General features: G+C 32.8%; 8 protein-coding genes, 2 long non-coding RNA genes and 1 other non-coding gene across 30 annotated transcripts; 6 read left to right on the forward strand and 5 right to left on the reverse strand.

Annotated features, from left to right (window-relative positions):
• Positions 1–4,889: 4,889 nt before the first annotated feature.
• On the reverse strand, positions 4,890–27,422 carry LOC148614899 (glutamine-dependent NAD(+) synthetase-like). The gene is made up of 19 exons (XM_088589396.1): positions 27,237–27,422; positions 25,501–25,561; positions 24,984–25,100; positions 24,553–24,606; positions 23,796–23,937; positions 23,362–23,450; positions 21,269–21,386; positions 19,730–19,861; positions 18,663–18,737; positions 18,315–18,436; positions 17,717–17,868; positions 17,147–17,315; positions 16,821–16,956; positions 16,513–16,619; positions 15,003–15,134; positions 14,352–14,421; positions 13,928–14,056; positions 12,146–12,322; positions 4,890–10,752 (listed from the first exon to the last, which is right to left on the reverse strand). Exons 1-19 carry the CDS (start codon positions 27,319–27,321, stop codon positions 9,205–9,207), a joined length of 3,615 nt encoding a protein of 1,204 aa, XP_088445522.1. The 5' UTR covers positions 27,322–27,422; the 3' UTR covers positions 4,890–9,204.
• A 199-nt stretch (positions 27,423–27,621) lies between these two features.
• Positions 27,622–44,813, forward strand: LOC148614900 (catalase-like). Its single transcript, XM_088589397.1, has 12 exons — positions 27,622–27,798; positions 28,950–29,121; positions 29,487–29,597; positions 29,986–30,116; positions 30,939–30,989; positions 31,556–31,735; positions 32,860–33,051; positions 33,776–33,928; positions 34,286–34,424; positions 36,751–36,902; positions 40,000–40,176; positions 43,620–44,813. The coding sequence occupies exons 1-12, from the start codon at positions 27,742–27,744 to the stop codon at positions 43,641–43,643; spliced, it is 1,539 nt and encodes a 512-aa protein (XP_088445523.1). The 5' UTR covers positions 27,622–27,741; the 3' UTR covers positions 43,644–44,813.
• A 3,846-nt stretch (positions 44,814–48,659) lies between these two features.
• Positions 48,660–58,302, reverse strand: LOC148614901 (uncharacterized). Its single transcript, XM_088590476.1, has 7 exons — positions 57,816–58,302; positions 55,483–56,220; positions 53,890–53,983; positions 53,429–53,516; positions 52,641–52,762; positions 51,878–51,953; positions 48,660–51,143 (listed from the first exon to the last, which is right to left on the reverse strand). Exons 2-7 carry the CDS (start codon positions 56,206–56,208, stop codon positions 50,291–50,293), a joined length of 1,959 nt encoding a protein of 652 aa, XP_088446602.1. The 5' UTR covers positions 56,209–56,220; positions 57,816–58,302; the 3' UTR covers positions 48,660–50,290.
• On the forward strand, positions 54,097–68,421 carry LOC148614902 (uncharacterized). Of its 5 annotated transcripts, XM_088589401.1 has the most exons (11): positions 54,097–54,258; positions 57,452–57,544; positions 62,171–62,338; positions 62,563–62,678; positions 63,273–63,336; positions 63,748–63,861; positions 64,839–64,938; positions 65,243–65,331; positions 66,202–66,312; positions 66,821–67,001; positions 68,153–68,421. In XM_088589401.1, the coding sequence occupies exons 3-11, from the start codon at positions 62,174–62,176 to the stop codon at positions 68,197–68,199; spliced, it is 987 nt and encodes a 328-aa protein (XP_088445527.1). In that variant the 5' UTR covers positions 54,097–54,258; positions 57,452–57,544; positions 62,171–62,173; the 3' UTR covers positions 68,200–68,421. The 5 variants fall into 5 exon arrangements, with proteins under 5 accessions (XP_088445527.1, XP_088445528.1, XP_088445526.1 ...); XM_088589402.1 differs by lacking the exons at positions 54,097–54,258; positions 57,452–57,544 and adding an exon at positions 61,299–61,548; XM_088589400.1 differs by lacking the exons at positions 54,097–54,258; positions 57,452–57,544 and adding an exon at positions 61,590–61,846.
• A 2,550-nt stretch (positions 68,422–70,971) lies between these two features.
• Positions 70,972–79,321, forward strand: LOC148614903 (large ribosomal subunit protein uL13-like). Its single transcript, XM_088589404.1, has 7 exons — positions 70,972–71,054; positions 71,795–71,867; positions 72,348–72,413; positions 73,971–74,072; positions 75,483–75,628; positions 77,421–77,543; positions 79,217–79,321. The coding sequence occupies exons 1-7, from the start codon at positions 71,037–71,039 to the stop codon at positions 79,298–79,300; spliced, it is 612 nt and encodes a 203-aa protein (XP_088445530.1). The 5' UTR covers positions 70,972–71,036; the 3' UTR covers positions 79,301–79,321.
• LOC148614904 (small nucleolar RNA SNORD34) lies at positions 77,990–78,061 on the forward strand. The gene has a single exon (XR_015923925.1). It is a non-coding gene; the product is annotated as a small nucleolar RNA SNORD34 (small nucleolar RNA).
• A 6,259-nt stretch (positions 79,322–85,580) lies between the features above and the next one.
• On the forward strand, positions 85,581–120,810 carry LOC148614905 (alpha-mannosidase 2C1-like). Of its 8 annotated transcripts, none has more exons than XM_088589407.1 (30): positions 85,581–85,822; positions 86,633–86,721; positions 87,435–87,549; positions 87,842–87,967; positions 88,319–88,442; positions 88,760–88,827; positions 89,472–89,646; positions 90,707–90,804; positions 92,454–92,545; positions 92,889–92,995; positions 95,161–95,271; positions 96,114–96,206; positions 96,758–96,874; positions 97,041–97,136; positions 99,062–99,153; positions 99,547–99,600; positions 100,315–100,441; positions 108,251–108,458; positions 109,145–109,360; positions 109,643–109,722; positions 110,809–110,903; positions 111,623–111,727; positions 111,945–112,014; positions 112,447–112,533; positions 114,433–114,576; positions 115,005–115,114; positions 116,295–116,374; positions 116,827–116,972; positions 117,604–117,713; positions 119,133–119,978. In XM_088589407.1, the coding sequence occupies exons 3-30, from the start codon at positions 87,452–87,454 to the stop codon at positions 119,251–119,253; spliced, it is 3,150 nt and encodes a 1,049-aa protein (XP_088445533.1). In that variant the 5' UTR covers positions 85,581–85,822; positions 86,633–86,721; positions 87,435–87,451; the 3' UTR covers positions 119,254–119,978. The 8 variants fall into 8 exon arrangements, with proteins under 8 accessions (XP_088445533.1, XP_088445534.1, XP_088445531.1 ...); XM_088589412.1 differs by lacking the exons at positions 85,581–85,822; positions 97,041–97,136 and adding exons at positions 86,004–86,045; positions 97,176–97,271 and having other exon boundaries at positions 119,133–120,810; XM_088589406.1 differs by lacking the exon at positions 85,581–85,822 and adding an exon at positions 86,004–86,045.
• On the reverse strand, positions 101,142–102,722 carry LOC148614906 (uncharacterized). Its single transcript, XR_015923794.1, has 3 exons — positions 102,679–102,722; positions 101,869–102,077; positions 101,142–101,285 (listed from the first exon to the last, which is right to left on the reverse strand). It is a non-coding gene; the product is annotated as an uncharacterized LOC148614906 (long non-coding RNA).
• LOC148614907 (uncharacterized) lies at positions 105,638–107,484 on the reverse strand. The gene is made up of 3 exons (XR_015923793.1): positions 107,246–107,484; positions 106,517–106,740; positions 105,638–105,900 (listed from the first exon to the last, which is right to left on the reverse strand). It is a non-coding gene; the product is annotated as an uncharacterized LOC148614907 (long non-coding RNA).
• Positions 120,811–127,503: 6,693 nt separating the features above from the next.
• On the forward strand, positions 127,504–162,179 carry LOC148614908 (four-jointed box protein 1-like). 6 transcript variants are annotated; one of them, XM_088589418.1, is made up of 4 exons: positions 137,056–137,208; positions 146,763–146,862; positions 159,978–160,017; positions 160,478–162,179. In XM_088589418.1, the coding sequence occupies exon 4, from the start codon at positions 160,559–160,561 to the stop codon at positions 161,969–161,971; it is 1,413 nt and encodes a 470-aa protein (XP_088445544.1). In that variant the 5' UTR covers positions 137,056–137,208; positions 146,763–146,862; positions 159,978–160,017; positions 160,478–160,558; the 3' UTR covers positions 161,972–162,179. The 6 variants fall into 6 exon arrangements, with proteins under 6 accessions (XP_088445542.1, XP_088445544.1, XP_088445541.1 ...); XM_088589415.1 differs by having other exon boundaries at positions 159,978–162,179; XM_088589419.1 differs by lacking the exon at positions 146,763–146,862 and having other exon boundaries at positions 137,058–137,208.
• Positions 162,180–178,866: 16,687 nt separating this feature from the next.
• LOC148614909 (peptidyl-prolyl cis-trans isomerase-like 4) lies at positions 178,867–199,026 on the reverse strand. 4 transcript variants are annotated; one of them, XM_088589422.1, is made up of 12 exons: positions 198,921–199,026; positions 196,041–196,108; positions 195,193–195,257; positions 194,585–194,702; positions 191,277–191,516; positions 190,181–190,297; positions 189,421–189,545; positions 187,346–187,412; positions 186,662–186,773; positions 185,253–185,331; positions 182,133–182,229; positions 178,867–180,020 (listed from the first exon to the last, which is right to left on the reverse strand). In XM_088589422.1, the coding sequence occupies exons 1-12, from the start codon at positions 199,009–199,011 to the stop codon at positions 178,983–178,985; spliced, it is 2,217 nt and encodes a 738-aa protein (XP_088445548.1). In that variant the 5' UTR covers positions 199,012–199,026; the 3' UTR covers positions 178,867–178,982. The 4 variants fall into 4 exon arrangements, with proteins under 4 accessions (XP_088445548.1, XP_088445547.1, XP_088445549.1 ...); XM_088589421.1 differs by having other exon boundaries at positions 182,124–182,229; XM_088589423.1 differs by lacking the exon at positions 198,921–199,026 and adding an exon at positions 198,629–198,775 and having other exon boundaries at positions 182,124–182,229.
• Positions 199,027–220,146: the final 21,120 nt, after the last annotated feature.

Here is a 220,146-nt window from a genome sequence, read left to right on the forward strand (position 1 = left end):
ATAAAAGAAATATATGACCATTTGTATAAAAAAAGATGCCTGTCTCCATGAGTGCATGGCAATAAGGAGGATCAGTCGAATAATAAAATAATAATCATTCAAAGGTGCACAAGATGAAGACAATCAATCTGATACAAGATTTTCATTATTTTGTTTAAAGAAGCAGAATTCAGACAGAATGTCAACATCTTCACAATTAAATAATCTTATTGCTTTGCTTTCAACAATTAAGTAGCAGTCCACCTAAGAATCATGCAGTGGGTGATCGATGTCAGACATTTGAACCAAATTGACTTGCAATATGTAGGATTAAGTGGGAAAAAAAGAATTAATATAAAAAATGAAAAAAAGTGTTTACTGTAACCATAGCAACGACCATTCCTTAGCAACCACCAATTTTAGGCATAAAAAATACAAAAACATCACAATTTGAATATATTTTTTTTTATATCTAATGGTGGAAATTTGTCTAACTACATAATTAAAAAAAAGACTGAAATAGCAAACATTTCGTATCTATGGATATCATTTAAATTGTTCTCTTTTCTGATACAGACTAGCGCTTCTACAAAGGAAAAGAAAAAGCACTTCTTCTTCAGTCTCACAATCTGAGCATCTTTAGCATATTCTATTCTACCAATATCTGCCTTTCACTATCATAAGTTGATTATCTGAAAGTCTACGTCTCGTCAGGGTCCTTCTTTTATTAATACATCTTATAACACTTAAGTATTTCTCACCGCCAAAACTACGAGTTTGAAGTAAAAAGGAAGTTAATTTTCCATTGGAGAATTCACCCATTCTTGAGTAGGACTTGATTAGTTTGTCAAATGACAATTTGCAACTTGAATGCGTCTTTTAATTGAACCAGGAATTAAGATTTGTTATTATCTGATAGTTTCGATTCAATAAATGCATCACAAAGTAAGGGGAATTTCAATTCTGATTTTTCTATCTATCTGAACAAAGTAATATGGATTTTACAATGTTATAGTGAAGCGGAAAGCGTCCCAATTCTGGTAGTACACCAATATTAATGGCTTTGGAATTAACACCTTAAATGTATTTGCAAAAGATGTAATTTTTATGCAGGTAGTTGGAATAAATTTGCTTAAATGAACACTGTATTTCTAAATTTTGAGGAGCAGCAAAATATCAAAAGGGGTTCCAACGACCGGGGTTCCCTTCATTCGCCAGGTTTGGGGGCCCTAGTTCAACGGTTTATGAAAAGGGGACAGGGAGGTGCAAATAAATCTGAGTAAAAATTGGTTTATTTTTGTTTTGTTTTGCTTTCCTTATTATTTTTTGGTTTTTCATTTTTTTTATTGTTTGTAATTGATGCTGTGTGGATTTTATAACCGGCTATTGTATTATTATTATTATTATTATTATTATATCAATTTAGATCGAAGATCAGAATTGATATAGCAGTCGCCAGAGCCTTTAGATGCGTAAAGCCTGATAGCATCTGCAATTATCTTACACTACCGCAGGAAAATAGTCCCATTGGCATCAAATGCAGAAAGTTAGGTCCACTTTACATGTATTCCTAATATATCATATTCAATTCGATGTTTTTTACGCCAATAAACAAACCTAATAAACAAACAACTTTTACTTCAAACAAAATATGCTGATTAATTTGTTTGGTATTGACGATTTAATTAAATTTGGTTGATATCTAACCTATTATCAGTACATGGTACATCTATTTCTATGCTTTACCCGAATAAACTAATCGTTAATTGTCAATATATTCAACTTGTTTACAAATACTTTACTTGTATTTTTAGCTATAGACGCATAACAATTAATATAAACCATTTGATGTTTAGCTAGAAATGAGAACCGTGCGAGATTGTAAGTATTAATCGGTCACAGAAATAAAATATGAAGAGGAATGCTGAGTACCAATTGAAACAGTTGTCTTGAAGTGTCTTCAGATATTTCATGCCGGCCCTGGCGGAATCATATATTTACAAAAATGGGCAATGGTTCCGATCACGAAGCGTATAAAAAGAATGGGGTTCCAGGTTTCATATCATTTGCCGATCATTTTTGTCAAACTTTCAACAAAAGGGTGGAATAACTCCCGAAATCATCCTGATGCATCACTCGCTGTATCGTGTATATTTCTTACATCGGAAGACCGACCGGAGATGACAAATAAAAATGAACCATTGTTTAAACGATAACATAAGTATTTCGGAAACGGAAATTGTGTCAGTCTGTTGTCTGGTGATATAACTTTATGTAGTAATCATTCTATTTGGCTATTTTGGCTATGTGTTATGATAATAGAGCTGTACGTGCTCCGGGACATTACAAGTGCATGGCAAGTGATTCCTACACCAGAGATAATTGTTAAAATTATATTCTCAGACTTTGGCGTTTATATTAATATACTTGTCTCTGGTACTAGAATCCTAGAAACTAAGCGCTTTAACACGACACATAGGTGTCCATGCGATAACTTGTAGCACTTAAATGAGCTATAACGCCTAGCAACTGAAAAGTGTATTTAGTTGAGAGGGACACGTATCTTAGGACATGTTTATTTAGGTAAAGAATGATTTGACAGACAGTTTCGACCTAGAGGTCGATTAATTGAATTTCGACTTGAAAATTTATAAACTGGGAAAGGCCAACTAGAAGTCAGTGGTGTAATACATGTACCACTATTTCGGGAATCAGTCGCCTGCACATAAAAGAAAGTAGTTCGGACTGACACGAAGTAGTCCCATTATTGTACTCTATCATTCTCATCAGTAGAGGTATACAAACTTAGTATCATCTGAAAGCTGAATGAATCAGTAGTAGTAAAAAAACTTCGGTTTCTTTTCTTAGTGTAGGGTAAAATAATTCTGAACAAAAATATTGGCCCTTGATATGGCTAAATTTTAAAACGAAAGTAGTAATTTCTGCACCTGTCTACTTACAATTTACCGTTCTTCTTTAGATGGCGCATAAGGTATGTTGATATTTTTATGAGAGTTTGGGTAAAGTGCGCCCATCATAATGAAACCTCTCCAGCACCATCCATACTCATGTAAAAGTTGTTATAAGCCTTATAATTAACTTGATTAACATAGAGAGTAATTGGGACATAAAATAATGCTATTACACCTTGTAATTCAATTATGCAGTATGTTGGACAGTTTTGTGTTCATCCATTAAGGTGTTCCATGTAAACCGACATCGAACCTGAATGTTACGCAAACTGGCGCACTGATACGATGCATCATGAATTTCGGTGTGTTCTTTTTTTTAAATGTCCTTCGTAGTCAGAATGGTTAACTCAAAAATAAAACAAAATAGTTCAATATAATATTAATCATTAATAACAAATCTTGTGTTGAAATACATTTGAATTTGGTCACCGAACTTTCCTTTTATATCCTATTTTTGTAATTTGGCGATCATTTGAGGACTAGAAAATAAACGATCAATATGAATTGATTCGGTACATGAGTACATTCATTACTATTGTTGTTGTTGCCTATTTGACCAATATGTCTGGAAGGGGTCATAGGTTATTCTTTTGCTTTAAAACACCACCAGAAACAAACTCATTTTCAAAGTAAATTTTGTTTAAGTTTATGAAAATAGTCGCTTTTTAAAAAACTTTGGTGAGCTTTATTTTTTTTTCGAAAAATCAAACACCTATTGGTTGATACGTCCCTACTCTGTAGAACTTTGATACAGTAGAAAGAGAAATTTATGAAGCGTTAACTATGCCGCACTTAGTTACTTTGCATATCAACTTAGTCGTAAATCCTTAAATAAATGTTGATGCAAAATTTTCCTATTATTCAAATTATCCACAAGCATACTTTGAATATTTTCAATGACTAATATGTGAATTTATAAGTCTTTTTAATTTGAAGCTGATTTTACTTTTTTCTATCTCTCCAAAATTTTATATACCCACATTTATGTTTTGTCTGCACTATATGCTTAAACGAATATTCTTTGTCAAACTCAGATCAATCCTTTTAGGCATTGTCCAGGGTTCGGCATTTTAATGCAGATCAAGCTTAGCTATGTACCGTGGACCATTTTTTAAAAACATTTTATACCTAATATTAGGCCGTTACATGAAATGTTTCAAATCCTAATCAACTAGACATGTATTGACTATGTTAATAATATAGTCTCGAAGTCATGCTAAATTATGTTCTCAAAAGTATCGTGCTCATGCATAATTTTTTTGTATTAAGTAGCTGTTTTTGTAAGAATCATGCAAAATCTGAAAAATGTGATACACCCCCAAAAAGGCTACATATTTTTATTTTTGTAATTAAATTGTCTTATAGGTCTATATTATGAAATGTGTAATTATTCATTCCAATCTGTCTGCTCTTAGGAGATAATCAACATTGAAAATCCAGTAGGTTCTATTGTATTTGGGTGTCATTTACAGAGTTATCTCCCTCAATTTTGAAATCTACAGTGCATTCTATATAATTTTTATCTCCTAAGAACACGGGTTATATGAAAAACTGAATGTTAATTTCTGTTTACTATGGCAATTCAAACAAGATATCAAAAATAAAAATATGTAGACTTTTTACCCATGAATCACATTTTGCATGATTCTTAGCTGGAGTGCTACTTAATATTTTACGTCTTTGGCATGTACGTAAATACGCATCCCGATCCGGTGTAACATGCATAAAGTTTCTTTTATGTTAATATCTTACATCCTTGCCACGTGCGTAAATGTGCATCCTGTTCTGAAATTAAAAAATATAAGTAAACTTAACGTGAATACGGTTCTATAATACTAGCTGAAGTTGGTGAACCTTGTTACATAAGAAGCGAATATATGAGCCAGGAGTTAAACAGTTTAAATTCTGATGAAACACAAAATAAAATCAAGACAAACATGTAAGAAAAAAGTTTAATTATTTTGACAAATGTGTTGACCTTTCAAGAATAAACAGAATAAACCAATACAAAAACAGTAAGATTCGTACTTGTATTGTTTACATATTCAATAACATTTGAATTAGTATTTCTATTGTTTACATATACACTGACCTTAAAATCAGTACTTCTGTTGTTTACACATATAACGTCAGAATCAGTACTTCTATTGTTGACACGTACAAAACGTTAGAGTCAGTACTTGTATTGTTTACATATACAATAACATCAGAATCAGTACTTCTGTTGTTTAGACGTACAAAACATTAGAATCAGTACTTGTATTTTTTACATATACAATAACATCAGAATCAGTACTTCTGTTGTTTAGACGTACAAAACGTTAGAGTCAGTACTTGTATTGTTTACATATACAATAACATTAGAATCAGTACTTCTGTTGTTTACACGTACAAAACGTTAGAATCAGTACCTCTGTTGTTTACACGTACAAAACGTTAGAATCAGTACTTGTATTGCTTACATATTCAATAACATTTGAATCAGTATTTCTATTATTTACACCTACAATAACGTTAGAATTAGTATTTCTATTGTTTACATATACAATAATGTTAGAATCAGTACTTCTGTTGTCTACACATATAACATCAGAATCAGTACTTCTGTTGTTTACACATATAACGTCAGAATCAGTATTTCTATTGATTACATATAAAGTAACGTTAGAATCAGTACTTCTGTTGTTTACACATATAACGTCAGAATCAGTATTTCTATTGATTACATACACAGTAATGTTAGAATCAGTACTTCTTTTGTTTACACATATAACGTCAGAATCAGTACTTCTGTTGTTTACACATATAACGTCAGAATCAGTATTTCTATTGATTACATATAAAGTAACGTTAGAATCAGTACTTCTGTTGTTTACACATATAACGTCAGAATCAGTATTTCTATTGATTACATATACAGTAACGTTAGAATCAGTACTTCTTTTGTTTACACATATAACGTCAGAATCAGTACTTCTGTTGTTTACACATATAACGTCAGAATCAGTATTTCTATTGATTACATATAAAGTAACGTTAGAATCAGTACTTCTGTTGTTTACACATATAATGTCAGAATCAGTGCTCCTATTGTTTACACGTACAATAACGTTAGTATCAGTACTTCTGTTTTTTTACATGTACAATAATATGTACACAGAAAAATACAGGCCATAAAAACTGATACAAAAAGTTTTGAACAAACTGACAAAATTACACTTTGAGTATAATGTAACTTAATTATTTATCGAAGTGGTATGACTAATGTCTACTCCTACAAGGTAAGAGGTTGGAATTCTGTTCCTCTATACCCCAACCAAGTCAGAAAATAGCTTGCCAGACAACCTCTAGCATTGCTGTCTATCACCTGTGATATTTTTCGAATGATTAACAATGTATTTCGGTTAAAATCACTGTTCGACATATTTTGTTTCTAGAATCTTTGAAACTTCTTCGAAAAAACTGTTAACAAATAACTAACATCATAATTCCTTTCTCGTTCATTTTTGTTTTTTAATGTTTTTGAAGACAAATATAAACAAACAAACTCTAACTAACAGTTTTAACTAGAAGCTAGAAGAAAATGTACTTCTTGTATCTAGGAACAACTTAGTTGATTCTACACCTAACATAAAATTACATAAAAAAGTACTCTTGTATTGATTCATATAAACCATAAAATTCTTCCACATAAAAAACTTAATTTATAAAGTTCAGAATATGATATGTATAAAAACATAGTCACAAATATGCAGACATTATAGTTACTAATGTACCAGACAACACATGGTCAAGACAATATAATAAAAAATGTGCCAGTCAACACATGATCCCGAAAATATAGTCACAAATGTGTCAGTCAACATATCATCCTAACACGTAGCAAAAAAATATCAGTTAACACATGATATCAGTGCTTTGTAAATCAAGAAAATTTTTGTTTTGCTGTATTGAATATAACATTAAACCTATATAACCAACAGTTACCGATGTTAGGTTTATACATATTTACTATGATGTAAATACTTTACTGTATCCTCATACTGACTGTAGATACTGTAACTATACCGTCATACTCACTGCAGATACAGTACTGTAACTCTACCGTTATACTGACCGTAGTCGTAGATACAGTACTGTAACTATATCGTCATACTGACTGTTGATGCAGTACTGTAACTGTATGGTTATACTGACTGTTGATCAGTACAGTAACTGTACCATCATTCTGACTGTTGGTAAAGTACGTAACAGAACCGTCATACTGACTGTTGATACAGTACTGTAATTGTACCGTCATACTGACCGTAATTACAGTACTGTAACTATACGTCATTCCGACAGTTGGTAAAGCACAGTAACCATGCTGTCGTACTGACTATAGATACAGTACTGTACAGTCATACTGACTGTTGATACAGTACTGGAACTGTTCCGTCATACTGACTGTTGGTAAAGTACAGTAACTACTCTGTCATACTGACTGTAAATACAGTAATGTACAGTCATACTGACTGTTGATACGGTAGTGTAGCTGTTCTTTCATACTGACAGTTAGTAAAGTACAGTAACTCTACTGCCATACTGACTGTCAATACAGTACTGCACAGTTATACTTACTGTTGATACAGTAGTGTAATGTCATACTGACTGTTGATACAGTACTGTAACTGTTCTGTCATACTGACTGTTGATACAGTAGTGTACAGTCATACTGACCGTTGATACAGTACTGTTTCATACAGTAAACACTGAATGTTGTCCTTTACATCACAGATATCAAAGAATAATTATTTTCTATAATTACAATTTCTTAATTTTTTGTCTGTTAAATGATCAAACAATGTCTACAGAAAGTGGGTAGGGTGGGGATGGGCATTTTGAAATACCAACTTCTATTTTGAAAAGATCCTTTTACATGCAAAGCCATTGGCAAAAGATTATTTGGAATATTTATTCCTCTCTAAAAATCTATCCTTCAGATTAAAAAAAAGGAAATCCTTCATTGATAATCCAGGTAAAAATTAGAATCATACTGAATAAAAATAAACACAAGTTACAGATAAAAACAATTATACAGCTCCTTTGATAGGTAAACAAATGAAGGAAAGTATACTTCTTGGTTTATTCATGAAAAGGTCAGTGATTAATTATTTTTGATCTGTCACCATTCATTTCCATTTATGAGACATCAAATGCTAAGCACTTAAAGAAAAGTATTTTTAATATGATGACTGCAGCAGCCTATCTTTAATCAAAACACTATCAAAACCAAGGACTAGAGTTGATTTCACAAACATTATCACAATCATACTCTATCAGATGAATTCTTCATTTACTGATTATGAAGGTGTGATGCTAACTTCCTTTTTAAACGTTTCATTTTTTTAAAAAGAAAACATAAGTGTTTAGATAGTCTTAATAAAAATAATTCTCTATCAGGTCTTCATTTTTCGTTTCCTTGAAATTGATGAAAGATTATCAAAAAGTGATGTAAAGATAAGACCAAGGCCCAAACTTCATGAAATATCTTAACAGTATGTAATCCAATAAAATATTTGAAAGTTAGATTAAAAGCTTTTGCTGAGCACAGCATGATAAGACCTCAGCCAGTTGAACTCTGTTTACTTAATGGAAGTGTAGACACAATATTAGTTTTTGACACACTTAAACACAGGAAATTACAGTTCATCATGGACACAACAACTGGTTTGGGTACAATATTTTGAAATTCAATATAACAGTTAACGAATGAATAAATAAGCTAGAATACTTCTAAAAGCCATTTAAGAAGGAAAATTTCTTTTTAAATCATTAAAATCATATGTAAAATTTTAAACATGTTGTCTTGGACACAAACAAACTACTAACAGTGCCACAGACAACAACACCACCATAACATATATGACCATAATTTTTTGTGGTTGTATAAAAAAAAAATAAAAATGATTTAAAGATAAAGGCAATAACAAGTACATTTGTATTAATGGAATGTCCAAATCACAGTTTATTGGAGCATGACTTTAAAATAATAATAAAAAAATAATAATTGATGACAATATCACCATACTATCAGATAACTGACCAAATATATGTTTCAAATGATAATTCAATATCAAAACAGTCTTCAATATCTACTGATTATTTTGAACTACCTGACTACACTTGTCTCACAGGATCTGGTTATAGGATATTGTATACTGAATCCATGCTAACATTGAGTTAGTTCATTGAATCAGTGCTGTCATTGAGTTCATCTTCTCCCCCTGATGCCTGTCAATTGACTGATTAGTGGGTTATAACGCTGTGCCTTATACACATTGTCACCTCTCAGTAGTGAATGAGCTGGAACCCTCCCTGTGGCCAAACCAGGATTATTCTGTACCATGACAGTTTGTTGGACGGTGTTTTGAATCACTCCTGTTGTGTTGTGGACCTGTGATTGCTGAATCAGATGTGTGGAGTACCCTGCTGATGAACCATAACTCTGTTGTGCCTGAGCTACAAAGCTCTGCTGTTGATGTCCAGAGTATCCTGCACTAGCAGCAGCAAACGCCTGTTGTGACTGAGCAGCAAAACCTTGAGGTGTCTGTGCTAGAATTCTTTGTTGGGCCATTTTAGCCTGGATGCCTGGGCCACTGACAGCAGCAGTTCTATTTAATAAAGCTGCCCTAACACCTGGGGTATTTAATGTCATTCCAGCTGTTCTGACCTGCTGAATTGGAGTTCCACCATACTGGTTGCCTAGTAACACCCTGTTACCTAAGAGACCAGAACTGGCACCTTGTCTAATAATTGGCCTACCTGTAGCTACATTTGATTGTACTCCTGTGTGTGGTTGACTAGTAGATACATTTGTTGTTTGACTACTACTGTGTTGAGTTGTTGATCGAGATCCTAAAGATTCTGAGACAGTTGTTTGTGGATTGGTTTCTGTAGGAGTCGTAGGTGGAGAACTTAGTAGAGTTTTTTTGTTAGGAGATTTCAATAGTGGCTGTTTGACAGCTGGTGATGCTAATAATACTTTTCTTGTTGGTCTTCTAAAACGACTAGCTACTTTATTGAGTGGACTAAGAGGTTTGACAGAAACTCTACTACGTTCATCACGAAGTCTTTTCCTTCTAACAGCCCTTCTTTGAGTGTTCAGTTTTGTCCTACCTAATCTAGTGTTCTCCCTACAATCAGTTTCTTCTGACCTTGAACTTGTCTTCGCACTTTTTGCCACACTTTCTTCATATGACCTTGAACTAGACTTGATATTTTTAGCGGATTTAGTCTTATTTGTTACTTTCTTTTCTTTGCTCACTCCAATGTCTAGTATCTGATTACTCTGATCAATTACATCAGATTTTCTTTCAATGCTTTCATTACTGGAAGATTGAAAACTATCATCTTCCAATTTATTGATATCATCTGCACTATGACCTTCAACCAACTCATCATTCCTGACATCTTCAGTCTCCATGGATACAGATGTCTGCTGCAATGCTTCATCTTCTGCAGCCATCAGAAACTCATCTGCTTCATGTGGCTCTATCAGCAAACTTCCATCTTCATACAATGGTATCCCATTTTCGGTATGCATCAACTCCTCTGCATGGTTAACATCAATGTAAACATCTTGAGGATTAACATGCTCCATCTTGACAACCACACCCATATCAGATCCACTACCAATGGAGTTTGTTGATTCAGAAAATAAATTTATGTTCTGGTTAATATTTCTATCCTTTTCTATATTATTTTGATTGTCTGTTTGGTGGTTTACTCTCTCTTCATATACAACCATCAACTTCTTTGCCTGAAAATAATTTAAAAAATGCAAATGAATTTAAACTGTTAATGGGAAAAGTTGAAATTATGGGTGTAAAAGTGACATTGACTAATATACAACCTAAATAAAATACACATTAATCATAAATATGTTACATTATTTCTTTCCAAGCTCAAACTCACAAATTTTATCTCTTTGCTTCCAAATTCAAATCTTGAACTTTATGCAAATAGATTTGTTTTTAAATTAAAGATGGACAATTTTTTGGTGTTGATGAAGTTTTAAATTTTGTTGTTTAAAATAACATGAATTTAAAGTCTAAAATGCATTTCAAACAAAGTAAATAGATTTTTCATGCCAGGAGTGAAATATTCATTGGCTTGCATCATTATAGGTATTCCCTGTTAAGCGTACTGGACACAGATATACTTTATCTATTATACTATACACATGCACATTTCAGTACTTGCCCCAAAAATCACAACATGTCATGTACACATTTTGTAAATTCTGTTAACTAGCAAATACAAGTATTCAAACTAAAAAAATATATAAACTAAAATGTTTTTTTTTAATTTTATTGTTCTATTATTTTACCTTAAGTAGTTTTTTTTGTTATTTTATTTATATTTCATTTTCAGGAAATACAATTCATTTGTTGTGATCATTTTCTATTATTTATACTGTATTGTGGGAAATTTATGGTAAGCCAAAGTGGACAAAAATGCCTATTTATAAATATTTATAAATAATTATAAATATTTGTAATTCAATTATAAATATTTATAATTCATTTATAAATATTTATAATGATGATGTTATTTATAAATATTTATAACTGCCATTTTTATAAATATTTTTAATTGCATTATAAATTTTTATAAATGGTTTATAAATATTTATAATTATTCATAAATATTAATAAATAGGCATTTTTGTCCACTTTGGGTTGCCATAGAAATTTTCAACAGGTTCTAATTTTCACTAAAATCACGAGGTTTGGGAAAACATGAAAATAAAAGCTTGCTAAAGTTAAGTCCAGATACTTATGTATAAAAACTGAAGTCACAAAAAAAAACTGTGAAAATGAATTCTTTATTTATGGAGCTTATCACAAAATTTGGCAAATGTGAAAATTACCCACTATTACCCCAAATAACATGAAATTACTAATTACAGGCAGAAAAATATCTGTGTCAAAATATCAAAATAGGGATGGAAAAAGAACAGTTATGGTAAAATGCAACCAATGGGCTGAAGTCTTTTTGACATTGAAGTTATGACTACCATGTCCCTTTCTATATATTTATATACCCATATACATGTACATTGAATTGCCATTGCCATTTGAAGTTTTATTTTAGCAATAAGGGGATGATCATTTCATAAGTACTGAAATGTCATTGAAGGTGATACTTGCCTGTGTGTCTATATATTTAAACTGCCAAGGCCATTTAGCATTATACAAGAACTGTCTATGATCAAATCTATTGTCATCAGGGCTGTAAGTTTCAGTAAAGTAGGATGGAGTAATTGTTGTCATCTTATGCCGGTTGATAGAATAGCAGCGGAAGAAGAACTTCACCTTGTCCGCTACCTGCAGGAAAAAAAATCATATGTTAAGTGAATCTTTTCAGGTGTTCCTATTGTGTTGTGAGAACCTTGCAAGGTGTACCTATTGTGTTGTGTGAATCTAGTCAGGTTTACCTATTGTGTTGTGTGAATCCAGCCAGGTTTACCTATTGTGCTGTGTGAATCTAGCCAGGTTTACCTATTGTATTGTGTGAATCTTGTCAGGTGTACCTATTATGTTGTGTGAATCTTGACAAGTGTACTGTACCTATTGTGTTGTGTAAATCTTGTCAAGTGTACCTATTGTGTTGTGTGAACTTTGTCAGCTTTACCTATTGTGTTGTGTGAATCTTGTCAGGTTTACCCACTGTGTTGTGAGAATCTTGCAAGGTGTACCTATTGTGCTGTGTGAATCTTGTCAGGTTTACCTATCATGTTGTGTGAATCTCTTCAGGTGTACCTATTGTGCTGTGTGAATCTTGCCATGTTTACTTATTGTGTTATGTGAATCTTGTCAACTTTTCCTATTGTGTTGTGTGAATCTTGTCATGTGTACCTATTGTGTTATGTGAATCTTGCCATGTTTACCTATTGTGTTGTGTGAATATTGTCATGTTTACCTATTGTGTTGTGTGAATCTTGTCAGCTTTACCTATTGTGTTGTGAGAACCTTGCACATTGTACCTATTGTGTTGTGCGAACCTCGTCAGCTTTAACTATTGTGTTGTGTGAATCTTGCCAGGTGTACCTATTGTGTTGTGTGAATCTTTTCAGGTTTACCTACTGTGTTGTGAGAACCTTGCAAGGTGTACCTATTGTGTTGTGTGAACATTGTCAGGTTTACCTATTGTGTTGTGTGAATCTTGTCAGGTTTACCTATAGTGTTGTGTGAATCTTGTCAGCTTCACATATTGTGTTGTGTGAATCTTGGCAGCTTTACCTATTGTGGTGTGTGAATCTTGTCAGGTTTACCTATTGTGTTGTGTGAATCTTGTCAGGTTTACCTACTGTGTTGTGAGAACCTTGCAAGGTGTACCTATTGTGTTGTGCGAATCTTGTCAGGTTTACCTATTGTGTTGTGAGAATCTTGCAAGGTGTACCTATTGTGTTGTGCAAATCTTGTCAGGTTTACCTATTGTGTTGTGTGAATCTTGTCAGGTTTACCTATTGTGTTCTGACAACCTTGCAAGGTGTACCTATTGTTTTGTGTGAACCTTGCCAGGTTAACCTATTGTGTTGTGTAAACATTGCCAAGTTTAATAATCAATAATACGAAGTTCTAAAACATCTGGCAGGTTAAAGCTTAAATATTTGTATCAATTTTATTGATTTCAGGAAATAAGTTCTAATTTGCCCTTCCCACTATATAATTCATGTACATTTAATGTTACCTTCTTGTCAGCTTACTCTTTCATGGAAAGCATATAACTGCTAAGTAATCAATTACCATTAAAACATATAAGGTACTTGGGGAAGTTACTTTGTTGCCAAGAGTCTCACCCACAGAAACAATTTCAAGCTATATCTATATATTTCATACAATTTTTTATGTAAAGAGAACTGACAACCACCCATGTACATTTTTTTAAAAAGTGCCTCCCTTATGTCATATTCATAATGAAAGCTTTACCTGACTTGGAGTAAACTTGTCCCTCCAGATATGTACCAGTTTAGAGAACATACTGAATGGACCACAAAAACTCTGTTTCCTCAGCTTACCATAAAGTGACAACTCATCGTAGGTCATACCCATGTCATCCTGAAAGAAAAAAATCCAATCTTTAGAACAGTATACAAAAAAGGAAGAAAGTCTGACCAACTATGTAAACTGTAGTTTGAAAGTTCAAACCTAAAAGCATGCCCATCACTTTATTGATATTAAAAATGTTTCACACGACAAAAAGGCTATTGCATAATTAATGTCCATCAGAAGTTCCCATAAAATCTATAAGTCTACACAAAGTGCAGAAAATTTCTGGAAATTTAAAAACATGTTTTATTCTTCTTCATTCAATGGATATGAATATGGAATACCAGTACATGTATTATTTTACCTCATCTGTTTGGGCTATCTGTCCATCAGCAAGGGGTTCAAGTTCAGCAGTAGGTGGAGCCTTGAATATTCTGAGAACAAATCAAAACAAAAAATGTCAGTAAATGTATAACACAACATAACATTGAAATCAATCAAAATTGTACTATATGGCACAAAATTCAAATCATGTAATGATTAAGGCATACAGGCTGCGTACTAGGTTTTTTTATGAAATAATGGTAACTTATTCTGTTACTCAGAATGGTAGATTCAAACTCCACACTGTGGTTTCTTTGTGTTTTAATTAATCCAAAGAAAATATCATGGTAGCAGAAAAAAACATACACTTGACCTGTAACTTATCATGGTGAACTTATATACCAAAAATCATGTCATAATCTGTAAGCATTTAGAAAAATGGTTATTTCTGTAGATTTAGCTAATATCAAAGCCCATAATTTCGGTAAAAATCATCTGAGCAGAACAAAGCACAAACATATATAGCAAAAATCATGTTAATATCTGCAAGTGTTTCAAAAAAAGTCCAAAAAACTGAAGATGGACTCACGGATGTGTCAAAAACATAATACCCTTTGCAACTTCATTGCGTGGGGTATAATTACAGGATAATGAAAAGATTATCATATAATCCTATCCTATCAAAACATACTTTTCTAATGCTGAGTATCCAAAATGTGATTTACAGAACTCTATAAATCTTCTTAGATCTGCTTTGCTGATGCTACCTATAGGATTAATGTCAGCACTAGAGCAGTCATACTTTGTCATATAACCTCGTAAGCTGGAGAGAAAAAATAACACACTGATGAGTTATAACTAACCATTATGTATAAACAAAAACATTTGAGATTTGAGAGGTCTTGAGTAGAATAATCATATTCTATCATACTATGTTATAACATTAAGATATGCAAACTGATTAACCACGTTTATGTGATAAACTTTTAGTGTTTTGGCAATATGAAAGTTATATAGTAATTATTTTGTCTTATAAGCTACACAAGATAATTTTATCCACAATTTAATTTGAGTTACTTCCCTTGGAACACAATTTGCCACACTATAGGATGGTTATTTTTCCAGATATTTACTGATAATATTCTATGTTCATTCATTCAGTTTTCTCTATAAATATTTCGTATTTCTAAAATAAGAAATCTATGAGCCAATGCCCAATGTTGATACCCCTGCACACCAACTTTTATGGTATTAGTATATGGTATGGTCCAAGATATATAAACCAAGTAGTCTATTGCTCAAGTCTGAAATCAAGTCCCACAATATGACATCTTATGTTAAGCTTTTGTCAAAATAACAAGTGACTGGGACAAGTAGTTGCAGAGTTAACTTTTACAGAAAAAAAAGTGTGACAAACAGGTGGACAGGTATACAGATGGACAGACAAGGATAAAATAGTATACCCCTCCTTTGGAGCGTGGGTGTAATAAAAATAGAAATTTTCTGGTGGTGAAACCAACTTAACAAGAATGCTACACGTAGCCATATGTCCCTGCCACTGTAGAAAGAGTTGAATTACAAATGTTTGACACTTGTATAAATAGCAGATTCAAAACTTATGTGCTTTCATAAGTCCATGTGGCGATTCAAGGTTAATGTATCTTAAATAATCAAGTTAAGTTAGGTTAAGAATGTGAAAGATATAATCTTCTACTGGCACCTCTTCATACAACAACAAAAAAATGCAAAAAAAGAATGTGAAACATGAGCAAAGTCCCATAACTCCCAAAAAAATTGACGAATCATAATGACAGTTAAGTATAATGATAATGAACTACATATGGTGACAAACAATCCTACAAAATTTGGTCAAATTCCGTTCAGCGGTTTCTGAGGAGTTGTGTCCACAATGTGTTCCTATTGCAAATAATGTGAAAAATGTACAAAGTCCCATAACTCCCATAAAAATTGTCGAATCAAAGTAGCGGTTAAGTATGGTGAACTACATATGGTGACAAACAATCCTACAAAATTTGGTCAAATTCCGTTCAGCCATTTCTGAGGAGTTGCGTCCACAAGCTTCAGATGTACGGACGGCGCAACACACAGACGAACTCATGGACACCAGCATTTCTAAGTCTCCGCTCCATGTTGCGGCAGGGGACAACTACAAAAAATATATATCAGTACTGTTCCTCTACCTTTCATCAACATTGGCTGAACCAAGAACCAACAATCCTCCAGATCTTCCCCTAGCCCATAGGCAAAGTTGGGCAAACAGGTAGGCCAAAACCATTCTAACTCTGGCCTGAAATATAAGATAACCATTTATTTATAGTTTTTCATGTATTTTTATCTAAGCTATTTTTTCCATTAAATATAAATTAATGTACATATACTATAAACAAAAAGGATACAAGATAGTTGTATGAAAGTAAGCAGATATTAAGTCAAGTTTCTAATAGAAAATAAAATTCTGAATTACCTAAGTAATGACTGAATAATATACCTGAACATTTTGAAGTGCTAGATTCTCTCTCAGACTTCCACCTTTAGCTTTAAACTTTGGTATCAGTTTGAGAGCTGTAGTGAACACTGTAAGCATGGCTGCTACAACTATGTCAATCTTTATTGACAGATGAAAACTGAAAGAAAAAAATATTTATCTTAATCCAAAAAATAAGTTTGGTTACTTAATTACACTTAATTTTGTAACAAACTATTAATTTTCAATAACTGTATACATGTATTTGTTATCAGATATTTTTACATGAGAAGGAATCAAGATTTACAGTGATTACTATCAACCACTAATATGTTGAAACTATTTATTACCTGCCAATCTGCTGTGCCAGCTCTGCTGCTCTGGACTGGGTCTCCTTGGAGCTGTTTTCTGATCCCATATAACATGTAGTGAACAGTAAACCAGTCAGGTCCTTGTGGTCTGTAGGTGTATATGAAGGATCTCCAACAATTTTCCTTACATCTGCCAGCACATTGTTATCTATTCAAGTAAAAAAAACTATTAAGTGTATCAATGAGTATGCAATATAAATCTACCTTTATTTTGTTTTAATAGTTATCACTTAAGGGTGTATACTGACAAATAAAAATCACACTTTTCCATGATTGAAAGTTCTCCACAATGTGGCTTGTAACATTGTATGATATTTTAGAAACAATTCTTTTACAAAATGTATACCCTGTGTCTGGAAAACTGAAAACCTGTGTATTACAGAAAGATGAAAAACAACACTCAGTGACAGTGACATAAAAAGCTTAGACATTGTCTATGTTATTACAACTACTACAAACTAATTAATTTTTCAAAGAAAAAAAAGTTATGGCAACAGAATGATAAGAAGAGCACTACCTGTACTACTGTCTATATTTAGAATACATTACCTCCGTTCTCTACAGCTTTAACAACAAGGTGACTCATACTGGATACAATACAGGCTGTACTACTGCTGTCTATACCGCCACTCAATGGAAGGAAAAATCCACCCTGTCCACTTCTCCTTAGATAATCCCATAACCAGCAAGCAGGGCCCAAACTAATATTAACAAATTCTAATCTAATAAGTTAATTGTTAAAGGTATATTCAATGAAGAATGATTTCAATTGAAGAAAGAAAATAAAAATTTGAAAACAACACTTATTGTGAACATCACTCAAGAATCCAACCAGAGTTTTACCTGACTAAGTATTGATAAACTTTCATGTTTGTGCCAATTAATTTTCATAATATTCATCCAGTAACCTTTAACTTATATTTTGTACATATGCTTGTAAAATTTGATTAGAATTTTAGCAAAAAAGGGCATTGTTTGAAAATTAAAAATGCTATAACATTTCTTAACCAGAACTTTCAAAATCAAATTTTTAAGCAACAAAGTAAAACTAGTGCCTTCTCTTTCTGTTTTCGTAAAATTCAAAGAAAAAAATGCATTTGTGTTTTCCTTAGAAGTACAATTGTATTCAGAGTATACTGGTATATACCTGATTTCTTCCTCAGGTGTATGGTACTGCCATTCTATAGGGTCTGTAGTAGGTTGGAAATAGTCGTCATGGGAAATGGCAAAGTCACAATGGATTCTAGGATAGGAATAGGACTTTGACCCCTGTGATGAAAAGAAAAAGTTTGATCCTGATTTACAAATTGGTAGTGAAATGTTATTGCTTTCAACATAAAACTAAACTGTTTCTGCTAAATCATATATAAATAAATATCTATAAATAATATAACTGATGATAATGATAAGTGAACATTTGATATTTCTTTCAAATAATAATAACAAAAGAAGCAGAAATGGCTTTAGCAAGAATATTAAAAGATAATAAACAAACCAGTTCATTCCTACTGCGAATGGCATTCCTGTAAGTCCTAACATCTTCTAAATCTAATGTTGCCACATTCACGATCTGTAATGTAATATAGTCAATTTGAAAAATGTGAAGTTGTCCAGAGTATGTGGCATTCATATCCATACATGTAAGAACTATCTTTCCAAAAATTATAAAACACACTTCCTTGATAAACCTAGATCTAGGTACCTGGATAAAGTAAATTAGTTTGTAGTTTGTAGATGATGTTTAACATTTATAACATAAATATGAGAAATCAGATAAAAAAACTGAACAATTTACCTATAGTACTAATATCAAGTATAGTGCAGTGTGAGAAACCATTCTGTCCCCCAACTTGCCATTCTGACTAGTGGAATATTGCTTTTGCTAGCCAAATATAAATTCAACTAGCCACATTTTTTTTTGTCTGTACTATCATCTGATTTCTCTTGGATTTGACTATCTTCTGCATTTCTTTTTCTTTCTTCAACTATCTTTTCATTTGTTTTTGAATTTATCAAAAACTTTTCTGTTTTCGAATATTCCCTCCCATTTCTGAACTCATATTTTTTAAAAATAATTATATTTCAACAGATTCATCATTATGAAACAAGAAAATCATTTGCTTCTTGTTCATTTTTATTTTGACAATAAACAACTAATTTGCAAGGTAACAAATCTTAAATTACCAAGATAACTTCGTTTGAATACTAATACGAGATCAGGACCATCGCCAAGGTTTTGGCACATCCCATTTACCGGAAATTAAAATGGCAGATTGTAAACAATGCTTTACAAGTCAATAAAATTGTGCATATCATGCAAAAATTCACTTGACATACTCAAGCTAAACTTCTTAAAATGTAGGGAACATATTTTTGATGTATGATGTTATGGGATGTTTTACTAAATAACCTGTTGGCTGGTTAATTTTCCTTGGAACTTGCCAATCAAATGACGGTCACCAAATTGACCAGTGTAAGCAAATGAGAACTCGTCAAAATACACATCTACTTGTATTTGGCGAGCTGGCAAGCAGTGGTTTCCCACACTGATAGTGTACTTACAACTTCCTGTAAACTGAACTGAGGACCCTGGGAACATATCTTTCCATTCATGCCAATCATTGAACAACCATCATAGTACAATCTGTCACCATCACAACCGATCTGGTTGGCAAACACATAGATCCCTCCACACTGAAACACATACAAAATATCATAAAAAAACACTCTGTCACCACCAAATGAATTTGGTTTGCAAACATAGATACCTTCACATTGAAACACATACATCATTAAACATTCTGACACCATCAAGTCCATATTGTTCAGTAAACTATGTCAATAGCAGCTTAAATATAAATCAAAATTTTAAGGGGCCATTCACTTATAGTCAAGTTACCTTCCTGACATAATAAAAAAGTTTTTGGTCCCTTTTGGGTCCTTAATTTATAAATGGTTCAGAAATACCAGGGTATTTAGTTGTAAGGCACCTTATGGTACAAGTCCAAGAGATTCATTCACTTATAGTCAAGTTACTGTCTGCGTATCATGAAAAAGCTTGTTTCTGGTCCATCTTTTGTCCCCTAATTTCTAAAAGGTTTAAGTCAAAACCCCCAAAATCATATAAAAGTATAACACCTTGTGGTATAATTTAAAAGAGATCCATTCTGAATTTCACAAGTAATCAAATTATTGTCCAGACATCATGAGAATGCTCATTTTAGCCCTCTCCTTTTCTGACCTCCAATTCCTAAACAGTTTATGTCACAACCCTCAAAATCAATCCCAGCTTCCCTTTTGTGGTATGACACCTTGTAGTACAATTTCAAAGTGATCCATTAACAATTATCAAGTTTTTTGACTGGGTATCATAAAAATGCTTGTTTTTTTTCCTTTTCCTGGTTCAAATCACAACACCCAAAATCAATCCAAGCAAAATTGTTATATGATAACCAAGAACATTTCCATGTATCTTCCCTAAGCCATTTCCATGTATTTTCTCTAAGCCATAACAGAATTCATGTGAACAAAATTATCTTAAAAATTCACTTATTACAAAAGTAGGGGTAGCATTTTTTTGAATGGCTCTATTGTATTTTGTTTGTGTTTTTATGTTTTTTTTTATGGGGTATAATTGTGCATACTAAGAGATGTTTTTAACATCTTCCATGATAATGTTACTATGAAATGTTCATGTTCAAAACATGTAGTGCATTCATTTCAGAGGGTCAATTATGGATTGAAAAAAAAATCATGTTTTGATTTTAAATAAGTTGTTAAAAAGTGTTTCAGAGTATTGAAATTTAACAATGTTTTATAGGAATTTTATTGTAAGCAGGAAAACAAAAATTCAACGGAATACAAAAAGACTATGATTTTACTCGAACATTCTACTTTATCTTTCACCTCAATATCATTAACAAAAAGGCTTCGTTGTCTAATTTCCAAAAAATAAAATTCCTCAATCTTAATTACATTAACAATAAAAATATTTTATTAATTTTTTTAATGATACACTTCATTCAAAATGTGCATTGTCAGGTTGACAGGTACTTAAATGTTGTCTTAAAGGTTAGTTCTAACAATTATTCACTAGAATACCTTCATAGTAGCTGACTTAATGAGGTCTACTCTGACATAGGCCTTCCTCAGCTCATGATGACTACCACTACCATTACCAATAATTTCAACTCCATCTAAACTCAAGTCTATATGGTGCCTAGTAATTAAAATTGACCACACATACAAAATCAGCAGATAAATTGTTCATAGCTATCAGTAAACAGTCAATTCCCCAAAAAGCTATTTCAAAAGTCAAGGATAATAAAAGATTTTGATAAATATTCACCTGGTTTAATAAAAAAATGTGTTGGTTTTACAGCTGATTCTATGTCAAAGACACTTCAAGATATGACATAAAATAATGTCAGAAATATAAGAGATGATGCCAGGATGGAAATTAAAACCTGTGTCACTGCTAGTGACTGATTACCAAAAATATTCCAGCTACAAAATTAAATGATTCAGTTATCACTAATATCACAAGTACATGTAGTGATTAAGTTATCACTAGAATCACATCTAGTGATTTAGTTATCACCAGTATCACCACTAGTGATTAAATGATCACCAGTATCACAACTAGAATGTTTCTACACAAGTATCACAGCTAGTGATTAAATTATCACCAATATTACAACTAGTGATTTAATGAATACAGTTATCACAACTAGCGGTTTTTTTTTCAACACAAGTATCACAGCCAATGATTTAATGATCACCAGTATTACATCAAGTGTTTTAATGATCACCATTATCACAACTAGCAGGTTTTTTTCTACACAAGTATGACAGCTAGTGATTTAATTATCACCAGTACCACATCTTGTAATTTAATGATTATTAGTATCACAGCTAGTGATTTAATGATCACTAGTATCACAACTAGTGTTTTTTTTCTACACCAGTACCACAGATATTGATTTATGATCACTAGTATCACAGCTAGTGATTTAATGATCATCAATATCACAACTAGTGATTTAATGATCACCAGTATCACAACTAGCATGTTTTTTTCTACACAAGTATCACAGCTTGTGATTAAAATATCTCCAATATTACAACTAGTGATTTAATGAATACCAGTAACACAACTAGTGGTTTTTTTTCAAAACAAGTATCACAGCTAGTGATTTAATGATCACCAGTATTACAGTGAGTGGTTTAATGATCACCAGAATTACAACTAGCAGATTTTTTTTCTACACAAGTATCACAGCTAGTGAGTTAATGATCACCGGTTGCACATCTTGTAATTTAATGATTACTAGTATCACAGCTAGTGATTTAATGATCACTAGTATCACAACTAGTGGTTTTTTTCTACACCAGTACCACAGATATTGATTTATGATCACTAGTATCACAGCTAGTGATTTAATGATCATCATTGTCACAACTAGTGATTTAATGATCACCAGTATCACAACTAGCATGTTTTTTTCTACACAAGTATCACAGCTTGTGATTAAAATATCTCCAATATTACAACTAGTGATTTAATGAATACCAGTATCACAACTAGTGTTTTTTTTTTCAAAACAAGTATCACAGCTAGTGATTTAATGATCACCAGTATTACAGCAAGTGGTTTAATGATCACCAGAATCACACCTAGCAGTTTTTTTTCTACACAAGTATCACAGCTAGTGAGTTAATGATCACTGGTTGCACATCTTGTAATTTAATTATCACTAGTATCACAACTAGTGGGTTTTTTCTACACCAGTACCACAGATACTGATTTATGATCACTAGTATCACAGCCAGTGATTTAATGATCATCAATATCACATCTAGTGATTAATGATCACTAGTATCACAGCTAGTGATTTAATGATCACCAGTATCACAGCAAGGGGTTTAATGGTCATCAGTATCAAGTCTTGTAATTCAATGATCCCTAGTTTCAGTGCTATTGTTTTTTTTAGTCATGGAGGTTCAAAACTAATGTAATTCTGTTTAGAGACAATACCATACTAAGTTATATTGTTGTCATTTGTATCAATGTATCATGATAGTATACAGTAGGAAGAATGGAAAAAGTTACTGATGAAGTTGCCGATAAATTAATACACACATACTATTAAAATTTTACGCTTAAAAAGCAGAATTAAAGTGTTAGATCATACCCATCAGGAGTCCATAACTCTTCACATATCTCTGATCCTATACATGTGTCCAATGTTGAAATCACTGCATCTCCTATAGGAACTGTTTTCTAAAAATATAAAATGACTATATTTGTTCAAATCTGCACTATAAAATCACACAGTCTTAATGTAAGTCACTCAAAATACAAATCAAATATCAAGTTATTTTCTCAAAGAAAATTTAGAATAATTTTTCGATAACTGAATGATGCAAGTTGTCTGAGTTGTGTACAGAACCCTACACTATGGTAGGAGACAGATAGCCATTACATGATTTGTTTACTCATGGCTCATTGGCTGATACTGTGTTGTATTGATAGTAAACAAAAGCTACAACTTTACACTGATATCATATCAACATGGCATCCTTTAACTAAACAGTTATTAAAACATTAAGAATATAGATAACAAACCTGTCCAGTTATATCCTGTATCATCCTTGGCAGGAAATGGTCCTCTATTTGTTTATGTTTTCCCCATGCTGTAAACCATCTCGGTTCTCTATAGTTCCCATCGTTAGCTAATGCCATTTTTGGACGTATCAATAATATTTTTCTACAATAGTGAAAATTAGCACATTTTATAACTTTATCTTCAGTAAAATAAACAAATAGTTTTTTATATACTGAGAAGATATATATTTTATTTTTTTTTCTTTTCATGGACAAGTCTGAATATTCTATATTATAAAATTTTGTCTATTGTATTCAAATGTAGCCAATTTTGATGGTTATAAATTTAATTTTATCCTTAAAAAAGAATGCTGAACCACTATTTTCCGGAACTAAATTTAAGAATGTCATTTCCAATTACTTTAATTTATATGATACAAAACATATAACTCAAACTACATATAGTTTGTCTCCAATTTGGTAAATTAATATGAAAGCAATACATGTATTACCTGTCAGTGGCTGATTTTACACAAAAAAAACTATGCATTTTCCATCTGTATATGACATATTTTTGCACATAAATCAGTATTTATCACCCTCTAAAATCAACCAAATCAAGAATGATAACTCTCGCAAAGTGTCAACTTCATGCACAATCAACATGTAAATAATGTTTATCTAAAAATGGCACAACAACTAAATGACATACTAAGACTGAATCTCCCTCTCTCATTGGTCTGCATTAACATGGATTAGTACTTAACAAGATACTTACTTGTTGAGGAAGAAGATTCGACAGTTATATGCTATGTTCTTATGCATAACTGGCCTGAAAAAGAAGTAAAATCACAATTATATAAACTAAGGTAAAATCATTTCTGTAATATAGTGAACATCCCCCTTTACAGCCAGAGAAAACAAATGGCATTTTCTAAGGCAAGTTGTGTAAGTTCAAGGCAAGTTTTTCTCTCTTTACATATCACAGAGATACATTAAAAGCACTAAAATATAAGATGTGTGGAATTACATGACATACAGCAGCAGAATCAGAGGACTTCACTGTAATCACACAAGATGAGCTATCAATATGTTAAAATTAATTACAATAATTAGTTAACATTTTTTGTCATCTTCAATCAAATCAAATAGCAAGTCTTTGACATTATTCCCAAAAGTACCTACTATGATACAAGTGCTTGTACTTACATTCCAACATCACAAAGTATGTCCTGACATACAGGAGAGATCAATAACTGGGACAAACTCTGCCAGGAATGGAGAAATGTATCACTTTCCAGGAAATGGTCTGCACAACCATAACCACTGTCATAAATTACACAAAATCAAATACATGTATGTTATTGAATTTAATGCATTTGTTCTACCTTAAATGTTTATAATAAATTGAAATCAAATGACAACCTTACTGTCCCCTTTAAAGCAACAGCATATATATATATGTTAGACATAGTGTTCCTGTTTGAACACCTCGATGTGAAATGCAACAGTTCTCTCTCTTTTTGTATTGTTATTACAGCAGTTGTTGTCTCTTTGACATTCCCTAAAAATTTTGCTCAACTAAATTTTTTAAAATACTGTTAGAAGTTCATAATAGTACTAGCAAGAACATAGTGAGTTTTTTTAAGTTCACTGTGAGTATAGTATTTAATTGGAAAAAAAGCGAAAGTAGTACTTTGCTGGAGTGTGATTAATATCAAGTTACCAAATTTCTAGTTCAGGACCTAGTCTGTATGTGGCGCCTTGTTCTTTAGCCTTTTGTATACCTTAAAGAGAAAATCTAAATATTAATAAGAACTTATCATAACATTTATACATATTACAAAAATTTTTACCAGTTATAGATTATTTAATTTCAAAATTAAAAATGGAAAAAAATCTTTAAAACTGGATTTTCATCAGAATTTGATATTTTTCCAACGCTTTGACTTTCATATATTGAATAATTGTAAATAGTATACTTGTTGAACCTATTAATAAATATATTAGTTTACCGAACATAACACATTGATCACACAGTAACTCCTTTTGGGATTCCACACTGGAGATGGTTTTTTTTACCACCACTACTATGGTCGTCAAGATAAAAAAAAAAACATCCCAAAACCACGAAATCTGTATATTTTTAAGAATTCTATTATAAAAACAAGGTTTTGAATTGATTTGATGTTGTTTTAAGAAATAAGAAAACAGTTTGATGATTAATAATTTAAATGTTAAAAATTGTATTTTAATTTTTATCAATGTTCTTTAAGGAATAAATATAAATGTAAAACATTTAACATGCAAAAATTAATTAATAATCAGGGGAAAAAATAATAGTTAAGTTTTATAAAAGTTATAACCTTAAATGTATTTAGTTGGATCCATCTGAATTTTATCTGTTTTCCATAAAAAGGCATTGCCAAATACAGGATATTTTAATAAAATAAATTCCTATAGTTTCTTCAGTCCATTGAGGAGTGTTGGTGGAAGTGCACATTTGCCCTTTAAAGGCTTACAAGATTTTACTATGCATGTAGGGTAGTGGGAAATGAAGTTCTAGTAAACAGCATATATATGTACAACTTATGAATTCAGGAATATAAGTTCATGAAGTGTCGAACATTTTGATAACCTCAAGTATGATTAAAATCTAAAGTGTTTTTTTTAAAGTCAAATTGTTATGTCAATAGGTCTAAATCAATGTTTGATTCACTGTTTATAAGGTTCAATATTTTCTGGTCAGAGAGTAGATCTCTCCATTTTCAAGACAGAAGCAATTCTCGCCAATCTGCTCAATGTTGTATAATAACTCATTATTGAGAGCAAAATATCAGCAATCTATTGGACATTTTTTCTAAAATTCTGTGCATGAACTTGTTTCATAGTAGAGGACATAAAATTGGTTGGTGAGAATTACCTGCTGGCAAAAACTATTCCTATGTTCGTGGTTGTGCAAATTGGGATAGTAATCAGTTATTTTATTTGGATGTTTATATGGTGTGCATACAAACATCCCAATATAAAATGTTGCACAATTATGACATTTAAAACTTATATTATCATGTAGTGATAACATGGCATTTTTAAAAACACATCAAAATATGGACTAGCAAGCCAGCTAGCAGTAGCACCACATTATGCCTTATTCTCACTTTCCAAAATCCTGGCAAAATTTCCTTCAAAATCCATTGCCAATTGTTGAGAGCACATGTTGCCAGGGTAGCTCTTCTCTCCATTGTGGAGATCAACTGTTTTTGAACAAGAAGCTGAATTATGTGGAATTGTTATCGGTTACTTTATTTGGACACTTATATGGTGTGCATATAAGCATTTAAGTATAAAATGTGCACAATTATGACGACTAAGACTTGTGTTATCATGTAGCGATAACATGGCATTTTTTAAAAACACGTCAAAGTATGGATTAGCCATCTAGCAACACATTATTATTCTCACTCTCCAAAATCCGGGCCATATTCCCTTCAAAATCCATCGCCCATTGATTAAGAGCACATGTTGCCAGGGTAGCTCTTCTCCCCATTGTGGAGATCAGCTGTTATTTAACAAGAAGCCGAATTATGTGACTTGATACTGTTTATTGACATTCAGCTTTCTTTTTCGGTCACCGGAAGTGGAAAAAGTAATGCTCGATTTGCCATATGCAGATCTTTATGACAACTCGACACCGAAAAAAAGCATAAATCAGCGATGGTGATATGACGACAATTTATTGACATATTGTTTATTTATCTTTTTTAATCTATCAAGTATTAATAAACGTGATTCTATAAAAAAAAATCCAATTCTTTTTTGAACTATTATTCGAACGCACAAAATTATCAACTGACCTTGACCTATAATCTGACCTGAGAACTTACACAAGTTGCTAGTCGTTGGACTTCGTTCTAGATAGGCTGTTGATTTATTTCAGACTGTCAACGTAAGAAGGATCCGAAGAAAGATGGCAAACAGAGACAAGGCAACGAATCAACTGCTTGGCTTTCAAGAGTCTCAAACGGTATGATTCTTATTACAATATTTACATAAACAAGCCTTGTTTTTTTAGGTTACAGTATTCTGTAGCGTACACAGTTTGCTGCATAAAATGATTGACCTCTTGGATATACATTATGTAATATGTAGAAATGAAAGTAAAACAGTGACAGTCTGTAACAATGACATAATTAATGTTACAAGGGAACTTGTTGCATTAGCTATCAACACAATAGCTTAGCGGTTAAATTCTGGTTTCCAATTTTTTCATCAGAATTAGTTTTCTTCAATATTGACCTCTTATTAAACTTCCTTAATCTTTCAAATTGGTTTATATGACCTATAGTTGCTTTGTAGTCATCATTTTTTAGACACATTATCATGATCTTGGTTAAAGGGAAAGACCACTTTTGCATTAAGTTGAGCTGTTATGAAAAATCATACCCTTGTAAACTAAAATAAATAACCTTTAATACAAAATGTGCTTTTATAGAATGCTTTAGGCTATGCAAAATTGAAATATTTGAAAAATATGTGGATAGCCATCATGCAGAACTCCCCTATCTGAAGGAAGATCAAAAGCTGACTTTATTGATTTTTGCCGATAGCTTCCGATTAGCTCATGACGTTACGAAGTCGGTTTGGTCCTGATGCAAGTACTGCACACAACATGTAAACAAAGAATATTCCGTAAATATTTCTACAATCTAATCATCAAAACATGCTGTCTTGTCAAGATTACGATTATACAAGTGAAATATTCAAAAAGTTTTTTGATCAGCAACACAAACATTCTTTGGAGGGTTGCAGAGTCAGAGGAAATTCAGACTATTGTGGTTATTGTGGTATCTGGTCCATTTGCAGGGTATCATGTTCGCCATATACATGAACATATTTTTCCTATCAATTCATGTATTGTTTTACTTGGTTAGAGTTAAGAAAAGACATAAAGAATATTGGAAATGTTTCATAGAGACACCAGTTGCTGCATTAAGACTATCACTGTTGCTGTGAATTACAAAACCTTAAATCTTATTTTGAATCATTGAATCTATAAATAAGGTCGCTGAATGCCAACCTTGTGGTAAAACACATTTAAATTACAGTTGGAGCTGAGAGAAGATTTTTCCTCACTTCTGATGTTTTGTCAACCTCATGTAACACTTTTTGTTTCAGAAACCAGATGTCCTGACAACAGGAACTGGTGCCCCTGTGGGTACTAAAACAGCCACACTTACTGTTGGTCCAAGAGGCCCAGTGCTCTTACAGGATTTTGTCTTCACTGATGAGATGGCTCATTTTAACAGGGAACGAATCCCTGAGAGAGTTGTACATGCTAAAGGAGCTGGTAAGATAAAAGAGCCAAAAGTATAAACACTGAAGTGATGAACCCTACTCTCACAGAATTGATTATATTATTGTAGTTAAGAAAGTTTACAAGTACTTTTTTCAACCTTAATTATCTTTGTCTGATAGAATTTGTTATTTTTTTTAATGCAGACAAAGACAGAGGGGAAACATGTACATGTTGTTAATTTTAAAGATTTTAACATGAGCATGGAGGAATTGAGTGAACCACAAGCATGTTAAAAGTTAAAAAAAAATTGAAAAAAAACTGTTTCTTTCATAACTATAAAAAAGTTTTGTTATTGTCTAATATTGGTATAATTTGTCTAGTAAAACTAAAAATAAATATGTTTGTGTATTTTATAGGAGCTTTTGGTTACTTTGAGTGTACACATGATATTACACAATACTGTAAAGCCAAACCATTTGAGTTTGTTGGAAAGAAAACACCATTGGCTGTTAGATTCTCAACTGTAGGTAAGAAAATTATCAACCAAAATGGCAAATACAACAGTGATTAAAACTGAAAGAACTTTTGAAACTGTTTTTTTTTAATGAAGCAGAAAACAAACTGGGTATTGTAAGAAATAAACGTTTTTGAATTGTATTCTTCAAATACCAGAAAATTTCATACCGTAATACTGAGATGTAAGAATAGTATGATTGTGTAGGTCTGTTGAACAATAAAAATTATTAAATCATCATTTATCATGTACAGACCTTGACTGCAGCAGCTAACCAATTAACTCATAAAAACTATCAACCAAGAAAGGCATTTTTTAACTTAAACTGTCTTATTGTAAAAATGAATTGGCCCTTTTATAGAAACAAAACTGAATATTGATCTTGATATACCTATTGTTAGGTGGAGAAAGTGGATCAGCTGATACAGCTAGAGACCCAAGAGGATTTGCTGTGAAGTTTTACACTGAAGATGGTAATTGGGATCTTGTTGGGAACAACACACCCATCTTCTTCATTAGGGACCCAATTCTGGTAAGTTGAAGGACAGTATACAGCTATGCATGGTATTTAAATAGATTTATTTGTGTAAATTTTTACTGAAATGAGATTCAGATAGATAGGGAATCAGAATAGGGTTAATTTTTACTGTAATTAGATTCAGATAGACAGGGAATCACAATAGGGTTAATTTTTATTGTAATTAGATTCAGATAGATAGGGATTCACAATAGGGTTAATTTTATTAATACAGGTTACAAATTTTTCATAATGGTTGTTTTTTATAAGATTTTGATTGTAGTATACTTGGATTTTTTTCGTGGTCCAATTCAACAAGAGACTTGTCGATATAAACAGTGATCCTAGTCGCCATTTGTCCCATAATTGTCCATCCTTTTTATCCTCATTATATAATCTGAAAGGTATTTCATTTTGCATTTTTCATTTTGAAAGTTGCAAAAGATAACTTGGCTTTTGAACCCCAAAGACATACAAAAAATTTGATTTCTAAAGGTTTGTTCACTAGGGATAACATTTAAACCGTTAAACCATGGGTTTGCATTGGAAACATTGGTAGTTTTTTTTACTGAATTTATTCCTAAAGAACCAAATCTATCAGAATCCCACAATGCTGTAAACATTTATTTTGTAGACACTTTAGGTAATATGCATCATTGTAATGCTGGGATATCAGTAATAATCAGTATAGCTTTATCTATTGACTTTTGTATTCTTTGGTCGTATGAATGACACATTGGTCTAATGCACTGTAAATATTGGTTAGATTAAAAGTTTTAAATACATAAATTGCTTATTTTTCAATAAAATTATTTATATTTATTGTTTCTTATTCAGTTTCCAAGTTTTATTCACACACAAAAGAGGAATCCTGAAACTCATTTGAAGGTAATTATAAGATATATAACATAGTGCACACATTTTTAGAAATGGTTAAAATTATGAATTCAGACACATACATTTTCAATGATTGTCTGATTTACTGAATTTTGTAATCATCAAAAGTCAACATAATTAAGGAAATAACTTACTTCTTTATGCTTTGGTTGAATGATCAAATTAAAACCTGTTGAATTAAAAAAATATCCTGATTTATTTGTTAGATTGTAGCAATGTTAGCATGTATATGTATGTAGCAATTATCTGCATATAATGTTGTTTTAGGGCAAGCTGCAGCCTGCCCAGTGGTGTGAGGATTTCGTCATCATTTACTGAACACCCATAGGTGGCCTTTAGCGGACTACTTTAATACAACTGGACTTGTTTTTTCTTTGACATATTCATCATATCCATTCTCCTTAGGAAAGAGACTTCCTTATATAAGGACCTTATATGAGGAAGTCTCATATGGTACACATATTCAGGTAACTGTAAAAATTTCAAAATCATAAGAACTGATGCTGATATTTAACAGTGCTTTAACAGTACATAGTTTATATTTTGTTTATTTTTAGGATCCAGATATGTTTTGGGATTTTATCACTCTACGCCCTGAGACTACCCACCAGGTGTCCTTCCTGTTCTCTGACCGAGGAACTCCTGATGGTTACAGACACATGAATGGTTATGGAAGCCATACCTTCAAGATGGTTAACAAAGATGGGAAAGGACAGTACTGCAAATTCCACTTCAAAGTATGACCTTTTTTATGGTGTATAGTTTTACCACCCAGTGTTTATACTATCTGAGTTTATTTATAACCTTTCAGTCATATAATGGTATTACCCTGTGGTCATTGTCCTTGTTGGCGTCTGTTAACTTTCTTTTATTTAAGATAACTTGAGTACAACTTATGCCATCTTTTTTTTGAAATTTTAACAATTTGTTCTTAAGGATTTTCAATCAGATTTCAGTTATTACAGTTTTCAAGTTATAAGGGGCCAACTTGGGTCCCACCCTAAAAAATCTTTTTTATTTTTGGTCAGATTTTGAAATTTTTTTTTTATTTGGATTCCCTATAAAAATCCCTTTATAAGTTGCCAAAGTAGCCACACGCCCAAAAAACCTATTTTTTTAAATTTTGGTCCCTACTTGGTCCTTACATGTACAGATAATGACTTTTTATTGTTTTTATTCAAGTTCCAAATTTGAATGTGCTAAATTGTGTCCAAACCAGTTGTGTCCATAATGAACTGTAAGTTTCTATACCTATTCATGTCAAAAAGTTAATATTGGTATCCATACTTGCCCCAAGTGAAAAGAGTTCAACATGCTGTGGTTGTTTCAGGCTGTACTCTGTGAAGCTCTTCACTTTATATTTTAAATCTTAATTTTATTTTCATTTGGACTGGGTCTAACATCAACATGTTCTGTGTACAAGGCATGAGTGTTGCTGACCAACTGTCCTAAATTTTGTTATGCTATTTGGATACCAGGCCTTTTTACAAGGATATATGTTGCTAGAATTTATAGACTATTGGCTATGTTCATTAGTTAAGCATAACATTTGAAATTCAACCATGCACAATACTTTTTTTGGTACAACTTACAAAACACCGTCTCTTCTTAAGGATTCTATGCAGAACGATGACTATCCCAGCTATACAATATACATACAGGAAACATAAACGAATTGTTTTGTATTACAAAGAAAATATAAAGGCATTTTCTGCTGATAATATAGACTGATTTGTCTATTTCTTAAAGCTGCAGAGAGAGAAGGAGAATTCCATCGTATACTAGTTTCCGCACAACGTTTTTTTTTTTTATTAACTTATAAAGTACTGTCTTTAAGTATGGTACAATTTTTCCATTCTAGACAGACCAGGGAATTAAGAATTTGATGGCTGACCAGGCAGATAAGATGGGTTCTACCGATCCAGACTACGCCATCCGTGATTTATACAATGCCATCAGTGAAGGGAATTTCCCTACTTGGTCGTTACATGTACAGATAATGACATTTGAGGAAGCTGAGAAATTCAGATACAATCCGTTTGATCTGACAAAGGTGAAATGTTCTGAAATTCTGAAGTTATTTTGGGTCTTGAACAAAAAAGTTGGTGATTTAGTACACCAAATGTCCAGATATCCAGATTTTGAAAATTGAAAAATCAAAGTAGAAGTGATTTTCCATTTTGTGACATTGCTACCAGTATATGTATAGGAACAAGTATTTATCAATGTAGAAAGGCCATGGAAACACAAGATACTATATGATCTATTTGTTACTGTAAACCAACTCATTCTCACAAGCAAGAAAAAAATGAGAAATATAAATAGCCCAGAATAATTCTCTTTATTATAGGATATATGTTAAATAGTATGTTAGTTATGAACATAGATAAACGCAAAATTAATGTCCTGGAACACAAAAATAAATATACCAGAAAATAAGTTGTTTTACAGTATACAAGAAAGCAATTGCATGGGTTCAAGTTAGCAGTGGTCCAGAACCCTAAATGTCTGAACCAGGACCTTTTAAATTCTTTTTTTAAGTCAAGGACCTCTAATCTCCTGCACTGACACTTTATTGAGAAACTTTCATTTTCCTCAAGATGACCTTTGATTTGAAATTTAAAAAAGTCCTGGACCTATTACTCCTGAAATCTAATTTAAACCTCTGGATTGTCTTTTATGCATGTACATGTACCTTCAAAATCTGGTATGAAAGTTAGCGAGAGGTAATGAATCTACATGTATAATAATAAATGTGATCGTAATTTTTTTTTCAGATTTGGCCACAAGGGGAGTATCCATTGATCCCTGTCGGTAGAATGGTCCTAAACAGAAACCCTAAGAACTATTTTGCAGAAGTTGAACAGATAGCCTTCTCCCCTGTCCATATGATACCAGGAATAGAGGCCAGTCCAGACAAAATGTTACAGGTATAATCAATTGACATGAACTACCCTTAATCATAATTATAGATAGTCCATGGTAGTCTTACGTTAGTCACTCTCAGATGACTGAATTATTTAAATATATATATATATATATATATATATATATATATATATATATTGCTTCTTATGTAAAAATGCATTTGATACATTTGAAGAGTTGCTGCAAAATAATTTGAAGTTTTAAGTTGATTTATTCAGAGTTGGATAATCTTACCTGCTTTTACAAAACTCAAAAGACTGCATGTCATTTGACTAATTGGTTCTTTAAGGTGATATTAATGTTGTCTTCTGTAGGGAAGACTGTTTTTCTGTTCTGATATCCACCTATGTATTTTGTAGGGAAGACTGTTTTCCTATTCTGATACCCATCGTCACAGACTTGGTAGTAATTATCTCCAAATCCCAGTTAATTGTCCATTCAACTCTAGAGTGAAAAATTACCAAAGAGATGGACCCCAGTGTGTCAATGATAATCAAGGTAATATAAAAATTTGTGCCAGGGAAGAATATTTATGAGTCAGTGTAATTTGTTTTTATATGATCTGCTGTTCTTCTATTAAATATTTTAACACAATTGAAATGTGTTAAGTAGACCTGTTTTTGTCAAGTGACCAGCAACACTTTTTTCCTTCATCATCAGATATTCCAAATTTGACATCTCTACTACCATATTTGTAAACTTAGCAGGCATGCATGTACTATCAAACTTTATTTCTTTATACAGTGAAACTTCTCCAAACCAGCCATCACTGGGACAAGAAAAAATGGTCGGTTTATAGGGGTGGCCTGTTTTGTGAAAAATAGCAATGCGTTCTAAGATGTGTTTCCATTAATGTGTTCTATAACCCTACACCTTATCAGTTTGTTGGTCAAGACATGTTTAATGCTAATTCAAAACTTTATGCCTTTTATTACATTTCAAAGCTTGCATCATCTGTAAATGATTTGATTTTACAAACTGTACTGCCGACAAAATAATGTTCACAGTTTTTAAAGAATATGTACTAAAGATCAAAGGGCTATTGATGGTAATTAATTATTTGTATTGTTTTCGTAAATTACCTATCAACAAAGTCTAATAATTTCACCCCTATGTTGTTTGGACTTGGGTGCAGGTCACATTAATTCACAGATAAAAGATCGTAAAGATTGTACTATTAAATGACCCCAATTGCCTGACATGTGTACACACCAATTAACAGCCAACCAGTGACAAAATGTAATGTTTGGATTAAATTTGTTGTTTAAACTACTGTCCCCTTCAATTATCACCTGTCTACTGATGAAATGCAAACCAGCCAGTGAATGAATTATTAATTACATAATATTACATAATCATTTACAGTTTTGTTGACACATTTATTACAGGTGAACAATAACCGGGCGGCCGGAATTGAGAGTTTGTTTTTATTTGAAATATGTAACTAAAACTGTGAAAAACCGGCTGATGTACGGTTTTAGGGGTTGGCCGGTCTATTGAAGACCAAAACACACAGGTTTTAAGGTACATGTATATCACCCAGGACTTTCGAAAATGGCCGGTTTGAAGGGAAGACCGGTTTTCTGTGGGTCCGGTTTGGAGAAGTTTCACTGTATCTTTATATCTTACGTACTGATTGTATCACAAAAAAATGTGGAAATCAATATGATGTAAGTGCCCAAGAACCCAATTAATTTGATTGTGAAATGAAAATCAGTTTTTAAATTTGGAGTGTTTTTGGGGCATGGTGTAGCCTAAATTAATATTGTCTGCAAGTTAAACAAACCAGGAAATGGCAATTGAAAATTTAAAAAACTACATTGCCCTCATGAATAGTACATATTTAAATGTTGAAAAAGACATATTTTTTGACAGAATATGAATTGCAGATAAACAGAATAATGGTCACTTGTGTTTTGGATACTGACTGTATCATGTGAATATCTTGGACAAGCATATGTATTTATGTTATTGACTAAAGTGTGAATATTAGCCTAAATGTGATCAAAACTGCAAATACAATTCAAAATACAAAAGTGGGCCAATACGGGATTTACCCATCCAATATGGCTTTTACCTGTCCAATACGTCATATTGGCCCTGTTAAAATCAATATTGGCATAGGCCAATATGACGTATTGGATTAGTTAGACAATAAACGTATAATTGCGTAAGGTTTTTCATTTTGGCTGAGTTATTGGTCCTCAGCTGGAAATGTTAGACTTTGTCTGTCATAGTTCAATATGTTTAGCCTTGGAACGATAACTAAACCAATATGGAAAACTTTACGCAATAATATGATATCACGTTCTATTTGTAAGAAGTATTGATGTTAGTTTCAGTTATCCCTTTCCCTTGGCTTTGGCATTATCAGTGTTTCAGTCGATAACACTGTCTTTAAGGCAGTCTCCCTGATAATGATTAATGGATAAGGAACCAAGATGATTATTTCAGTAATCATTTATATTGACAAGTATGGTACAAAATTATCAGAGTTCCTTTAAGTTAAATTATTGAGTTAATGATGCTTGCCTTTTGTAATTTGACTCGTCTTTCTTAACAGATCTATACCAGTTAACATAGCTATACCCAAAGTAACTTTTTCAATCTATGTCAAGGTTTATTTACTTCATAAACAATGAATGAAATGTTGTATAAAATTCAAAATTAATTCAATAGATAATTAGTAATATTTAGGCTTTTATTCACTTGGTTACAGACCTTATGATTATTGTAAGTGAAATGATGTATAATGTAAAATTGCTTCCTTGTAACATTTACCTTACATAGCAATGCAATTTATTGTTTTTATTTCGTCAAACAGCTGGAGCACCAAACTATTTCCCAAACAGTTTCTCAGGTCCTGCTGACAACCCACAGCACATGGAGTCTAACTTTAAAATTTCTGGTGATGTCAAACGATACAACACTGCTGATGATGATAACTACTCACAAGTTGGAGTCTTCTGGAGGAAGGTACATCTCCTGTCTAAATTTCAATCTGTTTTCTTTGTTCTATGATTTTGGACTGAGGGTGGACAAAGAACAAGCATAAGGATCAGATTTTTTTTTGGGTGGGGGGACAGATATAGAGTCTCGAATATGCCAAGTTTTTGTGATGTGTCTTCAATTCTATCTTTATGCATAAGGCTGTTGATTTTTTTTTTATCCTTAGTCTTTTCAACTTTCAGAACTGGCAAAGATTTGTTTAAAAGATCTTTCGTAGATGATGTCATATTGTTAAACTTGGTTCATACACTTGTATGTTCCTTGTGGTAGAAAAGTATGTTGATTTATTAGAATGGTCAGGGGTGTAAATAAAGGTCAGAAACTGCTGTTGGTAAATCATTAGAATGGTCAGGGGTGTAAATAAAGGTCAGAAACTGCTGTTGGTAAATCATTAGAATGGTCAGAGGTGTAAATAAAGGTCAGAAACTGCTGTAGGTGAATCATTAGAATGGTCAGAGGTGTAAATAAAGGTCAGAAACTGCTGTAGGTGAATCATTAGAATGGTCAGGGGTGTAAATAAAGGTCAGAAACTGCTGTAGGTGAATCATTAGAATGGTCAGGGGTGTAAATAAAGGTCAGAAACTGCTGTTGGTAAATCATTAGAATGGTCAGAGGTGTAAATAAAGGTCAGAAACTGCTGTTGGTAAATCATTAGAATGGTCAGGGGTGTAAATAAAGGTCAGAAACTGCTGTTGGTGAATCATTAGAATGGTCAGAGGTGTAAATAAAGGTCAGAAACTGCTGTAGGTGAATCATTAGAATGGTCAGAGGTGTAAATAAAGGTCAGAAACTGCTGTTGGTGAATCATTAGAATGGTCAGGGGTGTAAATAAAGGTCAGAAACTGCTGTTGGTAAATCATTAGAATGGTCAGAGGTGTAAATAAAGGTCAGAAACTGCTGTTGGTGAATCATTAGAATGGTCAGGGGTGTAAATAAAGGTCAGAAACTGCTGTTGGTAAATCATTAGAATGGTCAGAGGTGTAAATAAAGGTCAGAAACTGCTGTTGGTGAATCATTAGAATGGTCAGGGGTGTAAATAAAGGTCAGAAACTGCTGTTGGTAAATCATTAGAATGGTCAGAGGTGTAAATAAAGGTCAGAAACTGCTGTTGGTAAATCATTAGAATGGTCAGAGGTGTAAATAAAGGTCAGAAACTGCTGTAGGTGAATCATTAGAATGGTCAGAGGTGTAAATAAAGGTCAGAAACTGCTGTAGGTGAATCATTAGAATGGTCAGGGGTGTAAATAAAGGTCAGAAACTGCTGTAGGTGAATCATTAGAATGGTCAGGGGTGTAAATAAAGGTCAGAAACTGCTGTTGGTAAATCATTAGAATGGTCAGAGGTGTAAATAAAGGTCAGAAACTGCTGTTGGTAAATCATTAGAATGGTCAGGGGTGTAAATAAAGGTCAGAAACTGCTGTTGGTGAATCATTAGAATGGTCAGAGGTGTAAATAAAGGTCAGAAACTGCTGTAGGTGAATCATTAGAATAGTCAGGGGTGTAAATAAAGGTCAGAAACTGCTGTTGGTGAATCATTAGAATGGTCAGGGGTGTAAATAAAGGTCAGAAACTGCTGTTGGTAAATCATTAGAATGGTCAGAGGTGTAAATAAAGGTCAGAAACTGCTGTTGGTGAATCATTAGAATGGTCAGGGGTGTAAATAAAGGTCAGAAACTGCTGTTGGTAAATCATTAGAATGGTCAGAGGTGTAAATAAAGGTCAGAAACTGCTGTTGGTGAATCATTAGAATGGTCAGGGGTGTAAATAAAGGTCAGAAACTGCTGTTGGTAAATCATTAGAATGGTCAGAGGTGTAAATAAAGGTCAGAAACTGCTGTTGGTAAATCATTAGAATGGTCAGAGGTGTAAATAAAGGTCAGAAACTGCTGTAGGTGAATCATTAGAATGGTCAGAGGTGTAAATAAAGGTCAGAAACTGCTGTTGGTAAATCATTAGAATGGTCAGAGGTGTAAATAAAAGTCAGAAACTGCTGTTGGTAAATCATTAGAATGGTCAGAGGTGTAAATAAAGGTCAGAAACTGCTGTTGGTGAATCATTAGAATGGTCAGAGGTGTAAATAAAGGTCAGAAACTGCTGTAGGTGAATCATTAGAATGGTCAGAGGTGTAAATAAAGGTCAGAGACTGCTGTTGGTAAATCATTAGAATGGTCAGAGGTGTAAATAAAGGTCAGAAACTGCTGTTGGTGAATCATTAGAATGGTCAGAGGTGTAAATAAAGGTCAGAAACTGCTGTTGGTAAATCATTAGAATGGTCAGAGGTGTAAATAAAGGTCAGAAACTGCTGTTGGTGAATCAGACATCTGTGTTATCTAGTATAGATAATATTTAACCAGGATTTTAAAACCATTTTCACTTTTTGCTTGTGCCAAAATTTGATTTACAACTTCAGATGTGAAAAAGATTTATACATTTTGACCTACTGTGTATGATTTTATTGGTCCTCTTTACTTTTGCTGTAAAAAGTCATTAATTTTTATATACATGTACAAATTTTCAATATAAATTTTAAGTCTGCATTCTTTTCTTTCAAGGGATCAAAAGCCAAATTAAATTTCTGGAAAACTACATGACCCATGTATGATTTTGTCTCATTAATATCTAGTGCTTTTAAGTAATTCATAAAATTGCAATATTGAAAACTGCAACCTATAAATGATCCTTGTCTGGTCATACAGAGGAAAAAGAAAACTAGCCCTTTAAGACTGGTGTTGGATGAACTAGCTTCAATATATATAGTAAGTTAAGTTTACCTATCAGCAGTTTTTTTTTTACAGAAGTGAGTTCAAATGCAGATTTAAATTAACCAATATTCTATATTGCTATTTATTAGAATGATGATATGTTTTGTTATACCTGTGCTCCCAAGGATAGGGGGTGTACTGTTTTAATCTTATCCATGTGTCTGTGTTTCTGTAACACCTTTTGTTTTTATTTGTTTTACAACAAAAGTAGCATATGAAAAATTGAAAGAAATACACGTGTACAGTAACAGTACTCTCACTCACTAACGTAAAGTTGTTTGTTTATATCATGTCTATTTTTAGGTACTGAAACCAGCTGAGAAACAAAGATTAGCAGAGAACATTGCTAACCATGTTAGTAATGCATCAGAGTTCCTACAGAAGAGAGTTATTAACAACTTTGGACAGGCTGACCCAGAATATGGACAAGCTATCAAACAGTTACTGGACAAAATCAATGAGAAGAAAAGGGCTAGACAGGTTGGTAAAGTTTTATTATATATAATCATATCAGTTTACTATGGTGGATCCAGAAATTGGAAAAAAAAATAAGGGCCTCGTCTGACCTAAGAGATAGGTAGGCCACTCCAGTGATTTTCAATTTTTACTATATAATCAACCAAAATTTTCATGCATATAGGACCAAAGAATCATTGCAAAAACTAAACATATGTCATTCATGTATATCTTTTACATAAAAATATTGTATATTTTTGTCAATAGCCTTGCAAATGCCTAAAAATCTGTGTTTTAACACAGAAAGTGCTAGTGAATTTCTGTTTTGTAAATATATACTGATTTTTCTCCCTAAAATCCTATTGTTTTTTCATCAAAGCCAATCAATCATTTTCTCTCAATATACTGTGTGTTGCCTGAATATAGCTGAAATATTGATGCTCGGGTGTTAAACCCCAATAATCAATTAATCAATATACTGTATGCATGGCTTGACAATTTTCAATATATAAAAAAAACTTTAGACTACTTCAGATTAAAATAAAATGAGCAGTAAATCTCCCTCTGCATGATTTCAATACAAAACAGGGGTTCAAATTAATGGTGGTCTGAGGTCCATGACCAGGGCTTGGGCTACTGGATGATTAAAATAATTACCCTGATGTCCCTCACTTCACCCTTAGTGACTTTTGGTTTTCCATTGATTTGAACTTGAAAAAGTCCAGGACCTTCCACTTCTTAAAGTAAATTTGGACCAAAACCATATTTAAAATGTTCAAAATTTAGACAATGGATAATAAAATAAAAGTCGACTTGAACTATTTTAATTTCACGAAAGACCCCAACATGAGGCATGATAGTACAGAGTACTAAATATGAAATTGAAAATAATGCTTGGACAATTTAAGCAGCTGTCTTTGTAAGAATCATGCAAAATCTGAAAAATGTGATACACCCCAAAAAAGGCTACATATTTTTATTTTTGTAATTAAGTTGTTTTATGGGTATATACTATGAAATGTGTAATTATTCACTCAAGTCTGCCTGCTCTTATGCGATTATCAACTTGAAAATCCAATAGATTCTATTGTATTTGGGTGTCATTTACAGACTTATCTCCCTTAATTTTGAAATCTACAGTACATAGAACGAATACATAATGATATTATGTCTGAAACTTAAAGGTGTAGTATTATTTAAATATAGGCATTACAATTGTGCATAACTTATATAACAAAGGGAGGGGGGGCTTAGAAAAAAAATTGTTGAAAAATGGTGTGTTATATCATGAAAAACACTCACTTTGTGATTCTCACCGGTGATCCTGTCAAGAAATTTTTTTGGGGGGCCCTTACCTAAAACTCTGGATCTGCCACTGAGTAAACCTGTAAATATATAAATGTATCTTGACTTTTCATTAATTCAGAGTAACTAATAATATTTTTGAGTTTGATTAAATTATCTGATAAATGTTTCCTTCCTCTCATCAGAGAAAAGGGTACAATTGTCTTTCTCACTGTATTGTTAGTTTCCATTAACCCACTAAAACATTTACTTTTGAAGTTTGTATGGTAAAAGTGGTCTATCAATTTACTTTTTTAGTTTGAAGTTTTCCAATTGAATGGTAGAACTCAATAATGAATTTCCCTTTTAAGTTCAGGAAGGAAGTATATTTTTATGGTGTAAATGTTTGTAACAATTCACCAGGAATAGTATTTGTGAAAAAAAAATATTAATTTGCTTTTGTTTCTGTTTTTATTTTGCTTAATTTTTTAGCTCACCTGACCAAAGGCCAAGTGAGCTTATGCCATTACTTGGCATCTGTCGTTGTCGTTGTGGACAAATTTTTAAAATCTTCTCTGAAACTATTGGACTGACAGGTTTTAAACTTGGCATGATTGTTCCTTAGGGTGTTCTGCATAAAATGACTGTTGGGATTTTTGATCCATGAAAAACATGGCGGCTGTTACTAAAAATAGAACATAGGGGTCAGATTGCAGTTTTTTGCAAATAACTCAGAAACCGTTGCCTTTAGCAAATTTTTGGCACAGGTAAAATTGTTCAGCATCAAGAGATGGACCTATGCCAAAATTTTCAAAATGATTGGTCAACTGATGTAGGAGTTACGGCCCCAGATACAGTTTTTTTTTTGCATTTTTCACATGTGCAACTTTGAAAATCTTATCAAAATCCATTGCACAGAATTCAATGAAAGTTAGTATTTATGTTCCTTAGGGTATCCCACACAAAATACTGTTGGGATTGTTGATTCATGAAAAAACATTGCCGCCATTACTAAAAATAGAAGATAGGGGTCAGATGGCACTTTTTTGCAAATTAGTCAAAAACCGTTGCCTTTACCAAATTTCTGGCATTGGTAAAATTGTTAAGCATCATGAGAAAGACCTATGCCGAAATTTTCAAAACCATTCATTGACTAATGTAGGAGTTATGACTCCTGAAACAGTTTTTGTTGTTGTTTTTTTTTTTTTCACATGTACAACTTTGAAAATCTGCTTCTCTAAAACCATTTAAATCATTGAATGAAAATAAGCATATAGTTCTTTAGTGTATTGTGCTCAAAATGACTGTTGCGGTTTTTAATCCGTGAATAGATATGGCTGCCTATACTAAAAATGGAACTTAGGGGTCATAAGACAGGTTTTTTTTTTAATTCAAAAATTGTTGCCTTTAGCAAAATTCTGGTTCAGGTCAAGATAATGCTATGGAAAGCATTTCCTGCATTTGACAATTTAGTTGATTTTAAGTTAGCCTGTCTCATTCCTCAAGTTTTTCAAATAAGCAAATGGTTAACCAAGTGAGTGATTCAGGCTCTCTTGGGCCTCTAGTTTTTATCATACTTGTAATAACAAAAAAAAAATTTAATTTACCTTCTACTTGTTGTATTAACCATGTTAAAATTTATAACATGTAGTATGAATGGGGGGTATGTTAAGAAGACATACATAAATATTTATTGTATTAATTTTTGGCAAATTGGCTTATAACATAGTGAATGTCTGTCAAGGGGGTGGGAAAAGTATTTTCATAACATTTTTCTCAGAAACTTCCGATATAAATCACAGCCACTAGATATTTGGTACGAAACTTCAGTGTGGGGTTCCATATCTAGGAGATTCAGATTGAATTTCTACTTCGTGTTAATGGCAACTTGGCCATTTCTGTCTTAGAACTATTTTTTAATAGAAATGGCTTGTTAATTGATGCAAGACCTTAGTAGTATATGCAAAACAAAAACAGAGAATGACTTCAACTCGACAAGATTATTTAAAAGAATTATTGTTGTGTTTACATTATTAAACTTTTCAAGTTGAATTGTTTTAATTTGTATACACATTTTTGTTTTTTTTATTTTCATTTCTACCAGTTCAGTTGATTTGGAACAAGCCAATATTGTCAGAATTCTGTAAGGTTGAGCATTAATATATTATTTTTTCTTTTTGTAGGCGGGACTTCCAGCCAACCTCTAAAGTGATTTCCAAAAAATAAGATTTTTATAAAGAAAGTTTTGAACTGTAGAAATATGTGATATTGACCAAGTTGGGAGGAAGGATTTAAGTATTAAAACACTAAATATAGTGAGATCAATCGTTTCATTAATTCTTATGATTAGATTTACATGTACTGTACATTTTTGTGGTATGACAGAAATTCACTTTTTTAAAATTCTTTTTTTTATGAATACTGATACACTATGTTAATGAGTCTTTGACCAAGAAAATGACTTCTCGTATTCTGGTATAGAAGTGTATTTTTCTTGTTATTGTTCAGTATATTTCATTTCATTGTTATCTTACTGGTTTGTTTTCTACATTGTGGTAACTATCTTTCTGCTATAAGGTGTTATATATGTTTTAAGCTTTGAAAATATTTCCATGGACAATCAGCATTAAAATGAGGATCCTGTTTGATTATTGATATTACCAGAGAAGTAATATATATCTGTCTTCATGTAAATATACCATTATGTTGGGGATATCCTGGAAACATTTGTTAATGATATATTCAAGTGCTTGTTGATGTAATTTTTATTTTTATGGTCACAGAATAAACATTATTTTTGTATTTTAAAGTTTGCTGCAAGTATGCAAATAAAATCATCATCAATCAGAACTGCTAGTCAAAAACTGTCACTCATTGTCTCATATTAAGTGTAAAAATTTTCAGAATTGTTAATGTAATTTAATACAAATATTTCCTTAGTTGTTATTTCCTAGAATTTTCTTTGAGGAGGAAATATTTTCATTCTATGTTGGCAGTGACAATACTACAAAAGTATAGCTACAGGAAAATATAGTATCCTTTTAGTATCAGTGTCATGTTATTCTCATCCTCAGCTTATTTACTTTGTAAATGTATCAGCGAGGAGAAATCCAGCAGCATGTGTTAAAATTCACACAGGAGAACCCAGATGAATTCAAATCATGAAATAACTTGTAATTTTTACTGTTGTTGGTGGGATATTTATCGCTCAAATTACTTAACATGTGATAAATAATACATGTATTAGGGCATCATTCTGTTTTAGACAATATACAGATTTAAATAAAATATTTTAATTCTATGATTGTATATACTGGTAATAACATGAATGGCATTCCTCTTCAATGAGATAAAATAAATTATACCATAAGAGCAAATTTTGTTCTACTTGCTGCACTACTTTATGTTAACTATTATTATTCTAAAGAGAAAGCAGATGAAATATGTCAGTAACACATAATATGCAGATGTTTGGTAAACAAGAACTACCATTCAATGTATACAGGCCTTGAGATCATCTGTCAAGTTTGAAGTAATTTAAAATAAGGCATTCTCAAGATATTGTGCAACTTGTGAAAAACCACCCTCTTTCTATACAATCAGTGTTTTGTGGATGTATAATGGTATGGCATTGTCTGAGTCTGTTCGTGCAGTTTTGTGTGTTTTATCCATAGTAAACTTGAATAGTAGTTAAAAAGTGGATATAAAAAAAATGTCATGACGGTCCCATATTACAAAAAAATATCACTCTTGGCATAGGTATATATATATATATGGGTCTCTAGGAAAGAGTAATCAAGGGAATCCAGGTTGAACAAATCAGTTCTCATGGTGCAGATGGATACTCCACAATGATCCACGAGTTCATGATGATGACTGTAACACTTCTGTAGTGATGACTTCCAATTTTGTAGCAATTATATCACAAGGTTTCATGTCAAAATGGGGCAGATTTTATGGATGATCACCATGTCTATGAAGGAATTTAGGGCAAAAATCAGGGCAATAACTTTGAGTAAAAGTAGATTCCATACTCCAAAAAGAAGGTCTCAATGGATTTTAAGGATTAGAAGAAATATTTTAATCATCTTTGTTTAAATTGCTTATTTCTAATGTTTAATTGCTTATTCTAAAGATCTTTTTGCCTCTTGAGTCTTTCTCATATGTTTTGTTAATTATTTATTCACAATCAAAATTTAAACAGTATCAAGTTTGAATGTTTTAATATTGAATGTATTAAAATAATTTAACCATACTTTTTATGAGTCCAACCTTCTTGTACATGGGTGTATTAATCTGCATCATGTGAGGCCTTTTGTTTAAAGAGGTAAAGTGCAATAATTTCAGACCTTAAGGTATTTTTATGAATACCTGTCATGTTAAAAGCAGTAACTATCATTGGATGTTCTTTCATTTTTATATTTATTTTTATTTTTTTTTTTTTTCCATGTTTTATTATATATGTTGTACAAGTACAATTGGTTTTGAGGTTTTAGCGTCTGCTTATAGCAGTAGGTAAAGAGAGAGAGCTTTCATTCTGTGTTCCGACAACTTTTTTCCATGTACTTTTGAAAACAGATGTGTTTTAACTACGCGTATTTAATATAAGAACTTCTCTCATGCTCAGCTATATTTATTAATTCAGCAAGTACCCAGAGAATGTGCTCCAGACATGATGTATGTAGAAAGGGGGTTTCCCATGTCCTCGCCACTTCGTCATTCTGACCCGATCTCCCCAGTACAACCGAGTTTGTTGCAGTATTGTAACTACCTCCATTCCTGTTGTCAGGGTAAAGCATCATCTTGTACTGATTATTCAACTGAAGACCTAGTTCAAGGGCAGAGCCTTTTCCTGTCATTATTGCACATGTGAATACATAAGTTCCACGCCTCGGCGAAACAAAGGTCCCGCTTTGTGCATTGAATCCGCCACCCTCGTTCAGGATTACTCTAGGAAATTTGATTGTCTGACCAGGATTTAGGTTGTTATATGTTGGTTGGACTTGTGCAGAAAATGCAACATTTGTTCTATCACGTCTTTTCTTCAGAAGAATCAAATCTCTGTCAATATTCTCAAGCCTTACAGAGTGTTTCTTCAGACGTGATGTCAGCTTCTCAATTCTCCTTAGTGTAGTCTTAAGCTCATGAGATTTCCCAGCACACATATCCCTTTTGGATTCACCATCGACACCGGTGGTATATATGTATACTAGAGTAAACATGAAAAGAAGAGCAAACTGGAAAATATTTCCGCTCATTTTTGCCTGTGGTACCTGTCTGTATGAATTGAGATTCCATGATATATGTATATATACTGTTGACTGCATGTTTTATTTTATTGGCATTTCATCATTTCAAACGATCATATTTCAAATGTAGATTTTGCGTGAGTATAGTTTTGAAAAAAATGTAATGATAACAGTGCATTTTTGTATATTGTTTCGTACTCATTTAACCAACTGAGAGCAATGCTCACTGAATTGATTTCCCCATCCCCCATGTAATGTTATTCTTACGTATGCTGGCCTGTCTTCCATTGCCATGTGATATTGTCCTGCCGTATGCTAGTCTGCTATCCTTTGCCATGTCATGTCCTTTATGTATGTTGGCCCCTCTTCCATTGCCATGTGATATTGTCCTAACGTATGCTAGTCTGCTATCCATTGCCATGTCATGTTGTCCTTATGTATGTTGGCCCGTCTTCCATTGCCTCGTAATAATGTCCTAACGTAAGCTGACTTGTCTTCCATTGTCATTTGATATTGTTCTTACATATGTTGGACTGACTTCCATTACCATGTGATATTGTTCCGACGTATGTTGGACACTCTTCCATTACCATGTGATATTGTCCGAACGTATGCTGACTAGTCTTCCATTGCCATGTGATATTGTCCGAACGTATGCTGGCTTGACTTCCATTGCCATTTGATATTGTTCTTACGTATGTTGGACTGTATTCCATTGCTATATGATGTTGTCCTAACGTATGCTGACTTGCCTTCCATATGTGATATAGTTCTGACGTATGTTGGATTGTCTTCCATTACCATGTAATGTTGTCCTAACGTATGCTGACTTGCCTTCCATATGTGATATAGTTCTTACGTATGTTGGATTGTCTTCCATTACCATGTAATGTTGTCCTAATGTATGCTTGTTATTTTGGTTTTAATCATTGTAGTATATATTTTACATTCTTAATCATTGTTGGTGCTTTTTTCTCCAATTCACGTAACTCTTTAATAAGCCATATTCCACCAATGCCATCGGTAGGCTAACTAACTATTTTCTGCTTTTAAATATTGAGGCCAAAAGTAACGGACTACTAAAAAAATATTTTACGTTGTACGAGTAATTTAATCTAGGTTATTAAAACTATACTCTTTGTATTCTCGAAACAGACGATTTGACACTACCAATGGTAGCGTTGATTCACCGAGCAATCAATGTCTTTTTTTCTACATGTGCTATTTGTATGTAACATTTTAGTCCTTTCTGTATTCAAATCACATTTTTTTTTTTGGGGGGGAATCATACATTCATCTCCCATTTTAAGCGACAAAATAAAGAACAATAAATATTGCAAAGTGCTAATTTCATACACAATCTATACATTTTTTAAGTTATAAGAGCGACATACTGGTTATGTGGTCTGTAACTGTTTCTGAATTAGGTATAAAAGTGAATGAACTGGCTGTGAAAATTATTTGATGGGAAAAGTATTAAGTAAATAATTCCTGCTTAATTTAATCATAAACCTATGTATAAAACAATAATGTCGCTTAACAGGAAGCAGACGAGAGATGGATCTGAATTTGGCAAGAGTTGTATGGAACCTCTTACCGAATAGCAACTGGCTGTGAGGTAGTACAATTTTTTTTAAGTATTCATTTTAAAAAGGGAAGGAAAGATTTGAAATAGTTAACCCTCTTTTTAGTAGCGGAGAATTACAAATAGAATTGACTTTTCTTCAAATGCATTTCTAACATTTAGATAAGACCGATCAGATTGCTTAAAATCAAAAGTTTGAGGAAAAATTTTTCATGAAACAGTGTCGGGAAAATTCCCGGGCTCATTGCAGCCGCGCTAATATCGTTCTTGCATGACGTGACAAATAAAAAATACGTCATACGATATGATTTTTTTTTAAATTTATAGGTGAAATTCTACAATTGTCTGTCTTTGATACCTCAGTTTTTGCGCTACCAAATATATATGAATAAGTGTTATGTAACTTTATTTAACGAACAAATATTATTTGCCTTCTCATATACGAAAACATTCAATGTAGACTTTGCTGGCTGTTTATACATTGTTCTAACAGGACAAAAACATAGCGGATAATTCTGAAATGAAGAGATGGACAGTGATAGTGAATTCCACTTAGCCCTTTACCCTCACTCCCACTTTCCTCTCCTCCTCCGTCATCAAACTGATAAACATAATACCCATTAACCCCCTACCACCTTTCATTACCGGGTTTCCGCCATCCCTGTCCACCGATCCTTATATACAATGGAAGGTCGCTGACCCACATTTTATATTCACAATATGCATGAGATCGACATGCGGTATTAAATAAAATTTTACGCAGGGCGCAGCTTCATACGACCGCAGAGGTCGAACCCTAGTATGGGCACATCATTCAAACTTAATACAGCTTTGAATTTTGATTAGGGTAGGATATTCGATACATATAGTAAGAATTTTATCAGAATGAAAGAAGTCACATTTTGGCCCGTTTTTCTTAATGGTTCCGATCATATATCCAAATACAATCCCAACTTTCCCTTAAGGGTATGGCACGTTGCGGTTCAATTTCAAAGCAAGCCATTCCCTTTTACTCAAGCATCATCCGAAAAATAGAAAAAAAACTTGTTTCTGGCCCATTTGTGGCCCTAATCTTTACTTGTTTCAAGTCACAATCCCAGTGTTCTTTTGTGCTATGGCAGATTGAAGTAAAATAAATATGAGATCCATCCACTTTTACTCAAATTATTGTTCGAATATAAAGAAAATGCTTGTTTCAGGCCCCTTTTTAGCTCCGAATTCAAAAAAGGTCCAAGTTTTAACCCATCCCCCCGCCCCAAATCAATGCAAGTCTTCTTTTGGTGGTATGGCACATTGTAATATAATTTCAGAGAGAGATCCAATCACTTATAGCCAATTTTTTGTCTGCCTCTGATTTCTAAAATGTGTGAGTCCTAACCCACAAAATCAATCCCAGTCTGGCCTTTGTAGTATATAATATTGTAGAGCAATATCATTATATAATAAAAAATCTGTGAAATGCTTATTTTTTACCATTTTTGGTCCATAATTCTAAAACTGTTTGGGCTATAACCCTCAACCTTCCTTTTGTAATTTGGCACCTTGTTATCAAATTTTATCAGAGATCAACCAACTAAATTTCAATTTATCTTACGAAAACCAAGTGTTTACGGACGACACGGACGACTACGATAGCACAACCGACCACAATTTTTTTTTTTTGCGGTCGTATAAAAAGTCATACAATCTTGTCTCCCCAGAAAAAGATAATTGAGGAAACGTTGAGACACATCATCGGAAACCAAGGGGTGCCGGCTACTTCTTTCGTAGAAGGCAACCATCCCTGGGTCTTCGAGTGTGGTACAAACAACGTGTAATGAAATAGCCATACACAATTTCCTGAATATCAAAGCTATAGTTTTCCTGTCTTTCTTATTGAAATGATACGATGTAGGTCTCAATATTATACCACTTTGATTGTCATAATATTTTCCGTCTTTTTATCATGTATGAACGAAGCTAGTTAGACAACTTAAAGAATTTTCAAAATATCGGTTGATAAATTTCATACCAACTTAAATCACAACAGATCTCGGTCCTCCATAGACATGTAACCATTCTTCATACGATCGTCGTGATAGCTGTCCGACATATTTTCTTTAGATATAGTTATATGCTGTCCTAATTTGTTTTCTCTGACTTTAAGAAAATTCATGACCTCTTCTGTTAGTTCCATGACAACATATCCAGTACGAGGCCTCTCGGGTTTTTTAGGAGCGGTCAGAGTTGCGAAAGCCGAGTATTGGTCTTCATTATCATTGTTGGTGGATGATTTGCTCTGTTTCCGACGCAGTGTTTCGCGTGCACATTTCTGGAATTCTTTATCCCTGCAGTCTACATAGTGGTCATCGTCACTATCATGCTCTTTTGCTTTAGTCCATATATTGGTATTTTCGTAGTCGACGACAGCTTGTGTAGAATTGTTCAAACTACTGGTTCCCGACAATGGGTTATTACCTTTTAAGTTTCTGATATTGATATACGAATGTCGGAGGTCAGGACAGGGCGGTGGTCCTTCGTCTGAACTCGGAATGAGAACCACACTGGGTACGGACTTGTAAAAACTCTCCCTTTTATGGAGAGGTGAATTCTGATCGCTGAATTCCTCATTAAGAATTTGTTTAAAAGCACCGCTGGTTGTCACATCATCACTACTACTGAAGAGCCATAGAGGTTGTAGGCACTTTGGTATGTTTGATTTTCTGTAACTTGGTTGTTTTGTGATACAGTCATCTTTAGACATACGTCTTGGTGGTTTAGGGGCGGATATAGTAGGAATGTGGTCCTCTTCAAGAGGAGGCGGAGGCGGTGGAGGTAACTGGGGTAGGGAAATAACATCGGCCTCAGATTCCATAACTCCACCATGATAGCTACTGTAAATATACCACAATGTACTGTATTATTTTTTTAATGTTCTACACATGGTGCAAAAGAATGAAAATAGTTTTTTTTTAAATATGTGATAAATAAAAAATAATGTCTCCATATGGAAATACAAATGCCCTAACCTGCAACAACTTTGATTTTCACTATCACATATACACTCATGCTGCACAATATTTTTCTATAATGATATACACATGCTCTTCAATCTTTTATTTTAATTTACAGGTCGTATTTATAGCCAGTTTGTTTTCAAAGGGTCAGCTTTTGTCCATAATTAAAATTTCTTATTTGCAGTGGCAGTAAATATGAATAAGGTTACAACATATATAAAAACAACATTATCTTATTTTTTTCACACTCTTCCTTTACACTGACCTTCTTTTAATACGGTATGCACCAGGGGCGTAGCTAGGCCTGTTTTAGTTGTACGCAAAATTACGGCGAGGGTTTTTTTTTGGGGGGGGGGGTCGCTCAGGGCAAAGTATAAAATTTCCGGAATTGATGGTTTTGAGATCGCGAATTACTTTATGGTATATATTGGAGTGTCATTATGTATTAAACGGGATTTGTCATTGCATAAAACCTTTATTTCATCTTTAAAATGTGTGTTTTTATTTTTGTTACTTTTTCCGAAAGTACGCAACTGCGTATTTGCGTACAGGCAGCTACGCCCCTGTGCACCAACATGCATTGTTGTTCTTACTTTATGGATATAACTCACTTTATTAACTGGCTCATAAACATATTGTCAATATCAGTCTGTATTCCTTCATGTCGACTGTTGTACACAAATAAGGCTGAAATTCAGACAAAAATTTGTGAATAAATCGATATTGTTCCGAATGTTTTCATAAACGAAAAAAAAATCTACATAAAAAATATAAAACTTCATTTGTTTTGTAAGAAAAAAATTCGATGAACAGTATCGGTGGGTAAGTTAATTTGGTTAAGGACAAGTACATTTGTATAGTTTTATACTACTGGTAGTATTAATAATTTAGGAATTGAAAGATTGTAGTATTCAGAGTTGGTCTAGAGTTTTACAAAGTTTCCACAATTAATGTTGTAATGTTCCCTTTTAAGCTGCTTTCGCTTTTCAAGCGTTAAATTTATCAATAGTTCATTTGTATTTTTTGCTCTATACGGACTGTTTATTTCTTGCTGTGATGAATGTGCAGGAGAAAAAATACCTCCGGTCACTTCATATACTTTCATACAAGAGTGAGAAATTACCAAATCTAGAACCTCACCATAATCATATATTGAAGTTCATCAAAATTTATACATTAACATATATACTGAATTAAATTTCCAATCTTAATATTTGATAAACCTATCAAATAACAAATAGTCAGAATTTCCTATATCATCATATAAAAGTAACCTTTTCCATCGGCTCATTCCTATTGTTCATTGGACCCCCCCCCCCCACCTAAATAGGGGACACACAGCCTCGCATGATAAGAGAACAAAACCCTAATTACCATCTGTTCTCTGGTGGTCCCGAAGTTCCACCATCCTATCTATTTGGAAAGCAGCATCTTGGTCCCAGTAAACTGCATTGTCATGGTGAAAACTTTCTTCTCGCTGACGTATTTGAGTTTTCCTTAACGAACGAATATCAGTAAATATTTTGGAATTACATAATTAATAGTACATTTGTAATGGGCATCATCGATTATATTTGAATCTTCCTAAATATCAAACTTGTACAAAGTATCAAATATAGAAACTGAAGCAAGTAACGAACCAATGAATTATCACTATTTGAGAAACTATTTATCATTTTCTTTTGTATTCTGCGAAACTGTTCAAGCTACAAGCTATGTATACTTATGACTTTGTCTTTGTAGAACTATTCTTACTGTGTAGATGCATGGGCTTGCTCCCACTGTCATTCGTGTTATATACTAGTAGGTCTGCATATTTGATAGTGGAAGCAAGCCCCTGTGTTGTATATTGTACGGACTGCATATTTGATAGTGGAAGCAAGCCCCTGTGTTGTATATTGTACGGACTGCATATTTGATAGTGGAAGCAAGCCCCTGTGTTATATACTATTCGAGTTGCATATTTGATAGGACAGTGGAAGCTAGCCCTGTAGTGTAGATCAATAGTAACAGGACAGTGGAAGCTAACCCTGTGGTGTAGATCAATAGTAACAGGACAGTGAAAGCTAGCCCTATGGTGTAGATCAATAGTAACAGGACAGTGGAAGCTAGCCCTGTGGTGTAGATCAATAGGTTACTATATCTACTCGTTATAAACTTACATACTTCTTCTCCTGGTTCTATGATAGTACCATTTGAATATTACACTCGTACAGACAACTCCAAACAAAACCCCAATGGGAGCATATACTGTGAGAGGAGATATCAAGCCAATTATTTGGTATTATCATAAAATGACAAGGCAACAATTTCAAGAATCTCGTAAATCTGATATCATTACAATTCCAGTTTGTTTTAAATTGTTCGAAAGGGACATAGAATCTCGTCTAGATTTACGTATACTTGTTTACCAATGAGTTAACGGAAAATACAGAAACCATATATGGAGATCAAAATGTTTGTGTGTTTTTATTCATATTTATGGCTGTGTTTCAACCAAAATTTAAAAACAAATGTTGCTTTAACAATAAAGCTATAAAAAAGTCAAATACATGGCGTCGAGGCTAAAACTGAACTGATGCTGTAACATTTGTCAGGGATATTGGATTATTATGATACATACAAGCTGTGTTGAGACTAGGTTTCCAGAATTCTGTTCCAGGTGTTGTATTACTGCTCATTGTAATGGTCATTTGTGGTCTGAATGACTGTTGAGGTTACATTGTAATAACATCGCCTTTTATTCTATAGAGACATGAACATCTTTACATCGATACAAAAGGGGGCGTAATTTTTCACTCTGAACGATTCCCTTTTTTCTGCTAGTGACAAGAATAAAACTTAGTGTTTAGTAGTCAACATAATACTTCCCTGAAAGATGTCAATAAAATAAGTTTCAATCGTCAAATACGTATAAAAACCGCGAGAGTAAGGTACTTTTAGCTCTAGGATAGTGACTGTGTGCTTATCTACTAACAGCAATGTCTTAAAGGTGAGTTCAAAATTATTGAGTAATATGTGCGATGTTTTCATTGAGTTTTTACAAAAATATAAACATAAAGGATAGTTTTAATGCCTTAAAATTCTTACTTTTCACGTTATATTCCTCTCGGTTAAATGAAATTTAACGAAAGTGCGATACACACAAGGAAATATAAGATTGAATGTTATTTTCAATTAATAATTTCCTTTAGTGTTGACGTTACACAATGACTAAAGGGGAAGTTCATCTTTATGATCACTTCGTGAAAATATAAAGTGATAATTATCCATTTTATCGATTAATATTGACATGTATCTGTTTGCATAGTTAACTAAAGTTTGTAAAGGTTGGTGCACCTGGTTCATGCTCCCAGTTTTTAGTGAAGTCCGAGTTGCTCATTTGATTTTGTTACTTTGTATGTATGATTTTAGTTACTTTATGTTCTTTGTTGTGTATATCTGTTTTCCATGTCTGATCTTTATCCCCGCATTACATTCTTTTGATTATCGCTATAAACTTGGTTCCCTTGATTACTCTTTCAATTTTAAAGAGAACATTTTTCTAGATACCTTAAGTGTGGATTCATTTGGAGTTTATCCGGCGTACCCCATTTAAACTGAAAAAAAAATGCATGTTTGAATGAAATCCTGATTTTCCATAATCGGTCACTACAATTCCAGTGGACTTGATTTGGAGTAGTAACATCATGTACTAAATAGGCATGATTCGATGTAATGCAATACTTGATATAAACGGCTTAATTTACGCAGGGATGCAGTTAGGGTTAAAATATCTCTATTTCTGAAAATAATGATTAAGGTGAGGAGGATGCTAGCTAAGACGAAACGCACACAGATTATCTTACTGGCTATTATATGATGTTTAGATCATTGGCTACTCTTGAAAATGCGAGTTCTAGCTTCTAACATCGAGATTGTACACATCACAAGTACTCAAGTATTTCTGATAATAATGTCCACCGTTCAAATATCAACAAACTATTTTTTTCGAGATTATTTTAGTTTTCCGAACACCGGTATTCATAAAGTTTGGTTCAATGGAAATAAGAATTTAGTGTTTTTCTAAACTTTTATTCAAAATCTCAATTAAGAAAAATAAATCTAATACTTGGACAGCATGACTGAACTATGTGTGAAAAAAAATCTGGCCTGTAAGTTGACCAATCATTTATTTTTTTTGTTTTATTTATAAAATCTAGAAATATGTATTTCAATTAAAATCAAACCACATATCAGAGACCCTGGAAGTAGAGGCAAATGTAGCTAATCTCTCCTCGACCCCCCTAGAAAACAATCTATTTTCTGATTCTATACATTGAGCACAACAACGTTTCCCCAAAACATCACAGAAATGACTCTTATCTGTCCTAGATGAGTTAGAACAGTGAGGGTTCTTATTATTTCTCAGTTTATAATCCTCCATGTATTTATTGTCCATGAACGACTTCTTACAAGTTCGACAACTTAGAAATTTAGTGTAGACTGAAGGAACGTAACACTGGTCTCTTGCATATCGGGCCATTTTCCCCTCTGTGAAAACATCACTCATGATATATCGTTTTTCCTTCAGCTTGTCCTCATCATATACGTTGTGTTTCATCCTCCTCGAAGTCTGAATTGGTGGCAGAATAATTGAATTTTGTCTAGTCAACAAATTATATAGTCTGTCTACCTGTTTGCTGTACAGTCCGTCTGAACCGTACTTGCGATTTTCACTTAGTGATTCTTTGTAGGACATCGGTGTCCATTGTCTCTCGGGCTTTGGTCTCGGGCCCCTCTCCGATAAACAAAAATGGGTATTTCTACATGAACTGTATCTGTTTGAATTGGTATGTTCACGAGAAAGTTTCACATCCTGTCTCCGCTTTCGTTGTGTCTTATTCAAAAGTGGTGGGAGGTGTATACCTGCTTGATGTTTTCCACAATTTCGTCCGACCATACTTCATTTGTTCTGTAAAAATATCTAAACTTAAAAATTAAGAGTAACTGGATGGGCACTTTTTCATGCGATGTGCGTCCTTAAAGAGGAGGTGAAATAATTCCATGGATTTGTCGGCTGTCGTTTATAGGCATCGTATTGGTTAAGGTGCGTGTTCATATCTACTGATCGTTTAAGATACCTCATATAGTACATCAGATGTTTTGTATAGTATTAAGATATATAAAATGACATATGAGATACCTTAAATGTCGAATAAACACGAAAATGGTGTGCGTTGAAAAAGGAACCGCAATACCTGTTTTACATAAGTACAAATTTGTTTGTTCTTTATAAGGGTAATCAAGGGAACCAATGTTATAGAGGTAATCAAAAGAATGTAATCTAGGGACAAAGACCAGACATGGAAAACAGACATACACAACAAAGAACATAAAGTAACTAAAATCATACATACAAAGTAACAAAAGCAAATGAGCAACTTGGACTCCACTAAAAACTAGGAGCATGGACCAGGTGCACCGCTAGGGTAAGCGTCCTCTGCTTTTCTAGAAACACCCGCCGAGTTGCTCATAAAAAGTCAAGTCCGGGGTAGACGAAAGAGAAAAGGAAAACTATGTCACCTTGAACAAATCAGTTTTCATGGCGCAGATGGATTCACCGTAACGATCCACGGGTTCATGATTTCATTATGACAACCATAAAACTTTTGTGGTGATGACTTCAATCTTGTAGCAACATAACCCTGCTCCAGAAGCCTATTTGTTAGAATTCTAGCGCGATACAAAAAGTTTGCGTAGTCTCGGCAAGATCTGGCATAACGTATGAGTTGTGATATGAACACTCCATATGCAGGTGCTGAAGGGATTATGCCACAGATGAAAGGAAAGTTGACAATTTTGAATGAAAAGTCTTCACGTTTGTCGTAAAGTTTGGTCAATAGTTTTCCTTTACCATCGATTTCTAAGTGGTCAAGATATGAGGCTGACTTCACAGTGTCTGTAGTATCCTTTACCTCTAGTAAGTTCTATATATTATTTTCGGTAAGCGCAATGTTGTTTTAATTCTTATGTTTAACGATCGTTTCTTTGTCTTCCACTGTGATTTCTGGTTTTTAAGAGTTCATGAATAAATCGTAAGCATTACAACCCAGTTATAATTACGAGATCAATTATAAAAATAGGAAAGAGTCGTCAGTCTTAATGATGTACGAAATGTTAAACATGTTTTTTTTTCTATTTAGAGGTAACCTTACCTATGCTTGATTGTGATGTAATGTAACCTTACCTTCACCAGATATAGATGTAATGCAACCTTACCATCACTAGATATAGATGTAATGTAACCTTACCTTCACCAGATATAGATGTAATGCAACCTTACAATCACTAGATATAGATGTAATGTAACCTTACCCGTGCTTGATTTAGATGTAATGTAACCTTTCCATTACTGGAATTAGATTTAATGTAACCTTTCCTTTACTTGATTTAGATGTAATGTAATCTTACCTTTACTTGATTTAGATGTAATGTTACCGTTCCTTTACTTGATGTAGATGCAATGTAACTTTACCTTTACTTGATTTAGATGTAAAGTAACCTTACCTTTACTTATAGCTCAGTTTTTATGTAATACTACCACGGCACACAACCATGTGGAATAAGTAAGTCTTATTTATTCATTGTCACTTTTTGTGTGTATTAATGTCTTTCTCCACGACAGTCAGCTAGATTAATTTGAATAAACATTTTAATATCACATTTATCCGCAGCGAAGTAGACAATACATTTGTTTCACTCTTTAAAATTGATATGGTGAATTCAAATTTGTTGACTAAGACTTTTAAAATCGTGTATATGTGCACCCAACTTCCTAATCTCCTATACATAAAGTCTCTGTCTCTGGAAATACAACACATTTTATTATCTGCTGCAGTCATTATACGCTATAAAACTTAATAAATTGAATTGTTGGGGTCAACAACGTGTACTATATAATCATGTATTGACTTTGCCTCTGACAAACCTTTCAACGACTTTATTTAATGCATTGTATCAATATGTGTTGATTTTCCATAATTTAGTACTCATAAATATTCGTGGTTATTTAAATACTGCAAATTGATATGACCTAATATGTATTATGTAGGGCTTCCATTAAATTGTTTAAAAAAAATCTTTATGATATCAAGATGATTGAGTTTAATAACAATTTATATTAAATATTACATTCACGCAAGTAAAAAAAAAGCACCTACATACAGATGTCAACTGTTTGAACAGTATCAATACCATGAAGGCCTTGGAATTAAAGCCATACATCTGTAAATATTTAGTATATAGCTATAGAAAGTTGATCTAATTATATACGGTAACCCTCGAATTCCACACGTTTACAAATCCTGGGCGGTAAAAGCTGAATGCACCATGATCAAACTAGATCTGAATTGCATAGTAAAAGACAATGCTTGAAACGCAGTTGATTTTATATATATTGCCTACTTATAGAAGACGACATTGAACTTGAATAGGCTAATATCTTAAATAGGACCGATTTGTAAGTTTTCTTTATATCCAAACCAAGAAGAACAAGGCGACGAATAACTGAATAAATTAGTAATACATCAACTTAAAATTCACAAATAAAAACGTCTTATAGGCCTGAACAAAAAATGTTCGCCGAAGTCTCCTGTCTGACTTTGATGAAACTTTCAACAATACTTAAGCTTTCCCCCAAAACATGCTCGTTACACACCTTTATGACTTTCAATAGGCACTTAACGGGTTAATGATATTTACCTCAAATGCTTCAACAATTAGTTCCCACTTGAATGGTGTACTAGTCTAAAATCGTTCAGTCCCCATGAAATAGGTGTTCAATCAAGAGAACCCGAGTCATCTCCTCTAAATAGTAAAACAATGGAGGCATGAGTATACAAAATTGTACATTACTAGATATACATGCATGGTGTAGATATTTGGCGGAAACGATAATTGTTTTGGGAACATGACGCTTCTACTTTTGAATCGTGAACATCTAATTTTCATTTTTAATCTAAGCTAATTGTGATAAGAAGGAAGAAGGAGGCACCATTGTTTTATTCAATTCATCCTGCTCTTGCTAGTGAGGGCTCTAATTATTTTTTCGTTTAAATGTTTTCATATTTCTTACGTCACCTTAAGGTTTCAAATGAAGTTTTTAGCTTGTCTTGACAAAAGGGCAATGGTTTCCGGTAGGCCTTCTCCATTTTTTTCAGGTTGCTCGTAGAACGTTTTATGCGATGTCAAAGTAATATAACGTAAAATTTGGAATAGTCTGGATGGCAGTCAGAGGATAGCTTGCCCACCTAGCATTTCCGGAATTAAGGATTGTTCATACAGTAATAAAGCCTTGTGATATACTTAGGCTATTTTGCTTATTACATTACATTCATATGATATGATTGACACTTGACAAAAAATCCGGATACTCACAAAAAGTGGTTATATTCTTGTCGACAAATATTGTTTTTCGATTTTTTTTTATTCTGGTAAATAAGTGAAGAGTAGACTACTGAATGCAATTTCTTTATGTTACCATCATATATTGTCAATCAGAAACACCGAGCATGTTTAGAGAATCTCTTCCACAGGGGGTGTTTTTACACTGGCTATTTTTTTACACCTGTTACATGGGTTAGATGGGTAATACGTAGTCAATCAGGAAATGATAATAGCTCTGCAGAGGAAATCGGAAATTAAATTTAATGGGAAAAAGAACGGATATTGTGAAACGCAACAAATGGGCCCACGTATGATCTTAAATCAAAATAATGATCACCGTAAAGTCTTCAACAAATGTAAATACACACCTTTAAGTAAGCTCTGAAAGGCCCGGACAACAAAAGTGATCCATGGTAACAGAACGGTGATAGGTCTTCAAAACCTAATCAAAAAGTAATATAATGACACATAAATGACCAACATCTTCTGTGGACGGGTCCATATTAGCGGTGGGGGTAAACTAGTTTTACAAGGTCTTTACCATTCTCCCTTAATGTAAGGTTAAAAATGAAGTAAACAACAAACAAAAATGTCATAAAATTTAATCAATTATACAGTCATCTCTTCAATTAATAGCTTAATCCACAAAATTTAAACGAAATCCACTTAAATAATCCACTCAGTCAATCGCTGAATGCTAGCTCAGAACATACTAAAGTATGTAATATACCACTCAGTCAGTCGCTGAATGCTAGCTCAGAACATGTTAAAGTATGTACTAATCCACTCAGTCAGTCGCTGAATGCTAGCTCAGAACATGTTAAAGTATGTAATAATCCACTCAGTCAGTCGCTGAATGCTAGCTCAGAACATGTTAAAGTATGTAATAATCCACTCAGTGAGTCGTTGAATGCTAGCTCAGAACATGTTAAAGTATGTAATAATCCACTCAATCAGTCGCTGAATGCTAGCTCAGAACATGTTAAAGTATGTAATAATCCACTCAGTGAGTCGTTGAATGCTAGCTCAGAACATGTTAAAGTATGTAATAATCCACTCAGTCAGTCACTGAATGCTAGCTCAGAACATATTAGAGTATGTCAATACAATCAAAACTAGCAGAATTAAGAAATCGGGTTACTGCAATTCCGGTGGACTAGAATAGTAACGTCAACTATTTCACAGGCAAGATGTGATGTAGTGCACAATACTCAATTATCCTTTAAAACAAAGCGTGCTTGGTGGAGAAGCAGAAACTACCAACTGGGATCAAACCCACGCAAAAAGACAAAAATAATTGCCAGGGCATAGCTAGATTCTACAGTTATATCAACTTCCTTTACATAAACATGATGGTGACTAGGTCCCAAAGAATTGTACAATTTTGCGTTGTTGTGTTCACCACTCATGACTGGATAAACAGGCGCGTAGCTGCCGTTAGGCAAAAAAGCTTTTGCCTGCACTTAATTTTGCCATTTTTTTTTTTTAGATAAAATACATCCAGGAGAGGCATAAATGATGCTTTAAAGCGCTCTCTCCGCGGAGCTTCGTGGATGGGGGTGGGGGGGGGGGCAGACCCCCTGCCGTGATTTTGCCTACACTTCAGTTTGGCCTCAGCTACGCGCCTGATAAAACCGTCCAAATAACCGAAGCTAATGTCTTACCCTTGCCTAAATAATCATAGACGGTCACCTGTGAGCTTATAAAACGTATAGTATGCAGCAGATATACAGTTTATACATTTAATATTAGCTGTGCAATTATAAGTACCGTAAAAATATTTCACATGATGGGTGAAATGTATATGCAGATTGTGATAGTATTTTATACTAAGTTCGGATGATTGTAATTCATAGTAAGATCATGGTTCACTATTTAAAGTGTATTTATTGTTGTTATAAATTTATTTACAGCTGGTAATATAATTAAAAACTCCTTGCTTTTTTGGAATTATTGCACCAAGTTCCACCTATTCAAATATGACGATAACGTTTTATAAAAACACACGTACAAGATGGATAGCAAGCACATCCCACAATATGCTAACTGTGAGCAAGCTCATGTATGTTAATTCACAACAAATATTTACAGGTAAGCTATTTAAGAGAACGATGTGAACACGTGTTTTACATATAGGACAATAATAGTGAGCGGTAAGTCTATATTTCTGCTTCCTCGGTGTAATGTCTCAGTTGCTCCTAATAATAGAACAGCAACACAGAGTAGAGCTGCTTTGATACCATGAATGCCAAGGGCAAAACCGGCACTGTCAATACTTAAGCATTGCGTTTATTTAATCGTTGCTGTCTCGGATATAAAAAGAACAAGAACAATGTCAAAGATCAAGTGTATTATTCACATGACTGTATATAGGACACTTGAATTTAATCATTTTCAAGTTTTGTTGAATATAATTATGTCGTACAAATCAACAAAAAGGACAGGCTAAACATAATAATATTGTGTCTACATTGTAGAATATGACGACGATCCCGGTTATAGATTTTCAAAAGTATGGACTGGATGTTAACAATCCAGAAACTGTTCCACGTAAGGACCTTACAGAACTCGGCAACCAGATGTGTCGGGCCCTAGAAACGATTGGGTTCTGTTATTTAAAGAATCATGGTGTACCAGAAAAACAGGTGCTTATTCGGACCGTTATGCTAAAGACACACTTCCTATCACAGTCGTACGAAATCAAAATTTTCTTGTATGCTTTTTGGGGTTTTTGCCGTGGTCATGCTTAAGTCCATTATACTGTACTGATAAACTGTAAAGTAAATAAGAATTATAGTCTATGAACGCGAGTAGGCTATGCCAACATATGCAATACTTCCAGTCTAGAATTTCACGTCTGTTCTTTTAGCTTCAAGCTGTATTGGAAAAATCCAAGAAGTTTTTTAGCCAACCAGTTGATGAGAAAACTAAATATGCTAAAACAGATGATGGGTTCTGTGGCTGGATAGGATTGGAGAAAGAAAAGTATGTTGCTTTCCAAAGCTGTAAAATATATTTATGAACGAATCATTATTTTGGACTTGAATTCCATCTTGAAGATGATTGAATCGGGGGAAAAATGTTTACGATTGTCAAAATTGGGAAGTCAAAGGTAGAAAAAAAATCACTCATAAACAGTAAACAACAAAAATCAACAACGAAAAAAACACGATGTAAACTATACCTAAGTATATACCAGGTGCATCGGTAGGGTCAACAGTCATTCTCCGTCTCAGTTCTCAAACCAGGTTATTATGGATTACATGTAGATTCGGCTTGGCCGCACGCAGGGTTCGTGTTCTGAGTGTACATAATGGGTTGCCTCTTTTTGTTCTGTATATGTTATTACTTAATGACAGTCTGCATGAAAGCAACATATTGAAACCTTTGACCTTACGAAAAGTATCAATTTCAAAAATTCCATGTCCAAAGATTTTTGCCGGGGATTTTTGTGAGTCACAATTTGCTCACCGTATTTTCGAGATTGACTGTTTACTTACAGTTGATTTTCAAAAGAAAACGTGTTACCAATATTCTTCTGATTTTACCAGAAACATGATAAGTAATATTATTTTACAGTTTGAATATGGAGAGACCCATCGGAGACTACAAGGAGACGTACAATATAACACCAGAATGTGACGTAAGAATCTATAAAATCTACAAAAAAAAAAACCCAAAAAAAACGAAATGCAACAAAATGGGTCTTTGGTTAATGTCGTATATTAAATTTTTTCATTCTTTTACATGCCCCGCATTCAGCAAGGCCACTTAAATATCTATGTGTATATGCCCACATCGCATCGCTCGCGGTTTTTGATAAGATTGGCGTTATGCGTAGCTCGCTATCTCCACTCAAGACAATAAAGTTGCGTTTTTAGGGAAAACACACCCCTATAAACATATTAGGCAAAAAATATAAAGACGGAAAGACAAACAGCGAACATGCAATTCCGATCGAAATGATAAACCTCGACTCCACCAAATATTTTAAGATGTGATGACTACTCGCGTTGTTCTTGTTGTTAAGTTGTGCCCGTGTATATCATTTCAGATATGGCCAGAGAACATTCCGGAATTTGACAACATAATGAAGACCTTCTTTCATACATGCATCGAGCTTGCACTCAGAGTATTTGATGTGATTTCTATTGGTCTAGATTTAGAGGTAAGTATTCAAGAGGAGTGTACCTAGTATTATAGTGAAAGGATGATCATAAAAATATCAACCGAGAGTTAACACTTTTTACTGAATATTGTCTAAGCACAACCACGAAAGTAGAAACCTAAATATCTACTCTAGCAGTGCTAGAGGTTGTCTGGCAAGCTATTTTCTGACTTCGTGCCATCCAACCGCTTACATTGTAGGAGTACTAAATATCCTGTTACATAAATGCAATAATATGTCATAGAGGGAAGAGAAAACATGGTAAAATGGGATATCCTGTAGTGTATTTGGCGATCACAATATGGGTATACCAGTATTAAATACAATATAGGTATAAAAAAATGTCCAGTATTGTACACCAATATATAAAATGCTGGAAAGTTGTCCACATCTCCAAATGAAATATATTTAATGACGTGCAAGTAAAATCACGGAGACGATTATTGCACAAGTGAAACGGAAATTTATAATCTGCAGGCTAACCCTACGCCGAGAAAAAGATCGTGAATTGGCCAAAATGCCAAACGTAAATTAACTACAAAAATACAGAAGGAAACCAAAGAATAGATAAACAACCAGAACTCCACTGAAAACTTGGAGTGAGCCAGGTGCACCGGTAGGTAAGCGTCTTATTCTTTTCCATAAATAGCCACAAAGTTCCTCATAATATGTCAAAACAGGGTTTAAACGAAAGAAGAAAACTATGACATTGTGAACAAATCTGCTCTCATGTTGGAAATAAACACATCATAATTAAAGATCAACGTGTTTGTAAACAGATTAGCATAATACAAAAGCCCATCGCCGGAAATCCACGTTTGATTACGCTGCCGTACTGCATGTCTGATGGAGAAAGGCATTGCGGCGTAATCAACCATGTGACAAAATTCATGCGGGGTAGTTTCAGCAGATAGGCCAAAGCATGACATGTGAGCCTGTGAACTTTTCTTGGTTTTAAAATTGTATTTCTATTAAAGGACAAGAACTTCTTGCGAAATTGTCACAAATTGATTGGGAAGACGGGAAATCTTACTGCATTACGGAGCTTATTTTATCCGGCGATACCAGTGGAAAAAGGTATTTAGTGTTGCCATGAAGTTGTGCAAAGTCAAATTTAAAAAGTATTCGGCAAATCAGGCTAATATTCTCCCTCACGTTTTAGCTCCTTCGGTCCATATTTCACTCGTGACCTTTGTGTAAAACATGATGGGTAAGAATATTTTATACATACTTATAAAAAGTTCAAAGTTCTGATTCATTTTACTCGGTCGATCAATCTTACTGCATAACCATTAATTTAAAAAAAAGCAAGTTGGAAACCTCTTCACTTATATGTTTTATCTTGATGCATTCGTTTCACTTATTAGTTGTTATTTTTCAGAAATAAAAGAAGGTCAGGTTCGGTGTGGAGAACATTCAGACTACGGGACACTTACACTGTTGTTTCAGGACCTTGTTGGGGGTTTAGAGGTAATTGAAACGTGTTTTAGCGGGGTATATAGTGACCATGATGTCCGTCCATTCGTCTGTTGCGCCGTCCGTTCGTCAGTCCGTTAATCCGTCCCCTGTTCTAATTTGCAAGTCCTCTAAAACCGCAAAATGGAATTCTATTAAACTTTCACAAATTCTTATTACATGATACAATTGTACACCCCTTTTTGTTGGTGTTCCATCCGAATGAGTGTTGGGTTTCCTGATGCAAAATATGGACTTTGTAATGTGTCGACAAGAGGTGGGGTGGGGGTTGCTCTTCTAATCCACAAATGTTCTAAAAATTGATGAAATTTTTACAAATTCTTTAGTGATACAATTCTGCACCTCTTATTTAGTTACATTTTCATCTGAAAGGGTTTTTTTGGTTTCCTGCTGCGAAATATGGACTTCGGCATTCGGTATCACTTCTTGTCCGCAATTCCTCCGACACCGCCGAATGGAATTTGATGACACTTTTACAGATTCTATGTTTTTTTGGGGAGGGATGGGGTATCATCATGTAAGCTTTACTCACAGTTTTTCTAGTCTTTGATTTCGATTCGATAACAGTTCTTCACTTCTGTATTACATTTGTTACATCCGAGTCATTAATAACAAAATTATCGAACTTATATGCAAACTCTAGGCAATAGTCAAAAGAATGATACAAGGGCAATATCAAGGCAAAAACTGGGAAGTTGGAAATAACCACAAGCAATCCATCTGTCTTCTTCTTGGACTTTGTTACGAATAAGTTTTTCCCAATAGTATAACACTGCAGTGTGAGTCTTTACATATTATAGTTTAAATATTCTTTACTTATGAAAACGAATGGTCAGTTGTATTTTTTCAACATTTATCTTGAAGGTGAAGACAAGAGATGGTGGTTACATTCCAGCCACGCCCATCCCTGGCACTATAGTGGTCAACATAGGTGATATGATGCAGAGATGGACAGCCGACAGACTTATTGGAAACGTGAGTTTACACTTGGAACTTCGACGTAAAAAATAAACCTCCAAAAAATATTCATGAGCAAATTACACTTGAGACTTATATTTTCATACATTAGAGTTGTCTTTTTATAAAATAGTACAGCACGGCACAATGTATATCTGTCGACTTTAGTTCGATGTTGATATATTTTGATGGCCTCCTCTAGATTTTTCATATTATTACCGTAAGTTTTTTTTATGTTGAAGACTCGACAAAGGGTATGGTACAGGGTATGGTACGAAGCATTACGTTCGTTTGATTAATTTCACTATCTACCTCAATCAATTCATTGTTGACATTTTATTCAGTTCAAAGGGGTGCAATATTTTTATTTATTATATTTGAATGTTTTTGTTTTAATTATTCAATAGCTATCAACTATTCATACAGGAAGAAAAACGACCTCAACTGTTCCCATTCCTCCATGCTTCTGTTAATTTATGAATTCTTGTCGCAACCATCTAAAGCCATTGTCTTTCTTGCATTTTAGAAACACCGTATAATGATGCCCGAAAGCGCTGATAAAAATCTACTAAGTCGTCAGTCAGTTGCGCTGTTTGTGAATGCAGATTCGTTTCATGTTGTGAAATGTTTAGATGGGTCGGAGAAATATCCTCCCATTTCATGTGTTGATTTTATTTATAATAGATTTAAAGAAAAACTTTTAACTGGTAAATACTGTTTCTTATACATGTTTTGTAAATTCATATACCTTAATTTACCACTAGGCTTAGGATAAAATAAATAAATAAGCCCCATAAATCCTTTCCGACATGGTAATTTTGTTTAAAATTTGGGACGTTTGTAAAAAAAAATCATTTAAAAAGATATCCCTGTCTATCATGCACAATTACGAATTGTGCGTGAAGGAGAGTTTATGTTTTATAAGAGCTAAAGCGCATTATCTGATCCCAGATTTGGTTATATACTAGTAGGGCTGCATATTTGTTAGTTAAGAAATAATTCATGGAGGGGGTAGATTTGTACTCATTTTAACATGGGTACGGCATTTATATTCGAACATTTAACACCGAGTCACAGCGATGTGTTAAATGAGAATATAAATGCCAAACCCATGTTAAAATGAGTACAAATCTAACGACCCCCGCAAGGAATTATTTCTTTTCTAATACGACAAATACGGTAAATTTCCCTAGGCGTAGCCAAAATAACGGCTGTTCCGTTTAACCTTCCCGTATGGAAGTTGGATTAATTAAGAAATAAACCACATATCCAAGTAAACCATCTGTTGAATAAGTAGCCGTATCAGTATAGTATTAGATAACCTCTCGCCGTTAAATCATCGCGTAAACGTTTTTAAATGAATGTTTTGTCTCGAAGCGACAGCGAAAGAAAAGAGGCATTGCGCAGGTGCTAAAGATGGGATTGTACCGACATATACCGTTCGACGAAATGAAGACGTCATATTAAAATTGGAAGCAATTATCTGTGGCCTGAATAAAGCCAGCCACTTTTATCCATAGTGATTGTCGTCAGACCGCAGTGGATAGAAGTAGATGGCTTTAGTCAGACTGTAACGAGCTTGGGCTAAAGCGAAAAGAAACTTCCGCGTAAATAAAAAGACAAGAAAACGAACCTACAAGACGCGGTGCGTTGGACAATTGATTCATTATAGTGTAAGAGCACCATCATTAACCCCATAATTTCTGCTATCTTAATAAGTAAAATTTAAATGGGCAAATTTCATCATTTTTAACGTTGCATTTTTTGCACGGTGTACTTGCATTGTCAATTGTAATGACCTCACAATGAAATACTTTAAAACTAACAGACAGTTTGTAGATTTATTTTTATTTTACAGAAGCACAGGGTACTGATACCGGAGACCGAAGTGATGAAACGGACTGACAGACAATCGCTAGCATGTTTTGTTCTACCGGACGACGAGGCTCTTATTAGATGTTTGGACAATTCTAACAAATACGAACCAATCACAAGCCGGGATTACCTTAGTATGCGGTTTCACGAAAAACTTGCATATTAAACATCAGAAATTCCGTTTTAACATTTTAATGTTAGCTATATATGTATATTGTTTTGTTAATCAAATAAACATGAACTGTAAGAAAAGGTTGCATCATTATTTTTTAGTTTTTGAAATTAATGTTTTTTTCAAGTTTCAAATATGTTATATGGTAAACTTGGAATCAGCATAAACCAAACACACATTCATATAAAACTTTGTTAAAAAATGTACAATGAACATATTTAACATTTGTCTATGTAACAATTCAATATTTTGAAAAGTTTTCAAAATTTATTTTTTTTCGATTTTTTGTTCAAAGTTTCAAAATATCAAAATTTCAAAATTTTACCAAACTTTATTTTTTTTTTAAATTTACCAAAATCCTCCTTTTTCAATGAATTTCAATGCTTTCTATGTATTTTTTTCTCTTTCAAAATTGGTGTTAATGAAAAGCCACCACTAAACTTTGAGAAAGGATGCATTTATGATATGAAATGGATGAAAAAAAATTAAAGCAAAAGATGCCATATGCATCCCACTGCCTTTTTTTTTAATGGACACCCTCTTAAAACGTTTGTCAAATAAAAAGTTATTTTTAATACATACAAAAGAAACGCGTCGTAGGTAATCTAGGTCTATCTTTCCACCACCAGTGTCTTGGATTTGACCTCAAACCTAATCAGAATTGGAGGAAGTGTATGTATCAAAAGGAATATTAAAACGTATATTCAGTTGTATCCCATATTCAATCAGCAATCCTTGAAAAAAAAACCGATCATCATTTTAAAACTATACAAAGAAATAACATACTACTGTATTAAAGCCAAGCTATTTGTTTCAAGTGTATTTATCACTTGATCGATGTCAGTCAGTATTTGCTTAAGAGATAGTGTTGTCGTCTGCGTAATTGTACAGCGAACTACTTGATGTAAAGTGATATATGTCATTGATGAATATATTATTTACAGAGAATATGTTCCAATATAGAGCCTTGCGGAATGCCTTTATAATGTTTTCTCAACCACTGAGACTAGAGCCAACTCCAACATATTGTTTTCTGTTTGATAGGTAATTTTGCTGCACTTGCAGAGAACTTGTTACAAGGTGCGCGCTTTCCGACTTTTTTTTCTATAGGCAGTCATGGCTTCATGAATCGATTCATAGTGAAGCCATGAATTGGAAACTGATGCGGTTGCTCGATTCAAAACTTTGTTGGAAAGTCTCTCTTGACAAAGAAGGATTTCATCATGTACATTAAGTCCTGAAATATTGGTCGTTTTTGCAAATACGACAAAATTTAAAAAAATTAGACTTGGGAATGGCATTTTATGCTAATTCAAGTAACAACAGGCATCTGTGGATTTGTAAAAAAAAATGACGACGAAATTTCACCATCTTGGATGATTTCCTGGGTGGTGTTAAAAGCACATTTGGTGGCTGGACGGTAAGAGGAAACAGGGTTGATTAAAGACATTAAATCACGTTCTTCATCGGACACTATATTTATAATGGTTACGTTTTATTGTTCGTTTTAAACTCGCATGTTGACAGACGTCTCTAATAATTGTTTGAAACATGCAATAGAGAAGTTAAACTTTAAATATACTCATGATTTTTACCTCTTTTATTGTAACCAACCTCTTCCCATTTGGACTGAGGCGTAGCATCTAAATTTGGATTGGTACAACGAGAATGACGCCTTCCAAGGTGTTCTGGGGGCAGTGGTATAATATGACAAGCCATAGTGTACAAAAAGCCATATCTTTTAATATAAGAAATTATTTTTTTTAATATTAAAATATCATTTTTTAATATTAATAAATATTTTTTTAATATAAGAAATTCATTTTCTAATATAATAAATTCATTTTCTAACATAAGAAATTCATTTTCTAATATTAAAAAATCACTTTTTAATATTAAAAATTAAATTTCTAATATTAAAAAACTATTTAATTTTAATATCAGAAAATGAAATTTTGACTAATAACGAAGTTTTAATTTTCAACATTAAAAACTCATTTTCTTATATTGAAAAATGATTTTTTTCAATATTAGAAATTGGATTTCTAATATTAGAAAATGAAAGAATGATTTTTTTAAATATTAGAAATTGATTTCTTAATATTTGAAATTGATTTTTAATATTAAAAATTTATTTTCATATATATTAAAAAATCAATTTCTAAATGATTTTTTTATATTAAAAATTATCTTTTAATATTAGAAATTTATTTTTTAATATAAAAATAGGGCTTTTTGTCTACTTTTGCTTGCCATATACCTGCCGCTCTAGTTGTCTGTTAAATGGGTAATGAAGTAATCGTGAGGATCATGTGATGAATACTATCCAGCGACAGCTCTAGGTGTTCCGCGAATTGAACCCCTGTTGTTGGAAAATTTTGTTCATTTTGTGCATTATTTGTGCCGAAAGCTAATGACTAAATGGCTAACTGATATCTGACCCCTATATGTATATTTTTTATTTGAACCCACCTTTAAGAAAAGTCTGGATCTACCATAGACCTGTAGTTAACAGATCTATCCACCTCTATGATTTGTACACGCAATATAATATAATGAATAAATAACTGATTGTGGACATCAAAATATACACGGATATTACATTTGTGTGTCCCGTCTTTTTCTATGGTCTATTGTACTTCCGATAATCCGTGATATACAATTTGTAAACCCCTTCCTACTTCCTTTTTTCAACATGGGTTTTTCGGAGAAGGTTGATATCAACTATAATTATGTGGAAATTATTACTATTTGACTTATATCAAACTTGAAATAGCAAAAGTCTGATTATATTATAGCAGTCATTCGTAAAATTGTCCCCAAGTCATATAAATTGTGCCCTTGAATGATCTGAATTCCTAATTTAATGGCTAAATACCACGTGGGTAGCGGTTTCACTGTTCAAGACAGTATAATTTTCTTTCTATTTAGTCGAAATGATTAGCCAATTATTGAAATCCTTTACGCAGAAATAGGTGGATCAGTGAAAATATAGTGATATTCGTATGTTTTGATAATATTTATTGATAATAACTTCTTGTTACTGTCAGGCTTGTTAGGCAGTTGCATTAGTGGATAATATTTTCATTATAGGACAATACTTTTTCATAATTTCGTACCGACACTGTTCTAGAATTTATGAAAATTTAAGGTTTCCTTTGGGGAAGTCTAAATTCAGATTTCCCATACTTCAGTTGGCTTTCCAAACTTAACATATTCTTCAGAAAACCCCAGCTTTCTACTTGCCAAAGAGAGTCAGATATTTTTGCTAACTGTATTTGCTATTACATTTGATGTTATCAAAATTGAAGTAGGAAAGTGTTTAAAATGTCAAACATGAATATGTATCATTTTTCAAATCTTTTTGTTTTTGTGGATTTGTTTTTGTTACATCAATCTTTTATTATCCCTAAGTGATAATTCATGAAAAAACTGTCTACTCTTACATTGTAGCCCATCATAATTGATGCCAGGGGGCATTTAATGGGAAGACTAGCAGCAGTAGTTGCTAAGACCATTTTACAAGGTAATTTTTGTCAACATGTATATATTCTTGTAAAATATGAAGGAACCTGCAGAGAAGTAGTTGTAGTCAATCAGAATAATTTGAAGAAACCACATTTATTTGCAGTATAAGATTAGATTGAGGTTTGTAATAATTAACAGACAATTAATTAAGAAGGCTTTAAAATGTAATGGAAACCATAAGTATGAATTCCTATAAACAACAGTGGCTGGTGGAATGAAAAGTGATATCTTGGGTGTATGTATGACTTCACACATTGTATATGTCTGACTACGAGGCAGTTTGAATGTTTCATGTACTTAACTAAAAGATTTTCCAGTTAGAAGTAAATGTGTTACCCTCCCCAAAAAAAGATGACAAAACACACAGTTCAATCCTGTAGGCATAGCTCCGACAGTGATAGGTAAATGTGCATACTTGGCTGTGTATTATAAATGGATTTCAGCAGTGTCATTTGAAAAGTAACATTTTCTTTTTCAGGACAGAGAGTTGTTGTCGTAAGATGTGAAGGTATCAACATTTCTGGCAACTTCTTCAGATCTAAATGTAAGTACTTAAAACCTTACGTTATGTATCCAATTAAGTGTTTAATCTGAATTAATTGAGAAGCAGTAATGATGTTTCTATTATCTACATTGTCTGAAATTTCATGATGAGGTTCAAATACTGATGCTGCTGAATTTATTTTTTGTTTCAACTTACTGTGAACTTAAAAAGAATGAGCTGTAGAGCTGATGACTTTGACTGCATTTTAAAATTCTGTCAAACAGTGTTACTGTGTAATAGTACATCTTTGAGCAGTATGAGAAACTAGTGCTTGCTTATTCGACCATTATACAGTTGTAGATAAAATGAGAATTAAGTGTATGCTCACTTGATTGCTAAAAATTAAAATGACAGTAGTAAATTGATCTTCTCTGTAACATGTCCTTTGCTATTTAAAGTCCAAATATTTGGGTCTTACATCCAAGTTGAGTTAAGTTTTGTTTGTATTGGGATTAGTTGAAATTGACTGGAGGGGAAAATTCTTCGCTAAGATTAATTTTTTTAAGTATGTGTATTATGATAAGGCTAAGAAAAAAATACCTTTACCTTTGTATCCATTAATATCTTCTAAAAATTTTGGATTGGTAGGTAGGCAAACTTTTTCTGACAAGGAAATAAGGAAATTTCATTAGGATTGAATGAAAGTTCATCTGTCATTGCGCTGCAGTCAGGCACATTTTGCCATGACTGGAAAGATGTTCTTTCTGATCTTTTCTCACTCAATAGTTTGGCATAGTTGTTCTACTTCAGTGGTTTAAATTTTGTTTAGGATTGAAGTAGTTGCAGTTCAACATGTTAATGATGATTTACTAAAATCACAGAATCAATTCATTGATTTTCAGTGAAAACAATCATGTACAACCAACTGTTACATGTTAAAGAACAGCAGCTATTTCATTTAATTACTTAAAATTCAAAAGTTTTTCACGAGTTTGAGACACACTCAGCCTATATTAGTGCTTATCAAAAAATGGTAAAAAAGACTTCAGGGCAGGCACAAAAAATAAGGGTTAGTAGGTAAGTGGAAACATTGGTATTTTTTTAAGCCCAAAAGTCGTAATGTTCAGTCCAGTCATTCAACAGAAAAATCTAATAAAGTCTAATAAGTCCAAAATGACAAGTTGGCTTAAATTCTTGGGTAAGTTTAACTGAATAAAAAACTTAGTAAAAGAGAAGTCCAGCTGTGAGTTTTATTTTTACCCAGGCATACAAGTCATCAAAAAAGCATTTCAAACCTACAGATCCTTTGTGTTTAATAATGATTTAGCTTCTTTAAATTTTCCAGTAGCATACATGTCATGGACAGTTTTTTTTGTGAAGACTGTCTTTCCATCAGATCGTCCATCTATTGTCTGTTCTGTTTGTTGTACTTGTGATGATTATTCATTACCTACATTGTCTGAATTTGATGTAGATAACTGTTACTGATGGTACAATAAATCAAACTGTAGTTACCATAAGATCAGATACTTTTCTGGTTTTAATTTCCTCTGAAGAGTTACTTTTATCAGTATGCATATAACAGAATATTTCATTTATGCTATATTATTTTTCCAGTGAAATACCTTGACTACTTGAAGAAAAGATGCAATGTTAAGCCATCTAGAGGCCCCTTCCACTTCAGAGCCCCAAGCAAAGTTTTCTACAAGACTGTCAGAGGTAGGGATAATCAATAGTTCCATAATATCAGTTGCATCAGTTTTTTTTTTTTTTCTTGGAAATTATTTTTGTAACACTTTTCTAAGCAACTACAAGTCACCACCACTAGATATTTATTACCCAACTTAAGTATGGGGTCCAAGGGTCAGGAAATTTTGACAGCGCATTTTTGTCATGTGATCAAAATCCAGCACACGTTTGTGTCGGTCTTTTACATGCTCAGATCGAGAATACACTTTTAAAAAACTTTCAGTTCTAATCAGTTACTGGTAAATCACAGTCACTGGTGGCTGCATATCGGCTAATATTGATGCAAACCTGTTAATTAATTTCAAATGAACAATTAGAGACAAGTAGACAGGATGTTAAGACACAAAATAAACACTAAGAAAACCATGCAGACTGTACTTTATAAGGGTTGACAATTTTTTATGTCCAATATTGGAAAATATTTGTTGGTCATTTGCAAAATTTGTCAGTCAATAACCAGCATTTTTGACTGTTTTCTGAATCTTTGATGGGGTCCTATATCATGTGATGTGATTTCAGGTCTGTCACACTTCCACTTGCTGTTTATTGACTTGGTGCATTTTTCAACATAACCAATCTATGATGGAATTTTTTTGTTACATTTTAAATAGCAACTATAAATTACCACCACTAGATATTTATTATCCAACTTCAGTATGGGATGCTAAATCTTAGGATTTGATTTTTCCTGTGAAAAACACTTTCTAGCAACTTAACACTGCATCACCTTGAATAGATATGTGATGTTTTTTTTTGTGTGTGGAATTAGCTTGGTTTTTACTTTTTCTGACAGACAACATGAATGATGATTCTTACCTTACCTACATTGAGTTGCTATGAAATCAAACTCTGTCTGACATGTTGTTTTGTTAATATAAATGTCAAGTTATGGTGTATATATCACATCTTAATAGCTATGAGTATGAACAGTTCATACTAGAGTTATTGATGTAGCTACCGTTTACTTAACATCCATCAGTCAGAAAACACTTTTATAGTCAGTTTGACAGGGCTGGTGGTTGTTTCTACTGACTATGACCTCTGAACTATTGTGACCTGAAATTTTGTTTACTCTGTATAATTCATTTCAAGTACTAAACAGACTGCTTTTTCAATTTAACAAGTCTTGAGTAATATGAATAAGCTACATGTAGTGATGCCTTTTCATTAATGGTAGCCTTCAGCCTTTTCAAATCCAGAATTAACCCCCATATTTCTTTTGTTAAATTATATCTTCCAATTTTGCCTATTGAATACTACATGTTGTTTAAATAACATCCTTCTTGAACTGTAAAATCTTGACAGATTGAATAGCATCCCAATGCCACTGATATTTGACCTTGCAATTTCTAATCATAGAAATGATTGATAATTTAACAGGAATGGTACCACACAAACTGACAAGAGGTAAAGAAGCTCTGGCCAGACTTAAAGTATTCGAAGGAATCCCACCTCCATATGATAAACAAAAGAGACAAGTGGTACCATCAGCACTTAGAGTTCTTAGACTCAATCCTATGCGAAAGGTAAGGTGTTACTGAAAATAGCAACAGAAAATTTTGTTAATTTATAATCTATATGGTGTGCTCTTGTGAGCAGTGGTAAGACCGCTTTGACAAAGCAGATTTTTTATCTGTTTGATGCAATGCATATTCCAAAGCCCTTTATGTTCAATAAGATAATGAAATATCAGCCTGATTTAATGGGAGTTCGTTAGTCATTGCCTGGTGGTCAGACACATTTGCCTTGTCTGATGAGAAGTCACTTTTTAGATATTTTCTCAATGATAGGCATATTTGTTCTACTTCAATGATTTAAACTATGTTTAGGATTTAAGAAGTTGCTGTTCAACATGTTAATGATGATTTACTAAAATCACCGAATCAATTCATTGATTTTCAGTGAAAACAATCATGTACCACCAACTGAAACATGTTAAGAACAGCAGCTATTTCATTTTTAATACTTGAATTTCAAAACCCATATGCAAAATCTTAAACATTTTGATGTGATTACATGAGGTCTCTTAGATGTATCTCGTGGGATTTCTGTGGCTTGGATCATAATCTTGCATCATGAGAAGTGTTAAAATTAACAACCTACAATGTAGGTATTGAATATGAATGTGGTTTTGATCAGAGAGCATGACATGTCAATATAACTATTACTAATTATAATTGAACTTACTAAACATTTATAGATTTGAGTCTTAACAGATCTTGAGTAATCAATGTTCTGCCTGTGAGTTATGAATTAAGTTCCTTTTTGTGATTAAGCAGGGGTTTGTAAGAATTCTTCTTTCTTGTATGGTAATTTTTGTCTGTCTGCAGAATTTTTTATGTAGTCTTACTTATTTGCAAGAAAACTTTAATTGGGGGTATAACAAGAAGTCCTTTTTTTTGCAATCAGTACTTCACCTGTATATGTCCTCATTTCAAATTCACCTCTACGACTTGAAGGGAATTCACTAATAAAAGACTCATCATTGGCCTTCCTTCTTATAGATATATGTGTATGCCTCAAAATCTTAGAAAGTACTAATGTGATTTGATGTTTCATCACATATTATACCCCATGCAAAAAAGTTGCAGGGGGATAATGTTTTTATCCCCTTCATCTGTGTCATAGCATCTTGTCGCCTGGATAACACCTCCATCTTTTGATTAATTACCTTCAAACATTAGTGTATGGTTAGTAACAATAAAATCTTAGATGGCTTGATTTTCACAAAAATTTGTCAAGGGGTTCACATTTTTTGGCAGAGGTACTTAGTAAAATTAATGATATAGAGTTTTCCCAGGGATGGCCCCTCCATTTTTTTTTCACAAAAATCAGTCAAGGGGGATCACTTTTTGGGAGGTGGGTCTTAATAAAAAAATCAGTGATTTAGGGTTGTCACCTGGACCTTCAAACGTCGGTGAATAGTTGGTAGCAATAAAATTAGATGGGATTGATTTTCATAGATTTGGATTTGGTAATGAATTATGTGTGCATGTTGGGGAGGGGTATTGTGAGCATGCTAATTAAGCTTCTTTAATTAAAATTCTAACAGTCGGCCAGATTCTATAATACATTGTGACAGCTTGTATGTGAAATGTGTAATTGAACATGTTAATGATGATTTACTAAAATCACCGAATCAATTCATTGATTATAAGTGAAAACAATCATGTACCACCAACTGAAACATGTTCTTGAAATCTTTCCACCCACTCCCTTGTGATCTGTATGTATGTTTCTATAATATGCATTGTATTGCAGTGTTCAAATACATGCAAGATGTTTTTCATAATACCTACTGAATATTTTTACTTCTAGTATTGTGATCTGAACAGACTTTCACATGAAGTTGGATGGAAGTACCAGAAGGTTGTCTCAACCCTGGAGACAAGACGAAAAGTCAAGTCAAAACAGTTCTATGAAAGAAAAAGGAAAAATGAGGTACAACAAAGTGGATCTTTAACAATAAGAACTTATGCCAGTTGTACTATTCTATAAGAATATCAATTCATTATAGCCTTAAAGACCTAATCCAGTCATCTGAGCCCAATTCAATGTTCAAAATGATTTATTTGCTGGACAATTCTAATATTTATCTTCTCTCCTCTATATCTCCTTAAGGAGGTAGGCCTAGGGTAAGGGATATAACTCATGAAATCAGTGATATGTTTGTATAATATTCCATTTCACCAAAGCATCTCAAGCTTTAGTTTGAAGCAGAATAAAATGAATCCAAGTTAATTAAATGCTTACACAAGATAGATGTAAAATGCTGATTACAAACGTCCCAATGATTTATAAGAGTTATGTCCCTTACCCCAGGTCTACCTCCTTAAGCAGTACTTTTCTTTCTGTAAATAGAAATTAGGTATCTGAAGTCTACACTCCAGCACCTGTGATGATTATTTATTACCTACATTGTCTGAATTTAATGTAGAAAACTGTAACTGATGGTGCAATTAAAAAAAAAAAAAAACCCTCAAAATCTTTAATACATCCTGTAAAAAAAAGTCATTTGTTTGTCAATGCAGGGAACAAGAACTTACTAAGGGAAGAGCAGAAAAAAGTTTTCTAACAATTTTCGAGGACATTTAATACCTATTGACAACCCATCTTTTTTCCCTGTAGATCAAAATATTTTTGTTATGTCATTTAAGTTATAAATAAGAAATGTAAAATGTCCTGCTGGCGGGTGTACTTGATAATGGTGAAGAGTGGGAATTATTAGGCCTCTATGTCTTGAATTCAAATTTCCATGACATCTAGGACATATTGATCACCATTCTTAGTATAAGGGCTTTATCTAGGAGGTTACAGTAAATTCAGCCTAAAAAATTACAATACTGATATTTTTGTAATCTATTATAAATTCTTGTTTATGTTCACTTTCCTCATTTGTCTTTGACAGGGAAAAGTTAATATCTAACATAACATTGTTGACAAAAATGTCATTATTGTAATTATTCAGACTGAATTTACTGTAACCTCGATGTCTAATTTAAGCCCTGGGGTGGTAGCATTTGAGAAGTGTTTGTTTTGGACATCTATAGACTCTTTAACACATTTTAGCAACTATAGATTTTATAATATTGATTTCACAAACTGTTTTATTTATAATATTATTAATAAAAAATGTGAATTTCGTTCATTTGGCATAATCTTTCACTTTTTCACTCTTAACATGTTAATGATGATTTACTAAAATCACCGAATCAATTCATTGATTGTAAGTGAAAACAATCATGTACCACCAACTGAAACATGTTTATTAAAGTGATTGTGATACATTTATGTGGTAAGTTCTCATTTTTCATATGCCTGCCTTTTGATTGGTGTATCATTGTGTGCAGCTGTTTCAGTTGCCCATCTACATTCAGACCTGTAGAATCTTGGTAACTTTCTGATATCCACAGGAGTTTTATTCACAGTGTTTACTGTACCATGTGAGAAATCTACCTACAAAACTTTAAAAAAACCTTCTCTGGACTCCATTTCACTGCCATGGGTAACTAGAAGAGGAATTGAAATCTGTTCATGCTAAAAATATTTTTTTTGCATGAATGTTATTCTAAATTGATCCTGTATGAAATTGTGTTTTCATCTTTTTTTTTCAGAGACTTCGAGATCAAGCAAAGAAAAACATTGCTAAAAAGATAGCTCCATACCAGAAAGTGATAGAAAGCTATGGCTTCAGATAGACAATAAACCTTCTGAAAAGATGTTTCTTCTCATATTTATTTATAAAATCAAAGTGGGAAGTTGTGATTGGCTTAGATTTAATCATATGGTGTAAAAATATATTAGAAAATGGTTCTGGTGTCTTGAAGAAAAGTATTGAAAGAGTTATGTAGTTACTAGATTGATTATAGGCAATATAATGATGTCTCTTAACTTCTATGATGATGGCTACAGTATAGTGTTTCAATTGCATCAATTACTAAAGCAATGACTGGAATAAAAAAATTCAAATATTGGCCATTATTTAAATGAAATTTGGAATTAAATGACCATTTTGCCATTTTAAATGACCATATTTTGAACTGATTTCAACTGTATAGTACAGCGAGTTGATTGACCTCTGACCTTGTTGAACTGAACTAGCCTATAATATATACCAATAGACGCTTTTGTGGTAAGCTGATTAGCATGCTCAATATACAATTCTGCAAGGTCGGGCTTGGGTAAAATAAATTGCTTCATGCATGCTCATCAACTATTTCACAGTAAGGACCAAAGGGTTTACTCACCTGTTTGATACATAAAAATGGAGTCAACTCACTGTAAGGGCCATAAGTATTTTCATTCTCTCCAGATAACTTTACTGTTAAGTGAATAGATCTCTGGAACTACCACGAAGAGCCATACCGTCTTAGAAAGGGTTGGACTGGTTTTAGGTGTTTTTGTCTTGAACCATTAATGCATACGGGGCACATTGATTCTGTTAAAATTCTTATCCAGTGTCAATTTTTTAATTGGAATCAAAACTGGCGGCTGTGTCAAGTTTGAATACTGCTGTCATACTTGTCTCAACTTTCAGGGTTCGACCTCTGCGGTCGTATCAAGCTGCAACCAGCATTTTAGTTTCATCTGTTAGGGAGATTTTCTTTTTGAAAGTTCAACTGAGATGCAAGTTCACCTGGAAGTAAGCATACATTACTTTTAGAATGGTCTTTTGAAGAAAAGTTGTACCGACCAAAAAATTTGAGGGTTGTGATGTAAACAGAAATATGTGTCGAAAAACCCTTTTTATCATGTTCAGACAATAATTGAGCCATAAGTGCATTGACCTATTCGAAATTATACCTCAAAAGGAAGGCACTATTTGTGGCTCTAGCTGAGAACATGTAATCTAAGGAACCAAGATTTGAGCAGAAATAAAAAATTTCCGAGGATTGAAAAGGACACGTACGACAAAGACCGCGATCCTTGGAACTAATCCAAATAACACGTACACAGAAACATAAGTAAATGAGCAACCTGGACTTCACTAGAAACTGGGAACTTCGCTCAGGTGCACCAGTAGGAGATGTGTTCTCTACTTTTTTAGGAACACCTGCCGAGTTGCTTGTGAAAAGTGTCTTGTGTAAAGGGAAGGAAAACTGACACGACAAGCTCTGGCATAACGTACGAGTTGTGATATGAAAACACACGCAGGTGGTGAAGGGATCGATGTTGCTACATGAAAGTTGACAATATGGAATGAAAAGTTATAGCATTTAATTCTTTTTCTTTTGCCATTGATTTCTAAGTGTACTACTACAATTCCGACGTTCTTTGAAATCGGTAGAATTGTAGTTAAATTTTTTTCCATTTAAAACGTTTTATACGGTTTCTTTACCATAATACGGGTAAAGGTGACTTAACTGAAGAAAAATAAATGACCTACCTGATGAGAAAATCCAGCAATCCTGGAAATCCTTTGTAAATGCAGTTAAAATGAACTTCATATTTGGGTTTTAGCTTTTTGAGTGTGTTATTCCGGTTGATAAGATTACGGATTTTAAAATTTGCGAAACGAACATATCAAATTAACCAACGAATTACCTTTACCAACTTAAAGATCGTTTTGTCAATAATATATTGTATTCCGTAGAATAAGTGACCTAGTTCAAAGTGGCTGGTCATTTTAACAACTGTCTTCATTAAAGATGTATTCTAGGTATTTAACAAATATTAAGGGTTTTTATCTCTTGATTTCCGGTAGGTTAAACTTCTTTAATGTAAATAAAAGGCTTAAAATATTTTAAAACACATGTTTAGCTAATTCACATTTGCGGTGGCTTTCAACATGTCATATGCTAGAGGTAAGGATGGCACCAAGTCAGAAAATAGTTTGCCAGGTCAACCTCTAGCATTGCTGGAGTGTTCTAAGTGTAGGTCAAGATATGTGACTGACTTCACAGTGTCTGCAGTATCCTTTATCTCAGATCTTTGGGGGCAGATGTGATGTATAAAATTCCCGAAACTAGGATTGTTTAGCGATAATACGTCATCTATATAGTGGAGAACAAAGGATCTGGCTAAACGATTGATTGTTGGGGTTTAGCGCTCGAGCAGCAATATTTCAGCTAAACGATGATTTTTCCTTTGAATCAGATAAGCTATAAAGTCGGCCTAATAAAAGTGAAGGAATATGTCAGCGAGTAGAGGAGCATTATTTGTTCCCATTGGAATGACGACATTTTGTTGAAAAACTCGCCCCCAACACTGGAAAAATATGTTTCCAATAAAAAAAATCTAGCATTTAGAAATATCTTCTTCGGTATATTTGGAGAGGATTTGGAATCGTTTTTTTTTTCACGAAGTATGAGGAATCTACGTATCTATCAAGGTGTACCATCTTTTTTTTTTTGGGGGGATTACTTCAATGTATAATGTTTGTGAGTCCGGATTTCAAATGGGTATTTGGAATAGAAGTATAAAGAGTTGTCAAATCAAAGTTTTAATGCTATTGTATTTTGATTATAATATTGAAATGAGGGTGTCCAATCTTTCGAAATTTTCATAATCCACATTGATTAATACCACTACGGGAGTAACAAGTGTCGTGGTAGGACTGGAGACCCACTTTGACAGCTGTGAATATAGAAATTATAAGTTATGAAAGAGGTTTGGTGGTACAATTTGCAGATCCTGCTATGTGGCGTTGTTTGTATGGATTCTTGTGGAATTTTGAAATTAAATACATAGAAGGTAGATCACAATCATAGCCTTTGGTAGAGAGACCGAAAGAGGATAACACAAATTTATGGTTCTTTGGAGAGTTTAGTAGTATATAGAAACGGGCCATTGAGAAGTGGGGTACAATGTGTTCCCATTAGAATTCACCGATAGTTTCTTCATGCTGTCGAATGAACAAAATGCAGTCGGATGATGTGGCTCTGTCGTCGTCCGTATATATATAGATAGACACCTTCCGTTTAAAATTTGAATATAAGTTGCTGGATCTTAATATTTTACCACAAGGATCCAATATGGTTTAGATTCTCGGTGATAAGGCCAAACCGTTTTTTAACTTAGGGCAAGAAATTAGCATTACATGAAATATATATATACAACAGAACTATAGGCACATTGATTTTCACGAAATTGTATTGTTATACATGGTGAAATATTTTGATTAAATTCGGGTGTTGTGACCATTTAAAAGTTATGGGTCGAAGGGTACCAGGAAAAAAATTAAGCATTTTCCTGAAGAACGGTCAATAACTTGTATGAAAGTATATGGATCTAGAATAAAGTAGTACCAGGAAGGTTTTGGTATAACCTATACTAAAGATAGGAAAATGATTCAGAAGCAGAACTTTCAAACAAGTATTACATACGTATAGACCGCTATGTAATTAAATGACACCGAATGTTGACTTGGGTTGGTTACTGTAACCATAAAGGAATTGGGGACCAAAAGAACAAAACCAACTTTGCTTGATTGCAGGGCAATAACTTATGTAAAAGTGACTGTGCAAGTATCTCTATGAAATTATACTATTACAATGTATATTTCGCACAATAATTTTGGTGGATATAAAAGGTAATGACCCTAACTTACTTTTCAGGAATGGAGGACAAAATGGGATCAGAAATAAGCATTTTTCTTCCACTATCTAAATTTCCCTGGTCTAAATATAAATTTTACAGTGTCCGTCTTTCAGCCAAATTATTTTTTTTTATGATCCAAAAAGATTCGGATGTGAATATTATGTCTGTTGTTGACTGTGTGTATAATTTTTAGGCATTCCTGGTCTTGCAGGATCCCCCTGACTAGAAATTATAACAGATATGAACTCATAATTTTAATCTGTTTGAATTAGTCTAAGTTCCTCTCAGCAGTTGGGTCAACCAAAATTTTGCTCCTTCTGTAATAGCAATGTTATTTTGGGTTATTCTAATAAACGAATATAATGGGCTAGATAGTTGGAACATTTATACTTTTTTCTCTATTGTACCTGACATCCCACATACTAAATAGTGTACTACAGGGCCGGATCCAGACACTTTAAAAGGAGGGGTGCCAGCCGAGGTTCCTCAGAAAAAGGGGTGCTGAGGCTATATTTGGCATTATTTTTGTAAATTTTATGCATGAAAAAGACAAATTTTCCACTAAAGAGAGTTGCAAACCCCCCTCAGGATCCGCCACAATTTCTGACGTTTTCAGGTATATTGTTCCAAACACTGGTACCAGACACTGTTAGCGAGCGTCTATAATACGTGTACACAGTACGAGATCTTGGAGTAAATAACAAATTATTGACAATCCATCTAGTTCTTCTAGAGCTAATTTCATGTACATATTTAAATATACATCGATATTCATATATGTAGGTGTTAAATTGTAAAGTACTTTAAAAACTTAAATAACCTTTCTGAATACAAAATAGCATGTGTTGGCATCCATCTAAGTACAGAAAATAAATTTTGTGATGGATTAAGTATATTTCTGACATAAAGTATAATGCGAGCAACCGCCTTCTGAATCTTAAAAATTACGTCAGTATTGCATGTACATTTATTTTTTTGCACCACACCATACAGTACAACAGTAGTTAAACTTTGGAAATAAACATTTAATACTGTTATAAACTTTAAGTAAGCTTAATTTGACATAAATGGACTAAGTCTTCTAAGTACACCATTTTTCTAAGATATTTTCTTGGAAATTATTTTAAGATGTGTCTTCTAAGTTAAACATTCATCTATGGTAACACCCAATAATTTGGCTGAGGTAACATTTTCTGATACAACATCGTTGATTTCGGGGATTTGATACATCGCATCTACCCAAAAGAACTTGAGATAAAGGATACTACAGACACTGTAAAGTCAGCCTCATATCTTGACCTACACTTAGAAATCGATGGTAAAGGAAAACTATTGACCAAACTTTACGACAGACGTAATGACTTTTCATTCAGAATTGTCAACTTTCCTTTCATCTGTGGCAACATCCCTTCGGCTCCTGCGTATGGAGTGTTCATATCACAACTCATACGTTTTGCCAGAGCTTGCCGAAACTACGCAGACTTTTTGTATCGCGCTAGAATTCTAACAAATAGGCTTCTGGAACAGGGTTATGTTGCTACAAGATTGAAGTATCATTACAGAAGTTTTATGGTCGTCATCATGAACTCGTGGATCGTTATGGTGTATCCATCAGCACCATGAAAACTGATTTATTCAACGGGTCATAGTTTTCCTTTCGTCATTTGTCTACCCCGGGCTTGACTTTTTATGAGCAACTCGGCGGGTGTTTCTAGAAAAGCAGAGGACGCTTACCCTACCGGTGCACCTGGTCCATGCTCCCAGTTTTTAGTGGAGTCCGAGTTGCTCATTTGCTTTTGTTACTTTGTATGTATGATTTTAGTTACTTTGTGTTCTTTGTTGTGTATGTCTGTTTTCCATGTCTGGTCTTTGTCCCTGGATTGCATTCTTTTGATTACCTCTATAACCTTGGTTCCCTTGATTACTCTTTCTAATACAAGTATTATTATATACCTTAAAAAGTTTGCCAATTTATGGCTTGTTCCTAAATTTTTCATGCATATAGTTAATGTATTCTTATTCATCCATTTTATAGAATTAAGTAAATCTTCTGTTAATTTATCTTCAATAACTTGTACAGATTTATCACATACGTCAGTAGAGGTGTCGACGTCTGCACATATAGTTGGATGACAACATTTAAGACAGTATGGATAATCATTTACAAAATGTTTTAAAAAACAAAGGTTCAAGTGTAGAACCTTGGGGTACACCAGTAGACATTTTTTGCGGTTTAGATAATTTCCCTTTCCAACCAACACACTGTTCTCTGTTGTTGCTTCAAATAGAATTTAAACCCATCATATGTATTTTTACATATTCCAAATGACATAAGCTTATGCAGTAAGACCTTATGATTAACAAATGTCAGACGCTTTGGTCAGATCAATGAACAAAACACCGGTAAGTTTACCTTCATCGATATTTTTTAACCATCTATGAGATAATTCAATGCAGTTTCACATGAGTGTTTCGGTCTGAACCCTGACTGACACGCAGTTCACTCTGGCAAGTTATTTTCGGACTTGGTGCCATCCTAACTGGGGTATGGAGTATGGAGGAACGGGATTCCAATCTTTTACGTTGTAGGAGTAACATGCAGATGTTTTTAGACATGCTTGTAGAAAGTATTGAAAACGTGGTAAATCAGTCATTGTAGATCTTTGTTATGTGCCTAAAATGTAAGTTTAATGAATTTTGATATTCAGTGTATGCGATGTAAGATGATGATAAGAAGGAGAAGAAGAAGAGAAAGAACTTTTATTATCCATAATAATATGAATGGGCCCGTGAGGTCATGTTACATCACATACAAAATTCTTCTTATCTTCTTTTGAATATTGGTTGTTAGTTAGAGCACCGGCTAAGGGCGATAATTTCGAAGTTCAATCGAAACTCTATTGGGTAAATTTTGTTTTATAAATGAAATTTCATATGTATAAGATTGTGTCAGATTGCAGTTTATGTTTATAATAGTTATAAATATAGAAATAAGCTTTTCTCTTCAGTAAGTTGTAATTACACCATTTTTAATTTTCAAATGATAAAATTTATACTTTTGTTACTTGTACAATTTGTATATTATATTATAATGCCGTCGTGGGAGGCTATTTTTATTTGACTTGCTCGCCCTAAGTGAGACATGAACGTCAGATTTTGCCACAGTCGAACGTCATGTTTATCTGGACTAACTCATAGCTTTAGTTACAAATGACTGAAATGTAGGAGAGTCTTCCTTAGTTGATATAAAAGCCCCATAGAGTTTATGATATTTTTTATATGTACTCATTAACCCAACTTTAAATAAAAAAAAAAAATACTTACTTACTTACTTAGTCACAAGTATAGTCAAAATGGAAATTCATTGGTAAGGCAGTTGTTTTTTTTTTTTTTGCCACCGACCCTATTTCTTTTTTAACAATTTAAAAAAAAAAATCACAATTTTCTGGAAATTTATTCTAGTCTTGGCCTTATGGCATCTGTCATTGCAGCAGCCATATCAACCAGTGAACTGTTAATTGTGTTGAACACGTACAGCCAGAAGGAAGATATATAAAAGATCATTTTTAAGGGCTTAATTGTATGTATAAAACTTTAATAATCTACAGATGATCAGATCTGTACATTATTGTACCATCTTTTTTTCTTTCTGGTAGCAGGAAACACGGGTATAACTTTTTGAATCTTACATTGTGTATATTGTCCATGACACCTGTAAATTACAGTCATTTCATTTTGATTACTCAAATAAAACAGTTGTGGGATAAATTGCGGTCAGGTGTGTAGCTGCCGTTAGGCAAAAAAGCTTTTGCCTGCACTTAATTTTGCCATTTTTTTTTTTTTTTTTTTTGAGATAAAATACATCCAGCAGAGGCATAAATGATGCTCTAAAACACTATCTCCGCGGGGCTTCGGTGGAGGCTTTGCCCCCCTAGACCCCCTACCAGGACTCCCCCCTGGACCTGCAGGGGGCCTTAAGCGGCCCCCAGACTCCCTGCCATAATTTTGCCTACACTTCAATTTGGCCTCAGCTACGCGCCTGGCGGTAAGTATTAACCAAGGTTCATGTACATGTAGCCGTTGCACATGTAAACAAGTAGAATGAAAATTCTTTTTATTTTAACTGAGACTTTTATCCCATATCCAAACTTTAAATTTGCAAGGTTATTCATGTTAACCGAAGTTCTTTCTGACTATAATTAATATATTTCTTACCACATTTAATGAATTGATGTCTGTTAATAGATTAAATAATGTAAAAATAATTAAAGTGTATTAATTGATGTTTTGAAGGAACTAGAGTTTAAAATATGGAAACTGTTGTACTCAAACACAAGAGAACTACGTTGGAGAGAGCTGAGAAATTTATCTCTACTGACTACTTCACAGATGTTAATCTAACGTCAAGGTATTTTGTAGTTATTATGAGCTTAATAGCGTATATTCTTATATAACTTATGATTCAGTAGATAGTATGAGCAGTCAGTTTGAGTACCAATAATGAATTAACATGTTTAAATCCCAAGTTATACTGTTTTCTGATTTATACCTAGGTATATGACCGAAAGAAATGAAAGACTAAATTCCTTTGTGCATTTTTGAATGTCTCATATAGAAGTTGTAAAGAGAAATTACATTGTACATTGTATTTGAAAACTTTTCAAGTTTTGTGTTTTCCAAATGTTGTTAGTGCATTTCAGACTTTATCCAGATAAGTATACTTTGGCTAGAGTCAGCCATTATAAAGCCACTGACAGGATCAGTTATGACAAGGCTGTGAAAGGCAAATATTCTGACACTAATGTTGGAACAGCTTTTGGACCAACGTAAGTTCTAATGAAGTGAAGAGATGTTATATTGAATGGTTGAGTCACTCACTCCAATAAAATTTTAAGATGATTTTTGCAATGTGTGAATAATCTACAACTTCTGATAAGAATGTCATAGTTCTAAAGATAATTAAAATACCAACTTCAGTTTTTATTTTTTTAATTTTAGCCATAACATGTACATGTATGAACATGGGAAGAAGATTGCAAGGGGTGAAATTACAATTCTCTTATATTAAAACCTACAGCCTCTAGCTTATGGTACATAATGTCTTTTAAGCAGATATATGGTGTATGTGAATGATAATATAAATGGTTGTTGAATCATTATTGGAATTTTTCTGACAGATGGAGTACCCACTGGTTTTGTGTAGAGATTGACATACCCAAAGCATGGTCTGGCAAGGAAGTACATTTACTATGGAATTCTGGTTCTGAGGCTTTAGTTTGGCAAGATGGCTGTCCTTTACAGGTATTGATTTCATCATTTTTACTTGATCCAGTTACCTGGGTTTAATCAAAATTAAGGAGATTTGAGTGTGTCTACCTTTTGAGATTATTTAATTGATCAAGTAAATGAGAAAATCTGGCGTTTTGTTTTAAAGTTGAAAACTCAATAATGATGGAAATATTTAACTTCGTTTGCTCATTTTCACTACAAACTTATTAAGAGATATTATTGCAACACATTCATGTAACTGTTACACACAGAAATACTGAATGTCCTCTTCAATAAGATAAGCTTTTACTGGTATATCAAATTTAACAATTACTGATTTCATTTTTTAGGGACTTAGTGCAGGGAACAAAAGAATATCTTTTCCCTTAAATGATGCTAAAAGTGAAGGAAAGAATAGGTAATGTAATGCTATGTTGTATGGGAGTATTTCTTAATAATGCCGTATCACCAGGGACATTTTTAAGGGGCCATGTGTCAAATCTTCCATAGGAATTGAAAATGACCCATACAGATTGATTAAATGAGTCAAGATTGACTATTCAATTAAGAATGGTGAATTTCAGTTTGTAGGATAGCAGTGTAGTTTTGATGCCTTTTTTCTTGTTATTTTCTCTTTGGCCCACTGTTGATAAAACTAGAGGGATATAGACCATTGAGATAAGGGTTGCAAAACTTGATTCATGTTTCAATTCCCCTTTTCGTCTGGTTATCTAAATGTTGTTCCAATGTCTTCTTTCAGCAAATTGTTTTATTTTTACATGTTCAAATTAATAGTGGTTTGAAGTTCAGGTCCTTATTTTTTAACCTAAAACTTTTGAAATTTCATTTAACTGGGTCCTGGACCTTTCTTTAACCCTTTTAATTGACAGTTTATGGAGAAGTTTTACTGTTCTCCAAGTGGACCCCTGATTTGAGACAGGTCCTACTTTTGAATGTAAATTTGTACTCCTGCTGAGAAATTCCAAATTCATATAAGAAATTCATATACGTACTTGAAAAAACTTGTGGGGGTAATTGTGATCGTGATAATATGTTTTACAGATACAAACTGTACATAGAGATGGCATGCAACACATTATTTGGAGCAGGAAATGGGCTGATAAACCCACCTGTACCAAATAAAACATTCACACTATCTCAGGCTGAAATAGCTGTGTTTGATAGAGAAGTTCATCAGCTGATCCTTGACATCGAGACACTTCATGATATGGCAAAGGTACTATAATAAACAGTTTCCATTTAATGGTTCATAACTTTGTCCTTGATTTTGGTTCTGTTACAGGTAAGGACTTAAAGCAATTTCTTTTGATATTTTTATAAATATACTATTAATGGGATAATAAATTGGAAAGAGTCAATTACCAAAATATAATCATGATTGCCAAAGAATGCTTAGATATAACAAGTTCCGTGCACAAGTTCAATCTTAATGCATGCTCGGCACACATGATCATATTTAGGTTATTCACAATAACCAACTGATTATCCTATTCATTATGTAGGTTTTCTCCATAATTTAATACTATTTTAACACAAATTTAGAATTTTGTGAATGGTGGATTGATATTTGTGTCTTGACTTTTTGTGACATTTTGGCTCGAGAAAGTCAGAGAATGAAATTATTGAATTAATTTAATAGTGTAAAGTATCATTTTTTTTCACAGGGAAAACTGCTATCTGTATAATAAAAATCTATCATGCATGGTCAATGATAGTGTTTCTGTAATTCAGGATTGATATTTTGATTAGCTGATCCTTTATTAATGAGTGCAACTGTGCTTAGGATTTTATATGTGGATTTTTGTACACATATTTTGAATCGTATATAGTAAAAACCTTAGCTACACAAGTTTAATGTAATTTCTTTGTCCTTGCTCTTGAAGAAAGAGGTATATGATGTTTCTTGTGTCCCTTCGTCTGTCTATCTGTTTGTCCTACTTTTGGTTTCTGGATGATAATTATAGAACTACTTAACTATATCTTTTAAAACTTGAACACAATGCATTGGACCATAAAATATACTGTACACATATAATTTGATTTTGGTGTATATTGCATTTCCTATTCAGGAATTATGACCCTTTTTACATTTCAAAATTTGGAATGTGGGATTATCTGTGCCCACCAGGTTAACCTTGGGAGAGAAGTAATATTACCACTAATTACCACTATTTTAAAGTTTATTATTCCTCTATAAAGTCTTTTCTGTACTGATGTAAAAATTGATCTATAAAAGTTTAGATAAATATTCAACATATGATATATGGTATTTGCAGCATTTACCCGATGAATCAGAGAGAGGCTACACGGCTCTGTATACTGTCAACAATATGATAAATACTATCATTGTGGATGATAGAGCTACATACTCAAGGTAACACAATAATCACTATCTGGTTGTTTCCATCAGTCTCATGGTTTTATACATAACTTTTGTAAGGAAACATTATATGATGCCAAATTCAATGATTGATTGGAATGGATTGTTTATCACAAGTCGTCGTTTACATTACATGGTTTTTAGGAAATGATAACATTAACTTACATACAAGCTTATTAAATACAGTCTAGGGTACACATTATCTGTTGGTTAGCATTTTAACTCACTTTACATTATTTCCATTTAGGGGCATAGACTAATTTGAAAAAAAAATTATGTATTTGCTTTTTAGGGCCCAGCCACAAAAAGTTGAGGTCGCCTGATAGTGGTCGCTCTCTCCATCCATCTGTCCGTGCATACATCTGTTACAAACTTGTGTAAATTTTTTGTCTTTTGATGTCGGCTTTTGATATTTGGCATGTGGGTAAATCACCTAAAGAGACGATGTGTTATGTGCCATGAATAGTGGTCTTTGACCTTGAACTTTGACCTCAAGGTCAAAATTCCTGTTTTTTTCTGTGACAAACTTGTGTCCAGGCTGTAACTTTTTTATCTTTCGTTGTGGGCTTTTGATACTTGATATCTATGGAGATCACCTAAAGACAATGTGTCAAGTGCCATTGATACTGGCCTATGACTTTGAACTTTGACTTCAAGGTCAAATTTCTGTATTTTCTGTGACAATCTCTTGTCCAGGCTACAACTTTTTTGTCTTTCAATGTGGGCTTTTGATATTTGGCATGTGGGTAGTTCACACGGAGATGATGATTTGCATACTATGGATAGTGGTCTTTGACATTGATCTTTGACCGCAAGATCAAATTCCTGTTTTTTTCTGTGACAAACTTATGTCTGGGCTATAACTTTTTTGTCTTATGATTTGGGGTTTTGATATTTGGTATGTGGGTAGATCATTTTAAGACAATGTGTTGTGCACTATAGTTGGTGACCTTTGACCTTGAATTTTGATTTCCAAGTTAAAACTAAAGATTTTTGCAAAACTGTATTTGTCTTGACTGTAATGAGTTTTGCATGATTAATTTAATTGGTTAAGCATGGCTAATGTATAGGATTTTTACCTCAGAGGAGCCCACAGATATTGATTCCATTTCAGTGATATCTAGTTTGCCTTCTGAAACTGATACTGGTTTTTTTCCCTTTAAATTATAACATTTTCTTTTTAATCTGACTGAGTGGTCAACAAACAGACAATGCTCATCACAAGTTTTATTTCAAATCAACTTGTAAACAAGTCTTTATGTTTTTTTTCCACTTGCTTGTTTATTGTTTATTTCCACATCTTGATACAAATTCAGTATCAAAGGTCATCCCTTATTTTGTGCTCAAGCAAATATAGATTAATCTGAAGTTGAAAAAAATCTATATGATTTAATTTCTTATCCATTCCAGTCTAAACTGTAAATTATTACTTCGTGGTTGTTTGAGTCACAGACAGTCGACCATTTGACCAATCTATGTTTATGATATTACACTACCAAATAATTTATACAAAATAAGCCAGTTTGCCCTAAAAGAACTAGCCAATCAGAAGACTTATTACAAATCAAATTTAATCATTTATTAGAAGCTTAGATTAAATAAGTGATATACAAATAGACTTACAATTGAATTCCAATTTACAGAGCACATGCTATAGCGATGAAGTTCTTCCAGGAAGGAAATGGTCAGGGACACCATACAATACATGCCATGGGACATGCTCATATAGATTCTGGTAGGATTGATCCATTACAGTTACGGAAACTAAAAGAATTGAAATTGGTTTTGTTGTTTTATGACTTGATTGAATGTTTTGGGGGAAAATTTAATTTATTTTCTTATAACATTTTCCAGAACCTTCTTCACTTGCCATTTCCTTACTAAACTTATTTAAAAGACTATTTTTATCAAAGTCTTTTTTTAAACCAATCCTGTATTTAAGGTTTGAAACAATGTCAACCATTTTGAACAGACATATAGAGTACACCAAGATAAACCGTACAATTTCTTCAGTTTATAAAAAAAAATGATTTCGGATTACGATTGACCTATGTTTGTTGTGTTGTCTATTTGTACAGCCTGGTTATGGCCATATGCTGAAACAATAAGGAAATGTGCCAGATCATGGTCCTGTACAGTAGCGTTGATGGAGAAATATCCACACTTTAAATTTACCTGCTCACAGGTAAAATGAAACTAGGATGAGCTTATATACAGACATATTTACCCTTGTGTCAGCTATTGCAGAAAACGCTACACATTTTTGTACTGAATTCTTCAACTGAAAGATTTTTGGTGTCAAAAATTAAAATTACATTGTCCTTTTCATGGAAAAGGTCATTCAAAGCAACTTCTTGGATCAATCTGAGAAAAATGTCAAGAATGAATTCAAGTAGATATTGATCACATAATTATGGCAAGCAAAAGTGGACAGAAATCAATATTTTGTAATATTAGAAAATGAGTTTCTAATATTACAAAATCATTTTTTTTTTAATATTAGAAAAGATTTTTTAATATTAGAAATTCAGTTTGTAAAATTAAAAATTCATTTTCTAATATTACAAATTCATTTTTTAATATCAAAAATTCATTTTTTACAAATTCCTGATTTAGTAATATTATAAAATATTACACATTTTGTAATAGTACAAATTGAATTTGTTATATTAGAAAATGAATTTGTAATATAAGAAAATAAATTTATAATATTAAAAAATCACTTTGCAATATTGCAAAATCAGTCCCATTTTTTGATATTACAAAATGATTTTCTAATAATAAAAAATCGTAACTGAATACGACAAATCCATTTTCTAAAATTAAAAAATCAGTCTCTTATATTAAAAAAAATCATTTTATAATGTTAGAAGTTCAATTGAATTTTTAATATTAAAAATGTGTTTTGCGATATTAGAAATCTTATTATGTATTATTAGAAAATGAATTTGTTATATTAAAAAAAAATCATTTTTTAATATTAGGAAACTCTTATTTTCTAATATTACTAATTCATTTTCTAATATTACAAATTCATTTTCTAATATCAAAAATTCATTTTTTAATGTTACAAATTTCTGATTTAGTAATATTATAAAATATCACACATTTTGTAATACAATCTATTACAAATTGAATTTTCAATATTAGAAAATGAATTTATAATATTAAAAAATCACTTTGCAATATTGCAAAATCAGTCACATTTTTTGATATTACAAAATGATTTTCTAATATTAAAAAAATCGTAACTGAATATGACAAATCCATTTTCTAAAATTAGAAAATCAATTTCTTATATTAAAAAATCATTTTATAATGTTAGAAATTCAATTGAATTTTTAATATTAAAAATGTGTTTTGCGATATTTGAAATCTTATTTGTTATATTAGAAAATGAATTTGTTATATTAAAAAAAATCATTTTTTAATATTAGGAAACACTTATTTTCTAATATTACTAATTCATTTTCTAATAATACTAATTCATTTTCTAATATTACAAATTCATTTTCTAATATCAAAAATTCATTTTTTAATGTTACAAATTTCTGATTTAGTAATATTATAAAATATCACACATTTTGTAATATTACAAATTGAATTTTTAATATTAGAAAATGAATTTATAATATTAAAAAATCACTTTGCAATATTGCAAAATCAGTCACATTTTTTGATATTACAAAATGATTTTCTAATATTAAAAAAATCGTAACTGAATATGACAAATCCATTTTCTAAAATTAGAAAATCAATTTCTTATATTAAAAAATCATTTTATAATGTTAGAAATTCAATTTTTAATATTAAAAATGTGTTTTGCGATATTAGAAATCTTATTTGTAATATTAGAAAATGAATTTGTTATATTAAAAAAAATCATTTTTTAATATTAGGAAACACTTATTTTCTAATATTACTAATTCATTTTCTAATATTACTAATTTATTTTCTAATATTACAAATTCATTTTCTAATATTACAAATTCCTGATTTAGTAATATTATAAAATATCACACATTTTGTAATAACTCAGTTAAGTAATTTCACAATAGTAGTCAACAATATTACTTTGAACCCATGCATCTGTGAATAAATACTGAATTATTGCAGATTTTTTTTATCTATATGAAGTCACTGACCTTAAACATGTGCAATTTCACTACAGTAAGTAGTTCAGATAGTTCCAGACAGTTTTATTTTATCAGAGACTGAGAGTAAGAGTCAATTATTAAAAAAGTGGAAAACCCAAAATTATTTCGCTCCAAAGCTCTATATCAGCTATATAGTCATTGTAAAAATTAAGAAACCTACATGTATATTCAGATACATAAAATGATGTTACAGGCACTACAGTACTGTTGGGTTAAGGACCATTATCCCAAATTATATGAGAAGATTAAACAGTTTGTTAAGATGGGTCAGTTTATACCTGTGGGTGCTACGTGGGTAGAAATGGTAAGGTTTTTATAGATAATTTGTACAAATTCAAGCACAACTGACTGTACATAATGACACTACACAGTAGTCAACTTACTTTCATAAGAACTGGCAAAACCATGAACATATATCATAACTCAACATTGAAGAATTTAAATAATCACTGATAATAATTCACAAAATATACCAACAAGTTAATCTTGAGAAAAAAAAAATGCCAACCTTCCCATTTCACATGGCTTTATTAATTGATGAAATGCTAATTTTGAATGGACAGTATCACAAATCAGGTCAGCCAATAAAACCGTCCTTATTTAATTAGTACTTTTTTTTTAACATTTTGAACAAATTTTGCAATACAAACATTTTTTTTTTTTTTTTAATTGTAAATTACCGATAAAAGGAGTTTTAGATTTTTAGTGATTTCATCATGGTTTATAAGAGGACTCGCCCTAGCGGTCTCACCAGATATGAACTGTGAAAAAAGTCACTATCAAAAACAAAATGGCATTCATTCCAATATTATAACTCAATATCTGTACTGTGAAGTTATTTAGTACTGTGATTACATTGTTAATTAATTTTTATTAATTTTTTTATGATTTAAAACTTTGTTTGGATTATGCAGGTATACACATTGACTCAAAATGCATACATGTATGAACTGATATTATACAATATCTTTGATATAAGTTGCTATCAAGATTTCTCAATCTGAGAAAATGTTATATTCACCAAGCCAGAGACGAAGTGAATAAAGCATTTTTAAAAAGGGCAAATGCATAAATATTATGGTGTATTATCCCTTATAGTATATGTATATATGTTATTTTAGTTTGTAATATTGGTACTTTATATAGGATGGTAACATGCCCAATGGTGAATCTTTTATCAGACAGTTTCTGTATGGTCAGAAATATTTCAAAGAAGAGTTCAACCTTCAATGCAAAGAGGTAGGAGTTTCTCAATAGGCATGATATTTTGGTCACCACAAAACTGAAACAATACTTAGGTTCAATAGGCATGATATTTTGGTCACCACAAAACTGAAACAATACTTCGGTTCAATAGGCATGATATTTTGGTCACCACAAAACGGAAACAATACTTAGGTTCAATAGAAATGATATTTTGGTCACCACAAAACGGAAACAATACTTAGGTCTGAGAATATTCTATACTTCCATGGTGATTTCAATCAAAGTCAATGTCACCAACAGTTATTGAGAATTTTCCCAGACTCAAGTAATTTTTCAAAATTGGCGGTGGTGAGGCCTGAATTATAGCAGAATGGATTAGTAATTTAAGAGTGGGCCAAAAATGATTTGGTGATTTAAAACATACTTACATGTCCTCCAAATCAGACTGTAATTTTTTAGCCATGAAGAACAAATGAAGGTTAAGACAACATCAATTTTGACTGTTTATTTATTTTTTTCAATTTCTAGTTTGTCACTGCAGGGATAACTTATCCAAATACATGTAATTTATTTGTATTATTTAGTTCTGGTTGCCTGATACATTTGGATATTCAGCACAACTCCCCCAGATTTTACAGACTTGTGAGATTACCAGATTTCTTACACAGAAGCTCAGTTGGAGTCTTGTCAACAAATTTCCTGTAAGTAACATCTATAACATAGAGTACTATGTGTCTGTTAATATTTCAAAAAAGTTAGAATAGAAGAAAAAACTTTTGAAAATGAGAGATGGGTTCTGAATTGCTATCTGAAGTATTTACTTTTTAAATATCTAAATACTTAACAAACTTCTATGTTAATTTGTAGCACCATACATTTTTCTGGGAAGGAATTGATGGGTCCAGAGTTCTGACACATTTCCCACCTGGAGATTCCTATGAAATGAAGGGTAAAGTTGATGAAGTAAGTCTAGAATAAGATCTTGTTTATATCTTTTTCCAGCACCATACCTTTCTGTGGGAAGGACTGGATGGTTCTAGGGTAACAACTCATTTCCCACCAGGTGACTCATATCATATGATGGGTCGTGTTGAAGAAGTAAGTTGCACATGCATAGTGTGCTTTGGTGTACATATATGGTCCTGTTTTTGGTACTTAGATTGGCCTATTCCCTACCTACCTAATCTTCTTTGGTTTCTTTGAATTATTAGTTGTCATAAAGTTCTTCTTGGCAATTTTTACCTCCCTCACAAAAACGTTGTTTTTGCAGCTGCAGTTGTCCTCTGTATTGTCTTTGCCATTTTTTACTATCAATATTAAGTACAAAAGTGTATTTTATTTGTCCAGTACACAACCTTGATAAGTGTATTGTATCTGGCACTATTGATGTATCTATGGTATTGCAAAAGGATGACAGCTATTTGTTCAAAGCCTGTTTTAAGTAAGTACCCAATTCAGTATTGCTCTTTTAGTTAAACTTACAAGGCTATGCAAATTGGTAGTCACATTTAGACAGATGGTTTTCATTTACAGGTTAATTGTATAAAGCATTCACTACACAGGGTGTCTAGATAATTTCTTAAGATGGTTATTTGATGCTGTGTTAAAAAATCTGTAAATATGTATCAGTCTTTCTTACTGATAAGGTATGATTTTTCTTAATTCCTATTTATAGTATCATTATTCTGCACACCATTAAATATGACAAATGATAGTTGGGATTCTCCTTAAAGGAGGAGACACATACAAGATGAATGAATGGCTGGATGACAGGTCTCCCTCTTGGCTCTTCTAACTAATAATTTATATGTAGACAAAGACAGACACACATAAGAAAAGACATGAAATAACCAAAATGATATGTACAAAAAAACAAAACAAAACAAAAGTAAATGAGCGACCAACCTCCATAAAAAACTGGGAGCATGGACCAGGTGCACCAGTGGGTAAGTGTAGAAAGTAGGAATCATGTAATTGATCAAACGTTTTGTCCTGTAAAGACTTAAATATCTGTTATGAGACAGAATGAAGTTTGGACACTGATAGTTTGAACTCTTCAAGCTTTAACTTCCTAATGTTAAGAGTGTGGTTGAATCTGGTAATCCTCTGTAATACCTCTGCATATGTCTGTTGTTGGGTCATTTGGGGCAAACCATAGAACCTCAGAACCTCAATTACTTAAAAGGTCATGTTATAAATGGTATGGCCTATAAGATGGAATCGTTGCCTTGTAGGTTGGTTGAGTCAGTTCTGACGTATCAGATATGTTCTTGGGGTCTCTCTGGGGAAAAGCATTTATATTTTCCCACATACTGTTTGTCACGTTTAGTGCAAGTAACAGTGTTAACGATGTTTCAAGTTTGACAATCCTGAACATAATTTTCTTCATAGGGAAGGATCAACACCATCTTATATATGTAGATGCTTTGATACTTGAATGGCTTAAAATCTTTCTCTCAAAAGTGACATTAGCAGTCAGGAAGTGATTAGTATTTTTGTTTTTTTTTTGTATGTTTAATTTTTGGTTATTTCTTTTTGTTTGTTGTGTCTATATTCCCTATCTAGTCTTTCTCCTTGGATTATACCTCTGTATCTGTGATGACAGTGGAATATTTGGCTCTTTGTGCTGTTGCCGGTAATGCTTAAGATATCTGGCCTGGGTTTCATGAAAAAAAAATCTCAAGTTTAGAATTTTCCTCAAGTTCTGTGTTTTTCCTCAAATCTTCAATTTCAAGTGATCTGATTGGTCGAAATTTGAGTTGAGGTTGGATTTGAGGAAAATCTCAATTTGAGATGTTTTATGAAACGGGACCCAGAACTTTATACAGGCATAGAGAAAGTGTAATTTAATTGGTAATTATATGACTCCTTATTCTGTCATTATTTAGGTTGTTAGAACTATAAATAACTATAAAGACAAAGGACGATCTAGTAAGAGTGTTTTCCTGTTTGGCTATGGTGATGGAGGGCATGGTCCATCGTAGGTATTACATATATGATAATGAGTAGTTACAGAGATGTTGATGAGTCTCAAGATATTTTGATAAAAAAAAAGAAATCCAGGTTATTAATAGTCATTTTTTGCCAAACTGCTGAATGTTAATATGCACATGAAAAGGTAGATAAATACAACATAACATCAAAGCATTGAAGAATATGGTAGATTTATGCTAAATTTTGGTTGCTGTTTTTTCTGCTGCTGTAGATGGAGGTATAAAAAAGTCTAATTCTGATCTCCCAGATGGTGTATTTTTAATGAATTCTGCAACAGCCATAGCATCCCCTTGGGTATCATCACTCTATTTCTAACAAACCTAAAGAAAGCAGTTTTTATTTTTCAATTTGTGAAACATTTTATTTATCTTTATTTCAGAGAGGATATGTTAGAAAGATTGGATCGTTTAAAAGATGTTAATGGGTTACCAAGGTAACATGACCAATTTCGTAAGGTTGTTTTTACTTGTTCTTCCTGAAATACTGACTCAGTGAAGTTTTGTATAAAGGTTGATTAGAGTTCAATTATAGTTTATTTTATTGGCAACTTTATTATATTTTCCATTGTTCGTTCTGATTGATATTACTGTGAAAATACTATTGTTTCATCTAGCACCAATTTTCTTGGTTTTTCTGGTTTTAAACCATTAAACTTGGTTCCCAAGGAAAAGGAAATTTCCTTTTTGTTTGTTTGATAGGTCATCAAATTTAGGAATTCATGAATCCACTGATATTTTTTCCTAAACCATGAAAATTCATACCCATGAATAAAAGTACCTTCACAGTATATCTTAGGTTATTGCCATGTTTGCAATGATACTTCATAATATGGAAAGTGTTAACTAACAAAGTTACATCAAATTGATTGTGGTGTCAATCTTAAACAAAAAAGTATCTGTTTTGAATGACTTGACACAATATCAAACTGAGTATGATATTTTCTGTATAGAACTGTCATTATTCTGTATCCGTGTATAAAGTTATTTTGTAACTTTTATTATTGTTTAACAGTTTCAGAATTTAATCACTTGCACTTTTGACTTCAAAATTGCTTCATGTAAATCAGTTCGTTCATTTTATGGCATCAGAAGAATTATGTTCCTGCAAAGAATGTTTTGTAATGTCTACCAATTAATATATTATTCAGAGTAGAGATGAGCACTCCAGACAGATACTTTACTGATGTTGAGAAGAATGATTCATCTAAGCTTTGTTGCTGGAGAGGGGAGCTTTATCTAGAGCTACACAATGGAACATATACTACACATGCATTAGTAAGATCAATAACTCCATCAATATTTACACGCTGTCAGGATTTTTTCACTTTTTTTGGGGAATGACATCCCTTATTGGCCACTTTCATTGTGGTCAAATTCTTTTGCTGTGTCAAATGTCAAATATTTAATTACAATCAAAATACAGAGCTGTATCAAACTTGAATGGTGTGTTCATATTTGCTTCAACTGTTTAGGGTTTGACCTCTGTGGTCTTATCAACTCTGCACTATGAAGTTTTATTATGATAGCTAGACTATGGATTCTTTCCAGTATATATATGTATGTCGGTTTTATTATTATTTTTTAGGGGCGCATTGAAAAATAGTATTTGTCTCATAATGTTGAAATCCACTTTAAATGTATTTTTGTTCCTATCAGTCTATCATGAGAATAATGGAAATTAGTACACTGCAAATACACTACAATGATGATAATGATAATCACTGAAATGTACTTAATTTTAATTTCTAATGTCATCTCACTTGTCACTGGAATCTTAGTCTATTCTATAGTTTTTTTGTCTATTTGACTATGTAATTATTTTTTTTATTTAAGGATTGGTATATATTTGTTATGCTTGTCCATTAATGTACATTAACTGTCACAACCCAATCTGTTTTTGACACTTAGAATAAAATACTGATTGATGTTTTCAAAAGTTTTATTGAAAAAATATGAATTAATCTGATAGGTGAGAATTTCGATTTTGATGAAATGACCTGTATGAGTTGATGACAACATGTGTTCTTGTTTGTATATGTAAATTGTTGTTTTATGTCTTCTTATTTTAGAGCTTTGTTTTCTCTGGTTCAGTATCCTCCGGAATAATATCTACGGTGGACTGAAATAGAAAAACAATATTGAAAAAAATGTCTTACTTAAATGATAGAAGTTAATACTGATCAATCTTTTGTATTTAGGTTGAACTTGCATCATAAGTTTTTATTACTGTGAACATATGAATTTATGGTCATTCTTAATTTTATAAACATATTCCTGGGTATTAATTTTTTTTTAGTAATTTAAAATTAATTTATAATGTTTTATTGCATAAAAAACAATTTTGTCAGGACTAAATTTGTCTCTTATTTATTTTATATGAAACAATGTAAAATAAGAATCTTGTAAATGTTACTACATTTGCAGATGGGTTGATAATGCTCAGTATCAATTAGTTTCTATAAAAGTGTTCCAATATATAATAAGTAAAGTATTGCTTTTTTCGGAGAAAAAAAATTTTTGTATGCTCATATTTTTTTTTTAATCCATTTCTTGTCATATACATGATTCCATTAAAAGGTGGTCATATAAGTCTATAAAAAATACGAAAAAAGGTAAATAATGATTTTTTCTATAGAAAAGCTTGTTATAATTTAAGCATTAGGACAAAGACCATTTTCTATGATATAGATCATTATACTTACTGATGATTGGTCCTTGGCCTGGATAGATCATTTGTCCTCCTCCTACAATTGGTGGAGGTAGGATACCTTGTCCACTGCTAAACTGTCCAGCATTCAGGATGAATGGGAGGGCAAGACCTGTTAGGAGTGCTCCCTGCCCTGGAGTCAGCTGGGCATAACATCCAGCAAACAAGACCATAGCCAAAAATACAGGAATCTTATTCATGGTTCTGTGAAAAAGAAGGAAAATGATTTATTGAAGTAGATCTTTGATTTAACCTTTTTATAAGTTTATTTTAATCTTTAACGTACCTGTTACACTTTGGGACAATACATTTTGGAGATTCTCACTCATTCGACACTCTTTCATGTAGGAGGTTTGTATGTAAAACCTCCAATTTTTCATGTAAAAATTCAATTATGAAAAATTGTTCACAGAAAATGTAATTTAAACCAAAAACCAACCAAAAATCGTACATTTTATATGGGGGATTCTAAATTTTTTGTTGATTTTGTGGGAGCCTCCCCCTAATTTGAGATGGTTAAGTGGTATGCTTCAATTAAGAATGTGCCTGTGAAACATTTAAATGTACATACTAGTGAAATACATGTACTTCTATTGGAATATTTAGATTTACATTACATACATTAAAATAATTTACTATGAGCACTTTCACCTTTATTGCTCTATTGTTTAATCAAAATGTACTATAGATTTTTTTTTCATATTTTAAACAGAATCTGCTAGAAAATTGCTTTTCTAAAAAGAAATGTTCATCCAGGTATTTAATTTTTGAATATAATTTCAGTGCACACATAGAAATGACTTACCGTTTAGTTGTATGATCAAGCTACAGTGATATTGAACAAACATCCCAGTCCTGTATTATACTGACATGTCACATGACAAATTCCACCTTACATATGTCATCATTGTCCTGGTTATGTAATTACCTCCCCTGCCTAACTGTGATGTTATGTACCTATTTGTGTATTTTGACTCAGAACATTATTCATTGTCAACTGTTAACAGTAATTAGACAAGATGTGCATTTCAGAAAGGCTTATTATTTTGTAATTTCATGTTTTATTATGTTTACTTACAGCTAACCTTACAAATTGGGAACACAAATAAAGAAATTACATTGTCATCTTGTGACACTAGGGATTTATTATCATAGCTATTTAATGTGTCAAGTTATATTGCCAAAATTATTGCAAGTCCTCCTGAATCTTTCTATGCATTCAAAATGTTGGGGAGTGGGGGTGTGACTCACATGGTAAAAAATAGGTTTGGGGACAAAACTAAAATATATGCCAACTAACAGTATGCTTATTGATGTGTCATTGATCGTGCGATTTCACTTAAAAATGAAGAGAAAACATTTAATATAAGATAATATTCAAGATTCCTGCTTAACGCCACATAACCTTAAGTATTTTTTAGTAAAGTTTCTGTCTTACGGCACAATCAATAACCAAGTAATTTCTAAAGTAAGCTGTTTCAAAAATATTATATTTTCTAACAAAATAGTGTTTTATGAGTTGGTACTTAGTTTGTTTTCGCCTTTTTTATACCTGGTCATTTTTGACATATTTTTTTTTCAAAGTTTACTAAAGGATTATATCTATTAAGTCCTACTTCATATCACTTGCAAAAGAAGTAGATGTTCAACCAAAATCCATTTGAAGTGATGTATGATCTTTGACTTTCAACTTATATGTCAAGCTTGTAATAGTGATTTTTACATGACAAATTTGTGTCCATGTTGTAACTTTTTTCTCTTTCAAGATGGGCTTTTAAGTGCATCTCTGGCTTAAAACCAGGCAGAAGCTTATGATAAGTGATTCATGCATTTCTCAATCCCATATATTTATGATTAGAAATCCTTCAGTAGGCCTCTTCATAATAACTGTATTCAAGTGTAAATGTGCAAATGAAAGTTACCCACTAGAGATATAAAAATGTTAAAGTTTGGTTATGTTCTACAACTGAAAAGTGCGGGAAAATTTCCTGCCATAATTTTTACACTGTAACCAGTCAAAATATATTTCATGATTTATAGCAGATTCAAGGAAATGAGCACAAGAAGACTGGATTTTAGGACGTAACAAATGTATTGGAACAGTTACATTGAGATATGATGAGTCACCCCTGCCTGGTATTTAGACAGAACCATACTTAATATTTGGCATGGGGTTGACAACCTTGAGGTGATTTGTTAAATCTTAAGGTTGATGATCTTTGACCTAAAACTTGTATCTTGAGGTCAAATTTTGCTTTTTTTAATGTAACAAAACACACCAAGCAGTACATTTCTGTCTTTAAAGACCAAAAATATGGTCAAATGAAGTGAAGTCGGGGAGTGCTTTTAGTACATGAGCTGTGATGGTGCATTTTCTGTTTTGCCCCTTAATTACTTGCATTTTAGTGATTTTGTAGTTAATGGGTTGAGATGTCAGATGTTCCAGTCATTTTTTAATGGCAAGTAGGTAGACAATTTCAAGACAATATGGTAACCTTGAATTTGACCGTGAGGTCAATTTTGGTGTTTTTTTAAATGCTTTTTGGTGTTATAAATCATAGCCAGACTGTATCTTTTTTTGAAATTTTTTACAGAAGGATTTTGAAATTTAGCATTCAGGTTATCATTAGACGGTCTTGATATATTTTCACTAGAATTTATTTACAATGGATTACATGTCTTGATACCTAGTCGCTTGGTGCCTGCAGAGCAAGATATTCTAACTGAATTCTTTTAACGTTTACTTGCTAGAAGATTGAAGTTGCAACTCCTCTTATTGGTTTTGATGAAATATAATGTGAATGTAGATGTAAATAAAGGAAAATAATTACTTTTGGATGCCTACAAGGAGAGATAATCATATTGAAGAGTTTTAACATGGGTTCATTACAAGTTTCCTTTTGAGCATATTGTATTATATTTAAATCCTGTAAATAATGTATCTTTTTCCTTGGAATTTTATTGTTTTGGTATTTTTGAGTGCTTGTGATTCAGTAAATTTTATGTTATTTTGTACTTATATTTTTTTCCGCAATGCTACATGGATTGGTACGTAGAAATATGGGTGTCTGTCTATCTGTCTTGTCACACTTGTGGACGCAACTCCTCGGAAACTGATTTATGGATTTTGTTCAAATTTTGTAGGATTGTTAGTCACCATTTGTTGTTGATCAAATGGTGCTGCCATTTTGATTTGACCAATTTTTAGTGGAGTTATACACTTTAACTTTTTTTTAGGGGGATGTATAGCTTTGAGTTGCTTGTTAGCTTGTGAGGATGATATTTGTGATTGAATGTTCTTAAGCATGTGTTTGAATATTTAATGGTAATATTTGTATAATACTGAGATTGCTGATCTTCATAGTTTGATTTTTAATATATTTTTTAATTATTTTATTGTGAATTTCATTACATTATTGAATTTTATGATTGTGGATTTCATAAATGCATCACACTTTCCAACTGAAGTTTTAGATGAAACTATGACACCATGCTGCTTTCACAAGAAGCCATTTAAAGACTTAGAAAAAGTTGATTTTGTAAACTTCAGTGAAACTTTTTTAAGTCTGGATATTTAAGTTTACTTAGTGTATAGAATCTAAATCTCACACTTGTATCTCTATGTTGCATTGAAAAAATGGTTTTGATAATCACCATATTTACAACCAATGAAAGAAGTTTTCACTTCCAGATAATCTATTTGTATTCCTGTTTTTATACATTATGTTTCTAATTTATTCATCAGAGTTTAGATAGTTTTAATTGATGTCATAACCAGTAGTAAATAAAATAGAATTTTATTTTGAATCACAATCTATGGAAAATCATTCCATCAATGTGAACAATGAATAAATGGCTTCTATGACAAAACATGCTTTCTCCTTCAGAGAGATGTCTCCATTCTACTGTCTTGTTCTCCTGCAGCATAAACTCAAGATGATGTTAGTTTGTTTATCTCAAACTAGGCTGTCTGTTCAATAGTACCCCTTTCCTTTTCCGTGTCCTGGGATGAAGTGGCGACGGTGAACTGCAAGTTAATGAAAAGATCATGTTAACTTTGTGTAACTAACACACTATATTATTTGTTATTTAAAAAAACATATAGAAAGACTTCATTTGTATGTTTTATTTTGAGTACAAGGTCTTGACAGGAGACGCTAAAAATTTGATCATAATTCAATAATTAAAGGCATTTTTGTTTAATTTATTGTTACCGATTTTTTCTTTCTTTCATAAGTTATGTAGTTTGACCAAAATAGTTTTGAAATTTGAGGATTCAGACAATGCAGTACTATAAATTAAGAAGTTAATTCTATTATTTATTCCTGTGAAAAATGCCTTGCAAAATAATTAAAACTTGATTTGTGGAATCTTTTAAATAATTTTTAAAATTAAATTCACATTTTGGGCTGAATGAAGGGTAATAACAAAATGACCACAATGTTGAATCACATTAATCAATGCACACAATAATTTCTTAATTTATAGTACTTTAATTCATGTAACATCATGTAGGTTAATTGATTGTGGTATATCATTAATCTTTCAATTAAAGGAGATTTTAGTGTAAAAAGTACAGGAAAACATAATTATTTCTTGCCATGGCAGGCAAAAGATAAGATAGATCAATGCTTATTACTCACCAATGACTGGTCCTCCTCCGATCATTGGTGGTGCAGGTCCTACAATTGGTGGGGGCAGGATGCCAGCTCCACTGTTAAACTGACCACCATTGAGGATGAAGGGAAGGGCAAATAATGACAAGAGACCTCCCTGTAGTGGGGTAAGAGGGTCAATAAGCTGGGCACTGACCTGGCAACCAGCAAACAGGGCAAGAGCAAGGAAGATAGCAAGCTTGTTCATAGTTCTGCAAAAAAAAAACATTGCTTTAATATTTCAAAAGCAAGATTGCCAACTTAGCTGTGGTTCTTGAATGAAAATACCACTATTTATATAACAGGTTAACAGTGTCTTGGGTAGACAACTTAGGGAGTTATATTGCAGCAATACATATTTCAGGGCAAATAACTTGAATATACTTTAAGAAATTAGGTAAATGAGAACTTATTTTAAATATAGCATTTAGTATAAGTTCCAGAAAGTATTTGAAACATATATTACAGCATGATATTTCCAAACAGAAAAAAAGAATGTATATTGAAGTAAGAGGAAGATAACTCAAAAATACTTTATTGATAGAAAATTTTCATTCATAATTTGATTCTTCAAATTTTTTTATGGATTGTAGTAGTTGGAAAGAATTTCTACAAATTTTATAGAAATGGTACAGTACAATAATGACTTTAATAAATGTTCATATGCACCTATGTATAATATCTTATAGAAACAGTATGAAATGAAAACCATCTTACCTTAATTGTGATGAGAATATGATCTGATGGTGTCTGGACCACTCTGGGTATATATAGGGTCCATACCCAGACTTATTCTGTCATCTGGGCTGTAGTATTATATCATGTTATTACTAAATTTGACAATTATTACATACTTGTAGTTGATACTCTGAAAGGTGTTACTATTGTCACTTACATGTACTTGTAGAGTTTTTTAAAATGATTGACAGCATATTGTCAATAACATGTTAACATAATGTTATTATTGACAACATTGTACAGTGTTGATGAAGGACCAAGTTTGTTTTACAACTTGCTTTTTCACAATAACTTTTTCACAGTAACTTTTTAATTATGTACTAGTTTCAAAATATTTGTAGTTTAAAATCTTTAAAAGGACTTGTACTTTAAAAGATGCACAGATATTGAAAGAAGATTTTTTTGTTTAATCGGAACATACAGTATATGAGGATTTACAAATGTATAAACATGTTTACAATGCCAATCTTATGCTAAAACACTTCTAGAGTTGGTCACCAATATTTGCCATCCTCATTTTTTGCCTATTATTTTTTTATTAATAAAAGCTGAATATTACAACAATATAATTTAAAATGAATAATTTTTATCATATTATCCTGTTTTAACCATGACCAAATGGTAGATTCTGTGTAATTTAAAGTAATACATGTAAATATTTTTAATTTAAGATTCTTAAGATATATATTATTTGGAGACTGTGTCAGTAGTAAATAAGTTATTCAGTGGTATATATTATTTGGAGACTGTGTCAGTAGTAAATAAGTTATTCAGTGGTATATATTATTTGGAGACTGTGTCAGTAGTAAATAAGTTATTCAGTGGTATACATTATTTGGAGACTGTGTCAGTAGTAAATAAGTTATTCAGTGGTATATATTATTTGGAGACTGTGTCAGTAGTAAATAAGTTATTCAGTGGTATATATTATTTGGAGACTGTGTCAGTAGTAAATAAATTATTCAGTGGTTTATATGTTTTCAGTTGAAAAAGTACAATCGAAGATGTGAGTTTATGATGCACAATCTTGAGTTTGTTGCCACGGTTACAGCCCTTACATGCAAAGGGTACCAGTACCCTAGAGAGGAGATGGATGAGATGTGGAAATCCATTTTGTTGAACCAGTTCCATGATGTTTTACCTGGGTCTTCTATTAGATTAGTGTATGAAGATGCCGTTAAAATGTATCAAGGTTGGTACATGTTCCTGTTTCTTTTTTTTTTGACAAATAGTTTTATCATTGAAGGGGCAAATATGTATTCACAATAACATTGAATTTGTACATAAACCCCTGAAAAAATATATGATTTTTAGAAAAAAAATGCAAGTAAAAAGTTGTTTTTTTTGTATAATTTAGAAGAATGATGAATCTTGTGACTCATTCAATTTAAAAATAAAAGATTCACAAAACTATCAGGTCTATCACTTCTTGAAAAGGTGGTATATTTTCTATACCAGTTTTTGACCCTAATATTTAGTGAAAATATTAGCTTCTTCACTAAAAAAGACTTGTTATATTAGTTTTATGTTAAAAGATGACTGTACCAGACAAAAAAGTTTCACAAGATGTGGCATCATTAGCATGTCACAAATTGTAGCTTACATGCATTTTTCAATATTTTCTCATAAAAAGAGATTTTTGAGTGATATTTTATCAGTAAATATGTGCTTTAAGAAAGTACTTTTTTTCCAAATGAATATGTTAGGAATTAACTGTTTTTTACTTATTTGAAATTCACACATTTATCTACATTTTGCACTTGGGTTTAGATGTTAGGCATGAATTGCAAAATATGTATAATTAGCAAAGTTAGCAATATAGAGTTCGATATAAGAAAAAATCTGCAGTTTTTGCATGCATTTGTTACAATTATTTAGATGTTGAGACAAAATATGAGAAACTTCTTCAAAAGGCCCTGTCCATTAATACTAAAAAGTCAAATGAAGCCAGTTACACAACAGTACACAATACTCTTGGTTGGGACAGGATGGAGGTTGTTGTCCTGGATTCTGATGGAAAGAGTCCAGCCAAGAAAAAACGCACTGCTGATGATGAATACTTTACCCAAATTGACAATTTAGGCAGAACATTAGGTAAGGATTGAAAAGTGAACTTCTTAACTGTGAAGTTCTGGTTCAGACTACTAGTCCATTTATATGTAGACTGTCTTTGATGATTCATTTAGACAACAGCAGTGGACCTGTGACTTAGAAAAAATATCGTTCCTAATATTTTAAATGTCAAAAATTTAGCTTTGAAAGCCAATAACCTCTATATTAGATTTGTATTTGTTTCTGCTAAGATCTTTGAAAAAGTTATCAATTCTTACTAATACTATCTTACATTAGACTAATTGAAATATTCACACATTTCAGCTTTAATGGAAGTTCAGTCATATGGACGAACTGTTTACAAACCATTGTCCATCAGTCATCCTGCACATGCATTCAAAAAGGTAGATTGATAGATATTTTATTCTCATAAACCATAAATACAACAGTACAAAGACTTTACATAATAATGAAAAAAAAACAAAAACCAAAATAAAAAAACAAGACACTTTACTTCACACACTCATCCATTCATACTCCAGAAAAACATTTACTTTTTTATTAAGAATGTTAAAAGGTAAACCTAGAGAAAATCTGTTTCTGTGATGCATTTTATAAAGATACATAACTTCTCCAAGCTTATTCTTTTCACATAATTTGATGGTAATTAAAGATATTAGGTCATGTTGACAGGCTTTTATTAACAAGTTGTTTCTTCTTTCACTGAAAAATATGTCTGTTAAGAAACTTAGTGAAATAAGAATTATGTTCAATTACAATATTACTACCAGTTGTTTTAAATATCATTACAATCAATTTCTGATAAGACAAAATAGAAAAAATATTTAACACTGATATTTTTAGACCCCGGAACTTCTGTGAGCATATTAAATTTTGCGGTGTACTTATTTTCGCTATTAAAAGCGCAAAAATAGTACCAGCAAAATTGATTTTTAACAAGACTAGTATAGAAGGCTTATCATTTATTCAATCCGTGAAAATTGATACCTATGTCACGTGATAGAATTCGCGAAAAAATAGCAACCACGAAAATTAATACGTGTACAGAATTTCTTCCCAATGGACTTCAGGCAGTTAGTTGAAATAAATGAGACTGATTCCTTATCTATATCAATTCAGTAGAAGGATTAGTATGTGAATAACAAGTAGTACTCCACTGGCATACATGTACTATCATATCATGGTTCTCATTAACCGTTGGAGCAACAACTATCAATTGAATTAATAAGCACATGTTTATCTGTGGTTTCATATTGGTGGTGGTCAGAGGCCTGAGACCCTCAATTTCTGAGCTAGGACCTTCAAAATTTCATTTTCCTGGGTTCTAGACCTTGGCACTTCATTAAGGATTTTTTGTTGTCCTCATGTAGACCATGGATTTCAAACTTTGAGAAGTCCAGGACCTTCCACTCTTGAAAAGAAATTTTAATTAATGCCAGGTTTAGTAGATTTTATATGTCATGTTACAGGGCGATATGTACGGTTTGAAGAATAAGCATATTAGTGCTACTTTTGACAAGGAAGGACGAATGGTGAAGCTAAAACTTTCTGGTGCTGCAGGAAGGTATAATGATTTTTTACACCTTACAAATTTTGTAAAACCCTTTGATGAAAAGCAATTGACTAAAACTATCACTTGTTTTCATGGATGTGTAAGTTTGATTAGAAGGAATGTAAAAGTCTTTTTGCAATGCTTACATTTTCATTCAGATAGATTATATATTTTAGCAATATTCCATAATCAAACAGCCTTGGGTTTTTGTAGAACTCAACAAAACTTATTGTTCCCTGATGAAATGTGAGAGCATTAAACAGTATGACATAGTTTAATTTATTAGTAATTTATATAAATGTTTATTGATAATTTTGAGAACTGAAATTATTGGGTCAGTTTAGAAGACATGATGTACTTTTAAATTTGAATTTGAATTGGTTTAGGATGAACTGCATTTGAAATCAATTGTCCTGCAACATAAAATAGGTTATGTAAGGTTTCCTTTTTAAAGGTATACTATTCAGCAATATTTTGAAACAAAATTTAGAATTTGATTTGATTATGATAAATTACTAATAAAATACTAAATTACTTAATTAAAATACTTAATATGGTTTTTGATAATGACTCCATTACTGTTCTCTTCAGTCTGGCTCTGGCAGGATGAACTGACATGAACTCTAACAGAGTCCCAATCAAGATGCTATTTATTCCATATATTTAATATGATTTGAAGGAAGTGGGAATATTCCTAGCATAACCAATGTAACCTCTTGTGTTTATTGTAGAAATGTGATGTCTTCTGATTACCCAGGTAATCAGTTTGTGATGTTTGATGATATTCCGTTATTTTGGGATGCCTGGGACGTGATGGACTACCACCTAGAAACAAGGTAAAAATGGAATATAGTCAGAATTATTTCATCAGCCAATGAAAAGAAAAACATTGATGTTCTTTGCTACAGTATTGAAGAATGGGCTGTCAAATTTTATATCTTAAAAATAGATACCTATCTGTGAAAAAGGATATGGAGTCGAGTAATTTATTTGAATACTTTTTTAAAGGATATACCTTACAACTTTACATGTATGATGCTAATTTTATTGTAGGAAGCCTGTAGGAGAGATAATTCAGCATGTAAAGATTTTGAATGAGGGTCCTCTAAGGGCTTCATTAGAGGTGTGTATATTTTTGGTTACCTTCAAGTGCAACAAAATTCTATTATTCAAAGTATAGGTAAGTACATTCCTACATGGAACGAGTAGAAAAAAGATTAGATGTGCAGAGATGTTTTCATATACAGATTCTCCATATTTTCTATAAATTATGACTGCAAATTGTTCTCTATGGATTGTGAATTTCTCCATAGTACATAAGTTAAAATTTCACAAAGTTCAGGATCTTGCAGATTTTTTCCAAAGAATACAGTGAAAATATAGATTGTCATTAAGTAGTATGAACAGAACTGGATTTGTCTGAACTTAGACATATTGCAGAAAAAATTAAATTTTGAAAGCACAAGGTCTTTGGTTTCTTATCAATATATTTGAAAAAGAAGGATACCTGTCACAATGTTTGTTTATGATTTTTATAATATTATTTATTTTCCAGTTTTCATTAAAGATAAGTGACAGGAGCTATATAAACCAAGTCATAAGTCTAGATACAGAAAGTCCATTCATCAGGTTTGATACTGAGGTAAATATATATGGTGTGTAGGTCTTTGTTACATTAGACAACTCCTTGTAATAAATATATTTACAAACGTTTTAGGTTGAAGTGTATATTAACTTAGTTCTGTGAGTTCTGTGTACTTATGGCAGGAGAAAGCATCAATATCCGGTTTGTACCTTCATTTTCAGGAGCTGAAATACAGCATGATGGCAGCTTCATTTTTTATACTTGTATATATGCGATTGAGAGCCAAACCAGTATCGGAAAATATTCGCTAGTTTCGATAATTAAATACATATCGAAGCACAGTTTTTCCAAGATAGGGTTGACCATAATATAGCCTGCAGTATGGCATCCAGATATTACGAAAATTACGTAATCAATAATACCCATAATTCTTTGGTCACAAAATGAAATGAAAGTAATTGATAAAAGAAAGAATCAAAACAAAACAATTCGATAAAATGAATCAAATCATAATAAAAAATAGTTAAATGATACAAATTTAAACAGAATGAAGTGAAACTAAATTGAATAAAAGAAATCTTTTAATAAGCAAATTGTAAGAACAGTAATGTTTACCAGTGCCGGACAATTCGACCCAAAGACAATTCGGACCATGACAACCAATAATTCCTTATGAATGCCAGACATTTCAACCAATAGACATATCAGGTCGTGACAATTATAATGCTAAAGGACATATATCATTACAGAATTTACCATATTTGAAGGTTATAAGTATAATATATCAAATCAGAGCTGACAAAATTATCAAAATTGTTTTTAATTAATGATTCTTCCGGAGCATTAAAAGGTTTTACCTTCATCATATTACATTTCATTGCATTACTTTTTGGTTGACAAATTCTTTTATAATAGATGTAATTAAGCAAATCTTCCTTACAAATCATTTGATACTGGTTATTATAGGTTTGTATGTTTTAGAAGAAAACAAATGTTTTAGTTCAGATCTTTTTGGAAAAATCTAGAGTTCACACAAATGTATTTACATGGTTCCAAAACACTCTAAAATGTATTGTGTTTACACAGTGATTTGGATTTTTCTGGCACAGACGCAAATAAAAGCAGGCCAGATACACAGTGTTTCAATATATATCTGACCAAAAAGGTGACCAAATGTATACCAAATGTCATTTTAATCCTTGTTGTGCTTGCGCCTGGACTTATCCTGGATTGGCCCTGTTTCCACTTTATTGGTTCTGGCAGTGTTAATCTTATTTCAATTTGTTTCTGTCTGCAAGCAGTGTGACTGTACTTTTAATTGAGATTATCTGATATAGAGTTTTTAGAAAAATAATGACTAGAGAGCTGAAAAAAGTGGTCAGGAGTTTCTGCTAACCAAAATAAGTGAGATTTTTAGGGAGTAGGGTCATTTCTTGGCCCCTCGCCAGAGCAGAATTAATCTATAGTGTTTTATTTTGTCTGGAATCTAAATAAGATTGATGTCTCTTACCACCATTTCAATGTCAATGAGGCAAAAAATTTGAAAAAATCCTCATTTTTTCACACGAGTGACCCTTCAGGGGACTCCTGACCTCCCAATTGTGATTGTAACAAACCTAATTTAGCTTCATTGGACTTCACAGTGTAAAGTTTTGGGATGAATGTGCTTTGGTTCCTGTTTTGTTCCTATTCAACCCCACATGTAGCAAAAAATGGCCTGTATGGACAAAAATGACCATTTTTGAGTGACAGACCCATTTTACCATTTTACCCACCCTCAAGTTTATGGCTTTGTCTTACTTAGTACGTAAAACATTGAAACATAACTGATTGCCCTTTCTTAATTAACATTAACATTCATACTATAGCTGAAAACATCTTTTGAATAAAAAAATGAACACAATACTATTGTATCATTGTGTAGATATTATCAGATATGCATACACCATGTTTTAGGTGCACTGGCACGAGAACAGGAAGTTTCTGAAAGTAGAATTCCCAACATCAATACACACCATGGAGGCTACGTATGAAATCCAGTGTGGACATTTAAAGAGAACTAATCATAATAATACGTCCTGGGATTCTGCACAGTTTGAGGTATGAAATATAATTACAATGTTTCATGATATCAAATAACTGTCAAAATAATGTAATTGTAAAATATAAACAGGTAAAAGAATTACCAAAAAATAGTCTTTCCCTGCTTGTTACCATAGAGTAATATTTTTTGTGACGCTGATTTTTTCTGCCAGTTTAAGAAACCCGAAATCAAAATTCCCAATATGGTATTCACTTTGCTTTTAAGAGCAAATGGTAAAAACATTCCAGGGTCAAAACTTAGAAAAAAATCAGATTTTCTGAAAACCTATGAAAATTGATACACATGTAGTAATTGTTCACCAGTATTATCCCATATTAATTTAAATTATTATCTTTAATGATAGTCTTTTTTGATAAAAAATGTTTTCTTGTCGGTTTGTGTAATGTGTTATAAATTTTAAATTTAACTATCTAACGGTTTCCAGGTTTGTGGCCATAAGTGGGCTGACTTGTCAGAATATGGTAGTGGCATAGCTGTTATAAATGATTGTAAATATGGATACTCCTGTTTTGACAATGTGCTAAGATTGTCTTTGTAAGTGAATAGCTACTGTTATGTGTGAGATTTGGATAATTTCGGTTTATACAGCAGTGATAAATAAAAATGGCTAGAGTCCTACTAAGCTGTATAATAAAGATGGATTTTACATGCAGTCTCTAAACCTGATGCATATATGTGTTTTTTTTAACTGCCAATGTTGTTGCTGTAATGTAAATACATCAACTTATCTGCTTAGTTTTTATTAAAGTTTATGGAATAATTTTTTATATAACTGCCAAAAATTTCAGTTATATATTTGGTATGGCTCTGTTGTTGTACGTAGACACTTGGTTTTCTTGTGATAACTTGGATATTAGTTGATTGATCAGTATAAAATTATACCATAAGGTTCCAAACAAAATAAAAGTTGGTATTGATGTTTAGGGATATGACATCAACAAATTTGGACTTTAGGGCCAAAAAGGAACCAAATCAAGTTTTTTCAAAGAATTGAACTATGTTACTCTGGTAAAATCAAATGGATGTCTAGGATATTGTTCCACAATATTCCATACTGCTGTTGACTTTGGGGTTTAAGATTTGAACCATGTAGGAATAAGAAAACAAAATGGATCTATCAACAAGCATTTTCCTTATGTCTTGATTGTGAGTAAATATATCTATTTTAAATTGTACCACATGGTGTTATACCACAAAAGGAAGTCTGGGATTGATTTTTTTTTTTTGGGGGGGGTAGGGGTGGGGTGGGTGGGTGTTACTCTGGCTGATTAAGAATTAGGGGCTAGAAAGAAGCATTTTTCTGATTTCTGGGTGGTAACTTGAGTAAAAAGGAATGGATCTTTTTTTTTTAAATTGTACTTGAAAGTGCCATAGCCCAAAAGGAAGGTTGTGACTTTACCATTTAGGAATTAAGGGTAAAAAAAAAGGACCCCATTAATTCTGGTGAAATTCTTATATTGTGTCAAATGTCTTATTGAATCAAATTTTAAGCTGTATAAAGTTTGAGTGATATGTTTATACTTGCCCCATCTGTTCAGGGATCAATTTCTGTGGCTGTATCAAGCTGTGCACTGTGATTTCACATTTTATTTGACATCTAATTTGTGATATTTTGTTGATCTTGAAATGTGTAATCACAACCAAATTGTGTTTTTGGGTGAGTTTATTTAGTATCTGTCTTATTATGCTGTTACCAGTGTTATATCTTCTGTAGATTAAGATCTCCAAAGGCACCAGATGAAAAAGCAGACATGGGTGTACACAATTTTACTTATGCTGTAATGCCACATAGAGGTATGGAGTAATTTCCCTTTGCACTGAATGAAAAAGTAAATACTTCTTATCAAGTGTCTGATGATATGATATTTTTTTAGATGCTCCTTTCGTGTACAAGTTACCTTTGTTTGCTGTTGCTAAATGAAATTCAAGTTAATATAAATTTTGTTTAACTAAATGATGCAGAGTAAAAATCAATGTTAAATTGTGGTGATGTTTAGGAAAAAATGCAGAGGATAGGGAGCAGGGTCATAAATAATTTAAGTATTTTATGCTGCCATAGAAAACCTTGACATTACAGATGGTTATATATCGATTCTTCTTCAATAATGAGTGGTTTAAATTATTTTTACACTCCAGATAGTAAAACTAAAATTTACAAATATCCCAGATTAGTGATGTGTTAATAAGTAATCATAAAATAGTTTGAAAAAAAAATATCATTTTAAAAGCTGTTCACGAAATTTCAGGTAATTTACAAGCAGCAGGTGTAATACAGCAGGCTTATAATATGAATTGTCCTCTTGTTACATCTGAAACATTTGGAGAATTACCTGGATCGAAGTCTTACTTCAAACTAGACAATCCACAATTAGTCTTAGAAACTGTCAAAATGGTAAGTATCTCAGAAACTTATAATTTAAACCCCCATTTGTTATCTCTCTTTATAATTGGTGTGATTATTAACTTTTTTAGGGTGAACTTTTTTTTCTAAAAAAAAGTATTTAATTTCATTCATTGAAAAGTGTAATCCTTACAAATACAATTACAAATGTTTGATATTTTAACATGTTACATATTGAGACCAGGATTTACATTCAAATTATTCTCAATATTCTTACTTAAAGTATCATAGTAAACATTTGCTGTAAATTGGGTAATTCAATGATATAGGGGTGTAGTGGTTGGAATGGTCGCTTTCAACAAATGGTCTATCTGAAATACAAATTTTTGTGCTATTTATAATAATACGTCCTGGGATTCTGCACAGTTGTGCTATTCTTCACCAAACAGATAAGCATACAATGGAAAAGGGAACAGATATGGTAAAATGCAGCACATGCACCATTGTATAACATTTATAAAAATAGTAAATACTTACAGAGATAACCAAAAGGTCTTCAATAAGTGTAAACACACCTTCAAACAAAAGTAATAAAATCCATGAACGATGACATTACTGAATCAGAAGTTAATACATTAAGGGGATGTAAATGTGTTAATTCTTAGATGTTTCTTTGTTGTAGAGTGAGGATTCTTCAAATAAAAGGACAGCTGTTTTCAGGTTTTATGAGTCCTTTGGTGGACAAGGGAAGACAATCCTTACATCGTCACTTCCAATCAAGTCAGTTCATAGGTCAGTATCTCTATGATTTATCTTAATTGTTGGTTTTTGATTAATTTACCTCAAGCCTATCTACAGTGTTGGTTTCACTTCAAGTTGTTGATAGACCATACCCTGTCCATAACAGGGTTATGTTGCTACAAGATTGAAGTCATCACTACAGAAGTTTTATGGTCGTCATCATGAACTCTTGATCATTATGGTGTATCCATCTGCACCATGAGAACTGATTTATTCAACGGGTCATAGTTTTCCTTTCCTCGTTTGTCTACCCCGGACTTGACCTTTTATGAGCAAGTCGGCAGGTATTTCTAGAAAAGCAGAAGACGCTTACTCTACCGGTGCACCTGGTCCATGCTCCCAGTTTTTAGTGGAGTCCGAGTTGCTCATTTGCTTTTGTTACTTTGTATGTATGATTTTAGTTACTTTATGTTCTTTGTTGTGTATGTCTGTTTTCCATGTCTGGTCTTTGTTCCTGGATTACATTCTTTTGATTACCACTATAACCTTGGTTCCCTTGAATACTCTTTCTAATGTTAAAAATGTTCATAATTTTATTTCTGTGCAACCCCTGTATCACCCCCCCCCCCCCAAAAAAAAAAAAAACAAAAAAAAACAAAAAAAACCCTAAAATCAAATTCAAAAGCTGAAGAAAATAGGGAGTAGGTTCATGAATAACTTAAGTTTTTTATGCTGCTATAGAAAACCTTGACATTATAGATGGTTATATATAGATTCTTCCCTGGATTACATTCTCTTTTGATTACCGCTATAAGCTTGGTTCCCTTGATTACACTTTGATTACTGCTGTAACCTTGGTTCCCCTGATTACTCTTTCATGCCTGGTCTTTTTCCCTGGATTACATTCTTTTGATTACTGCGATAACCTTGGTTCCCTTGATTACTCTTTGATTACTGCTGTAACCTTGGTTCCCTTGATTAGTCTTTGATTACCGCTATAACCTTGGTTCCCTTGATTAGTCTTTGATTACCGCTATAACCTTGGTTCCCTTGATTAGTCTTTGATTACTGCTATAACCTTGGTTCCCTTGATTACTCCTTCAGTAATTGTTTAAATTATTCCTCCAATTCAGATATTAAAACTAAAATTTTCAAAATGCAAGTTCATTAAAATTTTAATTTTACGATTTAGAGTGGGATAATAACTTAAATCAAGGATAGGTCTCTCATGAAATCTGTAGAAACCTTTGGAAAAAAAATGGAGGGAAAACTTTCGCAGGTATTTTTCTACCACTCAATGGTAAAAGAGTTGTATCGGTACACATAAACATTTCTAATCACCTGCTTAGAATGGGAGAGACTGATCCCCATATTTTTAGTTATTTTGAATCTGATAAAGATAATTGTGTCAAATTAAATTTCTGTCAACTTTCAGGAGTCTTATCATAAAATAATGTTGATATATTTTAGATGTAATTCATTAGAGGATGTAGTAGAAGATACAGAGAAGTCTGTTCAACTGATCGAGGGAGAAATTCATATCAACTTCAAACCTTTCCAAATCGTCAGTGTATTGGTGCAGTTTAGTTAATGATATTTATTTTTTTATTATAAGGAAAATGTTTTTCTATTTGATACAAAGAAAATATTTTTTTATTGCAAAAGATTTTTTTTATCTTTCAGAAAATATTTTTGAAAGTGTCTCAGCATTTTTAAACTTCTGTAAACATTTGCTTTATGACTACTGTAGTGTGTTTGTATTGAATGGCTTAAAATTGATTATATACTTGTTCCTTAGCTTGCTGCACATGTCATTGAAAATCTTTATATTACATGAAGGTATTTGCAGGGAGATTTCCAAAGGAGATGAGATCTTGTTATGTTACTGCCTGTGATTGCATATGTGTTAATCCTCCTGATTTCTGCGGAGACGCCCACAAAAAAGACCTTTCTCCTGCAATTAGTCAGTCTCTCAGCTGAGAGGCACAAAATTCCTGTTTTCGTGGATGTCTACTGCAAGACCTCCTGCATCTTTTTTTAACAGGCACCATTTTTTCATCTTTTTACAATATACTATTGGTCTTGTATGCGCTTGGTTAATTGAACATGTTGATCAGCTTGGTAAAGCTCTGATGCTCTCTAGACCTTTTGATTGACAAGTTTTTTCAAGCAGCTAGCTTAATGCCTAATGTTATTTGATATTTAGTCAGTGGGGCTTGCAATGGTTATTTTTTATTTGAATGTTAATTTTGCTCATTTAAAAAAAAATATTGCCATATCAATTTATAAATTTTCAGAATAAAAACATTAAAACAACTTTCTTCTGTCATTATGTACAAGTACATGTAGTGTATTAGAATGTCTTTAATTATCCCCCGCTGCAATGTGGTTAGGAAATATAGAAGTACCAGTGTCCGTCTGTCCGTGCATGCCTCCCTATGTCACACTTCGTTGATGCAACTTCTTGGAAATGTAATGCTGTGTAATGCTGTCACCTTGTTAATTGAACCCCAACCAGCGACTTCCATCGGAGGGGGCTTTAGGTTTGCACTCCATCTGTCTGTCAGTCCGTGAAATCAATTTTCCACACATTTTTAACTTGCTTTCAGATATCCATTTGATATTTTGTACATTGCTTTACTATGGCAAAATACAGATAAGTTTGAACATTGTTCCAGTCTGTTGTTTTGTTTTGTTTTTTGCTGGTACTTGGACTTGGAAAATTCATACAATAACTCAGTTTTCTGCATTTTGTTTCGTCATGCTTGCAGATATTCATTTGATATTTTGTACATTGTTTTACCATGGCAAGTTTACAGATCAAATGTGAAAATTGTTCCGGTCCGTTGATTTTTTGTTTCTGTTTTTTGTTTTCGCTGAATAGTAGCCCTTAGACTTGGAAAATTCATGCATTGACTCAGTTTTCCGCAATCTTTTAGTCATGCTTGCAGATAAGATATTCATTTGGTATTTATTGTATTGCTTTACCATGGCAAATTACAGATCAAGTTCGAAAATTGCTTTGGTCGGTCCATTGATTTTTTTGTTTTTGTTTTTTGTTCTTGGTGAGTTATGGCCCGTGCAAATTTTTGTTAGCAATTTTGCATGAAAATGGCAGTCTGTTCTCTTCAATAAAAATTTCTTCCGATAGGGGACTTTGTATTGCCATGAAATACTCTCAGAATGCTTGTTATACTTACCTATGTGGTAATATTTACACTTACATGTCTTGTATCGCTGTTATTATATTGATTATACTTACCTATATTGGAATACTGTCACCATATTGATTATACTTACCTATATTGGAATACTGTCACCATATTGATTATACTTACCTATATTGGAATATTGTCACCATATTGATTATACTTACCTATATGGGATTACTGTCACCATATTGATTATACTTACCTATATTGGAATACTGTCACCATATTGATTATACTTACCTATATGGAATTACTGTCACCATATTGATTATACTTACCTATATTGGAATACTGTCACCATATTGATTATACTTACCTATATTGGAATACTGTCACCATATTGATTATTCTTACCTGTATGGGATTACTGTCATCATCCTGATAAGTTTCGGAATACTGTCACCATGTTATGATACTGATGTGTATGGGTTTACTGTCACTATGTTATAATACTGATGTGTATGGGAATACTGTCACCGTGTTAATCACATCAATTCCTTATTTACTTAATTTTAAAAATAAGTGGTGAGCACCGAACTGTTCTTTCAAATTGAATATTTTTTCTTAAACGGCAAAATTGTATTAAAATTTAAATAATTCCCCCTCCCAAGGAATGAGTTTTTATTGGAATTACCCTATCACTCCTTCCGTCCTCCCATCCATACTAAGAACTAATAACATTTTAATACAGATTCGATTAATTTATATTCTGTGACTGTAACATGCCTAACAAATTAATTTTCAGTTCAAATGATTGACACCAATAGTTGTCAAATTTCATTTAAAGAAACTAGAAAGTTATATATTTTAAAAGGCACATGCAGAAATCACTTGAATGGTATTCAATGTCGAAGACAACTTTCAAGTATGAAGAAACTGTACAATTAAATAAGCACTCCGGCTCTTATAACTATTAAATGATTTCATTTGTCTCAATCATATGTCAGTCGATAAGAACGGAGGTTAAAATATGGGAGGTACAAATCGGGAAAATCAGCAGATAAATAAAATGTCCGGACAAAAATGACGGACTTGCCGTATATTAAGGGAAATAAAATGTATACACAGATAAAACAAACATTGCAAAATCCACCAAAACCGAGGATGAATTCAAGTAATCCGGAATGGCCAGCAGTTTCTGCTTCTTGCAAAACACCAGCCGTGCTGTTTGTTGAAGGTCGAGGCAGATAAAGAAGGCGAATATTTGTTTGAGACGGAAATGGACATTCCATATCTATCAATCAGGTCATTTCAAGGGATGACCTTAACCAGCTTTCATGTTTGTCTTTGAGCTGTATATAAAACAAGAGACTCCAAGGAGCCTGAATCTCTCACCTGGTTGAATTTTGCCTTTCAAGGGCAATAAATTAAACAAGAAGTTGTCCAACAATTTTGACTCAAAAAAACTTTGATAGGACTTATCATAAGGATCATTTCAGTAAATGAAAGTCTAAATCTATCATAGTTTTCAAGACATTGGCTGAAAACTGTAAAAAAAAAAATCTGTCATTTTCCCCTGTCAATGGCAATAACTCATATAAGAAAGCGTCTGATAAATTTTATGCCTGAAGACTTTTGTAGTCCTAAAAATAAGGATGATTTCAGATATTGGAATAATTTGGCTAAACCTAACGGTTTTGGAGATATATGCGCGAAACTACTGTCTGACCCCTATGTTCTATTTTAGTAACAGTGGCCATGTTTTTCCATGGATAAAAAAACCCACTTCAATTCTATGCAGGATACCCCAAGGAACACTAATACCAGTTTTGTTTCAATTGGTAAAATAGTGTCAGAGGAGAAGATATTTGAAAGAAATAACACTAAAAATAGCAAAAAAAAGTTGAAAAAGGGAAATAACTCCAACATGGCTTAATAGATTAAAATGAAAATTTTAGTGCAGATAGATCTCATCATGCTGAACACTTTAATCCATGTCAGAATTTGGCTAAACCTAACCGTTTTGAAGATATATGCGAAAAACTACTGTCTGACCCCTATGTTCTATTTTTAGTAACGGTGGTCATGTTTTTCCATGGATCAAAAATCCCCACATCCCTTCTATGCAGGATATCCCAATGAACATTCATACCAAGTTTGGTTCATATTGGTCGAGTAGTGTCAGAGGAGAAGATTTTGACCTTTGGCCGTCCTCTGGAGCAACTGTCAATAGTGTTATTTCTTAGACAAAGAGGAAAACAAAGCTTTTTCGTTTGTCATAGAGTTTATTTGAATTCGTTCCTTTTTAGCTCACCTGTCTGAAGACCATACGAGCTATTGTCATCACTGCTCCGTCGTCGTCTGTCGTCGTCAGCTTTTTTTCCTCTGAAACTGCCTGCCCAATTGCAATTAAATTTGGCATGGGTGTTATAGTTATCCTGTACAAACCGATCGTTTAAATTTTTTTGAAACATTGCGAAACATGGCCGCTATCAGTAAAAATATAACATAGAGTGAAAAAAAAACCCTCAAAAACCGTTGATGTTATCAAAATTCTGACTGAGATAATATAGTTCACCATCAGAAGAAGGACACGGGAAGACGGACCTATGCCGGAATTTGTATGATTCGTCGCCTGATGTATGAGTTATCGCCCTTGAAATAGATTTTTGTTGTTTTTCATGAGAACAACTTTTAAAATTATCTTCTCTGAAACCATGCGACAAAATTTAATGAAAGTTGGCATAATATTTCCTTAGAGTACATTTCGCAAACTGATTGTTTAAAATTTTTCATCGGTTGAAAAACATTGCCACTGTTACTGAAAATGAAGCATAGGGGACAAAAAACAGTTATTTGCAAATAACTCAAAAAAACGTTGAACTTATCAAAATTCTAACTAAGGCAATATTGTTTTCCCCCATCAAATGATGGATCTATGCTGAAATTTTCAAAATGATTCAGCGCCCAATGTGGGAGTTATGGCCCTTGAAACGGATTTTTTTTTTCGTGCTTCATTGGTAAAACTGAAAATCTCTGAAACCATGCGAAAAATTTAATGAACGTTGGCGTAATAGTTCCTAAGAGTATTTTATACAGGGGGTCAAAATCCTTTTTTTTTTGCTATTTTTTCATCACTTATAGAAGAGTAATGGAGATAAAATAAGCAAGATATTCTGAGTTGGCGGTCATGATTTTTTATAGGCTGCCATTTTGCGCAATTTTCAATACTTGCTCAGATTCAAATGATTTTTGGTTTCACTAGGAACATGGTATTCTAAGTTAATGTTGATGAATATTTGTTCAAGACGGCCATTTTAAAAATGGCTAGCATTTTCCTGCTAATTTTTATACTTGATTTGATTTTAACGATTTTTGGTTTATATAGTATGGTCTTCTGAGTTGAATGGTGATGATGAAAATGTTGTGTAGCCATGATTTGATTTATAATTTTATATTCTTTCTCAGCAATTTTATAGTGGGCTAATACCCAGACCCGATAGGATAACAAGGCATTTGAGGACCCTGTCCATTTTTTTCCAGAGGTTCTTAAACACTTTGAAGGCATTTCCAACAATTTACAGTGCCTTAAGAACTCAGTTGAACTTAAGGCCTTCATCAATATATTCTCTTTTCAGCATTATTTTGGTCAAAAGAGTAATCAAGGGAACCAAGGTAACAAAGCATGATAATTTTTCTTACCATTCTTTCGGAAACTAAAACTAAAGAGGACTGTAAACTGGCCCGCTGTTGGCTATGTTTTTTTAAATGCCTTTTTGTTTTGACTGAAGATATGGTGACTGTTTGTAATTGTTATGTTACATAATAGGTATTTGTTTGTATTGACTAGTTGTATTTGCTTTCAGTCAATATAGAATTTTATTTTCCGTCAAAAAGAAAACAGATGACATATATTTTATATATGATATATATTTTTTATGGAATTCTTGAATTTTCTTCCGGTTGTGTTTTCTACTGTCTTTTTAACATTTTTTCTATAGAAAAAAATATAAAAAATCGCTTTCTGAACGACTCCTTATATTGCACCAGTCTATATAGTTATGAGACCGTGATCTTGGTAGCGCCAACTATTTTGGCTAAATTACCCAACTATACTTCCATAAATTTCAAGGATTTTTTTTCCCCTGTAAAAATAATTAAAAAAATCTTTTTTTTCAAAGCTCGCAGTTCTTAACGTTGATTGACGTGACTTCAGTATTGGAGATCAGATGTTTTTTCCAAAACTCCTGCCAAGATGGCGAATAAGGTTTTAATCCATGTTTATAAGAATGGTTTATATTGTTTTTATTGATCATGACTTAAGTATAGTTAATACAAATACTCCTTGTAAGACAAACTTTATGCGCTGTATACAGAGATATATTTCTGTGATGTAGACAGAATCAAGTTTTAAAGATTTATTCCTTTTTCATAGTTTTGATTTTACTTTTGTTGCATAGTTCTCGATTTCAGAGCAACTTTTCAGTTTTTGTGTTCTTCCTCAGTTTTTCCTCCCCCCTTGTTTATCGATTTGTGTAGTTCAGATATAATTAGATCATGGAAGTATAATATTATATTATCATTCCTTGGCTGGTTCCCTCGACGACATTGCTTGTTCGCAGTTTGTATACGGTTTAACTCGACGGAGAACTAATACCATTTATAGTTTATAAAAAAGGACTTTTCCTCGATTGCAAAACGAAAGCCACAAGAAGCCGACAGTACCACTCAATGTATATTTTGTTTTACTACAAGTCGAAACCAAGTCATACTAATCAAAAACCACTTTGAGGATAAAAGTTGACACATTTCATTCTGTAAATAAACCCTTCAACAAATGGCGAATCAATATAAGAGCTACTCCAGAGTGATAAATTCCTAACAGGACCTTAGTCCACTTCTCTCCTTGCAGTAAAATGAAGTTCTTAGTTTCGCTCTCCAACTGACATATTTCAATATTTTATTTTCCAATATGTAACATATCAACTCCAAGATAAAAGAAGTTATTAGAACAACAAAGGCCTTTGATTTAGTAGCTGCTAAGATGATATGAAAATGTGTGTTTTCACAGGTTTTGATGGAGTGTAACCCTTGAACGAAATTTTGATCTCTTTCCACGCCATATGGTGTATACATGGTTTGTCGGTCATTGGCATACTTAAAATAAGACTAGTAAGCAAGTGCTAAGTAAGTTTAAATTCGAAAAATGATCCAAATATTGGTGCATATTCAAGCAGATGAAGCATAATGTGATTTTTTTTGTAGGGAACATAATGATTCATATATAAACATGATGTATATAATACTTTGTTAAAACTTGATAAAGTAATATAAGCAACAAAACTCTGTATTATTAGAGATATTGTTAAAGGTGTGGCCATCAGATATAGTATTCGGTATATTACAAATATTTGTATGGTTTCACACGCGGTATACCTTTTTTTACAAAGTAATGTTTTTTAATTAGGTTAAGGGTTAGACGTTTCAAACTCTGCAATCGACACATGTTTTCATTACCTTTGAAAAAAAGGAAATACAGTTGAACCTGTCACCGCGACCACCGGTATTCAGCAATAATCTTTCTTAAAAGACTATGATTAAAATATCCCATTGATGTGCGTTCTATGTAAAATTAACCTGTATAAATATTCCATCTGTTTCATATACTCATAGCTTTTTAAGACAGGTTTGACAGGTTCTAAATAAAGCAAAATTATCTAAAAACGTAGAACTAGTGACCTATAGCTACTTGTACTAACCATCCTCTTCAAAATAAAAATAGAATGGTTGCTTTCTAATAAGAAAAAAAAAGAGAAACTGTTAACAGCAAAAGGTCTAAAAAGAGTGGTATTTTTTTTGCTTTCCGATTCAATCGAATTAATTGATTTTGTGGTTTTGTGGGGCGGTAGTATGCACTATTCTTAGTTTCTGTCCACCCACTCGATGCATAATTCAACGTCACTACATGTGATACATAAAGCACAGATTACCGGATTTAAAGACTTCATGAATTATCATTAAATTGCGTAGTTCCGAAGTCATCACAGCAACAAGATACCACTAAACCAGATTATTCTCTATCTAATGCCCCTAATGGTGTCAGTCATCCAGTGGTTATTCGGCCTATATTAAATGGCAATTATCATCTTAGTCCTGTCATTTGGTGAAATACTTTTATCTCTCTTCTTTTCATAGGTCATAATTTTTCTAATGAAATCTCAAACGAGCTTTAAGTAATTAGAATAACACTTCCTCAGACCATAGTAGACCTTATCTGATAAATCCATAAATAACTTTGTTTATACATTTAAATAAATTGATTTCCCTTTTCTTTTCGTTTTTACCGATAGATAACGGAATTTGTTTAATGATTTTAATAAATTCCGTTGGTGTCAGAACTGGATAAAGGGAGGTTAATCACTGAACAATTTGTCAAAGCTAAGCTCAAACATTTGTAAACAATGCTTATCGTGGCCAATTGTTATGAATAACTGGTATAAGACGAGCATTAAAATCCTCCTGATAAATTCCATAGTTTTGTAACGTTAGTTTAAGCACACCTCTAGTACATACAATACACGATTTACTTATGATTTAGACAGGTTAGTGAAAAATTGCTTTCAGACTTGAATCAAATAGAAACGCAAATACCTCTAGTCTTGCTAATGGAGCCCTGAAAGACTGGTGCTTTTGGCGCTAATGTCGATCTCCACTGGCAATGCATTAGTCTTTTGTGTCGGAGTCTCGAATGTAAACTATTGATATTTCCGGTACTGTCGACTTTAATATTGGACATAAACTATCCGTGGTGCCACGTTCTCCAACAGTTAGTTAAAGATTAGCTAGAAACCAGGAGACAACTGTTAAATTGACAGGCGAGCCAAAGGTAAGTATTAGTGTTACTATTTTATAGTCTATTTGTCAGAAACTGGCTTAACTAAGTAACCAAGTTTGTCAATGTCAAAACTTGTGGATTTTTGTCTAATACCGCTAAATGCTTATTTATTGGACAATGTTTGCATTCTGTACATTACAATTTGCCAATCGTTAGGTACATGACATTTTTTTAGATCAATTAAAAATAATAGTTTTGATGGCTAATTTCGTCTTTATTTCTTTTTAAATCTTATTCACAATTAGTTTATATACAATTTCTGTGGATATTGTATAAATAAAAACATCTTTTTTGTTTTAAAACTTGAATGATTCGATTACAAAACTACCACCGTCGCAATGACTTCCAATCTTGGACAAAATGCGATGAAATCGGAAGGCGCCTTTTCAAAACTTACCCCTCTGACGAATTATCAAGTGATAGCGCAAAACCTACTCAAACATCAAAACACTGCAATACATGAATACAATACGAAAACAAGTTAGTGAGACAAAGTTCAGCCAAAGTTTTGACATTAATTTATGAAAATGATGATAGTTTATAGAAGCGATGATATGTGCATTCTCCGAACCACTTATATTTGCCCTCTAAAACTGCTGATGTCATGTGCTGTTGTAAATTCTAAATTACAGGGGGACAACATGCCAATCAGACGACTGATAAAAATTTTACACCACTTCAAAATATTCCTTTTTGCTGGTCATAAAGTTCTAAATTTATGCAGAATATAATTGATTTTAAATCTATGCCTTGTGTTTTATGTTTTTTATTTCGATATCACTATTTTATATTTCATTTCAAGTTAAAGATGATCCGCCCAACAAAATGACATTGTCTCAAGTTTCATTAGATTCGATGAAGTAATATTATACACTATGTAAATATATGTCCATTACAAAACAATAGGCAATTTTTCAGGTTTCTATGGTAACAAAGACCTTGGTTGTCCAATAAATCATAAAGATGTTGATTAATGATTTATTGTGAACAGAGTTTTTCCCATTTTGATAAGCCATCAAATGTCAACAACATGTCTTTTGCCTGGTGAAGGAATAATTTTACATTCAAGGTGGGATTATGAAAAAAAAACCTTTTTATGCTTTCTTTTTCACCAAAGTTTGCAATCTTGATCCGAAACCTTTATTTTTTTTTAATTAATTATTTCCTTGTATATTTTGTTATGAGAATATCAACAATAGCTAGATAAACTTAGCAGAATAAAATACTACCTACTACGACTCCCATCTGCCACCACTAGATTTGTTTACAACTACATCTTTTTTCATTATTTTTTCGGTAATACCCCCTTCACAAACACGAATCTTTCTTACGAATTCTTACGAATAATCAATAGTAGATATTTTTTTACATTTCAAGAACCCGTAAAGTATTCACAAAAACTGTTTGGTTTGCTTTTTATACAATTGGTTTTACAATTTATTTATGAATGATTGCGAGTAGTTTACGGTAGTTTTAATAAACACGAATTCGATCGAGCCGAATACTTTGTGTAGGATGAAGAGGGTTAAGTTGCCGTGTCTATACATTGTAGTAGAAGTAGAAAGAAGATTTGGAATCTTGTTTCCCTCGTAAAACATATTAAATCTCCCTGAATGTTCAACTGAAGAATGCATGAGGCTGTATGGCTTAAAAATCATTACCGTTTGTAAAGCAATCGCAAATCATTCGTAGAAGTAGTTTATTCGCAAGGATTCGTCTTAGTTTTATAATGGTTTGGAGATTCATCAATGAAAACTGTGTATCAAAAAACATTAAAAAGTTTATTAATTATGTATTTGTTTTTATTAATTATGTATTTGTTTTATTTTTATTTTTGTTTTTGTTTTTGATTTTGCTTGTTTAGTTTTATTGTGTTTTTATTGTGAGCAAAATAAAAATATAATTTCAATAAGGATGCTGCTCTTATATATCCGTTGAAATGAAGAATCTATTATAACCAGAATACCAATTTTGTTTCAAAAAATGTAAAATATCACGGAGAGGAAAACAGTTGATCAATTTTTTTTCTATCACAGTTCTGTGACAGCCATTCGAATATATCGATATTGACATTAATAGTTTACCAGCAGCCGTATCGTCTCTTATAAAACGTATTTGGTACAGGTAGTCTGCATGTAACCATCCTTTAGGGCACATATTACAAAATGAATTCAATGTACAGTGTCATTTATAGTCATAACAATGTGAATATCCCTGTACGGGAACCGCATGTCTTGAACTCTCCTTGTTATTCAACCGATTATTATTTTGTTGTCATTTTTAAAGCCTGTAAATTTCCCTGATCTAACTATTTTCTTTAAACACTCAAAATGAACCTGTCTCGGCTATACAGTTCATCCACTGAGCACTTCTATAGATTGAAGGGTGGATTCAGGTACACTCTATAGGTCGAATATAGCGGGTAATGCGACTTAATCATAAGCTTAAAGCCAAGCATCTTATCACATCTGTGTCTCAGGAGTAAGCCCTAAGCAAACCGCTTCCCTCAGGATAAGGTGAACCTGGTACATGGCCACATACCTACTGGGTATTTATGTTTCCAGATAGACTTGGTTGTTGGGCTTCAAGACCACTCATAATGACAATACGTGTACACAGTACAAGATTAATTATTTTCACGCTGCCTTTTGTATAAATAATAGTTTTCATGTGGTATATTGTATTGTTTGTTTAACCTCAGCTGGATGCTGTGCTTGTATTCTGTCCATGTATTAAGAAAATTTCGGCTAATTGATCGAAATATCTTAAAATAGTATGAAAAGGTGAAAAGGGTTTGGGTAACAAAATCTTCATTGTTCATTTAAAATGTATTTAACTACAACATACACTGTATATAGGGTATGGTGAAATGGAGGAACAATCACATCGATGCTCGTGTTTAACTACAACACACACTGTATATAGGGTATGGTGAAATGAAGGAACAATCACATTGATGCTCGTGTTACTTGAACAATGGCCATGTACATCTGCAAAACTTTTTCGAATTATTATTTTTTTTTAAATCGGAGGTTATTTTCTTATTTTCTGGCATTAAAATCTGGTATTTTTTATCCCTGTAACTATAAGACATCGCAATCCAAGTTAGATCAGATTCTCAATTAAGGTTATATGATGCAAGATTTTCAATTAAATATTTATGATGTCACGAAGTGCCATTATAGAAAAGTATAAATCATTTTTATGCATACCTCATGCCAAACTTCTCTTTAAAGTCGTTTTATTAAAATTATTAAAATACCTATAATCGATGAGATTTGATTGCAGCCATATATTGTCTGAACAATCGAGTCCTGTTTGTCTTCATTGACAAATAGAGTGCACCCATATCACAAGCTAAGTCTCTAGGGAAAGCCCAAGGATCAAGTTGTAAATCTCCAAGATATAACAAAATGTTATATAATATTGTACGTTTCGTCTTGATTAAGTTGGTATTTTTTGTTTTAAATCATGTCCCTAACAAGAGAGTAAATCTTGTATCCTCTATTAGAGATTACTACTGTCTCCTTCAAGAGAATCAGAGTGTGACCTTTCTTGACATGCAGTCTTTTTTCCGTTTTGTTTTATTATCAGTTATATTTGTATTGTACAGTCTATAGAAACAAATATCCATAAAACAAGTTGCGAGACCACATTTTCTCCTTTTGGGGTCATAATTTCTCCTGGTAGTCGGATATGCATAAAACACCTAGCAGGACATTACCTTCTTTTAAGATTACCCTGGGTAGTGGAATTTCAAAGACTTGGTGCCTCTGTATATTAAGGAAATGTACCATCTGTATTGTAAGTGATTTTAGATGAGGCTCTAGTTGGTTCTGTTATTAATTTTGTTCCAGATTGTTTGTTTATCATTTTTACCTTCGATAAAAGGATTGATTTTTTTTTCGTTTGAATTAAGTTTTCTTTCCAACTCAGGATTTTTGGATCTCCAGGTAAAGAAATTCTTACTATTTCTGTTTTCAAAACAATTTTACATGGTAAGTGATCAATATGGATAAAATATCCCGTTCCATTCGTAATTCATTTTGTTTTTAAATCAGTAAACTAGGAATTGAAAATGAAAGGGCATTTGTTTTTCTCTTCTAACTTTAGAGTCACTGGGAAAGTGTATAGATTTTACGACCCCAGCTTACCCCCATTAATGCAAGCTTGCAAAATTAGAAAATCTGAAACAAAGAAAAGAACTAAACAAGTGGAAATATGACATCCACTCGCTCCATCCTTCAAGTGTTAATTTTGACAACGACACAACGAAAATGGTTTTTGATAACTTTATAATAACAGCATGTTTTTGCATGTATTCAATATTATCTGCACTGTAAGTCGACTTAATGCTTTGTACTGTTTCTTTAATAACTAACCTTTTTGACCTTGAAACTTTTATTAGCCAATCTATAGACCTCACTGAGATTATTAACTTTAATATCTTACAAGGGAAATACCATAGGAGTTCCGAGGTTTCTCACCATCATTGTCGTGTAACCTACGATGAGATTTGTCAAATAGTACTTCGTCGACAATACGTGTAGTTTGTGTTTTTAAATGCATTTATCACCCAGACTCTTGACTTTACATTTATCTCAACAACCAACTACTTGTATAACATGTAGGGTTTGTTCCTACGCCTAATGACGAATATAGAATGCCAATCCTTAACCAATTATAGCAGAATTATGTTTGTAACAAAATAATTTCAGTGCCTATACATGTAATAGCACTGTTTGAATATATACTTTTCTTAAAATATTTTACATCTTGAACATTGTTGTCCGTAAATTCTAACTTTATTTTCATTTTAAGTTAATATATAATTGAGACGAAATCTGAATTCCGTGTCAATTATATATCTTAGCTATTACTTATCAAGCTGATCTTTAACTTGGTACATACATGTTGCTCCATTGTGATGGTTTACAAGAGGATTTTAATTGTTGCTGTCTAACTTGATACATACATGTTGCTCCATTGTGATGGTTTACAAGAGGATTTTAATTGTTGCTGTCTGATATCAGCTTCCTGTTTAGCAAAAGCTATGATTTTTTTTAGCAAGTGAAATTATTGTCTTTCTTGATACGAATGATTTTACATTTATTTTGCAACTTTATTTCAATGAGTTTCAATTGCCTTTTTGTTTGGTGGAAAGGAAATATACATTTTCCGTAGTTAGAATTTACGTTGCTAACATTTTGGCTTCGTCTGATGTAAATCGTTTAAGGTAATGAAGTATCTAATTAAATATAAAGAGTTGTACAGTTTAGGCAACAATTTGGTTGCTGCCGAATACCAATTTTCTGTTTGGCAGAAACTTTTTAGCTAATATGAAAATAAACTTAGCTCCCTTTGATGGGAATGATATGACATTCGAGTTTAAAATGTAAAAAATCTTGGTGGCTGCCTGATGTCAACTTCGTGTGTAGCGGGAGAATTTCCAGTGAGTGGAATCGGGAAGTGTTTGAAGAGACAGCAAAAATGAATGAAACCACTAAAAGGCAATCCTTGATAAAATTTTGATATCTTTATATATTCTGATTTATTTTGATTATATATATATCCCATTTCGTTTAAAACCAAACGTTTATCTTTGTCTAGTTAATTTGTATGATCGAGTCAGATAATGCAAACATTCTGCATTATTATTTTTTTTCCAATCATGAATTGATGAGATTTTCGTTAACCGTAGGTACACACATTTTGGATTATTTTTTTTCCAATCATGAATTGATGAGATTTTCGTTAACCGTAGGTACACACATTTTGGATTTACAAGTGTTGTATCGTTTTTCCCCCAAATAATTGAACTGACAAATAGGGAAGTGGTTGACCCACAGATTTTGTAATTTATCTTTCACATGCCTATATGCAGACATTCTTTTCTTTTAATTAGTGTTCTATGTACTTTCAATCGCTAACTTCAAAGTGTTATACCTGTTTTAGTAATTTACAACAGGTAGAGGACATCAAAGGACAATGTATCAACTCTGTGACAACCATTGTGTATCAGAGTAATGTGTTCTCTTTCCATTTTCCGTCAAATCCTTGATGATATAACACCTTCATGTGACAATCTATACAATTGTAATCGGTACGGAATAACATATCCGCTCCGAGAGGGTTTTCGTGTTTTAATGAATTACACTGTCGGGTTCAAGGGTCTAATTTCGCTGATTGTCTTGTTTTCCTGTCCATATCATTTGTTTGTCCAGATGGACAGATGTTTTTAATTGACAAGGGAACAGTGCCCTCTGAACTTTCATTACAATTGAGTGACAGCAAGATGATCACCAAATCCTTCAAGGTTGTTACCTGTCTGATTATCCCTAAGTTTGAACTGCCAAGGTGTCGCAGATGTGACTACACTAGTTAACAAATTATGTCATTTTTGGAGGTGTTTATAATTATTTGTTTATTGTAAAAAAAGTTTAATTCAATAACCATCGTTTTGTTTTGATCGTTTTCATTTACATGAGAACAGCTGAAACGTATTATGAACTAAAGATTTATAATGAAAAGTATTTTTGAACGCTTTGAGAGTACATCAAGTATTGCCGTAATATTTTTTTGTTGTTGAAAATGTACATCGACATTACTATCAAATTATTTTTAATATACTACTTTGTCGAAACCGGTCTTCATAGATGTCACGTTGTTACACATGTATTATAAATCAATGTGGACATCGGGAAGCCAAATATTTGTCGAATGTCTGGGCTCTCGATTGTTTTCCAAGTACAACGCATTCTCTTTGATTTTTAAACTATATATTATTATTTGAAAATAATCATGTGATTTGCTGTTTATCCAATTGAAATGGAAAAATGTTATAAATATTTTGATAAATGGCAGAAACTTTGCTTGTTCACTGGAAAGTACTCCAAATATTTTTCAAATAATCCGTAAAAATTGGTTGCAAAATATTAGAATTACTTATCGATTAATTTGTACTTTATTTTTATTTATTTTTTTTTTTTGTATTTTAATAATAGTATAACAATGGGAGCAAATTTTGCAGACATTTTTCAAATGTTCAAAGGCAAATGTTGCATTAAGTTAAGTGCCTAAATTGTTACCTCAGCGTTGTGTGTTATTAGTATTATCGGCATTATTTCACGATTTTTAAGTAAAGGATGAAATATACCACAGGCACCGGCATCCTAGTTTTCAAATATTGGTTATTTTCGAATTTTCAAAATACAGTTCGTATTTGATCACACATTATCTACCATATATGTGACAATCATTGCATTTAGGGAACTGCGAAAGACAAATGTAGTGACCAAATTTCTATTAAAAATGACCTTATTGTGTCTAATAAATTCCCATCGATCGCATTCTCCTCTGAACGGCTTAAACATCGTCTGACTATCGAAATTATTTGGAATTTTTCTACATACTAAACTTTGCAGATCACCTTGTTAGAACTTCAAGACTAGGTGCATGACCAACCGAACCATCTTGTCCGTGCACTTGGATATTCAGGAATCTAAATTACTTAATTAGTCTTCTCTTTTCTTTTAAGTTGCTATGTGTTGTGTTGCTTTTTTTGTATCTGTCTCTCATATTGGTTATCACCCACATTTCATCACATAATTTCAACTGTAATTCTTTTCTGCCTGGAAAATAATACAGATTATTATTCTGGGAAAATCATTTGACTGTGTAGTTATATCGATCATCGCATTTCACGTCATGCGATTTTTACCTGATATATAATAATTGGAGACTATTATCAACTTTCTCTTCCAGCAGTGCAATTTATTAAGTACCATGAAAAATTATCGATGCAATTATACAAGAGTATAATTAATTCGGTTATTTGCGATATCTCATTTGCATCAGGAAAGCCATTAAAAATCGTTACTTTTAGTTTTTTTCTCCAAATCTTGCTGTTGTAAGTTAGAAGCTAGCAATTTTACTCATTGTTACACTAGTGAAACATTGTCTTTGTCAATAAACCTATCTGTAGATTAAGACATCAAGCATGAGGGTTTAATGTAGAGAAAGCAGTATACATTTTTGGAAAATACATATATATTTCTTTTAGATACATAGAGTTCAGAATTAATTTTATAACTGCCTCTCATTGTATCATCAATTCACAGTATCTATATGGAAAGCTACTCGTTTTTTTTTACCCCTTACCAGTTATAACCATAATAATCTTTTTTTGTAAAGTTTCTGTCGGGAAATGACAGACATTACACTAGTAATAGTTTACTATGTGTTTTGCATTTATAATTCTACATGATAGATATTGATTTTAATGAAGTTATGGTAATGCCACTCTTAGCATTTTAATGAAGTTATGGTAATGCCACTCTTAACATTTTAATGAAGTTATGGTAATGCCACTCTTAACATTTTAAGAAAAAAAATCAAGGTTGTCAAGGATGATCTTATATTATATCAGTATTTCCTTTTTTTGTACTATTTACTAAGTCAGGTACACACCTGAGAAACTAATATGATGTTGATGTGATCAAATACATCTTGATTTTTAATGGTCTTTATCCTTTTCTTTATATTTTCCCCTAAAAGTATTGCAAACTCATACCAGTAATTGTAAATTATACTTATTTGCGTAGTTTTACCTTCATTGTTCATTTATCTTTATGTATTAATTCAATGATTATATAGTAGACTCTACTTAGAAAATCCTTACTTTTTTTTCCATTTTTGTTAAAATCTAATTTTGTATCCTCTTAACACAAGAATAAATATGTTTTCAAATACATAATTAGGATCCATATGATATTTATGTATTTTGTTCATAAAAGACACATGATTTTTTCCACATTCATTTGAAACCATACTCTATTCGTGTATGAGGTCCTACTGAAAACATACCAAAATCTATTTTTAGTTTTGTGGTAAAAATATGAAAATGTTTTCAGGTGTTTTGTGAGACCAATGAAAACATTGTTTGTCTTTTTTTTGTTTTTTTTTGTTTTTGTTTTTTCAGGTATTAACTTTATTTTACTCTACAATAGAACAGAAATAGAGAGTCATTGACTAACATTTTTGTGGTAAATAATTATGTCTAAGTATGTCCCCTAATGAAGTAAACTCCTCAAAAAAGCATGAATCCATATGGTTTAATCCAATCTACAGGTGCTTGTGGTCCTTTTATCTCTATCAAGTCTTTTGTAGAAAGAAAACAACAATGTAATTTAATAGAAGTTGTTTCGACTTAAAGTGTAAATTTATAGTTCGATTAAACCGTTACCGTTTTACTATATCATACCAGTCGACTTAATCACACACAGGTAAAACGATTGGTGAACAGGTAAGTTACTCGCTTGATCTGTCATTTGACTGACAGCATTCAGCACCGATGATACAAAGTAACTGCTTCAAATAGCCTTAAATTCCATACAGGTGAACCCAGGTGCAAAAATTCATTAAAATTACACGGATTGAACAGTAGTCTTTGGCTTATTCTGATATTCTTCTGACCTAGCACTAGATTGTGTGGAAAAAGGTTAGTTATTATCTCTTAAATAAGGATGTATTTAAAGATGTAAGGATATATATATATATTTTACTTAGGTCTTCATAAAAGATTTTTTCTATCATAGTTTTCTTCTTGTCTTGTTGGATGTATGTTTCGATGCATGGTGCAGTATTTTAGGTATGATAAAAGCTTTGTATGTTTGACTTTAGCCTCGTGCGTGATTTCATTGTTTGCATTTTTTCTTTCTTTTTTTGTTTCAATCTTTGTTGGTATATATAAATCAAAACATTATCATATGCTGGAGATCAGTGTTTAGTTCTCATCAGAAACTCGATCAAACGGCAGCAGTGCGAAAGATTATATTTTTGATCTTTATTTAGAATTTAGAAATTAGTTATTAAGTCTTAAAGAGTTCGCTGTCATAGAAATGACTCTTGAATTTTAAAAATGAAAATAAAAACTTTGAAAGGCGTGTATGTTGTATTTTAGCGAGGAAACCTATCAGGTATGTTGTAAGATCTCCCTTTTGTATTACAACACTGTACACAGACTTTATGAATGCAAAACTGTATTTTTAACCGTTTTAAGACGCAAAAAATTGTAATTGAATGCATGATCTCATTAAAAAAATGATAGTTACATTCGTTTTCATTCTTAAACATTATTGGTCATACCAAAACATTTTTCTATTCTAACACGAGTAAAATATCATTTAATTCAGCATAAACTCCAACAGATATCCCTTCTCAAATATTTAAAAAGTATATTTACACATAACATGTACTTAAAAAAACCTTACAGAGACATGATTTTACAGATAAAATTTATGCTATTAGTTTTAAAAAGGATAGACATCTCATTGTTTTATATATAATTGAATATGTTATCCGAACCATCAATAGCGGCCCTGTAAATCTGCATTTTGTGTAACCTTGTGTATCAAAACTTAAGTTATATATTACTCTATTGTGGTTCTGTGTGGTGGAGAACCTGTAAAATATTATTACATGGTATTCATTAAGAATATTTTAGTTTTTAATTTTTTAATTATGTGAAAAAAGACAATGTTGTTTTGTACATGTCGCGTGTATGTTTTATGACTAAATTTGTGTGTCCAGTGTATATTTTGCCTTGGTCTTTACTTTTAATGTAGAGTAATGAAGGTATTTTGTTTATAGTTTATACTACAGAATTTTTTTTTCGATTTTATCCGTTAAATTGTATAGAAAAAATGAACTTAGTTTGTGTCATGGCAGTGTTTATCTTGATTAGTTCAATACTGTCATTCATTGCCAGGATTATTCATACCCATTTTGTCATTCTCTATAGCATATAATTTATCCGATAAAGATGCATGTCTGTGGATACATGATATCGTTGGGGGAAATAAAAAATAAAGAAATGTCTAGAATGACACTGCAGTTTCTACAAGGAACAAACAACAAATCAGTATAAAGGAAAACATCCTGAATGTACAAATAGCCGAAGTGAATAAAATGCAGCAAATATGTACAAACGCTGCAGTCAACAGAAAATAAACAATGACTACAACGCACTTTACATAAAAATTAGTCTCAACAATAAGTATTGAATATTTTGGTTTTAATTTACATTGTTTTTGTCTTTATAAAATAATGAAGTAGATTCTTTAACGAATAATTGCAGATTTCATAAAATTTTAAGCCAGAACTTATATTCGATAACTGGCTAAAATTTTAGTTGAGAAAGGATTTGACGGAAACAACTAAATTTCTATTTTTTATTTTTATTTTACCAGGTTCTTTTCTACATAGTCTTTATTGATGATGCCATTAATCATAGCTCGTTTGTGATTTCGATGATAGAAGTCTTGTCGGTCTTTTTCACATGATAATAAAATGCGTGTTTGTTTTCATACTATTTATGATATTCTACTTATATGTGATTTATAGCTAATAAGTACAATTATTTCTGTATAATAATATTGAAAGGAATACACAGAATGCCTTAGGGCTGTTGTTAACTAGGACATCATATTTGATTTTTTCCATCCGTTTTGCTTACATAGATATTATCTTAATTGATTTCACGCATGCTCCATTGAATCTTTGGATAACCTCTACCCGTTTAGAGTTGATTTTGTAGATAGAATTATACTGTTTAATTGAATTGGTTTCATTTTGGTATTCATGATAGTGTTTATAACGTTTACATGCATAACAGAATCTTTTATTCTTTATTTTTAGTGCATGAATTATATCCCCTGTTCTTTGATTTCAGTAGTCTGGAATTTTTTGTTCCACTGTGATGGTAAAGTTTGTCGATTAAAGCATTTTATGACCTTATAGTTTCTTTAATACATACATTTTGTATTTAGATTTTTAAATCCTCATTCCTGATAAAAAAAAATTAAAAATGCTTAGGTAAAAATGCATGAAACATAACAAATAATAAACAAAAACAATATTTTAAAAAGATTGGTTAGAAAAGTTATAGGATCATATGATTTGTAGAATCAAATAATAAAATAATTTGTACCCAGAGATCTAATATGAAATTTTCACCATTGTTAAAAACCAAAATAACTAAGACACCAAGGCTTTATTCCTTGTATTGCACATGATAGAACCTCTAGGTGATGTATTTGGCTTCCTATTTCGATAGTTTTTGTTTTGGGTATACTTCTTGTATACAATTATTTTTTGTATGTTTATCTCCCTATGTCTTTGATTCTAATGCTGCTGATGAGAGATTACTCCATGAAACACATGTACAGCATGTCGGAAATATGCAATATCAATATGATTGGTATTTTTGTATTCTGTCACAATAGATGATGTATGACCAAAGAAGGGACAATAAGTCTTGCATGTTCAGATTATAAGTCTTGCCTGTGCAAACATGAAACCTGACTTAGATATACTAATAAACATGTTGAATTAATTCAATTTTGTCTTATGACTTTATAATTTTGCAGTAAAATAAGATTACTTTATTCAAGTTACTCATTTGATAATGTTAAAGACAGATTCTGGGATGTTTTTATAGATACCCTTTTGTACACAGGGTAACTTATCACGGGAAAATGTAATATCATATTGTTAGAGACATTTTGAAGTAGGCCTTTTTCTTGAGCGTTGTGATACATAGGAAAATCAGCTATCAATGTCCTTCTTATAAACTTGAGGAATGTGAAATGTGTTCGTTGCTAGAGAGGAAATTACAATATATCTATTATTTTTATTTGAATGAATAGACAAACTTTGCATATCGAATTGCAGAGAATCTTCCATTTATAGATAAGATCAAATAAATAAAATATAAGTACATATTAAACTTTTAGAATCCAATAAATTTGTCCTTGAATGTCAGTGTTCCAAGTTAACATACGAAGTGTTCATTTATCTTGTGCTATAAAGTTGTGTTTTTTAATATTTTACACGCATTTATTTCTGATATCTATGAACTAATTTATTTTGGTCTTTTACTGGACGAGTGAAGCATTTTGATAATTACCAGAACAACATCTAAAGTCCCTTGTTTTGTTCTAGGTTAGGCACAAGTTAAATTTCATTTTGAGTGATATTCATCATTCATTTTTATTGATAAATTTACTTCGCCAAAGAAATACTTTATAGATGAGTAAGAGAAACTGAAGTAGCATGTACTGTCAAATCTGTCATGTTATGGAACTACCAACGCCTTTTATCATTTTATTACTTTAAAACATTTCTTTGTATGGCAGACTTTATGTTAATTTTGTTTTTCGTGTGACCATCATCTTTCCAATGCTATGGAACTACCAACGCCTTTTATCATTTTATTACTTTAAAACATTTCTTTTTATGGCAGGCTTTATGTTAATTTTGTAATTCGTGTGACCATCATCTTTCCATAACAAGGTTGTTCAGTTCATTTTTGTTTCCATATTACTTTGTCTGTAACAACCTTTAATGTACATTTTGTCTTCGTGTGACCAGTTTCGGTACATCACACACAAGCAAGGTTGTTTAGTTCACATAATTTTTCGTATAATATTTATTATGATGCACTTGACTTTTGATGTTTACAATAATTTACGACATACATTTTGTAATAGTGTCCAGATTGACATAAGCAAAGTAGTTAAACAATTTTAATGTACTAAAAAAACGTTAAAGAAATTGTTTTTGACAAAATAATTCATTTAAAATAATCAAGTAGACCTATGAGCTTCTACATATGATTGTCTAACATATAAGTTTTAGTTTGACGTATCAAAGGTCTTTCAAATAAAATGCCAATTCATTCATCGTAGTTTTAAATATTGGTTCCTTTTATTTTACTTGCAAGTTCAACCAATTATCCAAATACATGTACAATTGTAGTTGATTTGAGGAAATGTTATGCAGATTTAAGTATGAATATACATTTAGAACTTTTTAACCTTTTACTGAACGAAAAATGTTTTTTTCCAACTCACAGACCTAACTAATTTAATAGAACTTGGAGAAATTCACTTCTTTGAATTCACCTAGAGATATTACTACAAGCAACCTTATTTGTCATTGCTAAATATCAATTGTTTGTTACAGAATATAAATATTTCATGAGATTAATTACTGGAATTTCTGTAGGTTATAAATGAACTAAATAGATTGTTTTTGTCCATATATAGACAAAAAAGACAGGGGCAAGCAAGACCGTAAATTGATATTACATGTTCAAAATTTTATTCGTAAGTTTTAACATATATGAGTGTAAAACACCAGCAGCGTTGTAGTGTGTCTGTTTACTAATTTAAACTCAAGCAAGTCCTGGAAACACGATTTTAGTGATGGCATGGTCGTGGCAACTCGATATACCTAATATGTGATATCACTTTTAGACAAGTAATTATATGGTATTTGGATTACTAATAATTATTCATTTTGATTTTTATTCTGTTGACAAAGTGGTATAATAATTTTATGTCTTCTTGTCTGTATGGTATTATTGAATTTTAAGGCAAAAAACAGAGAAGTTGTGACTATATCTGTTATAAGAACTAATAACCCGTAGAGATTGATCAATCACAGTGATGATGTTTCCGTCTTTAGTACAGTGTCTCACGTTTTATTGCAGCAAGTCTAATCCATCAGATGATATGTACTTTTTTATTTTGATTGATGTTTTGGTCAATCAAGGATAGAGCTGGGAACGACATTCTGGTTTCCCCTCAATAAATATATGGTCTTCTAAATTTGGGATTATTCATTTTAAACACAATTAAAATTGTTTTATCCTGAAATAATCGCAAATTTATGTAACACTTCACTACAGTTACGTAGATTAAGTTGTTGTCAATGTGCGTCTGTAATTTGATAACATTAACTTAGATCTTCAAATATATGATATTACTACCACGTATTTCTTCATTTTGTTTCTATTTCATTGGTAGCTTATCTATAGAATAAACCCTGTTGTATCTCCTTTCCTTATCAATGTAAGATCGTCATAATGGAAATACACTTTTTTATCCAAATTCAATGTGTGACATATGTCAGACTGCCTCTGAAACAACTCTAAGATACTAAAATGTACTTAGTGTGTCAATTTGTGAAAAGAATGTAATGTTTAGACGTCTTTATTATTTTCCTAATGACTATTTTAGTAGCTGTCAGAATGTTTTTACAAGTATTTCATTATCATCGTCCCTTGAGTACATTTTAAGGCTCTAATCATTGTAATCATTGTGTTTTCCTTACAATCAATAATTTCTGCACTACAACTGCAGAAAGTAAACATTCATATAAAGTTTTAAAATTTCTCTGTAAGGCTTCCTTTGTTAGTTTTTCTGATTTTGTAGACGCTTTACAAGTTTGCTTAATCTATATGGGAAGAACTGGTAATAAGTTAATAGTGAATTCTTAGTGGGAGTAATATGGCCTCAATTATTTTATAGAATTGTCATAAGGAATTGGTGTTTACTTTTGAGGAAAGGTATGATTTCCTTTACAATCTATTGTAGTAGACGTACGGGGCGCATTAATGCACCAAATGACATTTCACTCAATAAAGGATCCGCGCTAAGTAAATAATCCCCCAATAAAGTTTTTAATGTTGTCTTTTAAAATAACAAAACTGTTTTTATTTGAGAACCATTGAATTTACAAGTATGTAGCATTTGTAAAGTATGAATGAATAATAATAGACAGTTTTGAAAGGATCAAATTTCGCTTACGCACTGTCCAGGCTAATAATAATGTATACAAAAAAAAACAAGGTAAAATTTTAATCTAAAATAATTTTCGACAAAACATATTTAAATAATGTGCATTAAGCAAATAAATGAGTAACAGGAGGTTAATTTATTCCTACGGATGTCATTGTACGAGTATACAATACGAAATAATATACTTTTAATTGATTTACCATAACCATTATTTTTTTCTATAAGTGTCAAATCATTATTGCCCAGGCTACCCAGATGGTCGGTTAATATAGTCTTAATATTTCATTTGTAACGTCTATGAAAACGTGAATGTGGACAACAAATTCAATTGTGGAAATCTGAACTTGGTGAAAACATTTCTATTTCCATGTATTACTATTTGTTGTAACTATAAATTACTTCTATAGGAAATGACAATATGAAGGAAAAAATGATTAAGCAGTGGTCGTTTTCCTCATTCGTATCGTCCTACTATAACTGAAAGGAAACGAATGACGTTTTAGCAAGAAAAAAAAAAGAACTTATATCATCTTTGTCGTAGCATTAATCTATTGAAATTGGTAACGAGAGTACAAGCACTTTGTGTCTCTTTTCACTTCGAAATATTTCGAAATGAATACTTTTGTATATTTCTACACTAATTTACATAAAAGTATTTTATAACATAAATGGATGACATTTAAGCTACTTATCATCCTTCCAAGTCAGGGTTTTTAGTCCACCCTCGCTCCCTCCAACCCCTGACATCACTCATTCATATTTAGCGGGTAACGTCCAGCCAATTCCGATTGGTTGCTTCTCAGGGTGCGAAGCACCAATGAAAATCGAATTAACATAAAATGTCTCAGGAAAGGTAAACAATTATACGAGGTGATGGACCGATATAGTAACTGGAAGTTATATGATGTCACAAATAATGCAATATGAGCAAAAAAGATATATGCAGATTCTGTTTAGAGTCTTTACTGAAAAAAAAAATGATGTTATGTGTAGCCATTTTGTAGGTTATATCAAAGAGTTTCTATTACGAGTGATTTGATTGGATTTTGGATCCGGGTTAAATTTAAGTAACTCACTAGATGGCGCTGAACGATACCCGCTAAATATGAATGAGTGATGTCAGGGGTTTGAGGGAGGGAGGGTGGATTCAAAACCCTGACTTGGGAGAATGGCTACTTATTGGCTCTATTTTGTTCCTACGTGGTACTGTAGATACACGTATCATAGGTTTGTCCCTTATCTGTACTCCGTACTGGAGAAGCTGTTTGATATAACTATCCTCCACAAACACAAAAAATCTTTTTATTTTCGGTCAAATTGTGTAGACAGTGGATGGACCTAGTATAATGAATCAACTTCAATATGCTTAAAACATTTCTTGATAAAAAAAAACAGTATTTTGCTTTTAGCAACCTGACTGTTAACACCCAGTCTGTTCTTGCATCTCTTACATTAGTTCTTTTGTGTTTATTTACATAACTTTTACTTTTTTGATCCCACATTCGCCCATTTTTTAAAAAAAAACACGAAAAAATGTTAAAGATTCATGTTCATTCCCCATGTGCACAAAATACATATCAATACATCAGTATTTTTTTTTTAAAGTGAGGAAACTAATCTTGTCTGAAAATGTAATATATATGCTTGGCCGAATAAAGACCTTGTCAGAGAAAGAGGAACATTGATTTCCCATGTTGTAGGCGACATCATGACTTGTCGCTGCTTCCTGTACATTTGTATGTTCAATGGGCCACAAAATTGTACTAACCTACCTTAAACTTCATCATTTAAATCAAGGGAAAAAATAAAAGCAAGGGAATCAGGATTCGAATGTACTAAATACGGCAAAAAAAAAAAATACACACACAAAGACCAACAGGAACAAAAATCAAAACAACAGACACAAAAAAGCAGTGGTAAATGAGCAACCCAGAACCTTAGGGCATGGACCGGTAGGATACGCATCCTCTGGTCTAAAACTGTTGGTTTTTATGTTAACTGTTCAATTGTAGAAATCATTTATTAGACATTCTCACATTTGTCAAACAAACACGATTGAAACATTGCTAATCTACAACTCGACATAACTTTATTGGAACTTATTGCAGAAATATTCACATTTTACATTCTCAAACTTTCATAACATTAAATTTTCTGTAGTTTTAATGTCAAATATCATCGCTATTATGCATGTACAAAATACCAAAATGTATTTACCAAATGTTGATGAGATTTTAACTTGTTTATTTGGAATGGTGTGCAGTCTTTTACATAATTCTAACGACTGTATAATGACATTTTAACATTACATTATAATTGAAAAATCAAAGGAATCAAATACTTTCATATCAAACAAATATTCAAAAATACATCTCTAAAAATGAATTTATACACAAATAAGATGACAAATTTCTATACAAATTGTTCACTGTCCATACAACTTTAATGAATTTCCAACAGGTTTTAGCGAATTATATACCACATATATCGATTCAACTTCTTTTGATGTCTTATTCTCAAAGAGATCGAATTTTAAAGTCCACTGAATTTTTCCATCTAATGAATATTCCTTATACTTTGTGTAATGTGGAAAAGGGGCGTACGTTTGCTAGGTTGATGGTCAATTGACTACTATTCAAAGCTTACCATAATACACTTGTACCAATTTGACACTCAACATCAGGAAAGAAGGCTCATTCCACGTTTTATGGACAGATATTAACATGTTTGGAATCGATAATTTATTCAAAATAGTTTTTGAAATCTACATTTTATCCAACGTACAGATGTTGCCCTCGTGTAATAAAACTCTTCATGTTTTATTTAAGCGGAAATCCAATTTTGCGGTGTTTTGAATTCAAGTAAAGCTAGGAATTAATTGAAGGACAAGTATACGTACCTTTATAGGCAACCAAGCCTTATTAAATGAACCTTGCTTTTTATCAAACGATAAGCTGGATCAGATATAATTATCACTAGTTCTTATGTGTATCTAACTTGTAATTTTGCAAGCCTCATAGGATTCATGCCATTCATCTCCGAATTTCATTTCTGACCACAAACATTACAACACTACCTTTGGTTTAACCCCTACCATAATGGCATGTTAAATGTGGTCACATGTATTTAGACTGGGGCTCATTAAAATACTTTTGGACAAACAATTATTATGATTTTGGTTTATCCTCTAGGTAATTATGTTATTTTCATGTGATAATTTATTTATGTTGACAAAACCCAATAAAATGTTGCCAAAATGCATTGAATATCTATGTCAATCTGGTAAATAACACAGAATTGATCAAATAGGTTCAGGCTCGAATGACAACCTTGAAAAAAAATATGTTTGCAAATTTTCCTCGGTACTGATTTACCATTTTGTTGTAATTTTTTTTAATTCTATTTACAGATAAGTACTTGACGAAAATCCCTTGTATGCAAACACGAAACTTGGTCTTTCAATAGTTACTGTGAGAACTGTCTATATATTGACTGTCAAGCTATAACTGGTAGGTTTAATATGTTGAGAATTTTCTTTTGGGAAACTAAAATCATTGTATTCAAAGTGTTAATAATATGTCAATCAAGTTATGTAATATTTATTTGGTTTAAAAGGGCCATTGTGTCAATCCTTTGTTTTTGACACATCTTCTTAAAAAAGTAAGACTTCTTCTTGAAGCGATGGTTCTGTCTTACGTCAGTGTACATTTTTTAAAACTAATTAGCTCGCGAATCTTGGCCATTAAACGTGAAAATATGTGCATTTTCTTTTGTTACGATGCGTTGAGGAAAGTTGTTTTTATCTTTTGGTTCGAGAACTTCAAACAACTAAATAAATATTGGAATTGCATACATATGTGCGTTGCTAAATAAATTTGATATCTTAATATTTTGATCTTGAGAAACTTAAATGTTTCATGCAGCGTTGAAACATAAAAGGAAATACCAAACGCATCACAAAACAGCCGACCACTGCAGACGATCATTTTAAGTGGCGCGTGATCCCGTTTTGATTCGAATTCTAAATTTCAAAGGAACAGACATCAGATTGATAGTGGAACCCGAACTACGGTGTTGTCAAAGGCAACGTCAAATGGACATTTTATTTTCACATCAGTTTTGTGCAGTTCAAATTTTATCGTTGATAAGAATTTGATTAATGCTTGAATGTTCAGAAATCAGCAGTAGTTTGCATAATTATTTCTACTCAAACAGAATTTATCTTTTCAAGATGAATACAAATCGACTTCGCGCAGAGCATAAAAAGGACATATATATCAGTAGCACAAAAGCTTGAGATAGTTATAGTAGCAGGTAGCTAAGGTCCGCCATATTGTTCAGCGCAACAGAATTATTTATGCCACACCTGGTTAAAATTACGTGGGTCTTAATTCATTCCTGGTCCTCTTCAAGTCAAATGCTTGATTTTCCCAAAACTATGTTTCATCCTCATATTTATAGCTTGTGAGACGAGGTTTGTCCTATTTGTTTTTATTTCTTGTCTTGTTTTTTTTTAAGAAAGCAAACAGAATATTGTTCCTGGTGGTATAATAGATTACTCAGGTTTCATTTATAGAAACCTTTTCTCCCAAATACTCGACACCAAGACATTTACTTTCCCTTCCTTGTGATGTCATAAGTCATCAGGTGGTTTCATGACGTGACAAATTTTGCACAAACCATGCAATAAAAATTATACTCGGGGATTACAGAAATGGTTTTGTTGGGGTTTTTAAAAACATAACTGTATAGAATTTATCCAAAACAAGGGCATTAAAAGCCAGTTTCTTTAAAGAGATTGGTACATTTGTATTGTGTTCCACGTCCTAAGGGCTATATCAGTTACACGATTTTATTGCTTTGCACCAAAGGATGGGGAACACGAGGAAACAAAGGGATTATCATAGAGTCCCTGCTGCAATATTAATTATATTTTTAATGCCATGTTTATGCATTTCCAAATTTTATGTCTATTTAGTCAGTGCTACTTATTTTGTCGAGAATGGCGACGGTGCAATTTCCGGGCTATCTGTATACAATCGAGAATTTTTTTTGGTAAAAATAATACGGAATAAATTCCCGGGTGAACAATTTGAGACTGAAGAACGTGAAGGATTGTCTCGTTTTAGAAATATTTTGTTTCAGTAGATGCTTCATCTTATATTTTTGATTTTACATTTTTGGTGCGGTATGAGGTTGAAACATCACTCGTGCAAAAGAAAAGATTGTGATTTACTTCCAGTATAATCTTTTTATTCTCCTCACATTGATATTGTATGAAACTTATAAGTGTTAGCTTTTTTGTTCATGTTGATAAATAAGAAACTTAGGAGTTGATTTTCTAACTTAGTAAATTATTCTAAAAACAGAGTAGTTGTCTTCCATCTTAATGTAAAAAAGGAACGAATATGTATGTTTGAGTTAAAATTCAATTTGAACAAAAAATGTTTGGTTTAAGTGGAATGTAAACTGTTCATACATCTATGTACAGCATGTTTTCGCTATATAGACCGACATCTTAGTTACCTTAAAGAGGAAATTCGTTACAAAGCATGACTGATATGTCATAGTAAATAATTTGTCTAGAAATCAAATATGACTATCAAACTATTATCGATGATTTGAAGCCTACGACAAAAACTGAATCCCATATTGACGTGTCTGATATTTGTGGACCATGATTTATGTATAAATTATCAATATTTAGTAATATGATTCAGCACTATATAGTAAAAAAATACTCTGATAAGAGGTAAACATGAAATTGTCCATATGCTTCCATCCAGTAAGAGATCTAGATTTAAAAGTTGAAAAAAAAAGAATTTTCCGTAAATTTAGTGAGATTTATCAGCTACGTGTGTGTATTACCTAAATTGTGATTGGTTAAATGATAGTTACGTTGTGTTCATACATATTACTGTGTATACATGACTTTCTTAAAGCTATTTTCCCGCTATATAAGTTAAAAACAAGTGCTTATTTATAAAACAAACAAGTTTTGGTTGTAATCAAGAAACTAATGTCGAAATTGGCGGAAAAGTATAGAAATGGTCATTTGAAATTTTAAATGAATTGACTGGTCGACTTTGATGATTGAATTCGAAACTGTTTGTGATTTTTCAATGAAACTAGGCAAAGTGTATAAAAAATTAAATACAACAAGGCGAAGCCAAACCCTGGCACAAACAACCTTAGTTAAGTTGACCTGGTCCTTTCTGACCCGGAACTATTGCTTGTTGTGTATTTGCATCAATCCCTCCCCCTTGTTTAATGTTACGTTATGTAACTCCACAGCCCATAAAATTAGGTATAGTAATTGAAAATCCGAGATAAAGATGGGTTGAGTAACATAAATCACTGGACTATAAGACAGGGCCTATTATTTCTGTCGGTGGGTATACCATTACATACAAACTTTGATGATACCCTATACTGGGGTTATAAAATCCGGAACAATGCCGGGACAGGACTTTCTTTGTTGAGTTAATTATATTATACTTGTTTCGCACCTATCAAAATAACACTTAGCTTTTTGTTATCGGCGTTTTTCTATCTAATAAGGTTAAATTTTTGTCAAGTCAAGTTTGTAGTTTTATTTTGAATTGATCAGTATTATAAAATATTATCCCATTTTATAGCTTTCTTACACGAATAACCCTTAAAATATAAGTTTATTACACAGCTGGTTTACAAAATATACAAATGAATTTTTATATATTTTTGAAAAAAAAAATCAATCATAAAATCTTTTTTTTATTGTTTTTAAAACAAAACTACTTGGACTGTTTTTTTTTCCTTCAATTTTTTTTTTTCGTGTTGATTCGTTTTTTTTTTCTTCTTCGGTATAATACCAAGTAAGGAGGCAGATGTTGCTTTCATTTTCTAACCGGCAGCATCTACCCTGTCGACGCACGCTATAACAAATATACGTTTTTGTTTACTTGTTAGCGGGATTGGCTACATGTAAAGTACCAATTGTGCAACCATAGTACTTAATTGTAACTGCACATAGACATTCGAGAATTATAATCCGATTAAGGCTCCAAAGATGCATGTTCTCAAAGGAGCTAAGGCATGGTGCATGACGACGAAAGATCACCGTCGATGATAAAATATGTTTACAATAAAAATGAATTATAAATTGGACTAAAGGTTAAGTTCGACTCCTCTATATAGCTCGACATTGTTATAATTCAGTCTTGTCAGACAGTAAAACTATACTTTTGGTGATACAGAAGAACCTAATTCTTGTTTAGTGCACTTCAACAATAGTGTCAAAATCTACAAAATCTGCATATTTTTACATTTTTTTTTCTCTGCACAATTATTTTGCTTTTGTAAGTTGTACTTTTTGGGATGTCATTAAATGTGGAAGATTTGTATGCAGTTTGTTTATCCAAATTCTATATACTTATCAATTGCAACCTGAAGCACAAAATCTTAACAATACATTTGCTTGAAACTATAGTCTATGCCTCTTATTTCATATTGCATGCTGCTTTCTAATCCTAAATCAACTGAATTGTGTGGTTATTAAAATTTCACAAGAAGATGGCAATTCTGGAATAATAAAATGGATGTAAAATGATTCCACTGACATAACAAATCTTCATAATTTGCATTGGGACCTTTCATTCTTCTTTTAAAGCAGGTGTCGGATGATTTAAATTTAATGTAAAAAATGTATTGTACCCCTTTAAATTGCTCACACAACGTCGGGAATAGAAATTGGTATTAAGTAACCCGAACTCACTCTAAAGTTATCGTATATAAAATGTTTTTATTCAGCTTTTATATCAGTTGATCGGCGTCGCAATTTAAACATGATACGGAAGATATGCTGACATAATAGAACCTGTGGGACGTTTCTAAAGAACATAGATGCGGTCTTCCCAGGGATTCTTTTTGGTTTTTGGTGATACTTGACCCACGGTGATACCCGTATGTTCGTCTGAATTGCGTGCTCTACAACGACTATTGTCCGCTTCAGTGATGAAGTCTGATATCAATGACACATAAAATTCACATCTCGAATCAAAAACTACAAGCTAAGCCACGTGGAACGAGGGTACAATAGAGTTTGGGGAATATTGTTATGGTATTAAACGCTATTAAAGTCCACCCTGAATATATTTACGTGTATTAAGGTCTTGGTTAGTGGTCGAATTATTAGTACGCTGGAGGGCTCAGGTCATCATAAGGTAGGCAGATGGATACAATATTTAATTTACATTGTCTGTTCGTCTTTTACAGTTTTTTTTTAATGGCGAATGAATTCATTGGTTCATGAATACTTTTTTTTTAGCTTGTAGACTATTTGTCGCAGTATAATGTCTCACAATTTCTTGATTTTTAAATTTATACTATAGATTTATGCATTTCCTATTTAGCTAGTGGTGATTGCAAAATACTGTTCTCAATTACAATTAACGTGCGTTTGCGTAAGTATATAAATATGTTTGGCTTCACCATATTCAAGTCCTGTTTTCGTAATATTAAAAAATACCTGCAACAAAGACCACAGAAATGGAACTCGGTATTCTCGAGCAGTTTTGATTCGTTGACAAAATGAGAAAATTGGCGAGTCTATCTGTATAACACTATCAAGTATCGCGGGAGTTTGTGGCGCTTATTTATGTGTTCCATTCAACTTGTGAATATTCGTTACCTTGGTTATATCTTCGTTGCCAGCTTCATTTAGTTTATTTTTTGTCCCTGGTGTAGTTTTCTTATTTCAACATTAAATTTTAAGAATCTCAAATCAAATGGTTATGTTTTAAACAACAATGTATAATGATGGCAATTCGCATTTTCAACGATTTAACCCTCCGTTTTGAGGTATTATATATTAAATATGTTTATATCAAATATGTTTATATCAATTTTTTCGAAGATTTATCTCCTCCATTTGGCAGTATGATTTAAAATGTTCCGAATGTCTTCTTCAGTTTGAATTTAAATTTGTTTCATTTAAAATCTTATTTATTATCTTGATCAAGCACTAATGGCCTTTAATATAGTCTCAATCATAGGCTGATAACAATCGTAATTTATCGGAAACTGCAAGATATTTCACGTTAAAGTTAGTTTTATCTAGATTATCTCTCGATAAAAGTCTGCCAACATTTAAAAGAATATCCGGAACAATTGATCATATCTATCAAAAATCGTGCATTTCTGGCATGTTTTTTTCTTCGAAGTTTGAATTAAAAAAGGGTGATCATTAAAATTAGTAAATGCTTATGAGAAAATTCATACGTACACGTAGTTTACTTGTTTGAACTAATTCTCCACAAGTCTGAGTACTTGCGAAAATTTATTACAAAATTTATTTGAAGTTGAAATAATAACAGGTGTGGAAAGAAACAGTGTAAATGATTTCCCCCTGTAACCAAACAGTAAACGCTTGGTCAGAATTTGCATAATTCATTCAATTGTCTGGATCGTTAGTGATTGAATTAGCGATGTCAAATGTGAATTCTATGACTGGTCAGCTAATAAATGAATAAATGATAAGTACATTATACGTACAATGTCTAATGATTCTTAAATAAGCTTAATAGGGGATTGTTCTGGACAGGGGATGGAAACGTCATCGCAGATGTTGATTTTCATTTATACTTTTATTCTATTATTTTTCATTGTTTTCGCTTTTGAATAAGCTGTGTTAAAGGGATTGTTTGCAGCATACGGTGTATATCCCTTAATAAGGTAAAATAAGATAAAAAGCTTACATTGTACTTCAGCTAATGACCACTGACAAATGAATGCGGCAAAACGCGATAACGACAGTGTTGACCTTTTGAGAACCAAACAATCGTATCATAGCCCTGTAGGATTCAAGTTAATATGGCAGAGATTGTACAAATCTGGGATAATTAGAAGAATAAGTTCAGGTCTTTGAGGGAAGGAACATCCCAGTGATAATTAGATATGGCAATTTCTTTTGTCTGGGCGGGTTTTAAATTGCTCTCGTGCTGGCGCGGGTTTTGTTCGTTTCGTTGTGTCGCCTGATTATACGAATTGCCAGGGAAAATAAATGTTAAAGCAGTTTATTAAATGGTCATTTAAAGAGTTTGTCCATCAAGCTATGAGAATGGTCATAATGGTTGAGTGACTGATACTAGATGGGGAATGACCCGGTCATTCAAAGAAACCAGACACTGCTTTGAACACTATTTGTAGCACAAAAAGTCGCGCAGATTCACTGTCAATTCGCGTAAATCACCTTCACCTTAACCTAACTAATGGCTTCATCTTGTTTTTACCGAAAACTTAACCAGGAGATCAGGAGATACGTTTTCAGAAGAAAATTGCTTTTTGTTGTGTCAGATCTTTGTCTCAAACACTTTGTAATGATTTAATTTAATGAAAATGATATTATGAAAAGGGGTAGAAAGGCTTTCTTACGACCAGTTTTGAAAACGGAAGTCATAAATTGTCGAAAAAAAGTCACAACATTAGTGACAGAAGACATAATTTCAATTGCTATTTAATAAATGGTGTTCTGAATTTAAATAAAACCTACAAATTAAATATTATGTATGAAGACTTGCTTAAGGCTTAACTATACATCAGAAAAACACGAATTTATTCCTCATGTTGTGTAAAAAATGTAATTTAATAAAATACCAATTTATTGAATCTCGGTATTCGGAAAGGTGATCTGCTGTATGTATGAGAAATACCTGATCATCAATCAAAATTTGTCTTCATTTTTTTTGACAAGATAAAATATCTTAAATATGTGACTATTTCCTTTCTTACGTAACGGTTTGTCACCAATCTACCATTTGAAATTAATCAAAATGGCTGACTGGCTGTAATTAAGCAATGATGTTGTAAAAAAATTGTTCATTTAAATCTTCGCGAAAGTGGACTATTTTTGCAATCTGAATGGATATAAAGAAATAGCAGTTACAGTAAGGAAGTTTAGTTCTAATATTATTGTACTTAAGTATATACCAATTTAAAAATTCACTGATGCGTCAACTGTTTTATCCATTTATTTTTGTTTGCAGTTTGTTCCATTTCTTCGGCTTTTGACTCACGAGAAAAGCTACAAAAAACATTGTCCGTTTATCAAATGGACAGTCGCAATTAAATGACACCCTCTAAACTGGGTTTACATTTCAAAAGTTCATTGTCTCCGTCATGGGCATACATGTAAGACAGTTAGCCAGCGTGTCCGTTAAGTAATTAAGTGCTCATATTCTCCTTTTTGCCAGTATGTGCAGTATTTTAAGCTTCATTTTTTTTCAGTGTATGGACATGTACTGAATATCTACTGGCATGTCAGAACAACTTGCCCTAATAATTTTTGGTTCTGTTTGTTGAATGACATGTATCCCTTAATTAGTTTTATGTAAATATTTTACGATGTTTGCACCTGTCTAGTGATATATATTAAACAATGGACGTGTAAAAGTAATTTGTCTGGGCTTCAGGTCCTCTTATTTATATGTACCTGTAGGGAAAAATACTTTTCTTACATCAGATTACAATATACGCCGAGATATTGCTTAAAAATACCGTATTGTCTCTAGCTATATTTTGCATATTATATGCAAAGCTTGTGCATGATCAAAGGACTATCTAAATGGCCCTTAGCTTCGTACAAATGTACGTTGAATGTGAGGAAAATCCTTTCGTTCACAGAAGTACTGTTTTACATAAGAGTATGGCAGAGGTTTAATGGATATCTCGTGAAATTTTGTTGATGACAAGATTTAACAATCGAAAATATTGTTGCCAGATTTGGTATAAAAGTGACACTGTATTACATATTTATCATAGAAATACATATATATTCGATTCCAAAGTTATGCTCATATTTTTTCAAGTTTCCGTAGAACTTTTCCTAAATTATCCATGTTCTTCCAAATTTATCACCTGCTTCATTATAAAAATGATAATCTAACTGTTTCCGGGATTTATTGAGATTGTTATTTTTTTTTTCGTCTATGAAGAAATAACTTCAGTCACGTGATGCATGCTAAAATGTTATTTTCAAGTGTGCACCACGCGTATTGAGGTTATTTCAAATAGACCGAAAAAAAATACAGTCATTCCTTATATTTAAATTTAGTATCAAATTCAGCGAGTAAATCATATAAAAATGTTGATGATCACATTCACATTGTTAAATTTGGTCTATAAGATGATGGACATTTTTTTTATTCAATCAGAAATCGTGTTTCTTTTGCAAACTTTACCAACAGATCTGTGGTATAATTAAATACAAAATCTGCTAAAATATTGTGATGTTGCTTTTTCAAAAATACTTTTTTAAGTTTTCTTTTACTTACCTGCTTCACTGTAAAATATTATTTTCAGATGATTGACGATATTTTTCACTGTTGTTATTCTATTTCAAGTGCCATTGCACTCTTAAAATTGTACACAAATCTGTCGAAAATTAAAAATATTGTGAAGTTAATTTTTATTTTGATAGACAAGAGCATGCTCTGAGGCAAATAAACCAACACAATTATCATATGGCACTTGAAATTAATTACAAAATGGGTATAAAAATACATGTATGTAATTTATCAACCGTTTAGTCTTAAAACTTAACTTTTATATAAGGTTTTTATATCTTAAGGCTGTTCTCGTTAAAACTTTAAGGACTGCAGCATGATTCAGAGTCTCGATACGAACAGCTTGGTTTCTAAAATTATTTTCACTATTTTTTGATTCATTGCCGATGGTTAAAGTATACACATGTATTGCATTCGTCACTTGTAATATTTCAGCATCGAAAAGTTTTGTCTGCATTAAACCAGTTTAAGAGATTATGATTTATATCTTACAGTGGATAAGGCTAAAGTAAGCAGGGTAATATGTTTTCTTACAAAGCATGGTGAGTCGTATGTAACGAGTACCACTGTTTTTTTCCCCCTCAAATTAATTGTGTTCCTATAATTTGCAACCAAAGGCTACCTTTAGTCCCAATGGTATTAAGCAATAATTTTAATTCAAATACTAGAATTTTCATTTTTTTTCTTCTAAAATTATGTTTTTCTTATAATCCGTAACTTATTTAACACATACCGTGTTTGGTGGTAATGTTATAAGTTCATTTCAAATAGAAGAATACTGATATTTTTCGTTGTCACAAAGGAAACCCTTCAGCTTTAAAGTGATAAAGAAGTCAGTACATATAGTTGCATGGATATTTTATGTGACACCAAAGAATTTTAATAATTAGAATCCAGTGCAGTAGAACAATCAACTATTGTTTCAATGCGGGAAAATCAAGATTAACAGAGCTTTGAATGGAGATATCACTGTTAAAATAACTCCTATTTTAAAAGCATCATTTTCATGTTTAATTAGGTTTGAGGTTTTCAGACAAATTCAGTGACCGACTAGTTGTACTTGATACACGTTTACACTGAACAATCTTTAGAGTGACGAGAATGTAAATATTTCTAGATAGCAGCCACTTGATCAAATAGAACGAAACACATCGAAAACAAAAAGTTCAATTGTAATGTTAATAGTGTTGGTCGCTGTATGTTTTGGACTTTATCTATTGGTTCATGCCGTCTGTACTTTGGTAAATGAATTTGAATTTTAATTACAAATATTCAAGCTTTCTTTGTATCAACATTAGACGATCTGTTTGTGTTCTGAATGTTTGTCATTGTTTTCTTCTTTCGGTAAGCTTCTCTCTTTTGAAACATTTGTCTGTATTCGAGTGTACAGAAAATACAGCAAAGTATTTTATTTACGTCCGTTACTTTACTAGATCTAGAACATACATGTTCTTCCAATTTGGATGGGAGTATGTACAATATACAAACGCTCAAGTCATCTTTATTCTGAAGCAATTAACACCATCAAGTCTGTATGCTAGAGGCCTATTAAGGGTGATAACCAGAGTCAGTCCTATCTATTTCTACTAACTATGCTGTGGCTTTGACGAAAGGCTTTCTCTATTGTACATAGTCTCCGCGTGGATGCTTCTATGCATGATTATTTAATGCACTGTTATATTATGTTTACTCTGATAGTTGGGTGGTGTCTCTCTCACGAAATTAACAATAACAAAAACTAAATGTTTCGTGATATACAATAATGATGCCATTGATACTGTCATGTCAGATTATTAGAATGTGAAAGAAAAGACGACAAGGCTTTTTTATCAGACGTCTTTAATTTCATGTTCGTGTAATTTTATTTGTAAGTCATCCTCCGACTACACCTGAAGGAACTATGAAAATAAACCAAGTTAAATGTGTTGTTCTTACATTAAAATGTCATATCGTAAATTCAGTCCAAATACATTTTAAAAATTTATATAAATTCATAAAATTTAAAGTATTTTTTAAAACCTAACACTTATACATTGTCCAGCGTTTTGTTTGTTTATCAGTGATGAAATATGAGCAGGTTCCTCAGAATTTTAATGGGTGACTGAAGCCGTTCACCCGAAATAACCTTTCGTGAAATAAAATTTCTCCTAAATTTATCTTTACAAAAGACTTGATATCAAATGAAAACAAGTGATCCTATTACCACCATTTTCATCATATTACCTCATACAATATAGGTGTGCTACGCGATTTTTCTTGAGGATGGACATTTTACATTCAATGTGTTCAGAAACTAGGTAAACCGGTTTCCATTCCTATTTCCATTTTTAATGACTACACTTAGGTCATTTCTGAAAATTTGGTCTCATTTTGTTGAAATAAAGCTGTTTTGAGGCAGTCCGCAGAGAAATTTCTAGTGTTCTGTCATAAAAAGGTGCATATTTTTGAAATCCTTGGTGAGTGGAGGTTCAAGTCATTTATAAGTAATTTAGTGATTATTGTTATAAAATCCAGTAGCCATGGTAATATCCTGAAAAAAATATTACTGAGTTTTAGTACAAATCAGGGGTGCCTTTCCAAAACTAACAGCCAAATACTATGTTTTATAAAAGATCAGGCACTTAGACACTACCACAGGATGAAGGCATGCATGGCGTAGGTGGAAAAAGTATAAAAATAATAAGTCCCTTTTCGTTTCATTCTCTCATAATTTTAGTTCCAAAAGTTCGTGCGAAATAACATATTTTGAAAATCAGCCATCTGATGCTGAGGCGAGAACCTAATACTGCAGGGGACTGAAACGTTCCGGATACATTATTCATTTAAAGTACACGTGTTTACCATTACATATATTATATCTGTCTATGTATAAATGCTGAACTACATTTAAACAATATATCCACCAAATTTCAACTTTTAAGTTTTACAAAATTTGACGGGGGTAACTTGGTGTGATAAACAGTGCGCCTTAATGTAATTGTATAGTGCACCCTAAACACTATTCGAAAGTTCTGATAAGAAAATTGCTAGTGTGTTGAGTTTGCACATGTTTATGTAGGCCTTTCACGGTCGGAAATGTTAGGAAACACCAAACCCTAAGCGCACTTATAATCTAGTGTAGTCCACAATTAAAGTGTTCACTTTCATGAAATGATATTTTACTAGTTTCATAGCTTAAGGTATGTTTAAAAGATTTGTCTCCACAAAGACAAGATTTAGAATTTAATTCCTAAATATTTAGTAAGTAAAATCACAATTTATTGACACAAGCCTTAAGTGGACAAATATGGTAAACAATTGAGACCTCCAAATAGTACGAATAAGTGTTGATTTAACGGTGGGCTTTTGTTTATTTAGAGCTATAATTTAGCACTTGTTAAATCTATTTGATAGGATTAAAGTCGCATTAAAGATGACATTTAAACATAACTTTTTAGCCAAACAAAGTTTTCTTCGAATGTGACTTTGTTCTTGTTCCAATATTATTTGTATTTTTAACGTATACGACAACTTTGTGTTATAATGGGAGCTTTTTGGAACTGATTTAGCTTGAAGATTTCTTTCTGTTTGTATTAATTCAATTCTTTTCTCGAAGACGTGGAAAATTATCAAATCGAATCATATGCATCGGTAGTAATTACATAACAGCCTGGGCATGATATTCCTAAACTAGTTCTTCAAGGTTTTTTTTTTTTTTTTTGTTTTTTTGTTTTTTGTTGTTTTTTGTTTTTTTTTTTGTTTTTAGCTGTTAGCGCTATATAAACTGACCCTATCAATGCTATGTAGTCTCTGTTCTCGTTAATTACTACATATTTTCATACAATAAAACATACCTCTATAAAGCATTATGTATGAGCTACCTGTAAGTTTCTCATCAATTATGAATAGGTATGGTAATGATTGACAACCAACAATGAGGTCTTCCCGCAGGGATGAATTTTCAGATCGCATTGTTATTTTTACATAACACATAAATTCACAGTATGTAATTTTCCAATTGGCCGGACCAATTTGCGCCGACTTGTTTTCCTTTTGTCCTTCCTTCCAACCTGTCTACACCAAACAGCATGATGTTGGGGCTACGAATCGAAAATAATAAGACAGGATCGATATTTACATGGACATTTGTTTCATGCTTTTTATCACAGACATGCGCAGTGTGAATGTTGACGCATTAGCACCTTAAAGGTTATTATTAAATATCCAAATCCGACATGAAAAGAAGTAGTACTGATTTAGATTCGTATGGAGTTTAACTATAATAATTACAATACATTAAACTGTAAAAATATTTTTACTTGCAGTTTTCATGTGGATAAAGACAAGAGAAGAAATGGTTTGAAGGTGAGAGGAAATTCTGACATAGTTTTTGACAGGTGACAACAGAAACGGTGATCATTCGGTCAAACGAATATGTAGTTTGTCACACAGAATGTTTGGCACTCATTAAGAACGTTAATTAGGGAATTATTTCTTTAACATGTGACCAACTCCTACGGACCAAGTGCGAAAAACATCTGAGAAAGTTTGACATATATAAGATCGCTTGGAATTTTCGAACTCACTATTTCAAGAAATACTAGTAAATACTACATTAACTTAAATAGGGTACAAGGAACAGTGAATGACGACCATGCATATTCAAAAAATATCTATACATGAATACATTTCATGCATTAAATACTAGTAACAAAATAACAAATTCGGGATTTCTGTATATGTAGTTGTACTGAACTGAATGGACGATTATTTTGTCTGCATAATCTACAAGATTGAAGTCATATAGTACTCTGATATTTTATAGAAGATATTTAGTTGTTGACCAAGACTTTTAGAACTACAAAGAAACAGTACCAATGTCTGACTAAGGATTTGTGCACGTGTTATGAGGAAAGCAATTATCTGGACAATGACCTGGCTAGCATTTACTGTGGGTGTTTTTGTTGGCCTTTTAATTCAGCTTCCCGTCATTTCATTACCAACAAATGACCCCCGCAATGGACTTATTTTAAATTTAGAACTACAACAAGCACAACTATTGAAAGATGGACAAAGTGAATTGGCATTGAAAAAAATTCCTAGTACACTGGATGACAAAGGAGAAAGTTTAGATCAGTTTCAACCTGCCGGCTATAGAAAACAGCTTTCGGTTGATAATCCTCTAAGAAGCTTGAAACCTTCTCAACACAGTGTTGTATTCTCAAAGAACAATGGAAGTTCGGATTATTTAGTTCATAATACACTTCAGAACGATCGAATTGTACATAGTTATGAAGATCAAAAACAATTTAAAGACTCTTTACACCGTGATGGATTAGCCAAGGATACGCAAGTCAAAATTACGAATGCTGACCAAAATAAACCAGGAACAGTTTCTGGGATATACTGGACAAATGATGCTGAAAACATGTGTCCTGGGGGGTTTCCCATGCAAAAACACTTAGATTGGAAGGACAAAGTGAAGTCCGTGAAAATCGTCAAAATAAGTGAAGGCTGTGGAAGGATGCAAAACCGGATGTTGACATTTCGCGACGCCAGCAAAGCATGTGCCCGTTATCGTCTAAATACAGACCAAATGCAAGGCGAAATATATTCATACTATCTCAGCAAATTACTGAAAATATCGAATGTTCCACCATCAACATTGAAACTTTTAGACTCTAATAGTGATCAGTGGTTGTCAGTAAGGCCCGATATTGCAAATGCTCAATGGCCGGATGACAAAGTTATAATTATGACTGAGTGGATTAATAGTCTAAAACCGTCTTTCATACCTCTCGAATTCCGTGGGGAGGACAAAACTTTATACCCGAGCCAGGAACTCGGAAAGAAATCCAAAGAAACAATTTGTGATCTGTTGCAATGGTCGGATTTAATTATTTTCGATTATTTGACAGCTAATTTAGACAGGGTAGTTAATAATATGTTTAACAAACAATGGAATGATCAAATGATGAACAGTCCCGCTCATAACCTGGAAAGAAGCACTTCGGGAGCTCTTATATTTCTTGACAATGAGTCTGGTCTTTTCCATGGGTATAGACTGCTAGATAAATATTCTTCATATCATAAAACATTATTAAACTCGCTGTGTGTATTTAGAAACTCCACAGCGTCTGAGATAGAGAGGTTGCATTTCTCTAGTAGTATAGGAGACGAACTCCATAGTTTATTTGTGACGAACGAGCCATATCACAGATATATTCCAAAAATTCCACGCAAAAATATTCAGATTTTGCAGCAACGAATAAATGATGTTTATAATCAAATTAAGCAATGTCGGACTAAATATTTGTGAGCTTTATTGCATTTACTTTTCATAGTTCTTGCCAGAATAATTTTGTTCATTGTTGTTTTTCGCCCTTCAAAAGGGACTTTGTTTTTGTATAACTGTTTGTTTGTTACTCGCTAAATGTGCTACATTTTTCATTTATAATATTTAATATTTTCATAACAGTTCCATCAATTCAACTTACATGAGTATTAAATTTATTTTTATATAAAAACTTCCTGTTTATTTTTTATTTTACCATGACGTAAAATGTAAACACAATTAAGAAGTATTTGTACAGTGAAACTTGTCTAAACCGAATCCTGAATAAACACTATACCTGTCTAAACCGAATCTTGAATAAACCCTAAACATGTCTAAACCGAATCCTGAATAATTCAAAAACCCGCCTAAACTAGACTCTATATTAGTTTAAATGTTCAAACTGTGGTAAACCAAACACCTGGTTTTACCGAACCGATCTTAATCCAAAAGGAGTTTGGTTTTGAATGTATCTATATGTCTTATTTACAGATGGTTGACACTAGAAAAGTTTCAAATATAAATGATAATAAAATGATTGTTTTCCAGAAGTAATTCAGTTAACAATTTCAACAACATCTATACAAGAAAACTTAATTATTTCCTTATTTTTTAATTAAATTTGAAGTTTAAAGGTGTAGTGTTGAATTTCATATTAAAAATGCATGTTGCGTGAACGATTTACATTTTAATCCAAATTTTAGATTCCATGTCATTAGTTTTACAAGTATTTTGTAGAATGTTTTATGAAGTTATTTTTCTATGAAGCTAGTCTGACATGAGTTACAAATTTATCCCGGTGTGTTATACATGCATGCAGGTGTGGGGAATCACTCATGACACTTCCAAGGAACCATTTATTTTACACATTTAAAATCCATTCATTAGATTTGTAAACATCCACACCACAATTTAAAAAGATGTTTATCACCTACATCATTGACATGAAACCTACGTGGGAAATACATTTAAGAATCGCCATTCTTACCAAATAATAAGAGCAGTGAAATCGGTACCAAAGAATAAAAAAAAATTACCCTTATATCCACAGATCATATTTTTTCAAACACTCGTTCATTTCTAGAATTGCAGTCTTTTATTTATGACCCTTTTTTCGTCGTTTTTCACCATGCAGAAATCACTCGGTATCAAACCTTAAAAAAGAGGTGACAAAAAATCCGACTGGAGGTCGTTACTGCAACCCAGAGAGGTTCTGTTATGAACATGTGTAAAAGTACTATATATCAATCTATGAAAATGATTATACATGCAAAAATGAAAGAAATTTCATAATAATAAATTAAAAATCTCTGAACAAAAAACTTAAGACAAAAGTCAGAAGCTTCACAATATACATTTTTACATACAAAATCATTTCCTGAATAAAATATATATTTCCATAATTCCCGACCAGAACAATCATATTCAAAATAACATATGCCAAAATCATAGACTTAGACAAGAAAATGAAGACAGAAAACCCACAAGAAGTATCAAGTTAAAAGAGCATCTATAACTAGTTCTGAGACCTAAAAACAGAACACTGTACAGTTCTGGTCTGTGTTTGCTGGACAAAACATTAATTCGACAAACTTTACAAATAAAAAGAAAACCAAGCCAAGTTTGTTCACATCACATCATTAGATAGCATGTATCTGTTATATTTGTTCCAGGACTGTTTGGTTTGTGTTAGTCCTATTACAAATAAGTGAAAAAAAATACATGCACTAATTGTAACCTAAACGAATTCCGGTCGGGTAACGTACCATTTGAACCAATAATAATAACATTAAATTATAAAACGACTAATAAATTAATAATTAGAGGATAGGTGTTATTTTCTAATGATATTCATGTCTTTTTAAAACCGTTCGGGTACATCAATACTGCACAGAATCTATAGTGTCGGTAACATGGTGGAAAACTACTCTTGTATTAAGAAAGCATCTTAGTCAGTGTGGTTTAAAAATAGCTCAAGTCCTAAGCATGACAATAAAGCTTCATAGACCTAAACTTCATAATTTGTATGGATTATTTCAGATTGGTTTAGTACACATGGACCTTTACTGTTTCTGTCGTATATTCGTTTTCCCATCATCCACGTGACACTTTAAGGACTGCGTGTCTGTCAAAATATCGTCATGGAATCTGGATCGTGGACAGAAGTTGTTCCAGCTATACAATACACTTGCCAAGTTATACACAAACGATTCCTAAATCCAATTTAACTGTACAGAGTCGTACGAAAATAAATATCTAATAATGATGTGTATTTTTTTCAATCTATATTTATATTTTGAACAAAGAAAAAAAACATGAAAAAAAAAAAAAAACAAAAACAAACAAACAAAAGTTTGGAAAATGATTATATCAAAGAACCTTCCTGCATGACCTAAAAAATCTGCATACTTGTATCACATATATTATTGTTCATGGATCGAATTTATCTATTCGATACAGTCAACGTACGGAAGGAAGGCTCGAACTTTAAACCGATGAAAACCCAGTAATTTCCGAAAGGAAAAGGTTTGTCAATACTAAATATTATATGGCCTTCAGTGAATACATAAAATATTTTAAAATCAATTAAGGGTTATTAAACACTTTTTGAAGATATTTGAAGTGATGCTATTTGAAGCGGAGAGAGTTGTGCTTTATTTTGAGATGAACCGTTAAATCGCGTGAATGGGACTTCTTGTTCAAAAGGTGTCGTCGGGTGTTTTCAGTGAAAGAAGAGAAAGTGGATTTAAACACCCAAGATTTTTATCTATTTTACAATTTTGTAAGTTCTTTGAAATTAACCTAGGTTGTCTTTAGTTGTGATTAAAGATAGTCATTTTATGAGTAATTTTGTAATATTAAACACTTTAAGGCCTGCTGTTAAAATCTGAAGGTGTTGATCATGTGGTTACAATTGTAAAGAATTAAAATATGTTTAACAGAAGTGCCAAACTGTAGAAAATTAGGTTCTAATTGGCAGAATAAGTTAACATCAGAGTTATAACTCCCTGGTAGAAAATTAGGTTTTAATTGGCAGAATAAGTTAACATCAGAGTTATAACTCCCTTGAAACATAGATCGGTGCTTATTATATTATCGGTAAAACTGTGATCTACACCGCCATTGCACAAACGACAGGTGGTCCACACATACATACACACACAATGATAAACTTTGACAAAAAATCTGAAATTAGTAGATAAATAAGAGCAGCAACCGGTCCGAAATATGACGGAGTCACTAGCACCTAAACGTTATACATGTATCATAAGTTGACACTTCAGGCAGAGATATTCATTAAAGACAAGCCTACGTTCTAATGCTGGCGTGAAGGCGATACCGTCTATCTATTTTCCCCAGTATTTTATACACAAGTATCTCCGTCCTATTTATTGTGTCTGCTTGTTTAAGTGATATTCATTGTTCATGCAGCGTCAACTTCGTCAACATGTTTCTAATATTTTATAACTTAGGATTTTGTCTAATGGACAGCAGTCTACAAAATGTAGGTAGCACCATTCTTCAATGAGTTGGAATTTTAAATAAATACACACTTCAGAAAGGGATAGTTAATATGTGAATTAATTTAAATCTACAATGGAATGTCAGCTTTCTTTAAAACGTATTAAGTATCATTTTACCAAGTTTAGTTACAAGACGCTGATTTAAGGGATATAATCCGCTAATGAAGTATTTAATTGTAGCTAATTATAAATTATGAAAACCGTGATTGATTTGAAATCCGAAACTGTCATTTTCAAACAAAACTAAAGGATTAGAAATGACACGTGTCACATTATTTATAATTGTTCGCTAATAACTCTATTCTTTTCTATATTAATTTAAAAAATATCATTTTAGATTAAATTTCTAGTTTAGAAAATCAATTAAAAAAAGAAAATTTATCATAAACATCATTTAGATATCATTAGATATGAGGAATTGCGCATGTATGGTGTTTTTAAAATGATGTGTTTAAAAAAATACAGCTTTTAAGAAAACAATTAGCTATGCTATCTTTTACAAATTACAAAAATACCAATTTATATATTTCAAATTTTGATATGCTTCACAGGTGTATCAATGAGTAACCTCTCATCAACAGCACTGCAACAATAAAAATGAAACATAAGAACAGCTGTGCATGCAAAACATTGGGACATCAAGATGTTTATTACACACCAGTACTATAGAGACAAGAAATTAATACGCATGAATTGCGTCAATAGACATCCAAAATACTTTGATTGAAAAAAATATCCAAAATGCAAGTAGGATTTCAGTTAAAGAAGGTTCGACATAACATAGTGCCGTCTCAATCCCTCACTTATTTCACGTCCATGTTACAGTGCCGCCCAATCCCTCATTTATTTTACGTCCATGGTACAGTGCCGACTCAACCCCTCATTTATTTACGACCACGGTACCGTGCCGTCCCAATCCCTCATTTATTTTACGTCCATGGTACAGTGCCGTTTCAACCCCTCATTCATCTTACATCCTTGGTACAAAATCAAACAGTGCGACTTATGAACGAATTTATTTATTTGGAAAAACAAGTCCCCTCACAAAAAAAAAGAGATGAAAAGAAAACACAGATTCCAAATACGTTAAGAAAATAAAGTCCCAAACATGAAGTATATACATGCCTTGATTGAAGTAAAAAGGGGGGAGTTGAAACAAAAAATCTATCAATTCTAAAACTTCAATGACCCAAAATGGTAATTGTCGAGAAGTTTTTTTTCCCGCGCGGGTGGCAACAGACTCATCAAATGACTTCAGTCTCGAACTTCGATCTTAACTGAAAAAAAAAACATATAACAGTATAATAAATGAATAATATACTTACTAAAGAGAACTAAAATGTCCGGGAGAACGAAGAACAAATTATCGATAGAAATTTCTATTATAATGGTTAACAGGAAGTTAGACAACTACACTCCAAAGCCGAAGCCATACAGCACTTTTAAGCCGAAGACGAAGTCAGACAACACTCCTAAGCCGAAGACGAAGCCAGACAACACTCTTAAGCCGAAGACGAAGTCAGACAACACTCCTAAGGCAAAGACGAAGTCAGACAACACTCCTAAGGCAAAGACGAAAATGAAGTCAAAAGAACTGTCGTAGTGAGGCAGAAACAGCATACTTCAACTTATAAGCAAAGAAATACGACTAAAAGACCAGTTCTCCTCTCTTCAAAAGCTTGGAACACCAAAAATGTGAACCGAAAGACTAATAGGCCACAGGCAGAGTTGGAAATGTCTATATCATATTTTGGTAAACTTCAAATGTTCTAGCAATTTTGACATTCGCCAATATGTTTTTCTTCGACATTGACTCTATTCTGGTGTGTTGGATTTGAGTATGGCAAGCCTAAGTGGACAAAAATCAATATTTTGTAATATTAGAAAATGAATTTTTAATATTACAAAATCATTTTTTTTTTTTAATATTAGAAAAGATTTTTTAATATTAGAAATTCATTTTGTAATATTCATAATTCATTTTCTAATATTACAAATTCCCGATTTAGTAGTATTATAAAATATCACACATTTTGTAATATTACAGATTGAATTTGTAATATTAGAAAATGAATTTGTAATATTAGAAAATGGATTTGTAATATTGGAAAATCATTTTGCAATATTGCAAGATCAGTCATATTTTTTAATATTACAAAATGATTTTCTAATATTACTAATTCTTTTTCTAATATTTAAAATTCATTTTCTAATATTACAAATTCAATTTATTTTTCAATATCAAAAAAGTGTTTTGTGATATAAGAAATCTAATTTGTAATATTAGAAAATGAATTTATAATGTTAAAAAAACATTTTTTTGATTTGGGAAAATACTTATTTTCTGATATTATAAATTCATTTTCTAATATTACAAATTCATTTTCTAATATTAAAAATTCATTTTTCTAATATTGAAAATTCATTTTCTAATATTACAAATTGAATTTGTAATATAAGAAAATGAATTTGTAATATTAGAAATTTAATTCGTAATATTAGAAAATGAGTTTGTAATATTAGAAAATCACTTTGCAATATTGCTAAATCAGTCATATTTTTTAATATTACAAAATGATTTTCTAATATTACAAAATCAATTTCTAATATTCAAAAATAGTTTTTTAATATTAGAAATTCAATTCAATTTTTAATATTAAAAAATGATTTTTTTAATATTAAAAAAGTGTTTTGTGATATAAGAAATATGATTTGTAATGTAAGAAATCTGATTTGTAATATTAGAAAATGAATTTGTAATATTAAAAAATCATTTTTTAATATTAGAAAATGCTCATTTTTGTCCACTTTGGCTTGCCATATTTGAGTTTAATAATACATGTCTCAAAGATTCGCTTTCGGTCTAAAGCAAATGTAGAAGACATATAATGATTATTACAGGATAACAATATAATCTCAGCTAAAATATGCATGTTGTTTGCATACATTTTCCGTTACATATATACAGATATTCTAAACCACCCATTGAATCTCGTCTTCAAATAAACTGCATGTCGTATTCTAAAGGATTCATAACTTGACCCCATTAAAAATGTTGTTTTACTTCCTTTCGCAGACTTGTTTAAAATAATTAAAACGATTCAAGCTCAGTTATTCATCATAGATTATTATATGCATCAAACTTTAATATCACTGACACCGAACAGTAATGAAGGTACTTAAGATAACTATCAGTAGAAAATTTAAGACCAGTCGAAATTTTTAATATTAAATGTTCTATTTTCAACCCTTCCACACCTATTTATCAACTTCATGCCAATCTTATCGCCACGGCTATCATGTTAATTTCGTGAGCAATATTAAAATTAATTCCATATTTATGTAAATACACATTTTCCTTTTATGAATTATGAAGCCATATTTTGTAAGGTTTTATGTAATGCCTTGATTCCGGAGCTGCTTGGAGCAATAAAATCACTAATTTATGTATTTTGTCACACACTGTTGTCAAAAATTATTTGCAATTCAAATTAATTCAAATTATCGATTTTAAATACTTTATTATGAACACCTGAATTTAAGTCCATTTTCCATGTCACATTCTTTTCAGATAATAAAGTTAAATTTTCTGCAGGGATTTTCGCACCTGTGCCATTCAAGTGACATTACTTTAATATATCTTATCAATTAATATTTCACTATTTTACGAAAAAGACATGAATATGCATAATAAATGTCAATTTGAAAAACAAATTATTGCAATCCATTCACTGAACAAACAGACTTGAAAACGAAATCTTATTTGTGATAAATGACAAATCAATTAAAACTTAAACTGGAGTATACTTTTCACCTTTCCAAAACAGGAACTCTATACTTCATCACACATTTCAATCGTAAAGGATTAATCTAAATACAATAGAAGGAACTGCGTAAAAATCGGAAAAAAATGACGAGAAACAAATGTAACGAACGAAACCTGTTCATTCAAATGTTTTTCGTTGAAGTGGCGCAATCTTGGTTTTGATTTAGTAATGCGTTCATACGTAATTCGCATTCAATTCGAATGAGTCAATGCGCTTTGGAAACGTCAATAATGTCCACACGTATTTTGAATTTGCTTTGCATGTACGCGTTTAAAAAAAACGTTTAATTCGCATTGAATTGTTTTACACGGCATTTGAACGAGAATTTAATTCAAATGAGCATTATCTAAAATGTATCTAGAGCGAATTATTTCAATTCGAATTAATTCGCATTGGAAATTCGTTTTACGTGTGAACGCGAAACTGAATTAATAATTTTACCGTGTGGACGGTAGTTGTTCCTTAACTAGACACTATTTAAAAAATGGACCCGTGCAGGTCCGGGTGTCAAAAGAATAGGCCTGCAGCAGCGCTAAGCTTGTCGTAAAAGGCGACTAAATGGTGCTCAAAACCACAGAGCAACTGGGTTGTGTGCCCCGGGTGATGGAATGGGGTACCCCTGGCGTGTTACATGCTGGGGTTGTCAGGCTATAATACGGAAAACCTGACCGCAAACTATAGTGGTGCACCGTGTTAGGAAAGATGCCACGTTCCTCGCAGGTTAAAAACCCTACTGTGGTATTTTCCCGGAGTAGGAACCATAGGGCTCCGCCACGGGAGGCTAAATTGCCCGACCCTACCCACCTCTCCCTGTTTCCGGTGGCAATCAAAATTTCTCGACCCCATTATCCTTGTATCCCATCCCATTTTTCTATTCATCATCATTTCATGTTCATTTTATCATCCACTTCATGTTCATCGTCTGGATATAGCTAAAATATTGCTGGTCGGACGTTAAACCCCAACAAACAAACAAACAAACAAACATTTCAAAAACGAAGAGAAACTTCCTTAAGGGGCTTGCGGACGTGAACATGATAAGTTTGAGTGGAGCAGTCTGGGTTTTGACAAATAACGCTAGTATGGTCTTCTAAACAGCTCTTAAAAACAAATTACTGACTACCTCGTTTTTTGTTCATTCAGCAATTACAAGATTATATGAACGACCATAGGTAAATGAGAATTCAGCACATTTTAAAGCATTTGAAAGAATCGGTTTCTCGATCTGCTGAAGATTAAAACATCTAGCCGATATAGGCATGTAGTGCACTAGTTCTTAAGGTGGCTGTTGGATGTTTATGACAATACAGGAGCAGAGTATAAAATAAAATACCGAAAGAAAAAAATGGTAACGATAGCTTTTTATTATGGTTAATAAATCAAAGAAGTTTAGCATCAGGAGAGTAATGAATGAGAGCGGGTTGTGATCACGCCAAAGTACTTTTAATTCCGCCGCCTTTTTTGCGTCTGTCTCATGTCAGGAATTTCCGGTCTCTGTATACCTTGTTTCGTTTTCACTTTCAGTTTACTTTCATGTTGTTGGAGTATATAGGGGCAACATTTTTTCGCTATACCTGTGTATAATGTTGTTTTATGGTCAGTTTAAGCGGGGCCTGTGATGTGAGGGTTTCTTCGTCGTTCATTGAAGACCCATGGGTGGCCTTGAGCTGACATGTTTCATCCCATGACATATTCACAATATCCATTCTCGTTATATTTAGGCTAAATCGCTGCGAAATAACTGCAGACAGTACTGGAGTTTGTAACTTGTACACGTAGACACAAATTGGAGGGGCACACCATATAAGAGCAAAACAACAAAGCAAAAGATTCATTTCGAGTATTTAGACACAAAACTAATCATAAAAGCAAAAAATGAACTAACAAAAAAAAACAAAAACAAACTAACAAAAACAAAAACAACAACAACAACAACAAAAAACCCAACCCCCCCAAAAAAACAACAAAAAAAACAACAACAACAACAAAAAACAAAACAAAACAAAACAAAACAAACAAAAGTATGAGATACATCACTAAAATGTTATAATGAAAGTGCAATTGTCGAAGAAAAAATCCGTAGTGTAAAACAGAGTACGTTAAATACAAAATAAACAAACAAATACCATTAACAAAACCATGTACCAACGTAGATAGAGAGAAAAGACGGTTGTTGTAAAAAACGAACCAAAGACACAAAATTGAAAATGCTTGTCAAATTGAAAATCATGTGGTATTCAAAGAGACAAATTCTTTGGAAGAAATCAGATACATGAAATTCAAACGAGACGTTTAATGTCTGGAACAAGAAGATCTATTGGCGTAGAAAAGGAAACGAGAGATAACCTTACAACGAGAAAATTCAAAATATACCGCAGGTGTACCAAAGGTGTACCACAGGTGTAAAAAGGACAAGAAAAAATATTTCGACAACAGCAGGTAAAATTTTGCATTGGGACTTCAAAGTTTAATAATGGAATTACTTGACAAAGTTCTCAGATTAGAATTTAGAAAGGCTCGAGTCGTTTTCGCATTGTGGTTTATTCTTGGTGATATTAATCTGTATCTTTTGACCTATTTAATGTAGAAATGATAGGAAAAAAAGTTCAGAATAATTGAGAAGAACATATCCATGTCATAAAAATATTTCTGCTTAGTCATTAATGAAAATTAAATGTTGTGTGGTCCTGACCTATGGTATTGAATACCAGTGGGTTTAACCAATACAAATAATCCTTTCTTTTCGTTACCCTGAATACTTTTAGAGTAAGTTGTGATCTGATGACGACACACATTAATTGGTTTACATAATACAACGATTACGGATTAAGTTAATAATACTTAATATATCATTTCAAGACAGCTCTCAGTAAAACCTCTGATTCCTGCTAGTTAAACGCGTATGCCATTTTTAAACATTTTCCACAATTTAATGACATTTTATAAACATTTCCTATATATTTATAACATTGGTGTTATAACGTTAAGTTTCAGTGGCATTTGTAACATATTCAGGATAAGAAATGTCGCCGTATTCGGAATTTCCCTATTTCATATTTTGGTCTAGGGAATACCTATTAACGCAACGTACGGTGTTGGTGTCATTTTTGGTAACGTCGAAATCGGCAAAATTTGACGTCTTTTTTGTATTGCGACGTACATCGTTGTACAATTATTACATGTAAAAAGAAGTGTTTCATTTTTTTTACATAAAATAACACACACGACATGTTTTATTATTTAATTATCCGAGTCAATATTAATTTTTCGTACGTTTTGGTCAATTGTAATGATCAAATTACATCCCGATATGGTAAATAGTTTGGCATCAACCATTTAAAAATGATTTGAAGGAAATTTTATCCTATGAGAAAAATGTCATAGAAATTATGAAAACAAATTTCGTGATGCGCAAAAAAGTAAAACACCCTCACTAAAACTGTTTGTTTGTTGGGGTTTAACGTCCGAGCAGCAATATTTCAGTTATATTCAGACAACCCTCACTAAAACAGAAAGGCAACTAACCTAAAAGCAAAAAGTCAGTATACCCAACTCCCCCGGAAATCATATTGTGAAAGCGTATAAAGTGAATCTTTCCTATTTGGTTTGATATCTCTAATGTAGATGTATGTTGATATTTCCGAATACATGTACTCGTTTCGGAATTTTACAAGGTATGTCGCTAAACATTTTGAGAAAACAAAACCTTGGCAAATCTCTCTCTTTGAGAAAACTTGAGAGCGAAATCTCCCGTTTTTATTATACAACGAAAAAAAAAAACTTGCAGTCGTATAATGTTATGGCGCAGTCGTCGTCTGCGTCGTCGTCGTCGTCTGGGGACACTTCGTTTCCGTGCAATAACTTTAGTAGTGGTTGACAAATTGTTCTGAAATGTTGGTATGGTTTTACCAACAACTAAGAAGATTCCTATTAAATTTGGACTTTGTTGCCCCTGCCGCTTTAGAAATAGGGGCCAAAAATGGTAAAATAAGTATTTTATTAAAACCCATGTAGATTGGTTACTTTTTCGATTTTAAATATTCTATTTTTAATGTGTTCTTTATCTAATTCGGCTAAAAAAATGTACAGCAGATTTTATGTGTTTTGGACCGTTATCAAGTTATAGGGGGATCAAAGTTGGGCAACGCCTAAAAACATTTTCGTAACTTTTTTTGGTGCGATTTCGATTTTTTTTTATTTCATTATATTCTTCATTGGATTCCTCATCAATAAACCTGCCTGCATTTTTCATTCAGATTTCGAGTATCTCTTACGATTTTCGAGTTATACATGTTGTAAGGGTAAAAAAAAAACACACACCAGAATAAATCACTTTTTTGTTTCGATTTGAAAAAAAAAATCAAAAAAATATTTTTGCAATACATGTATTTGTACAGCTTATTATATCTTATAGCTAAAATAATTGTCAAGAGGTAATTAGACGATCTTGAAATACGTTGCCAATTTTACAATATTTCACTAACGAATATGCAAGCGCGTGTCTACACATTTCAAAATACTTTGATGCAGGCACGCTGATCCCGATTTCACCAGGACACTATTGCATATGAACAGACACGGGTGCGCGCAAGGGGGGTCTTTCTTTTTTCTGTTTTATTTTCAACATTTCTTTCATTATTTTGTCAGATTCGCTAAAATCGTATTTGTTTTATTCATTACGTCCACAGTCGTAATAATTTAATCTAGTATATATATAGCGTGATTAAATAAAATATACACAAATTTTAGATGTTGTGACATTTTGGTTAGACACAGACAAAATGCTGCGCTTAGATACATGTTCATCCAAGTACCATTATTTTTAGAATATACTATCTGCAGCAAATACACATGTAAAATTCAAAATTTCATAGTTATTAGTTCACTCATAGCTAACGAAAAAAAAACTTTTGATAAAGACTGGGTAGCACGCAATGTGTAGAAAACGTCAGGAAAAAGACAACGTGACATCACAACATACGTACGTATTTATCTACTATTAGGCAATAAACAATATTTTTTTAGAATAAACTTGATATTCTAAATATTCATACAGTCCTTTAAGCGTGAATATACTTTGGTAAAATACTATCCGTTGCTATATGTTACAAGCATAAGCAAGAAAGTAGCCAATGGTCAACGTCGAAAAAATTAAGATTTGTGACATAATTGAAATACGGACAAAAAGGCTTTTAACAAAAAGACTGATTGAACATTTTATTTTTATTGGGGTTATGTAATAAATTGTCATTATAGTAAATAAAAGTCCCGATTAAAAAAAGCAGTTCGCATAACTAAAAAAAAATGTCTAACATATAAGATATTTTTGATATTGTAATACGCTTTGATCTTATCATTACGTCGTGAAAAAATATGACCATCGTCACAAACTGCTCCTTCCAAAAGAAGTTTGTTTTATCGAAATACACCAAGAAACAACGTAGATATATATTGGTGAAATGGGAAACAAGCATTTCTTAATGTTACCCGTCTACATATGAAAATGGACGTTCTTGTGATCGAATAATGCTTTCCCTCCACAATTAACGGCATATTTCAAAGATTTATGATTGTAATCCTAAAACAACAACCATTTTCGGTCATTTTAATATCTATATTGCCTTTGATAACTCCACATTCAAATAGCAATATTTCGGGGTTAGTAATTATCCCCGGTTCAATTGAATGTGACATCAACAACGTACGCAACGTCATTGTGGTCTCCCTCTTTTATATGTACTTTAAAACGGGTCATTGTTGCTAAAATTCCCACGTATATGTCTTATTCCCCAAATCTTTCTAATGATTTTAAAATTATCTGTAAAATTGGCAAAGAAATTCACAAATTAAACATGGAGTTTTGTTTTACCAGTTTCATATCAAAGGTAAAATTCGCAATGTTCAGCTGATGTCATTGGAAACTAGGTAGCTTGAGGAGTGAGAATCGATCCCGTTACAGTGTCCGTACTTCTAGACAAGTGCAGAAAACTAAGCCTACCAAGTCGTTGTTCAGCGAGGTTAGATTTAATTAATGTACCATCTTGTTTCCGATCAAGTAGTTTCAATGTTATTCATGGTTCTTTTACCGGTCTGACGGCGATAAATGTATCTTAAATACGCTCTTATATGCGACCGACTAGACTTTCAGATTCAGACATGACAAGACTTATACCACACTGTTGTGTTCTAGATGGTCTTGGTCTCCTATCTGCAGAGCTTGTGACAGTACCGTGGATGGAGTTGGATTTTTCTAAGGACCCATTGTGTGTGTATGAATATAATTGCATTTGTCATGAAGTATCATATTCTTCAGATACAAAATGAATTGCGGAAGAAGTAAGACTACGCCTATTCTTTAATGAGAACTAGTCCCAAAAAGTCAACAAATCAGAAATAAGACTGTATACAGCTTTTATTATAGCTTTACCGCCAGTCTTTTTGGTGTTTACATTATACAAAAGACCGATCTTTTTTTCGAAATGTATGTATTAACGTTGTTACAAAGGAAGGCATTAAAGATAGATCAGAGGGCGGTACTCGAAATTTGATTTTAAAAATTCAAATTGTTTAAAATAAAATAAAAAATGCACATTTCATGACCTTTTGTCCTTTTAATTGAATTTTCGAACAAAGGTCATTGTGCGCGACCAAACATGCACAATTATCATGTATTTTACAATTCAAATTTGACAGACGTATTGCCACTTTAATTGAATGAAAAAAGTCAATTGAATTCAATAGTTGTGATAGAACTGCCTGTAATACCATTCTCATAGTCCTTACACCGATGTATATTGCATTTAAAAAACATTCAGTTTAATAAAATTTTAATTTGGTTAAGGGGGCCGGCAATGAAAATGTCATTGCAAAGAAATTAAAGTCGTAGAAGTAAGAATTTATGTTCGCTAGATTTACCCATCTTCATGGGAAAGTAATAAATTCGGGATCAAGTTTTCCCGACTCCCTTTGACATAGGTCTGAACGAGCAAGAGTATGGTATTATGAATAGATGTGAAATCCAGTTCGTCGACTAAGTCGGGTGATTGTGCTTGATACAAGACATGAAGAGCATTTGTTGAAGGATTTATCAATTTTAGGAGTTCATTCAGCTGTTTGGCTGACACATCTATAAACATGGTAGCAAGTTTCCGCCTTTTTGACAATCTCTACCAGTGCTTTAACTTACAAAGGACATAAGTTCATGGGAGGAAATTGTCAACCGTGCACTCCCCACTCATAAAATTGATAAAGATTTTCAGACACCATCATATCTACTACTTATGGACCAATTTGTTGCCAAAATATTCTCGGGTATTTAGTCAGCGACAGTCAAATTTCCGCAAGCAGTCTCGGCCATTTAAATAAAAAACTTTTATTTTTTACAATTTTCACGGGAGAAACAGATTCACCTTCAACCCAGTTTTCACAAATTTTTCTTTTCGTAAAACTTATACATTGATATTGATGCTAGATATCAACAAGAAAACTATTAGTTAGGGTTCCAAAATTTTTTATTAGAGGTTAATATGAACTAGTTAAGTAAGGCCAGGAACTATATGATCGTAATATAGAGTCCGTGCTAAACCAAGTAAAAATTCACATGGATTTTCTTTCAACGGTAGCCAAAAGATGTTACGGACTGACCGTGACGGGCGGCGGAGTTACATCATGCTTGTCGCAATACAGTCGGTTGGTAACAAACAACCCTGCTCTGTTCAGTTTTCAGCGAATATGATGTAACTTACTACAAAAAATGGGAGTTCACTTACTGTCAAATATATGTTAACTATACATATGGGTATGAATGGAAAATGAAAATGACATTAAAATGATTCTAAAGTACTCCTTTTAATTGTTAATTATTGTTGGCCTCTCGAAATGAGGATATAGTATGATAGTGAGAGACAAGTCTCATTGGTAAAACTAAACCATGTATTGAATATCCCTTTCATAAAAACTCAAATCCTTAAATACCTTACACAAGATTTTGAAATTAATTTGAAATAAATTGCATTCATATCCACATAAATAATGAGTTTGTCAAAGTAAAATGATGTTCATAGACATTTCTACCGACTTCTTCAGGTAATCTTGTCTATTAGGTATTTATATGCAAAAACTGGGAGGTTAATAACTGTTCATCTACAAAAGTACGTCTCGGGTTCTACATATTTTATCTTTTGTGAAAATCCAGTTGTGATTCATAATTAGACATTAATTTGATTTCTTAAGAAGATGAAATGTGTAGAATGTTGATATGCCCGGCAACATTACGTTAAATATTTTGCAGATCATCTATACAAAACCGATGATGGAAATCAGACGTGTAATGATTCAAACCATTTGGTAAACCTTATTTCCTTGATAGTAGCCAAAAAAATGAATGTAGACTGTCACACCTAACTATTTGTTTGTTGTGGGAGTCTAAACCACTTAATAAAACAAACTATACTCCAAGTCACCTCAGATTGTTTGCGGTTATTTGCGTTTATTTTTGTAATTACTCGACGGTTCCTTTCAAAAACTTGCCGTTATATTCATGTCGTTCTGTACTACGATTCCCTTACAATTATTTTTTAGTTCTTACCTCCGAGATTGAAAAAATAAACGCAAAAAACCGCAAACAATCTGAGGTGACTTGGATTATAGAATAATGCGAGCAAGAAATATCATTCCTTAAAGTGGACTTGCATTATGTCAGAGATCTATTATTTAATTACAGGTCTATGATTGTTAACCCTAAAAACGGATAATTTCCCCAAGCAGTTGATGGATTGATTATGTCCCAAGGCAGATATATAATGTATTTCAGGTCGAGAACGATTGTCTAATCCAATAGACCCTGTTTTGTACTGGCTCGCCACGCTGAGCAGGACCTTTATTGTGCAAGCTCACAGAAGTAGCAACCCGGAGGTATGTATGCCATCACACTCGGACACATTATTCCGACCCGAGCCAACCAGATAAATACTGAATGCTTATTGAGAAGCAACCTGAAATGGATCATCTCCCTTCATGTACATCTACATATACCTAACCTTGCTGTAAAATCTCATAAAAATCGATTGAGTGGACTAAGAAGTGTTGTGCGTACAATGTTTATAAAGGTAGAGCCCAAAAGTTAAATGTCTCCCTTTGCAAGTACTAGCAATCATTATCTTCCTTCATGCACATCTGCATATGATGCTTAACCTTCCAAAGAAATTTTATCAAAATTCTGTGGCTGGTTTTGGAAGAGTTGTGGTTACAAAAATATATGGACAAGCAGGCAGGGGAATTCCTTAATATAATTCAAATTTTTTACATGGTTACATGATAGTACCCATGTTTTCTTGTAGCTGTTTTAATATGTCAATAAGCTTTAACTGTGACATCCACATCCTACCTATTATTTGGGTACAATAATGTGTTTTTGATCATTATACATGTTATGAAGTGTGGTTTATCTTGTTACCTGCATACCTTTGAAGATCTTTGAAGATTGAAAACCATTCTCATACTTATGGATTATTAACAATATAACACCAGGTTTTACTAATATAACTCATATTTATATCAGATTTCAGATGTAATAATTATTGCATTTTCTTCTTTTATGTTGGATTTTTGTACAGCTGCCACACAAGTATGAAGTGATTATAAATGCTACCTTCTCCTATCAACATATTCGTTTCTTTCTTTTCTGCTATTTTTCTTTCTAGAGTCAGAGCTATATTTATCAGTCCTTACAGGAGATTCACTACTATCTCTATATCTGTTTTTAGAACTTTTTGAGTGTTTATTTCTTCCTGATTCCTCCTCCTCAGAGGAACTTTCTCTTCTTTTCTTTTTCCTTCTATCTTCCTCACTCTCAGACTTTTCATGTTTTTTCTTTTTCTTCTTTTTCTTTGATTTTTCAATTTCATCAGAAAAGTCATTTTTGTTCCTCTTTTTCTTTTTCTTAATCAGATCTTCATCAGAGCTGTAGTCCACATGCTTCTTTTTCTTTTTACTTTTCTTTCTTTCTGTAGATTCATTACTTGAGTCCCTTTTATGTCTCATTTTCCCCCTATTTCTATCCAATGACTCCTCCTCTGAGCTACTACCATAACTCTGCATCTTCCTACCTCTCATTCTATCATCAGAGGAGTCACTTTTAAGCCTCTTTTTCATTTTCTGTTTTACATTTCTTTCATCATCAGAACTTTCTGCTGCCTTCCCAATATGCCTAGATTTTCTCCTATCATCCTCATCATCAGAACTGTCATATTTATTTTTCCTTGTTTTCTTCTTGTCTTTCCTGTTATCATCAGAATCACTGCTACTGTACCTTCTTTCCCTTGCTATTCTTGGTGGAGACCTATACCTATTACTGAGTGGAGATGACCTATGACCTCTGTCCATTCCCTCTCTTTTGGTTCTTGGTGGTGAGTCATCTCGTTCTTTGTACCGTCTTGGTGATTCATCCCTCTGTCTTTCATGTCTCCAATCTCTTTCTATGAGTTTGTTGTTTCCTCTGTCTGGACTCCTTCTCCTTGGTGGTGAAAACCTACGTCTGGAGGGTAACTCTCGATTATCTCTATTTCTCTGTGGAGGAGAATATCTCCTTTCATTTCTTCTGCTATCCTCTCTCCTGTCCCTCCATGGTGCCCTGTAGTTCTGTCTATTAGGACTTCTGGATCTACTTCTGAATGACTGTTTCTTCTATAAAAATAACATGAGCTAAAATCAATTATAATATTCTAGTAGTTATATCTTAAATTAAATCAAGAAAGTACAGAATATAATTCTTCAGCTATAGGCCAATAAGGGTGGATCTTAATAGATGCTTAAGAGGATCCCTTTTCTGAAACACTAAGCTGAAAATACCTAGAATAAGGCTTTGAAGAACATTATATGAAGATAAATTTTTAAAAAACATTGTAAGAAGTTAAACCCTTAGCAGTAGTGGACCACCCCCTTGACACAGTACTTAATCCTTACTGTCAATAGTTTTTTTTTGTGACAATGTTCTGTATACTAGTTGTTGACATGGGCAAGATATATCTATAATAAATATGTATATATATAATTAATGTAAGGGCAATAACTCTATTTGAATTTTTTTCTCCTTTATATAGTAATACATCATGCATTTCATGACAGCATCTTTGACTGGCATCTTATCAATCTAAAAACAATTGGTTATGTTTTTCTTCATATAAAATAAATTACATTTGTTCTGGCATATACATGCACTGTTGCAATACTAAGGTAATAAATTTTACATGGTATGGTAATTAAATTCATTTTATGATCACCAGTTATGTGACAAGGTGTCAAAGATAAATTCCTTAGTATTTATACCATGTATTTAAAAAGAGAATGATGCAATTCACATTTCTTATCCATATCAAAGTGCCTTTAGTAGAAGACATAAATAAATGACAATAACAGTTGGATGACTGTTATTTATTCATGCAAATTTATTTTGTTATTGTGTACTATGATGAACACTCAAAATATATTTTTTATAATCCAGTCTTTAGTTGTCTCTGGTTCAAAGTCATTACTAAATAACATCGGTATAATGGAAATGGTGGATTAAAGAAGATTATTTTGGTTGAAAAATAGAAGATTATTTCTTCACCAATTTTTCTGTCAAACATAACTCTTCACAAATTTTTTTTAAAGAATCATTTTCCAAAAAATCTGACCTGGCAACCTTGAACTTTGACTTAAAAAAAAAAAAAACAGGCAGAAAGAATTAAATTTTTTTAGTAAAATCTATTGAATATGTAACTCTAGGTTCCACATGCCAACACGCTAAATAAATCAATCTCCTGATGATATGCACAATTATACATGGTGTTTTTGCTACATATAAAGTTTCATGGAATTCTGTAAGGTAGAATTTGCAATGACAAGCTGATACATGATGATTTTCAGTAAATTTCAATGTTCAAAGGGGCATAATTCCCATAAAAATTAGAGAACAAAAAATTCCTGATAATATGCACAGCTACATATGGTGTTCTTGCTACATACCAAGTTTTCTGAAATTATGTTATGTAGTTTCAGAGGATTTGTGATGACAAGCTTATACAGATGATTTTTGGTAAATTTCTAAGTTTTACTCCCATAAAAATTAGAGAATCGAAATGTCCTGATAATATGCACAACTTGCTTCATACCAAGTTTCAGGAATTTTGTTTGAGTAGTTTCAGAAGAGTTGTAATGACAAGCTGAAGTGTTATGGATGAACAGACAGACGGATAGAGTGACCATACAACTAGACCTTTGAGTAGTTTCAGAAGAGTTGTAATGACAAGCTGAAGTGTTATGGATGAACAGACAGACGGATAGAAAGACCATACAACTAGACCTGCTTCTGCCGTTGGTGACACAGGTAAAAATGTAGGACAAAGTTTGTAAAATTTCTCCATAATAGATGGTGTACAGCTTCAATTTGTAAATGAAGACTAGGAAAAGTTGAATGCAGTTGAACTTACTGATCACACAAAGCATGTACGACTTCATAAACTGATGGATGGGATGGGGCGGCTATAACCGGCTATTACTTGAAGATTACACAAAGCAATACACCGATGGATGGGAAGGGGTGGCTATAACCAGCTATTACTTACAGATTACACAAAGCATGTACCACTACATAAACAGATGGATGGGGTGGGGCGGCTATAACTGGCTATTACTTACACAGTACACAAAGCATGTACCACTACATAAACAGATGGATAGATTGAGTGGCTCTTAAATTGTTATGCTGGTAAAAACATTCATGTACCAAGTAAAATTTCAACATACATTGTATACCTTATGTCTAGAATCATCATGTTCTGGGGATCTGTTTTTCTGTTTCTTCTTTGAACTTTTTCCATCACCATTTTCTTCAAATACTAATTCATACTTACTGCGGTAAGTTAAGGAAATGTATTTTTCATTATGTGTTTCAATCAAATTTACTGAAACAAACTACGGTAATCTTTATATCATAACTATGACCCATTTAACTAAAGTGACAATGATGAGGATCACATAGGCACTCAATTATCTATAATATTTGATCTATAAGTGTTAACGAAGGATGATGTAAATATAATTTGATTATACTGAGGATGCTTACCCTACCGGTGCACCTGGTCCATGCTCCCAGTCTTTAGTGGAGTCCAAGTTGCTCATTTGCTTTTGTTACTTTGTACTTATGATTTTAGTTACTTTATGTTCTTTGTTGTGTATGTCTGTTTTCCATGTCTGGTCTTTGTCCCTGGATTACATTCTTTTGATTACCTCTATAACCTTGGTTCCTTTGATTACTCTTTTAAAATACTTGCAAAGTAATTGAACTATGGAATGCAGATAATCATGTGCATGATGCCACAGTTTCTTTTTTTGGTAATGAAAACTATCAAATCAGAAAGCTTGTTACAAAGTGTAAGTTTTTGTAGGAATCAGACAAATTGGGAAAAGTCAGAAACATGCATGTAAAAAATGCCCCAATATGACAATACAGCTTCACTCAGGGATGCTTTGCCTATTCAAAAAGAACATATTTTGATCCCTGCATCACTGGATTTGCTCAAAAAATAAATTTTCAATAGAATTTTAGAAAAATTAGGTTTTTGACCGAGTTATCTGCCTTAGTTAGTACTAATTTTAAGTGCATTTCACTGACATTATAACTCAATTTATCAAAGTGATATGGAAAATCCGGTCATTTTACCTTGATTCTGATGGTACAAATAGTCAAATACAACTTTTCAAAAATGGAGGGTTTTTCATACCATGTTTCACCAACTGCCTGATCTTTCAGAGACTGACAGTTAAGTCATTATTTTATAAAACGAAAGCGTCACCAAGCTCAGCATTATAAGACTGCAACCACTTACACTCTGTTCACTTGCAGCAAATGTGGACAAAACATTATTTTTTGAAACACTGGCACATAGAGACTTAAGTTCATTACAGACACATCAACTAGTAAGGATGCAATATTACACAATATTTTGAAAATAATTTAAGTAAAAAGTTCTGCTTTCAGGATGCTTTCATTGATCACTTTGTAGCCCATAATCTCAAAAAGAGTTCAGGATGGAGTAAATTTGCTAGCATACTTCTCTTATAAGCCCTTACAAAGAGGAACAAGTCACAAAAAAAATGTTTTAAGTCGGATAAAATATTTTTAAAATAAATAAAAAAAAAATGACATTTACCTTGTTAATATAAAAACCATGATATACTGACTGAATATACAGGTAGGCATTTCAATGAAAAAAAAATCAAAATCGGACCAGAAATTAAAAAAAAATGATATTTAGTGTATGGCCACACTTCAGCCCCCAACAGAATGAAAATGCTATAAGCTATTTAAAATATGTTAAATATTCTTAGAACAGAATTTATATCAAACAATTTAAAAAAAACTGTTAAAACTGAATAAGAATCAAACATTCTGTATTCTACATCAATTTGAAATAAACAACCTATTTTACCCCTATTGGCCCCTTTTTTTGCGGAACTGTAGGGACTAGTGAACCCATTTTAAATAGCAACCTTCCTCTGGCAGCAGGTAACATGTATCAAAATTTAACTACAACTTTTAAAAGTTATCACACGAAAAAAAAATAAAAACGCCAACCCAACAATATCATAACATAGTATGATCTTTAAAAAATATATGAGCAGAACACTGCAGTAGAATCGTTAAAATGATAATTTCTACTGGATTAAATTGAAATCTGCCAGAATAGCTAATAGATAGAACTATTATCCCATAAGAAAACTAGAAATATTGTGAGCAAAAGTATCAATACCATTATGAATCATGTAATTATCCTTCCATAATTGGATATGGATAATGACATCATGTGATAGAAAATGTACTTAAGAAGTACAAAGGTTTAACCAAATTCCATACTGCTGTTTCAGAGGGGTTGCAGGTGGGATGATAGTCCTCTTTAATTCATGTTTTGTATCATGAAAACTCATACAGCCATTCTGATGGAAATGCAACATAAGAGATGCACAATGATATCATTTGAAAAAGAATGTATTAAAGTTTCAATGAATTTCATTTTGTGTGTTTTTAGATGATATGGGAATGAGATGGACAAACAGTATGATAATAACATATCTCCAGCTGTTCAAAGGGTAGAGGTAAAAAAAAGCTAGCCCAATCGATGACTGGACCTGCCTCGCACTGCAGTTGGTATTTATAGTTGCTGAAGAAAATATGACAAAAAAAGTGTTGTGGAAAGATATATGGAACTACAGACCATAATTCCCATAAAAATTAGAGAATCAAAATTTCCTGATAATATGCATGACAACACATGATATTCATGCTACATACAAAGTTTTATGAAATAACAAATGAACATATGATGTTCATGCTACATATCAAGTTTTATGAAATTCTGAAGGGTAGTTTTAGACGAGTTGTGATGACATACTAATGCATGATGGTTTTCAGTAAACATCTATGTTCAAAGGGGCATAACTCCCATAAAAAATTAGAGAATCAAAATGTCCAGAGAAAATGCACTAAATATGATATTCTTGTCACATAACGAAATTCTGTTGGGTAGTTTTAGAAGAGTTTTGATGACAAGCTGATACATGATGATTTACATAAGAATCTAAGTTCAAAAGGGCATAACTCCCATTAAAATTAGAGAATAAAAATTTCCTGATAATATGCACGACAACATATGATGTTCATGCTACATATTAAGTTTTATGAAATCCTGTTGGATAGTTTTAGAGGAGTTGCAATGAAAGCTGATATCATATTGTGTTATAGATGGATGGACAGACACGGTGCCCTAACTCCTAGACCTGCTACTGCTTTTGGCAATGCCCGTAAAAACAATGAAAAATGCATCAAGGTAAATCACCTTACAGCTTTAGTGAATTATGTGGGGTATTAAAGGATACTTGTCCTGTCTCCTTGATTGGTCTTTAATAATGTATTGTGGTTTCTTTGGTTCTTCTTTGAAGGTTTCTACTCCTTTACCTGTAAAAAGTAACAAATATCAATAATGGAAAACACTTTCTCCCTGCGGTTAGTTTAATGTGACAAGTAACTGGGTAAGCAGTCTGTCTAAAAATGCCAACATTAATTGCGCCAAATATTCATTCTTGGCCCAAGTACTCTGGGAATCTGCCAAAAAAAGTGGGTTCAGACAGGACTTCAGTTTACCAGGGTTCAAAATACATTAAAATTTATATAAAGGGAGTGTTAAAAGTGTCCAGTAAAACAGATTTTCTGGTTATTCAGTGATTTAGGCAGGTTTTATGATGACTCAGTGTTTGGTCTAGACAGGTTTTCTGATTATTCAGTGTTTGGTCTAGACAGGTTTTATGATTATTCAGTGTTTGGCCTAGACAGGTTTTCTGATTAATCAGTGTCTGGTTTAGACAGGTTTACAATTATTCAGTGTTTGGTCTAGAGAGGTTTTATGATCATTCAGTTTGGTCTAGACAGGTTTTGATTATTCAATGATTGGTTTTGACAGGTTTTCTGATTATTCAGTGTTTTAGACAGGTTTTATGATTATTCAGTGTTTGGGTTAGACAGGTTTTATGATTATTCAGTGTTTGGTCTAGACAGGTTTTATGATTATTCAGTGTTTTAGGCAGGTTTTATGATTATTCAATGATTGGTTTTGACAGTTTTATGATTATTCAGTGTTTTAGACAGGTTTTATGATTATTCAATGATTGGTTTTGACAAGTTTTATGATTATTCAGTGTTTGGGTAAGACAAGTTTCACTGTAGTTTGAAAACACAGACAAATTACTTAAACTTATCAGTACACTAAAATTAATGTCAGATGGTTGGTAAAAGTGGTGGCAAATTATGGTGATAGATGTTCCAATATTCACAGATACCCAAACATTCCAAAATTGTTAGAGGGATTTCCACATGTAGCTCCTGAACAGTGATGGCAAAACACACATCAAAATTTACTAGAAGTCTATGGCCAAGATTAATGTGCTAAAGTTTAAAAAATTAAATTGAATGGTTCCTCTTTTCAACTATCATCTACAAACCAAAGGATGTGGAACATTATTAGCACACTATTCATTAAACAGGGTTTGACAAAAGTATGTTACGTTTTTTTATTCTTCATTTTGTACTTCCTTTAATCTTTGACAAATGAATTGCTTTCTTAACTAAACTCTACAAACTGATCAAAATTCTATTATGACAATATTATCTTATCCTTGTAATTGGTTTTATCTTTATTTGATGACTTAATAAGGAATTTCTAGGACCATTTATACAGACCAAATATCTACCTACTGAACCTTTAAACCATTTAATCTATATTTATTATTACCTTTTCCTTTCCATTTGATTTTAGACACAGACTGACTGAAATCTACATGTATTCTTCTGTCATCAATTAATACATTATCCATCTTAAAGTAAGCACTTTCACAGTCTTTTTTCTGTAAACAGTGTAAAACTTGTAAATATCAAATGTCAACATTAAAATTCTGGATTACTGAAAGTCACTTAAAAAATTGAAGGAAAAAAAGGCCAAAATGTAACACAGATTTATTTCTTTTTCAATTTTCAAAATGCTATGATAATTCCTTTTTCGGTCCCTACTCCTTACAAAGTTGCTTTTCCCAAATATTTCGTGCTAAAAGAAATGTTGTAGTTCAATAAACACCTAAGCAACACTCTTTAGGCACTTAATGTAAACCTATTGTAATGAGCTATATATTTGATTTTCTTGAGGCTAAACTATTCTGGAAAATAAGTAGTGGCAAGTCTGAATGTATCAATGTTTTTTTGTGATACCACTATATAAAAGTGGATATATTTTGTCACAAGCCAGTATTGCACAATAAAAAGCGAAATAAATTTTCAACAAAAGTAAGTAGAGTAAGTTGAGTGATTTGAGTATAATTCAGAAGATTGATTGATTAATTAATGGGATTTAATGCCCAAGCAGCAATATTTCAGCTATATTCAGGCAATAATTCGGAAGAAAACACTGATGTAACAGACATACCTTCTCAAACTCTATGAAAGCATATTGTAATGATTCTCCCGTCTTGTGATCTCTGATTACTTCACAGCTAAAACAAATCCATACACATCACTAAAAACATTTATACATGTACATGTAAGGCAACAGAATCACATACAGGAATTTAGAATACATCACTGTTCAAAATCATAATTTGTTTTAAAAATTGTCTTTCTTTAGTACAAATGTATACCAACAATTTTGATTAATCAAAAATCTTGAATATACACATACAAAGTATTGGTAATATTTGAAAAAAAATCAAGTATACCATATCTGCCAAGTGTCACTATTGTGAGGATTTCCCCCAATGATGCTCAAAAATTTAATTTTTTAAGAGCAATACTGACCACAATTTAAAATAAGTAGAGCATTAGATTTCTTTTGTCATAAATAAGTCAAAAACACATTGGTGAATTGAAGGCCCCAGTAATAGTTTTCTTGGGTGTTGAGGACTATTACATGCATAAGAATTCCCATGGGCATTTCCAAATATTGGTAGGTATGGTATACATATGATAAAGGGCTACCTATAGATAGGTTAACTCAGATTATCTCCCATTTAAAATTAAAATACATATGTTTTAGTTTCTGGCTGAAAAACTGCAATGAAATCGGACAACAAAATCTTTACAGAAAAGGGAATAATTGTAAATAAAAGATATTTGTAAAATTCTTAGTTTTTTTTTCTCCTCTTTAAAAAGAAATATTTTTGAACTCTCCTAAAATTTGCATTAACTTACTACCAATTCTGTTTTTATGTTAATAATCTTATTTAGAAATAATAAGAGTTGCATTCAAATTTACACGAACTTTGTTTATAAACAGTAATGCATTCACCTTAAAAATTGCAACTTTATTCAATGTGACAACTTTTTTATAAAAAAGACAGGGAGACAACTAAAACAAAATAATCGACACAATCAAATTTAGGGAGAATTCTATTTTCAAGTCAGTAAACTTAAAACATTAGTGAGCAGACTGCAATTAAAAACACAGATAAAGGAACATATGGAATGAGTTGACATTTGGACTTCAAACATACTCTCTCTGGTTTGTGTAAGAACTGTCAGCAATTTTTTACTTATAAAAGCATGAAACATCAACTGTTAATTCTGATATTTTGGCAGAGCATTAAAAATTGTAACTTTGTAATTTAAGTTACATAATGCATTTTTAATTCTTGTAATATTGAGAAAATCCCATATTAGTTGTGTAAGAAATTTTGTAATGTGGGGTCTAATTATTGTGATTGTAAGTCATTCCCATATTTTCTTATAATTGAGAATTGCAATAATTCTGAATATACAGCATTAAAAAGCCCATAAATCCTCCAATGTCCTATCATTAGTTGTAAAAATCCTTCAATGGCAAAATAGAACACTACTTGGATCGTTATGGTGTATCCATCTGCACCATGAAAACTGATTTGTTTAACGTTTCATAGTTTTCCTTGTCCTCCTTAGTCTACACCAGACTTGACTTTTTATGAGCAACTCGGCAGGTGTTTCAAGAAAAGCAGAGGACACTTACCCTCTTAGGTGCACCTGGTCCATGCTCCCAGTTTTTAGTGGAGACAGAGTTGTTCATTTACTTTTGTTACTTTGTATGTATGATTTTAGTTACTTTATGTTCTTTGTTGTGTATGTCTGTTTTCCATGTCTGGTATTTGTCCCTGAACTGCATTCTTTTGATTACTGCTATAACCTTGGTTCCCTTGATTACTCTTTAAAATGTTGAATGAATCAATTTAGGCCTAATTTTACAAAGACAACTTAGAAGTGGAATTTAAAAAAAAATCAAAGGAAATTTAAAGTAAAACTATTTCTAAAGGTAAAATTAAAGACTTGAAAAGCAGAATGTCGATTTAAAGCAAACAAATATGCCAGGGTCTGATTGGACCAAATCTTTTGTGTGTGTATAAACTTACCTTCTGACTGGACCAAATCTTTTGTGTGTGTGTGTAAACTTACCTTCTGACTGGACCAAATCTTTTGTGTGTGTGTGTAAACTTACCTTCTGATTGTACCAAATCTTGTGTGTGTACATAAACTTACCTTCTGATTGGACCAAATCTTGAGAAAATGATTTCTAGATCCTCATCTGTTGTTACAGAATTTAATTTACAGACAAACAAAACATTTTCAGGAGCAGTGATATCTGTAGAAGGTAAATCACCAATCTGGAATGAGAAAAACAACATCAAAATTACCCATAGTATTTAAAACATCTCTTGATTTTGTTTTAATCATAGAGACAATTACTTTAAATTTTAAGTTCAATTCAGGTACAAGGTCTCAATAACTTTTCTAGTATGTCAGATGCAAATTTTCATCAGCCCTCTGATCTAATCTGTACACTGTAAGCCAACAAGAGTGATTTGTTTTCAACAATTTGGCATCAAGATAAAATGCAAAAATGAGTCTAAATATGTCCCTCTACTATATAATACACAGAGGAGTGAGTAATGGTAATTTAAATTTAAAATTTAATAGCCATAAAGTTGAATTGACATCCCTAAATGAAAAAAAAAACAAGTTAGTTTATAGTATAAAAGGACAACTACTGTGGAAGTACTAATGTTTGAGGGGTACCAATTTTCGTGGTTTTCTTGGGTAGCTCAAACCAAGAATTTAGTTCCCAACGAATATGAGATTTCCATTGATGTGTATACTGAAAACATCAAAACCACAAATTCAAGAATCCATGAACTTGTGTTTCTTCTCTAATACATGAAAATTGGTATCCACAAATTAACGTACTTTCACAGTTTTTGTTTTTCAAGCAATAGTATTAGCACTGAGATGGTCAACATACCATTTCTAATACTTGAGCATTAGCTTTTTCTTCTCTTCCTTCCATTATCTCTTTTATTTCTTCTTCTGTCTTTCCTTCCAAATCATCAATCTCTGCATCAGCTGCCAATCTTGCTCTCTGTGAGAAAGTTAGATAACAGCTGATGTATGGTAAAGCGGTTTGTTGGAGTGCATTTTGCTAATGCTTTAGTCTTTGTGTGACATCTTGTTTCCCTTTTCTTCAGTTTTTATGTGTAATCTTTTTTATTTGGTTCTTTCCAATGGATCTGTAGATCGTCTCTGTTTTTTATGTGTTCAGGTTAAGGCCATGTCTCAGGATTTTGACATATTTGAATCATCCCACCGCTGACACTTCAATATTTTTTTTGGCTGATATTTACTATACAATTGGTCACCGGAATAGTATTTTGTTTTTTTACGTGAAATTTTACCTATTTAGATATACATTTGTGTCTTTTGTTCAAAGAATATTTTTAAGTGAAATCCCAGATTTTAACAGTTCTGTATTTTTTTGTTATAACATTCATTAATTTCAGTGCATTTTAACTTTATATTTCATTGGCAAGGGCAGATTCAAGCAGGGCATGGCGGCCATGCCCCCACCTAATATTTACATAGCATGGGTTGTCAGGGGTAGATTTAGGCAGTTTTAGGTTGAAACTTTAATTTTCTTGCTAATTTTACCACAAAAGATATCTACATTGCACCCACTCTAAAAGAATATTTCAAAAATTTAACCTAAAAAAATTTTAACTGTGTGCCCCTCCCCTCTTAATCTAAAATCCTGGATCAACCCCTGATTGGAAAATGTATAGCTGACTGCTTAAGTCATTTTATCATTTCAATGCAGTGTTTGTAGAATACCTTAAACTGAAAAGAGCTTAATCTAAGTCCTTGAAGGATTTCAGATTTGATGTGGTTAAGGCTGTTTATCAGTTACTTATAAAGCATAGAAACTTGTATGAAAAAGACATGAAAACATGGATTACTTATACCATTTTTTGAGTTTAGAAAAAGGTCTATTCAGTCACAAAAACATTACAGAACCAAATGCAAGAAATATCAAAGCATAATATAGCAATGTATATGCATCATACCTCAATAACTTCCTGTGTAGGTGATGGAGACCTGTCAGGGACATCCAGACCACGGGGATCTTCATACGGATCATCTAGGATAATGGTATGGTGTATCCGGATATCTCGATAAGGTCTGAATTTTTCATCAGAATATGCTTCATTTAACTTCTCTATTACATCTAGTCCCTCTGTCACCTCACCAAATACTGTGTGTACGCCATCTAAGTACTCTAGAGAATTACCCAGGGCAATGAAAAACTGAAACAGAGACATATATACCAGCTTTAAAAGTGGTCCAGACTCCAAAGGGTTACCCAATACAGTGAAAAACTGAAACTGACAGCAGAGCAGGCACAAATTTTGTTCAAATAGTAAGCTCTGGAGGCATGTAGCACTTTAACTTTTGCATAATAAGTTTGCTTGCCAAAAGCAAGCCGCAAAATATACTTCATAAATAAAGTGAGACTCTCACAGAAATATTTGATTTTCCATGAACTTATTGAAGAAGAGCAGGAACTGCTTCTGTCAAAAAAACCATAATTTCAAATGTTTTTTTTTAGGTCACCTTTATTTTCAAATTAACAATAAAATCATGTTGATCTAATTACTACAAGTATTATTAAATTTTTGATAATTCTTCTTCAACTGGGAATGGGTAATTGATCGTTAAGCTAAAGAGATATCCTTGGAGAAAATAATTAACACTTGTTTCATAAAGTCATTTAAAGGATGAATAATGTATTTTTCTATTTTTCTATCTAGGAAGAAATAACCTCATTTAACTAGTCAACAATAAACAAGCAGGTTATAAGTGCGTATTAAGAGCATTAAGGTTACTTTAAATATACAGAAAAAAATATTAGTCATTCTTCATATCAAGATTAATAAATAGATCTTAACTAGAGGCACTAAAGATTCTGAATCAATCACCTTGAAAATTTGAAATTATGTGGTCATATCATTTGATCATTTAATAAAAAAGTTTATCATTCAAAGACATCCCAATGCTTACATCATGGCTGCCACCCACTAAGCCATGTAAAGGCAGAGATATAGGCCAAAATGTATTTCCTTGTAGGGTTTCAATGACAGCTTTGAGTCCCCACAGCCATCCTTTGAGCCATCAAATCTTGCAAAGGGTATTGAGGTTATCAACCTATCAAGCTTCAAAACATTGGCATCTATTGATACAGAGAAGTTGATCTTAAAAAATTAGCCATCAGAAGCTTAAATACAAATAGCCTCTGGTGGCAATCTATTATAATTAATTAGAACCAAAATTTTATCCACCACCCAAGCCACAAAACTTTTGTCAATAAGATGATAGATGAAATTTTTTTATCCAATCATAAAGTGATACTTCTGAAATTAAATTAATGATTTATAAACTGAATCTATTTATTCACCAAAAAAGCATCAATGCAAGTGATAATTAGTTTGATTTTGTGTAAATTGATTAAAATAAATACTGTTTATTAATCCTAACCAATGATCATGCCATAAACTTTGAAATTTTGAATTATCTATTTATCAACTTTTTCTTATTCTATTTTCCTGACATCTTTGGCATGATAGTGTTTTTTTTCACATAAGTATTTGACATGGTGAGAAAAAATGATGTTATTGATTGAAACAGTGTATTCATATTTCTGTATTTTGTCTTTTTAGTTTTCTACCTATAGTAATGCAAACAGTACTCCCATAGCAAATAAAATATTAAGAATCTTTCACCTGTACAAGTGCAAGATAGGGAAATCTCATATTTTTTAAATAGTTCTCAAACAAGACTTGTTAGAGAATTATTATATCTTACCCTGAGACTTCCCAATCTTGCATGAGAAAAGCTAGTGTTTGATTCTTTTTCTTACTTCCAGTTTGTTTTCAAATCATATGTTTGAATGGAAATTACCTACGTTCAACAGCTGATCATGACATATCAATGTGAGGGGTGATACTTCACAACCAGGTGTTAATGTTTGTTTGTTTGTTTGTTGGAGTTTAATGTCCGAGCAGCAATATTTCAGCTATATTCAGACGATGAACATGAAATTGATGACAAAATGAACATGAAACGATGATGAAATGAAAAAGGGATGGGACACAAGGAGAATGGAGTCGACAAATTTTGATTGCCACTGGAAATAGGGAGAGGTGGGTAGGGTCGGGCAATTTAGCCTCCTGTGGCGGAGCCCTATGGTTCCTACTCCGGGAGAATACCACAGTAGGGTTCTTTAACGTGCGAGGAACGTAGCGTCTTTCCCAACACGGTGCACCACTATGGTTTGCAGTCAGGTTTTCCGTATTATAGCCTGACAACCCCAGCATGCAACACGCCAGGGGTACCCCATTCCACCACCTGGGGCACACATCCCAGATGCTCTGTGGGCAAAGCGCCCTAGCCCCCGGCTAGGGTTCTGAGCACTATCTAGTTGCCTTTTACGACAAGCTTAGCCTGTTGCAGGCCTATTCTTTTAACACCCGGACCTGCACGGGGCCAACCAGGTGTTAAAAATGGGTGACTTCCAAACAGTCATTGGATATAAATAAACAGCTAGAAATAATCAATCACTGGTTATTTTCTATAAAATTTTTATTTTCAAAGAATTTTCTCATACATATTGGTTAGATATGATCATTCACAAACTCTTGTTTGATTATCATAGGAAATCCCTGGGTGAGATAAGGTAATCTTACATAGCTCAAAATAGGAATTTTCATGTCACTATAATGAGAAAACATAACTTCATTTATTTATCTGAGATCCAAGCATATTGTTCTTTGTTTTATTTTTCTGAGATCCACACATATTGTTCTTTGTTTTATTTATCTGAGATCCATGCATATTGTTCTTTGTTTTATTTATCTGAGATCCATGCATATTGTTCTTTGGTTTTATTTACCTGAGATCCATGCATATTGTTTTTTGTTTTATTTATTGTTCTTAGGTTTTATTTACCTGAGATCTGTGCATATTGTTCTTAGGTTTTCTTTACCTGAGATCCATGCATATTGTTGTTAGGTTATATTTACCCGAGATCCATGCATATTATTCTTTGGTTTTATTTACCTGAGATCCATGCATATTGTTCTTTGGTTTTATTTACCTGAGATCCGTGCATATTGTTCTTAGGATTTTATTTACTTGAGATCCATGCATGCTGTTCTTAGGTTTTATTTACCCAAGATCCATACATATTGTTCATTGATTTATTTACCTGAGATCCATGCATATTATTCTTAGGTTTTATTTACCCGAGATCCATGCATAATGATCTTTGATTTTATTTACCTGAGATCCATGCATATTGTTCTTTGGTTTTATTTACCTGAGATCCATGCATATTGTTTCCATTGTTTACCATTGACACCTGTCCTGTCTTCATGTGTTTAATCTTTGGTACAAACTCCCAGTCAAAGTATCTTGCTTGTTCTCCATATAGTACACTAGAAAAAAAGTCATAAATACATACTTAATATTTATATTTCAATTAGACAAATTACTTTCAAGTGAAAATTTTATTTGGAATATTTCATAGAAAAAGTTTTACCCCCAATTATAAGCAAGTAATTCAAATATTTACTACTTCATACTAAAGAGTACTAATTTCCTAAAATCAAGTGCTTCAAACAATAAAATACAATGTATAAAAAAAACAAGAAACTTAACTTTTTTAAACAGACATGTATTGGGGGTTGGGCTTATAAATGCATTGATAACAACCACTTTCACAAACATTTAAACCAAAACATTATCTTCTAAATAAATGAATATAAAAGTATTTGCTGCTGCAACTGCTACTACAAAAATTAGAAAAAAAGGGCTAAAAATAATTTCTAGTTACAGATTGGCACTAACTCTACATGCTCTATGAATGCATTGTTACATGGTAAGTGGTAACCAATGAGAAGAGTTTGCCGTATTTTATAATCTTACCCATAAATAGATTCTCCTTCTTTTCCTGTCCCTGAAGGGTCTCCAGTCTGGGCAATAAAATTTCTCTAAAAATTAGAAATACAATAACTATAATACATATACATGTAGCTTGTTTCATCGGTCTAAAAGCATATATAATGCTGCTGCTTACATCGAAAGTACAGGTTCACCTAAGCATCATGCAGAGGATAACAGTCCATATTAATATCACCTTTCTTAATAGAATGCATCATGAACCTTAAGTGATTTGAGAATCAATAAAGTATTGAGAGGTTGAGAAAGTACTAGTTTTATTGTGATCTGTAAATAAGATGCATTGCAGGGGTAGCTTGATATGACTGCAGAGGTCGAACCCTGAACAGCTGATACACTTAAAACCTATTACAGATTTGAATTTTGATTGTGATTAGACATTTGACACAGGTTAAAAATTGGTATCTATGTTTCTTTTCCATGTTCTCTGACAATATCAATAATTTTAAGTAACTATTGTCTTTTCTGTTCATTAACTAATACCTTACCCCTTAGACATGGCAGCATGACTACATGTACGTTACTAACCCCATTAGTAAGGGTGAGTTTTACAAATTATTTTTTACTGATTTCCTATATAAAAAAATAATTCCTAATTCAAATAATGTCTTGTCCAAAGTTAATTTGTAAAATTTCTTAAACAGCTTCTACTTGTAAAATTACGGTTACCACATGCCTATTATAATTAAAAACTTGTATAATTTAACATTATCTATTAAGTCCTGCTCGACTATCTTGACATATCTACCACTTATTCTTTCATTGAAACAAGAAGTAAAGTACATCCTTATATTGATTGATAAATTATACTATACCTGAACAGAATGAAACAGACAGTAGTTGTAGTACTTGACTTTGCATAGCTTTAAGAAATTCTTGCAACCTAAAATTAGAAGGAAAACAAATTTTAATTTTTTTATAGAACTAAGATTCTTTTTTTCAGACTTTTAATACACACTCTCTAAAAATCTCAATGAGAGCTTAATATTTAGAATGAGGCACCATAATAATATATTGAAGGCTAGATGGTGCTTATTTTATTTGTAACCATGGTTGTTTCAAGGATACTTTTGCCAAAATCTATTTTTCACCACTTTGATCAGAATAATCCTTGAAGTTTCCAGAATGTCAATTATGTGGATTTGAAATAATACAGGGTTCTCACTAAAAATGACTAGCATCTAGAAATATATTATTAATATGTTTCTAGATTCTAGTCATTTCTTGTATTATAAGATCTTGATGCCGTTAAGTACATTGTACAAATGTATATTTGATACTTGGATACATGTAACTATATGGACCAAACTTAAGTCAAGAAATTTCTGAAATAGTAAAAGTATGATACTAGTAAACTGTTCGCTGAGTAAGGTCTTGTTTCTCATTCACAAAATACATTTGTACATGTAAACTAGTTTCTTTTTGATAAAAAAGCTCCTTCTTGTAGTAAAAAGAGTTGAAAAGTTTATGACGATGGGCACAGGTCTTTTGACAACAACATAGCTCACACTGACACTTGGTTATGATAATATCACCATTCTGGTGAAAGCATTATCTGTTCAAAAGCTTGAGACGAGTTTGTACCGACCGCTACAATATGTATCCATAAAGTTTCAGTCTTGATTTAAGAAATAAATCATGGAACTCCATTTTATCATTGTTTTACCACGGGCTGACCATTTATGCCGATATTTTACCCCTTGCTATCGCTCAGGGTAAAATAATGCGGCATAAATGGAGTTTCCATGACTTATTTCGATTCTAATAGGCCAATAGCAGTCCATTTTTACATTTTCGTGACCTATAATGGTCAGCTTAGACGCAACATATTTGTCCATATTTAGCTGTACACTTTACGCTAGCTATGTCAGTTTTGGTTTCATAAATGATGGGGCACGTGGCACATGGTAAGTGCTACCGAGTATGTAAGTGATGTTTACTGAATATAATACAACTTTTCTAAAACATAATATTTAATATCATTATTAAATATTAAATATATTTAATATGGATTAAGTGGGACCCGGTAAAAAAAAAACCAAACAAAATGAAATTCCAATGAATGTCACTGCCTGAAATTTTCTATTCCAGTGCTGCTAAAAAAAGACAAAATCAATAAGACAATGCATTGCAAAAAGCTTTGCTTTACTGGATCATATATTAATTTGGCTGTTATAAATTTGGTAAGGGAAGAGGTATAGATTAGAAATTCAATTTCATGAATATATAATACAGTCAATTATTCGGTCAGCAGAAAATGTAACATATATATGTCAACAAAAAGAAAAAAAACTTGAAAAAGCCAGCTTATATTGTGTGCATGTAAGTAATACATAACATAAACAGGGTTTTTTTCCAAGATTTTGAAAGCTTTAGTCACTTTTGCATGAGAAAATGAGTAATGTTTTAATGGTATATTTTGCATCAGACATAAGATATTTCAGTATCATCTGTTACTTACAGCAAAGTGTAAAGACATTAAATAAATGTTAAACGGTATTTCCCAGTGTTGCCTCGTGAAATTCTATATTTAGCACAATTTCAACTGTGCTTTTGGGATCCAGATCAAGTTAATGACAAGTTTATGTTATTATTTCACAGACATATTTAGTATTGGTCTCTGAGGAGTTCACTGATAGTGTAAATGATACTTCCAAGATCATACATATTGCTGACATGCAACACAAAATGGAGTGACACCTGTGTATTGACCAAAATTTCCCACATTTGGTTTACACTCAAGTTTGATATACAAAATAAATGATAAATAACTTTTTGAGTAATTTTCATACAAAGTTAACAGGTAAAGGAATTTTATCAGCAGAAATTTCCTACCAGCATTTGAACTTTAGTGACTTTTAACAGTGTACATTAAAGTTGCGCTTGAGTGCTTGATTAGTATAATACATTGCAATTGGTGAATAAGGTAATTGTTTACACTAAATGTTGACACCTGTAGAGAGTTGTAATTAGCTTGGGGTACTAAAATTGTCACTTTCGCCACTTGAACCAAAGTTGGGCTTACAGCTCTTAATGTTTGTTTTTGTACTACTACTTTTAAACATTTCAAGTGACAAAATGAAACCAGATTATTTTCATCATTCTGAAAAGTCTTTTGTCAATGGTAAAAATGAGGAGTGCTAGAAAAATCACTGATAAATAATTTTAATATTACAGCGTTAGTAAATGATGCGCGTACACTTTCACTTCTCCCTGATCACTCCTCCCTAGTGTCTCTCTGAAAGAGAAGTCACTTCTCCCTGTTTTTCTCAAGTAGCTTGAATCCTGGTCATAAGTAAGGTGGAACATTTTCAGTACTCATAAGATAAAAGACATAAACAAATTTAGTCTTACTACTTCAAGCTAAATTTTTATTTCAAAGGCTCAAACCAGGAAAACTTACATTTTGGTCGCTCGTCGGTATAAAGATCAATGGTGAAATCACCGAGGGATGTTTCGACAATGACAGACATGATTAATACATAAGAATCTGCATTTTATCATAAATGACCAGACAAACGTTTTTAGAAAAATCCAACCGGAAGTTGCATTTTGCCAACTAATTAACACACAATATCGGACTGAACATTTTTTTCCCGGATTTTTGTTCTTCTTTATTGACATCATATTCATTTTAGAATTAGAATGTAATGTATATTCTTCGCTTCTCCACATTTTATATAAAATACACATACTAGTGTTCTGTAACATGTTCATTGCTGTTTCTTTCCCTTTACTCAGATCCCCTTTGTTTATGTTTTGAATCGTCACGTTAATGTTAGTCATCTTAAATTTAGAAAATTAATGGTTCCCACAAATTTTCTATCTCCTCCTGTGGATTATGTAGTGGGCTAATAAAGACGTCAAAATCTAGGAATAGTTATTTAGAGCCTTTACATTAGAAAATCTGCAATCGACCACGATGGGCGAGCTAGGAACCCACCAGAAGGCTTAGCACATTTACAGACAAAGCTAGACAATTTCACATGGAACGAAGGGATCGTGTATTCTTAATGCTATCTCATATAAGAACAAATGCATTGGACACAATAGAGACAATCAACAGTATTTGAAAGAGGCAAGGCCGCTACTGTTAGCTAACTGAGAAGAATTCGTATCACACCAAATACATAGAATTTAGGCAGTATCTTCAGACCACCTACACGTCTAAAACAGTTGAAGAACTTTATATATTACAACCACTCTATGCTGAACTTGAAGCCATGGTCAAAAGAACTTTTCGACTTATTAATGATTATTAACTATTCCAGAGCAAGATATGAATCAGAGAGACTAGATAATCAGTGACAAAATATTATCAAGGCCCTGAGTCAGAAGATAGTTCGGTATATTCAAGTTTTTTTACTCCGACAATACGAAGATATAGATAGAAATAAAATCGAAACAAAATCAACTTTCTGCGAAGTGCCATACACAAGAGAACAAATTCATTAAGTCGAAAAGTTCGATTAGTGATTTTGTCAAACTCTTACCGAAGAAGAATCTTCTCTTTCAGAGACTTTCAAAATATGACGATAAGCTCGAACAATATTTTACTTGAAAAATTCAGTAACAATTAGATTTAAGCATATCAGAACAATTGGGATTACTTATTCGATGGCTTGATCCTCAGTAAAAAGCTCAAGAAATAAGTATTCGAACTGCAAGTGCACATGATGAAAGAATAATCAAGGGAACCAAGGTTATAGCGGTAATCAAAAGAATGTATTCCAGGGACAAAGACCAGACATGGAAAACAGACATACACAACAAAGAACATAAAGTAACTAAAATCATACATACAAAGTAACAAAAGTAAATGAGCAACTCGGACTCCACTAAAAACTGGAAGCATGGACCAGGTGCACCGGTAGGATAAGGACCTCTGCTTTTCTAGAAACACCCGCCGAGTTGCTCATAAAAAGTCAAGTCCGGGGTAGACAAACGAGGAAAGGAAAACTATGACCCGTTGAATAAATCAGTTTTCATGGTGCTGATGGATACACCATAACGATCCACGAGTTCATGATGACGACCATAAAACTTCTGTAGTGATGACTTCAATCTTGTAGCAACATAACCCTGTTCCAGAAGCCTATTTGTTAAAGTTCTAGCAAGATACAAAAAGTCTGCGTAGTATCGGCAAGCTCTGGCATAACGTATGAGTTGTGATATGAACACTCCATATGCAGGAGCCGAAGGGATGTTGCCACAGATGAAAGGAAAGTTGACAATTCTGAATGAAAAGTCATCACGTTTGTCGTAAAGTTTGGTCAATAGTTTTCCTTTACCATCGATTTCTAAGTGTAGGTCAAGATATGAGGCTGACACTTCACAGTGTCTGTAGTATCCTTTATCTCAAGTTCTTTGAGTAGATGCGATGTATCAAATCCCCGAAATTAGGATTGTTTAAAGATAATACGTCATCTATGTAGCGTCAACTGAGATTGAAGGATCTAGCCAACCGATATTCTTTCTTTCTGATTAGATCAGCTATAAAGTCAGCCTCATAAGAGTGAAGGAATAGGTCAGCAAGTAAAGGAACACAATTTGTCTCATTGGAATGCCGACCGTTTGTTGAAAAACACGTCCACCATAAGGCTTAAATAAGAAATGGGAGAGACTAGACGAACGGCATATGTCGCCTGAAACAGTAGAAGATTCCCTGAAGAATAGATTAGCGAAATTCCCGATGATTCAAGATGATTATAGTAAACTCTATCAACTATCAACTATCAGACTTATTATCTGAAATCGTTTCTGTAAAGGAAAACGAAGATTATAGAGTAATACTCTCCTCATTTGACTCGTCATATCATGTAAATGAGATTTTAGTAGTGCAAAAACTCCCAATTTTTTTTAGAAATAAATGGTAGAAAAAGCAAGTGAATATAAGATCAGTTATAATGTCATATTTCCGCCATTTGATACTTTCGCGTACTTTATACATGCCATTGTAGTCAGACTGAATGATCCTTGTGAACGCAGATTCTTTCCCATGAAACCTATTGAAGAAAAAAGAGACTTATTGGAAAATCAATGAGTATGCTCCAAGTGTATGGAAGTCACTTGATTAAGGACCATCCTATGAAAATCAAATACTGAAAGTATTAGTACTATTCATTGCTCAGCATTTCGTATAGAAATACTGACCCCCTGCTAGTCATGGCGGGGAAAGTATGTCATCACCCAAACAACCTTTAAAGTAAATATAGAGACTAAATATACTGCAATTTGACGCAATTTGTTTTTGCAAAACTTTGCTCGTCAATATTTGCCCAGAAGGAAAGTCTGGTGAGTGCTTAAGAACATATGCGATAATGCACGATCAGAGCAATGGATCTCTAGTAAGGAGAAAAACTCCTTGAATATTTCAACGAGAATTCAGAAAGCATAGTTACACCTAGCGTCTTGTGTTGGAAAGACTGATATTTTAAGAAGACGAGCACCTGGCTATATTATTGAGTCATTAGATAGATGTGTGAAACTTAATTGTCCGCCATTGACGGAGTGTAATGAAATTCCAAACTCAAAACGGGAAATCAAATCTCATAATATTGCAAGAGACTATTCTCATCTGAAAGATATTGAACCTTTCATACCAGAAATTGACACTGAGTCAGGAGTGTTACTTTTGATAGGCCTTAATATGTTGCTGGCTCATTATGAGCTAGAACAGAGACTAGGGAAAGCTCACGAGCTGCGAGCTGAGCGTTTGCGTTTAAGATGGTCAAGCATAGGACAATCATGTTTAGGAAAAGTTCACGCTTCAGAAAAAGTATTAGGCTGTAAGATTTCAATTTTGCCAAATGATAGATAAACTCGTCTTGAATCATGTAAGGTTAACCTGAAACTAAGAGACTCTTGTGAATCGGAACTCAAGGAAGAAACTTGTAGCAACTTTTTCAACCGAACAGATAGTGACAATGAAATAGGATTTTCACAAGAAGATAGAATCTTACTCAGTGTAATGAGCGAACAATTTTCGACATCTTCAAACAGGAATTTGAGTTGTGCGCCCGATGACCGATGAGACCCAATAGTCCAAAGTTACCAAATAACTATAAATATGTCAAAGAAAGGGCTATAAACTAAGCAATGACTCTAGAAAAGGATAAAGTGAAACAGGAGTATTTCATAGAGTTTATTAGAAAGATTTTCGTTAACAATCACACAGAAGAGGCTCCACCAATGATAGAATGACAGGAAGTATGGTATCATCCTATTTATTTTTAGACTTAGCGGAAGGAGTTACAGGAATAGATTTTGAAACCAAATTATTCTAACAGGACAACTTATCATGCGTGAAGCTATTCAAAACAATTCTCTCACATGGGATGAACAATTACCAAGTAATATACATTCAAAGTGGCAATAATGGAAACAATCCTTACAGGATATAGAAATTATTAGAATACAAATAACATTCACTAACATGTCACTGAGCGACAACAAAGGCAAGAGTGATAGAGTTAAACATATTCGCAGATGCGTCTAAAGAAAAAATATCAGTAGTGGTATATTAATATCATCCGCGTGCCAATAACTCAAGTTCTGAGATTGGATTTGTAATAGGGAAGTCGACACTTGCACATGGTCATACCATACCCTGCTTAGAATTGTGTTCGGCCTTATTGGCATCAGATTTAGCATCTTTCCTCCATAGGCAATTACCGATCCCTGCTGACACAACTTTTTTTCTGTACTGACAGTAAAATAGTGTTATGATATCTTCATAATGAGAGTAGAAAATTCTTGCCTATGTCAATAACAGAGTTGATAGAATTCTTTCCATATCGACTAAAACCAGTGGCAATACGTTCCAACTGTTAACAAACAGCAGATCAGGAAACGCGACCATAAGAAGCGAGAAATCTAGAGGACCTAAGCAATTTATTGACTCACAAGTTAAGATAGAATCTACGAAGTTTGAAATAGTGAATCCGAAGGAAGCTCAAATTACTGCTGAAATGAAACCGTACAACCTCGACATATTGGGTATCAGTGAAAACAGTTGGACTGGATCTGGAAGAATAGTGACAACCTCAGGAGAAATAATCCTCTATTCTGGTCGTAAAGATGATCATCAAGGTGTGGCTAATACCCTCAAGAAAGGCTTGGAAAAGGCACTGATCGAATGGAAACCAATTAATAACAGACTGATAAGTGCAAGACTACGAAGAAAACATATCAATACCAGCATTTTACAATGTTATGCAAAAGTAATCAAGGGAACCAAGGTTATAGCGGTAATCAAAAGAATGTATTCCAGGGACAAAGACCAGACATGGAAAACAGACATACACAACAAAGAACATAAAGTAACTAAAATCATACATACAAAGTAACAAAAGTAAATGAGCAACTCGGACTCCACTAAAAACTGGAAGCATGGACCAGGTGCACCGGTAGGGTAAGCGTCCTCTGCTTTTCTAGAAACACCCGCCGAGTTGCTCATAAAAAGTTAAGTCCGGGGTAGACAAACGAGGAAAGGAAAACCATGACCCGTTGAATAAATCAGTTTTTATGGTGCTGATGGATACACCATAATGATCCACGAGTTCATGATGACGACCATAAAACTTCTGTAGTGATGACTTCAATCTTGTAGCAACATAACCCTGTTCCAGAAGCCTATTTGTTAGAGTTCTAGCAAGATACAAAAAGTCTGCGTAGTATCGGCAAGCTCTGGCATAACGTATGAGTTGTGATATGAACACTCCATACGCAGGAGCCGAAGGGATGTTGCCACAGATGAAAGGAAAGTTGACAATTCTGAATGAAAGGTCATCACGTTTGTCGTAAAGTTTGGTCAATAGTTTTCCTTTACCGTCGATTTCTAAGTGTAGGTCAAGATATGAGGCTGACTTCACAGTGTCTGTAGTATCCTTTATCTCAAGTTCTTTGAGTAGATGTGATGTATCAAATCCCCGAAATTAGGATTGTTTAAAGATAATACGTCATCTATATAGCGGAAACATGGATTAAAGGATCTAGCCAAAGGATATTCTTTCTTTCTGATTAGATCAGCTATAAAGTCAGCCTCATAAGAGTGAAGGAATAGGTCAGCAAGTAAAGGAACACAATTTGTTCCCATTGGAATGCCGTCCGTTTTTTGAAAACACGTCCACCACACTGGACAAATATCTTGTCGATTTAAAATTCCAGCATTTTGTAAACATCTTTCTCTGTATATTTGGAAGATGATTTGGAATTATTTCTTACAAAGTATGAGGAATCTCTACCAAGAACTATATATTTGTATCTAGGTGTACAACTATTTTAGAAAAACAACGATGTATAATGTTTTTAAGTCGGGATTTTAACTGAGTATGGGGAATAGAAGGATACAGTGTTGAAAAATCATAGGTTTTAATGCTATTATATTCAGTTAATAGTCTTGAACTGATTGTCTCTAAAAGATCTTTCGAATTTTTCAGGATCCACATTGAATTAATACCACTGCGGGAGTAACAAGTGTTGTGGTAGGACTGCAGACCATCTTTGACAATTGTGAGTATAGAAGTTAAAAGTTTTGAAAGAGGTTTGGTGGTACATTTTGCAGATCCAGTTATGAAACGTTGTTTGTATGCATTCTTGTGAAGTTTAGGAATCCAGTACATAGACGGTATATCACAATCATCGTCCTTGGTAGAGAGACCAAAAGAGGATAGCACAGATTTATGGTTTTCCACAATCTCTTCTTTAGAGAGAGTGGTATCAGTATAGGTCTTATCACTGCTAGTATTTTCTACGTCTACCTCTGATAATAAACATTGGATATAAAAAGTTCTGCAGACAGAAACAGTGTTGTTTTGGGGCATTGTCCGCTGGTACGACAAATATTTGTCATGTATAGTGGACAATGTTTTTACTATATCGGGGTCTTTGAAAAATGATGTAGTTTTGACACTCATTGACCCATTTAAATTTTTCATACGTTTCAAAATAAAGGACCTCACAGTCTTTACCCACTCAGACAGGGAATCAATATCTTCTTGTTCTCGTTTTATCCATTTTCTTGCATAGTCCTCGACGGCATCCATAAGAACTTTAAAGTTATAATTCCAATTTATGGAGCGTGGTTCACGGTACTTGGGACCTTTAGAGAGGATATTATGCAGAGATTCCTTTTCGATAATGGTTAAATCTCCCGTAACGACGTGACCAGAAGGACCATATTTGAATGGAAAGGTTTTGCAAGAACAGTCATGTGGTATAGCCTTGAACTCCTCAATCTCGAGGTTCTGCAATAGCCGTTTATAATTGAAAGCGATGCGATGGGTGAAGTATAGGAATATGAAATAATTGGTATGGATTTGTCTTTGAAATATGAGGGAATTTTGTTGGTAACGTTTTTGTGATGGAGGATGTTAGCCAAATTAATTGCATCTATACCTTTGTTGACAAACGGTAGTGGAAGAAATGATCGTTTTTCTTCATCTTGACTTTTCACACAAACTTGTTTAAAGAGTCTGTGGAAACCAATATCCAATATCCAAATTATGAAATAAAAGACGCTTTCTACGACCAACTGCAACATGAGCTTGCTAAATACCTAGCCATGACATCAAAATTATTGTGAGTGATATAAATGCTAAAGTGGGCTCTGATAATGCTGGTTATGAAAAAATAGTGGGAAACAGGGATGTGGAACAATGTACGAAAACGGTGAAAGACTTGTGGAATTCTGCTTTACAAACAACTTGGTCATAGGAGGTACATCGTGAGATACATAAAATTACTTGGTATTCCCCAAATTTAAGAGACAATAATCAAATTGACCACTTCATTATTAACAACAGAAGGCCCTACAAGATGACAAAGTGAAGAGATCAGCTGACATTGGAAGAGACCACCAACTGGTAAAAGTTATGATCAAACTTAAACTCGGAAACACTGGCTAAATAATATCACCAAGGAAGCGCTTTGATATAGACAAGTTAAATGACCCCTGAGTAAAGAAAAACTTCGCAGTCAAGCTACAAAACAGGTTCCAACTGCTCCAAAATTTGGAAGAAGACACGGTAGATAATAAGTGGGTAAATATCAAAGATCATAACATCATGTAGTGACGAATCTAAAAAAAAAGAATACAAAAAGAAAATTTGGAAAACACCTGAAACTTGCAATTGGAATAGAATAAAACACAGAAGAAAGGCCGAGAAGAAAGTAAATGATGCTCAATCCAGTAGATGTTAAAACACATTGCAGAAAAAGCAGTAGTAGAAGGAAATAGAATGGAGCAAGGAACGCTCTTCAAGATAACAAAAGTGATTTGTGGAAAAACTAAAACATATCATGAAGATAAGCTTGGAAATTTATTGACATTTGAGAATGACAAGAAAAGTAGCTGGGTGGAGCACTTCAGTGAAGTTTTTAATCGACAACCACCTCCTGATGAACCTAACATTTCTCAGCCTGAGCATAAAAGAAATCAACATTGAAACAACAGAAATTCTTGGAATACTATCAGCGATAAAAAAAAATGAAGAATGGTAAAGCAACAGGCAGCGACAACTTGAATAAAGAACTTTTAAAAACTGATACCAACTTGCTTGACTGCAAATCTTTTATATCCGATTTTCAAAAACATGTATAGAATGAAGCTGTTATACATGAAGTTTTTAATAAAGGAACCATCATCAACCCCCCCCCCCCCAAAAAAAAAAAAAAAAAGAAAAAGAAAAAGAGCTGTAAGTTATTGAGACAACGGTAGAGGAATCGCACTCCGATCTATACAAATTAAGAACATGGCAAAATGTATCATCAAGCGAATTTCGGAAGCCATTGACATCATTATCAGGAAAGAACAAACAGGATTCTGCAAGGGAAAAAGTTGTACTGACCAGATTTTCATACTCAGAAATATTATTGAACAATGTAGTGAATGGCAAAGACAACACTATTTTAAATGCATTGACTTTGAAAAAGGCATTTGATAGCATACACAGAATCAGCCTAAGGAAAATAGTAAGAGCTTATGGTATGCACATCTCATTAATCCTATACAGGCATTTTATGATTACTTTGAATGCACTTTTGGAGAATTCAGAGGTGGTCTTCCAAGTAAAAACACGAGTTAGGCAAGGATGCATCATGTCATTGGCCTTGTTTATCATAGTCATCGACTGAATTGTTCGATAAACAACGTCTGACACCCGAGAAGCATCAGATGGGGAATCTTTTCAACCTTAAAATATCTTTATTTTGCTGATGGTTTTGCCTTGCTATTGCACTCTCATCAACAAATCCAAGAGAAAAAACCATTAGAATGCAAACTTTTTATCAACCAAATCGGAGTACGAATCAACACAAGAAAATCTGAAATCATGTTTATCAACAACTCCAACTAGTCAACAGTACTACTAAATGGATAGGCACTACCTCAAGCAGATATATTTGCAAATCTTGGCAACACAGTTACAGTAAATGGTGGTGCTGCTTCTGACTTTTAAACAACGTTTGTCAAAAGCAAGAGCTGCATTCAACATTTTGCAAAATGTATGGAAATCTGGACAGTCCTCTACATGCATCAAATCAAAGGTACAAAGCAGTGTTATACGTACCTTTTTGTAATCATCGGAGTGCTGGGGAATGACTGGGGCTAAACAACAATACTTCCAACCTTTCATACAAAGTATCCAAGGAGGATTCTTAGAATATTTTAGCCAAATGAGATCACTAATAACTCCTCCATTGATACAATCAAGAATACATGAGCAAGATCATCACTAGAAGAAGGTGGAGATGGATAGGAAACGTCTTGAGAAAAGATCAATACCTCACAAAAACGACACTTTTCTGGACATCAGAGAGAAAAGGGACAATATTAGCAGACCCAATATTACGTGGCGACATACCACTTAGTCGGAAATGTGCGAACCGAACCATTCATGAGGAAGTTTACAGAAGATGACTAAAGATAGGCAGAGGTGACCTACTTAACGAATTTGGGCATATAGGCTATAAATATAGAAGATCCGCCAATATCTAAATTCAATTCCTTTTGAGCAACAAGATAGTCTGGAGATTTAGTTTACCCATGTCATCATACATGAATGGGGCAGTAGAAAGAATGATAGGGTGGTCAGAAGAATTTCAAATTCCATGCTCGCAAATAGTAGTTAGCAATTGTCTCATGAAGTGCTATGTACATTAATGGCCAATGGCTGAAGTTTGCGGTATTATAAATACCCGTTTTATATCAGCGGTCTCTAATGATCCGTCTATGCCTGTAGTTTCTCTCCCTTTCTTCAGATCTTCTTTGTTTGTATTTTCAATCGTAACTCAAATGTTAGCCCCATGTTACAATGTATATGGTTCCCATATATTTTTTTATCTGTACCTGTGTGGCATGTAGTTGTTTGTCTTACGGGATAGAGGTACGGAAAATAAAAAAAAGCGAAATAGAACAACTGGAAATAGCGCAAAGGAAGCTACTAAGACAAATCCAACGACTGCTTAAACAAACTGCCAATACCACAGTCAACGTCTTAATCGGGGTTTTGCCAGTACAAATGGTATTGGCACGAAATACGCTCTCGGTCCTGATAGACGTTTTGAGACGTGAATCATCCAATGAATACCAAATAATCAAATGACAAGATTACCATATGGAAACGTGCATAAAGAACAAGCGGCAAATTAATCTCTTCAACATCTAAAATTCTATATTACCCTATGTTTACACCACATACTTTTTGGCAGAGTGTTGGAAACAATCCAATAAGTATTCGAGCGGGCGAGGTAAAGGCTTGGTTGGCTTCGCAGATGTACATGCTACTAACAACCGAAGCAAAGTACAGTTCTTCTTTTTCACTTAAGTGTCCTATGTGTAACTAAGATGAAAATCTGTATAACTTTCTAATAGACATAACGGACATTATAACGGAATGCGTAGTAGACATCTCGAAAAGCTAAATATAATCCGAGTAGGCCTATTCCAAGATGTCAAAAGTGGAAACATCATTCAACTGATAAGCGATTGTACTAGGGAGAAAATTCCAAACAGATTTGTAATGAAAAAAGAACACCATATTTACATCGAAAAGCTTACCATAAACTTTTGTCATGATCTACACGTTGAGAGGCTAAAGTAATTGAAGGAGGTCGAAAGAGGGATGAACTAACAGTGATTTCGTGTTACTCTCATTCTCAATTTTATATACGGTTTCGTTCTGTAATTTTTGTCTGTTCTTCGTACTTTCTTTGCGACGGTAGATCGGTATACTTCGGGCATTAGTAGTTATGGGATTTTCAGGGATTTATTTCTGGGAGGACATTATAAATAACACAGTTGTAAATGCCACGTAAAATCTTGTAAAACAATACCACCATACATGACCAATGTAAATACATCACCTCGGTTGTGGGTGCATGTATCGTTTTTAAGCACTATCCTCCTGCCTTTAGCACCTGCGTATGGAGTGTTCATATCACAACTCATACGTTATGCCAGAGCTTGCCGATACTACGCAGACTTTTTGTATCGCGCTAGAACTCTTAACAAACAGGCTTCTGGAACAGGGTTATGTTGCTACAAGATTGAAGTCATCACTACAGAAGTGTTATGGTCGTCATCATGAACTCGATGGATCGTTATGGTGTAGCCATCTGCGCCATGAAAACCAATTTATTAAACGTGTCAGTTTTCCTTTGCTCTTGCGTCTACCCCGGACTTGACTTATCATGAGCAACTCGGCGGGTGTTTCTAGAAAAGCAGATTACGCTTACCCTACCGGTGCATCTGGTACATGCTCCCAGGTTTTAGTGGAGTCTGCTCATTTGCTTTTGTTACTTTGTATGTTTGTTTGTATGATTTTAGTTACTTAATGTTCTTTGTTGTGTATGTCTGTTTCCATGTCTGGTCTTTGTCCCTAGATTACATTATTTTGATTATAACATTGGTTCTCTTGATTACATTTATCCTTACTTTCGTGATATAATAGATTAAAATAACTGATGATCAAAATAAGCTTAGCAAAGCTCAATAAATACCCGCCCTTTCGTCCCGGGTAAGTTGATGTAACTAGTCTAAACCAACTTAAATGCTCTACATCTTAAAGAATATTGTAAAACCATGAACAAAGTTGCAAAGAATGAAGTTTTAAGGTCATCCACACCCCCTAAAAGAAATAAAACATAAAGAAAAACATTAGAAATTCTTTCGGCGGCGTAAAATGCTTTAGCTCTATACGTATGAATTTATACCATAAAGTTTTTTCCTTAAAATATATGAACGTTTTACGGCAGTACATGCAAAATTATTGGTAGGATTGATAAGGCAAACGGGGATACCATGACATCCGTTGATAAAATCCGGCCTTACGTAAGTAATAATATTCTTAACTTTCATAGTATCTCCAATCAAAGTAGTTGAAATTGATTAATTCATGCACAAACAGTTGAGAATTTTCTCAGACAGTTAAAATTATTCTCAGGCTTAAGTAATTTTTTCAAGTTTTCAGGCACTTCGACCTGTTCTGTGGTAGGAAAAGTGACTAATGAAAAATTAAATACGTTTTTTTCTGCAATATTATATATAAACTTCATAGACAGTGACTCACAATAGTCTTGCAGGAACAAGTTATTTTCCGGTATGACACACATGATAGAGTAACAATAACAATGAACATGATCCAATAACAATAGAACACAATTTCTGAACAGAATCATTAACTAACATTGTTTTCCTTTCCTTCGAAGTTTTTCAAGTGTTTCTTCATGAGTTTTCAATTTGTCTTTCAACTGTTTAATTCGGTCAGTTGTGTTTCTCATGACAGGATGCGTATCTCTAGCAGGCCAATTATGCTCAAATTTAGGTATTTTGATAGGACAAAGGGTTTCATGTGGACTGTCATCTCCAGAATCAGTCGAAGAATCAAATTCATTTTTTTCAATATTCGATCTATTGAAATCATTAGCAAATTCTGTTGGAACAGGTTCCCTTTTTATTAACATTGGACTGGTCGGTGCCACTGTATTAACAACAGTAGGAGATAAAGCAACGGACAGGACGGTACTAACGAATGATGACTCTGCTAATGTATGCGACTTCTCAACGTTTTGCGTGTTAACTGCTGCGGGTGACGAAGAATGGTGACGACTCATAGAAATATTGGCCCCCTGTAATAAATTTTCACTCTGAGATATATCAAGAACATATGCTTTTGGTTTATTATTGTGTTGCATGGTTGGTATAAGAATGATTTTATTATCAATTTTGGTCGTAAAAAAATGTTGGTCTTTTCTGTCCACAATGGTATTGTTGACAGTACTCATTCTTATGTCGGGACGAATCACTGGCGACATGGCTGCTATAGAAGACGGACGTAATACTGAGTACGAAACGGCAACTGGTGGAGACACTGAGTACGGAACGGCAGCTGGTGGAGACACAGAGTATTGCTTTGAAGGGGACATAGTACTAGTATTCGGAACAAAATTCGTTTCTCTTTCTTTAACATGCATGTTAGAACACGTCATCTCTTGTGGCTTCCTGGTTGAGTGCTTAGCTTTATTCGATATGAATCTTAAATGAGCTTTTCTTGTTATTCTACGACATAGTCTCTTAACCACCTTCTTTCTACACGACAGTGTGCATTGTGGTCCACGGCGTTTGTGGAGGTCTATTTTTTCAAGCACAACGTAGCAAGGTTTTCTAAGTCCATCATCTTCTTTGGCCTCTGGACTGAGCCGATTTGCACCAGAACGCGTAAAAGCCATGTCAAACTTATGACTAAAATAAGCTTCTTCCCGTGTGTCTTTAGATGACACCGATTGAGCCTTGTTCGCCAGTGAAAAAACAGATCCAATCTTTAGAGTTAACTCTGATTGATATGTCGCAGTTTGGACTGTTGTCTGTTCCTCAGTTTGTGTCGATGTCGAAAGGTGGAGACTCTTTGAAATATACCTATGCTTGAAAGACTCGGGAGGTTGTATTATAGTGCTACATTCCGATGATACAATCGAAGGCATTTCGGGATTGAGAATCGACCCAGGTTTTGGAAGCGCTCCATTTCCAAGTGATTTAGAAATGGTATCAGATTGCTTTTGAGTCGAACTCTTGATCATGCTACCTTTCGAAGAAGCCAAAGCCTTAGTTAGGATATCCGGTGGGTTCTTGATAATTTGAGTTTCAAAGTTTGACTCCAACATTTTTCTAACTGCTTTCAAATGGTTTATTGTGCTAATATTGAGTGTTTTATCATTTAACAAATCACATTTTTTTTGTATAACGATTCCCTTTATTTCTGGTATATTTTCAGGTCTTCTGTTGGTTGAAGCTGTAAAATTTGTGCTCGAACACATTAGAGGAGTAAGCAAATCATCAGAAAAACAAACTTTTGACTCCAAGGTAAGGTTAGGCGTCCACTGAAGCGTGCCGTCTGTAGACGTAGTAGCAGATATGGCTGGCCTCGTTAAGCCGTAGCCTTTTAGTGGAAATAAAGTTTTCTGTGATTTATTAAACCCTTGAAAATCGTGTGAGGAATTAACCGTTTTAAGTAATGGTTTAATCAACGGTTTCGAACGAAAGACATTCCCAGTGTTGCTTGGGGCTGTGGTGTCTTCGGTGGAAATAACATTTCCTTTTGCATGTGACAAGTCAGAGGTTCCTTTGACTTGACTGTTTTGTGGTTTTATTGTCATGTACGTTAGTTTTCCATGATCTCCAACTTTTACGTAATATCCTGTTTCCAGAGCAGACGTTCTGAAATTTTTACTCCTGGTTTCAGTTGTCACTTTGGGAAAAATTATGGTAGAGTAAGGACTTCCCAAAACCTTGCATCTCGATGATAGGTTGGAAGAACTGGATAGGGCATTGTTTAATGTTGTTGCTGAAGAACTTAAGTACGACGATGGTAGAACTTTTGGTGTCTCCCCTAACGCAGAAAGGTTTTGTATACGAGTTGTTTTATTTATATCTGTTAGGGTTGCAGTGTTAAGTGAACTCGACAACATAGTGCTAACAATTTTGATTTTCTTTGGAAGGACAGTAGGTTGTGCAATACCTGTGATCTGTACACTTTTCATAGTTTCAGCTGTCGGTTTCTGCAGACTTGTTAGACCTGTTCCGATAGGAGACACCTTTTCGATGGTTTTACATATAACAGGTCCAATAAATTTACTGTTTTTTAGCTTATAAACTCCAGGTGACAATATCTTGCCAACTGTTGAAGTTGATGTACTTGGTTTCAAGCTGACAAAGTTTTCTGTGATGGGCATCTTGTCACTTTTTAATGACTCCGCTAAAGATTGGTGTCGCTGTGTTTGGCCAACAAAGGTAGATCTTAATCTAACTGTAGGAGCAATAGACCTTATGGTACTAAGTGTATCTGAATTGAAAACGTGTGCTGGGTTCACTAGCTTCTTAGAATCACATGGTTTAATGTCCGAAGCTGTTGTATTCGGTATTTTGTGTTGTGTGTGACCAGAAAGGTTTTGACAGACTGTACTAGTGAAATTTAACAAATTGACATAAGAAGTTGAAGATGTTTCTGAAATTGCCACAAGTTTGCGAGGACTTAATATCCTGTGTGTAGAACTTGTACGGTGACTATCATTTTCGGAAATGTCTGTTATTGGTGTTAATAGTCTGTATGCATGAAGACAAGGACCAACAGACATTATTGGAACAATTGGAACCACTCTCTTACCGAACCCAATACTTCCAGAGGCACTAGTACTTACCACAATAGCTTCTGATGAATCCCTGTTGAATGAATTCGAAATTTTTTGTGCACTACCATTCGAAAACAAGAGATAGCTTTGACATAATTGGTTATGAAAATTACTATTGTAGCTACTTCCAACTGTTGTGGTACTAGTGTCTAGTTTACAAGAGGCATCGATGGATGATGTATGCGCAGGATTAGTGGTAGTGATTCTATCAGGTGTAGAACTTATGTCATAAGAAGACACACCTTGCTCTTCGGATGAATATTCACTTTTGATGGACACAAGTGGTGTGACATTGTATATCACTTTATCTAAAGACGGCATATTAGAACAGTTCGCCGATTTTGTAATGAATTCTGGCCCCGAATTTTGCTGGATAATGGTAATCTCTGAAGAATTTGATACATGCAAATCACTGACCATTGTATCTTTATCAACAGTAGATTTCTGTAGCAACTTGGCAGACAGCTTCTCACTTAACTTCTTTTTAATGTAGTGGTTAGATTTGTTACAATTGAATGCGTTTGGAATTTCGAGTGACGATTCGTCGCTTTTCACACTGTCATCAGCATTCTTATTTGGTTCCATACATACATTTTCATTGAACGAGTCTTTTACCGTACTGTCTTTTCTATTGTCGAAAAAAGTTGAGACACCATAATCCGTATTTGTCATTGTGCTTTTAGAAACTAATAAGCTACTGCTACTTCCGAATACCTTTGATTCACATGAAAATGGACAAATCGATTCATCTGGAATACACTTTGTGTTGCTTCTCCCTGACGGTAACTGTTCTCTACAATGAAAAATAAATCAATCTGATAAAGGATATCCCCACTTCCCTCCCTAAAAACAATATGGTCAAAACATAAACACATCCGTCAAACAAGAAGTTAAAGTCAATTGAGTTTGAAATTTAACCCGAGGATACGACATACCTATTGATTTTGTTTGTTTGTTTGTTTGGGTTAAACGTCCGAGCAGAAATATTTCAGCTATATTCAGACGATGAACATGAAATTGATGTTAAAATGAACATGAAATGATGATAAAATGAAAAAGGGATGGGACACAAGGAGAATGGGGTCGACAAATTTTGATTGCCACTGGAAAGAGGGAGAGGTGGGTAGGGTCGGGCAATTTAGCCTCCTGTGGCGGAGCCCTATGGTTCCTACTCCGGGAGAATACCACAGTAGGGTTCTTTAACGTGCGAGGAACGTGGCATCTTTCCCAACACGGTGCACCACTATGGTTTGCGGTCAGATTTTCCGTACTATAACCTGATAACCCCAGCATGTAACACGCCAGGGGTACCCCATTCCACTACCTGGGGCACACATCCCAGTTGCTCTGTGGTCAGAGCGCCCTAGCCCCCGGCTAGGGTTCTGAGCACTATTTAGTCGCCTTTTACGACAAGCTTAGCGCTGCTGCAGGCCCATTCTTTTAACACCCGGACCTGCACGGGGCATGAACTGGGCCACTAAATGGTTGTCATAATTACGATACATTTATGTCAAAATCGCGACATAGGATGTACATGTCGTAATTACGATATATTCATGCTTTAATTACGATATTCAGTTTTTGTTCAAATGGCCTAACCGGCTTCCGTACATATCTATATAAAATTTCTGGTTGTGATAAGCAGCAGCAAGGAAAACTGTTATGAAAATTTTGTACTTAAACTATAAGGTCAAAATATAAACAGAAAGTTGAAACGCATCCCACAATATGGCATATCTATAATAAGTCACTGTCAAAAGAAAGGTAACGAAAGAAGTGTGAACGGACCAACGGGCACCATGATTCGTGTCTTTTTATAGTTAAATATGTTCTTTTAATCATGATTTCCTCGAGGTAGAGTGTCCCATAAAAACATAAATACAAGAGCACATACCTTTCACTGCTTCCACTATCTTTAGAATCATCTAACATTACATCCTCTGTTTGATCATCACTGAAACCTCTCTGTTCGTCAATCTCATCCACTTCCATTGTAAAAAGGTCATTTTCCAGACCCTCCTTTTCTATTTCTGGTTCTGACCAGACCAAAGAAATGATTGAGTCTGAATCGTTGAATGACATATCATCATCTTCTGTAGTCTCCTTTGGATAAGCTGAGAAGACGTCATTTGTGTGTGTTAAGGTGTTTAATTCATCATTACTATCATCTGTATTCATTTGTCTCTTTAAAGTCTCGCTAGGTAACAAATTATGAGAGTTAGTGATAACAGGGTCGACATAATCTGATATACGTGGACGACTAGTTCTATCCATTATGATCGTCTTGCTTTCCTGTGAAATCGTTCCAATACTTTCACTTTTTTTCAATGACTCTACATCATTACAGGGTGTGTTTGTATTGGTTAGAAAAAACGAAACTCCAGTAGTTGAGATGCAACTTTCCGCGACCTCGTCTGGTGTCGCCATCACGCTAGATGAGAAACCATTATTTGTATTTTTGTCTATGTGCCTATTGCCAGTCAACGCTTTTACTGCCGACAACAACATGGCTGATCCAGACGTCGAGGACGGGAAATGCAAAGGCGTTGTACATTTATTTGGAACTGAAGTGTCTGCCATACTTGAACGACTAAAAAAAGATGTTATATCAAAGATTAGAAAATAAGAACGACTACCAAAATAGTTTGAGACACAAAAAAAAAAAAGGAATAGAATTGCCGATCATGCAGCATACAGCGTTACAAACATAAATCTTTTGTTTGGAAATAATTATGAATTAGTTGAAATTTTCTAATAATTAGTTCGTATTTTTAATGTCGCCAATCGGATTAGGTCCACTAACAACGCTAATATTTTAAGACATTTAAGACATTTAGTACTTCTCTGATTAAGAATCAGGCAAAATGTGTAAACGTGAGGCATAAGGAAAAACACAAAGCTTTTATTGCATTTTCTAAGTATTCATACCTCATATCCTCCAGAAATAACCATCAAAGTGTTTCTAAAGTTTCCATTTGTAAGAAATTGATAGGTCAAATTTAGTTGAAATGCACCTTGAAAAATTGCGGGAAAATTGCAGAAAATTTTCCCCTGAGTAAACAGTAAAAAGATATCTACGTTACAGATAGATCAAGATAAATCAGGTTTTTCGGTTGTTTTTTTTACATGTACTGAATAAATTCGAGGAAAAAATACCAAATTGAGAATAATGACATGCCAACCATTGCCTAATTCTTACACAGAATGATATTTTGTGTAAGCAAAGAAAACTTGAAATTAAAAAAAAACATATATACTTATTATATGGAGTTAGGGAAAGTACCCAGTTAAGTAATAGGAAAACATCAAATATGTCGGCTAAAATCTACATAGATACATGGCGCACGCACAAATTACATATAAATAAAAGAAAATATCTTTATATATATATTAATGCATAAATGATCTAACGAAGCCCTTGGTATGGACATGCAAAATAATGTGTACAAATAATACGATGTGCGCACATTATATTCATAAATGCCCACATTTATTTTTGCATGTCTCTATAAGAACCCATGGAATCATGTACATACATATATTACCCTTCCCTTTTCCAAAGAGAGAGAAGATACTTTACATCCAAGATTTTTTCCAAGATATAAACTTTCTCAAAAAAGTATGCGTGACTGCAACAAGAAAAGATTTGAATGTTCGATAATTGAATTAAAACTGCTCATAATGGTTGTTACCGCCTGTCTTTTGTTTGTTTTTGTTTTGGTCAGCATGGTTAGTGAGTATACAGCCACAAATAGGGCAGTTGCGCGTGCGAATAATGGTCCACTTTTAAGCGGGTTTAATGGGTATACAAGACACATAATCGTTTAAGTGAATTCAGCCGTTTAATTGTTTTTCGACCCAGCTACAATATGCCAAGACAAGACACAGCTACCTAGGGAATTGTTCGTGAGCCGGTAAATCACATAATGCAGTCGCTTAACTATAATGTATGCTCTGGACACGATTTCCACAATAGCAACTGCACTAGCAATCTGGTTCAACAGCTGACCGTCACGTTATGGCATTCCAAGATTGCAACACTGGAAATTTCACATGGGAACCCGGACCAAACATCAATTTGCAAGGGATTGGTGGGGCAACAGAGGCACGGGGCCACTTATTGAAATTTGGAATACACTTCACTCATATATTTGCAAGAAATACATACCCATTAATATATTCTACTGCTGTGTAACAGAAATTTTATAATACACTACCTGTGTGTACCTAACATCTTTTTTTGAATTAAGAGACCATTTAGGTCTCCAGTAGGTTGCAGAAAAGCAATCATTTATACATTTAATTGTACAAAATTTGTAGAAAAAATGACCCATTGATAAATGACCGGCCATTGACATAGGAAAGGGAAAAAATATTATCCAATCATATATGCACTCGTTAAATTACTAGATAATTCTCTTCAAAAACTGATCTTGGGCATAAATGGGGAAACGAAAGAGGAAAGGAAAACTATAGACACAGTGAGCATATTGGCTCTCATAATGCAGATTGATACACCATAAAGATCCACGAGTTCATGATGACGACCATAAAACATCTGTAGTGAAGACTGTAATCAACCCTGTTCCAGAAGCCTAATGGTAAAAAGTCTAGCACGGTGCAAAATAGTCCGTTCGCATGTGCTGAAGGGGTGTTTTCACAGATGAAATGAAAGTTGACTGTAGTCACGTTTGTCATATAGTTCTGTCATGATCGAGTTTTCCATTTCCATCGATCTGATATGAGACTGACTTCATAGTGTCTGTAGTGTCCTTGATCCCAAGTTATTTGGGGTTGATGCAATGTATAAAATCCCCGAAACTAGGATTGTTTAAAGACGTAACGTCATTTATATAAAGCGAAAACTGATATCAGGGTTTGGTTAAATGATGTTACTTTTTTGGTCGATCAGCTATAATTTAGAGACGAATCCAAGTAAATCGGATGTAACCAATGGTAGAATGTGCTTAAGGAACTATCAGATTAGATGTCGGGTATCAACCTGAACTCCAGCAAAAACTGGGGGTACAAGGAATGACACTGTCATACTTTATCTAATGCAGACTGTTTATTTTTCTGTGAGTGCAGTTTTATACTTTGACTATATGTTTTTCTTAGAGAATTATACGACCTGACTAAAACAGTGAAATTATGATGTACATGTAGGTTGTAATGAAACAAAGTATTCTCTGCTTATATCTGTTTTTACACTTTCGTTAAGTTGGCAACCAAGGTACATCCCAGTCCTTATAAAACATTTTATCGTATATCTCAAAGTATTCTCATCAAATGTAAGCTGATGCATATGTATGGAGTGTATTGATTATGGTATGTAGATGCGGGCTGTAGCACTTGTCAAGCGCTTGATGTCTACGACGTCTATATGTTAAAAAAAGGGAAAAAAATAATAATTCCAATTTTAAAAACAAAAAAACAAAACAAAAACAAAAAACAAAACAAAACAAAAAAAAAACGAACAAGCTTACTTTAACTTGTTTAAATTTAATTATAATCAGACCATAAAAATTCGTTCATACATATGTAAATTCATTTAAATCAAACGGATTTTTTTCTAATTAGGCACTTTAAGTGGTGTATATATCTATGTTCTTTTGTTTTATTCTTACTGCTATCAATCTTGTCAATGTTTTTTCAACTGTATGCGTCTGTTTACAAGTTCGTTTTGGTAAACTATATTATACTATTCTCGAGTCCAATTAACATGGCAAAGCAGAGAAAACAGGGCCAAATAAAGAACAGTTATGTACTACATTAGTAACCACAATCTCTCAAAGAAATAATAAAAAACACACAGTCAACTTGTCAAAATCTGCATTTGGTACATTAAGTTGAACATACTGGTGTAATTCAGCCGAGAATTTAGCCAAAAGCACGGGCATTATTCGGCGTAAACAACTATGTTAGATTTAGACTTACCATGGAACATTTATGGGATATTTTGGTCATTCAATTATAAAATAAAACATCATTTTGCATCGTTTTCGACATATTTTCTGTTATAGTGTAAATAAGTAGAAATTGCGCGAACGATAATTTCCCAGAATGCAAAAGGACACAGGATGCTAGGTTTCAGTTACATCCCTTTGATCCAAATATAAATCAGGGTCATGAACTTGTCATCAAAAGATAGTTATAGTGTGACTCGTCAATTAGCCAACTCATCGTCACCAAATTACTCTTAAATCCGAGATATTAAAAAAAGTAGAGAAAAAAAAA

The sequence above is a fragment of the Perna viridis genome, chromosome 6, assembly GCF_037379345.1.
Source record: "Perna viridis isolate PV_CMFRI_1.1 ecotype Kerala chromosome 6, ASM3737934v1, whole genome shotgun sequence".
Taxonomy (NCBI): domain Eukaryota; kingdom Metazoa; phylum Mollusca; class Bivalvia; order Mytilida; family Mytilidae; genus Perna; species Perna viridis.

What these genes read in the sequence shown, in the direction of transcription:
- LOC148614909 (XM_088589421.1), bottom strand. Translation starts at nt 199,011, where the DNA reads ATGACTAACATTAACGTGACGATTCAAAACATAAACAAAGGGGATCTG. An exon ending in ACAATATGCATGGATCTCAG is followed by an intron (nt 191,517 to 194,584) that starts GTAAATAAAACC and finishes TCTCTGTTTCAG; the next exon opens with TTTTTCATTGCCCTGGGTAA. An exon ending in CTACACAGGAAGTTATTGAG is followed by an intron (nt 190,298 to 191,276) that starts GTATGATGCATA and finishes ACTTTCTCACAG; the next exon opens with AGAGCAAGATTGGCAGCTGA.
- LOC148614902 (XM_088589398.1), top strand. Translation starts at nt 61,758, where the DNA reads ATGTTAATTCACAACAAATATTTACAG. An exon ending in ATATAACACCAGAATGTGAC is followed by an intron (nt 63,337 to 63,747) that starts GTAAGAATCTAT and finishes ATATCATTTCAG; the next exon opens with ATATGGCCAGAGAACATTCC. An exon ending in CTATTGGTCTAGATTTAGAG is followed by an intron (nt 63,862 to 64,838) that starts GTAAGTATTCAA and finishes TTTCTATTAAAG; the next exon opens with GACAAGAACTTCTTGCGAAA.
- LOC148614900 (XM_088589397.1), top strand. Translation starts at nt 27,742, where the DNA reads ATGGCAAACAGAGACAAGGCAACGAATCAACTGCTTGGCTTTCAAGAG. An exon ending in TGTACATGCTAAAGGAGCTG is followed by an intron (nt 29,122 to 29,486) that starts GTAAGATAAAAG and finishes TGTATTTTATAG; the next exon opens with GAGCTTTTGGTTACTTTGAG. An exon ending in GTGTGTCAATGATAATCAAG is followed by an intron (nt 34,425 to 36,750) that starts GTAATATAAAAA and finishes TTCGTCAAACAG; the next exon opens with CTGGAGCACCAAACTATTTC.
- LOC148614899 (XM_088589396.1), bottom strand. Translation starts at nt 27,321, where the DNA reads ATGGGGAGAAGAGCTACCCTGGCAACATGTGCTCTTAATCAATGGGCG. An exon ending in TATGGCCCGGATTTTGGAGA is followed by an intron (nt 25,562 to 27,236) that starts GTGAGAATAATA and finishes TTTCTCTTTAAG; the next exon opens with GTATACAAAAGGCTAAAGAA. An exon ending in TAGCACTTCAAAATGTTCAG is followed by an intron (nt 16,620 to 16,820) that starts GTATATTATTCA and finishes CTTATATTTCAG; the next exon opens with GCCAGAGTTAGAATGGTTTT.
- LOC148614901 (XM_088590476.1), bottom strand. Translation starts at nt 56,208, where the DNA reads ATGGTCGGACGAAATTGTGGAAAACATCAAGCAGGTATACACCTCCCA. An exon ending in GGACCACCAGAGAACAGATG is followed by an intron (nt 51,954 to 52,640) that starts GTAATTAGGGTT and finishes TCTGAATTTCAG; the next exon opens with CCTTATTTGTGTACAACAGT. An exon ending in TTTATGAGCCAGTTAATAAA is followed by an intron (nt 51,144 to 51,877) that starts GTGAGTTATATC and finishes GTATATTTACAG; the next exon opens with TAGCTATCATGGTGGAGTTA.
- LOC148614905 (XM_088589407.1), top strand. Translation starts at nt 87,452, where the DNA reads ATGGAAACTGTTGTACTCAAACACAAGAGAACTACGTTGGAGAGAGCT. An exon ending in GATGGAGGGCATGGTCCATC is followed by an intron (nt 99,154 to 99,546) that starts GTAGGTATTACA and finishes TCTTTATTTCAG; the next exon opens with AGAGGATATGTTAGAAAGAT. An exon ending in AATGTGCTAAGATTGTCTTT is followed by an intron (nt 115,115 to 116,294) that starts GTAAGTGAATAG and finishes TATCTTCTGTAG; the next exon opens with ATTAAGATCTCCAAAGGCAC.
- LOC148614908 (XM_088589416.1), top strand. Translation starts at nt 160,559, where the DNA reads ATGAGGAAAGCAATTATCTGGACAATGACCTGGCTAGCATTTACTGTG.
- LOC148614903 (XM_088589404.1), top strand. An exon ending in CAACTTCTTCAGATCTAAAT is followed by an intron (nt 72,414 to 73,970) that starts GTAAGTACTTAA and finishes TTATTTTTCCAG; the next exon opens with TGAAATACCTTGACTACTTG. An exon ending in AAAGAAAAAGGAAAAATGAG is followed by an intron (nt 77,544 to 79,216) that starts GTACAACAAAGT and finishes TTTTTTTTTCAG; the next exon opens with AGACTTCGAGATCAAGCAAA.